This window comes from Rattus norvegicus, chromosome 9 (genome assembly GCF_021556685.1).
Source record: "Rattus norvegicus strain SHRSP/BbbUtx chromosome 9, alternate assembly SHRSP_T2T, whole genome shotgun sequence".
Lineage (NCBI taxonomy): Eukaryota > Metazoa > Chordata > Mammalia > Rodentia > Muridae > Rattus > Rattus norvegicus.
Window position 1 is genome coordinate 92,596,319 of NC_141542.1, and position 288,358 is coordinate 92,884,676.

General features: G+C 42.3%; 1 long non-coding RNA gene across 14 annotated transcripts; it reads left to right on the forward strand.

Moving 5' to 3' along the window:
* Nucleotides 1-46,099: 46,099 nt before the first annotated feature.
* LOC148003798 (uncharacterized) lies at nt 46,100-234,943 on the forward strand. 14 transcript variants are annotated; one of them, XR_015629176.1, is made up of 13 exons: nt 46,253-46,523; nt 61,345-61,434; nt 62,163-62,331; nt 67,455-67,530; nt 75,709-75,750; nt 75,867-75,980; nt 122,527-122,623; nt 124,067-124,176; nt 208,579-208,635; nt 209,485-209,554; nt 216,139-216,221; nt 231,571-231,667; nt 234,158-234,943. It is a non-coding gene; the product is annotated as an uncharacterized LOC148003798 (long non-coding RNA). The 14 variants fall into 14 exon arrangements; XR_015629177.1 differs by lacking the exons at nt 61,345-61,434; nt 62,163-62,331 and adding an exon at nt 46,118-46,148 and having other exon boundaries at nt 46,394-46,523; nt 208,547-208,635; XR_015629173.1 differs by lacking the exons at nt 61,345-61,434; nt 62,163-62,331; nt 234,158-234,943 and adding exons at nt 206,529-206,698; nt 233,128-233,437 and having other exon boundaries at nt 46,227-46,523; nt 231,571-231,686.
* The last annotated feature ends 53,415 nt before the right edge of the window (nt 234,944-288,358 follow it).

A 288,358-nucleotide genomic window follows, 5' to 3' on the forward strand; every position in this document is an offset into this window, starting at 1 on the left:
CAACAGGATGGCAACTAAGACGGGGCTATTACTTAATTCCTCTTTCCTTGGATTTTTTTTTTCTTTACAGTAGAGATGGTAGTACTCATCTTATGAAACTGTTTTGAGGGATGAACGATAAAACACCTTGAAGTTGTATAGACAGTGCTGGTTACACAGTAAAGACTCAATGGTTGGATGCCCTGGGAAGTCCCCTACTTTATTTGTTTTTCTTATTTCATTTTCTTTTGTATTCAGGGTAATAACCTGGCATCTCTCCCAGGTATATACCCCTGCCTCTCCTCATTTGGTGAAGCCACTGTCAGATTCTATTTCTTGGAACAAGCATACATTACGAGTTACAATGTTCAAGCCCCTTCATTTTAGAGAAAATTTTATACAGTGTCATGGTTCCCACCCAGTGTGTACAGGTGTGTGTATGTGTGTGTGTGTGTGTGTGTGTGTGTGTGTATTCTCATAGCACAAAATGAGAGCACACATTTTGTTTGACAAAAAAGATTAAAAATCAATATTTGAGGCAATAAGTACTAAGAGGTAATGTGCACTGATGGCACTTTACATCTGTGAATAGAAGCTGAGCCAGTTAGATCTATATAAAGAGGGAATAGACAAATTGATCCGCATAATGATGTGTTGTGAAATGGATCATCATTAATACATACACAGGGTGGTTATCAGTGTTTAAATGACCAAAATATTGACTTAAGTAACTTTATCTCCTAGTTTTACTAGGGAAAATAGCTGCATCTGACTGTATTATCAGCTTGCATAGATCCAGCTATATATAATATGTAGTCATAAATAAGAATCAGCCATTACAGTTAGAGAGAAAGATCATTTTGATAGCCTGTATTCCATTGCATTAGAGAGCATAAAACCCAATATTATGCACCAAATACACTTTTGTTTCGCAACTTGCTATCTTTGTGATTTCCATAAATTAGATGTATAGTGGCAGGCTCAATTAACTCCAAAGAATATAAATAGTAATTTTCGAAGTAACTTCAAAGCATCTCTGTGTATCTATACAAGATGCCTCCATACCATTGAATGAGTAATAAATATGCTGATAAAAATAGCATTTTATTGAATTTGAAGTGGAAAATAGAATCGGTGGGGATATTAATAAATAGGAAATCTTCAAATGAGTTTCCAAGTCCATTAAGAATTTTAATGCTGCATTTGAAACTCATAATTCCAGGCAATGCCCTGACAGCCATGACTTTGACAGAACTTTATTTTAAACAATACTCAGTCATCTGTTTTCCAAGCCTCCTTTTCTTTATACCTGAAACTTCCCAAGAAATTGTTTCTGGAATCTACTTCACTTTCAGAAAGCTTGGGTTTCTATTTATAGGGCTTGGGGACATACACAGAAAGAATATTGACCATTTAAACTGGGGGAAACTTGGGAAGACATCATAGCTTGTCCTTGGCCAACAGATTGTATGTTGAAGCCTAGGATAATAATGTTCCTGTGGAAGACCACAAAGATATCTGGCAGAGCCAAGTTCATGCCCAACCCAAGCTCATGTCTTTTTACTATATCTGTGTTAACTCTCATCTTTCACCTAAGGAATTTGAAACTTGGAGAGGTTGCCTTATCAATGGCTACTCAATGGCTAGTGAAGATCATCAACCTCCTGATGCCATCTGCTGGTTGGACTGTGGTGATATCTATTGCTGATGGAGGAATGATACCTTCAACAGTGGATATTGGCAGCTGCCAGTAAACATCCTGTGATTGACGAGAGACTACTTCTACACTACTTCATGTCTACTAGGTCTTGCTCTAATGAGGACACTTCTTTCATTCATAGCTCAACATTGGGCTGAAGATAAAAATGCTAATAGGAAAAGTATTGGTTCAGATTTGGACCAACATACTCTAGATTTCCATAGCATTACCAATCAGCAGGTACAGATATGATCCTAGTAACATTAGGACTATGCCATTTTGGATCTGAATTGCCATTGACATAGATAAAAGCAGATGACTCCTATCTGACAGTCTTGGGGGTTTTCTGCCTACACAGCAGAAGGACAGATGTTCTAGAATCAACCTGTGCTTGATAGTCAGTCTCCTTTATATAGGTCTGCATATTTTCAGAAAGGTTTTACAAACCCAGCAATTGATTTATATCACCTTGTTGTTCATTATCTGTGATTCATTTGTCTTTATCAATCTTGTCATTTCTCTGCTTCAGTTCATTCATTCAGCAAGATTTTGTTGTGCTGCCATTTAATTGAGATCCAGGAGCAGAGAATACCATAACAGATAGGGTTTTTTATGGACCAACAGAGCTTATATTCTAGAGGGAGAAATAGAGTACACATAAGGTAAACAAACAAAAGTGTTCACAGATTATGGTGAGAGTTAGGTAGGAAATATACGAAGTGTTATGATGAAGGATTACTGAAGGTGTGAGACAAAGCTGACATGTGTGCATTCATCAGAGAAGGCCTCTGAGTCCTGGCCAATGAGTAATGTCAAGACATACATAACTCCAAGAAAGTGGGACTTATGGTCAGGCCAGCAACAGGTGGGCTCCGAGAGCTGGCACAAGATCAGTACAGCTGAGGGGGTGTTGAACAAAGTAGGAAGAGACTTGAGATTACTTTAGGAAAAAGCCATACGTTTTGATACTGTGGCTTAGATGCGGTGTCTTTTTGCAATGGGTACTTAGTGCTTGGTTCACATCCTCCCCTTAGTGCTGTGGCCCCACCAAGGCAATTTCACACTTCAGGTATACTTTACTGAGAATGCTTCTCCACAGAAGGGAACCACCCAAGGCTTTGCTTCTTATAAGAGCAGGCCAGGTCTGGCTGACGTGAGGATACAAAAATTTGGGTTCTTGACTTAGTTGTGGACAATTAACTCTCCAAGACTATTCTTGTCCCTTGCAGATTCATAATGTCTAATCCTAAATTCTCGTGTGTGTGTGTGTGTGTGTGTGTGTGTGTGTGTGTGTGTGTGTGTTGGGGACAGAAACTTGCTCATAATCCAGACTAGCCTGGAACTTGTTATGTGACTCAAGTTGACCTTTAACTCAGAGCAATCCTTCTGCCTCCAAATGCTGAGAGTATTTCTGAGCCACTATACCTGACTGCTCTTAAATTATTAAAGTTTATTTCCTATGATCACAACCTCACAGACTCTCACCAAAAAACCAAACCAAACAAAAACCAAAACCAACCAACCAACCAACCAACCAAACAAACAAACAAACAAAAAACATCAAAACCAGCCAACCAACCAACCAACCAACCAACCAACCAGCCAGCCAGCCAGCCAACCAACCAGGCAACCAACCAACCAACCAACCAACCAACCAACCAACCAACCAACCCAAAACTAAAGCAAAAAACACTTCCTCTTTTAGGAACTGCAGGCAGTTCAATCGAATCTAGTTAGTAGAGAATATGGCCTGTAAACTAGAAGATGAACCACCAATTCACAGATGACTAGCCATACCTGTTACCATGGGGTTGTCTCTAGCAGTGCAACAGTCAAATCTTCCCTAGTGGTTAACCAGAATATGAAAGGGAAAGGAATTACAATAGCATCTTTGGCTACTGACTTAGTGTGAGAAGCACAGTGAAGACTGTGGAGTTCAGTGACTATGACTGAGGGCCGTTTGTTCCTTGAAGAGGGCGAATTACAATGTCAGGGTGATGATTTACCATTTCAGGGGTCATAGGAAAGCCAGAGGGATCTCTAGCAGTACTTAAAGAAGCTTTAATTTCCTCTAATTGGAAAGCAGATGGGGTGGAGAACTTAGTGTTTGGGAGGTGAAACTTCAGAAAAGGCTGATTTCAAGGCCTGGAGGATCTCCTCTGCCAAGATTAAGGAATAGCATGCAAGAAAGTACGTTACCACATGTGATGAGGTAGATGTGATTAAGGTTTTCAACTCAATATTCTTTCAGACTTGTTGGTTAAGAAATACTTGTCTTACTTCCCTTGCTTGATGGTCATGCAGAAAAAGAGCTCACATAGGTCAGAACAGTTATATGACAATGCCTCATACCTTCCTTCCTTCCTTCCTTTCCTCCTTCCTTCCTTCCTTCCTTCCTTTCCTCCTTCCTTCCTTCCTTCCTTCCTTCCTTCCTTCCTTCCTTCCTTTCTTCCTTCCTTCCTTTTTTCTTTCTTCCTTCCTTTCTTCTCCTACCTTGTCTCAGGGTTTTACTGCTATGAACAGACACCATAACCCAAGGCAAGTCTTATAAGGACAATATTTAATTGGGGCTGGCTTACAGGTTCAGAGGTTCAGTCTGTTATCATCAAGGTGGAAACATGGCAGCATCTAGGCAGGCATGGTGCAGGAGGGGCTAAGAGCTCTATATCTTCATCTGAAGGCTGCTAGGAGAAGACTGGCTCCCATGTGGCTAGGAGGCAGGTGTCATTGCCCACCCCCACATTGACTCACTTCCTCCAACAAGGCCACACATACTCCAAGACCATACCTCCTAACAGTGCTATTCTCTGAGCCAAGCATATTCAACCCACTACATTCCGGTCCCTGGTCTTCATAGGCTTGTTAAAATGCATGAGTCTATGGGGGCCATACCTAGCCATAGCATAGTAAAAAATACATTTAGTCCAACTTCCAAGTCCCCATAGTCTATAGCAGTTTCAATAATGTTGAAAGTCCAAAGTTCAAAGTCTCTTCTGAGATTGATCCAATCACTTAACTGTAATCCCCAAAGCAAGACAGGAAACCAGCTGGGCAAACTTCAAAACTCAGTATCTCCATGTCTGATGTCAAAGTGGTCTTCAGATCTCCAACTCCCTTTTCATCTTTGTTGACTGCAACAGACTTCTTTGTCCTGGGCTGGTTATTCCCTGTTAGCAGCTTTCCTTAGCTGATAGCCCACAGCTTTGGCATCTTGAATATCTTGGAGTCTCCAAGGCAACTTCAATATTACAGCCCCTTGTTCCAATGTCTGCAATCCACACGTGATTTTTGGACTCCTCCAATGGGCTTGGGTCACTTCTCCAGCTCTGCCCTCTGTAGCACTCTAAGCTCAGGTTGGTCCACTTCACTGTTGCTGCTGTTCTTGGTGATCACCCCATGGGACTGGCATCTCCAATACACTGGGTTCTTCTGCTGCAGCTAGGTTTCACCAATAGCCTCTCCTAGGCTCTCTTCATGGGGTCAAGCCTCAACTCCTTTGCATGATCCCTTTAATCCTGGGCTGTCAACTGCAACAGAGGCTGCACATTCACCAATGGCCTTCCCTGGCCTCTCTCAATGCCTTGTCTCAGCTGCTTTTCATGACCCTTTCATGCCTTCAAAACCAGTACCACCTGGGTGATTCTTACACATTACCAAGTACAGCTGCAGCATGAGGTACAACCTTGGGTATCTCTGGAACACAGCTTCTTTGTGCTCTCAGAAAACACTTCCCAGAATATTTCACTGGAGTGATGCTGGTCTCCTCTTAATCACCACTAATTTCTTAGCTCCAGCTGACCAGCATCAATTGTCCCAGTAGTCTCTTCTATTTTTGACTCTTAGGCCAGAACCATATGGCGAAGCTGCTGCCAAGTTCTGCTGCTTGCTGGGGCTGGACCACTGTCCCCCTTATTCTATTACCAGCCTTTTTTCTAACTCCCCCACTGCCTAAGCTTGGCTGTCCCAGAACTTGCTCTGTAGATTGACCTTGAACTCAGAGATATGCATGGCTCAGTCTTCTGAATGCTGGGATTAAAGGTATGTACCACCACTCCTGGACTTTAGATTTTCTCTACTTGGAACTTGTTCTATACCAGGCTGGTCTTGAACACAAAAATCTGTTTGCCTCTGTCTCCTGGGATTAACCATGTGTACCACCATGCTTGGACCTGAGCTTAGTTGGGTAGGATCTTGCTCCAAGTCACCACTCCCTTAATCTGTTTATTTCCTTGAAGATAGGATCAGCTCCATTTTACTTCCTGGTGTTTCTTTATTACACAACCATATAGTTTATATTTTTCCTTTTGCAGCTTGTTCCTTTTCATTAAAATACTCTTCATGAGAGTGAACTTTAGAAACCGCACAACAGAATTTATGCCAGGCTGTTTCGTGATTTCATTTGTTGAGGCAATCAATCTAACTCTCTTCACCTTAGCCTCAGGCAGACTCTTTAGATAACAGCAAAAGGCAGCCATGTTCTTCAATAAAATATCACAAAACAGTCTCTAGATCACATACTAACATTCTTCTCCTTTGAAACCTCTTGGGCCAGCAGGTCTACACAATTCAACACGCTCAGCACTGCCGTTGTCCATATTTCTACTAGGATGGCCCATTAAGCCCCACTTAAAGCATTCCATAGCTTTTCACATCCAAAGTCCCAAAAGCCACGTTCTTCCAAACAAAAACATGGTCAGGCCTATCACAGCAGTACCCTAGTCCCTGATACCAACCTCTGTCTTAGGCTCTTACTCCTGTGAACAGACACCATGAAGAGACAACTCTTATAAGGACAATATTTATTTGGGGCTGGCTTACAGGTTTAGAGGTTCAGTCCATTATCATCAAGGCAGGAGCTTGGTAGCATCCAGGCAGGCATGGTGCAGTAGGAGATGAGAGTTCTACATTTTCATGTGAAGGCTGCTAGGAGAAGACTGGCTCCCACATGGTTAGGAGGAGAGTCTCGTTGCCCACATCCCCAGAGTAACACAGTTCCTCCAACAAGCTCACACCTACTTCAACAAGGCCACACCTCCTAATTGTGCCATTCCCTGAGCCAAGCATATTCAAACCACTACACACCAATTGGACCAATAATGAGGATTGAGTTCTGTTATTAGCAGATTGGAAAGAACTAACTGTTTTAGGGGAGGAGAGACCAACATGCCACAGGAACTCTAGAACTTAGTCAATGTATATGTATGAGTTCAGAGATAATGCAAGAGACTGCATCCGAAAGGATGGGTGGAACATTGTCTTGGGTGGGGGTGGGGTGTTTACCAGTACAGACTTCAGTGGTATGGAATTTTATATGCTATCAATGATTACAGGAGATGACAATGTGTGGTTAAATGGCTCTTTGGAACTTTGGAGAAAGTGAAAGTGTATGCAGACACACAAACTGAAGGCGATGATCTGACAGATGGCAAAGAATAAAAGACCCAGAAGTAAGGGATTGTGGTAGAGTGCACAGAGTCTATAAGACTAGCGTCTCCCCATTTGACTGACTTCCTTAGGAAAGCCAAGAGGGGCAGCAGTGTGAGTAAGAATAGTATATAGGGACCGGCTCCTAGAAGCTCAAAGGAATGGGAGATAGGGAATCTCATAGAACAGGATTCTGAAAGAATAGTGGCTGGTTGGTTCACTTAAGAAGACTGACATGACTTTTAACATGAAAGGGTGTTGAATTTTGTCAAATGGTTTCTCAGCGTCTAATGAGATGATCATGTAGTTTTATTTCTTTGAGTTTGTTTATATAGTCGATTACGTTGATGGATTTCTGTATATTGAACCATCCCTGCATCCTTGGGATAAAGCCTACTTGATCATGATGGATCATCATTTTGACGTGTTCTTGGGTTCAGATTGAGAGAATTTTATTATTTTTGCATTGATATTCATAAGGGAAATTGGTCTGAAGTTTTCTTTCTTTGTTGGGTCTTTGTGTGGTTATAAGCATAATTGTGGCTTCATGGAAGGAATTGGGTAGTGTTCCTTCTGTTCCTATTTTGTGGGATAGTTTGGACAGTATTGTTATTACGTCTTCTATGAATGTCTAATAGAATTCTGCACTAAACCCATCTGGTCCTGGGCACTTTTGGTTGGGAGACTTTTAATGACTGCTTCTATTTCTTTAGGAGTTATGGGGTTGTTTAGACAGTTTATCTGATCCTGACTTAACTTTGGTAGCTGGTATCTGTCTAGAAAATTGTCCATTTCATCCAGATTTCCCAGTTTTGTTGATTACAGGCTTTCGTAGTAGGATCTGATGATTTTTTGAATTTTCTCAGTTTCTGTTGTTATGGCTCCCTTTTCATTTCTGATTTTGTTAATTTGGATATTCTCTGTGTCCTTTGGTTAGTCTGGCTAAGGGTTTATCTATCTTGTTGATTTTCTCATATAACCAGCTCCTGGTTTTCTTGATTCTTTGTATAGTTCTTTTTGTTTCTGCTTGGTTGATTATTTCCTGCTGTGTACTCCTCTTGGGTGTATTTGCTTCTTTTTGTTCTAGTCCTTTTAGGTGTGCTGTCAAGCCGCTAGTGTATAATACCAACCAACCAGAGCTCCCAGGGACTAAACCACCAACCGAAGAGTACACATGGACAGACCCAGGGCTCCATCTGCATATTTAGTGGAGGATGGCCTTGTTGGGCACCAATGGGAGGAGAAGCCCTTGGTCCTGACAAGACTTGACCCCCACCCCAGTGTAGGGGAATGTCAGGGCAGGGAGTCAGGAAGGGGTGGGTGAATGGGTGGGAGAACACCCTCATAGAAGAAGGGGGATGGGGAATGGGATAGGAGGTTTATAGACAGGAAACTGACAACGAAGATAACATTTGAAATGTAAATAAATAAAAATTATCCAATAAAAAAAAAGACTGACATGACTACAGTGTCCAGTTAAAGCCAGAACAGTCATGGGGAAAGACCTCAGGCAAGTGAAGGGAATCTTCAGTAAATATGTTGAAAGAGGGGAATGATAGGTTTCCCTTTCAATCTTGAAATGAACTGAAGCAGCATTTCCTTTTACTACTTCACTCTGTGAATTTGTTCTAGGAACAGAAGAAACAGAATCAACTCCATTCTTGGAAAAACTTCCTCAGGTAAGGCAGGTTTCGCATTAAACAACTTATTTTCTAGGTGCATAAGAGGAGGCATGCGGTGGGTACTGTTTCTCTTCTTCCAGAGTCCTGCTCACAAATGACGCAGCATCCTCACTTCCTGCAACAGGGGTGGCTATTGGGTCATGGCTCTGTACCTCAGAAGGAATTACGTCTAGCCCCTGAGTATGACTGTGCCCAAGGTATGAACCATATTCTAGGAGACAATCTATGGCCAATGACTGACTGATGGAAGATTACAAGGTCTGGATTCTTATATCCATTTGGAATAACTCCTATTACAGCCTCGGAGCCCATCACAGGACTTTCTGAAGTCTCCACTATAGCCACATCGTGGTGTCGTTACTCCCTTTATCGAACCCTGCCTCTCTCCCTTCCTGATATCCTGACAGCATCCTCCAGGAAACCTTCCATGGGCAGCTTTCCATCTCAGAATCTGTTTCCAAGGATCCTGATTTAAGACACTGCAGAAATGAAAGCATAAACTCAAACCAGTTCTTCCCTGCTTGGACATGAAGCCAAGGCCTAGAACCTTGATTGGATGGAATGTCTCGGTCCTCCTGGGAGAAGGGTATAAAAAGGTTTTAACCATGTTGCTCTGAGAAATTTGCATCTGGAGCCCAGGCCTCTGTTGGGGGTTTAAATTTGTGAGCAATCATTATATTTATGCCTGGGGGAAACTCCTCCGTTTTGGAAATAGGGGAGGTAAAAGTGGGGGTGCCAAGAGAATTTAGGTTGTGCCTTGTCAAGGGAAGGCATTTATAGCATGGAATGGTGAGATAGAAAGAAATGTTGGAGAAGGAGACAGAAGAAGAGGGGCATTCTGTCAAAGATAACAGAGACCACCTTTAGGATTTTGTCTATGACAATAGTTTTACCTTATTAAGTTCAGTTAGGCGAACAGTTGTTGGAAAAGTACACCTGAGGCCCAGGGCCTGTTCTGATATTTCAAAAGCTACATGCTTCTTTCCCATGGGGCTATAAGTTGTGATTCATCCATGTTCTTCTAGCTCTGGTGGTTGGTGAGCCCTGGCCATCTCATTCACCAGAATTTCCTGACTGTGGTCAGCTTGAACAAACAGAGGCTACTGGGTGTGGTAAGTGTGGGATAGTTCAAAGCAAACTTATTAAGCTCACCCATGAGTTCTTGCTAGGGAAAGGGAGCCCATATGTGTGGAAAGACCCGGGTGTTGACTCCACTTCTTGGTGGGCCATGGCTGGCTAGGTGCCAGGACCAGAGGCTTGAGCTGCAGCTGGCTAAGCTTCACGGGCTTCGTTCTTGCCCTCTTGGGTGGTACTTTGTCCCTGAGGCCATGAGGAACAGTCCAGCTTGTGTAAAAATGGGTTCTCCTCTCGGGTCTGTAGATGGCTTGCCAGGCAGAAAAATGTGTTCTACAGCAGGCTTTGCCAGCTGCAGTTCGTGGGTAAGGGGCGGGTAGAGAGAGAGGCCTGCTGCATACGCAGGGGGTTGTCAGTTTTAGACCATGACTAATAAGAAATCTGGATTTTCTCAGTTGTAAAAACTCTTCCCAGTCTTCCCTTTCCCTCTCCACAAGGTAATTGCAGAAGTCTAGAGCTCTGGAGTTATTTTATGTTCTCTTTTGATGGCCTAAAGTGAATTAGAAGCTGGAAAACATTGTACATGGGAAACACTATATGTGCATTGTGTATTACATCTTAAGCTAAATGTTACATGAGAACAAATGGTTTAAGGGAGTTTGTGCTCACAAAAGAGGCTGGCAATCATCTTAAGACCAACATTTGGCCCAAATTAGCAATTTTCAAATATTCATGTTTATATTTGAATACAAAGATTTCTTATTTCAAACCCAATTGCTGCCTGATCAGTAGCATCACTTCAAATTTGTTACAGCCTACAGGGATGGGGAGGAGGGGAGGGGAAAATTTGAACTCAGTCAGAAGGCCTTGGTTTCCATCTTTTTCTTGTATTAGCACCGTCTTGGTTAATGTGTTTCTTTGCCTTCAGTCCACTGATAAAATAACAGTGATTTTTAACCTTGGTAGAGATATAGGGAAAATTAAGTGAAGTAATAAATGTGAAAGGGGGTTAGAAATTACAAAATCTACACAAATGTTACTGACTGGTGGTATAAATATATTTGGAGCAGTACATGGATTTAAGAAGATTCTAGCAATGTCCTAGTAAAAGTTAGGTCCTGGTTCTGATTTTAAGATCCTAATAAAGAATGTTCTGGATGTAAAGGTTTGAATTATGAATAAGGAATGTACATAGCTCTAGGCCCCATGGCTGTCACTGAATCTGTCTATCCCACTGAGCATTCTCTCTTGAATCTTATATCCCAACAAAATAACATTCAATCTTCCAAAGAAATACTTCTGCTGTCCTGACTATTTCTTTGGAAGTCATTACTATAATAACTTTTGGGTTTATCTCTTAGGAACATTAAGTCATTCGGCTTTCACACTATGTTTACCTTTGCCTAAAAAAAAAAAAATCCCTCAACATTCTACAGTAGACTATTTTCACAAACATTCCGCTAGCTAACATTCAGTAGAATTGCAAACGTCTACTACAGACTAAGCACTCTGCCTGTACATTGTCTTCGCATAGTATAAGACCAGCAACCACTCAAATTAGTACAAGGAAAATGGTCAGGCAACCAAGTTAAGTCCAAGTTTGAAACCCTCCACCGAACATTTCCATTTGCTTTAGGGAGTTGATACCAAGTAAGATGCTTGGGCTTCCAGTAGCAGAGCCGACCCCTTTCATCATGAAAGAACAATAAGGAACTGTATTATGTACGTGAGAACATAAAAGTCATTCAAGCTCTGAAATGAGTACATCACAGTCTAGACTTCAACCTACCTTTGACCTCTTCATTCTACACCCTACTCCTTGTTATTAAGAGGCCCATTGCACATCTAGGTATCAAGACAGGATGTAGAAGTTCTCCCACGGAGGAAGACAGCCCTCCTTCTCTCAGCATCTCCTTCTCAGAATGGACAAAACCAACTTTTATTTGAAACCTCAGATATATTTTCTTCCATGTCTCATTGGCTGGAGTTAAATTCACAGGAGCATCTGTAGACTAACCCCTGGCAAAGAATCACTTTGTCTTCAGTAGAGAGGATGGACCTTTAGTGATATGGGTGTAGCTGCCTTTCTCTGCACCATTCAAACAACTGGAAATACAGTGTGAGCACCGGAAGAAATTTGGGGTCAGATAGGATGAAAAATGTAAGGAAGAAATGAATGGTGGAGACAACCCAATGGTTCTACTGTTGAATTCCTTCCCAATGGATTTTACTGTGCAACTAAGACATTGAAGGTGGCTATCTGTGATGGAAAGAAGTATTAATATAATTCTTTAAATAAGAGCCAAGAAGAAGTCAAAGCAAGCCAGGACAAATGAGGGATAAAAGCAACACAAGGGAGGAAGTGTCTTTCAATTTCTTTCCAGAGATGCTGGTGGCCTCCTTCAGAAGGAGGAAGAAGAACGGATCCCCAAGAAGGCCAGTGGAGACCTCTGATGCCATTTTCCTGTTTCCTTTCTACTTAGATTATAGAAAGGAAAGGTGTACTCTGAAAGAGTGTGGCAGAGAGCTGTGAGAACTTATTTCAGAATTAAGCTATAAAAGAGGGAAATCGTGATTTTCTAGATGGAAACAATTCCAGCTGGCAGTTGGGAAGAGCGATATAGGATTTTGATTCTTAGTTGGCTTAGAATCCAGAGCAATCCCTAGGAGGCTTTGACTCTAAAGTAATTATGATGCTGAGTGATTTGGAAAGCATTCTAAGAAAAATCTTAGGAATAAAGCTAACCTGAAAAAAAAAACAACCCAACCAGCTACAGTTGATAGGCATTATTTACTCTCTCTATGTGCTTAAATGTGCTTTGGGTGAAATCTTGTTCTATAAAAATCCTTGACTTTGCTGGTTACTCTTGTTTGGGTGGGGCACTGATGTTATGCTCTTCAACAGTTTGATGGAAGAGTCTCAGTTGTGCTGGCATCCAAGCGGGAAGCCACCCATCTGTCTGAGGCTGTCATTGGAATTCTGCAAATAGGGAGAGAAGCAGGCATTCCAGGATGGTGGTGTGGCAGGCTTTCTTGGTTGCTTTAGGCATCCGTAGCTCTGCTTGGGGTGAGCGATGTCTGTGCTGTCTGGGTGCTGTGTTTCTGTTTCCTAAGGTTACTTCTCCATGAACACTGGCCCCATGGTGTCTGGTTATGGATAGGATGTCACCCTCAGTGAAGACCAACCATCTTCTGTCCCCTTCAGCACGCACTCCGTAAGTTCTTAGCAAGCCCTAGGATCACTCAGACTTGCATACGGCTTTCCCAACAAGGTCATTTCTGTCTATACAGGAGAGTCCCCGAGGACTGTTGCCGGTGATATGATTTTTTTCCTAGTGTCCTGGGGTTCTCAGAAACACATTGGGGACAGTCAGACCCAGCTACGGCTGACAGAAGAGGTCGCCATTTTGATGGCAGAGTAATCGGATTTCCAAAAAAATTATTATTGTTTTTCTTGTTGATCTGTATTTTTTGTTTTTTTTTTATTTTATTTTATTTTTTGGAGAACTTCATACGTGAACACTGCAGCTACTGAACTCCCATGCTTCCTTCCTAATTCTAATTCCTTCTATTTCCCCTCCTTGATCTCAAATCTCTGACCTCGTCTTCTTTAATTATTTTTGTCTCACACGCACATATATTTATCATCCTCATCATTTGTACGCATGATGTATATGTGTGTGCAACAACATGTGTGTGTTGCTGCGAAGACAAGTTTGTGTAGTTGGCTCTCTCTTTCCACTGTTCTGTGGTTACTAGGGGTCGGACTCAGAGCATTAGGCCTGGGTACAGAGTGCTTTTACCCACAGAGTCACCTCACTTGTCCAATTCCTAAATTGGAATTCAGCAGGCATAACTGCGGATTAATGCCTCTCAACAGGGTCCCGGTGCTTTGGGGTTAGGTCACTGTGCTGGCTAGGGTCAGCTGGGAAGAAGGAATCTTCACTGAGAAAATGCTGCTCTAGGATTAGCCTGTCGTCGGGGCTGTAGGATATTTTCTTGATTGATGATTGATGTGGGAGGTGCCTCACCACAGGCAGGGCCACCTCTGAGTAGGTGGTCCTGGGTGCTCTAGGAAAGCAGGCTGAGCAATCCACAGAGAGCAAGCCAGAAAGCAGCATTCCCCCAAGCCCTCCACATCAGCTCCTGCCTCCAGATTCCTGCCTTGATTTTCTGACCCAACTTCTCTGTAAGATGAAGGAATATCTCTCTTTCTCAAGTTATTTTTGGTCATGGTATTTTATCAGAGCAGTAGGAACCCTAAGATGGTCACCAAGTCCATTTCTAACAAACTTTTGACTGAAATGAAGTCCCTCAGCAGGGTACAACTTAAATGCAGAGTACATGGGAGAAGATCAGAAGTCAGGGTATCGGAATGCAGGCGTGACTTCTGATGCCATCAGAGCCACAACATTTGCAGAGCAAAACACCTCTGGAGCCATTTTTACTGCCTCAAGAGTGAAGGCTGCAGATCTTTCCTTTCGTCTTCTCATGGTAATAAAGGGATTTGGAGGTTGGTTGGGTTCCCTCTGTCTCAGTGAGATTTCTGTTGGGAAAATCCCAGAGATACCCTTGGCTCTAGATCAGTGAGCAAAAGATTATTAAGAAATTCCTGATGGAAGTCATTTATACCACATCTCTTCCCTGTGTTCTGCCATTACTCTACGGGATTTATATGCTTTAACTTTTAATAATTAATAATCAATAATAATTAATTTTCCTTTCAACAACAATAATGTCACTCATTGATTTTCTTTTATTTTGTGAGAAATGATATATATATAAAATTTCCAGTTATATCTTTTCAAAGTTATATCTTTTACAAAGATCTACAATTAACCTATGACTGCTATAAAAAAAATCCCCCAAACCAAGGTTTAACCGACTGATGTGACAAGGTGGGACATGAGCCCTGACTTGTGATTCTCTAAAGCCCAAGTCACTCAGTCCACAGTGTTACCCTCTTTGAGGCCTCCCTTTGTAGTCACTTAAAGATAAGTGGGTGATGGGTATGCAAATTGACCTCCCATAATTTAACGATTCCCACGTAACTCCACGGATAGCTCACAAATTTTCTTCTGGTTATTGGAGACACTAATGACTGTACCATTTTAAAAGAGTCCACATTTTTATATAGGAAATTATTTCTCTCTAAGTTTGATGACTGGCAGAATTTCAAATCAACATATCCTACGTTCTGTTTTAAGTATCGATTAGAGTGGACTCTGCACAGAACAAAAGGAATTTGAGTTCAAGTTAAGATTGATGGTTACCATATGGCAGAGGAAGGAACAAAAAAGTAGCGACTTTCATCAGGAAAAGGCTAGAGTGTCATCCAAGGTGTAGGAAGAAAATGTTTAGTCTTGACAACTGCTCTAATGCATATCCCTTTCTTCCTCTTGTCATGAAGTTAGAGTCTCGGCTAAGAGTATAAAGGCGGGGTGTGGGGGAACTACCAATGTCGTAGAACCGATGGAACTTGAGTGGAGTCCTTGTTGAGACTTAAGTGAAAATTTGGCTTACAGTTTCTTCACTGTCTTTGTGTTTCATTTCAGACTTCAGACTCTTGGAGTTGTGTGTGTGTGTGTGTGTGTGTGTGTGTGTGTGTGTGTGTGTGGTGTTAATGCATTTAACAGCATGATTGATTTAGCAGATTCTCAGTGAAACCTGCCAGAGAACTAGTCTCTCAATGACAGTACATCAAGCTCTGGGAGTGTGTTTCTTTAAGAGTCGCCAGTGTGCAAGACGACAACTTCTGTGGCCTGGTTCCTGCCCCTTTGGATTTGTTGATGAGCTGTGTATGATGCCTGGCAGTGGCGCCATCACAGCAGAGGTGTCCAGGGAGAGGGCAACACCATTACCCTTGGTTCTCCGACTTAAGCACCCTGGAAATATGAATAAAAGATTGTCATGGTTTTCTTACTTTGGAAAGAAAAAAAAAATCCTTTCAGCCACCACGTTATTCCATTCAGCTCCAGCTTTCTTTGCCAGCAGCTCATTGAGGAGACTGGGGCTGGAAAGGGGGACATGTGGAAGTGGGTCAGTATTGAACAACTGGAATCATCTGTGGCCAGCATGTAAGGTCCACCTTGTCATGCTGCCATTGCAGCGGAAATCCTTGAGGCTTGCTCTGAATAGCTACTGACCCTCCTGACGTGAATGATATGAAGACCCAATTCTCAGTTTGTATTTCCTATGCAAATGGGATGCTTCTTTGACTGTTATAGATCCTTACTCAGAAGTTAGACAAGTGGCACAATTGAACCAAACCTCCTGATCGATCGATCTGTCTGTCTGTCTGTCTGTCTGTCTGTCTATCTATCTATCTACCTATCTATCTATCAATCTATCTATCTATCTACCTATCTATCTACCTATCTATCTATCTATCTATCTATCTATCTATCTATCTATCTATCTATCTATCTATCTATCATATGTATATGTGTATGTGTAGTGTGTGTGTATGTGTGTGTTGTGTGTGTGTGTGTGTGTGTGTGTGTGTGTGTGTGTGTGTGTGTGTGTGTATGGCAGAGGCTAGGCAAACCTGCATCCTTAGCCATTTTTGCTGGACGACTTGGCTCTAAGCTGCTCTGAAATGTCCTGGTAGCCTGGTGGAGGGTGGAAGCTGGGTTGTGACAGCTTGTTTAGTATCAGAGTGGATGTTCCTGAAGGGCTGATGGTTCTCAGTGGCCTGAGCCAGCCTCTGCTTTACCCAGCCAGGGCAGGGGTTGAGACTCTTCATCCGTGCTGCTGACAGAGCTGTACCCACTAGTAAATCTTGGTGTATGAATGTAAGGCATCTGAAATTAGAGAGTCTGTATTATTTTCTCGTAAAGAGAAGCTTGTAAAGAGAGCCTAGGAAGGATGAGAGACCGACAGAAGAACACAGATCCCTCAGTTTAGCTCTCTGGGTCCCCTTTCTCAGTTCTTGGTTAAGGTCATCACACCACCACAAAGTCTGGGTTTCCCACGAGGCTTCTCCGAGGGCATCTGTGAGGTGGTTCTGAAGAGTTTGATGAATGCTGCTCATGGTACAACAGGGTCTTGGTTGAATGTCCTTAGAAGATCCCCAGGAAGCCGCTGTATCCAGAGGCCCCCGTTTGAGCAGCGGACAAGCTTGTTTAGCACCTTCCAGGAGGTAAAAGCAAATGGAGCCAATTACATGTCCAGAGTACGGGAGCCTTCCCTTCCTTCCTCGATTCTCTGGTCTCCCATGGTGTACGAGTTCCTTGTTAAATTAATGTTTGCCTGTCTGGAGTGCCAGAGGGATAGACATTATAGGCCAATTAGAGATAAAAATCAAACCAACCAGAGCTGTCCTTTTAAAAATTAAAAGTGCTTTTTATGTGCTTCGGAGGTGTCGGCATTAACATAAAGACTAATTAGGACATTTTACAACATCCTGGTAACGGGAGAAACAATATTGTTGGTAACTTTAAAGATTATTAAGCATCTTTGGCACTTCAGTTCAGATATTTAAGACCCGTTCTGCTCTCACCTGCTGTTACTGCACCGGGTATTTTATTGTCTCATAAGAAGAAATGAGCATTTTGAAGGCCTAAGTGCCCAGCTGTAATGGACAGTCCTTCACTTTGCAAAGCCCTAAAGCAGGGTCTCCAGGAAGACGTGGCTGTGACTCGCCATGAGCTCTGGGGAGTAGTGTTTGTCAATCTGCATGCAGGGTCATTTTCATTTCGGCCACTTGGAGAAATGCATCCCCCTCCAAGAAGTCAGCACTGGGAGGGTCTGCATGGCACCAACAAAGGAAGCCAAAGGCTGGACCCTGCAGAATCCTATCATAATGCTGCCATTGGGACCAGGGGTAGGGGTGGCATAAGGAGACGAGTTTGGATCCCTGACAACAGTGTGAAAAGCCAAATATACCCATCAGTAATGCCAGCATCAGGGAGGTAGGATGGGGCAATCCTGGGCCTGATGAACCAGCCTGGCTGAGTTGTTGAGCAGGGCAACTTTTCATGTGGAGGCTGCTGTGTCTCTTCTGTTCTGGCAGACACTGGTCAGGTGAGGAAGGGCACATGGTACATGAGTTAGGTGAGAGAGGGGGATGTGTGTTCCCCTTACATGATTTTTTCCCTCATAAAGAAAGTCCGGTGAACTGGCACTCATTCTTAGGAACTTAGTAGAAGACAAAAGGCTGGTGGCTGACTCAGGCCCACAACCCAAAATGTACACTGTTGTCATTTAAAGAATTGCACACCATCTTAAAATCCAAGTGTCCTTTAACAAACGTGGGGTCTCGTGGAACTTGGACAAAGGAAGGTTCATTTAAATGTCTGAGATGCTTAAGATCTATGTGCAGAGATTTCCAGAAAGCTAAGGACACTATTAAACGGTTTCCAATCGAAGGCTGTGCATTTAGAGCGTTATTTATCTAGGAGAGCATCGCAAAGCCTCTCACATTTCTCGATATTTTAATTGAGACTAAAACCACACCATTAGGCCTTACTAAGTTATCAGTGATAACACTAGCTATTTATATTATAATCTCAATAATATAACACGTAGAAAGGAAGCACAGGGAAGAGGTAATCCTTAATTCTCAGTTCTGCTCTGGGATTTGTTTGGCCTCGTGACTTACTTTAATCAGTTACTTTAATCTCCAACATCAATTTTTCAAAATATAGATTTTGAAATGTCATAATTTCTTGTCTGCTGGCTTGTCACACTCCAATTTCCCATTATGTTTTATTTATTTATTTAGCTTTCTCCTGTGCATGTATGTATGTGGATTCATGTTTGCCATGCCATGTGTGTGGAGGTCAGAGGAGATCTGGTGGAACTTGGCTGGTTCTCTCCTTTTGTCCTATGGGTCTTGGAAATTGAACTCAAGTTGACAGCAAGCCCCTCTATCTGCTAAGCCATCTTGTCAGCCCCACATTCCAATTTCCAAATGAGGGAAAACCTATCTTTAAAAAAAAGTAAGTATAATGCAGATATTTATCCAATCACTTTTTATTTATATGTATGCGTGTGTGTGTGTGTGTGTGTGTGTGTGTGTGTGTGTGTGTGTGCATACTCGTGGAAGCTAGGAGAGGGCACTGGATTTCTGCAAACAGGAATCACAGATAGTTGTGAGCTGCCATGTGGGTGTTGTAAACCTAACCTGGGTCCTCTACAGGAACAGGAAGTGCTGTTATCACAGAGCCACCTCCCTAGACCTGTATAATAAATCTTACTGAACAATCCAAAACAAACCTACATGCAAGCACAAATGCGGCTAATGTTTTGAGTGTTTCTTTTTACCTTCCCCATTCCTGAAGAGGTTGATTAAAGTTTCATGTAATTGGGTTTCATGAAACCTCGACTTAGAATATGTACAGCTTTCGCTCTTTCCTTTCCATTTAACATAGAGAGTGTCCGTGTTACTTCCTGGTAACATGATATGCAAACGTCTCATGACCTTTGACACGGCTGCAGCGTCCATGCTCTCAGACCCAGTCCTTTGGAAATGTCACACAGTCAAGTCAGATGGTGTGACTGAAAGCTCATCTCATTCTTTGTTACTTCTCTGTCATCGCAGACTACAAACATCAACATTTGGACATGTGTGTTTCAGTATTTGCTGCTCATCAGGGAGCACTGTCAGACAGGAGACTCATTCCCAAGTGGACAGATGAGCTATGCAATCATGGATTAACTTGGATTTTTTGATTACTACATAGCTTCTTTGTTTCCTGTGTTTTGCCAACCAGTTTGACGTCCTCAGCTATGCAAATGTGCTTCTCCATTTACCGCTTCATACTGGTCCCTTTATCTCTTTATTTACAGGTTTACAGTTTTTTATGCAGTTAAGTCTGTGTAGCTTTACTTTGTGGCTTGTTCTAAGCCTTTAAGCTCAGAAATTCCTTTTCACTCCAGAGATTTGACAAACATTTGCTCCAATTGCCGTTCAGTTTCTTCCTCTGGCTTAATTCTTCCACATTCTACCCTTTAGCGCATCTGGTATTTATTTCCGTCAGCGGTGTGAGATAGAAATATAAAATGTTTTGTTTTCACATTCCCAAACGCTTTTTTCTGATGAATTCCTTCTCCCTTTTTGATTTGTGATATCTTCTTCATCAAACATTAGTATTGTGTGTGTTTTCACTGGCCTGAGCCATCTCAACGGCCCTTTTTGCTCATGTATTTATTTTTGCACGGTGATAGGTTTATGACTAGGGAATTAGTGACTTTGTTTGGAGTCAGAGAAATGAGGTGGCGATGGAAATTGACTGCGTTGGTTGGAGATTCCTCTGAAGACCAAGTAGAAGTGAAATCTATAAAAATGAATTATGATATCCTCAAGTGTGGTTTATATAGCTATCACTTAATTTTGCCCCCTAAAGATTCATGTGTTGAGAGGGTATTGTTCTTCCAGTATAGTAATGTTCAGAGGTGACAGGGCCTTTAATGGGTGGGGTCTAGTGGGAGCTCATTAGGTCACAGAAGGGACTAAGGTAAGTCTCATGGACCCTGATTAGTTTTGCAAGAAGGTTGTACTTCTGCTTTCCTGTCTTGCTATGTGATTTATGTTGATCTCTGTCCTCTATTCATGCATATATTATGTGTGCTGGCATGCATTTCTGCCATGGAGTCATGGTGCTATCTGCTGTGGTAATGCTTATACTAAAATTACCTCTGTGCTGCTCGGACTTTCATCGGTCTCCAAGTCGAACTATATACCCAACCTTTTTTCTTTATAAAATACCCAACCTCTGGCATTTTGTTGTTGCCATGAAAAGTGGATCAATACAGGAGGCTTGTCAGAGTTACCAAAGGAACATAAACTTACTTTTTAGAAGTACAATCTTGGGTTCCTTTGGTAGCACTTTTCAAACAGTAGGTCTAATATGGGTCAGAACATCTTTGCTCTAAATATGTTCCCCAGATGGTTCTGATCGACATCCCCTAATTGCTAGTGGCCTTGAGCAGAGACCAACTATAGAACATGCCAAGTCCCAGCCTGCTGCCTGGTTTTGTGGAGCTCACGGGGAAAGAATGACATTTATTTTTCACTTCAAGCATACATGTTATATAAGTGTATGCTTGTATCTCTGTGTGTGCTTCTGTGCGTGTATACCTGCACACATGATATATGCATGAATCCAGGACAGAAATCAACATTGTTTAGACTCAAAAAGCTGTCTACTCTGTTTTTAAAGACAGGGTTCTCGTTGAACATGAAGTTCACTAATTGGGTAAGGTGTGTGGTAGCTGAGCTCCAGTGGTCTTTCTGCTTTCCCAACACTTGAGCTGTAGGGTCCACTGCTCCCGTTTTCCACACCTGTGCAGGGGATTCAAACTCTGCTTACATAACAGGCTCTTATCCACTGAACCATCTCCATAGCCCCTAACTTTTACATCTTTAAATGGCTGAAAAAAATGCTTCAGGGGTGGAGAGGTGTCCCAGCAGTTAAGAGCAGTGACTGCTCTTAGAGGGGGATTCTGGTTGGATTCCCAGCACTTACAAGGTGGCTCACAACTGTTTGCGACTGCAGTTCTAGGGCACTGCTAATGGTCTCTTCCACTCTGTGTGTACTTCACACTCAAGAGTGCACAGACACGGTCAGATATGCAGGCAGAACACCCCCACACAGAAAAATAAATCTTAAAAACATAGGGATTATTGCACGATGTGAAAATTGTGTAAAAATTCAAATTCCAGAAATGTAAGAGTAAAATATCATTGGTCCACACTTGTATGTTTATGTAAGCCAATTGGCTGCTTTGCATATGTCAGAGTAGTTGTGATGGAGACTGGGGAGCCTAAGGAGACCCCAGATGTTTACTCTTTGGAATTTTAAGTTAGAGAGAGAGAGAGAGAATCAGAGACACAGAGAGAGACAGAGAGACAGAAACAGAAACAGAGACAGAGAGAGACCTTTCTGCTTTGGAGCACTGCAGTGAGAACCTGAGTCCTTGGACCCAGGGTGTACAGAAGTTCAATCCCCCAAATGCTTTGCTGCTAACCTCTGTAGAAAAATGATGACTATAATCATATAGTCATAACAAGACTCTCAGAGTAAGAGACACTGCTGAAAGACACTGTCCATGACAGGTCTTCTGTTTTACACACTAGTGCGAATTTGACACCAGGAATGCTGTGTGAAATAGAAACAAAAGTCTCTTTGGTGTGTGGCTAGACTGGAGAGAAAGGAAAGGTAACTGTCAGGGGCATCAGACTCAGTGAAAACAAAGAGAACAGCCCAGAGGGCCAAGACAATTCTGAAGGAGCTGAAGGCAGTAGCTGGTCAGATCTGATGTCAGTGACCATTGGTGGGTGTGGAGGGTGGGGGTAAGAGACAACCACAGGACCAGTAGGGAGCTGAGCTCCACTCAACCTCAGGATGCCTTGAGGACATCAGGCATACTGAAAGGGTAACCAAGAAATAAAGGAATGCATTACCCCAGCTTTGGCTTGGCTAAGGGAAAAGCTCTTTCTTGAGAATTCTCAGTACAAACCAGGCCTTTGAAGATACAGGGCCTGGATCCACAAACCGTGGAAGGGTTGAAGATCACAAGAATGAGGTTTCAAGTTGGCAGTGCTTCGGGATGTCTGGAAGCAGAGAATATTTATCCTTCCGGGAGGAACAAACCACCCAATATGGGCATCCAAGTGTCACGTAACTCCCACATGCAGTGTTGTTATGGAGGTGAACTTGCCCACAAAGAACAAGCCCCTGAGGATGTAAGGCCAGTGAGAGCCAGAGCAACAATGAACCGCAGATTCGGAACCACAAGAATTACAGACAGAGGAACTATTGAATGTAGCGTCTAGTTCACAGCAACAGAGGAATCAATCTAAAGTACGAGGAAGGAAGACGAGGCTATCTAAAATGATGAACTAACCTGGAAAAGAAGAAGAAAGACGTTCTAGAACATGCTATTTAAATAAAATAAGGTCAACCCAGCCCCCTGTGGGTGGTGTAAGTGGCCATAAAATAATTTGGGGATGAACTCGGTGAGCTCTGGAAGATAGGCCAAGGAGCTTGGGATTTATTCGGGATGCTCTGAAAAAAACACTAAAATCTTCTGAAAGTAGCGGGAGAGGTCAGAGGATTATTTATGGACTCATCTTGTCTGACTCTAAGCCCTCCAACCTTCAGAGAACACAGTGGGTACCTCCGTGAGAGGACCAGGACTGTTAAATGTTGAACTTAAATATCAAGGTTGAATTATGAGACAGAGTAGAACAAGTGGCCAATCTAATTCTATCAGTAGAGGGTAGAGGGATAAAAATAACTAATTAAAGTATGTGTTAATATGGCTACTCAGATGTTAGAGAATAAAGATCGGAAGCCCAAAGAAAAGATACTTCTATACATTTATGTGACACACACACACACACACACACACACACACACAGAGAGAGAGAGAGAGAGAGAGAGAGAGAGAGAGAGAGAGAGAGAGAGAGAGAGGTGGGGGAGGGGTGTGCAGGAAAACAGGGAAGAGAAAATATACCACAAGGTCAGCAGTTATAATTTAACCTCAGAACATTTAATATCAATATGTTGCAGCTGAATAAAGTTTGTCCCAGAGCATTAAATATATAGAGAAAGTCTATACTAGATATTGAATTTTTAAGACCTCAATTTTGAGCTTTCCATCCTCCAGAATTATAAACAACAAAATTCTGTTGTTTTTTCAACGGTTCTAGGAATTGAAACCAGAAGCCTTGTTCGTACTCTACCATTGAGCTGTACTCTCAGCTCTTAAAAGTCCATTATTTGAATTATCAAGCTCAAAGCATTTTGTCATAGCAACTGAATGGACAAAGTTGCACCACCCAGGAGTTGTCAGCAAACCAATATTCTACATGGGTTCCAGGACCCATGTGACTGGAAGAGAATCTTCTGCTCTACTCAAGTCAAAGCTTATCTTTATGCTCATCCCTAAAATCTTTAGCTAGTAGTATTTTCCTAATGTCTTAGCTACTTTTCTAGTGCTGTGATAAAACACCATACCAAGACAACTTACTTACAAGAACACATCTAATGGGGCTTACAGTTTCAAAGAGTGAGTCCACAACTGTCATGTCAGGGATCACGGAAGCAGGCAGGCATGGCTTTGGAGCCCTAGTCGAAAGGTTACACCTGGTCTACATAAGACAGAGAGAGCTAACTGGGGATGGCATGGGCTTTTGAAACATCAAAGCTTGTCCCCAGTGACACACTTTCAACAAGGTCACACCTCCCAAATCCTTCCCAAACAGTTCCTAAACCATGGACAGAACATTCAGATGAGGCCCTAGGGGTCATTCTCATCCAAACCACCATATCTAATGTATTATTTTTCAAAGTGACACCAACACTTATGCTACATTTCTTACTCTAATTGATGTTGTTACACTGTGGTCTGATATGCTGTCTCCCTCACTTCCCCAAGTCCTACCCCTACCTTTGTGAAGCCGAATTTTTTGAAAAATTGCCCAGCCAGTTCCAAAGCTATTCTCTGACTCTGCTTTATCTTATACTTCCTGTCTGATCATAGGTTAATCTCATTGTGAGGCAACATGCAATTAACAAGACTTATTATGTTAATGAGCATATAAGTTATTATTTAATAATTGTTAGTGATAAAACACTTATGGGTTAATTGTTACAATTATTATTAAAATAACAAGCTGAAGGTTAAATTTATGTCTACAGCTTAATTAAAAAGACATTTAAACAGAATTGTGAGCAAATGGCTGGTATATAGGAGTTATGGAATATCATTCATGGATATGAAATTTAATAGTTATCCACCTCAAGCATATGTGTATATGGCACAAGGCATATGGTTTTTGGAGACAGGAGCTTACTCTATAGCCCAGGCAGGCCTTGAACTTGATCCCATTGCTTCTTCTTTTGCCTTACTGACGGCGCATATCATGACAGAAGGCTGTAAGAAACGTTTTAATGCAAAGGCTCTATGGCAAGGCCTTATGCATCTTCTAAACAAAACAGGACTACCAGTCAAATATCCCACTTTGAAAGAACACCAGTGGGTAAAGTATTGGACCTTATGGCCAATTTGGTTGTCAAGGTCTAGCAGTCATCATCCCAGAATACGAGTGCTCAGGTTAGATGATCTGCCTTCCTTTCCTGGTCACTGAAGAGCTCTTGTTATTAAGTAATTCATGACTGAAGCTTTAAAGATAATGGAAATGAATGTTTGTGGAAGTGTTGCTTCAAATACATTAAGTACCCCTTAACTTCGGTATCTTCGATGATCAATCAGATGATCTGGTGTGTGTGTGTGTGTGTGTGTGTGTGTGTGTGTGTGTGTGTCCATGCATGTCTGCACATGGATACATATAGATGTGAGAATATATGCAGCTTGCAATCGTTTAAGACTCTTGGTCTAGAAATGATTTGTGTAAAATCTTAAAAACAGTGCATTGAAGTTTATTTGTTAATAGAAAAGCAGAATATGAAGACATGTCTAGGTTTGAAGAAACAGTGTCATGATCAAGAAACCATGTCTTTTAAATCTTTCCATATTATTTTAGAGTGTAATTATTTTAGACCTCAAAGCATGCCTGGGTCCTGGAGGTGGCCCTCTTCCCTGCATGACCACTGAACTGGTAAGAAACTTAAAAGAACACTTTAAGAAAAACATGCACACTTTACCTGAATGGTTTCCATCTCTGTGTTTAGTTTAGACTCTGCTGTTGTGGGTGTGGACCAAGAGCTGATCCACTTCAACTCTCTCATTTCATAGGTGATGAAACAGGGCCATGGAGGGGAAGATATTTGACAAAGCTGCAGAGGAAACGTGTAGCTAATATGGAACTAGAAATTCAACCTGGGACCTCTTTTTAAACTCTTGATCCGTTCTTCTCTTTCTAAGAGTGATCTAAGATGCCTTTCTTTTTTTTTTTTTTTTTTTTTTCTTTCTTTCGGAGCTGGGGACCGAACCCAGGGCCTTGCGCTTGCTAGGCAAGCGCTCTACCACTGAGCTAAATCCCCAACCCCTTAAGATGCCTTTCTAAGCTGCCTCATATGGCATGACCGCTAGCTTTCGTTGTCAACTTGACACAGTCATTTGGTAAAGAAAAACAATAATCTCAGGGAAGGATTTTCTGTATCAGTTTGACTTGTGGGTGTACCTGCGGGGAACTGCCTTGGTTACATTGATTGGTGTGGGAAGAGCCAGTCCACCATGGGTGGCGCCATTCCCTGGGTTTAGGTCCTAGCGTGTACTTAATGAAAGTAAGCAAAGCACTAGCAAGCATGCATGCTTTCACTTCTCTCTGCCTTTGACTGTCGCTTTGATGTGAGCAGCTGTTTTAAATTCCTGCTGCTGTGGCTTCCCTGCTATAATAGGCCCTAAACTGGCACTGTGAGCTAAAGTAAATCTCCTCCCCCTAGTTGCTTTTGTTAGAGTGTTTTATCACTGCAACAGAAATGAAACTAGAATGCCCCCCCCAAATGCCACAAATAATACTGTTTCACAATGGTAATCATTTTATAAATATATCTAGAACACTCACACATACACTCACATACTCACATATACACAAACCCAGACACACAAATACACACACACACACGCACACACACACACACACACACACACACACAGAGAGAGAGAGAGAGAGAGAGAGAGAGAGAGAGAGAGAGAGAGAGAGAGAGGCTTAAAACAAGAAGAAAAGAAAGGAAATATAAGCATCATATTGCAATAAATGGCAGAGTTGAGATTCTAACCAAAATACTTGGGATTCATCATCTCGCTGTGCAGGCAAATGATAGATAAATATTGAATAATGCTAACTAGGAATGATTGCTTGGTCCCTTGAATGCTTAGAGCTCCTAGGCCTGCTGATATGTTTCCTGCTCACCGGGGATCTTCTAGCCCAGAGGTGTGACTTCCTACAAGATGGTGACAGCTGCTTAGTGGAGGCCCAGCAAGCCACAGGCCCATCAAGCACCTCTTCAGGTGACCTAGAAAATGTCTCTTAGCAGAGGTCTGTTCAGGAGTGCAGTGTAGCCTTTGCAAGCCCTTCTTCACCCCTGGGATCTGGGGATGCAGGGGATGGCTCCTTTTCAAAGGCAGAGGGAAGTAAGAGAAACCAGGCTAGTTCAGTGCGAAAGGAAGGTGGGTTTAAGATCAGAACCAAGAGTAACTTTGTCTTTGACTTCACTTTCAGGAATGTTCTAAGTGTTCTTCCCACAAGGCCTTTGAAACAGTTTTGTTATTGTCAGAGCGAAGAGATTTGTTTGTTGGTGGCTCCATCTGAGGCCTACAGAGTTGCAAGTGGATGTGGTTAAGAAGTGAACAGCAGCTTTTGCCAAGGCGGTTTTTTTCTTACCAGTTCAGTGGTCATGCAGGGAAGAGGGCCACCTCCAGGACCCAGGCATGCTTTGAGGTGAAGAAGGAACCCCAGCCCTGAAATTCATCATCTGATCGTAGGAGCGCTCATACACATGCATGTGTGCAAATGTGCATGCGTGTGTGTGTGTGTGTGTGTGTTCAGTTAAAGCATTTGCTTCTGCATGGCTGTTACAAGGCAGTGCAGGGCTCTTGAATCCAGTTAGACTAGAACAATAGTTTTTAAAGGGAGAAGTCCAATCCATCTTCAGGATTGGGACAATGAAAAGGAACATTTCCTTTGTTCTTTGGGGATGGTTTAGCGTCTTCTAGGTTGTAGCCCACGATTCTGTGAGTGCTATTTCAATCCACCTAGCTACGTGTCTATCTTAGGAGACTGCTGAGGGAAACGGCCATGCTTTCCAGTGAAACATTTCTCCATGAGAAGCAACCAAGCAGGCAGACAGCTCAATAAAGCCACATTTAAGGACTCTGAACATCTCTTTTAAAAAAATCAATTTGTGGGAGTATGTGTTTGGAAATCCATGTTTTTCAGATCCAAAGGCAGTGCATGTATTTACCTGGCAATTTAAAGAATTGTTATTGGCTGGATGTATTCAGCATTTAAAAAATTCACAGTTAAACATAGCTGTCTTAGTTAGGGTTGCCATGACCAAGGCAACTCTTATAAGGACAGCATATAGTTGGGGCTGGCTTACAGGTTGAGAGGTTCAGTCCACTATCATCAAGGTGGGAGAATGGCAGCATCCAGGCAGGCATGGTGCAGGCAGAGCTGAGAGTTCTACATCTTCATCTGAAGCCTGCTAGCGGAAGACTGCCTTCCAGGCAGTTAGGATAGGCTCTTAAAGCCCATACCCACAGTGACACACCTACTCCAACAAGGCCACATCTCTAAATACTGCCACTCCCTGGGCTGAGCATATTCAAAGCATGACAATAGCTGTACATAAAAAGGGAAAGGCCCACCTCCGTACCCCAGTGGTTTCCTGCTCAGGTCCTGTTTATGAGCAACACTAGTGTTGGTCTAACTCCCCATCAAGCTTATGGGTGACTAGAAGGGAGTTTGCTTCTTATTTTAAGGTCAGCAGATCTGACAGTTAAACTGACTCACCGCTCATGCATAGCCTCTATCGCTGGCCTTAAATGTTTCCCTGGAAGAAGTTCTAGATCACTGGTTCCCAACCTTCCTAATGCTGCTACCCTTTAATGCAGTTCCTCATGTTATGACGACCCCAACCATAAAATTATTTTTGTTGATACTTCACAACTGTACATTTGTTACCGTTATGAATTACAATGTAAATATGTTTTTCTGATGTCTTAGGTGACCTCTGTGAAAGGGTTGTTTGACATTCCCCCTCCCCCCAAAAGGGTCATAACCCACAGGTTGAGAGCTGCTATTCTTGATAGAGCTATTTAACCATTGGTCTGAGCATGGGAGCTTAGAAGGGGATGTGACAATCTAAACATTTAAATAACAGCTATGTACTTAAAGTCAGTGGGAATATACAGGACTCTGAATCAACAGTTGGTGATGACTGCTTGGATGCCAAGGTTACATGTGTGTGTGTGTTTTGATGAAGTTGCCCACCCCATGCTAAGGCAGATGCTATCATTAGAGGCAGAGAAGAGTCTGCAGGCTAGTCTGCAAGGCAGTTGCAAGACCAAGCACATAGGCATGATGGGATAGAATGCTTCTGTTCTGTCTTCTTCCTCTATGACAAGCATCTGTGCAGAAAGATACACAGCCTGTACTTCTGCATGCTGGAGGTGGAGGTATTCTGGAACACCTGGTCACCAGAAAAGCTTTGTTCTGACAAGAATAGAACTATTCCTGGCGCTGAATTTAGTTTAAGAACTGAGAGGACCTGACAGACTCAGAAAGAAAACTCGTAAGATTGCTAGTGTCATGGGGATTTTATGTCTGAGCAAACTGGACCGAGAATCTAGGCGGGTGGAAGTGCCGGGAGGTCTGTACCTGGTCTTGGAATTCTTGCAGCGTCTCTGGGGGTGGTGTGCTTAACTCTGCATACATGTGGCCTTGTCCTCGTGCTTCAGTGAGACAGGGTCTCATTATGTAGTCCAGGATGGTCTTCAACCAGGGTGCTTTCTGCCTCTACTTCCTAAATGCTGGAATTTTAAGCCTGGATATCCTTGGCTTCTGGTCATACCCAGTGCTGCAAATAACATCCCTATTGTAACTCCAATGATTGCAGTATGTGGGGGTAAAGGAAGAAAGGGCTCAAATTAAACCAATTACAGCAGCCAGAAGAATGGCTCAGAGGTACAGTGTCTCTTGGGCATGCTTGAAACCATGGGGCCAATTCCTAGCATCTAAATAAAGAAACAAGGGCTACTATATTGTCTGTACTCTGAGTTCAACTAAGGTATTATATAATGACTCAACTCCAAATGAACCACATTAAAAAAAATCTAATAAGTTAATTCCAGTCAGAACTAAGATAGTACTGTTTTTAACTTCTTATTTTGACAGCATTTCAGAGTTACAGTTAAGCTGCAAGAACGGCACAAAGTCTTTCCTGTCCGTTTCATCTAGCGGCTCGAAATGCTAACATTTTACTGCTTTTGTTCTCTCTTTCTCTGTTTGACTGCTTGAGAAAAGTCTGCAGACACAATGGCTCTGTCCCTGTAAATTCTTCCGGATGTTTTTCTTGAAATCAAGGACACTTTATTGCACAAGTGCGTTTTGATCACTCATCTCAGAAAGGTAATGTTAACACAGTGTAATTATTCGACCCACAGGCCTGAGTCCTTTGGCCCCAACTATTGCAGTTAGTGGAATTAAAATACGGATATTATTTGCAACAGTGGGGATGAGGAGAAGCCAGGGGTGGGTAAGCTTGCCTGTAATTCCAGCATTTGGGAAGTGGAGGCAGAAACTCAGCCTTTATAGGAAGACAGAAGCCAAGACCTCACACTGTATTTGTTGTTGCCTCTCTGTGCCCCTTTAACTCTGTAGGGTCAGTCAGTCTGTCTTAAAAGCAATGCCTGTTTATAAGCAACAGATTAAAGGAGAAAAATCAAAATATCATGAAAGTCTCTAGTCTTTTTTTTAACCTTTGTGATCAGAATTTCATACAAATAAAACCTGTTCAAAGACTACATTTCCCAGACTATCTCTGGGCAATGGGAATGAAGTAATGGAGGAAGTAACACCAAGGACTTCTAGATCAAGTCCTTAAGGGGAAAGAATAGGCTTTCTTTTTATTCTATTCACGTATATGATATATGAATCATATATATCATATATATGTGCGTATACTATCTATCTATCTATCTATCTATCTATCTATCTATCTATCTATCTATCTGTATGTATGTATCCTTGCATATATGGGCAGATGTGTAGTGTGTGCTGGTGTGTAGTGTGTGAAGATGTGTGTGTGTGTGTGTGTGTGTGTGCGCGCACCTACAGTTGTCTCCTGTGTCTTCCTCCATTGCTCTCTACCTTATGTATTGAGGCAGTTTCTCCCTGAACTGGTACCTTGTGGTTTCCACCAATCTGACTAAGCAGCTTGCTTTAATGACTCTGTCTCTGTCTCCTACAGGCTATGATTACATGTGAACCACAGTGTTTGTTACATGGCAAGTGCTTCATCCACTGAACCATCTCCCTAGCCTTTAGCTCCTTAGCTTCCGTGTAGGATAAGGATCTGACCGGCGGTAGCAGGTATGCAACTGGGAGCAAGGAACTGCTGGAGGTCTCTGATAATTGTCAAGCAGCCCCAGCAGCCCTTGGCTGCTTCGCTCAGTCACTTCTCCACACCTTCTCTAAAATGGAACCACTTACCAAAACACAGTTTTACTCAAGTGGCCTCAAACCTAGAAAAAGGAACATTGATTAATTAATTTTCAGTAAATATTTCCATTTTTTAAACAGGAGGAAAAGAAATACATCAGATCTTTCATGAGACAATATGAGCCCGCAGCTGTACAGTGACCTGACCCAGGCAATTGTTGAAATCATTATTTAAGGATTTGCACTTATCTCTGGGAAATGGTCTGGCAAAGCAGAAGAGGAGCCTAGCAATGTAACAATGTAACAATGTAACAACGCAACAATGGAACAATACAACAATGTAACAATGCAACAATGGAACAATACAACATTGGAACAATGCAACAGTGCAACAATGTAACAATGCAACTTTCATGTGGGGAACTTCATGCTAATAATTTCATAAACCTAGAAGAGTTGCCTCCTTCTTTGCTCTTATTTGTGTTTTTTTTTAAGTCATTACATTTTCTCATTTGCAAAAGTGTCGCTCATAGCTCATAGCTTATTTCCCCCACCCAAGTTATAAAGCTGCCTTTGTTATGCAAATTTATCCTTAGAGGAAATTTTTGGTTTAAAGGTTTGCTCCTGCAATTTTAGTGTGATGGCATCAGGTGGCAGTAGAGGTGTGGTCTGAAATGCTTCTCTGGCAGCTTCCCTGTTGACGTTAGCATGGGTCCTTAAACTAACCTTTAACAGAAAAGATGATCTGTTCTCTTAAAAAGAATACAAGACAAACTGAAGAAAATGCACAGAAACTAGAAAAGAAACCTTACAAGTGTTCTTTAGCACATTGAAAATACAATGTGACTTTATATTAAAGGTACATAGGGACTTTCCCCCTCTCTCCCTCCCGCCTTCCCTTGCTTCTTTCAATACTGAGTTAGGCTCAAACCCAGGGCCTCTAGCATGCTAGTCAAAGTCTACCACTGACCCACACACACCTCCAGCCATATTCTCTGTCGTTTCTTATAGGGCCACTCTTACTAGTTTTTCCTAATTACTTTCTTCAATCTGGCTGGGTCTCTTCTCATAACCTAGAGATCATGACTAGTTTTTCTGGTTAACTAAGACAGCCTAACTTTAAACTCTCCTTAGCTACTTGTTAAATCCCTCTTTATTCCTAAAATCTTTGTATGAGAGGAGAAATTATGAATCGTAGCTCTTTAAGCCTATTGGTGTTTCTACTCATCCTTGGTGAAAGTACAAGCGATGCATTGTCACCCAAATTCTTGCCCAAATTTCCCTTCCTGTAAGCTCGCACACCGTGAAAGACTACCGGACCTAACCTGCACATGCCAGTTTCACAGCGTCTTCATGTTGGTTATCTAGGCTACCTGAAGTAACGTTCAAAAGATGTCAATGGACAGAAATCAAAGGCAGAGCTTAGACGGATGTGTGTTGTGTAGGTGAAGCCCATCATCTCCTGTGAGAGGAAGTTTATGATTTGACAGGGATGATATGAATTGGCAGAGACCGTCTTGGCTCTGAGTGGGAGGAGAAATCTGGTGCACTTATGCTGATAACCTCCTTCCTGTGCCTACACCAGTGCAAATGGGACTTGGGGGCATTTTTTTTTAAAAACTTAGACTTACCCGTGCCCCTTGGACTAGAAATAACCGTGCCTATGTGAGGAGCACAGAACTTAGATCTCTGAAAGCAGGGCGGAGATTAGAATATAAAGAAGCAGCTCTTCGTCCTGCTCTAGAGCGTCCATAACCCTAGAGAGTTGCTTCCTATTACAGGTGGAATAGGACTCGGAGTCCTATCTGACTTTGCTCACAGCCACCATTGTGGTCCTTTGTTCTTTCTATGGATGTGCTTTTAAAATAGTACCCATATTTATACACATACCAACACATCCATAGCTTCCTTTATAGTTAGTTTCAAGAAAATCTGGGCTTGGGATGTAGCTCAGTGGTCGAGCTCTTGCCTAGCGAGTATATGGAACCTAGGTTTGATCTTCAGAATCCGAGACAAAAGCTAGAGTGGGGACCTCCAAATAGATGGAGTTTTTTTTAATTAATGTCATATTTATTGGGTACTCGCCTTCTGGGTGATATTATTCCAGGGGTGTGGGATCACATGTATTAGAAAGCTGGGCTTCCATCTCTATGGGTTCACAGTCTAGTCCATAAACACATGTTTAAAGGTATGTAAAATAGATTAAAGAGAGATACCGTGGGTGAGATAACTCAGTGGGTAAAGGTGCCTGATGCCAAAGCTAGCAATCTGGGCACAATTTCTAGGACCTATATGGTATTCTATCCTTCACACATTTGTGCTGGCATGCATATGCCCATTCCCACCACACACACACACACACACACACACACACACACACACACACACACTCACACACTCACATACACTCACACACATTTACATACACACAAACACACACATTCTCTCTCTCTCTCTTTCTCTCTCTCTTTCTCTCTCTCTCTCTCTCTCTCACACACACACACACACAATGTAGTTTAAAAAGTTAAAAAAGTATCGATGCTGCCATTTTTCTTTTATTTTAATGATGTTACTCACGGAGCTTTATAAATACACCCTTGGTCTTCATTAGTTTCTCTTTAATTAAAAAAAAAAAGAAAAAGGAAAGAAAAATGAAAATATTTAAAGCACAAAAGTGAGATTTCAGCTCTACTGTGGTTATGATCCCCAGATGGGAAACTCTCTAGAAAGAAAATTTCCTGTTATCAGCATGTTTTCTGTTTTCCAGCGACAGTGTGCCTCTGGGTGGACAGATCTCCCTACATCTTTTTAGTGAGTCAGTTTGTTTAGGTCTCACAACAGTGTCGGGAGGTATCATTTCAACTTCATTCTGCAAAGGAGAAAACTGAAGCACAGAAAAGACTGACCACTGGTCCCCAGGCTACACCACTGAGAGACTAGCCAGGACCCACACCCAATGACTGGACTCCAGGATCGGAGCTTTTTACTATTCTCTACCCACTTGCGGTCTTAGTGTGGGATAGGGTGTCTGTGATGGGAAACAAGTCAGTCATTCTGGAATTCCACCTCAATTCAACTTAAATCTTTGTCCATTGTTGGCAAATACTGTCTGTGGGATAGCCAGGAAATTTGCAAACGAGTGCTTATTTTGTTTTTTCACATCTTTATTCAACTCAGAGAACTTTAGGAGCTGCCCGATTGTTTATGGTAGTTGTTTGTTGGACTGGTGTGTGTGTGAATTTTGGGGGGCAGGTGTAGGGTATGCATTTCAACTGTTCACTCTTGCCCTACTCTGGGGCCAGGCATTCACAGAATAGGAAATGGATTAGTCTGTTTCTGTTGTTTGCCACAGCACAACACTCACTGTGAGACAATGATTAAAGAATAGAGGCTTAGTTACCTCGAGAGTCCAGAGGCCTGAGAACATGGCACTAACATTTACCAGGTACTGTCTAGTTCCATTGTAGGGTACCAGATGACGTCATGGCAAGAACAGGTGCAAGAGGAATGGGTTGCATGGGAGTCAGGAGATATGGGAGGCATAAGAGGTCAGGTCTGCTTTATTTTAAAGTAGCCTCGGAGTTCATTCTCACAGGGACTACTGAGACTCGAATACCAGTCCCACTTGAAGATGGTGCCCACAATCAGCTCTTTACCTCCCATCATCTCTGTCTCTCAAAGCTCAAATACCTCTTTGTATAACCACACTGAGGCTGACTTCCATTGTGTGAATCTTTAGGGGACACACTTAAACCACATCCCAATCACAACAGGAACTAGAAACCAATCACTTACGAGATGAATGAAATGCACACACTTGGCAGTCTGGGATTGAGGAATCCCTCCCTGTCCTCCCGTCTATCAGATCGCCTGGTCCAGGATATTTTGACATTCCATTCTTTTTTAGGAGGACAGAAGCTCCTCATTAAGTAAATTAACCATTAAGTCAAGAACATGAATGTCAATATAGATACAGGCTGGTAATTTGCCAGCCACCAAAGAAGCATCCAGTGCTCAAAGGACCCAAGGCCCTTGCATGTCATTTACACAGCAGGGGACTGAGACTTGGCAGAGAGGCTCTGGGCCAGCACCCCACTCACAGGATCCAACCCAATAGTCCCAAATGACATTTCTCTTCCACCGTGAGAAATGGATGTTCTTTGGCTTCAAACTCTGAACGTATCTGAGTGATTAGGTCCCTTTTGACTGTTTTATTTCCATTTTAAAATAGGTTGTATTATTTTTTTACTTGTAACAGCGTAATGTTGCCTTGAAATGGAGAGAGAGAGAGAGAGAGAGAGAGAGAGAGAGAGAGAGAGAAGAGGGAAGGGGAGAGGGAGAGAGGGAGGTAGGGAGGGAGGGAGAGAGGGAAGGGGGAGAGGGGCAGACGGGGGAGGGGGAGAGGGAGAGGGAGGGAGGGAGGGAGGGAGGGAGAGAGAGAGAGAGAGAGAGAGAGAGAGAGAGAGAGAGAGAGAGAGAGAGAGAGAGAGAAAGAGATCTTTGATCATTTGTCATGGTGTGGAAAATCTGACAGCGTCTTCAATTAACAGATGAGAGCCCAGAGAATTTCTCAGCCTGATCTTCCCCCCAGTGCTCTCTCTAATTGAGTCAAGGAAAACAGCCTTAGCAGGGACCTTGGATGGCTGCCGGATGAAGCCATCGCTGTGAGAGCGAAGCTAAAATCTCTACAGTGCTCGAAGATTTTTTTTTTTCTCCATGCTGTTCTTGCAGGCTGCTGAAGCATAGCAGTCCAAGGCTGATGGCATTAGTGAGATGTGTCAGGGAAAGCACCGGCTGGACCCCCGGAGGTGTAAGCTTCAGCTGGCTTTTGCTGCAACCACCTTTGAGGGCTTGGATGGGCTTCTTCCCTTCAGATGTTACTCTCTTCTCTGCGCATGTGTGAACCAGAGTCTCTTTCAGTTCCTGGCAATTCTGGCATTGGAAAAAAAAGATAAAGGTGCCTGAAGGGGACAGGCTTGGAGGATCCTTGTTTAAGGTACACATAGCTGATATCGTAGGGATAGGATTTTTTAAAATCTGTGGTACATAAGGAGGCAGGCAGGTGAGTGAGGACTACAGAGAACAAGATAGCTTTGGAAACATTTCTGAGGCTCTTCGTCAGTCTCTCCCCCACCCTGGTTTCTCTCCATCCCAGCTAAAGACATCTCCTCTAAGGGTAAAGTTAGGATTGTATGTTCGATTCTAGTTCAGAGAGCAACAAAGACAGAGACTTTGTCTTGTTCCTGGGTGTGTCTCTCTCGTGCTGAACAGACTAATTAATACCTTGTTTCAGGTGGGCACGCCATTAATATCTGTTGAACTTATGATGCTCTACATGCTTAAAATGGTTACTTACGGGTTCCTTTAAAATATTTGATTATTGTTTTACTTGTAAGGGTGTTTGGTCCCATGGATGTGTCATTTTTATGATGGTAAAACAGGAGTGACAGATTGCTCTGAACTGCCATGTGGACGCTGGGAATCAAACACAGAGTGTCCGGAAGAACAGTCAGTGCTTTTAACTCTCCATCTCCACAGCTCCCAGCGATGGATTTCTAGTTACTAATGTAACGTGTAAGGCTTGCGTTGAGCATGGCGGCTTATATCTACAATCCCAGCACCCAGAAAGATGAGACAGGAGAATTGCTGCAAGTTGGAGGCCAACATGGTCTTTGCAGTGAGTGTGAGTTCTAGACTTACAGAGCTATTACACACACACACACACACACACACACACACACACACACACACACACACGACTACGGCCTAATGGTTTTGTTTCTAAATGCCTTTGTGGTTTGTTTTCTCTGTGTTGACTTCATCCACATCTCCTGGTCTGTTACAATGTTTTAACAATCTTTTCCCTCCTCACTGGGCAGGTTATTTTTGCCAGGAAAATGTTTCTTCCCATTTTCTTTTTTAATTAACTTGTATCAACGTAGGGCTGAGGGGGAGGCACAGACATTCATAATTAGTCCCTCCAAGGCTACAGCAGAAACTGATACACTACTCAGAAACTGCAGAAATTCACACACTACTTGGAAACTGGGTGAGACCCAAGCAAGCATCCAGCAGTGGGGATCTACCCTCAGGGTTTTGGTTGAAGGTGTCTCTCATGGGCAAGACTTGATCAAGGGGTGATTCTCCTCAAGTTCATCATGTGGTTGCTGGCAGCCTCAATTCTTCTGAGGTTCCTGGCTATTGACTGCAGACATCCCTAAACGTGTCACTTGTTAGCACTTCTATTGGTTATATAGATCAGGGCCCGGTACAGTGTATACAGGGAACTGCAAGGGTGTGAAGACCCAGAGGAGAGGATCCAGGTGAGCCATCTCAGAAGGAGGCTATGTCAGATAGGACACAACTTTATGTCTTAAATGGAAAGTAGCTTTGAAAAGAACTTTCTAGGATAATGTTGGCAGTTTAGATGTTCTCTGCTGTATTAGGGAATCCTTTCCTTTGCGCCTTTTCTATGGCTTGGATATTTAAGCCCCTCCCCAGATTCGTATGTTGAAATCTAATCCCAGTGTAGTAATATAACCAGGTAGGACCTTTAGGAAGTGATGGGGTCATGAGGGCAAAGCCCTCCCCAGTAGGATTAATGTACTTATAGAAGAGCCTGATAGATAGATCAACTCCTATCCCCTTGGCAAGTGAGGACCCAGCAGGGAACACCGAGTGTGGAGCTAGGGAGATGAGTCACTTAGTAAATTGTTTACTTTGCAGTGCAAGGACCTGAGTTGGGTCCCTGGAACCCATGCAAAAAGACAAAAAGAAAAAGCCAATCATTGGTGGCACACAAGTGTAATCCCAGTTCTAGGGAGGCAGATACAGGAAAATCCCTGGGGCTTGCAGGCTTGCCAGTGTAGCTTGCTTAAAGGGCATCAGGCCAGTGAGAGACCCTGTCTCAAGGAAACGGTATGTGGTGCCTGAGAAATGACACCCTGTGGTTATTCCTGGCTTTTACATACATGCATACACATGTGCACTACTAGTACTACAACAAACACACACACACATACACACACACACACACACACACACACACACACACACACACACACACACACACACTCCCCAAATATGAGGAACAAATTCCTGTCAGACACCACATCTGTCACTCCCTTAATCTCGAACTTCCCATCCTCTGGGAACTTCAGCAATACATTCCAATTGTTTAGCAGTGTGAGGCGTTTGGTTATAGCAGGCCCTAATATAGTAAGACACAAATTCCGTTACTGATGCTTTGGAATCTTTATCCAAATGCTTCTAGCAATTTCATGTACATGGTTTTGGCGAGCGTAACTTCTGACTATTTGCAAGAAAGATGAGCATTGTGTACAATTAGGAGCATAGAATGCGATCTTGGCCTTAAGCCATCAAATTTTCTAGGCTCCAAGTAGCAAATTAGAATCAAAGTTTCTAATTTTTGCTTCATAAGCATGCATTATTTTCAGCACACTGAAGGTGGGTGTCAGGAGGGCAGGGGAGTGCCTAAGGCAGGCTAAAATGAGAGATTTTAAAAAAATCTACCTGCTTTGTGGCTTCTTCTAGGCTTGTAAATTAGACTTGCGTGTTGTTCATGTAACTGATTTTCTAATTAGTTAAAACAGAATTCATCAAGGAATGACAGTTAATGCAGTTATTTCCCAGAACCTGGGAAATAAGTTGACACAGGGATCCCATTTCTAAGAGATGCTCTGGAGTCAGAAGGTCGCACTTGGGCTACCTTGACTTACACGCATCAGCACAACTGCGTGTTGACTCTAGTCTGTGAAGGATAGCCCATTCTGTCTATCATTTTTAATTAAATTTATTTGTGTGTATGTGTGTATATGTGTGTATATGTGTGTGTATGTGTGTATGTGTGTATGTGTGTGTATGTGTGTATGTGTGTGTATGTGTGTATGTGTGTATGTGTATGTGTGTGTATGTGTATGTGTGTGTATGTGTATGTGTGTGTGTGTAGGCAGAGGCCAAACTTGAGTCCACATGTTTTATGAGACAGTTTATCTCACTGGGTCCTGGGGCTTGTTGATTTGATTAAACTAGCTGACCAGTGAGCTCCAGGGATCCTCCTGTCTTCAACTCCCCAGTTCTGGGATTATAAATTCATGCCACATACCTGGCTTTTTCCATGGATGTGGGGAATCAAACTCAGGTCCTCAGGCTGTGTAGCAAGTATGCTACTCATTGACGGAGCCTTCTCCCCAGCCCTTTTTCCATTCTTTCTGCACATGGCATGGCTCTACAAATCTTTCATTAGCTCAGAGGGCTGAGCACACATTCCAAGTTTGGAAGCTGACAGAGTGAGTGGAGATAGCGAATGGATGGTCCCTCCTGAGTGTTCTCCTTTGAGGAAACTGAATTCTTCTTTTAATAAATTTGCTTTGGGTTGAAATGCCACTAACTACTGGAATTACTCGAATAGTCTTCCTAAGCACTTGTCTGTCTTCCAGCAGAGAATTCTTCATCCTAAATTGGCTCGAAGTTTACCCTTGGTGGAAGGTTTCTCCTTGGCATCTGGATTGCTCCTTGCCGTGGGGGACTGCCCCAAGCATGGTAGGATTCTCGGTGGTGCTGCAGCCTCCTACTGCATTTAATCATAAAGGACACCTTGATTTTTACCCAACTCTCTTAACTAGTTTGCATTTTCCCTCCTGCGTGCCTTCAGGCACGATAAGAGCAACGGGCCCCAGCAATGGCCAAAAGGCTTCATTTGAAAGGATGTCCCTAATCTATCACAGCTGTGACATGTGACACTCTAAATTAAGAAGCCTGGGCTTTGGCTGTTCCCAAATGAACAGGCCACGTGCTGACCTTATGATCAGACACTTTGGGGTCGCTGTGGGTCAAGGGGCATCTGTTTGTCATTTCCTGTCAGAACAGCACTGTTTTCAGAAATGGCCAGGGAACATACAAGAATTGGGGAGGGGGGCAACTCTTTCTCAGTTGTTTGGGAAGTTGGTAGGTTTTGGGACAGGAGTCTAGGAAAAGGAAGTGACTAGCACCGAAGTGAGACGTAAGATTCCAGGCTGGTCTGTTGCTCAGTTGGTTTAGTGCTTCCTTCACCCATGAAAGGCTGTGCTCAACCCTCAGTGCTGCGTCCCCTGGCCACAGTGATACTCGCTGTGATGCTAGCATTTGGGAGGCAGAGGCAGAGAGGTTGCCATTCACTCCCTCCTCATGATAAATCTCTTGTGTAAGATCTGTTGCGCAGTGTCATCTCTGTGGCATTCCTTGGTCCCAGTTGATTTGCCAAGGTCCTCTTCCACTGTCAAAACCCTGACAGGGACACCTTATCTTTAAAAAAATAAAAGTCTCAGCATTTGAGAGGCTGAGGTCAGACAGTTGTGGCTCGGAGGCCAATAGAAAACCAAGCCAAACCAACGAATGAAGATACCCAAGTTGGCATGTGGTTCTGGGACCAAGCTGGGGAGAAGCCCGGGGTTTCCTCAGTGTGAACAGAGGACAAAAACAGGAAGTTCACCAGCCAAGTGTAGAACAGGAGGTTGACTGCATCCTCTAGCATGACAAGCAAGTGAATAGGGAAGCAGAATTTGATGCTTTCATTGGGAAGAACTGCGAGAGACAAGAGGAAGAAGATGAACTTATTCCCAGCTTACCCTTTCTGACAACCCAACATCTTCTAAGGGTTCAGTTGCTAATGTCAGGATAGCCTGGGGTAATTGCTACAACCAGAGCTTAGTGTCTTATATACGGTAGTTAAAAACGGGGATGTTAATTACCACCACTGTAACAGATGACGCCAGGTGGTTGTATGTTTTGTGTATACCAGCGTGAAGAAGAGAAGTAAATATGAAGTGGGTTTAGGTCTGCTAGCTCACAGCAGCAGGGAAACCTATCAGATAGGATGCTAATTATCTGGATACTTCTCTCTGCCCTTATATTGGTTTCCCATGCTGCTGTAACAAACCTAGTTGGCTGGAACACCAGGAAGTCATTCTCTCTTGGGGCTGCAGGTTTGAAGTTTGAAGTCAAGTTGTTGAGGTATAAAGCCACTTCCTTCTGTGTGCCTTCAGGGTGCAGCCTGTCCCCATGACTTGCCTCTTCAAGACAGGCAGAGTAGGATGGTGTTGGGGACCGATGGAAGCTTGGGTTAGGGAGCTGATGTTGAGCAATGTACCCGCCCGGTAGCTTTTTGCTTGTTTATGCTAAAATTCTCCCTCCTCTGTGGAAGAGAAGGTGAATTGAAAGGCTTGTGAGTGGAGATGACAGGGCTTGGTCACAGATTGCACATGGGGGTTGAAGGCCAGAGAGTGGCCAATGATGACTGATTTCTTACTTCAGAGACTGGCAGAGTTACTGACAGATGTGAGGAAGTTGGGAAGGTGACCCTTGCTGGGAGGGCAGCTGGTGATTTTAAAGGTGAATTCTAGCATTAGGAGTGTGGAAGGCTCCTGCCTTACTCATATAGTCACAGCAGCTGACCATTACTGAGTCTAGTCTCTCTCTCTCTCTCTCTCTCTCTCTCTCTCTCTCTCTCTCTCTCTCTCTCTCTCCCCCCACCCCTATGTTCGTGGGGAGGGGAGGGCTGATTGTGTCATTTTCTGGTTTCTAGATGTCAGCAGTTAAAGAAAAAAAAATCAAAAGGTTCCTTGGAGCCTCTGTTTGTAATAGGTCTGCAGAGCAATTTCTGTCTACTATTTGTAAATGGTGTGTGTGGCTTTCAGTGGCTTCTTATTGCTGGGGTTGGGAAAATATACAACTTCTTCTGCTTATTCAATAATTAGCGGGTAATAAACTCCACCAAAGCTTTTCTGTCATTTCTCAAGTACCAAATGTTTGACTTCTCAAATATCTGTTTCTCTCAGTCTTTGACTGCTATCCAACCATTTAACTGGTTAATACTAGCACCAAGATAAATACATAGAGACCTTTTAACCCAGAGACTTTGACTGACAGCTTGAACTAAACCACCGGGCTTCTACCAAAAAGAAAACACAAAGGCAAACCCTTAACAAAGTTAGACACAGACATGTTTTGAAGGTCAGGTAATTTATTTTTTTGAGGGAAAGAAAGAGCAAAGAATTAAATTTTATTAATTACATGTATATTTTCAGTCCCAGGAATAAATAGCCACCTAGAATTTCTGTACTGAAAGTTCGAACAGGATGACATGAAACTTTATAAATCACCAAAGAGGTCTAGACGGTGTGAGTTTTGCAAATTAAAGTTGTTTCTCTCTCCTTCCCGGGACTTTGTGGTTTGTCGCAAAAATGATTTCCACCACAATGATTTTGCACAGCGCCAGTATTTCTGATCAGACACAAACACCTGAAAAAATATATACATGACACTCTCAGTATGCATTTAGCCTGGACACCAAAACACTGTCAGGAACCCATGGTCTGTACCTTCTAGCAAAATAGCATTCTGGAGTTATCGTAGAGCTCTGAAGCCATAGTTCCTGCAAACAGATACACTCCCGCATGCGCCCTTGTGGATGTTTGCACACGTGTGTGGAGTTACAGTGTCTGAAAGAAAAGGTCCAGCAGGAAGGCAGAGGAGCAGAAAAACAAGAAGCAGAGACCTTCCCAGGGGCAGACAGCATCATCAGTTGAGCTCCTCTTGTCACTTCCTGAGCTCAATATTGAGTTGCTCCAGTGCTCTCGGGAGAGCACTATATTAATTTAATAGACACTTTTGCTGGAAATATTTCTCCCCCACTCATGCAGATTTTATGTGTCTGCCTCATCATTCCCTCTTTTCCAAAGTGCAGCATCAGACACGAGGTGGGAGCCCACGCTTGGCAGTATGAAAGTCAGCTAGCAACTGCTATGGCGAACTCTGGGTCCAGAACGGAGATGTGTGACCAGGAATAAGGAGGCTACGTTAAAATGGCGTTTCTGTCTTCATCTTCTAGCTTGTTCCCTGGCATTCCCTGAAAAATAAAAAAAGATTCTTACTTGCAGTAGTCCGATTAATAGTCCAATTAATGGGGAATTGTTTAGGGTGCTTAAGACCTCACTGGAGAATTCAGAGTGTGCTAGTGTCCTCAAATAGAGTTTCAAAATGAATTCCCCTCTCTAATGCCTTCTCCAACCCATTAAGTGAATACTAGGCCCTGAGTCATGGCTGAGGCTGATGACCGTTAGGCTTCCTGGTGTATGCAGATGTTGAGAGACCACTTGGTGGCTAGGGATTTTCAGCCTGGTCACTTACTTCTCTGACCATTATGCTCATAGGTTGTGATAACCCAAGTGTGCTCAGAGTACAGACAGGATGGAGAATCACCCAAATTAATTCTTAGCTCTGACCCTGCCGCCCACAAACATAAAGGGTGCATCTGAAGTCATTTTCCCATGGAATAGCAATGGAAAATGTCCTTATTTCTTCCGACTTCTTTCTTTGCCCTTGGTAGATGGCCACAGTTTCTTGCCTTGTAATGGCAGTCTCTATCCATTAGTGCTGGCTTCCTGCAGTATCTGTTTCCCTGCCTCTGTTACTCTACTCTTTCCATGCTCCCATTTATGCCATCCCATCATGCTCTCCTCTACTTCCCCCTCCTCCATGGTCAGAATTCACCTTCCGTGTGTCTATTTAGAAGACATTGACATAGGTCATTGACAAAGAGTTAATGGAGCAGAAGCAATAGTTTTAGATTTTTGTTCACAGGGTCGGGACTTCTCTGGCATTTTATTTTGCAGATTATTAAAAGTCTTTCACCTTAAGAGATACTTAGAGAGAAATAGTCTCAAATTGGTCACAATAAGCATGGAAAGAAAGCAAGATACCTTGTATATGATCATTGACTGTCTGGTGAGTGATAGATCAATTTAGCCAGTTGCGGGAAATATGAAAGGGCCTTCCATCCACTGAGTGAAGGGGGATGTCTTTATCAGACTGTCAACTTTCTACTTCAAGTTGCATGACTTTTCCTGGGATATACAGAGAAATGCCTGTTCGCTCCAGACAGGAAACCATCAGACCATCCATCCAGATATAGGCTAGGGAAACTAAGCGTTGATTGGCCTTCCTTGCAAGGGTCTGACTTGAGCAGCTTCGTCTCTGACAAGCCCCACCCCTGCCACAATCTGGTGATAGGCCACAACATTTACACTGCTGGAGTCTCTCTTCACCTCCCACGTATCCTAGGTACTCCCATGGCCACATGCATCTGGGGTACAGAAGGAAATTCTAGCTGGGATCTCAGGTGAAGGGCTGCTGACATCCCCCAACCCCCACTTCTATGAGGGAATGGGAGCAGTCACTGTGAAGGTCTCCTGGGGGGTAATCATAGGTGTCCCATCAAGCAAACCAAACATTGTGTTTCAGGTCATAGATTTGAAACTTCTCAAAACTGGTCCTTGATAATAAGCTTCCAGGGACTAGTACTAACCTGTTGTTTAAATATTCCTAGAAAACTTTGTATCTGAAGGTCCACAAGAGGAAAGGAGTTAACCATTATTGAGCTATTATGGCTTCAATGTTTAATGTATAATTACTTTGTTTAATTGTTTGCAAAATCTATATGGATAAGTATTAGGATTAACAGAAAGCTGGCATAATGAACGCCTGTATTTTGGTGACTTAGCACACAGATTATTATTATTTTTTCTAAACAGACAGTTCAGTTTGGCCTTGGACTATGGTTTCAAGGATGGGGTGGGTGAATGGGCTGGATCTCCATCTCATCCAGAGATTCAAGGACTCAGGGAGAGAGAAAATATGTCTTTTAGAACACCCAGTCAGAGGGGTGAAGAAAGAATGGAGAGAAATAGTATAGGAGGTTTGATTGTAGCTTAAAGGTTACACAGTATTGTGTTTGTGTACATTTTACTAATGAGGCTGAGGCTCATAAATACCCTCATCTTCAAAGATGTTGCTTTGTTAAATAACTCAGAAGACAAAATAAGACATTTGACGGTAAAGGCCTTTGTCATGGGAAGTACATGGTAGGACTTATTGTCATTGTGTAGTTAAGGAAGGTACTTGTTCTCTGTCTTTTGAGCAGCCGTGGATCTCTTTAGTAGCCTCTATCTCTGCAATAGGGAACTTCTTGGGTAACAGGGTGAGGACTATACTTATATCTGTCTTTTGATCAGGGACAGGTTTCCTCCTCCTCCTCCTCCTCCTCCTCCTCCTCCTCCTCCTCCTCCTCCTCCTCCTCCTCCTCCTCCTTCTTCGACATACAGAGTGCTCCAGGACATCCTACACCAGTGATCCTCAAACTTCCTAATGCTGTTTCACACAGTTCCTCATGTTGTGGTAACACCAAACCATCAAATTATTTTCATTGTTACTTCCTAATTATAATTTTGCTACTGCCATGAATCATAATGTAAATATTTCTAAAGATAGAGGTTTGCCAAATGGGTCACAATGCACAGGTTGATGACTGCTGTCCTGAAATTCCTGATGAAAATGCCATGGTGATTTTAATTGCCATTTATTGAGCACTGTCCCTTTTACAATGCGAGCAGATGTAGATTGTATTATCCCACAACAGCCACATAAAGAAACTGAGACCCGGAGTTATTCTGTAACATGCCTAACAAGAAGGAGGCTGGAGTAGCCTGCAAACTCATGTCTTCATACTTAGTTCTTTCAACACACTGTCATGCTTCTCACCCCACCTCCCTGGAGAACCAGCCCTGTGTTCATAATGGCAACTGGGTAGAGACCGGAGGAAGGTCAGAGCAACAGGCTGGAGATGTTGCTAGAGTTCATGTTATCATTTGTTAAGCACAGCCTCTTCTCTCTTCTATTTGGAAAGCTCGACTGGAAGAGTCTCAGTGGTATGGCAAACCTTTAACTTACAGAATATTTGTTGTGCCTCCGCCTCTATGACACATTCCAAGATATTCTTCAAGTCAGGATTGGGGGAGTTGAGTAGTATCTCTATAGACAAATGTTGGCTGGGAACCTTCCTAGAGTGGAACTCATTATGTTGGGAAGTGGAAAAGGGTACCATAGCATCTCATCCTCCTCAGGCTTCCAGATGGGTTAGGGAAATGGAAAAAAGATCCATAAAAGACAACAATGCAGATTGAGTTTGCCGGGAGCCCAAGGAGCTTTGCCAATAATAAGTGTTAGTGGATGGCCGGGAGATAGATAGGTTTTGAGTAGTTGCTGATATCCTGGCCCGAGTCCTGGGTGATTTCATATGTTATCACATCTATCCTAGAGGAATTCGGCAGTGGGAGTAATTGCTGAGGATTGGGATGGCCAACAAGTCAGAGAGGAGGTAAGGCTTGAACTGGGTTGAATTATGAGGTGATATTTCTCAACAGTAATGAAAGCTGGCTGGGCTGAAACCCGGAGCATAATTTCTCACTGGCTGGTTGCTCCAGATAGCAATAGCTTCAGTGCCCTTCAGAGTGGAAGTTTTGTCAGCCAGTGAAGATGTGTGAGGGTGCCTGGCAGGGGAGGAGCCTTCCATTTGCCTTCCATCCATCGCTCTAATTAAGCACACTATGCTTTTCTTCTTAGCTCTTCCAAGGCTCCAGAGGTTCAGAGACACTACGGTAGCAGCTTCCATGACAGTTTGCGGAGTGGAAATGATACAGGCACGGGAAGGAGCTCTTTGAAGTCTCTTTTCACGATGGGAATGAGGATGGAGGTAAGGAGTGGGGTTGGGCTGAAACATTGAAGAAAGCGTTTTGAGACAGACATTTCTTTTTTTAAAAAATCTTTCTTATTGTGTGTATGATGCATATATGTGATGTTTGTAGGATATGTATGATGTGTATGTGATATGTGTATTGTGATGTATACACATGCACGATGTATGTATGTGTGTGGTATGTATGTTTGCTCATGTGTATGCATGTGTACGCTTGCCACTAAGTATATGTGGAGGTCAAGGACACTCTTGAATGTTAGTCCTTGCCTTCTACTTCTTTGAATCAGGATGTCCCCTATTTATTGTTTGTCATTGTATACAGCAGGCTAGCTTCCCCTTAAGCTTCAGGGGATTGATTCTCCTGTCTCTCATCTCCTATCTCCACAAAGGAACACTGAGATTACATGTATGTGCTACCATGTTGTCTTTTCCATGGGTTCTGTGCGTTCACACTCAGGTCTTCATGCTTGCATGGGTGTCTGGGTTTCGTTTCCTTTTCGGTGACAAACTACAAAGACAAAAATGCAATTTACAGAAGAAAGGGTTTGTTTTAGCTCACAATTCCAGGTTCTAGCCCACCATAGCAGTGAAGTCAGGGCAGCAGGAACTTGAAGCAGCTGCTCACATCACACCCACAGCTAAGGGTGGATCATGTGCACCCTTATGTTCATGTTCAGCTCACTGTCTCCATTCCTTTGTAGGGCAGGACTCAGACTTAGGGGATGATGCCAGCAGTAATGGTCTGCTGCTTCCCACCTCAGGTGACACAATCAAGACGATCCCCCACAGGCATGCTCACAGGCCAAACTGATCTGGACTGTCCTTCATGGAGTCTTTCTTCCTGGTTGATTTTATATCAAGTTGTCCATTAAAGTTCATCATTGCACAGGACAAGTACTCTACTCTCTGAGCCATTCCTCCAGCCCTCTTCTTACTTGAGCCCTCTTCTGTAGAGGAACTCTTGTGCAATGTGTGGAGGTTCACCTGTTAATAAACAGCTGTTGACTTATGAGATTGGGCAGGAAATAGGGAGGTGGGAATTCTGATATAGAGAGAAGATTTCTGGGATAGAGTCAGAGACATGGGAAGATTCAACCCGGAACTCTGAGGGGAGGTAATAAACCATGTGACACTCATGGAATAGAGCAAATGGGTAATGGAATTATGAGCTAGTCAGTGACAGGCCCAAGCTTCTGGCCTAAGCATTTATTCATGGATAATTCAGTCTTAGGGCTGTTATCTGAACTTGGGCCTGGGAGGAAAGGCCCATGGTTAACCCTTCCCTGTATAATTACTATTGCTTCGTTTCTTCATCAGACTCGAGTTCCCTTACAGCAGAAGGCTCCTGGTCTAGTGTTTTTCCAGGAGTTAGAGAATAACAGAAAATGTAGATAAATTTAAATCACCCATGTGGATTATTGTATTTAGTCCTTAAAATGATGCAAGTACCTTTTCCTGTTGAAGAAGCTGAGGTCTGAAGAACCTGCTGCTGCTTGAAAGAAGGAAGGGTGAAGGGTTGGGGACATCGATCTTTTCATTTATTTCAAAGTTCTTTTGGGGCAGTTTTATTGAGATATAACTTATACACCTCAAAACTTTCCTATTTATAGTGGGTCAGTTGTTTGTAGCTGTGCAAGCATCAGAGGGATCAGAGGACATTTTCACTTGTCCCTTTGGTAACCACTCCCCTGTCCGCTCAACTTGTCCCTTCCTCTCATCCCTACAAAACTGTGAGTTTACTTTCTGCTTGTGGCAATTTGCTATTTCATGTGAATGGAATTATGAAATATGTAGTTGTCTTCTGTGAATGGGCTTTTTCACTCACCATGGTTTCAGGGTTCACGTGTGTTGTACTGTGTGTTCCTAGTCATGACTAACTATTCCATGGACGAATCACGTTTTGTTTACTCATTCATCCACCGATGGACATTTGTTTGTATTGTTACCACTCTTTGTATATATTATAAAGAAGGGTTTATGAACATATACATGTTTTTGTGTGGGCCTGTGCTTTCATTTCTCTGGGCTACATATGTTAGGGGACTTAGGGGATCTTCTAGTAGTTTTGTGTTCCAAAGTACCATTGGGCATTTCTACCAACATTGAAACATGTCTGTGTTAATCCCTTACAAGATAGTTTATATGTTGACTGCACACACACACACATACACACACACACACACACACACACACACACACACACACACGACAATTAAATATGCATACACACAGGCACACAAGCAGTGCACACATGCACACACACGTGCAACTACACAGGCACACAGGCGCACAGACACAGACATACACACATGTACAATTCATACAGTTTTCAAAAGCTCTAATAAAACCCATTAGAAAGTGGAGAGTCTTCTAATGAGAAATCTTAAACTTGAACCTCAGGTTCAGAAGTTCAGCCACTTACCAGCTTGAAGACACCAATGGCGCTAAGTGCTGCAGACCTAATAAAGGAGCTGCTGTGTGTGTGTGTGTGTGTGTGTGTGTGTGTGTGTGTGTGTGTATGTGCCACTTTATCACTTTATTCCCTGAGACATCAGGGGAATTTCTGCTTATTTCTAGCTCCAAGTGGCTGCTAGCAGGACACGTGCAGGTGTGGCAATCACCAAGGATTGTCTATTATTCTGAAAAGCCATTGACATTTGCAGAAAGACAGCACATAGGAGACACATATATCTATGCATATGTCATGCTGATCTCTTGAAAAGTTATGCATTCTGGGCATCAAGTTTGTTGCCACTTGATTGCAAGTGACATAAACCTCAAGGCCATTCTTTCAAAATGAAATAGAAAAAGGAAACATAGAGAGTAATTCTTTCTTTTCCTGCTTGCAACACATTGCTGAAAGAGGCCCAAAAGGTGATTCTGAAGGAGGTGCACTTGAATAAGTCTTGAGGCTTTCTGTCTGGGTGGAAGGCTTTTGCTAAGTGTTTATTCTAAGTGCCCTGGGAAGATATAAGAGCATAAGCCATGGTCTCTGCCCTCTGGGAGAGTCTATCCTGCGCTGTTAAAGAATAACTCGGTGCTAACCTGTGGGCACATAGGGGTCAAGAGAAGGCTGAAGTGGTGTGTGCTGGAGTGTGGCTAAGTAAGCTTACCCAGGAAGCGAGGCCGACATTAAAGTCAACTGTGGAACTGAGTTAAGCCAAAAGATTTCCTATTGTTATTTCAGGCAGGACCAGTGACATCAACAGGGTAAAAGTCTGTAGGTATTAGGGCACCTGGGGACAGATGGGCCATTGATAAAATACACGATCTATTGATCAGTGGATAAATCAAACAGCCCTCTAATACATGATGTAAGTCTCCTAACATATGTAGCCCAGAGAAATGAAAGCACAGGCCCACACAAAAGACATGTTGGAGAGCTGGATAGATACTGTCCTGGAGTAAGGGACAGAGACTTTGAGTACAATGAGCTATCTTTTAGTTTAGCTACTATTGAGCTCTGGAATTGACTGTGCAACTCCACAGCCTGGGGCTTCTGTGTCTTCATCCATATACTGTGAAGGTAGGGCTCAGCCTGGTTGCCAAAACTTTCTCTATTACGTGTCTCTCCAAGGGTTTAAAGTGCAGAGTCCTTGGTCTGTCTCTTGAAGGTCACATATTACATGGGTCTTATGATTCAGGATTTTTAACTAATGGTCCCAGGACAGCTGTGCACATGTCGACCCAACTTAAAAACCATATGCACCCTTAAACCATTATGAGATTATTTGTATGTGATTTTTTTAAAATGTAATTTAACCGTGCAGTTCTCAAGCATGAACTTTGTAGACAACAAGTTTATGTTGCTATGTCAAAAGGTTGAGCATACTTGGGGTGAGGTCTAAGAGTCCTGGCCTCTTGGTTTCCTGTTGGAATCACCTGGGAGAAACTTTCAAACTAAGGATTCGTAAGTTTCATCCCAGAGATGTAACTTCATTGTCTATTGGTTCGAATCTGAAATGTCTCCAAAATGCTTATTCCCAAACTTGGGGAACTATCTTGAAAAACATGGGTGCTTTGGGGAAGCAGGGACTGGCTGGAGAAATAGGCCATTGGGGGGGAGGCCTTTGTAGGTTTATAGTCCCTTGCTATGGCTGTCTCTTTTTAGATATCCTAGTCTGCCATCACACACACAACCTCTCCCTCATGCTTCCTCTGCCCTGGACAGCAACATGTCTTCTCCATCATGCTGGACTGCAACCTCCTGAGCCCGGGAACCTAAAAAAAGCTTCACTTTTTTAAGCTATTTCTTGCATGTATTTTGGTCACAGTAATGACAAAATAATTAACACAGGTGGGTATTAGGTATGGTAGCCTTTGGCATTCCAAAAGCTTTCCAGGTCATCCAGACAGAAAATTGTCCATTTCTGGGGAACATGGCACTGTGGGTTGATGAGAAGGTTCTAGAATATTGGCTTTAGAGACTCAAAGAATTCAAACAATCTCCACTGTTGCTTTCAAGGCTTCATGTCTGTGGAAAGCACACTGAGATCAGACAGAGGTGCATCTCCCATGCTGCACTTCACAATTTCTAAGCTGCAGGAGAGAAGATGTCCTTTAAGCACAGAAATCTTTTAAGGCATGTCACCTGTGTGCATTTCATTGCTCTGAAGCACGAGCCCCACTATTAAGGAAATGAAGCTTGCTGTCTGCTCAGAAAGGGTGACCGATGCCAGTTCCTCTGTGTGACAGGACCTAGCATCTATGCCCAGGACAGACTTAGGAGGTCAATGGGGAGAGGTCACAATAGCCTGGAGGTGGCAGGAAAGTGTGACATAGCTTTCACTTGTATAAGTATTATTAACTGAAGGATGGGCCCTACTGGTGGGCCAGAAAGGTACAAGTGAGGTGGCTGTTAGATGATATTTTAAATGCCATCCACTTTCAAGTATCCTTTCCTTCTGATAATTCTAGGTGTATCCCTATTGATCAGTGGATAAATCAAACAGCCCTCTAATGGCTGCTGATCTACCTTTTGACAAGGAGGGTTGGAATCTCACATGGGTACTGATTCTGTTGCTAAAATGTAGCCACGGGGTGTCCTGATTATTAAGTCTGTCTGGCTCCTAGTTTCCAGGGGTTTGATATGAGAGAGTGGAGTCCTTCTATTTCCAACAACTGGTCTCGCTTTTCACTCACCAGGCTGACTCAGAGTTTGCTTCTTCAGTGAATTTGGCTAGAACTCTGAGCTTGTTTAAAGAGAGAGGTTAATAATAGCACAGATGGGAAAGGGAGGCAGAAAGGAAATTACATTTTGAAGGGGTATATAAATAAATGACCTTCAGGAAACACTAGTGGGCCCTTTCAAAATCGAGCAGGATTTAGAAGCCCCACTCCAGGTTCTCACCTCTGTAAGCCCTCCCGTCTCTCACATATACACCCACTGGGCTCTCCACCAGATAATCCAGAGCTAAAATTTTAAGTTTGTCCATAATAGCACCACTAAAACACAGGTCTTCTTCAAGAGCTTGATCGTATCTTATTACGTACCAGCAGTGATGCCCCAACCTGTCTTCCACAGGTTGGGAGAGCTTCTGGGCAGCTCCCTAGGACAAACCCTGGCATCATTCCTTTGGGAGCATCAGCCTCAGAGTTTCCAAAAAGAAGTGCAGGCTAAGAACACTGTAAGAAAGGTAGGCCTTGCAGACTAAATCACCAGAATGTTTCAAGGGGAAACAAAGCAAAACAAAAACAAACTCAAAACCTACACCCTTAAAACCCAACCAAAACCCAACCAAACCAAACCAAAGCCAACCCAACCCAAACCAACCCAACCCAACCCAAACCAAACAAAAGCCAAACCCAACAAAGTCAAAAGAAGCCAAGCTGCTTAGTAGTTAGTTGGGTTTCCCTGTTTAGTTACTTATTTATTTTGGAGGGAAGGGGTATTTTTTGTCTTTTTCCTTCTTAAAAATGTTTATGAAGAAATCATGAGTCCTGCTCGAGGAGCATTCATTACTGTGGTATCAATGTGTCATAGGAGTAGCACTGAAAAATGCCCCTCATTTCCTCCATACCACTAAACCGGAAAGCAATCCTAATGTGAAAAATAAAAATATAGACATATAAGAGCAATAACTTAGTATTAGGAAATCTGACTTTCTTGGTCAGTTTGAGTATATATGTAAATGTGGTGTGTGTGTGTGTGTGTGTGTGTGTGTGTGTGTGTGTGTGTGTGTGTGAGCGCTTGTGCATGTGAAGGGCAGAGTTTAATGTAGATGGTTTCCTCTATTGGTACTCACCTTAGATTTTAAGGCAGGTCTCTCAAAGAATCGATAGCACATTATTTTGGCTAGACCAGCTTGCCAGCTTCCCCACCCCCACCCCCCAAGAATTGTTGGATTCTGCTTGATTTCTGTCTCAGCTAGAGCTGGGGTTACAACCCATGACTGTGCCTGACTGGCATGTGTCTTTGTGTCTGGGTGCTGGGGATCTGGATTCAGGTCCTCAGGCTTTGGAGAGAAGTTTTGATCTAGCATGGGAGCTTGATAAAAATGGAGATCCTTGGGCCGCTCCAGTGTTGCAGCGAGGTTGGCTTACAGGTAGCATCCGGGAACATGAATATAAGCAACTCTACCAGACTGGCCTGAGGACAGAGCCATCTAGAGTTCCCATGCTAAGGGGAGAAGGGGTGATATAGGCTTTTGCCAGGGCCAACCTTAGCATTCTGGCATAGACAACCTCCCCAGTTCTCCCCAGTCCTCTCAGTTGTCACTCAGATTTCCAGTGAATAAATGTCACGGGAAGTCATCAATGACTTGGACTACCCTTGGTCACCTAAGGGCACAGGTTGGAGTAGCTTATTAAAAATCTGCCTTAGGCTCTAGATTTTCCCACTCCGTGGAGTTGAACAGGTTGCTAACCTCCAGCGTCAGCTTCCTCACCATTAAAATGGCAGTGGACACAACAGGCTGGCTGGCCCTGTTGTTTCCCATAAAAATCTCTGGGCTGTGCTAAACCTTGAATCAGAATGAGCTGTCATCAGTATAATAGAGGAGATGCATTCACACAGAGCTTAAAGAAGGAAAATAGCAAGTGTCGGTGATGCCAACCAGGTGTTGGAACTGTGTGCACTGTCGCATGCGTGACTGACTGTCAAATGGTGAAGTTGCTGTGGAGAACTCTTTGAGGTTAAGTGCATCGCTAAGGAGAAACGTTTTTCTGTGATAACTTCCGTGATTCCCTGGTACCCTGCGTAGTGGTGACAGTGAGGTGTCCTGTGGAGGGGGGCTCAAATTCGGAGTCTCACTGAGAGAGAAGAGCAGTCCTTATTCCCACGCCGCAGAGGTAACTCATCGTTAAGTTTCTGGGCTCCTGGTAATGTTGTGGACCACAAAGGTGAACGTTCCATCCACTGGCATGAGTCCTGGGTAGTTCTCAATGCAGGTTCTGCTGGGCCGCCCCCAGGGTTCGGAGGTGTGAGGTGTTGCCTCCCGGAAACGGTTTCATGGAGATGATTGACACACAGGGACCATTGCTTCTAGGAGGCTAGTTCTCTATGCCAGAACTTAGCTTGGGGTTCCAATGGTTCATTTATTTATTTTTCTGACGCCTACTAAAGTTTGTGCGTAAATAATGCAGGCATGGAGTATATGAAACAAACCTTCTTTTCTCCTGTATGCAAGGCTCTGAAGGCTGACTTTCAGAGGCGATGGGCCTTGCTCTTGAGGGCGGTGTCTGACCCTCTGAGCCTGAATTGAGTCTTTTTGAGTACTTAACAATGTTTTGTTTCACTACTACCTGTTGACCAGAAAATATGGGTTAAACTTAAAGAGTAAAATAAGCGAGGTTTTCCTCTATAGAGGAAGAAAATCCAAGGCAGCCCAGAGACCTCTTGGCATCCTGCCAGAGGAGGGAGACCACTGCAGCCTAACTTTGCCTATCTGTCTCTTGCCCTGCATTTTTTCTTCTTCTTGAACGTTCTGCTTCTAGAAAAAGAGGAGGAGGAGGAGGAGGAGGAGGAAGAGGAGGAAGAGGAAGAAGAGGAGGAAGAGGAAGAAGAGGAGGAAGAGGAGGAAGAGGAGGAAGAGGAGGAAGAGGAGGAAAGGAAACAAATATAAATGCATAGCAAATAATTGTCTTTTTAAAAATAAAATGCCTGGGGCTGGAGAGCTTGGAGAGATGGCTCAGTGGGCAAGGTGTGCATGTGTGTGTGCACATGCATGTGTGTGTGTGTGTGTGTGTGCGTGCTGTTCTTACAGAGGACATAAATTCAGTTCTTAGCACCCACACTAAGTTCTTTACAACCTCCTGCTATTCTACCTCTAGAGGATCTGATCCCCTCAGCTGAACACATGTGCCCAGACCCTTACCTTTTGCCTCACGCACTTATATATAGATTTTAAAAAAATAAACCTTAAAATTAAAAATCTCTGATTTTTAAAATGATTTTTAAAATCACATTTGGGCTTTGAAAAGCTATCTTCAGCCTTAGACTTAAACTTCATAAATATCTCCCAACCAGTAGGAGGGCTACTAAACACCAAGAAGGGTGATATTCGCTTGAGGATACAAGTCAGGAAAATGCACAGACAAGTCAGGAGGCAACCACCACCTTCTAAAGCAGAGACTCTCCATCTCATCCCTGTGTTGCTTAGCCCTCTGGCCACCAGAGTATACTGTCTCTGCTTCGTGGGGCTCCAATCCTTCCTTTCAGCTCACTGCTTCCCCAACATGAATCCACTAGGAGGCCCCCACCCTGTGTTACCAAACAAGCCTAACCTCCAATTCAGGGAACTGATTCGGAGCTTTGGCCTCAGCCAATGATAACAATGTTCTAACATGCTCCAGCTTTGCCTCATAGGCTCCTGGCTTGCTCTCCCCACCTGCCTTTAATTTTTTCCCTTCCCACAAACCAATAGAGATATGCATCAAAGACTTATCAGATAAGTGTGCCCAACAGAACTGAAATGTTCAGTCCATTCAATTTAGCAAATTCTAAATAGCTACCTTCAACTGAGTTCAAAGAATATCATTGTTCCTAAGTTCCTTATTTAAAAAAAAAAGTTCCCTCCATTTAACTGAATCAAGACAGCTACTCCAAGAGAATGTAACAAAGTATTAAAAAAAAAAAAAAACCAAAGCAAAAACAAAAACGAAGAATGCAAGAAAATCGAAAGCTAACAGAACATTTTTAAGTGGTAATTTCAGTTTTCACAAAGGCTTATGGTTGGTCCATATGGTGATGTCATTGAAATATCCTGGGTTTAAACATAAGTACTTTAATGACTAGCTAGGGAAAGAAAAACTTTCTTTCCCAAGCAGGCAGCCATAGAGAGCCTTCTGCTGAATGACCTTGATTACAAGGCTTCTTTGTTAACAGATTCGAAGTTTGCCTCCGGGGCTGGTGATACACTTACAAGGTGAGGAGATTGTCCTAGGCCAACCCAGGTTGCTCACCTCCACAAAAGACTGAAAAGAAAACATAAAACAGCCCAGAACTTTATTATTTGTCTTGATGCATCTCTTTGCCTTGAGAAGTCTGACAAAAATCAACATTCGTGTGGAGATCCTGTCAGTCCAAGCTCTCCTCTAGCACAACTGGATTTTCCACTCCTCTGGAAAAGATTATTCACCCTTGTTGCTTGGAAACCTTTCTCATATGAGAAAATACCATTGTCTTTGGGTGTGTCCCTGCCTGCTTAAAGCAGAAGGTGGGCAGTCATGGGATTCACTGGACTTCAAGTGGGATATCTAGAGAAAAGGATCTACTCTGAGCATCTAAATGATGTAGTCTGGTGTTACAGTGTTCAAATTAGACAAGTGATCAGATCAGTCCTTCTCATGGATTGGTGTGGTTAGTGATGTTTGGGGCTCTACTTCACCAGAGAATGAAATGTGATATAGGACACAATAAAATAGAATATAAAGCATTATTGTATCGTATGAGTTAGAGGTGACCTACCCAGTCAGTAGATGCATTAGTTAGTTTTCTCATTGCGATGTGACAAAATACCAGAGAGAAGCAGCTCTAAGGAAGAAAGGTTTATCTTGGCTCACGCTTTCAAAGTTCTCCTCCGTTGTGGTTTTGGAAGGCGTGGTGGTGGTTGTAGCAGCTGAAGCTTGCGCTGGGAGTTCTCCATCACAGTCAGCCAGGAATCTGAGAATCAGTGGGAGACCCAGAGGCAGAGAGAACTGTCAAAACCCTACTGACCTAATTCAGTCTTACACCGGCTAAAGTCTCCAAAACTTCAAGAGCCAGAAACTGAGAGGTCAAAGCATGAACCTTGTGGTGGACATTTCAGATTCAAACTAACTACTGGGGCTGGAATCCAGAGCTGTCTCCACACCCACCAGTGCACTCTCTATCCTCTCCCAATACTTAAGCTGTTTCATGAGTAGGGGATTTGTAAATTTGTTGAGATTCATCCGAGGGCACCTTGACTTTGTGGACTCAATTTCTCTTCCTCCTGGTATAGTTCAGTGTCCTCTTCTAAACTGTTATTATAGTTAGAAGGGACAAAGAACGCAATGGAATGCCAACAGTAGTGGAAAGTGTTGGATTCAGAAGTGGTTGAAGGGCTGTGGGGGTAGCTCAGTGGTTAAGGCGCTATCTCTACAGCAGGAAGATAGACAACTGCTCTGTAGGTGCCGTTCAAGATGGAACCTACTTGAGAAAAGCCAGCATGGTAAGAGAGCTCGCAATCCCAGCTCTAAGAAACAGAGAGCAGGCCCTGCCTGAAGCTCTTTGGCTTGCTGACCTCACTCACTTGGCATGCTCACTTACAGTCCAGTGAAAGACTCTGCCACAAAATCAAGTGCTGGTCATTCCACAAAAAGATGCCCGAGGGACCTCCGGCCTCCAAATGCACATGTACACATATGCATGCATCTTTTTCCATGTGAAAACACACCCACACACACACCAAAAGAGTTGGATGGAAAAGCTAGAGGAGTCTGGAAAAATAGAAAAGTCAGATAGGACAGATTTAACTCTCTCCAAATTCGGGGAGAAAGAGTCTAGTCACTATTCCCTCCCTGACCCGGCCCACATCAGCACTGCTTGCCAAATGTTTCTTCCAGACTTTATCTCCATTTCTCTCCACTGTGGATGAATGGTTTAATTCCCGTTATACCCGAGAAAGTTCCAGAAAAGCACATTTCCAGAAAGTATACAGAGCAAGTTGGGTTAAACAGTATCTAGATTGGCCCCAGAATAGAAATTCTCATTGGCGGGTCTTATTTAATGATGTCACCCTAGGGAAGAGTACAGGACTTTAATCATTACACAGATAGGAGCTGAACCCTGCCTTGACAGATGTTTAGCCATGGACAAATTTCTAAATCACCCTTGGCTTCACTTCTCTCACCGGCAACGGGAGTAATCGTAGTGTATGCCTCTTGGGGTTAATAAGGTATAAATAAGATAACGGTGATAATGGAATTACCATAGTGCCATGGCATACAATCAGGGTTCCCCAGGAGATCAGCATCATCACCATCAAACTGTAGTATGTGTCAGGGCTGGATATGTAATGCTTACAAAGCTATAGGCTTTCCCAGAGTAACCCAGAATGGTCCCTGAATTGATCGAGAGCATAGTTGTAAGTATCGGGGGAAATTTTACTCACTTAAATGGCTTTATTTTGAAGGATTTTGAAGACAGAAGCAGAGTCTAGGACATGCCAGATTTGTACCCATGGGCCTGGCCTCAGGATGCCAGTTGATATTGGTGTCTAAAAGGGCTCCAGGTTCTGGTATTGCTTAACAATGAATTGAGCAGAGGCATGGTACAATAGAAGCAGAGACATTTCGTTAGGGGAGGATACACTTTCGAGACCAAAAGTGAGTCGATGGTAGTCCAATCAGGATTCAGGCTTTCATGTTTCATTGGTTGGGCATTTCCACGCATGCTCTGTTATATGCGGTTTTATCTAAGTCATGAGTCATATGTCTTATTAGCGTCTTAACTTTCTGTGGGTCTGCACCTAAGTATTATAACGAGCCACAGGCTACTACTGTGGAACCAAGCTATACCCGAACCAGTATCACTAGCCAGTTTTAGTCATCCTAGGGATGGGGTAAGATGGGATGTAATTCATAATATCAAAGACAGGGCAGTATATAGACCCGGAAAGGGAGTGATCGCAGCTGGTTCACACTGACATTCTGAATCTGTTGTGGGGGAAAACAAGGGCTGGGGTGGGGAAGGGTCTTCATGGAAACTGGACCCCTATCACCATGACAGAGACCATTCTAAGTACACATGCTTATGCCTAGAGATTTTTAAAGATGAGTCCCTTGTGATCCACCCTCTGCAGTGTGAGAAGCTTCACTGGACGCTTTTCTGAGTCCAGTATGTTGTTCACACAGAACGTTACTTCCTCAATGATGGTATCAGGGATTTATGGGACTCACCATCTCTCTCTGCTGGGATTTGGATCTTGGTAGGTTTCTCCATCTGCTTAAGTGCCACTGAGAATGGGACCTGTGGAGATGACTTTACCATGCCCCTTATCCATACAAAGGCTGGCTCCAGGAGAGGAGGGCACACTCAGATACTTTGGTGGATATGCACTGTAGCTTTGAAAATGGGTAGTCAGCAGGAAACAGACAGACTGGAGAGGAGAAGGAATTGAAGGAAGAAAAGACCGGAGTGATAAATAGCTTAGCCTTGATCCCAATTTTGTTCTGATCCAATGTGTGGATATGTCAAGATTGTGAATTCCAAGAAATGCTTAGGAGTTTACAAAAAGCCAGTAAAAGGCAGGCTTTTCAAAACAGTGAAAAGGAGACTCTAATGCAGACACACTATGTGTTTGGGTATGTAAGACCTAGTGGGAGAGATGATACACTAATGAGAGACCCTTGTGACTGTCTCTACTTTTCTGTCCTCTAGCATCTTTTTTTTTTTTTTTGTCACATACAGAGTCAGTTGAATCTGACCTTCATAGACATAATAAACTTACACTGTCCACCAAGCCAAGGAATAGATTTAGGGACAAAGGACTCTGCCAAGCCTGGAATGGGTAGAGGTCTTATGTCTCACTAAACTTTCGGTTTCTTTTCTTTTCCAAAAATGGAGTGTTTTAAAGACTTCATTTCTCTCAGCTCAGACTTAGACATGAAGCTGTTTCTGTACAGAGAATGAGGATGGTGCAAGCAGCCTGGGGCCCAGGTTCCCTTCCCTTTCTGCTAACCTGTCTCACAGCTTAATTTGCATACCTCTTGGACTTTATCTCTGACTTTCTAGAGGTTGAAAGCTGGCCCCAGGCAGGATGGGAGGAAATTAACTCCCCATCCTGGTCCAAACTGTAAATTTCTTTTCTATCACTAGCTTCTAGCTCCTGATTTCTATGCAATAGGAAAACTGAGGCAGCGGGACTGTGGACCTCAGTGCCTAGTAACAAGAGAACAAATTTCTTGACCTCTCTGATTGCAAATATTCTCTTTGTGTAAAATGGGGACAGTGACCTCACTCGGGAGTCTCTCAAGGTCATTTGTGTGACAGTGCTTTGGGAAGTTGCTGTGAAAGTAGAATGTAGTCACAGTTTTTGCTTAATAAAGGAGATACCAGAACAGTCCATATATCCCTTCCTCTGACTATTCTTTTGAAGGCTCCTTCATTCATATTCCTCAGCACCACATACTTAAGAAATAGACACTGTGCTCCTAAGTGCTGTGCAAGAAAGTCATTGAGACAGTACCCTCTGCAGAGGACTCAGCTTCGAGAGGAAGTTCCTGTGCGGATGATATCACACAGATAGTAAATGAGCAATGAGGTTCTATTTGATATCGGTATCCAAAAGAGGGCTTTGCCTCTTCTTCCTAATGTTCTGGTGAAAGACTTGAAAATCTTAGGTGGGTAGATGGGTCATAAGGCAGATTGGGACTGCTGAGAGAGACTTGCAGTTGAAAAGTCAACCAGAGGAGATTAAAGTCTGGGAAATGCCCATAGAACTATTGAATTCTGCAGGAGAAATTTCCATATCAGAGCAGACCACTTGACCATATGCATCCCAGCTCTGCCTGCCCCTTGCTGTAACTTTTATTAGGTTATTCCATCTGGCTCCTAGTCACATTTAGAAAGCATCACATGTGAGGAATCTTTGCAGTCTGAGGTTTCAGTGCTCAGAGGTTTAAAAAAAAAATTCCACTTATCTTTATTGGACTGCTTGTAAAAAGAATGAAGTTCTTTAGCCAGACATTGTCTGTATGCCATGTTGTGAACAAGCAATTGCGTTGAAAGATGGGGAAAATGGAGGATTGGTTTAAGTGGTCAGAGGAAGACATCAGATGGCATGCAAACATTAGGTTCTTTCCCTGGGATGCTTAATGAGTACGGGGTCTGTGTGTGTTTGGGCGTTGATGGGTGGCATGTGTGTGTGTGTGTGTGTGTGTGTGTGTGTGTGTGCGCGCGGGGTGTGGTCCACACTATATCATACTAGGACACAATCATCATCAAGACTAAGCTGTTTCTTGCCCTTCTGCATTTTTCTTTCTTTTTTTCACTCTCCTTGCCTCTCCCTACTGCCCTCCCCCACCTTTTTCCTTCTCCCTCTCCTCTTTAACCTTTCTCTTCAAAGTCTGCTGCAGGCACTCTGCTTTCTGCAAACCTAGGATAATTGATCATTAACAGCTTAGAGAGGTATTAGCAGGGGAAGTAGAGGAGGCATTGCTTTTTCAAGTTTGTGCTTCAAAGAAACTCTCTGGCTAAAACGGATAAAAATGTTGACCAGGATAAGAGGGCAGGAATTCAGTGCTTGCAAATAACACTTCAGTCAAGGACTCTAGGACTTTTTTTCTTATGGAAAAATTTGTATTAACTAACGAAGTAACCAACTAAAAAGTGACCACTATTTTTCAACATTATCAGAGACGAGAGATGACCATGTTGGTTTGCTGCAGTTTCATATAAAGGTAATGATTCTAAGATGAGAGATGCCATCATCCAAGCTTATGAGAGGTAAGGGTCCCCCATGGAATGAGCTCTAAACCCCTGGGAAAGATCTGCAGGGTGGAACACACCAAGTTCTGACCTCACCCCTAAGTACTCTATTTAAGCCCCAGTCTTCTAGAGTCAAATTCGTTACATTTTCAATGGAAAGTGTGGAGTTCCCTCCGTTCTTTGAGTTGGGAAAGCAGGATCAGCTTTTAGGCAACTTCAGGCTGTGCCTGTTTCTTGCCAGATGCTGTTGTTAGCACCGTCCTCCTCACTTTGCTCTGCATTCTTCTCAAGTGGTACTCTGGGTAGCTGGGATTTGCTAAGTTAGACATTCACAATTTCCTGGCAACTGAATATAGTCTTGCCTTGCAGTTTTTAAGCGCAAGGTCACTCAGATGACACAAGATGCAGTGGAAAATGGTGTCCTCATTTCCAACAAACAAACAGACCTCCTATTAGAATTCATTTAAGATATTAGGAGTGCTGCGAGTAAATACAAAAGTTTATCCCCTCATCTAAATGGGCATTAGCGCAAGGAATGACCCCTTGGTTTTGTCATCACCCATAAATCCTCAGCCTGTAAAACTGAAAGGCTGACAATATTTGGTTACCTGTGGCAATGATGGACTTTCTCCTAATAACATTTGCTTTCCTGTCCTCGGTTCTCCATAAGGACTGGATCCTTTCTCCCTTCACCTCTGACCTGGACTTCCTGTCTCAGCATAAACATCCCTCTTTTGTTCCCACAGAAGCCTGAGAAGAACAGCAGATGGACCTAGGACAGAGGCCTGTTTGTGTTTATTTGGCTTCTTCTGCACAAAGTGCTCTAGCTGGATACGATCACTGTTGTCCCGCTGCCTTTGTGGCGACTTCGAGTAATGGTGTGCAGATGTCAAATGTGACGTGCTTGGGCACCAGGTAGTTTAATTCTAGTCTCATTTTACAGAGATGACTGGATTGTCCTCAGGGTGTTTGTCTCCAAGAAGCGAGCTGCCTGACCTAGAAAAGCAAGCACCACTCAACAATGGAGCTGCATGCTATAAAAATGCTGGATCATTTACATAGCTGTTGGCTCCAAGTAGGAACACTTAAGAACTGGGCAAAATCATGGCTTCTTTTCTCTCCTTTCCTCTTTCATTCAAACACGACAGTTATGAGTTTCTTTCTCAGTTCACACCATGTGACATAGACAGCTAAGGAGGTTCTGTCAATAACGTGGACCATTTCAAATAGTGTCAAGGCTGGCAGCTTGGACTGGTGGTACCAAACTATAAATAATACCCTGCCTAAGGGGTCCAGTACATGGGTGATGCTGATCTCTTGGTGGCTGCTTAGAATCAAGTGTGGTTAGTTACAAGAAAAGCGTTCTCTATTGTCCTTACATGTCTGACAGTGCTTACCAGTCCTGATGAAATTATTTTTATTAATCACTGTATTTATTATTATCCTGGCATAATATACTTAACATAAATGTACCATTTCAATCGTTTTTACATATCTTTTTATTGCTTTAATTTTTAAAATGTGTTTAAAAAATGGCTCACAAAGCAATAGGGTTTTTCATACATGTTTCTTCTTGGTATCTTCACATAGTGTATCATAGGCAGATACTTTTCCCCCTAAAGATTCATTTTATCTTTAATTATGCACAGACACATGAATCTGAGCTAGGGTATGTAAACATGAGTGCAGAGGCCTGAAGAGGCCTGAAGAGGACATTGGATCCCCTCAAGATGGAGATTTAGGCAGTTGTGAGTTGACAGGTGTGGGTAATGGGAGCCATTCAGGTCTTCCAGGAGCGCAGCAAGTGCTCCTAACTGCTGAGCCAGCTCTCTTGCCACAATATTTGAATGTTTATAGTTATTCATTTCAACAATTTTAAGAGAACACTGCAGTGCCACTAAATATATTAAATATATTCACAAAGGTCAGAAGTCATCACCACCATTCATTTCTCAGAACTTTTTAAGCATCCCTTAAACACAGAGACTCTTCTACTCACTAAACGTGAGCTCCTCAGTACCCACCCACTGGTGACCACTTCTGCTCTCTGTGAATGAGTAGTCTAGGTACCCCAGATACCTAGACATGTGGATATTCTCCTTTCACTCCCCCCTAACATCCCTGCCTCTCTCTTTATCAGGATTAACCATCAATGGTGTAGAACATCTGTCTAGATTAATTATATATATATGTAATGCTATGAGTTTCCCATTAAATTAAAAAAGAAAAAAAAACCAGTGAGTACATGGAACATGCCCTGAAAGTCATTTAGGTTTACTTAAAAACATTTTTGTTTTGCATGTGTGTATGTATGTGTATATATGAGTGTATGTGTTTGTATGTATGTCCTTCCATATCAATATTTATTAGCTGTATCTACTTGAGACAAGGTCTTTCACTCAACCAGTAGCTAAACTGATAGCCAGCAGGCCCCAGAGATCCTCCTGTCACCCCACATCCTTGTATGCCTTCCAACCACTGGCATTAAAGGTATGAGCATCACCACATCTGGCTTTTTATGGTGTCGGGGATTGGCGTCCACATCTTTGTGAGTCTCGTAGGCTGTACACCTATCCACTGCACTGTCTTCATAGCACTTATCGTTTAGGCTTAATTCTGTGTTCACTGGCCTTATCGTATCCCATAAGATGGATATAATACAATTTATTTAAATTCCTCTCCAGTAAGAGGGCATGTCTTCAGTTTTGTGTTATTATCTATGGTAAATAGGCACGGATAACTTAATACATCCTTCTGTGCACATAGGCAAATTCTCTGGAATCATAATTCTTGGGAGAGGAACTGCTCAGTCAAAAGGCTTAACATTGAAATGTACTTAACATTTTGATAGTTGCTGCCAAATTGCTTTTCAAAGAGGCATCATTGAGTTACACATTCTCTAAATAAACAGTGATGCTATACTTCCCAGCATCCACCCCAGCACTTGATTTTATTAGTCTTCTAAACTTCTGATATTCTGACAAGAGCTTCATAAAATTTACAGTTTACAGTTACTTTCTGTCACAGGAGGAGAATCTGAGAAGGAAGGAAAAGAAAGAGAGGAAAGGGAAGCTGAATTGTTCCATGGGTGTTGGTGACCTTCAAGTGATGACGAGATCTGAACCAAGGCCAATAAGTTCAGATAGTTCTGAAAGGCATCTGCTGCCTTATTTCTTCGGTATCCATAAGCTATGTGGGTCCTGCTGTGATGGCGGGAGTGCCCAAGATTGTCTGTGTTCTTGTGAGTTGTCTGTGGGAACCTTTTATGCACAGCAGAGGTTTTTGGTCTTAGCTGTCTTGTGGCCTGTCTTGAATCAGTTTCCTTCTTCTCACTGAGGGTCTTCATACATGCCACTGGAATTAACTCCTCAGGCTTTCTGAAGAAAAGTGTGATTAGGGTTGGAGACTGAAGCAAACACTAATTGGACACCGATAGGCAATGACCAGTTTGTCCAGGCTAACTTCTTTCACTGTGGAAGGTCATCCATTGTTTCTGGAAACACATTATATTTATTATAGCCTAGAGAAGTGGAACCAAAGTACTGTCCTTCCCTGAGTTTAAGGATTATTTTGGTCACTAGGTATTTCAGCTGCTCACAAAGGGGGGGGGGAGCATATGTGCTGTTGTGATGGTTTGTCTTCATTGTCAAAGTGGTACAATTTAAAATCAACTAGAAAGAGAGTCTCAATGAGGAACCACCCAGATTATGTTGGTCTGTGAGAGTATCAGTGGGAGACTTTCTAGGTTATATTAATTGAGGCAGGAAGATACTCTCTCTACCCATTGTGGGCAGTGTCATTCCCTAGGCCAGGGGATCCTGGACTATATTGGTGTAGAGAGAGGACCGAGTATAAGTAAGTAAGCATGCATTCATTCTCTTTCTGCTCTTGACTCTGCGTGTGTCTAGCTGCTTCCATTACCTGCCTTGATGTCTCTGGATTGAAGGGACCATCTACCCTACTGATCCTACTTCTAGAACAATTTCCAATTACGTCTTCTTCTCATCCATACCTCTATCTAGTACCACTTCTTCCCTGTATGACCTAAGCCTGCTTCTTTCATTTTAACAACCCCTTGAGTTATAAACTGATTCATTTTGCTCATACTTCCTATTTCTTGCGGGATGACCATCAGAACCCTGAGTATGACCTCTGAGTCTTGTTTGAACCTAAATATGACCCTGCTCCCTCTTTCTACTGGTGATATCCCCACTGGTCTTCAAGTTGCTCCAGATGCGCTACAGATCTTTGGCAGAGGCTTTCTTTCTTCAGCTCTTTGTACATCCAGCTCCTTATCTTCAAATTTCTTGGAATGTCATTTTCTTGGAAAGACTTGCTTGTGGCCCCACTCAGTCTTGTCCCTTACCTCGAAAGCACTGTACCAATGCTGGCCAATATTTGGTGGCCTTTGTCCATAATTGTCAATAAGTCTTACTTGTCCTTTACATTGCAAGGTCAATAGATGTTGAAGATGAGTGTATTACATCCTCCTTTGCATACTGCCTGTCAAGTAGTAGATACTCAGTAGATACTTGCTGGGTGTTATCAAGAGAAGCCATGTGTTTCCAGTTTAGAGCACTGTTCCCTTCTCTTTAGAAATCCGATAACTAAGGTCGGTCCATAGCTTCCAGGATTCCCACGTGTTGAGGGATCCCTGTGTACCAGGTGTGGCTTCTGGCATTCTCTTTAGTGTGCAAAACAGGGTCTGTTGCTTGCTTGATCCATTTCACCTCAAAGCAGTTTTGCAAGGTTATTATATTCTCTTTATTCCCATTTTACAGGTAGGAGTGTCAAAACAGCTCTTACCAAGAATGACAAGAGGAAAGCTTACTTGTATTATAGCCCGGCTTGGTTCCTGGCAACTTTCTAATAAAGGGAAAGTCTGTTGCACCCTGAACTTGCTTATTTTGTGTTGCATCTTTTAAAGACTGTTAGGTCATTGACCAGATGCTTTCAAATGAACTAAAGAAGCTAAGGATCTTAGAATTGGTTATCTTGCTAGGAAGAAGGAATTTTAAAGAAGGGATTCTTGGGGCAAAATAGATTAACCAAAAGGAGTCATTCTGTTGGTGAGAATCCTAGAGTCTGCAGCCTGGGAGAAAGCCTGACCCCAGCAGTGTGACTTCACCTTGTCACTCATTTTCCTGATGCCACAGGGTCGAGAGGCCACTCCCTACCTCTTGGGGGTGAAGACAATCCAGCTTTGCATAATCCCACTTTTGTGTCCCTGACCGCCTCTACTAATGTTGAGTTTTCCAGGGCGGAAATTGTCTGAATTGCTTTGTAAAGATGGATGAAAGGCCAGAAGGGCTACGCTCTCTCTCAAGGACCTTTAGGAGGCATTTAGGATCACACTCCCAGTGTCAAAAATAGAGACACAAACCTCCTTTAATTTACTTAATTCACTTATTTTTATCCCAGACTTTCCACAAAGGGAGTCAGCCAGCCAGCACATATTCCTGTCTGCTTAGACGCATCCTGGGACAAAGGTTGCAAGTAGGCAGGAGGTCAGACAGGCTGTGGTTTGACTCCCAGGTTCAATGCCTTATAGAGTGTGCTGGAAACTTTTTGATTTGAATTTTTTGCTTCCTGTGGGACAAGGATGATGGTTTGTACTGTTGTGCCTTGGCTGGAGGTTAAGCGACATCTGTGAACTATCTAGCAGGCAACCCACTCAGGTAAACGTCACACAATAGCTTCAGTTTCCAAGCATAATGGAAGAGCATTCAAAATCAAGTTTTAGGGCTAGTAATACTGTCCTCCGCCGTTCCGTGGCCCAGTCTAATACATTTTTCTAGATCTTAGGTGCACGTGTGAGTGTGTGTGTGTGTGTGTGTGTGTGTGTGTGTGTGTGTGTGACTTTACATCTATTTCCCCTTGATTCATCTCACATGAATTTCGTGTTTTGAGAGAATGTGTGATTCATGCACTAATTAGTCCCATTGGTTCTGGAGAGTGATTTTTTAGAAATTAGTATGTATCTTTCAAATATTTTCATATTTTAGCATTCTTACCTGTTCTCTGTTTGCTCTCTTAAGCTACTGTAACGCCATTAAGAATTTACCAAAAGACATTTTCCTGGGACCACAATCAGGATACCTCTTGGAAAGCATGGTAATTGCCTTTTAAACTATTAGTATCATGGAATGATTTTTATTTTTAATATTGAGGTTTCAAACGAACATATGTGTGGCGAGCGTCAATGACCCTGCTATTAAAGTATTGTGCAGCCTTAAAAAAAAATTCTCAATGGTTGTTTATATGTAGGTCAAAGTACATTGAAGGCTGACTATAGAGGAACCTTAGGTCACGTGATTCAGTAAGATCAATAAGCCCGAGGAGGGTTTGGTGTGACACTGGCCTGTCATTTATGCCTATGTTCTTTGGATCTGATGTAGAACAGGTTCTTGATATCAAGAGTGTACAAATAAATGGGAATCACGCACGGATCTATCTCCCAGTCCTGTTTGACCCAGGTAATTCCAATCACTCGCAAGTTTGTTACTATATTTTGCAAACTGTGGTCAGAGCCTAATGTGTGTTAATCATTTAGCCTACGGATAAACAAATGAATGCAAACAGATTCGATCTTTGCCAGCTCAGAATTTTAAGGTGAGGGTGCCACTTGGGCAAGGAGACTGACTGATGCAGTCCACGAAACAGTACAAAGCAGAATGGGGCTGGGGAAGAGGGCACTGGCTGGTTAGTGACACCCACATGTCCACAGAGGTAGCCGGACAACAGGATAAACAAGGCTGGTGCATAGACCACATTTTATCTCTTTTTCCAATTTCACATCTTGAGCCTCCAATGGGGCTATAGGTAGAGATAAGACCTTTAAGGAGATAGATACAGTTCAGAGAGGTCTTAAAGTAAGCGCCTCAATTCACTAGGTTTGTCCTAGAAGAACAAATGTCCTGTAAGAGAAGTTTCAATTGTTGTCTCTATAAAAATAGAGACAGTACATTTACACAGAAGAAAGGCCACAAAAGGTTACAGTGAAGAGGTAATCATCCATCAGCCAAGGGGAGAGCTCTCACCAGATATCAGATCAGCCAGACTCTTGATCTTAGACCTCCAGCTTCTAGGATTTCGAAAAGAAAAATTCTTACTTTTAAGCTCCCCAGCCTGTGGTGTTTTGTTATGGTAGCAGAAACAGACTAATATAGTCATGTTAGTTTGATCAAAGAAACTTGGTCTTAACAAGAGACACAAAAAACTATGGCATGTTTAAGTGGGAGTTAGCATGATCAGTTCTTTGTTTTAGAAATATGACTCTACATGGAAAAGTCATTAGGGTTGGGGAGAAGAATGAACATTGGATCCCCAGGGATGTTAATTCAGAATCTTTATCTCTTCTCATAAAAAATTATTTTTAGTCATGTGTCTGTGTATATGTGGTATGTCTGTGCCTGTGTATGTGTGCAGGTATTTGGGGAGGCCAGAAGAGGGTGTCTGATTTCCTGGAGCCTGAGTTATAGGTACTTGTGGGTTCTAGGACATGAATCCTAGTCTTCCGAAAGACTAGAAAATACTGTTAACTGCTGAGCCATCTCTCTAGTCCCTAGTACTTGATTTCCAATGAAGGAAATTTAGGTAGGATAGATTCTTGGAAGAATGGTCACATAAGATCACAATGACCCATGATTTGGCCAACAAGCGGGGGTACTATTTCTAGAGCTCTATTTCTTGACTTTATCAACATTGAAATTCACCAAAAAAAAAAAACTCTGCAGAAAGTGAGGGGCACTGCTGACCTTCTGATTCATCTGTGGCCTCCTTTCTCTTGGCCTTGGGGGTTAATCTTGGCCAACTCTACAGACCAATGGAAGGATGGGAGGCAAGCTACTTGACTTCTGCTAGCTCCTTCCCTCTCCAGCCTCTTATGTACTTTCAAAGGAGCTCAGTGTTTGTTGTTCAGACCAACATTTCTGGATTAGCTTTGTCAAAAAAACAAGAATATTTGCAAACCTATAATAACTACTAGACAAAATAAAGCAGGAACTGAGGGAAAAGGTTTAGACAGTCATTTCTTTCTGTTATTGAAATAGGGTTTTGCTGGGTAACCCAGGCTGGGCTCAAATGCACATTCCTGGTACTCTGAGTTCAGAGTACCACCAATCCCCACTGTAAGTCGTTAAATTTAACTGAAAAGTGTTTTGTGTTTTATCTAAGCTTCTTCACAGGGGCAGTTTGAGCTGGAATCCACTGAGTGGCTCTCCTGGTCTGGACATCAGGCTTCAAGTGGCCTGGTCTGGAGCACGAGTCACATGTCTACAGTTGGCAGCTGGTCAGCTTAGGGGGCTGACCACTGGTGGTTGGCCTCTGGTCAGCATCATGTGGTCTCTTGAGTCTCTCAGCAGGACAGCCTAGACAAAAGGGCAGGCCCTAATGAGCAGGCACTTTTTAAGTGGCTGCTGACTGCAGATTTGCTAATTTGGCCAAAGCAAACCCCAAGGTCAACCAGAATGAAGGGTGAAAAACTAGATTCCACATCTTCTTAGGAACTATTGCTAAGCCACATGGGAAAGGGGCATAGAAAGGATGGAGGGAGTCACATGCTCAGCGAATGCCCCTCCTCCAGCTTCAGTCGTTCTCTGTATAAACGTTGATAAATGTTGGCACATTCACATCCTGTCCTGAGGAGAGCTTCAAAAGCAGCTTCAGTTGAAAAACCAAATGATTTTAGCTTCATCCAGAGGACTGTTGTTTGGGAAGTCACAGATTTAACGTGGTAATTATTGTGGACCGATTATGTCCTCTCAACATTCACTTGACTTTATTAAGAAGCGGGGTCATTGCTGTTAGTTAAGCTGAGGTCATAGCAAAGTAGGGTGCACCCCATGTCTGGTAAGACTGGAGTTCTTATGAGGACAGAGACGTGGAGAACATCATGTGATGACGAGGGACACCTGCAGTGGCCCAGCTGCACTGGCTGGCACCGGGAGGATGGTGAACCAACCCATCCCAGGGGATGAAGTTTTCCCCTGGGATCCTGGGACAAGCATTGCTCTGTTGCTTTACAGACACTGATTTTAAACTCTTCACATCAGAACTATCTGCTCCTAAAATGTGTGTGATTTTGTTATAGCAACCTGAGAAAAATGCCTTTTAAAAAATACATAAAAGATAAGTATTAGGAAATGTAGCTCAGTGGTTAATCACAAAATCCTGGGCTCAGTCCACAGTACTAAGCATTAAAATAAAGACAGAATTAAATGTGTGTAATACAAGGTAAACCTCCCTAGGTTGCTTCTCCCATCTTTGAGATCATTCTTACTATGTAGCCTTGACTGACTTGGAATTCAGTATGTAAACTGGACTGGTCTCAAACTCACAGAACTCTATGTGCCACTATATGAATTGAAAACATGTGCCAAGATGTCCTGTTTGCTACCCCTTGAAGGCTAGAGGATAAGGAGATGACTTGGGGTAAAGTACTTGCTGTACTCGCAAAAGGACCAGAGTTGGTATCCCTAGAAGAATCCACATGTAAAGTCAGGTGGCTGTGATAGCAAGGCTGGAATCTTAGCAGGCTGGGGAAGATATGAGGGGTCACCCAAGCAAACTGACTAGTCAGACAAGCTGAAGCAGTGAGCTTGGGGTTCAGCAGGAAACCCTGACTCAATATGTTAGGTGGAAAGCAATCAAGGAAGACTCACTGATATCAGTCTCATTTGACATGTGTACCTACCTCACACCCCCAGACATGTACACACACATGCATGCACACACATATGCATCTCACACACTCAAACATGTACACACACATTCATGCACACACATATGCATACATTAAAGAAAGATTGTCAACCATAGGACCACACTAAAATAAACCCTTGGTAATTAGAATCTATGTATAATCCCAACTGTCAGTGGTCCATCCTTACATGTTCAAAGACATTGATAAATTATCTGCTTATCTGCTCAATATGTCATTAAAGTTTCCCCTATAATATTTTCTTTTCTGGGCTTATATTCTTGAGGGCATCATCTGAAAGAAAGCTTTCCAGTTAATTTGAAAATGCTCTACCCCTAAAATGTTTCTTAGCACTGAACTTGATTTTTAAAAAAAATACATAACTTAATATCTCTGATCTTGGAATATTAGAAAATCAAGGAGTAGATTTTTTTAGACTAGGCAGAATGTGCTATTTGACTTCTAAATAAGATAAACAGATTGAATCAAACCCTTTCATAGAGATAGTTTAAATTAACTTGTAACTACTTGGTGGAATCAAATTTTAGTTATTTTTTTCTTTTTGCATGAAAATAATAAAAATGAAGGTAATGAAAACTAAAGTTTCTGAATCTGGCAAATGCCAGCTAATCAAGAGATTTCATCTGCCGTGACTATTTTGAGCAACTGATCATTTCCATCCATCAACCCAGCAACCCTGATAAGCCAATCACCTTTTAATCGATGTTGAACCCCTGAAAAGTTGCCATAGATACCAGAGTCTACAGCCATCACAACAGAAGGGAAGGTTAGAATTGGAAGTGACAGGTGTATTCATCACAGAGTTAACAAGCCTTTGAAGGGAAAGAGAGAGTTTGTCAGAGTCCTTAGGCTGGGTATAAAAGATTGCAGAGAACACTCAAACAATTCCCAAAGATCACTTCAAAAGCATGGGGGGAGAGATCCGTTTTTCATTAGATATGCAGGAAGATGTTTGCCTGAAATTCTAGCTGCAAGTCCCCAGTCCCTTGAAGTTGTGCTTGGCTGTCAGTTACTAGGGGTCACCAACGAGTTATCTTAAGGAGTGAGTTTCCTTTTACCTTCCTTTCCGGTTTGTATTAGAAGTAATAAACATAGCTGGGAGCATGGGGCCTGGTTACTGGAACAGGCAATTCTGATTGCACTATCTATAATAAAAAAGATTGTGGGAAAAACCCCACCAACAATACAAGAAACGTAACCAGTTGCTGGTTTGGGAATAAAAGAAGGTGGAATTAAGAGGTTGTGTCTTGAGAGCCACTGTACATAAGCCAGTATATAGAACCAGTGCACATATTGAACGCTCTGAATTTTTGCAAATGGTTGAAAATGAAGGAGGATTATAATATTGAAATTGAATAGCAGATAGTTGAGCATTCTTTGCTAGGTGGGTCAAGTATGGCCTCATCTCCATATACAGTCAGCAATGGCATTGTGCATAAAAAGGAGACCTCACCCATCCTCAAGAGATCACACTGGAGGAGGAGCTGGGAGACCAGCATCCCGATCCTGGCACTACCATGCCATGCCCTTTTCCTAGACACAAGTTCACCTGGAGGGTGCAAATGTGAAGATGTCTGTCTACTAAGATTGTTAAAAATGTCATTGTTCTCTGATGTCCTTTGAGTCTAAGGTGATTGATTCATACATAAGTGCACAGCCGACCATGGTGCATGGGCTGCCTGTGTGGTCTGTCTCTTTTCAGCTGTGCTCAGTTATATCATATGTGTCTCAGGAAGCCCTGTGCACTGTTATTATTCCTGCTTCTAAACTGTGTCTTAAAGTATGAGAACCACAGAAGCAAACTGGTTGAAACAGGTTGATTAGTGAGAAAATGCATTTCCAAGTAAACTCCTAGTGGACATTCAGTACCTCATATATGGATGTGTAGGTAACATGGGTCCCGTGCAGAGTTGTTTCCTTGGCTTGCTTAGTCTGGACAGAAGAATCCTGGCCCCAGGGGTCACTTGGCCAAGCTTTGTGTTCCTTCCCTTTTTAGTCCCTACAGGGGGATCTTTATTTGGAACTTTGTTACAGAAAGATGAGCTGGAAAAAAATCAGTGTTAGGGAATAAACCATTGACAAAGAGTTAGTTTGATCTCATAGTTGGTATATATAATCCATCTGCAAATTAATAACTCAGTGCAGGTCTCTCCCTAAGTACTTCTGATTTCTCCTCTTCCGGCTCAGATCATGGCTCTGGTGACTTATGGCTCACTGGCGTAGTTCTAAGTATGGCTTCCATTGTTCTACCACTTCAACCCTTCCCACCCTCTGCACAGCCAATAATCTTAAATGCCTTGAAAAAAATGTTTTAATGCCTCGCCAGCCTACATGTCTAATCTACTTTAATGGAATTGTGTTATAAATCTTATTCTATTACTTGCATTTTTGTATTCAACAAGTAATTATAGTTCAGTCTTTATGTTACATGCCTTCCTCTCTCTCTCATTTGATATTCATTTAGCAAAAGTTGCTGGTAACATAGTATGTGACAGGAGCTGTGTTCTTAGTGAGAACAGGCATTGGTGAGCCCCGCCAAACAAGATCTCTGTTCTCCTAGAAACCACATTCTACTTAAATTAAATAGACAATAAATGAACAAACATATAGGCATGTGACATGTGATAGTGTTTTGGTCAATAATGAATGACCTGCATATATACTAGTAGTCCCACCACAGTGATAAAGAGCTGAAAAGTTCCCACTGGCTGGCTGTGCTGTGGCCATTACAGTGTCATAGCATATCGTATTATTCGTGCATGCGGTGATGCCTATATAAGCAAACCTTCTGTTCTTCTAGTCATGGAAAAGCATAGCAATGTAATTGGTTTCAGTACACAATACTTGGTGATGAATAGTTCTGTTACTGGCTTTTGTTTCCCTGTTCTACAGTTTCAATCATTGTTACTGTGTGGACGCTTTGTACTTACAGGACGAAAGTCTGCTGTAAGGCAGTCTGTTGTGTTTTCCTGGCAAGAGCTCGTCCATCTTATGTTTACGTTTCCTTTCGACGGCCATCAAGAGGCCACACGGAGTGATTGACCTGCACTGTCTAGGCTTTTATAATTACTCTATGATGTTTGCATAATGGCAAAATAGCCTAGGGATGGACGCAGTTCTCAGGACAGACCCCTGTTGTTAAGCAATGCAATTGTCAACCAAGAAATTTGGGAGAATGATCAAAGTCCTATGCAGAATAAAAGTTAAAGAGTTGCTGGTTTCTGGAGGTCTTGTACACAGAGAGGTTGGCTCGGCCAGGTCCTTACAGGCAGGTCGCATTTGAGCTTTGTCCTAGGGAAGAAGGATGTGCCAGGCAGAGGGTACAGAGGCATTAATTAAAAAATATATATGTGTTTAGAAGCAAAAGGATGACCTGAGCAATTGGTGAATGCCTTCAGCAGGAGGTACTGAGGACATTCTGATGGACTTATTGTCTCTCTACCTTGTTCTTTTTCCCAGATGTGGACAGAGGGTACCAGCCATGGGGCAGAGCCACTGAGTCTCTACGTGTTCTTTCTCAACAGCAGTGGCTCCTTTCCCTTCCCTCCCAACAGACACCGATGGTGTTGATGTACCAGGCGCAGCACTGAGCACCAGGGCCATACTGCTCAGCCCTGTCCTTACCCCTCTGTAACTTGTCACACCAGCTTTCGTCCTTTGCATTTGGGGATGACCCATCTCCTGTGGCCCTCCCCATCCTTCCCGAAGCTTCCCGGCCATGGGCGAAGCACTGGACTCCCTTCTCCGTGTCCCCAATATGTCACCATCCACCCTTTATTCTCTCGCTTCTTCCTGGTCACTGATCAGACTTTCCATCCGCCAAAGGCTATTCAGAAGGATTTTATTTTATTTAGTCTTTTACTAGGGCAATGAGAAATGCACACATTAATAAGATGATATTTGCTAAAAAGGAAAAAACAAAATTAGAAATCCAGCTGAGTTTCACAACATCAAGATGTGCTAATCAGGGTTCCCCAAACCAAGAGTACACCGGGCGGAATATGTTTATGGTTTGCTGGCACAGAGGCCGTAACCTGATCAGAGTGAGCGGCGTCCTGCCTAGGGACAGGGAGTGCCTGGATGTTCATTTATGAGAGGGTTGTTTAGAAGACTCCGTACTTTCTCATGGGTTCGAATCTGTAACTTTAAACAGAAACCACTTGTGAGGCCACAGTTTATCTGATATGCTGCCCAAGTTGCCCCTAGGTAGTGTAAAACCTTGCCAAACCTCACAGTATCTCCTTTCCCAGCTCCGTTCCCCCAGCAGTTAATCTGGTTATTGTCAGGTCTCTTCCTACTTAAGCAAGCCACCTCGATGCCCACTGTCCCCTCCACGTATGACCATCTACATGAGATTGCTGGTTGGTAATGGGATTGACTGTAGCTCTGTCCTGTCCCTCAACAATGGTTCCTGGGGCCAGAGTGAGTCCAGAGTCTCAACCCAGGGACTGAAGTATGTGAGGCTTCTCTTTCAAACTCTAAGCATCCTTGTCTGTCACCTTGCTCTTTCCACTTCTCTGAGGTCTCCTCTCCTCTCCTTGTCTGCCTGAAAATTGCCTCTCCTTTTTCAGTGTTTACCGGAAGTGTTCTAGACCCCCATCACTCATCCCAAGGTAGGGAGTCCTTCGTTTCTTCTGTAATATTATCGGTGTTCCGCTCATGTGCTTCTTCAGTTGGATGCTGATCTTCTTAGCAACAGAAACTGCATCTTCCTCCTTTGTGTTTCCAGATGCACAGTGAAGGCGGGCAGCCTGTGTTTGCATGGCCGTGGTGCTGGGACCAGGACTGAGAAAGAGAATGACCCTTCCTTCTGACATGGGGATCCACATGTCTATCTGAAGGGGTAAGACCTGAGGCGGGGGCTTTAGGTGGAAAAGTATTGGTAAATCTTTAGATAGGCAGATCTCTAAGTGGTTGTATGTGTTTATGTGTACATGTATATGTGCATGTTTGTGTATGTTTGTGTGTATGTGTATGTGTGTATGTGTTTGCATATGTATGTTTGTGTATGTGTGTTTGTGTATATATGTATGTGTGTTTGTATGTGTATGTGTCTATATGTGTATGTGTTTATGTGTTTGCATGTATGTGTTTGTATATGTATATGTATGTGTATGTTTGTAAATGTGTGTGTATATCTGTGTATGTGTTTGTATATGTGTATGCTTCTGTGTGTTTGCCTGTGTATGTGTCTGTGTGTATATGTGTATGTGTGTCTTTAAGTGTGTGTGTGTATCTGTGTGTCTGTGAGTGTGTATGTGTTTACAGGCTGTGTCCTAGGATTTGAGTTGGGGGTACTAAGGGAAATAAGCCTGCGAAGTCAAGCCAAAGCTTCAAATGCCAGACTAAAGCATTTTATTACTCTCATACCATAGGGAACTCCAAGTGTTATTTGAACCTGGAAATGACATAATCCTAAAGCTACTCACATGGGATTGACACAGTCCAAAAGGTGCTTTGGAGCACTAATTGGCCCATTGAACCTAGGTTGATATGGAAGAGAGCACAGGCAGGAAAGGAAACTGAGAATGACAGGACTAGCCCTGGAATGAAAGGGTAAAGTTAGCATGCTGGAGGGCCAGAGGGATGTGAGCATCAAAGCTTGCCCCAGCTCGGGCTCTGTTAAGCATCAGGCATGCCTTGAGGTATCTTCTCGGTGGTCATGTCTTTGGGTCAATCATAGTTCTGCTAGGCTGAGTCCAATGCTGTGGATTATACAAAGAAACCAAGAGGAAGAAGGACTGAGCTAAGATTTCCAGCAGTGAAAGAAGCTGGACCCTCCCATCCACCATGGGTGACTCTTTCTTCCAAGGTAGAATGGAGATTTGACTTTTCTACTGATGCTAACACAGTCATGATCAGCAGAGCTCCTCCTCTATTCAAATTCATCTTCTGGGCATGAGATTAACAGTCTAATTAGGTACAAAGTATATGTTTCAACTACTCAGAAGTGGATAATGGAAGCCGAATGGTTCCTGGGACTTTACCTTGTTGAGTGTATAGCCTTGGTGACATATATACTGCATCTATACCCAGAGGCCAAGCAGGGCAACCTGATGTCCAGGGTTGGAGGTGGTATTCTTATTAACTGTATCCAAGCCCTAATTGCTGATAGGTAGATTGCTATCACTGATTTTATGTATGTGTGCTCACACGTGTAGAGGTCACACGTTGGCATTGGTGTCTTCCTTAGTCACACTTCATCCTATTTCCTTGGGAGAAGGTCTCTCGCTGAACCTGGAGTTTGTTCTCTAGTGTTGGGGTCATAGGCATATACTGCTACATCCACACTTTTACAAGAATTCCCAGGATCTAAACAGGCCTTAATGCTAGTGTGGTAGGCACTTCACTAATTAAGCCATCCTTCCAGTTCCTGATCCCCCTCCCTCGCCACACACACACACACACACACACACACACACACACACACACACACACACACTTTGGAAAGAGACATCACATTGGCTTCCTACTTCCATTGAGCTGTGAGGGACAGTATTAGACAATCTTACATCCTGAACCCCTGAACCACTCTATTATTCTCATGCCTTTTTGGTACCAGTTTCATGTAGATGTCCTGACGGGGTCCTTCCCAGTGACAACACTTATTACTATTTCTCCAACAGTAGGTTTAAGATATGTCAGCACTCAAGCATGTGTTGCTTGGGAGTAGAATGAATTGTTTTTCTTCCCTCTTCTCCCTTAACTCCTCTGTTCACTCTCCTCCCCTCATCTCTTTCCTCCCTTTTCCTTTTTGAGACAGGGTCTCATTCTATAGGTCAGGTTGTCCCAGATTTTACTATGTCTCAGACCAGGCTGGTCTAGACTTTATGGTAATCTTTCTGTCTTTGCCTCCTAAGTATTAGGATTACAAACGTGACCCACCATGTCCAAGCTGAAAGGTCTACATTTAAGAGATCCAATTTCTTCAACACCCAAGGCCTCTCTACCGTCTGCCCAAGGGCCATGTTTCTGGCTCTAGGCTTTCTTTCCACGCTATCTCCTGTTTTGCTAAAATGTAGTGTACAATGTTCATGGAATTTTATGCCCTCGGAAGGGTATAGATTTTCCCTTTGGCTCATGGAAGAGTAGAAAAAAATGGCTGACAGAAGCCAAGCCTGGTATTTTTCAGTTGTTCCCTAGGCATACTTGAGTCCTGGGTTCTGATCAGTTGTGAACAGTAACAGGCCTGCTGTGGGCACGGCAGAGTGGATTGGAGGAAGATCAAGGGTAGAGAAGATGGGTTGTCCAAGAGGACCTATCATCAGTGAACTGAAGTGGCAGTTCTAAAGTGTGATCTCTGGACTGTCAGCCTGGGTGTCACTATGGATCAGGTTGAGAATGTACCTCACCCTCTAGAAGCCACACTCAGAACCTCTGAGGGCAATTCAAAAGCCATATTTTGATAACTCCTCTAGTGGATGCCAGGGGAAGTTGGAGGTCTCTGTGGTTCGTATGACTGGATCAGCGACTCGAAGTTGATTGCTCAATTGAACCATCTGGGGAGCTTTTAGGAACCTTGGCATTTGGTGTTTAAGTGACATGCTGATACCATTGAACTGAAACCTCAGAAGGTGAGCTCTAGACCACAATTTTAAAAAAGTATTATTGTTATGTGGGATAGGAGAGCCTACGGAAAATAAGCATGGAGGCTAACGCATAACTTGTGGTATTGGTTCTCTTTAAACGGGTTCTGAGGTAAGTGTCTTCAGCTGCCTTTTCACCTTGCCAGCCCCTAGATGTCCTTCGTTTGTTTTTGTTTTAAGCTTCTCATATAATTCCCATGTGCTGTAAAAGCTGAAGATTCCTGTGCACAGTGGTTTGAAAGTATTTACACCCACCCACCTTCCCCCCTCCTCTCCTGCCTTCTTCCTCTCCCCAACAGCAGGCAGCAGGATGCTTCCAAGAACTTTAAAAACACTGCCTCCATAGAGTCCTGCATTTCTTGCACACATCTGTTTTAATGTGAATATGTTAATAACTTGTCCACTTCCCCCCTTTTTTTCTCTAGTGTGTAGGTCACTCTATATGATTTTCACCTGGCTTGGACGAAGCTTTTAGGAGCTGAGTAAGAGCACTGCGGGTATTTGGAAGTTAATCCAATGGCCGTCTAGAGAATTCCCCAACTCATCTCCATAGAAACTTTTCTGCAAGTCCCTTTGGCTTTCATCTGACATAGTCCTGGGCGTTACTATGTAAAACTGACTTTGACCCAGAGAGGAGAAATATCATTGTATTACTTGGCCTTTTGAGTCCCTCTCTAGTCTATCATAGGCTGTAGAAAATAAAACAAAGCAAGATAAAACAATGAATTAAAAAAAGAAACAGAAAACCAAGAGAGCTTTCTATATCTAAAATTGAAAACGTGTGGGTATGGCGGCACCCATGCTCTGAAATGGACTTGCCCTGAATGGCTATTGAAATCTCAGGTTGTTCGTGAGTCGTGAGGTTTAACAGTGCCTCTTCCAGATCTGGCAAACCAGGCCCAGTGAGGGTTCACTGAGCCCCAAATCACACAGCAAATTAGCTGCAGAGTCCATACCAGAAACCCAATCTCCTAACACTCGCTTGGGGGCCCTGCCCTCCACGATCATGCTTCCTTTTCTATATTTAATGCTCTTTTTGCCAACACGGGATTTATTCCATCCTGCCCTCCTCCAAGGTCTTTATTTTTATTAAGGAAATGTCTGTTTTATTTTTTAAGTGGCTGATAGCCCTCATCAATTAAGAAATCGAGATGGTTTTGAGGACGCATTAAGTCGTTTTTTATATATGCTGGAAAATGAGTCCGTAAAAGTCTAATGTGGGGTAATGAGATGTCAGAAGTCACAGAGAGGAGAGGATCGGTGTATAATCACAGAGCCTCTGATGCTTGCTCTGGAATTTTCCAGGATTTTTGGAGCGCTTTCATTGTTTATGTTTTATTGGTTGTATCAAAATTGACATGTAAAACCCAAATGACCATAATTTTCCATTTGGGTCCATGACTCAGAACACTGAGAATCTTTCTAGAGCCTTTTAACCATTTACCACACCTTTAATGGGCGAAAAGGTTCAAACTCCTTTTATTTACTTTTTTCACATGTTTTATACTTTCTGGGCTTCTCAGTGGCAGCTGTAAAAAGGGCTTTTCATGTGCTCATTTAGTTCTGTAATTTGTCTAAACTGAGGCCGTTTCTCTCTTTTCTAATGCCTGCCCAGCTGTCACTGTTGCCTGCTAAAGTGATTTTTCTCTATTATGTTGTCACCTTACACTCCCAGAGGGTCTTATCCTGCAGGCCTCACATGCATGGAACTTGCATTAAAGTCATTGGAAGTTTTAAGTTGTAAGAATGTGTGTTTGGGGCCCAGGGAAAGGGACCTGACTGTTTTTGAAATGGTGGGTTCAGGAGCGGTGACCTATACTGTGGTCAGCATGCCGGATTCTGGCTTATCTCTCATCTCCCCAGGGACCTTACGGCTCTGATATGACCCAAGGCTGGAGGACTTTGGTGGCTGACTTTTCATCCATCCCAAGGGTGGCTTTCCAGAGTATCATATTCCAAAGCCTGTTCCTTCTTCTGTGATGGTGCCAGTCAAAGATGCTATCAAAAGTTGGAGAGGGGCAAGGGGGAGCAAGGGACACATTGTATTAGATTCAATGCTTGCTTTGTGTTTGGATCCAACACACGTGAAGGAAGACTCCTGGCTTGGTCTGTGTACAGAAGCCTGCATTTTGCAATTCTGTGACTTTTTTTTCTCCTGGTGGCTTGGTTCTGTTTGCTTACGGCTTCGAAGTGTATGTTTAATTGATCTCCTGTGAACAGATCAGGACAAAGAGGTTCTTGGGCTTCAATGTTCCATCTCTTATCATTTCAGTAGATACCTCATTCTTTAAGCATTGAAAAGGCTATATCTTTCAGATGGCCTCCAGCAACATCCAGGGTCTCTCTGAGACCATTCTCAGACCTCAGAGAGAAGGGCGGAGGCCAAGGATGCATGGGGACCTGGAGGGCCAGTAACTCAAGATTGACTAAAAGGGAAAAAAGACTTTTTGCACAGAGTAGGGTTCTCTGAGCCATGAGAATATGGGCTACCTTTGTATACAATCTGAAATTTGGGCAGAAAGAGTGAGCTTTGTCCCTTGTCACTTTCGGGCACCCTGAGTACACTCAGTGGGTCAGTTTCTGGTCCAGGTAATATTTCCAGTTCCTCCATGTAGCTTTGTTTCCAGGGGTCACCACATGGCAGAAGGTAGCTTAGGAGCTATGACTGAGCTAGGAACAACCTCCACAGAGGTACTGACTCCACAATCCAAGGACTACAGGTGGCCCAGGAGGCTGGGGGAAATGCACAGAAGATGTGCTAAGAGGTGTGGTGGTTTGAATGAGAACGACCCCCAAAGTTCATATATTCGAATGGTTAGTCACCAGGGAATAGCATTATTTGAAAGGATTAGGAGGTGTGGGTTTGTTGGAAGAAGTGTGTCACTTGCTGTGGGCTTTGCGATTTCAAAAGCCCAAGCCAGCCAGCCCTGGGGTCTCTTTCCCTTCCCACCGCCTGTAAATCCAGATGTAGAGCTCTCAGTTACTTCTCCAGCGCCACGTCTGCCTGCCTACCACCATACCATGCTCCTCACCATGATGACAACAGGTAAGCGTCGGAAACTGCGAGCAAGCGCCAATGACATGCTTTCCTTTCTAAGAGTTGCTGTGGTCGTGGTGTCTCTTCAGAGCAGTAGAACACTGACTATGACAAGAGGTATTGCGATGCCACATGACTTTCATAAAATAACCAAGCAAATGAGGCCTTTGTCTTTTAAATGTGGAGTGACAGTTGACACTCAGACCCATTTTTGAGTAGTCTGCAGGAAGGGCGCTGGTGGAGGGGAAACCCATGAAGTCCCAACCATGTCTTATTACCACCCGTTCCTCCTCTGACCCTGTGTTTAAGCTGCTTCCTGAGGCCAGACCTGGTGCAAGGCTGGGCTCCCATCACTACATGTACCTAACTACTCTTCAAACAAAATGCCTTCCCAGAGGCAAACTTGATTTGTTGGTTAGATATTTAGTTGTGTTTCCAGAGCTACTGACCCTGAACTCGCTGTTCCCAAGGGATCTATACCACTATGGGTTTTGTTTATGTGTTGATTTACAGTAGATATGGAGGTGTAGACGTCTCAGTGACGCCTCAGGACACCAATACACTTATATTTGCGTGAGTCTTTGAGCAGAGTTGTAGCACTAATATACTCATCTGTGTGAGTCTTTGAGCCGAGTCATAGGATGATTCTTGATCAAATTCGTAAGACATTAAGTATTGCATAATGGACAATGTTAGTTCCAAAATCAGAAGGAAAAAAAAAAACCCACCACAAAACAAACCGACAAACAAGTTGGATCGCTTCTCATTTTGAACTGTATGTCATGGAATAAGTTATTCACACTGTGGACCTGTTTCATCTCTATACTTCTAGAGATGGTATGAGGGTCAAATGTTTTCTATACATGTGATACATTTAAACATCATGTAACACATGTCTCAATGTATTCTTGTGTTTGTAGATGCATATAAAAATCATGTACATTGAAGGCTGGAGAGATGGCTTAGTGGTTAAGACCACTGGCTGTTTCTAGAGGACCCAGGTTTGACTCTGAATACCCCCGAGGTGGCTCACGACAGTCTGTAAGTCCAGTTCTACAGACTCCTTCTGGTCTCTTTGGGCATCAGGTACTTATATGATATATATATATACATATATATATATATATATATATGTAGGCAAAACATTTCTACACATTAAATAAGAAAAAATAACAAACCTTGTTTTATAAATATTTTTTTAAAAAATTGACATATAGGTATACTTGAAATGACTACTTTTTAAATATTTATTAATTTTTATTTTCTGTGTTTGTATGTGTGACTGAGTATATGTATGTGTCCTATGTACATACAGATGCCCACAAAGGCCAGAAGAGGGTCATAGGAACCCTTGAGCAGGATTAAGAGGAGGTTGTAAGCCACCATATGGGTGCTAGGAACTGGACCAAGGTCCCCTGCAAGAGCATCAAGTGCTCTTAACCTCTGTGCCATCACTCCAGCCCTGGGATTATTATTTTTGAACTAATGTATTTCTTAAGATCCCTGTTAGGGCCTGACTCCGTTGACGCATGTTTCCAATGATGTTTAAATTTTGAGGAAGAAGCGCTAGGGCAGAACAGCTTTATTTGAATAGAATGTCCCTTCTCGTCCTGAGCCAAATGAAAGCAACATCAGACAACCACACAGTAGGCCCCACTGTTTCTGACTGCAAGAGAAAGGCAAGGCATCAGCTGGAAAGGGGACCTTCAGTTTCACTCCCTCTCTCCCCTCTCCTTTTGTGACCGAGAAACAACAATAATAAATTCTCTTCCCTTGTCTCTTTTGAGGCAGAGATTTTAAGCGTGTTTTATGACTTCGGCTTGTCCCGGGCCAATCCGCTCCACTGGTAGTGATGAATGAACCCTTGATGCCCATTAGCATAGGGAATGTTACTGTGCAAACTCTGATGGGGTCCTAATCAGTGCCGATTCTCCCCTTGGCTTTGCATTTTGGCGGGTGCATCCAGGTGCTTTCCCAGATGTGCAAGGGAGAGAATTCGGCAAGCACTCCCCCCACAACGCCCACCTCAGCTGCAGACTGGTTCATGCCTGACTGAGAACCACTCAAGTGTTCTCTGAGCCATGCACCCTGCTGCATCTAATAAGCCCTCTCTCTACAAGCCCTGCTCTGGGGAAGCAGACCCAAGTGTATCTTGGGAGAGCCTTCTGCAGAAGCCATGTACAGAAAAGGCAGAAACCTGCAGCCTGGCATCTCTAAGCCAGAACAGATCTGCACCTGCCACTGTTTAGCTTCCTTTCTTCCTGCAGAGGGGGTTCTTGTACCATGCAGCTTAGCTCCTTCTCTGACAGTGGGTGGGTTCGTGAATGAGTGGGTTTGCAGGTATGTCTGTATATGTTGGGTGGACAGAGTAAGAGAAACAAAGGCTCTACATGTTAAAGCAGAAAGGGGTTGAAATCACCTGAGGTTTGTAAAAGTCTTCAGGGTATAAAGTGCAGGTTGGCAAGACAACATCCAGACCTCAGGATATCTGGGGTTTAAATGGGCCGAGGAGCCCAGTGAATTTCTGCGGTCTTCTGGGAAGGACTTAGTTTCTGAGGCTCGGGGTCCCGAGTTGTAGAAGGTAATGCTTCTCCTACAGACTGGAGCTGACAGTCTGAGCTTCCAGCATCAACTTTCAGTCGGGGCTTTACAAAATGCACTGTGAAGTAGTGAGGTGAGCTCTGGTCTCTCTCAACGTGTAGGCTCCTGATCCTCTGGGGATTAATTCTGGGTCAGAATTAGCTTTGGGGTTCACTTGAACAGCCTCTGCAGGACTCCTAAGCTTTAGCACAGATCCCAAGGGAAGCCACCGAGATGTTCTTCCCCAGGATTTGTACCAGTTTGTAAGTCATGAAACACAGATTGTCATCTGTCATCATTTTGGAATGTCCACCCAAGACTGTCTTTGAGCTCGTTTACTGGGTCCCCTGAGCACTGTACTTCTCTTTTTGAGGTCTGTAGGTCTGTCTTCCTATGGTTCTAATGGTCTATCACTGTTTTCCCAGTAAGTCTTCTTTTGGGTTTAAGTCAGTCCCAAATCCCAGCAGGTGGAATGTTTAAGGTCTGGCCTACGACCCCTAGGGTTTAGTTAAACTTGGCTTTTAGTTAGCAATCATGTCTCCTCCTTTGAGCTGAAAACAGGAGACCCAGTGGAGTCTCTGTGGGATCTTCCTAAAGGAGTGTAGCTTTCCTGGGATGCTGGGGAAATTGTCAGAGAATTGCACATTGCCTTCGTGTACATTTGGGCAGGCACAATTGGAGGCTAAGACTGCAAGTTCTGGAAGTGTTTCACCAGCTCTTCTTCCTGGTTTTGCTGCTTTCTAGCTGTGTGGTCTCTGAGCTGTGAGCTCTGTGCTTCAGTTTCTTCTTATGTCAAATGGGAACATTGTAAATGTACTTTTGTGTGACATTATAGAGATTAAATAAGACATAATATGCTAAAAATGGTCTTTTGGAATATAATAGATGCTCAATAAATTCTTCCTATGTATCTATGTATCTATCTATGTATCTATCTACATATCTATTTATCTATGTATCTATGTATCTATCTATGTATCTATCTATGTATCTATGTATCTATGTATCTATCCATGTATCTATCTATGTATCTATCTATGTATCTATCTATGTATCTATCTATCTATCTATCTATCTATCTATCTATCTATCTATCTATCATCTATCTAACATATTTCTATCCATCTATCATCCATCCATCCATCATCCATCCCTCCATCATCCATCCATCCATCCATCCATCCATCCATCCATCCATCCCTCATCACTTTCATAACCATTCTGGTACTGAATGCCCTTCTGTAATCACCAAGTCAGAAAACTCAGATGAAAATTCTAAAGCTTGTTTGGCAGGAAAGTAAAATAGCTTTTAACATACAGTCAAAGAATGAGGTGCCATTTTCTGGTGGCCCATGGAGATGTACTAATGGCAGACTTCCGTGCTGGAGGAATCATTTCCATACATAGATACATAGATACATTAGACTTTCCTTCCAATGGAAGATGGGTTTCCGGCCATCTTATCTCATCTCATCTCCTAGCTGTTGGGGTAGCTACTACCGTAGAGCAAACATCACCAAGAAGAGGAACTGTATCACAGAACATTGTATGAGTTTCTGTGTATAAGCATTCATGTGAACATGCATGTGTGTGTGGTTGTGTGTGTGCGGGGTACATGCACATAGGTGCCTGTGTCTTTCCATAGGACAACCTTATGTGCCTTTTAAAAAATTATCATCATCTTGTTAGATACGGTCTCTCACTGGCCTAGAACTCAGTAAGCTCTCCAGTGTCCACCACAGGTTTCTAGTGCCAGAAGCATGTTTGTATACCACCAAATCCATTATATGTATATAATATAATATGTATATATATATGATCAAACAAAGACCCTCGTGCTTGAAAGGGAAGTGCTTTAATGATGGAGTGAGCTCTGCAACCCCCACATGAAACCATTTTATTTTATTACTCTTCATGTTTTAGGTAAGTTTTTAGGCTCACAGGAAAAATGAAGACGAGAAACATAGTTCCCACATATGGCTTACCCCACAAAGGAAGCCTCCCCAGATATGAGGAGCCACCCTATTCAAGTAGTATACTTGTATCAGTGAGTTTTTATTATCATTATTATTACTATGGGCTGGTATCTTAAGTCCATAGTTTATATTCAGACTCACTCTTGGCACTGTATATTCTTGCTGCTCTGGCTATTTAGGAGCTATCTATGATATTTGTTTATGTAATACACAGGAGTTCAGGCACTCCAGGTTCCTGAGGATTTTCTTTATTTGGAGTCTGTAGGACAGGCTTTCAGCATAAGGCTGCCCTGTTTGTGAGGGAAGCGGCAGGCACTGATAGGTTTGGGACACCCCGAGGGCATGGGGATTGAAGATAGATGGCATGTGTGCACCATGACATCTATGTAAAACATGTCTGCTTGCCCAGAGATGAAAAACTGCTCACCTTGGCACAACAGGCGTGATATTCATTTGGAGGCTGGCATCTAAGAAAGATAAATCCCTCTGTCACTGCACAAAGAGATAAGAAAGACCACACAACAGTTTTCCATTGATAAAAGATTCTGTCTGTATTTTAAAGGAATTTACTTTCTTCCCCTTTTCTGATACCCACATGAGTTAAGGCACAGATACGCTATCTTTCATGTTTTTGTCAGAACATGTTATTACGGTGGTGGCAGGGACTCAATTGCTTCATTTAGGGAGCTAAAGTGAGACTCGAGGCTGCACACGAGCCAAGGCCTCCAGAGTTAAGAAGCTTCACCAGGAAATAGCCCTGGCCTAGAGGGAACTAACAAGAACTCATCTGTAATGGGATAGCCGCATGCTAAGATCTCCTTGGGCAGACATTACGCTTTTACTGATGACTAGGACTTTTGCAACCACCCTTTCAGGGACACCACATACCGTAAGTATTATAAAGTAAGCAGCACACCAATTAAGTGCCACCAGGGTGATATTACAACAGAAAAGTTGAAAGGCTCCAAGAGGATCAGAGATCCAATTCACCAGCATCCTGTCTGCCAGTTACAGGAGTGAAGGTGGAAGTCTTCTCCTTCTTCCCGGGGTCTGAAGCTGCTCGAGCCAGCCTCATCCTTTCAGAGCATCTTAAGTAAAGAAGCTTCTCAACTTCATCTGATTCACAACTAGGCTTATCTATGGACAAGAGGACATACTGACCACTTGGTATTGGTATTCAAATATGCATATATATGTATGTGTGTATGTATGTGTGCATATGTATACACACATATGATAAACATAGTCAAATATACATACATATATACATATACACAATACAAAGACATAGATATAATAAGTACATTTAAATACCAATACCCAGGGGGCAGTATATCCTCTTTCTCTCTCTAAACACACACACACACACACACACACACACACACACACACACGGGGAGGGAGAGAGAGAGAGAGAGAGAGAGAGAGAGAGAGAGAGAGAGAAGCTCAGTCTGCTCTCAAATTTAGCTGACGATGACCTTGAACTTCTGACCCTCCTGCCTCTTCTTCTCTAGTCCTGGGATTACAGACATGTGTCCCCTTGCCTGGTTAATACAGTGCTAGGGGTCAAACTTAGGATTCTGTGCACTATAGGCAAGCCCTCCATCAGCTAAGCCACACTGTTGGCCCTTGTTACTGTTATAAATAAATCCTCTTCATAAACGTAAGTATGAGCATGTATCCCTATTTTAAAGGTTCAGTAACCAAGTCTAAGAATGCCTCCTGCTTGACCGAGTTGTTCATAACAGCCCTACAATATATATGGCCCCTCTCACTTTCTCTCCTAGAATTTTGCCATTACCCATGAAGGAGAGAGAAGAATCTACTTTCCCTCTTCTTGAACCTAGATTTTACAGCTGCCTCCAGGGATACAGTGTGGCAGAGGCAGTGTGCCTGGTTACTCATGTGGCTGTGAAGGTGACACAGTGTCTGTCACCCCTACTTGGTGACCTTCTTCCCTGGAACCCAGTTACCATGTTGTGAAGAATGCTTCAGAGAAGGACAACATGGAGAGGGGGCAAGTTTCCCCACAGTGAGGCAGCATCCACTGCTAGACCTGTGAGTGGACAGGACTCCACCGGACTCTAGCTCCCAGCATAAAGTCTTTGAGTGCAGTCCCTAGACACCGAGATACTGAGGAAAGCCATCCCTGTTATTTCTTCTGCATCTCTGGACCACAGATGGCGAGACTGCAATCAAAGGCGTCTTGAGCCCCCAGGTTTTGGATTGATTTTTCAATACAGATAATAGTAATACTTTACCCTTCCGTGTCTTAGTTTTCTCATCTGGAAATAGGAATAGCAGCAGACACATTATTCTGCGTGTGTGGTCATCAGGATTTAATTCGTGCAACCTCAGTGTCCTTCCTGAGAAATTGTACCTGATATGCATACTACTTTCTGTGGGCGGAGTATCGCCCTGTGGACTTTACGGGTAATGCCTTTAAGTCCCTGTAATAACCCAAATAAGCTGAAAATGTGGGTTTTACTTGAATACTTTTTATGGCAATAAAAAGGACATAGTATGAAATTAGTCATTTAGAAAGGGAGTGATGCAAACATGCTGTGTAAGCATATTTTCTATCTGGAGCCCAAACATCTTGTCACTGCATTAGGAAGCTGAGCACTACTTTTAAAGACACTTTATACGTGATATTACACAACTTGGCTGTTGTCAGACGTGACACACTTGGGGTCTGGTCTCTGTGGCGTTTATCATTCTGCATTGCCTACAGCCCCTGAGTCCAACTGCCGGGTTAAAGTGATCAGCTAGGTCACCAGCTAGGAAGTGGCAGGCTCTGGATAGCTGTTCCCATGACTTAGGCATTTTCTGCTGGGATAAAATTTAAAATGGAATTTTCAGTTATGCTTCCCAAAAAGGTAGAGCTCTTGAAGCAACATTCACAATAAGTGCTTGTCCCAACACGTATTACCCATACCCATAATTATTGGGTCTGAGCCTCGGAGCAAAGCAGCCACCATCTTCCTTAGATTAGCTGTACTTTCTTTCAAAAGACCATTCTGATGGGGTTTGTTAGCTGTTGATATTCCCAAATAGAAGGAGGAGATAGGGAGATTCCTCAGATTCCTGTGGCTTTTGTCAGTCTTTACTATAGACTTCTGATTGCACGTGCTTGAAGGTGCTACAGTATACTATCTGAGGGTGGTTAATTGAAGAGGGACTTCATCTGTATAGCTGTAGGGAAGCCTTCATCACTGCTAAGGGAAGATGTTCCAATGCTGCTGCTTTGAGGGTTACCCATGTTCCTGCCCCTCGCCCATGCATGCTGTGAAGGTATGCTTAGTAAACACATTGGTTCCCAGGATAAACTGGTTTGTTGTTCAAGCTTTATAAAGAAAGGGGGAGATGCTATCCACTGATTGAGGCAAAAGGGCTCCATGAGTCCCCAATGCATAATTCTTCTCTTTTGTGCTTCACTAAATATTTGGGTAATCATTTTTTTTTCTAGAACCACCCAGTCGGTTTCCTGAACATAGCTGCAAATACTTGACCCATAGAGAGGTCTACAGCACCCAGCCCTAGAAACACTAGGGTGCACTGCCCCCATGAGACTCAGCACAGACAGGACTGACCCATCACCCTGCCTTCCCTTCCCTGCATCACACTGACCCAAAGCAAGAAACCTTACACATGTAGGAAACAGATTCAAGGTCCTGTGAGTGAGGAGGTTGGAGCTCTTGGGGCTCTGTTGGGAGACAGAGTTTAAAGCCGATTCCGACTGGTCTAGGTAGTCAGGAGGCTGCTTCTATGGGCTGAGGAATCCCCTCTAGAGGCAAAATGCCAAGAGTTGAGAAGGGTGCGTAAGCAAGCGCTTGGCTGGGAGAGGCAAGGTGTGTTCTTGCTGTTTGGGCATTGGGTTTGTCAGGTGGAAGCTTTGTCATTTGCTGCCTTGGGCCTCTTACACCAAATACACCAGAGGTGTCAGGGGACAGAACACCTGGGTCCTAAGGAAAGGTGTTGAGTGCTAAGAGTAATCTTCAGGACGCTGTCATTGTTGACCCATCACCAGTAGAACATGTGCTGAGCGCTTCGGCTCTTTCCAGCAGTCACTAATCTGCACACACCTTCCAGCTGCAGTGCCCGGGAGAGGAAGGGATCCAGGCCTTGGATTCAGTTACATCCTGGTCTGAGGCCTGACTAAGGTGTTTATTAGTGGATGCTAAATCCACTGCCTCCCTGAGTCTCAATTTCCCTATGTGTGTCATGGGACTAATACCTTTCACGACTTTTAATTTCTTTTATTATTGTGTGGCATATGCATGTTTGTATGTTTTGTTGCATATATGCCATGGTATGCAAAGATGTGTGTGTGTGTGTGTGTGTGTGTGTGCCTGTCTGTGTGTCTGTGTTTCTGTGTGTGTGCGTGTGCCTGTGTATGTAGTGACTAGAGGTAAAATATTTGTTTTTTTTTCTCTTAGTTTTCCATTTTAATTTTTAAAATTAAATTACATTTATTCACTTTTTTGGGTGGTGGTGGTGGTGGTGTGATTCATGTATATAGGCAGATGCACAGCTCATAGTCAGAGAACAACCGTGTGGAGTTGATACTCTCTTGCCACTTTTCCATGGGCTCTGGTGATCAAGCTCCGCTCACCGGGCATGCGTGCTAAGCACATTTACCCACTGAGCCAAACCCACTGGCTCATTCTGCTTTAGCTTTTGAGACAGTGTATCTCATGGATACCAGAGCTTACTGATCTGGATTGAGTGGCTGGCCAGTGAGTTCTAGGGATCCTCCTGACTCCGTTCCCCACTTCCCAACTGGGATTACAGTCAGAAGCTGCCATATTCAGATTCTGCTATGGGTCCTGGGGATCCGAACTCAGGTCCTCATGCTTGCAGAGCAAACGCGTTAGCCATCTCCTTAGCTGGCTTAGAAAACAAAAACAGAGTGCAAAATGTCTATAACATACCCTCAGCACAGGTCAGCGTGGCTTGCTGATATAAGAGGGTGAGGGCTATTTGGTTGAGCCTAGATATTAATCACCAACCGGAACCTTAACCTTGACCTTCACAGACTTCTCTCTGATCAGCCAAACCAGGCACGCTCTCACGGTGTATGCTCAGTTTTCACAAACATTTGGTTCAAAGATTGGAATCAGGTTTAGTGTTTTATTCTGATGGCAATTAGCAGTTCCTAAGTCACGTTATAAATCCAGTTTGCATGTGCCACATTGAGACAGGGCTGGCATTGCAAAAACTTAATTCTGGCAGGTAACCATTGCAGTCATCCAGTGGAGCTGCAATCTGGTAATGGAAAAGTGTTTCATTTTAACTATGAAATTTAACACAAAGAATACAGCTGCTCAGCCGCGCATTGACAGTGTATGTTAATTTGATTTATAGACATGCAATGTACCGTGCCTAATATCCAATGCTGGAAGACTTCAGTAAGCCTAATACCAGCATCATAAATGAGAGACGACCATTATGGGTTAGCTTCATATGTGTAAGCACACCTCCTCCTAGCAGAGGAAGCAGCAGAGCCACGTTGAACAAGAGAAACAAGAAGGAATGCTCGCCTGTGTGGAGGGTGAGGGCTGGGCTTTCTCACACAGGCTGCGGCTTGTCTGGAGGTAGTTCTTGGGCTTCGTACCATGTGTCTGGCCATTGGCACATTTACAACCGTCTTCTCAAAAAATAAATAAATAAATAAATAAAAAACAGGTCTGTGGAGAGGAAACCGGCTTAGGGTTCCCATTTGCTTTAAGGTGTGAATGCCTTAGAGACCATATTTCAGTTTTCCATGAAGACAAAGAGGAAAGAGAGCCCCTGCTCTCTGAGTCCATCAGGAATTCTGAGAAACAAATTTGTATTTCAATTGATGCCCATGTGGAATGCATGTGACAAAAAAGGGGGGGGGGCTCTGTGGGATACATGCTGTGTGTAGGGCATTGCATTTATTGTGCACACAGTGTGTTGTGTGGATACGTATGTTATGCACACCGTGTGTTGTATGTGTTGTGCATGATGTATGTATGTGTTATATGTGTGTGTTCCTATTGGATTCCTCAGCAAGGGCTGCTGCTTGCCTTCACTTTGGACTAACACTTTTGGGGGACCTAGATGAACCTGGTCGCTTTCCCCTGGTCATTGTTTCTTTGTTTCCAGTGTGTCAAGTCCACTATGGGCTCATGTATTTGAACACTTGGTCCATAGCTGTTGGCCCTATTTGTGGATGTTCTGAACCTTTTGGGGCATCACGGGTAGATGTAAGATTGTAGGGCTATGCTTTGAAGGTCGTAGGCTTGCCTCATATCAGTCCAGCTCTTCCTAACTGGGGGCCTGACGTCGTCGTCTGCCCTGCCCCTGCGTTCCTACAGCCATAGCCTTCAGTGATTCTTGCTATTCGTTTTCCTTGCTACTGTGAACTGGGGTCTCCTGAACCATGAGCAAGACTGACTCCCTTCCCATTTGACTTTCTGATTTCATATATTTTATTCCAGCAAACCAATAAGCAAGTAATTCAACTGTTCTACACGATAGTAAAAAAGAATGTATTGGATGATAAAAATATTAAAAGTATAGGGCAAAAATCAATTATAACCTTCCAGCTCTTATATTGAAAATTTTAAAATGTGTATCCCCAATAAAGACAGGAGAATATTTATACTTATAGGTAGCTACATATTTTTATGATAACATCTTAGAATAAGTTGCTATGACGTCTTCATAACTGTTGTGTCTAATAGCTATATTATATTCTATTTGAGGCTGCTCCATGATCAAGGCATAATGTTTTCTACTTATATGACTGTCATGATTTCCAGATCATAGGCAGCAACAGTCTGAAGGTGGCAAGAGTTTCCCATTTCTTGTTGGCATGCCTGTATATCCATTTTAGCCTTTCCTTAGAGCCCCGCATGAAGTCTGGCATGGACAACATCAGAATGGGTATTCAGTTGCCAATAACAATCTACTCTCTAACAGCCCTCCCCAACAGGGCATGGCTGTGTTGACCTCTCCCACAGCTCAGTGGCATCTCCTGCTAGGTGTCTTGTGCCTGTCATCAATCTCTCTGATCCTGACGGGTATCTCCTCACTTGTTTTGTCCTGTGCTCTTCACCCTGTTTGTTGCCAGGTTGTTGGTGTATGAGATCTGTTCATGTAGGGATTATATCTTTTCTTGTATACGTATCACCTGTCATAGGTAGGCTCCATGTTGCTGCCTGTTGGTGGGCTCCATCTCTGTGTATTTACAGGGGAGCATCTGGGGTCACCTGAAGGTTAGGAGGTGAGAGGAGAATCATGACAAGATAGACCTAACTGGTACCTCTGCTCTGTCTCCTGTCACTTTAGACCAGCGACAACCTTTTGACTGTGCTGTCTGCTTCAGTTTTGCCTCACAGATCTCATGCATGTCTTTTTTCTGGCATCCTTTAAATCAGAGCTATAAAGGGAAGGGAATTCTGGGAAGAGTCATTCCCAGAACAACCAAGTTGATTGTATAGAATAATCTAGCATGAGGCTTGCCTCTGAGGAATGGAACGGGAGTGTTATGAGAGGTGATGCACGGAAGCACATGGCTATGAATCTTTCAAAACACGCACATACATGTATACATCACACCACACACACACACACACACACACACACACACACACACACTCACTCAGAGAGAGAGAGAGAGAGAGAGAGAGAGAGAGAGAAAGAAAGAACCAGAACCTCTTAACTTTTTATAAACCATCAGTAGGTTTCCTCATATCTTTCCATACAATTATTTTCTTTAGATACTACTAATGATCTTGTTTATTTAGAAAAATAGCAGCAGAAAGGTGCATATATACATACATATATATGCATACATTGCTATCATGCATTTAAGTGTGCATATATGTTTGAGCCTAGGCAACTCAGTCCCATCTGGCTTATTCTGTAGGCTCTATGCCTTTAATGATGATTCTTTAACCTATGCCAAAGACACCCAGGGGACAGGAGAGCCCAGAAGGAGGGCTTGGTGAGAGAAGGATGGAAAGTGAACTCCCTGGGAGATAAAACTCATGCAGCACACAGGGGTGCTTTGTTCCATTAATTTTTATAGGGAGAGGCACATCCCCCACTGCTTTATCCTGCCTCTCCCTCCGGCACAAAGCCAACTGTGTGTTCTCATACTGACATCTCCGCAAATAGCTGGGGAAGGAAGAGGCAAGCTTGAGAGAAGTGCATCAGTATGGAGGCCACACCCTTGCCCTCTACTTGGTTCTGGGTCTCTTGCTATTGAGCTAGGACCTTCTGGATTTTGTTTTTTTAACCCGACTAAACATCTAAAGTCTGACTGATGTACAGAGAACAGAAGAAGCCATTGGAAGAGAATGTCTGCCCTTCTTAGTGAACACCATTGTCCTGGGCGCAGGACACTGCCATTTGGGGAGGAGAGTGCTAGTGAATGAGTTACCCTGGTAGCACCTGAGGTGCCTGAATAATTTCTAGAGAGAATAGGACAGAGACTACTGTCTCCTCCAATGCCTATAAACTAGTCCTCAAAAGACTGCTGTCTTAGAATTCAGTCACGTTTTCCTGGAGCCAAGTGACTCCTTTTCTCTGGTACCACATACTCCCCAGTGGCTTGCTGGTTTCTTATGTCAGGGACTCAAGAGCTGATTTGTATCCCCAGAGACTCGCACGTCAGCTAGGACTGAGTAGTGCCTTCCACACTTGCCAGCCACCTCAGCTCTTCCCTGGAAGACATCTGACCTCATTTCCTAGTCTTCTCCTGGCTTGTTCTGTTCCTGTCAACATGATTACCTCTTGTTGATCTTTGAACACTACAGCATTTGGTTAGAAGGTCCACATCTGGAATTTCCTTCCCTCAGGAGCTCAGAGACAACCCACTCAGAATCTCTGTCTAAATTTCACCTCTCATCCATGATGCTCATGCTAAGCAATAGTTGTCCTTGTCCCCTTACACATATGTGACTGGATGTCCTTTGCTTGTTTTCCCCACACTATCTATTGGCTCCCTGAACACTGTAACTTATTTCTCCACCTCGTCTTCCTGTGGATTCACTGTTTATACACACCCACTCCTCTGTCACTGAAAAAGTAAACCCTCTGCAGGCCATCATCTGGTCTGCTTTGCTCACTGACATGACCTCAGTAATCACAGGTGGTTTGCATTAGTTAATTTGTTGGTGTTTGTGGACAATGTTTCAGGAAGAAATGGCTTGGAGTTCTTTTTCCCATGTTCGTGTGTCAGGCAAAGGCAACTCCCAGTGAAGTAAGAACTGAATGGAAAGACGAATTTCACAAATTCACCTCAGGAGCATTCACTTGGTGCACTAATAATATTGACACTCACAAGGCCCAACAAGGAAGTGAGTCCCGGGCGTTGTCTGCTGCTTTATAGAAGCTACATGACTTGTACTTGGGCTTCATGGAGGCTTTAAGTAAGCAAAGCTAGTGTCTCCGGGAGGCCCAAGGGATGTTTTGAAAATTCTGCAACTGATAGTGATAGAGAGGAATCTCTCACCATGAGTCCAGATAGCCAGTCTTCTCCATCTCAAGGATTTTCTTTTCCATATGAGCTAGCCTTGGGATCCACAAGAGGAAGGTCAAGGCAGAATGGCTGGGATGACAACTAGAAGTAGGGACCACAGGGGTTCCATATGATAAGGTGACTATGAGGCTTACCTCACTGTGATAGAAGATTGTACTGTCTGGGTGTGGGATTTCAGAATGAGCAAAGTGGTGCTGTTGGTTGAAGTTTTGCTATTTATTAGTTAATTTTTTGTTGCATAAATAAGTAGCACCAATTTACATGGAGAGCACTGGCTAGAGTGTTGGTGTGGACTGTGGGTTCTACCACTTACGGAGTGTCTGGTTCATCTGGGCCTTTTGTGTATGCATGTGTGGTGGTGGGGGGTTGTTCTTTAGCAGAGTGATTCCCTTTCTTTTGAGAAAATGTCTCCCTTTGTAGTCAAGGGTGGCTCTGAAATCCTGGTCCACTTGCTTCGACTTCTGAGGATTGTGACAAGCGTGTGTCATACTCGACTTCCAGAGTAGGAATTCTTAGCAGGAGGGAATGGCAACCATCATTGGAACTTGGAAGGACGTACAGCTGGCACCTTATAGGTAGAAATCACAGTGCTGCCAAACATCTATAATGCACAGAGCATCCCCAGAGCAAATCATGATCTTGCCCAAATATTGGGGTGTTAAGCAAGGCTTGAGAAGTCTGGCCCCAAGCATGACAGGAAAGAACAACTGTTTCTGTCTTCATTTTCTCCTTTTTTTTTTTTTTTCTGAATCCTGTCTCCCCTCTCAGCTAGAGGGAGTAGAAAGAGGACTGGAAATCTCTCTTTAGAATGTTTCTTAGGAATTAATTGGCAGAGGGAACAAGGAGTTCCAACCTCCCACGTCCTTCAGCTCACCACCTGCTGCAGCATCAATTATGTCTCGGCCCACGCCATGCCCGAAGGTTGGAGAGCTGCTGTGTGGTACCGCTGGTGTGGGGCTGTAGCCTTTAGACACCTTCCATGAGGCAGGCGGAGATGAGTAGTGAGCAACAAGAGAGAGCCCAGTACGCCATGTCTTCAGGAGCCTAGGAGCCCAGGGCATTGTGTAACCCAAATGAACTCCTGGGTTTAATCTCTGCCTCTGACAGCTCCCTGGAATTGTAAGAATGCCTGAGGATATTTGTTCTAGCTCTTCCAATCGGTATTGAAATACTTTCCAAATGAAGAATAATGCTGTCAGCTACTACTCTGAAAATTAGCATATGCCTGCTGTTTGCTTCTCTCACCAATGGGGCCAGTTACAACCTCGCTTATACATAACGTAATGCTTTCCAGCTCCCAGAGAACAGGATCAGCAATGATCTCACACACGATGCATCTCATTGAGTATTAGACCTGAAAAAGGATAACTTACTTTAAAGGAATTTTTTCTGCAGTATTGGTCAGCAGAGGAGGAAGTAACAACCCTTAAACAATTGAGATTCCTATTTCCCAAATGCCAGAATGGTTAACAGATGACCAGAACATTGAAACCCTGGGGTAGCAGAGCCCTAGCTGTGTGCACCCCACTTTTTGCTTTCTTTAATTTGTTAATCAAGGATGAACTAGTAGGATGGAAGGTCCTCTGGTTTAGATAACTTACTTTGCAGAATGCTAAATGTACTGATCTGAGCAGGTAAGGCCACAGTTCAATTATAGATACCAGTCTCTGTCAGGCCTTCTGTGTGGGGGCCTCTATCTAAAAGACTTTGTCCTGCTGTCTGACTTTCCTTTTAATGACAAAGAACCTACCTTTAGATGTCACAGCAGGCTCTTCTTTCAGGGGACGTCCTTACATCCTGGTGTTCTTGAGTTTCCCTTGGAACTCCACACCTTTCCCACAGGCACAGTCTCCATAGAGACTCCCTTGGAATTCCCCTCTCCCTCGGAATCTGTTGCTGTCCAGCCTGTGTCTTTTTGATGTTGATGAATGCTAAATCTACGTTTAGCCAGTGGGTGTGTGGATGTAGAGTGAGTCTAGGCGTGGATGGTGGGGAAAGCATGGCTGAGACTAGAAGTTGACTATTGTCATTATGGGCTAGATGTTTTCTTGGGTGTGGATGTAGAGTGAGTCTAGGTGTGGATGGTGGGGAAAGCATGGCTGAGACTAGAAGTTGACTATTGTCATTATGGGCTAGATGTCTTCTTGGGTAAGAGTCTGATCTTCTTTCCCAGATCCTCAGTTCTGCCAAGCTCCTCACTCTCTCAAGATTTACCACAGTGCCCAGCAACAGAAAACACCAAAGAAGGGGATGTCAGTGATGCTGAGCTTTCATGACAAGCCTCCAGCACAACCCAACAAGGGCTCCAACTGTCACTCATAGTTGATCAACATCCAGCCAGGGGACCCTTAGTCTTGGTTTTACAGTTGAATAATCCAGAAGCTTTTTAAAGCCAAAGAGGTTGAGGCCTCCATCCAGACTTCCCAAACCAAGACAATCAGGATGAGGTAGGAAGGGGTGCTGGTGGTATTGCTGTTTGTCTGTCTCAAAAGCCAATAGCTGGTAAGTCACTGACTAGCTGACTTGTTTCTCCATGAGAGCCCATTTTTAGCATTCAGTAGGAAAATAGGGTCATTCCTACGGTCGCTTGTTTAGTACCACTGTCACAATGGCAGGTGACTGCTGTGTGACAAGGGCAATCACTCTGCCCACAACCTCAATCCAAGTCATATGTATTTTTGCTAGATTTTGAAGTGTCTGTGTGTGAAGAGTACATTTTTGTTGGTCTAATATGTGTGTATGTCTTGGATACTGGCTTCATTCATTATTAAAACAGAAGCGTGATTCATTTAACTGTATTGAGATTGGGAAGCACAGTAATGAACAAAACAAATAAACACCCTTGCCCTCACTGAACTCAGTCCTTGGATTGGAGGAGACATCAATAGACAGGATAGATAAGTTAGGTTTAGGATATGTCCGGATGGCAACAGGGCTATGTTAGATATCAGTTACTGTATAACAGATCTCTCGGGGTTGGGGATTTAGCTCAGTGGCAGAGCACTTGCCTAGCAAGCACAAGGCCCTGGGTTCGTTCCCCAGCTCCGAAAAAAAGAAAAAAAGAAAAGAGAAAAACAAAACAAAACAAAACAAATCTCTCCCAAACAGAAAGGCTGAAATAACATATTTGTTTACAGCTTCTGAAGGTCATATAGCTATGTGTGTGTGTGTGTGTGTGTGTGTGTGTGTGTGTGTGTGTGTGTGTGTTTCAGACTCTGTCATGAGATTGGGTAAAACTATTGAGTAGGTCTGTGCTAAGGTGGTCTCCTGAGGCTGGAGGATACTCTTAGAGGAGACTTACCTTGTTCTTCACATGCTGGCTTCCAAGAACAAGGAGAAAGCCAACCCACGTTACATGACAGCAGTCATTTCTGCACATTCTATTTGCTGGAATAGAGCCCACAAGTAGAGTCTATATTTGCATGAAGAGCTGTTTTTAAATCACATGAAGGATAAGGGGATATAATACAGCAGAGGGACAGAAACAAACAGCTGGTGAAGGGTGGGTGACATGGTTGGCAGGGTGACAAGGAAGTCCAAGTGGAGTAGAAATTTGGTTGGGCTCGGGGTGCAGGCTAAGTCAAGAAAATAGGTGGGGGCCTCGGGAGGACATGGGGCAGGTCTTCAGAACTATTGTTGGGACTTTGGCGTTTCCTTTGAGTGAATGGGAGTTGATAGAAGCTTTTGAGGGTGATGATTTTATGCTCCACAGAATATAAGGTGTAGGGAGCCAAGTAAAACCAGGGAGGCCAGTCAGTGGTTCTTGAGGTAATCAGGAGAGAGTGGTGGCTTGGATGTGGTGTCTGTATGTGTGCAGAGGAGACAGGGTGGGTGGTGGCTGGCTTGGAATATAAGACTTGCCGATAGGTCGGATGTGGGGTGTGGGAATAGAAAGGTAATTAAGGATCACTGCAAAGGTTGTACAAGTGAAAGGATACAGTTGGTGTATGTTATGATGCTGAGGGAGTGCTGTAAGTCTCAGAAGCCAAAAGCACAGAAGAAACACAAGCATGTACCGTGAAGATGGGCTTGTTTCCCTTGAATACTTATAAACCAGAAAATAAACTCTGAAGCAAACAATCTTTGGCTTCTCTTTTATTTATTTATTTATTTATTTATTTATTTATTTATTTATTTTCTATTTTCATCCAAAAAGAATTTAGAAACATATGGGGGCCACAGAGTTTACATTGGCCATCACTGCTGGTGACCTGAAGGAGCAAAAGAATTCCCAATAGTGCCTATAAATGACCACTGTCTATGATACCAGAGAGCACAGCTTCAAAGAGGGTCTAGAAGGTAACCTCCTGCATGAGAAAGTAGAGCTGTAAAAAAATAAGCTATACCAGACTGCTCTTTGTGCCAAACAAGCTAGGAAGGTCTTGTTCATTGGGTCAAATATTTTCCTTTTAGATACTAGAAAATTAATTTATTTACACTTTCCTGGCACAGTTATTTATTCATTGCCTGATATGCTCTAGGTATGTGGTGGTTAGTTTTAAATGTCAGCTGGCCATAACCTATGATGAGAGCCTGAATGAGAGATTGTTTAGGAAGTTTTGGCTTATGAATATATCTGGGGGTGGGTGGGTGGGGAGGTTGTCTTAATAGTTGATGTAGGAAGACTCAGCCTACTGTGGGTGGCATCATTCCCTAGGCTGGCAGGCAGGCAGGCATGTGTGCATGCTTTGTGTGTGTGTGTGTGTGTGTGTGTGTGTGTGTGTGTGTGTGTGTGTGTACTGTGTAGGATAGGAGAAAGATAGATGAAACAAGCAGGTAGCATGGGTACACGTGTATCTCTCTGCCCTTTAACTGTGTATGATTATGATCCGATTAGCTGCTTCACCATGATTTCCCTGCTATGCTGGACTAGAACATAGAATCGCAAGCTAAACAGCTCCTGTCCCCTATTTCTGCCCTGCAGTTGCTTTTGGTCAGGATATTTTATCACAACAACCCAAATGAAACTAGGGCAAGGTGCTGATCAAGATTCTGACTTAAGGCAGAAGCAGAATTAGGTTGGACCACATGAAATTGCTGATTCTGACCACGTGGGGTCTACCAAAATGCTACTTTCATTTTGTTCAAGATTCTGTTTTATGAAAAATGTATGTACGGGCTGCTTGCCCTAGATGTCACTGATGCATATACTCACACCCAGTGCCTGAAAGTCCCTTTGGCTTCAGTCTCTAATCATGTGGCCCACGCTTAATGATGTCATTGTTCTTATTTCTGTCTTAATACCTGCCCCACACGCCTGTTTTAACTTCAACTCCCTTCCGTCTTTTTCTTTCCTCTGTGTAAATGGAACACAGCTGTTTCCTGTCACCTGTGTGCATCGTGTTCCTTCATGTACTTGAACCCATAAGGTCGGATTATGAGGCCTAACTTGGCCTGAGGATGTATTTTATTACTAAGCACATCATATCTTATCTGGTTAGGGTATCAGCTTAGAGCATTAAAGTCCAGTCTGGGCCAGCTGAGCCAGTTCTAAGTGTGACTCCAGGCCTCAGCTACGCGGAATATGCTGTCTAGTGCGTACCATTTGTGACAAGCATAAGCTGCTGGTAATAGTGTCTCAGCCTTGAGGGCAGCTTTAGCCAAGGCGAGTTTCTAGCAATGATCATCATTTGATAATACTCTTCAATTTCTCACTTCTGAATGGAAGGTCTGTGAACCAACCAAACTGTCTCTAGGTACACGGGCAACTTTGCTTAAGATTGCAGCAAGAAGCGGTGTGTTTTCCTCCCTTCCCTCAAATTCACCTGCATTTTTTTTTTAAATCCCAATGTAACACATGCTCAGCTCTGTACCGTTCAAAGACATAACATCTTATCGCTCTGCTGGGAAGTTATCCCCCCCCCCCGACCCGCCTCACGTCGCTCCTTTCATGCTCTACAACTTCATTTTACATTATCTGTTTCTAGACAACAACATTCTCAGAGGTTTTCCTGAGTTAAGTAACACAATTACACAGGAATAGCTGCAGGATGTGTCCGGACTGGAACACAACAGTCATGCTGTGGGAAACAAGGAGGCCATTATTTTTGCTGTCTTTCTTAATTAGTATTACACACAGCATGACTTGGGTCTGATCCATACCCAGTTTATTGGGGAGAAACACTATGAGGTAGAAAGAATGTGTGCAGATATTGAAAAAAAAAAAAGGTCTGTCAGGGGGTGGTGGTGATGGAGGAACATAAGCATCTAGATGAGCAGAGAGAACATTCCCGGGCACCTGCATTCTCAGAGACTCAGCTGATTGCCTCAAACCCCATGAAGCTTTGCCTTTTCTCTTTATTACATTTGGCTACAGGAGCAGTGGCTGATTCTTATGATCTCTATTGTTTGATTGCACCCATTGCCTCTCAAAAAATCTGGGTCCCCGAGTCCAGTTCCAACTCCAAATGGAACTGGTGTGAAGGGAAGGAGAGAGATGGCAGGGCCTCGCCAGGCAGGGAATGAACTCCATTCTAAGAGCATCTCCCTTTAATGAGGATTCTCGTTCCTCTGCAAGTACCAGGCTGCATCCGGACTGATGGCGGCACTTGATGGATAATTTATGCAAACAGAACACAAACAAGAAGTCATTAAGCCACCCAACAAGGGTCCTTGACTTTTGCAAAACCAAACAGTTATTCTGATCCTGATGAGTTTAATTTTACTTTGGGTTGAGTACCGATGAATACATTATATTTAAAATAAATATAATACTATCAATATTCATGATCAAACTGAATGTCATTTGGTGTTTGGTGTTTTTTTTTTTTTTAAAGTTATACACAGAGCTTGATGCTCATAGAATCACAAAATGTGCATACTTGGAGCTTTAATCCTATGTTAAGTCTGTTTCTGATACATCCTAGGGTAGCCAGAGGAGAACAGGAGGAGAAGAGCCATGCTCTATTTGCATATCTATAACAACTTGATTTTCCCCCTTGTTTTCTCTCTTCAGCTCTAGACTAAATATGAAACTGAATTTGATATAAGGAAGCTATAGCCCACTGGACAACATAAAAAAAAAGTTGATGCTGAATGTGATTTGGCTATCTATTGATTAAAAACTACTTACCAGAAAATTAAAATATAAAAAATGAGTAAGGCATAATGCCTTTGTTGTAATTCGAGGACCATGTAGGTGTACAATATTTGGATGTCAGTTTACATAATAGGCTGTGTTTTCCCATGCTTTCCAGATGCCCGGCAGTTTACTTTCGTAATTTTAATTTTATTAGAACAGCATCCTATGACTGGGTTGCTGTATGGCAATTCTAGAAGCGTTCACGTGAAAATCATTAAAGCCTAAATGGTTCTGGCAGGTAATCTCACAGTCTTCTCATCTTCTATTCCCAGGAAGGTGGCCTCTGTTGATTGTTTAAAAGAAAGCACCGTTGTCCTAGACACACATAAAAGTGCTGCACTCCAGGCGTTTCCCACAAGAAGGGGGCCCTCGCAGTCTCCAGAGTGAGAGCTTCCATGCAAAGGACTTTGCATCCCAAGATCAGCTAAACAGCAGAAACTTCAGGAGCCTTCAGCCTCAGTTAAGCCCCAAGGGGACAAGGCCCCCACCGCCTGTGGGGAACAAGCCTCTCTGACCTACAGCTAGGCCAGCTGTGCCTACTACAGTCACTTCCTCTGCCACTTGAGAGGGACACGAGAGGCAGGAGAAGCTGACAACTCAGACCCTTATTTCAGGGGGAGAGGGCTCTCCTGTGGATTTCGGTGTGAGACTGAAGAGAAGGAAGTGAGGGAGGATTGTAGCCATGAGGGGAGGCAAGCCATTAACTCTGAGATTTTCTCTGGGAAAGGGGGATAAAGAGAAGTATTATTAATACGTAGTCTAGAGGTGGAACGGATATCTAAGAATACACTGGGAAATGGTCAGGGCCTCTAGAGCATCAAACAGCAGCAAACATTTGGTGGATGTAGATGCCATGATCACTAAGGGCTATTTCTAATTTAGGAGAAAGAATGCCAGTGGCTACACTCTGAGCTTCTAGTTAATGCTAAACACCTTCTTCATAACATGTCCTAGAGGCCCTATCCAAAATACCTTATTCAAACTCAATATCTAGATTTGGTCATTCTCGTGAGTTTATATTTTTTAACCAAAATCTGAAAGTAGTTTAGATATTGATAGCCAGGGCCATGCATTGAGAATCATCATCTTATTAGATCATTGATTAATATTGAGTCAAAGATCTCATAGCTTCAGAATTATCTCCAATCTACCACTTTAAAGATATTTTTATTTGACTTCTAGGTCTTTGAGGAGAGCTAATATTCCCGGGCCATCCTCTCTGGCAGTTTCTCTTTTCTCTCTGTGACTTAAGCCTTCATATGAGAGTTGGAGGAATCGGGGCTGGAGGATGGCTTTAGTTTGGCTCAGAACTGCCATTAACACGTTTCTATAACAATTGGTGCTCCTTGACTCGGAATCTAGAGGCAAGAATCTCAGAAGGAAGGAAAGGACCCTTGACCTCTCCATCAGGAGAGAGAAATAACGTGCTACTAGGAATAAGCGAATGGATTAGGTAGAAAAAAATTAGGTCTACCAGAGGATAATTTAGTTATGTTTTTTGATTCTAAACTCATGGCCTGAAATCCCTTGAGCATCTACCTATCTGGCAATATATTCTGTTATCTCTGCCTGCTGTTTCTTACAACTGTGTGTCTAGGTATTCTGGGCTTTCTTTGTAAATGCCGTCTGACTGTATTTAGTCAATGAGACTATTTCTGGGGCGTCCTTTCTACCACTTGCAAAAGACTGGGAATCAAATCAGGATCGGAGAGAAGCAGGCCTTTCTGGCTTTCATTTCAGGGGTTCTAGCGTTCCATGGATTCTCTGTTAATGTCAACCCTTGCCGGGCAGCTTCTGAAACACCGATTTGCACCCTCTCCCACTGCCCATTCAGGAAAAATAGGGTCACCTTCTGCTACTCCTCCTCCTGCGGTGTCTCCACCTGCTTAGTTTCTTATCTTTTCAGTTATCTATGCAACCAGTTTCATAACTGATTTTATTCTGCTTGAAATACGAAGAGATAGGGGATTGCTCCTTTTCTGTGGGGGCTCTGCCTAATTGGCAGAGCATGATTGGGTGGTTGGCTCAGCATGGGTAGGTTATACCATTTTGAGGAGTGGTGTGGAGAGTTAATGAATCTGGACTCACAATGCTGAGGTTTGAGTTCTGACCAAAGATGTATCCCATTTTTTGGATGCTCTTTTTTTTTTTTTTTTTTTTTTTTTTTTGGTGGTGAAACCCTAAAGGATACCCCAAACACCAGCTTCTCTCTTTGTTCCTGAGATAGCTCTTCCCACAAATGGAATAGGGTTTAGACTTTAATAGACTTATTGAGAGCAGCAGCAATATCATGAATGATCTGTCTCATGTTATGACTTATTTTAATTACTCATCATAAATGTTCCCTATATATAAATACTCATAAATATAAGCACTCTTTTATGCCGAGCCCAGGCATAGCTCCACCAATGTTTTTCGACATAATGATGCTGGCAAGGAGTGAGATTTGGCAAGCAAGTCAAAACTCATTTTCCACCCATGATTCCAAGTCCTAACTTCTTTTTTTAAACCCAGAGAATAAAGCCTGAGAGGCAAAATCCATCCATGTCAGATGCATGGGAACATGTATCTGTATCTTAGAACGATGCTAGCCTGTCAGTATGCTTCTCCACAGTTGTGCGTGCACTCACACGTATGTACACATATGTACATGAAAGTTTACTTTTACATTTAGATATTGTCATAGATTTATTATTCGAGTATATACTTAACTTTGGATATGTATAAATAAAATAGATGCATTCATCTGTACATAAGCTTATAGACTTTGGCTGGGGAATGCAGCTGAGTGGTCACCTACCCTGCTATTTTCATTTTAAGGGTGGGAAAAAGTGAGTTCCATTTTCTGAATACAAGGCTATGTGTGAAAGTTCTATGGCAAAGTAGAAGGGAAAAAATCATCTTGAACTTTTAGTAGATACTTGTTTTGGTTGGCAAGAGGCCATCACCCATAAACATACAAGTTTTGAATGTCTATTTGGGTAATTAACACACTTATCAACTTTTTCTTTTCCACTCATGGAGGTTGGAGAATGGAAAACTGTGTCTGCTGGTTGTCATGGAAGACAGGGTAACGAGAAACCCACGGATAACTTTTAATTTCTCTTAAAATGTACTTCTCTGGAGTCTGGTGAAATCCGCTTGTGTTGGTCCCACTTCTTGGGCCTGAGTCAGACCTGCGAAAAACCAAAGGTGGCAGGCAAACAGAAAGATCTGGAACTTGCCATAGCTGCTTTAGTCTACCTGATGATTTAAAAAAATTCATAAATGCTCCAGCAGCGATTGCTGAAGATTTCCCATCTACCGTAAAAACGAAAGTGTTGGAAATGAGGAGCAGAATAGTTGATTTGTTTGGTTACATTTCCCAGGGACAGGACATGGCAGATGGATGGGGTCCAGATGTTGCGAAGTATTAAGGAAGAGCTTCTAAAAAGCCAAGGTCCAGATTTTTCCCCGAGGCTGTGTCCAGCTCGTTACTAGTACTCCATATGTTTTCCCGAATTTTTCTCCTCTGCTACATCAATTAAAGGCTTCCTTCCCTTCCCTTCCTTTTGCCGTTATCGTGAGATTTGGACTCTCTCTGTCTCCGAGCACTTCCATTTAGATGCCCCTTGTTCACGGGTGTTGAGCGGCTCCCGAACCACGCGCCACAGAGGGATATCAGTCTCACTAGCTTCATCGTGTGCTGTGATTTGATGAGATGGTGTGGGAGCCAGACATGGCCAGGAGGTAAACGTGTCCTTCGAAATGCCACTCTGCTTTGCGACAAGCTGGAGAAGAAAAAGCCTGGGGTGGATTTGTTCAAGTGCTGTCATGGGAAAGAAGCCAGGGTGACTTCTCCGCAAGGCTCTTTCCCCTTCTTCCTCAAGGTTAACTTTCAGGAGGGAGACAGTCCTGATAAGCGGCTCCAGTGAACCTCCTTTATATCTGTTTAGCTCAATGGACAGGTTTCCTGTCAGTGGAAGCGCCTCAGAAACTCATCCAGACTTAAGGACAGCGGTAGAGACATGGGGCCTCTGCATTGGCCAAGCAGCTAAGTCACTATTACTCCCTTATCCCAAATATTGGTCCTCATTCGGAGAGTCCATTTGACCCTCTACTTATTAATCATGATCTCACTCATGGACCAGCTCAGTACTTGCCTCAGGGGAAAAAAAAGGCAAGCTCTTGGATAAAGAAGAGACATTCTGAGTAACCCTTGTTCACACCCCCTTTTGCTGCCGTTGTGTGGTATGTTCTGGAATGGAACCATCACTGGGAGATGTAGTGATGAACCAAGCAAACCTGAGCATTTCTGTCACCAAGCTTCAGACCTGCCATATCTTTCAAGATGACTGCTATCGATTGATTCCTTTCCTTCCTTTACACACAGGTTTCGGCAGACTCTCCAGGCCTGATTTCTCCTAATACCCCAATGGCACTCTCCTCTTCCCTTTACTCCCACCAACTAGGCCTTTCAGAGTTTCAGAATTAGCTGAACACATGCATTCGCGAGGGCCAGCCTTGGGAGCTGTCTTGGATGCATGCTGTGGCCGTTCTGGGTTGTCACTTAGAATCTTAGGTCAGGTGGAAGCACACTTGGATCCTCAAGCCATCTGACCCAACGTTTGGACAGATCCTTGACCTTGGGCTTGGCTGACTCTTAGCCTCCACACTTAACTCCCAGCCTATCTCTTGCAGCAACCTCCATAAAAACCACGGGGCCAGCTGACTACTGTGCTACTTCTCAGTCTCCCTCATTTTCTGAGCCTCCCTCTATGCATAGTTCTGGTTCCCTCTGGGACGCTACTACTGCTTCCCAAGGGGGTTCCTCTGTATTCCGGACTTAACTCGACAACATCTGGCTTTGTTTTCCCCCTCTGTGTCTTTCCTTCCCCACAGATGGGACTCTTCTAGAGCCCCCTCCCCAGGGCTCTGAGCAATGAGCGCATGTCAAGGGCAGCTATTTGCTTTGCTTGCAAAAATCACCAAGTAGCTAATCTGTTAAACTCATGATATCTGAAGCATTAACAGTTGATAAAAAAAAAATCCTGATCGGTTTGCCTTCCAGATGACAGCAACATTTTAATAGGGGACCTTGTTACTCAGATATAGAGGGAAGAGATACTGACATTTCAGTGGCATAATTACAGCTGGTAGGGAGTGTTTGGTGGGGCCAGTGGGGAGGGGGCGGCTTTTAGTGAACACAAGATAGATCTCTTCCTACCCAGGGGACAGCATCCATTTAGTGTATACTCATGTTGAGGCTTGAGTCATACGAGCATCTCGATCTTCTGGGTGAATGGTTACAGTAGTCAGACCAATTCTGTAACTATATGACACCTGAAGCTATAGCTTTCATCTGCCCTGGCTGTGTTGTTTTTCTTTCCAGTAATTGTTAACAAACAAAATACTAAGTGCCAACTTGCTTGTTGTTTATGCCAAGGAATTGTGCTCTCCACAAGACCCCCCCCCCCCAATACACACACTCCAAGCAGGCAATTAGATCCCACTTTGCACACAAAGAAACTAAGGCTTAGAATAGCAATGTGACTTGCCTTGGGTCATATGGCAACAGTCAGGAATGTAGGTTTTTACATGTTCTACTTTAATGTGAATGGAGAACAGAGCTCTGTTTCTGAACCTCACCCCACCTCCCTACCATCTTCAAATGTAAACCCAAGACTCCTTGAGCAATTCAGGTTCATTTAGAGCTTACACAACTAGGAGGCAAATAGCACGGGGCTCTTTTGCCCAAGTACACCTGCTGCCCCCTTTAATCTTTTCTCAGCTTCCTTTCTCAGCTGTCTTCAGCTCTTTCTCTGTCCTTGTCCTTTTTTCTGAGTGATTTCTTGACTTTTCTCCAAGTTTCTTCCCAACATTGTAAAATTCCACAGTGCTATGGGATTGGAGATAGACACTAAGAACATTTACCTCTCAAACACGAAGACCTGAGTTCAGAGTCTTAGCATCCACATAAAAAGTTGAGGTTGGTCATACATGTGTGCCCATAACCACAACACCAAGGTGGAGAAGTAGAAAAGGAGGCAGAGAGGTCCTTGCAGATCATGGCTAGCAAGGCTCCTGGAACAACTATCAAGTTTGGGCTCAGTGGGAAACCTTTCCTCAAGTCTGATAGACGAGGACACATCTGCATGTGTGAGCAGAAAGGCACGCATCTCTCTCTCTCTCTCTCTCTCTCTCTCTCTCTCTCTCTCTCTCTCTCACACACACACACACACACACACAGAGTTCACCAATGCCACTGACACCCATTTCTTCCCATATGTTGCTCACGTAATCACTCTTTAGGCCTTCCTAGACTGATTTTCTGCCCTACTGACACAATGGAGTCCTAGCAAGAACAGTCAGGAAGACAGAAAGCACTATGGGAATCAGAAAGCAAGAGCCACATGAAGTAGATGCTGTCAGCACAGCCTGGTGGCATGGAGCAAGCCCAGGAAGCTTTGTGTTGATGGAATGCCATTGAAATTCCTGCTGACTGCTGAAGCCCGGTGACTCTCTTGGCCGAGACTTCTTTGCTTTTGGACAAGCATAGAGCTGTTCTATAATTAGGATCAGATCTGCGTGGCTCTTTTCTAGCACTCTTGCCCATTCTCCAAGAGCTCAGTTATCTTTAAAGACCACCTGAAGCCAGTCTCTTCCGCCCACTTGGTGCAAGTGCCCTGCCCCATCCCATCCAAACAAAGCCTGTACTTTGAGTTGACAAGCACGCTCCTTATGTCTATGATCACTAAGCCCTGCGTTTCAGAGAGCTGAGCATGACCTTGAGAGCTGCTGTTTCCGACCTTGCTGTGTGTAAGAGCCATGCATACAGAAGAGGCTGCTTCTGCCTTTAGAGATTCACTTAAGCTCAGCTGAAGCCAAGTCAGTTCTTGGTCAAAATGGGCTAAATGTCTCTGGACAGATCCCCTTCTCTTCAGCTTCTCTATCTTCTATACAGCCTATGGCTATATCCCTCATCTGCCTTTTTAGGCAGTGTACTTGGCTCCTAAGATCTTCCTTCCTTAGTGTCTTGTGTTTTGTTCCACCTCAGGATCTTACAACATGTAAGTTTTGACCATAAGAATTTGTAGGAGTAGAGTGGAGGTGATGATGAGTTATGGCAGAACCAAAGGAGACTTTGGCATTTGTTGGTGCATGGCACATCTCTCTCTCTCTCTCTCTCTCTCTCTCTCTCTCTCTCTCTCTCCCTCCCTCTCTCCCTCCCCCCCTCTTCTTATCCTGCTCCCTCTTTCTCTCCCTCCCTTTTATTTTTTTTAATTGGACTTGGGAAACTAACCCAGGATTTTGGGCTTGCTTAGGCAAGTGCCTACTACTGAGTTAAGCACCTCCAGTTCCTTGTTTGTGAGATTCTTGAGTTCTAATTGGCTTAATAATTTTGTGGTCCACACTGACAAAACCTAGCTTAGGGTCTTCACCATAAACACCCATAGGAATCACTACCACAAGCCCCACTAGCCAGGCTGAGCCCTGCTTGCTAAAGTGCTCAACCTGGTACTTGATGTTCTCTGTCAACATACGACTCTGATCACCGGGCTAAGTCACCACCTGCAGGACCCTTTTCCTTCTCCAGGCTTTGCTCGGGACTTCTGCATCTTTCTCAGGCTCTCCTGGTTAGCAGTCTGCTGGGCTTGGATGGGGTTGGTGATTTACTGCAACACTTGGATGCTTTCTCCACACTGGCACACCCTTCCCAATCTCCTTACATTGGTCCTTCCTTGTGGCCTCCACAACCCAGGCCACACCAGATCTGCTCAAGGGCTTGTTGTTCACCGTTTGGATTACATTTGCCCCCCACTCCCCCCGGGATGGCTCTTCGCTCTGTTGTGCTTCTGTAAAAGGATTTGTGACTTTCCCTTTCTGCTCCAATGTTCTTGGACCATCATTTCCCTTTCACATCTCTCTGGCCTTTTGGGTCTCCCTAATCCTTTCTGCACTTATGTTTGACAATTAATCTCTTGATGGCTCGGGATGTTTCCTACACTGCCCTCAGGTGTTGTTCTCTTTTGGGTGCTCATTTGCTTCCCCTGCGTTCATGTCTTATCTCTTTCCCTGCATGTTTCCACCATTCCATTTTAACCCCTCAGTACCCCGCTTGCTTTTTGTGGCTCCCCTGGAGATATTTCAGGATTGCTAAGGTTTTTCTTCCTTGGGTGAGTGCTACATTTCTTTAATAGCCGAGTTCGTTAACCAGGAAGAACTAGCGTGGGTCTTTCTGTACGTAACAGGGAAGCCGTGAGCATACATTTCGATACACAGGTGCCTTGGGATCATCTAGTATAACAATGTAACAATGTCAGAGCTCTGAAGTACACTGGACAAAGCCCTCTAGCTTTTTATTGAAATCCTACCAAAGAACCATGGAAAATAATCACTACCGTGATACCAATTTTTGTATTAAGAGAACGATGTGCAGCAGAGAAGTGAGATAATCTTTCTGGAGATCCGTGTCTTTGCATGTGGGGTGATGAGACTTTAATTCCAGGAGTATGACAGGGTGTGAAATTTTAGCTACCATCCATATAGGGTTCAACCTAACCATATACTACCCCTCTGCCAGCCTTTAGATTTGTATATGCGATTGTATTTATAAACCATGTCCATGAATTCTATCTCATTTAATTGGCTCAACAGCCCTCTTGTTTTTATGACTTTGGATCGCATGCCCTCTCCTTCTCCCTGAGCTGGGGACTGAAGAAATTGTGTTACTCTTGTTTTGTTCCTTCTCCTATTTATAGTTTGGGCACCATTTTCATCTGTAACCTTGGTCATTTATGCCGCTTCTGATTCTCCCTCTTCCTTATAAAATGAACATCTCGAGTTTGCCTTTTCCCAGCACATAGTGCAAGCATTTATGCTAGTTTGGAATGAACACGGCCGCTAGCAACAAAATGCTCAACAGTAGCTTAAACTAACAGAGATTTATATTTCCTAATAACGTGAAGAATTCTGGAGGCAGGCAGCTGCTGGTATTTGTTTAGTGGCTAAGCATCATGTGGCCTGGCCTCTGCAGCCCCCTTAGCCTTGACACTTCACACTGGCAGACTAGCTGCTGCGGTTTCAGGCACCTTATCCTTTCAAGGCAAGGACAAAAGGTACCACCACCTCTTCCTTCCAGCCCATCCATTCATGTCTCATTAGCCACATTATCTGGCCTTTTGGAGCCACAGGGGAGGCTAGAATAGCAAATTTTCAGCTTGTGGCATTATATTGTAAGAGGAATGAGAGGAAAGAATACCAGGAAAAAAGGGATAATGGTGAACCAACTAACTGTGCTCCAGCACTCGCTAACTCCTTTTAAATGCTTTTAATCTCCGAGTCATCTTTCCACCCCGTTCGTCTTAAAGAAGGAAATGAATCGACTTAGGTTTTGTTATTTCCGAGTTACACACCGTCCTGGTTAGTCTTATGACAACTTGACACAAGCTAGAGTCATCGGAGAAGAGGGAGCCTGAACTGAGAAAATACTTCTATTAAGACATTTTGGGGCAAGCATTTTTTGGGGCAACATTTTTTAAAGTAGTGATTTATGGGGAAGGGTCCATGCCATTGAGGGTGGTACCACCTCTGCGCGAGTAGTAGTCCTGGATTCTGAGCAAGTCATGATGAGCAAGCCAGTAAGCAGCATCCCTAAATGACCTCATTTGCATCAGCTCCTGCCTCCAGGTTCCTGCCCTGTTTGAGTTCCGGTGCTGATGATGAGCGGTGATATGGAAGTGTCAGCCAAATAAACTCATTCCTCTCCACGTCGCTTTGGTCGTGGTGTTTCACAGTGCTCCCTCCTTGTAGAAAATAAAGAACACTGGGTAAAAAGAAGATTCTGCCCTCAGTGTACCTCAGCCACGGAGGAGCCAGTTACACTGCAACTCTATGATGTGGAAGCGCACTTTCACAATTCTGAGAGTGCAGAGGTGTGTTACACACATACATACATAGTTATTTACCCATCAACGTGTGGCAATTTTCAGTTTACATTTTCTACATGGATCTCTCTTAAAAATAAATAGGGCTGGCTTTTCAGTTTGTCTTCTGTGAGTTGCTCTTTTTCTGTTTACTGTGGTCATTGTGCCTTAGGAATCTTTCTAGGCCAGCCCCAATAGGCTTCTGTCACTCTTTATCCCAACCCCAGAGTATTCCCTAATTGGATGCTCATCTCTCCTAGGCCCCTTTGTCTTTTGAATGTGTTGCTAATGTTGTTTAGACTGATAGCATCATTTTCAAATAAGGGAAGTGCAGAAGGGCAGAGTGTCAAGGACTGACACTGATCACACACTTAGTAAACTGGAGTGCTTCTGAGCCCCATGTCAGGATCTCCCATTTACCCACTTCCCAAAGCCTCTCCAGGACTATGATTGGGTTGAGTAGTGGGTTACCTCAGGGAAGCTGAAGTCAGATGATGTGATTCTCCTGAAAGTATTAACTGGTGTCATAATCACACATCAAAGACTTTTAACCAAATGGGCATTAGTAGATGTGGGCATTAGTTTCATAGAAAAACAACGAAAACCTTGCCTACTTAGGAAGTTATTTTTCCAAGGATGATATATGTTCCGTGGGTTCTCATAAAGAAGTGGTTTGGATTTTGTTTGGGAGTCAGTTTCCTTGGTCAAGAGTGACAGCAAAGCCACTAGGTATTTTCTACTCTTCTGAAGACCATGGTAGGAGTTAACAGATGGGGCCAGATCCAAAATGGTGTTCCCGTCTGACAGTGCACTGCACATGCTAGCACATGTGAAAGGCAACATGGTCACATAATGGTATATGGCAGCCTCTGGAATTACAAATAAAAGCTCAGCAGACCCATCACTTCCAGGGATTGACAGGAACGAGCCACCTGCTGTAGGGACAGCTTCAGGCCTGTGCTCTTCCCAGTGTCACCGAAAGTGAATGTGAAAGTAGTATGACCTCTTCCAAAAAGGCTGGCTCATTCTTCTACGGAGAGGAAGGCTTAGGTGGCCAGAGCACAGTTGTTTGTTAGCTGATCCAGATATCAATCAATGTCGAGTCAGGGCTACCATTGCAAGGCTGTAGAAGCATTTTTCCCCCTGACCTTAACTGGTGCTTACTAACAGAAGGAGACAAATTCTATTGCAAGGGGGAAAAACAATTTCCCTTTTGTTTCTTTCAAAGACAAAGATTGTTTACATAGACTGAAATGTTAATTTCTTTCTGAAATCAAAGCCACAGACAGACTGATAAGTAAAATCCATGTGTCTGATTCCTTTTGGATGCCTTCTTGTTCTGGTAGAGCCGCCGTGTACTCCCAGGAAACATATGGAACACATTCATGCTTATATTACGTGTATCTGCGTGTTCACAATCAGACATACAGATGTTTGACTTTGGGTGCAGGGGACTGTCAAATTCTTTTTACAACAGAGTCAGAAGAGGAGATGCTGCTTAGAGCAGAGTGGTGTACAGGGGGATGAATGAGCGCATGGCATATGGGGGATGAATGAGCGCATGGTATATAGGGGATGAATGAATGCATGGTATATAGGGGGATGAATGAATGCATGGTATATAGGGGATGAATGAATGCATGGTATATAGGGGGATGAATGAATGCATGGTATATAGGGGATGAATGAATGCATGGTATATAGGGGGATGAATGACTGCATAGTGTATAGGGGATGAATGAATGCATGGCATATGGGGAATGAATGAATGCATGGTGTACAGGGGGATGAATGAATGCATGGTGTATAGGGGATGAATGAATGCATGGCATATGGGGAATGAATGAGCGCATGGCATATGGGGATGAATGAGCGCATGGTGTACAGGGGGATGAATGAATGCATGGTATATAGGGGGATGAATGAATGCATGGTATATGGGGGGATGAATGAATGCATGGTATATAGGGGATGAATGAATGCATGGTATATAGGGGATGAATGAATGCATGGTATATAGGGGATGAATGAATGCATGGTATATAGGGGGATGAATGAGCGCATGGTGTACAGGGGGATGAATGAATGCATGGTATATAGGGGATGAATGAATGCATGGTGTACAGGGGGATGAATGAGCGCATGGCTGGTGACTCAAGGATTACAAACGTGACTAGATAGATCATGGGCCCTAGGGGAGAGCCTACCACTATTATTTGGCTAAAGAAGCATAATAATGTGGCTGCCAATGTCATATGACTATACTCTTAGATCAGGCCCCTGCTCAGCCCTCATCAGAGAAGTTGCTCCTTGCCAGAGATTACCAAGAGGCACAGCTGACCAATGGATGAGACTGAGAGACTTGGGAGTGCTCAGCTCTAAATAAGTGTTTCCCAGACAGGATAGGGCTGAGGCATGTATGAATATGTATGGGGGGAATGGGAGGACTTAGGAGGAGTTGGGGAAGGACAATATATGAATAGCGCATACAGTATGAAATTCTTAGCAAGAATAGCCACAAAAGTGACCTGGGGAATGGCACTGGAAAGAAAGCTAGATGGAAGCTGGGGGCGGGGGAGGGGCAAGTCTTAGAAGGGGGATTGCACTGTTAGTCACACTCTCTGGTCTCAGCATCTACTGGGGATGGTGGCCGAGTGCGGAACAGCTACTCACCTTATTAACTTATGAGCTTGCACACGCGGACAGAAGGTACTTTTGCTCTCCAACATCCCCCGAACACACTGATTTCCGTTCCTCAGGGCAGTGGGATTCCAGGACTATACGAGGTGTTTGGTTTTAGTTTTCTTGAGCAGCCTCCACACTATTTTCCAACATGGCTTCACCAAACTTACACCAGCCCCAGTTCTGGGTAGGGTGCCCCCTTGTCCGTGTTCTCAGCATCACATTTTATCTTTCATAACTTCAATAAGGAAGGGGACTCCTCAGTGCAGTTTCAGTCTCTCTCACGCTTAGGTACGTGGGGCAGTTTCTAAGAATGCCTGCCGGACAATTGACTGTCTTCTATTGAGAAATGTCTAAACCCTTTACTCATCTTTTAAAAAAATTGTAATTATTTTATCATCGTTGAGCAACTCTTTATATATTTTACATACCAGTCCCTTTTCTGTGTATAATTTGCAAATCCTTTCTTACGGTCTATGGGTTGCCCACTTGGTCAGTTGTTTTCGGAGCTGTGACTTAGATTAATGTGATCTCCCCTTTATTTTTATTTTTATTTTTTTGGCCTAAACTTTGGGGTTCATATCCAAGAAATCACCATCCTGAGCAATGGCATAATATTTCCTTATTTCCTTTTTTAACTTTTAAACTTTCGGTTCTCATGTTTACGTTTTGATATCATTTTCTTTATATCGTGTTTACATTTTAGATCATAAGTCAGTTCTTACATCGGAGTCAGATAATCATCTGCGTTCATTCTCCTGCCTCACTGGACTAAAAAGCTGGACCTAATCCTACTTCACATCACAGCTCAAACGTCATCTCCTACCATTCTCTTAACCCTTCTCTCTGTTCCAGCCATGCTGGCTCTATTGGGTTCCTAGACATATTGACTATCTTCTTGCTTCAGGAAATTTCTACTTGGTTTTTCCATATTCCCATGATGCTCTGCTCTAGGTAATCAATATGCTTACTCTCACTTCCTTGAGGTGTTCCTTATGCAAAATGTAATCTCTCCTCTGAAAGCCTCTGAAAGAGGTTTGAAACTACCTCTTATTTAGTAGCTACATGTCCCTGGGAAAACATGGAGATGCTCTAATTCTCCTGCCTCTTAAATGGCAATAGGAACTGTGCTAGCTTGGCCACGGGACTTCCATCTCTGTGGGTCAACATGATGGACCGCTGGTGAGTTTCTTATGGTTCCATCTAATAACTGCTTTACTGAGATGGGATAAGCTACTTATACTGCCAGAGGAAGTCACCAGGGGTTCACACAAAGCCCTCTAAAACCTGGTCCCCATTGCCTGTCTAACTTCATGTTTCTTCATGTGCCACACTCTGTACTTAGCCAATACTCAGAGGGTGAAGAACTTGCTGCAGTCTCCTGAACCCATCTGGTCATCCACTTTATTTTACATTACATTATACTGGTGTTTCTATCTGGATGGGATTTTCCCGACCCTAGTCCTTAGGATCTAGTACAATAGTTCCCTTTGTTTACTCCTCTGTGTGGGTGTCCCCATTCTGCCCAAGTCTGTCTTACCTTCCTCTGTATAATTTTGGAGTTTTAATGACACTCCCTGCATATATTACAATGACTGATTTTCATATCTGACTCCTCGACAACATTTGACTTTTTCAAATACATAGGTATTTTATTCATGTCTGTCTTCAACTCTTGCACACTTTGGAATTGAATAGGTTTTTTTTTAAACCAATTTTGGGTGGGTACATACAAGTGTATGACAAGCTGAGAATATGGAGACCTGTTTTAAGACACCTTTCCTCGTGCCTGGGCCTGAGGTAAGGTAAAGATTAAGGAAACATGCAAGCCACTGAGGTACACACACACACACACACACACACACACACACACACACACACACACACACACACACCTTAGAAATCAAGTTAAATCAGAGTATAACAGGGTAGAGAAAGGAAGCAGCATGGAAAAGCAGAGACCCTGAAGAGAATTATATCCAAGTGGATGGCTGCTTGCCTTTGGCCTCTTTATGGTTTCTGATGGCGTGGCTGGCTTTAGTCCCATGGATGAGTGCAGGAAGCAATTTCCTCCGGTAGGGTGAACCAAAGGCCAGTGGGTCTCTACTTTGCTTCCAAGTGATATGTGGCAGAAGCCTGAGGGTGGGAGGCAGCTTCTAACAGCTGTCATTTTGGAGGCCCTGGGGCTACCCTGGCTTAGGAAGAGAATTGCAAATGATTTTTAATTAAAATGAAATAATGGAGGGGCATTCCCCTGCACTGTGGCACCTCCTGGACTGACATCAATGACTATGGACCTGTAGACATACTAGGCTGATCAACCAGTGCTCAGAGTGAATCTGAGAAATGCCCCCAGGGGTTTGTTGAAATGACATGACTTGGTTCCCTTCTCAACAGATCATTGACCTTCTATCTTGCTATGAGAAGCACTGGTCTGGAAGGAAAGCATCTTAATTGATAGCTTCATTTCCCTTTAATCCATAAGAATGAAGGGGAATGATAATTCTAGGAGAGATGAATTCACTGGTGCTAATACTCTGTTTAGTTAGTGTTTTTAACTCACGGATGGGCTCATGGCCACAGAATGTAGGTTCACATCCTAACCAGGGTATCTCATGTGTCTACAACTTCTTCTTTCTGACATCTGGTTGAACACATTGCAGATGGACAGCGTACAGTGAATTATGATGCTAAGGTTGGATCTTTAAGAGGAAAACTGGTCAAGGAAAGAGAAATTCACCAGGACTTACTTGCTGGGATGTACTGTGGAGAAGCAGAGTGAAAAAGACAAGATGCCCCTGAATCTTTATCTTGAAGATTTCTGTGGAATACAAGATCCTTTGAGATTTTGCACTGTGGTCCATAGAATGGGTGTGTGAGAATGGTTTCACAGTATTCTAGGAGCCAAGGAAGCTAGAAACCAGAGTCAGCTAAATGCAGGGGGTTTTGAAGTGAGACTCTTTGTTGATATACTGTGCCCCTAAAGCATACTAGGCAAATAATACAGAGCGCTTCTGTGCCTCAGTTTCTCTTTATAGGATGGGAATAGTAATGGTGCCTAGGTCTTCAGATTAAAAAACTGAATCTGTAAAGGGCCTGGATTTGGTACTTGATGATGAGTTAATTTGAAAGCACTGGACTTGATTTTCATAGAATAAAAAGTATGATCAAAAAAAAAGTATGATCAATATGTGTGTGCGCACACATGGGAGGGAGGGAGAGAGAGAGAGAGAGAGAGAGAGAGAGAGAGAGAGAGAGAGAGAGAGAGAGAGAGAGAACCATATCCCTTATGAATAGGTCTTTGCAAAGCCTCAAATCTTTGGCCATGTTAGTGATGGAAGGTCTTGATGAAGAAGGGATAAACTGGGACTCACTTTTCTTTCTTCTGAGATTGCCCTTCAGCACAATTTCCTGGCCATTGGGAAGAGAACTGAAAGATTGCCTGAATTTTCTTCCACTAGAGCCTTGCCAGCTTAGCAAAGACATGTCTGGCCTCCTCTGAGGCTCACAACAGGAATTTCCTTAATTTCTACTGATCTTGACAGTTTGTGAACAGCCCTGAGTATTGCATTTACCCAGGTAACTTTCAGTTCCCCATCACATGGGGAAAGAGGATGTTTTTGCTCTCTGTTGATGAGACAAGGCACCCAGTATGTAGGAGACTCGAAGACTCTAAGGGACCATGTCACTGGGACTTGAGTTGGAGTTCACTCATAGTGTGGAAATTGTAGGTCTTGAATACTTCTGACGTTGTTCACTAAAGAGAGACCCACACAACATGCCTACAGATAATGTCATTTTCTAAGGGACAGAGATATGTCCAACCTTCAGCCCATGAGCCACACATAACCAAGGACAGCTATGAATGTGACCCAACACAAAACCTTTAAGTTATTTAAAGTATGAGACTTTTATTTCAGGGCATTTATTTTTTTCTTGCTGTTGTTTGGTTTTGTTTTATTGGTAACCTGATTGTCCAGTTACTTTGGGATGTTGTGATAGCAGGAAGCTGGACATCTTTGGAAGGATGTTCAACCTTTGACCTCTGAAATAAAACATCCCTCCCAATTTAAGCTTGATATTTCTGGATCCCTTTAAATCTGTACATTAACCAGGTTTTCTGATGCTGCTCCAATATAACGGACACTGAAGACAGATGGTGGGAAGAGGGACGTTTAGACAGTGCCACTAGAACAGCTGTCTGGAAGAGGAGCAGAATGAACAGGCAAGGGGAGGGAACTTGCCTGCCTTTAGAGGAACTGAAGGGAGCTGTTACTTATCAATAGTTCAAATGCTAGCGGGAGCTCAGAAAGGTCTCCCTACTCACTTTCAATCCCCATGAAAAAGAATCGAGGCTATCAATAGGCTCACAAGATATTATTATTTATTGGAGTGACCTTTGTTGCTAAGTAACAGCATGATGTTCAGACTGTATTAAAATTTATAATTGGCATGAGCTTAAACTAATGTGCGTGGGCATCATAGACATTAAGCCTCATAGCGGGGATGTAAATTAGTCAGAAAGTTTCATGGGGGGGGTCAGTGTGATTGTCAGATAATGCCGAACTAAGTCAAATTAATTTCTAATAATTTGTGTGAAGTGGGCAGCTGAGAACCAGGAAGCTCTGGAAACTGTAGGAGCTGCAAAGCTTTGGTGTCAGGTTGGAAATCTGGATGCTCACCCATGCCAGCAAACATTAAGGCTGGATGTTGAAATTCAATGAGTGACGTTTCCTAGGTTCAGACATAATCTAGTTACAAGTCCTATTTTCTTGACTAGGCAGAAAATTAAGTAATGACAGTGGGCTAGAGAGGATCCGCTACCCCAGGCTGCCTGGTTAAATGCTATCACTGAATTTTAACCAGGGCTAGAATACATTCCAGTGTCAGCAACAGGTGAAGTCTTGAACTGATCATTAAGAAAGACCAATTCCTTCTCAGCGGGCTGAAAATCTAAATAAGCTAGGTAGGCAGAACACAGGGTAAATTAAGATACATCTTATCCTTTCACCCACTGTGAAATGGAATCTTAATGTACAGTAGCCCCTGAAAGGCGACAAGGAAACTCTGGCAGTGGAATCAGAGCGGAAGGGGTAACCACAGGAAGCCTGAAGGAGATTCATTTCGAAGTGCCTTGCCTCCCAGTCAGTCATCACTCATTTACTTATTTTCCTTGTTATCGAATACCAGATATAAACGACTCTGAAGGAGGAAAAGCTTGTTCTGGCCCATTGGTCCATTGCTTTGGAACTGAGGGGAGGCAGAAATATCATGTGATAATGCTTTACAGCAACCAGGAAAGGGAGCGGGTCATGGACAAGATGTCCTTCCCAGAGCATCTCACTCAGGGTGACCCACTTCCTCTGTGTGGTCTCAATTCCTGAAGTTTCCATACCTTCCGAAATAGTGCCACTAACTGGAGACCAAGCCTTTAATCTATGAGTCTGTGGGGATTATTTAATATTTAAAACCACCGCATATTCCATAGAATATAGATTCAATAAGGACAGAAACCATATTGGCTAGTCAGCTGTCATGTACTCCTGAAATAGAGAGAGAAATTGACTTTAGAGACTGGAACTCTGGGTGAGGGTTCATCTTATCGTCAGCTAGCCTGTCCACAGCAACTGGAGGCAGTTGACTTGGATTCTGTTCTCTAACTGTGCTGAATAAAGAATCTGAGTAGAGACTCATTTCCCTCCATCCTTGGAGTGTTCTAGGAGCCTTCCACCCTGCTACGCAGGAATGGGCTGTGGGATTGGAGAGTTCATGAAGAGCTACTTTTTCCTCCTGAGCAGAAACTGAGTACTCATTAGTTTCCATACCCTTCTCCTGAGCATATGATCAGAGCACACATTCCATCACTAGAGGACTGGTACCCAACTCACACGTGAAGGGATCAGCACAGTAGAAGATACTGTGAGATTTTGAGCAACATAAAAACTCAATGGTGGACACCATCACTAAACACAAATCAGTACTGGTGATTTTCTATTCTGTGGCTTTCTCAGATAAACATAGCCCATCTCTCTGTCTTATTGACAAGCTCTAAGAGACCAATCTTTACCCATATTTTAGTCTAATGTTTATTTAGCTGTGTGATCTTGTGCAAGCTACTCAAGTTTTCTGGAACTTGACCTCTTTCTGCTTAAAACAGGGGCAGCGATAGACTTACTTAAAAGGGTTGTAAGAATGAAATGTGTATAGACCAGAGCTTGCATGTAGTCAGAGCTTGCTAAGCCCTTCCTGTATCTCACTTGACAGACTGCTTGCCTAGAGCACATGAGTCCCTGGCCTTAGTACCTAGCACCTAATCACCATTAGCATCACCATCCCCCTGGCCTTAGTAGTGCAGCCTTGCAATAATCTTAGCACTCGAGAGACTGAGGCAGGAAGATCAGAAGTTCAAAATCATCCTGAGCTACATATAAAGTTTGAAGTTAGCCTAGGCTACATAAGACCCCATCTCAACAAACCAAACATCCCCTCTTCCCAAGAAGCCTCATGATCCTTTTCTGTATTAATAGCACTGAGTGACCTCAGACTTCTAAGTTTGTGATTGGAATTTATATGTGATTGGCATGTAAAGAGCTTGGGAAACATCTGCTGGAGTAGGATTCTTCAGAGCTCTGATGGTCAACTAGAGTCTGTTTCTGTAGGTCAGCATTGCTGAGTGTACAGAAGCTGCCATTAGGCAAATGGTCCAGACATTTAAGACAAATGGGTAGAATGTGTTTGTGTAACATTTTCATCCTCTCTCCTACTCTGCTTCAAGATGCTCATGTATGTGGTTTACTGCAATTGCTCCTTATCTACTTACTGTTTGAGTCTGTTTGTTCTAGGTTAGATCTTGAATGTCCCCCGAAGATCCACATGTTAAAGGTTATTCCTCAAGATGACACTGTTGGGAGAAAGTGGAGTTGTTAAGAAAGAGGGCCACAGTTGGAGACTACTAGATCCTTGGGAGCATGTCATTAAAGGGGATTCTAAGATCCTAGTGTCTTTCTTTTCTGTCTTTGCTGTCAGGCCACGAAGAGGTCTACTGCAGTCTTTCTCAGTGAGGTGCTGTCTGTCCATAGGCTCAAATCAACAGAGACAACTAATGAACCAAACTTCCAAAATGGTAAGCAAAACAAACAATTGAGCTTTACAAATTGATTTTCTCAGACATTTGATATAATAACAGAAAACTGTCTAAGACAAGGAGCCAAGGGACTGGTATGCTTGTTTCCCATACTCACTGTCTGCCTTGAAAAAAGGTCACAGAATTCAAGTGCTCCTTTCTTACATCTTGTTCTCGGCACGTCCTGGCATCTATTTAGAATAAAGTGCAATTGTAACATTGATAATTCCAGAGTACCAATGTATCCTTTGTGTCCTTTCTAAATCTGTCTCTCACTTTTGGAAATAGCGATGTATGTAACCTCTTAAGGTTTGGGGATGTAGCTTATCGAAAGAGGGTTTGTGTAGCATTCACAGAATCCTATCCTAAACCCTTAGTATCAAATATACCACCACCACCACCACCACCACCACCACCACCACCACCACCACCACCACCACCACCACCACCACCACCACCAAAGGCACCATAAGTAGCACCCTTTCTCCCCCTACCATTTCTCTGTACTCCCAATCACCATTAGTAGCACCATTCCCCACCATCTCAACCACCACTACCATCCCCCTGCTACCTTCCCACACCTCCACCATCCCTGCTATACTCCCTGCTACCCCTCCCCCACCCTTACTGCCAACAACCCCCTCCCCCGACCAGTATGACCGCTTTACTTAAAATGATTCTATTCTGAGTTTCCTGACCTTCTGCTCAGATGCCCATCATGGTCACTTGTGAGTACAGCCATGTATTTAGCCATCTTCACATACATGACTGATCATCTTACTAATGAGTTTCTACAAGCCTGTTGAAAGTGTGGGGTCCTTAGCTGTATTACCTTTATGGTGATGTTAATGATAATACCCAAGAAACAGGTTTGCTGGGAGGATAAAGATGATGCTATATGAACATTCTTTATAACCCACCAATTTCTGCACACATACAGGTTATTATAGCTCTCCACTTGAGTTGAGGGAACCCACAACAGCTCTCATTTCATGCCAGGATGAGATTTTATGTGTACCTCTGAAATGTCTGGAAAGCCCAGAGGTGGCTGTGTAGCCAACAGGTTTCCTCTCATTGTAGTCCTTGCATTATTGATATCACTGCTGTGACAAGAAGTGACCTTCAGAGGCTTCATGCTGTCCATATGCCTACAACAAAGAGATATAACCAGGAGAGGGAGGTTACAGAGTCTCTTGGGTGGCAAATGCTAACAAATGGCTTGACAGACCCAAGTAAAAAATTTAAACTAAAATGAATATATCTTTTGAGTTCTCTGGTTGCTTCAGTCTATTGCATTCTAGAAGATCTGTTTTTGGGGGTATAGAATCCATTCAAATATATAAGGTAAAAATTGCTTTATTGGCTTATTGTCTGAAATTTTGGCAGAGCATAGACATATTTCAGCATTTATTACCCTTTGAGTGATTTTTAGCTTTGTTCCAGGAAAAATACAATTAATCTTGTGGAAGCCACAATACCAGTCTGTATGAGGCCGGCTGCTTCAGAGGTCACACGGGGTCTCTAGCTCCTTTGACTCATCGTTTTGGCTGAGGGTGAGTGTAATGTATACCACAAGAAGCCTCTTGCTTCCATTTGTAAAACTGTCTGAGAAGCTCAGGACTTGCGAGGGGCGGGAGTGAGGGCCATGGTGCATCCAGATGTGCTCCATCAGCCCCAAGAACACATCTGGGAAAGTAGGTGTTGCGTGTGAGGCCTGCCTGAGTGGGTGGAGAGGGAGCATGACTTGCTTTGGTCTTCGATGTGATGCTGTCGGACTGTGTTGTGACCCACAGGGAGGACTGCCATCCTCATAGTCTGAGTCAATGCCATTAGATCTCTTCCTTGCACCATGTTAGTTATCCCAGGACAGCACAGGAACATGAACCCTTATCAAGCCCAGCGTAGCTGAGAGAACCAGGAACAACTTTCCCCCCACCCCACACCCCTGTGCTCCTTTCTGAGTGTCTTGCAGAGTTGAAGAGACAGCTTAGTCATTAAAGGGTGAGGCTCACACATCTAAACATCAAAAGTTCAGTTCCCAAGAGCACTGGAGAGCACAGTTTCTGCCTCATTCTGTATCTGCCCTCAGCTGCTTTGATTTTGCTGTCCTAATTTTTGCCTGACTGGATCCTATGCAACAGGAAGTGGGAGGTTTTAGTCTTCACTTTGTGACTGGGCCAGTCTGTGACTCTCATTAAAGCGGTGGCTAACATCTTTGGGTCAGGATTCCCTGTGTTAAGAAGGTAGTTAGGCCTCGCTTTATCAAACCTTATTTTGTATGGTCATCTCTCCTTAGACCCCAACCAGCACTCTCCTCATACCAAATGAAATAGATTTTGATTGTTTTGTTCTCCCATCCTCAGGAAAAATGCTACTTCATCCTTGTTAATTTTGTCCACCATGGTAGCCGTGTCCCCAGTCCTCACAACTGTAGCCAGGATCGTGTTGTATAGCTAACTCAATTTTTCCACATATGTTCCTGTCCTCAAGCTGATGGCTCCTGCCAGCTATTTTCTCTTCAGTGCATTCCACCCTTTAATGCTTTCTTTTTGCTCATGTGATAAAGTCTGATGTACTGAATGGATCCCTCACGAGGCACTGAGTTGCCTCTTTGGTGACACTTCATGGCATCAACTCTTTCCTCATTGTCTGGTACGTCCCTGTGGGCGTTGGTAAATACTAAGATATCGATGTAGATGCTTTCCTCTGCCTGAATTCTTTTGCCAGCTAACCCCCCCACCCCTAGTGCTTGTTTATGTTTGTCTCTCTGGTCATGCCCTCCTCCATGTCAAGGACAAGGGAGGCTGTTGTCACTGGTGTCTGTCCTACCAGACTGTGAGTGTTATGAGCCCAGTATGTAACTTGAGTTTAGCACAGAGCCTGGTATGTGATTAATTAACATAATTGATTAATGTTAAAGGAAAGGAAAACAATAAAGAAACAGGGCATTGAGGAAGAGAGGAAAGGCATAATAGAAGAGTTTTAGCAGGCCCAAGTCTGACAAACATGGCGCTGGCAGGCCTTACTTTTCCCTTGTCCATCTCCCTTGTAAACCATAGCTTATGCCCCCAAAGCTAGTCATCAAGGTATGTAGGGCAGAGGACATCTTGGAGTCACTTCTCTCTTTTCACCAAATGGGTCCTGAGACTGTAACTCAGGCCATCAGGGTTGGTGGCAACGACCTTTACCTGTCAAGCCCACATTTTGTTTTTTCAAAGTGCTCATACAATTTCTATCTCATTTCTGGTTACAAAGAACCCTTTAAGGCAGTGGAACTTCTACTAGCTGTGTTATTTTAGGAGCTGTGGGGGCTAAGAGGTAAGGCGTCCAGCAAGGATTCACTAAAGATCCCATAGAAGGATACCCCTAGTTCCACAGTCCTGATGCTTCTTGTGGTCCCCTCTGGGAGATGCACACACTTAATTCTAGAATGCCACACACCTTATTTCACATCTTATAATATTTAATTTCTGCACTAAACATTTGCAATTAGCCTTAAAAATGATTGATGGTCTCTTCTCATTTTTAAAAAAGGCTGCTGTACAGATACATAAAGGTAAGAAGCTGTGAGGAGAAATTTTATGGCGGGTAGCTCTTGGCAGCAATTGGTTTTCTTTTATGGCAGTCTGGAAATTTTCCTGGGTAATAACTTTCTTTTCTTTTAACGGGCATAAAATAAAGAGGTTCTAGATAGTTGGATCATTATCAAATGATTTTCCAAAGACAACCATAAATTGTCAATACCATTCAGGCAAAACTAAGACACACTCAACATCTGGAAATCCAATGGATAAATAAAGCTTTGACTTTTCCCTTTCTTGTTGGTCATGATAGCCGACTCCCTGAAATGTAATTCCTTAAAGAGGCACTTAGCATGGCGAGCTGGGAGGAAGAAATTTTGAGAAAGGTATTCATGCAACTTCTCCAGGTAGTAAGATTTCTCTTATGACTGGAGACAGTTATATTTGGTCTTATTTGCTACAGGTTAAGCTGAAGAGGCAGAATGTTACCATTCTGAAAGTAATCACAGGGGAAAAAAATCTTATGTGACTGAAAACAAAACATAGTACTCATGCCCATAAATTAGCTCAACTAATAGTTTGTACCTTCTGCTGTGTGAATATCTGCTAGATATGTCAGCATTAAAAGCATATATATATATATTCATATATACATATACATATATGACATATTATATATGACATATTAAACATAACATATAATATATCGTATGTATGTGTATATGTATGTGTATATTCAGTCCAGTTTCCTGCACCAACATCTGTGCCTTCATCCTCTAGCCTATAAAATCTATACATGGCAGCCTTTCAAGTTTCTTCTGATTCCAGATCTCCTGCTGCCTTCCTGACATCCACTTCCATTCTGGCAAGTTCTACCACTCCCATCCATGGTTCCACTCTCATACTCAGTATCAATGTGTGTGTGTGTGTGTGTGTGTGTGTGTGTGTGTGTGTGTGTGTGTGTGTGTGTATCTATCAGAGTCTTTAAGGCCAGCGTGAGCTGTATAGTGAGTTCTAGGACATCCTGGACCATATAGTGAGAATATGTTTAGAAGTAAAGCAAACAAGCAAACAAACAAAAAATCAAAAGACAAAAAAGTAAACTATAATTACTGTTTTACTGATTGTCCTTTATTGTATCTTTTAGTCCACGCTCAGTGCTTTGCAAATTATTAGCTCAGTCAATTCTTTATAATTGATTTGAAAATTTTTCATTTTTATGTCATGTGTATGCATACACATCTATGTGGGGATATGTGCTGATGAATAAAGGTGCCCATGAAGGCCAGAAGAGAGCATCCGATCTGCAGGTGTAATTAAAGTTATAGGTGGGAGCAAGCTGCCTGTAGTCAGTGTGGAGAAGCAGATTCAGTCCTCTGCAAGAACAGCAAGGGCTCTTAACCACTGAGCTCTCTCTCCAGCCCCAGATTCAACTGATTTTTACAGCCCTGAAATAAATGACCACTTGAGGATTAATTTCATTTCCTCAAAGACAGGCAAAGTGACTTATCCAAGGCTACAGAGGCAGGAAACAATGGTGCTGGACTGGATAACCAGACCTGGCTGCAGGAAAGGTTGAAAGGGGTAGCCTGTGGTGAAAAAGGAGATTCTTCTGTGGGGCTGGGAATGAAACCTGAAGCCTCTTGGATGATAGGCAACTGGTCTATCACTGAGACTGAGGTATTATGTGTGTGCAGGCGCGCATACATGTTCATGTATGAGTGTGTGTGTGTGTGTGTGTGTGTGTGTGTGTGTGTATGTGTGTATCTGTGTGTAGAGTACAGATGCTGATGTCTGATGCATTCCTCAATCACATTTTACCTTATTTTTTTGAGACAGGATCTTTGAATGAACTCCAGGGATCCACCTGGTTCCCCTACCAAGTGTCAAGATTGCAGATCTGTGCCAGCGCCTATCTTTCATGTTGGTGCTAGGGATCTACGCTCATGTTCTTATGCTTGTGGAGCAGGTCATGTAGTCACTGAGCCCGTCCCCAGATTTCCTGTCCTTTTACTGTCACTTTCAGTCTGAACTCTAGCTAGACTATTTTCCCATCATGGCCCACATAGAAATTGACAGTTCAAATGATAAGAGTTGGTTGCATACAGGCAGTAGCCTGCAGCTAGTGGTGCCCATAGGATTCCAAGTGCTCTAAGCCCCACCTAGAGGGCTGGATCCCTCTGTCCATCCCCAGCACTTATCACTTGAGTAAAGACCTGAGTTCTAAAGCTGATCAATGCACTGTGATCAGATTCCCTCTTGGAACTTTCCATCCCATGTTTAGTTCCCAGACTTTGCTATTTCCTTTTATCCCTCATTCTGTGTCCTCTACTTTCCAGTAGACCCTTCTAGAAGCTGAATTGATATGAAAGAGATCCCTCTAACCAGGTTTTATAGTGTCCCAAGTAGACCTTCATTTACACACCAGCCGCATAGCTATTCCTTGACTATCAACCCTTCTCTGTTGGACAAGATTACGCTCTTATTAAGTTGCAAGGGTCTGATAGACTATCTGCTCTCCTAAGACGGTAAGAGGATTTACCTTGTGAAAGAAGAGTTACTTAACTAAAGGGACACAGTGACATTGTCAGTTAAGAGAGGTGACCTCCTTCTACCAGTCACGGGGGACACCTGAGGTGTCATTTTGCCCTCCATTGCCTCTCATTTCAACTCTTATGGGTGACATAGTAATAAGCTCAGACTGTAGTATGACTTAGGCTCTTCTGTCTGGGAGTCTCAGAGTCCTGGCTGTAATTAGGCTCTTACAATTGCTGAATTGTTGCACAGAGAGTGATTAGTGGGGCATATGGGAAAGACGGTGATGTAAAGTAGATCTGATACCCTGGCTCTGTTTGCCTGTGGATGAGTGCCTGGCTTAAGGTGTAGTCCATTTGAATAAATTAGCTCCAGGCTGGGTAGGATAGCAGTGGCCACCCTTTGTATGGAAGGAAGAGAACTGAAAAGATCGGAGAGCCAACAAAGTTAAATTTAAGGACTCCCACAGTCTGCTAGGGGTGAACAGTTAGAAATTGCTTACCTGGCTTAGGAACTGTACTCTGTGTATGTCTGAATGCTTCTGTTTCATAGTCTGCTAGTGTCTCCTGGCAACTCCACCTCCAATATCTCACCTCTCCATTAAAACTTTGACACATTGGTGCCAGTTTGTGACTGGTAAGGGCACCGTTGGCCAGGTTTCTTTCTGTGATGGAGCACTTCAGATAGACCACCACAGCTCTCCTTAGTAGAGTTCTCTAAGGTCAGTTAAATACACAGTTGAGAGAGACTTAGCATCGACTCAGCCAATATCGTTTCTGTGGGACGTTTGACCTCAAGAGGGCAAGGCGACAGTGATTGCTACTCTCACTTGCCTGGTGGCAAAATGCTTCACACCTCACCTGCTGTCATGCCTAACCCACCCTTGGTACACTGACTCCCGTAACACTATTAACCAAAAATCCTTTTCCTTCTTTAAACTGATTTTGTCTGGGTATTTTGTCACAATGAGAGAAGTAACTAATACAGTAATATAATAACCCTTAGAGAAGGGGATTTGTTCCTTCCCTCTTTTCTTCCCTCTTTTCTCTATCGTCTATCTCTGTCCCTTCTTCCTTCCCTCCCTTCTTCCTTCCCACTCTGCATCAGAACTTTGAGCTTCGTGAATATTCTAGTGGGCATTTAACCCTCATTGTTGGAAGGTACAACTAGAGTTTGCTGTGCTGTGATAAGTAGAAAATATTATACCATGGACGGAGGCGTGTCTCTTCCATCACCTAGGGTGAGATCTCATTTGTTAGGTTTCTGCATCTCTAGCCATCCTAAACCAGGGGCCCAATGCAAAAGTTATCATGCAATTGGTACATAATTATTATTGCTTTTAGGTTATGTGATGTCACATTTACATTGATAAGTTTTTTTCATCACTGGGGTCAAAATTTGTAACATGGAAAACCTGAAAGGGTTTTGCTCCTGGTTTCCAAGGTGTCAATAATCACTGAAAGCAAGTGTGGTGGGACAGAGCAAGTCACGCTATGGGAGATGAGGAAACAGGAAAGAGCCATGCAGCTACTCAGATCTTTTTTCTTCCATTACAGCCTGTGTTAGTTCCTCTTACATTGCCACGATAAAACACTGTGGCCAGAATCAACTTACAGAGCAAAGAGTTTATTTGGGCTTATGGCTCCAGTGGATTAAGAGGTCAGCCTGGCAGAAACCTGTGGTGACAGGAAGTAGGTATGGAGGTGGGAACAGGAAGCCAGTAGCTCATATCTTCAACTACAAGAATGAACTGGGTGTGAGGGAAAAGTAGCTACACTCAAAGTCCACCTCACTGAAACGCTTCTTTCAGCAAGCCACACCTCCTCATAAACCTCTTCTGATAGGACAATTGTTCAATTGTCTGAACCTATGGGGGACGTTCTCATTCAAACCACTAACTCCTCTCCCCTTTATTCCACACAAGCCCCCAGTTAACAAATGATGCCACTCATATGTAGGGCATGCGTGAGATACACACACACACACACACACACACACACACACACACACACACACACACAGAGACACAGAGAAAGAGACATAGAGAGACAGAGACAGAGACAAACAGACAGAGACAGAGAGAAAGAGGCAGAGAGTGAGACACACACACACAGAGGGAGAGAGAGAGAGAGAGAGAGAGAGAGAGAGAGAGAGAGAGAGAGAGAGAGAGCCCTCAATCTCCTAGGTAATTAATTATAAATCCAGTCAGATGGACCATCAAACAAACCACACAGCATAGTTGTTTTTATATCATTACTTTAGCTCAGAACCTGTGGGCTGCAGCGAGGCACCTCTGCTTAGCTGGTGTAGCTGAGGGGCGTTGCTGATTTGGTGATTCTAGGATGGATTCACCAATTTTGTTCTCCTTTATATATCCCACATTCCTCACTTTCCAATAGGTTATCATGGGCAAAACCTTTACATGAAGGTAGCAGAGAGCAGCTGGGAGCTAAGGTATCTACACTCCCAGTCTTGGAAGTGGCATACTGTCACTTCTTACTCTGCTGGTTGAAGTGAGTGCCATAGCTGAGTGTCGCCTGTATGCAGAGATGGTGAAGAATTAGAACCAATAATGCCACCGACCATACTATGGTTCATACCATAATGAACGTAAGGTACATTCATTAACTTCCTTAGCTCCAGTGTGTTGCTTTCTTCTTGGTGGGAATGATAAGGAATGGAAATATAGACTGCAGATATCCAAGCCGAGGAAAGGTGACTCACAAGGTCAATGTTAGTTGGTTATGTTAGTTCCATGCTTATGTGTGTACATACATACAACATTGAATGCAAAGAAGACACAGGCACTTTAAAACCCAGCTAAATAAATCTTCCCTTTGTTTTCCTGGATCGTCTCCATCCCCCACTCCCCTACAGATTGTGTGTATGCTCACGCTTTAATTTATGCTTTAATTCTTACCTTAGCTTATTTACTCAATTAAAAAAGAGATTCAAGCGTAGAAAACTCCATCGCTCATCATCCACTAAGATTTACTCTAGAAAGGGATGCATATGATTTTGCAGGCTCATTAACTATTCGTTTTTTTAATTGCATATTCTGGATGCTGTTGGTTTATGTAAATGCTTCTTTCCTGTTCAAAGTGACCTTGTTTATCACCCCTGAGTCAAAAAAGAAAACTACTGCTTATTAAAGAACGAGGCGACAGGTCACCTCTTGAGGTTTTCTGAAAGGGCTGTCACCAGAAAAACTGGAAAAGTTTGATTTAATACCAACTGGTCCTTTTGGGTCATGGAAAGAACATTTATTTTAATAACTGTTTGCAGGCACAGGCCCTTGCCCTAAATAAAATGATGTAAGTATTAGTTTACAGGCAAATTTGAAAGGAAAAAAAAGTCAGCAAGAGGAGAGGATTAAGTGAAATTCCTCAACAGATTTTTTTTCAGGACTGCATGGACTCTTTGTGTCTGTCTTGAGTGTGTTACACTTTAATGAGATTATTTTGACATTTTCAATAGGTTTGAACGCCATGCATAACAAAGATTTCTTTCTAGTGCCCTTCCCTCCTAAGGAAATGTCTTTATGTTGGGCTAGCAGTTGATAGTTGAGTTATTATGCCCTGTTGTTTTGATTTATATATTCTAGTCTGTCCATAGCATTTTATACATTTTTTTCCTGCCCTGGGCTTTGTCCACACACATAAGCAAGTCAAGCACCTTTCTTCTCTCTCCACTTAGTCTCTTTGTGGCATGGATTCCACATCTGTGTGTGTGACTGAGACGCTGTAGGTGTCCACTGAGTCTCCGAGAAAGGGTTGCTAGGTGTGGCTGTCTCAGGAGTAGACCACTATCCTGGAAGAAATACTTTATGCCCATGATCTCCGTTGTCCTATTGTCAAAGTGAAGATTTGGGTAAAAAGTATCTTCCAGTGCTTAACGTTCCCAGATTCTAGGCGATCCCTAAGCTCTACTCTCTCATGCTGCCTGAGAGGTTCAGAGAAGATAGGAGACTCACTAAGCACCCAAACCTTATTCAAATCTGTGCAGGGACAGAATCTGCAGTCAAGGTCTTTCCAACCCTCACCCTGCCTTGATTTCCCATTAACCCTTCCTTCTTGTAGATCCTCAGTATACAAAATATCTGCTCTTCAGTATAGCTGTATACACTGACATTTGGTAGACTGAACTGAGATTTAAAAGAAATAATTGAGGTTAACCTAATTTTTGATTGATAACCATCTCAGTGGCATGAGATTCTTGAGACATCTGGCAAAATGATGCTCTTGAAGGAAGCATCATTGAATAAAGACGGACGGAAGGAAGCAGAATGATGGGTAAGTTAGAACCCTCATACCTACACTGCTTTGTGTTTCCATGACAGTGTTCTGAGTTTCAGAAGTTGGAGGTGAAAACACTCAAGCCATGCCTTGAACCCTTTGGCTCTTAGACCCGTGAGCCCTTTGTGGCTTAATTTCTTCCTCCACAGAGTTAATACTACTTACCTCAGAAGATGGCTGTGAGGATTGCTAATTTATATTAAACATCCAGAGCAGCACTAGCATGCCCTGGGCAGGAAGGCCATTTCTTATCTTTATGGCTCTAAGCATTTCTTGTCCGTCACTACGAAATTGGCGTTTTAGTGTTTTCACAAATTTCGTACTTTGCTATTTGAATTTAAACACATTTGCACAGAAGTTTAGTTTTCACAGATTGTAATGGTTTATGAGACTCATCTCACCTTTCAGCTATCCATCCACAGCTCTTCCTTATTTAGAAAAATCGATCATAGATATACCCACAATGAGCAGATTAACTTATTTTTCTTTTTAACACTGACACAAAAGAACTGCATATTTGTGGGTAGAGTGTATGACACTCAATACATGTTTATGATAATGTGCGGTGATAATAAGGTTTAGCCACAAGCTTTCATTTCTAAATGGCCAAGTCTTCACCACTAGTTGTTTTGAAGTATAGAATGAACTCTTGTCTATCTGGTTATTTTTCTAGACTGTCAAATATTAGAAATGATCTCCTCTCTAAGCACACTACTGATTTTCTTTCCCTTTTCTCTCTTGAATGATTGCCCTACAGTAATCCTCAGAAATGGTCTCTGCATTTATGGCTTCATCATATGGGTCATGTCTATGGCTGTGCTGCCTCCTGATGGAATATATCAGGAGACATGGAGGTTTCAAAGTTCTGATAGCATGGAGAAGGGTTTTGGTAATTTAGCCATGGGGTCTGGTGTTTTAAACAGTCACCTTGGAGAGGTAGTGATCCAGGAAAGAGGAATGATGTCAGCCTTTCCCTTCTCCACACTGGCTGCTTCTTCCTCACCAACACAGTGTAAAACACAGTCAAGGTGGCTGTTGGAGGTCAGCTCTGTGGACTCAGGATTCACCCCAGGTTCCTTCTCACTGCCTGCTAGAATTCTTTCTTAATGGCTCACTCCTTGTTTTCATTTTTACAACTCATGGTATATTTATAAGACCTTTATTAAAGTGAAGTTTTCACTGGAAAGAAACTGAAAACAAATGAATGGATTGTGGATCTAGTCCAAGTACACACTGATTTTGGTAAATTTCACTGTGGGTCAGTTCATAACAACCATGTACACCCATGATTATTAACCCCAGAGAGACTTAGATGCCAAGGTAAGAATTTCAACAGTAATTTTAACTGAGAATGTATTGTGTTGACATCAGGCTTGGTCCACCTCTTAGGTCAAAGTTTGTGCACTTAGAGCTCTCTGATGGTTGGAAGCTTGGTTAGAAGCATCTGGAACTGAGGTGCTGGGATAATCTGCTACAACACATGAAGCAGCTTCTGAGACTGTCCCCATGCAGCAACTGCATTGGTCAGGTGGAACTCCTCATGGCTCCCTTGCCCTAACAATTCTTCACCACACCATTTCTTCGAGGAAGAATTTCTGAATAGCTTCTGCATCCCTAAGGTCAGGTGACTTGGACAGATCACCTCTTTCCTTGGCAAGATTCTGATTCTTTCTTCATTCTCGAAGCCCGTTCTTAAAGTTAAAGTACATGCAGTCCAAGTCAATGCAGTATCAGATGAAGAAGGTGCCACTCCCACCCCTATCCCCTGCCCAGGTGATCTATTCCTGCCAATCACCTTTGCTGCTCTGGGGCATGTACTGGGTGCAGCACTGGCCGAGCAGTGGATAGATAGCCCCTAGAGCTGGGAGTGTGTGAACTGCTCACAGCCACTGATTAGGACTGGAAAGACTAGTTCACTTCCTCCTCATGTCTTCCCAGGCTGTCCTTGGAGGCCTGCTTTTGGATTCTCCATCTGGTTTTCTGACCTTACTCCACCCCTCTGATTGCCTCTCTGGTTGTATCCTCATTCACTTGCCACCAGGAGGCTCCTAAACCAGTGCATGCATGGGAGGAACCATACTCTTTGCCCTCAGGAATCCCCATCAGGCATCTTTTGGGAGATGCATAAATTCTTGATTAACGATACATCTGCCCAGCAGGTAATAAAAAAAAGTCTCCCGGGTGCAAAGAGCTAACACAAGGAAGAGGGCTGAGCTCAGAGCCCTGCACACTCAACGTCTTAGGTACTACAAGGTCAGGCTTCCCTGCAGAACTGACATTTCCCTCTAAAATAGCAGAAACACCTTCTTAAAAACACATGCAGAGGAAGAGAACCATTCAGAAGTATTTGTTAAAGTAGGGCCTATCCACATATTATGACCCTACAATTCCACTTACCGGCATAAACTCCATAGAAAACAGTGCTTATGGCTCACCCAAAAGCATGTGCGAGCATGCTTATAGCAATCTTATTCATAAACCATAAACTGGAAACGGAATGTGCATCTTGGGAATACAGGCAAATAAAGTGTTAAGTAGGCATACAAAGGGGCATTATTCAGAAACAAGAGCGAGCTGCCTTAAGCCGCTCGCTTCCGTATGAGTCTACAGCTTTAATGATGAGGAAAGGCTGCCAATCACAGGGGAGCGATTGAGTCTGCTCATTGTCAGCTTGGTGCAGAGCTGACTGCTGGAGTTTGGCTAAGGCTATGGTGCCTGCCCTGAGCACTGGATGTGAAAAAACTGATCTCTAAATTTTGTCTGGTGCGTTTCTCTGCAAATACCACAGAGGGAATTCTAGAACCCAGCCTCAGCAGTGCCTTCATTCTCTAGTCTTCACAATTTTTTGGGTGGCTCCTGGCACCACCACTCACCAGTTAATGTGGAAAACGGCAACGAGGTACGGCACTGATGTTTAAGCACATTTGTCTTCCCCTGTCTTTAGCAGGATGCAGCTACTGTTCATCCCAGTGCCTGACACATTAAAGGTGATCAATATATTTACAGACACTATTTGCTGAGGAGGGAAGAAAGCATTTCTGGGACTTAGGCAACTAAAGATTCAGCCAAATAATTATAGGAGGAAAAAAAAATCACAGCACAGTAAGGCATCAGGGGAGTACTGAGTGGCCACGGGGGAATTGGCTTTCTGGGAGCAGACTTGGCTGTTTTCCCAATATTCCTAATAGGGAGGAAATAGGTGGGAGTGAGTCAGAAGAGCCAAGTCTCCTGCTTATGGATATCCGGCTACGGGGAAGAGAAGCCTGAGAAAGTAGACGCTTGGCTTGGCTGAATTGTAGCCATGGGCAGTTGATTTGAAGGGACTGGGGTCGGATGTTGTGCTAAAGGCATGGCCAGAGACAGGGAGTCTGGATCTGGGTTTGTTAGGGCCACGTCTAAGACGTGGGCAAGAGAGAATTAAGTCACGGGGACAGACAAGACTTTGTGGTTGATGGAAGCAGGGGCTTGACATTCAGTCAACTACACAGTAAGAAAGGGATCAGTGGTGAAATTCTAAAATATGTTTTAAGAAGGAACCAAGGCTTAGTTAATAAGCATTTTATTCTGTAGAAACTATGCTAAATACTTATAAAATAATCTCATTTAATCTCTTCTCCCTAATGAGGGATATGCTATTTAATATAATTAATATTAACATATGATTGAACCCATTTTACAGATTAGTAGTTGTAGCAGGAGTCGGCTCCTCTGACTCACTCCTGCCTTTTTGGAATATTGGGAAAACAGCCAAGTCTGTTCCCAGAAAGCCAATTCTGTGGCCACCGAGTACTCCAGGGATTCCTAACTACGGTGTGATCCCCCCCCCCTATAATTATAGTTGACGTAGAGGAAGGTATAGTCCTCCAAGATCAGACAGCTCTTCCTGAGTCAGGAGCATTGCTCCTTAACCGTCCAGTTGCAAAGCTTAGATTCAAAAGCAGAGTGAGCTTCCAGGAAAAGTAAAGAGGGGAGACACAGCCAAAGTCAGGCAAAGACAAGATGTGTAGATTTAAGGGTAATACAGAGAAAAGAGCTCGGACCTGTCAGTAGACAGGCAACATGTATCAACACAGGTAGTTTTTAAATTCTTCTGCAGCAGGTAAAGTAGTTGGCTTTAGAGGTACCAAGGTGCTAGATATGTGGTTCGTAGGACTTAGGTCCTAGGTCACAGTGTAGAGTCCAGCTCTTGGTGTCTAGAGCAAGAGCTAAGAGAGTCTTGAGGCAAGAATGAACAAGTGGTGATTTTCTGAGCTATCCACTTCTTTTCCTTTCTCTCAAATCCTAGGGTGACATTAGCTGGAAGGGGAAGATTGAGTGATTTTACCAGGGGAAAATATGGCTTGGGGAATGGGAAGAACACTTTCCCAGAATCCCCTACTTTAAGCAATTGCTCCTGTTCCCTTTTAGGTCAATCTTGATGAATCTTTCAGGCAAGGTACCCTATCCTTGTGCCTAGCAGGGATCATTGTGTGGTACAATGTAAATTAATTATAATGCTAAGCAGCATGGCGTGGTCAGAAAGGGGTCGGGGAGCACTCATTTTCATAGCAGACACTGAAAGTTGTTTATATTTATTCTATTCCTTCAAAACCTATGAGGGATCTGGTTTCTGTCCTCTTATTCCTTGCTTGGTCAGCTGGTCCTCTTTTTTTTTTTTTTAAAGATTTCCACATTTTAAAGCTAGATAGAGAAAATTTCCGTTGCTTATAGACACCGGTACAATGGTCATATATTTCGGACAGTAAGGGAAATAGATTCTGAGTTCGTGCAAGAACAGATTCCACTCTTTATTGTTTTAGCCCAATGTCTAATTTGAATGTCTTACTGATGCTAAATCCTCGGTGAATGTTATCTGGATAAAAAAAAATACAAGCGAACAAATGAACACACACATCATCTCCCATCGTGTGGCCACCGCGGTCATGTAGACACGGTTTAGCACCAGTGACAAATCCGCTAAGGCAGTGTCTCTAAGCCGTCACGCCAATCACTTTAATCCAGCCAAGAATACTTCCTGTTTTTCGAGTAAAACAAAGCACATCTTCATTTTTATAGCAGCCACTATTTCTCCTGAGAGAAACGGGGTTATTGTAATTCCAGCTTAGCTGAAATATGTAAGGCTTACTCATCCTGTGCATAAAATTGATAACTTGTGCATCTGGGACTGTCTATCTCTTTCCTATTAATCCATTTTAGACTTTATAAGTCAACCGAGCATTCAGCTTTTGAAAAATGATTCTGGAAAATCATTTTGCATAAGTACTAGTAAATACTGGCATGTGTTCCTGGCAGGGGATGGAAATAGTCCATTTGGTCTCTGGTGGCCGTAGGAGCAGAAATAGTGGCTGGAGACTTGGCGGAGTTTGGATGGCAACAAGCACGTGCTGGTCAGTTTTACTTTCCATTTAATGAAGATGATTCATTTTCGAATTGCACAAGGGAGGACCACAAGGCCGATGAGAGAAACGCGCACATGCATATCAATAACCAGAATGACTGGGAGCGTGAAAATGGTTAGCTTTCTTCTTTGGATTCATGAATGTGGCCAGTTGGAAGGTTCTAATGAGGTTATTAAGTTTATGTTTGTAGACTGTAAGCACAGCCAAGCTGTTAATCTTTTTGTAAATTGTGAGCTACGGGATATTTTGCAGTTATAAGATGACAAGGATATTGGCAACCTCAGCCTGTTTAATTCCACCACTGACCATTTCTCTGTGCGGAAGGAATGGAAATTATGGCTCCTTAAACAAAAACAAAAACAAAAAAAACCCCAAAACAAACAAACAAACAAACAAACAAACAAAAAAACCCTCCAACTTTTTATAGACCCAAGAGACCTCGAAATCTATAGGAGCTGACCAAGCACCATTGTTTAGAAAGAGGACAATGTGATACTGGTTTGTTTCTGGGTATGTTAGCATGTGGATCTGAGTCCAAGTGAAGTCTGTGGAAAGATGTAAATGGAAGATGAAGGTCATTAACTAAAGTAGAAATAAAAGGCAAAGATTTCCATCAAATATTTTATGGCAAAGACTTATGATACAAAAGAGTTTGTGATACAAAATTAGAAAAATTAAAAAAGATTAGAAAACAGCTTTCTGTTAATATGTGTAATTAGTGGAAACATGAACCTGTTTGATTTTGAAGAAACTATTTTTTTTTATAATTGATCCATCCTCTAGTATAAATTATTTTTTGTTAATGATTATACTTAAGGTTAAAATTTTTTCTTAGTTCTCCGAGTAAGTGCAGATGCTACTTAAAGCTGTATGCCAGGTACGTGAGGTAAAATGGTATGTGAGGTAAAATGGTCTGTGGATTATCTCTTTGATATCACCAAGGCCACCCTGGTTGTGAAGTGCATAAAAACAAAAACGAATGAGAAGGATTTGTTTTTTGGAAAGTGAGCGCTCTTGTTGGATTGCATCAGGCCTCGCCAGTGATGCAGGCCAATTTTGGATTCAATAAACGGAGGTCTGAGAAAGGCTCCGGGGGTGTTGGTCCAGATGGTAGACCAGAGGCAGGCCTGGCAGAAGAGGACCTTAGGCATAGGGACAGGGACTGGTCCAAGCTATTCTCTGAAATCTCAAGTCTTGGCCTCAATAGCTCATGAGTCAAAGCAACATTAAAGGATTGGGAAGATTCCTCAGCTCGGGGTCAGTATGTAGAAGTCTGGTTCATCTGACGAGAATAACAAAACCCCCCAAAATTATTGAGCAACCGAATTAGAGTCTTGGCAGAGGGCATTGGAATCATCAAGCCAGAATCTAGGCAAGGAGGCGGGACCCCAGAAGAGGCAAGAGTTTGAATTTAGAGTTTCGTTAATGGCTGACTCATGCCCCACAAAGAGATCTGCTCAAGTCTGAAGCCCCGTAACTGTGAACACGCCAATACTTGGAAACAGGATCTTTATGACATAATCAAGTTAAGATCTAGGCATCAAGTTAAGAAGGGGCATAATCCGATATGACTGGTAGACTATACAAAAGGAAAATACCTTATGTTATAGATGTGGGGAGGAAGTACCTGGATATGGCAGAGAGAGTGGTTAGAATAATGCAGAAGAATGCAGACAAGCAGTAGATTCGTGAAGAAGCCGGGAAGAAGCAAGGGAGACTGTCCCAAAAGTCTCCTATGGTGTGTGGCCCACTCATACCTTGGTGATATACACTCAGACTCCAGAACCGCCAGGCAATATGGTTCTGTCATTTTAACCCAATGAGTTTTTGGTTCATTCTTATGGCCCACCCCAGGACACCACAATTCTTGGGGGGGGGGTTGTATTGAGCCAGACATAGCCATGACAGAGCTGATTTCATAGATAATATCAGGTTGAGATCTCTGATAGGAGTCAGGATCACAAAGACAGGGTGGGGAGCAAGGAGGAATCTTTGTAACTGAGGATTGACTAAGTTCTCCTTGGTCCGTGTGCTGCTACCAGTCTTGGGTGAGCAAAACACTTCTACCCCAACAATAGGATCCGGCCCAGCATGGTGTGCTGACCAATGCTGTAAATCAGCTCTTTCCCCATCCCCCACTTATGTTATTCATATACTGAAACAGGACAGAGAGGTCAATGTTTGAGAAGAAAAATACGAATTCTTAGAAAACAGCAGGGAGACTGTACATCATGGTACCAGCATAGTCCACAGGTTCAGTCCTTGGGTGTCTACACTGGGAAGATGATGTAGGACAGAATCTGAGGGGGTTGTCAGGTAGTTCAAAGTGGGACTGGCATCAAAGCATTAAATACAGTAATTTTCCTGAAATGTGCCTTCTTCATCTCTCCCTTCTGTCAGACGTGCACAGGTATACAAGCACACCTATACACGCAACACACACACACACACACACACACACACACACACACACACACACACACACACACGCATACATGAATGTGCCCCTACAGGTTGAATTCCATGATACTGCCAGTGTCCTAATTCAGATATCCTGGGAGGATTTCTGGGACAAGGCCCATTTCTGGGTTTTCATCTGACTCCTCCCACAGGCTTTTGCTGTAGCCATTCTGATCATAGTCAGAGAGGCCTCTGTGCTGTCTAGGGGGATGTAGGCGAATGCTAGCTCCCTAAAGGTCTTTAGGCTGGGGCACGTACATCAATGGGTGCCACCATTTGCATATCCTGGGTTTTCCCCAGATAGGCTGCCGAGTGGTCAGGGAAATATCTCCTTCCAACTTGCACGAATGCACCCCCCCACCCCCCCACCCCCTCGCTGATAACCACTACAAGGAAAACAAAACAAAATTCACAAAGTTACAGAAGGCTGTGAGAGTTACAAAGTTACAGGTTTCCAAAGGCTGTGAGGGTAACCATGATGGATGATTCCTTTGGGTCCCCTCTCATGCTTGCTGTCTGTGGCTACAGTCCCTGCAACTAGGCAATCCTCTAACGTGGTGTGTGGCCACTCTCACCCTCTGTCCTCCACAGCGGTGTTTATTGTTCCTAAGATTTTTGATTTTCTACTTTTTATTTTTTAAATTCTGCAAAGGCCAAAAGATATACTCAATAACTTAATAAAATGTTATTGACTTATTAGCTCTGTTAGCATGGAGTATATAAGCCCTTTCACAGTAACAGGGCTGCAGTTCACCACACTGTTTCTTTTGAAAGAAATAAAAAGAATTATGGGGTAACATTTCAGAAAAAAATGTAGAATGGGGAAAGGACAAATTCCATATTATTTCACTTATATAAGTGATCAAAATAATACAGATAGAATCTAGTATCGTGATTATTGGGGCCAAGGGAAGAGACATAGTTGTTCCACGTGCTGATTGGTGGCAGAGACTCAGCTGGGACGCTGAGAACGCTGTAGAGATGAATGGTGGATGGTAAGTGGCCACCACTTGATGCTACTGAAGTGTGCCTTGAAGAATGATGGAAACAGAAAATTGTGGTTTGTATATTTTACATCCCTTAATGTGGCTAACAGAGCAGAAGGCAAAATACAAGCAGAGGATAGGAGATACACAGGGAGCATTAGCAGAGCCATATTCCCTGTGATCCCCTTCCCTTCTCTCTGAGGTTGTTTCTAGGACAGGTCCTGCTGAGCCTGGCCTGGTAAAAGCCGTACTCCCATGGGCTTCTTGCTAAGAGTGTCTAACTGTGACTCAGCACCATGACATCCATGTTAAACAGGAGCACCATCAAACAACAGGGCTTACCTTACCCGAGTGTACAAAGAAACCCTTGGTTTCTCGGCTTCTCGCAGCCAGACCCCACTTCCCTGGTTCCTCTTTATTTGTTATACAAATACAAGAAAACAGTATTTTTTGAATACCCTTTGAAATGGAAATGCCTGTTTGAAACCAGGAGGGTTTTATTAACTTCTTAGATACTGCCAGCAACTGTGTTTCATATAATAAACTTGGCCTCAATGAAGGTTATTTTAAATGCTCTGGCTTTTAAGAATTATCTGTAAAAAGTATGAATATAGTTTCTCCTATTACAATTGGGGCCCATATCACTTGTGAGTACTTTCTGAGAATATTAACATTATAATATCAGACTGAAAATTTTCATTAAGAAAAAAGTCATTCTTCATATACCTAAAGCAATTAATTATTAAGTACTACAATAAGCTATTCCAATCTTATTCAAATACGCTCCAAAAATACCAACCTAATGGGACCTTGTTCTGGAAGGTGTTCTTAAGCTTTCAGTGGATGCTAAACGGTTTTGGAATCCCGGTTTGAAGAGGGCTTTAGACTTAGATTTGGTTTATAACCTTCTCCTAGCTTTTATTAACTTCTATGGCCTTGACTGGGCTCTTAATGTCTTGAATCCCATTTTCCACTCTGCAAAATAAGACTGATATCCAGTAGCATTGTTAGGATAATTAGAGATAATAAGGGGACTCTAAAAGAGATCAGGGGCTGTACTCTACCACTGGCTTCTTGTTTTTTGTTTGTTTTGTGTGTGTGTGTGTGTGTGTGTGTGTGTGTGTGTGTGTGTATGAACAAAATTAGTAGATGAGCAGACAGCATTGTGCTGTCTAACACTAGGGCTGAATGGAAGAAATGATGCATTGTGTCAGTCAAATATAGGAGGAACAAATAACAGTGAGGGGCTCAAAGGTGTGTGAAGAGAGGTCAAGGGCTGGAGCAACTGAGCCAAAGTAGTACAGCCACATGTCCTCTAAATATGGTGTCTGTTTTCTTGGTCTTGGGTGTGGAGGATGCTAGTTCAGTCCCTACATAGAGCTACTGCCTGTGTGGAAAGGCTGAGGCTCCGCCGAGTCAGACACTGAGTCATCTCTAACAAAGAAGATGGGTGTGTGAGAGCTTTCAGGATAGTCCGAGACATTTAGATAGTATTAATTTGATGCATACTATTTGATCCAGGTAGTTCTGGGTATTATAGGGGAAACATTGTGAGGTGCTATAAGGAAGTAGTTGAATCCCATAATTTTGGAGGTTTAATAAGTCGTGTGGTCAAACTAGCGCTTAGGCATTCCTTTCTAGAAAGATTCTAGGCTGAGTTTCACCACTTACTGTAAGCCACAGTGACTCAGAAATGAGTTCTTCCTCTGTGGAGAAAGGATAATGCCAATTTTATAATGCCTGTGGAGACATTGTATACACAATCCTCTCAAGAGATTTGTAAATGCCAAGAGTGTCATATTGGAGAGAAGAATGAAAGACACCGTGAAAGGAATGGGATGTGGCTGCTGTGGCATGATGCTGCCTTCAGGGAAGGGTCTGTCCCAATAGCAGGACCTTGGTGAGGCCGAGTCCACTCTACTTGGAGGTTGAATGAAATCAGTCATGAGTCCTCCATTTGACTTTTGTCCATGAGTTCAGAATGATCAAGGCCTGTTGGATGGATCAAAGTTGTACAAATGAAAGAGACTGATGTAATAAGCCAGACCATCAGTGGCTTATTTGAATGCCCGTCTAAAATTCATGTTCTAAGTTCTCTGCTTCTGTGACAATCTATAGTCTGGCAGATCATGTGTTCGTTCTACCTACCATTTAGTTTCAGATTACAGCCTATAGCTCACCCTTTGCATCGTCCAGGCTTGTAAACCTAAGCTCACTCCTCTGTTTAATCGTGGATTAAAGAGACAGGCATAGTTCAACTAAGCTAGCAGGTTATGTGAGGTTTCAGAAGAGTGGCTTAGCCAGCAAGATGGGGACCACCTGCGTGCCTGCTTTTATCACACTGTTGAGAGGCCTGGTTTAAGAAACTAATTTCAGATCTCTTTAACTAGTCATTTTTCTCCCATTAAGTGGATTCAAAAGATGCCCTAACATAGCCGCAATTCAGACTTTTACAAGGTGTTGGTACATTTTTCTTTCCAGTTATACAATTGGAGGAATAAATTTGGCTTGCCTATTAATGCTATTCATACTAATATTAGATTCTTGGTGTTTTAATTTGAATAAACTGCCCCCTCTACCTGGCAACCATTTAGATGCCTACACACCCACCCCATTCCCGTTTGTCCATGGTCAAGAGGGAAACATAAAAATCTAAAATATTTACCAGTTACTGCTTTATTGAAGAAATGTAGATATGATTCTCTAGAGGCAGAAGAAATGAACTACTAAAATGTTAAAAAACATGAAGCTAAGCTTTCCTCAATTTGCCACAAGATATACATGACACTTTTTCACACACTACCTTAATGATATGGCAGAGACTGGATTATGTGGGTATTCAGATACTCAGTATACTTTCAGGGGTTTGAAGACATTTTAAGGCCATGTTAGAGCCAGGTGAGTGGCACTGACCACTCTGATTAAACTGAGAATGCTTTTCTCAGGGATGTTTGAAGGATCAGGTGGTGATTTTAAACTCCTTGCGATGTCTTCGATAACCGCACACAGCACAGCTCTCTTTTACACCGTAAGCATAATTATGACATCATTTATAATGGGTAGCATTCAGTCACTACCAGAGTGTCTCACTGAGGCAGGGACATCATCGTGAATCCTTTTGGTTCAGTTTTTGAGTCATTAAATAAGATGCTCTAAGAATTAAAGTGGGGAAACTCATGCCCAGTGAGTCAGAACTAAAATTTTGGTTCCTCTGGCTGTGGATCTTGCTTTGTTGATTACTTTGGGGTGAGATGAAAGTATGTATTCTCAGTCTATTTACTCAAAGAAAAACTCGCAGAAAAAAGTCATTATCTTATAAAAATATTCATAACTAAGTTCTCTAAACTGTGGGATCTCTGTGTACTTAAAATTCTCTTTCTCTTTTCCTTCCTTTTCTCTCTCCCTCTCTCCTTCCCCCCTCTCTCTCTTCCTTCCTTTTTCACATAGCTCAAGCTATGAGAGAAATCACTTCCAGTGAGACTTGGCCTTAAATCCTGATCTTCCTGCTTCTATCTCTCAAGTACTGATATTAGAGGTCTGCCCTATCACAGTTCAATATAATGTAATTTACAAACCACTAGTAGGACCATTTAGGAATACAACTCTACCAGGAATACTCATTCATATAAGAACGAGTTTTGTTTTTTTTTAATGGTAGAAGAGGGTGCAGACCTTGAGATAACCTTAGGGTAGTACCATTAATCGATCCCCTTCTTGTAAAGGTGTGGTCTATGCTTAAGAGGAATGAAAATGTGTTATTATCCAGATGCCGAGAACTTGAATATACTCAGGACTTGTCTATCTTGCTTTAGAAATGATGGGGAAGAAAAGTCAGTAGGGATTTGAGTTCTCTTGATGACTGTTGCAAATGTTGCCTTTTGAATGCTGATGAAAGAGACCATTTGGTTGCTTAAGTTGGATAGGAACAGAGGAGAGGCACTTAAAGCATCAGGCAAGCTCCGTCTACTAACAGGATTAGTGCAGAAGGCGGGGACGAGCGAGAACAGAGGAAAATGGAGAGAAAGACCAAAGCGTTTGGAACAAAGTAAGCCCATCCTATTAAGAGCTCAGCCCTGTGGTCTTGCTGACACTCTTGCATCACCGAGATGAGCTGCTTGTAGGGTGTGATCAAAGGTAAACCCGGAGAACAGAGAAACGTCAGCTTAGAACTGGGAGGGTGCAATCCATAAACCGTTTTTTTTTTTTTTTTGTCTTAAAGGATGTTGAAAAACAAGTTTTGTGGCATTTTTCCCTCTTTACTGAGTTGACAGAACTAACCTGTTGAGTTTGGTTCCACTGTGGTCCATGAAGGGTCCTGAACACGTTTTCTCTTTGTCTTTCAATGTCCAGGTGTAATTTTTTTCTTAGCCTCTGTCTGGACACAATAATTTCAGAACTTCAGAAACCCCATTCAGAGATTTTCATGGATCTCAGGGTAGTGGAGTTGAGCCTACCCAGGTGTCGGAATGAGTATCTTTATTCAATGATTATCACTATTTCTTCAGGTCTCAACATTTTTCCTTTAAACTGATCCCATCTGTACATTCATGGATCAATGTGGGTGGGAAATCCAATTACATCAATATTTTATTTCCAGAAAAATAGCAGGCAAGAGGGTCCACTGAGACCCATTACATTTTCAGGGCTTGGTAGAATTGAGTGCTGTTAAATAAACCATTGGCATGTAATCAACAGCCATTTATTTTAATGCGGAGTGATCTGTTAACAGTAGATAGAAACCATTCAATACCATCGACAAACAGATAGCTCATAGCCTTAAATTAGTTAGCCTATTTTTGTAATGAATAGAGACTTAATTTGAGTTTCCTCATCCTGGGAACGCGAAACAGAATTATATCATACAGTGAATAACGGTTTGAAAGATTTTAATTTAGTTTGGCACTGTGGGTTCTTCTAATTATTCCTGACTCTTCACGTGGCAGAGACAGTGACCCTGAGCCCAGGGGCAAAACAGATGCTTCTCACCTGCAGACTCATTATCGAACTAATTATTCTTCAAATGATTTTATAATATTCACAGGGAACCTAATCCTAGGACTATAAATAAAGGTTCCAGTCATTTATAGTATGCATGCCTGCTTAGCATCCGAACCCACGTTGGAGAACTTGCATGTCCTCATCTACCCCGAGGTGAATTCTTTACATGTTCAGTCCCGAGTGTGAATTCTTTCTCTGTACCATAGTTTCCAAAACCCTGAGTTGTTCAGTTTTGCTTGTGGCCTGAAGACTGTTAAGTCTATTGATTTCAGTTGTCAAAATTTGGAAATTGAAATTCTTTCATAAACATCTTGGTTTCTACATTTGTCAGTGACTGTCTGGCCATGCTGGACTCCTTCACTCGGGACATGACAGCGACTTAATGCTGAGAGACAAGTGCTTTTCTCAGGAGCAGGCACACACAGATTCTTCTTTACAGCTGGAGCAGGGGCTGGTGTCAGTTGCTGGCCATTATTTTATACCTTTCCCTAGTCATTTTATTTGTCCTCGGTTCTAAGATTTTAAAGCCTTCTATGGGCTTAAGGAATCCGTACTTTAAGAAGTCCCATTTCTCATCATATCCACTATACCTGACCCATGCTCCACATTAAATATGGAATTCGAAGGGCTATAAAGAATTTAATGTAAATTCTTATAATTTTACTTTTTAAAAAGAACTTTTATTTTCTCCTATTTTTAGCATTTTGGGCCATTTGAATTATAAGGTGGTGGTTCTCTGTGTGTGAACATGCATGTGTGTGAGCCCCTGTTCTTCACATCCGCTGGTTCTGCGCTGCTCTCAGTCAAATTATTTGGAAGGCTTACTCAAAGGAAAGGCCTTTTAGCTCCACTTACTAGAGCTTTAAACCAGGACAGATTCAATGTTTCTTTTAACTTGATGATGAGACAAGTAGGGAAAACAAAATCACAAACTCCAAGCCCCTTCTTTTTTCTTTGATCGCCAATCTAGATTTAGAGATTCTGTTCAATTGTGCACGTAGACAACACACCGTGACAGCAGTGATGATGTTGTGATGTCACTAGTAGAAAAGTCCCAAGAGGTTTCATAGTCTACCATGGTGTTTGCAGATGCCTTAAAATGTCTTTTCTACTCCTTGTTGCCTTAAGACTATGTTAGCGGTGAGATCAACAGCTAGAATCCGCAGACACAGTAGTAAAGAAGTTCAAATACTATTAATTGGACTATTTTATGAACAATTTGATACATGCATTCTAGTATTGGCTTTCTGTTTAATTATGGGCATTTTGTTTTAGATTGCCCAAACCATTCTTCTGAGATGTGCACAGGCGTTGTGAGACTCCTACAGGGGTGGTTGACGTAGCACAATAAGGAAGCCCATCCTGGAGACGAGGTCTGGTTACAGGACACTCCAACTTTCAGTGACTGGGATGAAGAAGGGGAAGTGCTGGGTGGAGAGCCAGAAACAACCACCCTGTTAGCAATGGGCCTGAGGATCTTAAGAACAGAGTGAAACTGGTGAGGCAAATGTATGGAAAGTGGAGGTAGAGGGTCAGAGGGTAGAAAAGTGAATTCTACTCAGTCAGCAGGGCTGGCAGGATAGATGGGATTCAGTCAGGAAGCACTGAATCATGGAACAGAAAACAGATTTGAAGGAAGCTGTTTTTAACGCAACCTTCCTTCAAAGTTCTACATGAAAATGGATTTATGAAAGATAATGATATCAGGATATAATTATTAAGATAGCTTTCTCAGGCTGGAGAGATGTCTCAGTGGTTAAGAGCACTGACTGCTCTTCCAGAGGGCCTGAGTTCAAATCCCAGCAACCACATGGTGGCTCACAACCATCTGTAATGGGATTCGATGCCCTCTTCTGGTGTGTCTGAAGACAGCTACACTTACTTAAATACATAATAAATAAATAAATCTTTTAAAAATATAAGATAGCTTTCTCAACTTATTATCTAAAGCATATGTACTTTATTAACACATTAACAAGATTTAGTGATGTAGGTTCCTTTCCTTGTGTCTCTGTTTCTTAAGATCCATACAATAGCGCGTATCTGGAGTAGAGTGGAGTTGGAAGACTCACTTCAGGATCATTACAAAGCTACCATCCCCAAGGCAGGTCGGCACTAGGATAAGGAGGGCTCCAGGGATTTGTGAATAGAATTCAGACAGCAGGTTAGTCTTTACATCTGTCACTGCTGACCTGCAACAAAGGGGTCCGATTTCTTCAACAAGCAAAAGAAGTGTCATCTCAACAAATGGTGCTGGTATAACTGGAAACCCATCTGCAAGGAATTAAGTTGTACCAATCTCAAAATTGATCAACTCCTGGAACAACTAGCCTAGTCAAGTTCTCAGAAAAAAAAAACCTTATAAGAATATATTCATGGTGTCCAGTTAGGGAACAGTTTCTTAAATATGACAGTAAACACACAAGGAACAACAATTGTTCCTTTATGAAATTTAGATTTCATCAAAATTAAAATGTTTATGTTGTGGCCAATAATACAACTCAGCAGGTGAAGGTGCTTACGTCACAAGGCTGAGGAAGGAGTTTGGTCCTTCAGGCTCACAGGGAGGAAGAAGAGAACTGACTCCTGCCAGTTGACCTCCACTTGCTTGCTGGGGTATGCACCCAACATCCCAAACACACAGAATGGATGCATAAACATAAAACGACAATATTTATCAGCTAGTGACGCCGCCAGGAATATGAACTGGCAACCGTGCATCAGAAGATGTTTGCAAACCACGTGGCCTGGTGAGAGATGAGCATTGAGAACGTAGAAAATCTTCTTACAGCTCAGTATTTAAAAAGACCAAGAGCCCAATACAAAGAGAAATGGATCTGAACAGAGATTTCTGCAAAGAAGATATGAAAACGACCAATAAACTGAGAGATGCCCTGAATGGTTAGCGTTAGGAAAATGCAAGTCAGAAATCACGATTAACACTTCATACTCTCAGCACAGCTGTATGAAAATGACAGGGATTGGCGGTGTCCGAGAGAATATAGAGACACTGCAACCACAATACTTATCTGAATGGGGGTGTAAAATGGTGTGGTCACTTTGGGAAGACAGTCTGAAAAGGCCTCGGAATGTTAAACACAGCATTTCTAGGCGGCCTAGCAATTCCTTCTAAGGTATCAGATATGAAAACATTTCTGCAGAGAAACTCATGTTCAGATGTTCATGGCAATGTTATTCCTGCTAGTCAGAAATAGGAAGCAGCCTAGAATCAGTTGAGCAGAGCGTGGCACACCCAGACAGGAGCACATCACTGGACAATGAGAAGAAGCAGTGGTGACAATACGTGCTATAACCAGGGTTGTACCTCAATAACAGTATACAGCACCCAGTGTGTGATTCCATGTATACACGAAGGCTCCCTTGATTTCGCACTTGGAGAAGTTATAGAAAAAGGCAGACAGATGGATTTAGGGCTATTTACTGTGTCCAGGTCTTAGGGAGGTAAGACCTGCTGAAAGAGTGGATGGCACACGGGAAGCAAAAGACGTTAGCGGTTGAACAGAACTGTTTCTTGCATATTCTTCCCAGGTTTAGGCATCTGCCACCATACAAGAAAGGTGTTCTCTGCAAGTTTCTAGCTGGGTTATTTGGGCTCTTCCTGGCTGATTCTCCCACGGAGAATTTACAAGATCAATCTGAGATTATAAGCATGACAGTTTGCTACAGTGTGGCTTCGCCAGAAAACAAAGTATCTGAGATTCAGGAAGCATGGTGTCTGAACTTTCTCTTCAATTCTAGAATGTTTTCTATTTTAAGGGCTCTTGAGGTACAGCAACTACTTTAATCCCACATGATCCTATATAGGTCAAAAAATCATCTTTTCTTCCTCATAAGCATTTCCGCTGAACATCGGGTGTCTGCTTTCAAGTTTAAAGCTGCCTTTTAGCAGAATCATCTCTTTTAAATCTGGATCAGAAGGTGAATGTTCTGGAGAGGCTAAAATCACCTGGGTAACCGTGGCAAGACGCACTCATACATTTAAAGACCACAATGTTTCCAATATAGGAAACTCACAGTGTAAAATCCAGCCCGAGCTGGGAACACTGAATTATCCCCACTCTGGTTTACCTGTTGAGAACCAAGAACAAATATTTGGAGAGGAGGAAGTTTCTTGAGATTTCTTTTCCATCAGAATCCTCCTTGAACCTGATGACTGGGAGACTTGTGAGATGTAGGCCCACCTCCAAGGACAATGCTGCCTTTGCTGAAGGTAACGAATTACCATGTAGCGTCCTTGTTCTACTTCAGAAAATGTGTAGGCCCCGTGCATAGCCAGCAGAGCTGGAGACAGCATCCTGCAGGTTCAGACAAGAAAAAGTGAAGCTGCCCCAGCAACTGAAAGCTCTTTATTCCCATGGTGAAAGCAACTGAGAAAGTAAGAGAGCAAAATTCCTTTGAAGACGGACTGGTACCTGGACAGAATATAGTATTGAATCTGCACCCTTAACCTCTTCAGATTCAACACGAGGGAGCACCAGAAATCAGGAAGATAGATAGGCACAGTCTTCATACAAGACCCGACCAACCATGTAATCAACTAAAGGTAGCATATAGCCCAATGCAGATGAGCACTGATTATTTAAAAAAAGATTTTATTAATTCTTTGTAAGTTTCATATCATGTACCCCAAGCCTACTCATCTCCTTGTCCCTTCATATCTGCCCCTGCTCTTGCAACCCTGGCAAAATAAAAATAAATATAAAAAAATATAAAAAACCATCTTGTGGAAGCTGTAGTGTGTCACCATGTGTCCTCTAGTATTCCCTTTGGTCCACACAGCTTTACTAGTAACTGTTCATTGCAATGAGTCTTTGGTTTGATTCAGGCCTCTGGTTTCTGCTATGCTATTAATACTGGATCAGCACCAAGACTCCCCTGGGACACTGTGCTGTTGTCCTGTGTCATGGAGATCCTGTAGCCCTGGATCTGCAGGACAGGGCATTCCAACAGTTCATAGATGAGGTAGATGCTGGGGTTGGCCAACTCAGAAGCCCTGGATCTGGCCCTGGTGGTAGCTGAGTTGGTCAGCTTACCAGTTCTCTCATACCCTCGTCGCCAGAGCCAGCTCTACTGTTCTGCCTAGTTGAGCTGTTCTCTGCAGTCTGCTGCCTGAAAAGGATAGGGTCAGTTCTCCTACTGCTCTCATGACCTTGGGGCCAGCTCTTCCGTCAGCCGTAAGTGGCAGGTTTGGCAGGGAGGGAGACGGGGAGGGGGGAAGTGAACATCTCTCCCACACCAGCACATCACAGGGAGTGGTAGGGCCAGCTCTCCCATGCTCACACACTCAGGCCAGTGCATGCCATATCCAGCTACCAGGGTCAGCTCTACTGTGCTACCCAGGCAAGCAAGCACCAACTTTTGGGCTAGACTGCCTCCAGATCCCAAATTCTTCGTGTTCTATGTGTCATAAGGCAGTTTATATAGAAACTGCATATTACCGTGCATTATTAGTTTTTAAATTAATAATTAGCTATTAGTATTTGTAGAGAGTCAGTACTGGCAGGGCTGGGACTAAATCTTGTATTTTATAATGAATATGATTACATAGGGTTGCTTTGAGGATGAAATGAATTTGTGTGTGTGTTGCTCATGATTTATCTACATAGCATGATATATTATGTGTTCAATAAATATTAACTACTCTCATTTATTGGGTTTCAATTACATTCAGAAAATGTACCAGATGTTAGAGAGAGGTTAGTGCATAAGATAGAAAATGCTCTGCTGGGCATAATGGCACATGTCCTTAACCTAAGCATTCAGGAAGCAGAGGTGGGCAGATCTCTAGGACTTTGAGACCAGCCTGGTCTACAGATGAATGTCCAGGCTAGCCAGCATTACATAGTAAGATGCTGGAGAAAGGAGAGAGAGAGAGAGAGAGAGAGAGAGAGAGAGAGAGAGAGAGAGAGAGAGAGAGAGAGAGAGAGAGAGAGAGAAAGAGAGAGAGAGAGAGAGAGAGAGAGATACAGAAATATAGGGGTTGGGGATTTAGCTCAGTGGTAGAGCACTTGCCTAGCAAGCACAAGGCCCTGGGTTCGGTCCCCAGCTCCAAAAAAAAAAAAAAAAAAAAAAAAAAAGAAATACAGAAATATAGAGATACAGAGATACAGAGATGGAGAGAGAACACAAAAACTGCACTTGATTGGAATTGTACTACGTCCTGGCATGTGTGGTCCAGAATCAAGTGCTAGCATTCTGGAACAATCTCGTATCTATTTCCTCTGCAATGATGGTAAGTTGATTGATTTATAATAAAGACATGAAGTCTGACTGCATACCCATAACAGTAAAAGAACAGTCCTAAAATGTGGGCAGCAACCTGGTTGCCTAAATGAATCGTTCTTACTAAGAGCAGCGAATTGGGGGAGATAAGCCTGCCAGCCACTGGCTCTCCCTGGCTCTCACCTGGGAGATGCTGGGTATAACAAGCGCTTGGCTCCTGGCATGGGGGTAGCTGTCTTTGGAAACAGAAGGAGGCAGCAGGCAGGGGGCTTCCAAAGGGAATTGCAGCTGTGACACAATGAGATTTTTTTCTGCCTCCTCTCAGTCTTTTCAACCTTTACTGAGGACAAGGTTGTAGCTTCAGTATGCATTCTTAGTATTTTGTGTAGAGAGAGAGAGGTACTTCAGGAATAGAGACTAGTCTGGGAAAGCAGGAAAGAACTAAGGCTGGTCCTCTGATCTATCACCCTCCTTGATGGAGTTTGAAGGGACAGTTTCCTCAATTTGATCAATTCTCATTACTTGAGAAGGACTTCCCCCAGAGACTCCCAGGACATTCTGTAGAAAAGTTTTATTATAAAATTAATTACAAAATTATAAAAATATTATTTTTGTATTCTTTAGACTTCCTGAATATCCTTGTTAAAATTATTATTATTTATTATTGTGTGTGATGTTTATCTGAGAGTGCAATGATGGATATGTGGAGGTTAGAGGGCAACTTATAGGACGGAGTAAGCGCTTTCCTTCCAGCCTGGATTTGGGAAATCAAACTTAGGCTGTTGGGCTTGCACAGCGAGTGCTACACCTACTGAGCAATCTTGCTGGTCTATTCTTCTGATATGATGGCTTTCCTTGGAGCACTAGCCTCTATCCTTACACCCCTGCTACATTGAGGGACATGCAAAGGACATGCTGTGATTAGTGTACACATTGTGCTTCTGTTCTCTGCAGTCTGTGGTCTTCACAGATTTCATCCTGAGAAGATGAATCAATTACCTGGAATTCATCGCCTACTCTTTAAGGACCTAGAATTTGTCTTTGAAGAAGAGTTAAAACAGAAACCAAACAAAAACCATGTAAATTAACCTCCCATCAAGCATGTGCAGAACACACGTGACTTCTGAAGTAGCCTGATGTATATATTGAACTTTTCCCATTGTGTCTTTAGCTACTAAATATTTAACTTTCAAGGACTTTAATTTATCCTATTATATATGAGAGGCAGACAATCACCTTAAATTCAGCAGCAAGGAGGCTGGATGGTCTCAAGTCTTTATATACGACCTTGGATATATCCTAATACTTTCTGGAACTCAGTTTTGTATTTGGAAAACATGGGGATACTAATGTCCATTTACTGAGTTTTAATCAGACTCATATGGTACATGCTCAAGGCACATAATGATATGTAGATGGTTTTGGTGTTCTTCTCAAAATTTCACATTTCTCTTTCCACAAGGAGAGTGGGTGCCTGGACACCATGGGCTCAAGGCTGGTAGGCTGGGTTGAGTTATTGGTATGATCTGTTACGAGTAATTTTTTGTCCTTTTCTCCTGTCTTGTCTTTTGTAGCATTACCATTTACTATGGTCTGGCTCAAGAGATCTATCTAAGTTACAAATTGGGAATGTGGCCATGTTATTCCACCGATTTAAAAGCCATTAATTACTCCTAATTGCATACTGGAGAGGCTTAACCTCGCACTGGCTTATGTGTGTGACCTGCTTTACCTTCCTGGACCTCATAGACCATGTTTCCCCTCTTTCCCACTTCTGTCCCATCATCACCTTTACACCAATCCCAAACACCAGACATTCAGGCAGATTGCATGCAGCCACCCATGCTGCCCGCTGTGTCTGAAGGCTCTTCTAGCATCCTTTCAGCAGGGTCATTCAGCTGCACTGCTGTGTCCTCAACCCTCTGTGACATCCAGGTCCAGGTAAATGGCTGGGCACTGTAGAACATAGCTCTCCGGCCTTATCTTTGTCATACCCTTGGTGCAGTTCAAGTGATCTGTTCACTAGAGTGAGAGCTATTTGAAAGCAGATACAGTACTTTGATGTATCTGTCTCCGAGGTGCAGAATAAGGTGCTTATTGCTTAGTGGCTCTGTGAGAAAAAAAGGTAGAAGGTTCTCAGTAACGAAGACAGAAGATTGGATGATGTGATTTTATTGCAAAGGTGAGTTGGAGAACAGAAAATCCAAACATGGGACAAGGAAGGAATCCGAGAGTAGGAAGAGTAGGATGTCGAATGGTAGCCCCTTAGGATGATGGTGGAATCATCAAAATCATAGGGCTGGGGCATCCAGAGAGAAGCTGGACCCAAGCAGGGTCAAAGTGCAGAAGGATGAAATGTCCATTGCCACATGTGATGCCTGAAGCAGAAAAACGAGGCCAAAAAAATGCTGTGGTTTCCTTTGGCTGTCTACCCTGTATCCATCTTCCTGCTGGGGGCATCCACTCAATGTAGTTGCTTATGACAGTTTACTTGACGGTGGCAGGCATGGCACAGGATGGTGACTTGCAGATCATTATCCTCATGGTTGTCACAGTGTTTCCACTGCCAATGAGGGGCACCATGGCAGTATAGAAAGAGAGAGTCAGTGCAGATGTATTACCCAAGCTTTGATAACCAAGATAACGATGCCATTTCAGAAGCTCAGGGGGCTGAGGACAGAAGAGTGTGGCTGGAAGAGTGTGTCACTGTGTAAAAGTGGGGAATGGCAATGCTGACAACTACTGAAAATTCAGAGGAAGGTTCCCGACACCTCAGCTGAAAACCACTTCAAGCATTTAGGTATTTTACCTTAAAGGATTCTTTCATGGAATCAAACTATTTGAATAGTGCCTTAACTAGAATTTTAAATGTCTTTCCATAGAGATCATTACCAAGTCATACTACAAGGATAAAGAGGACACAGGAATAAGATATTATTAATCAGGTATTGCAACTTCCAAAGAGTTCGTTCTATGTGTCTACATGGTGCTGCTTCTGTGATTCTGTCCTCAGTCCTCTGAGCTTCTGACCTGGCATCATTATCTTCTAAGTGCATCGGCGTTGTTTTAAGCTGTAATTGCTTTTTACACATCTAGACTATTCCTACATGTTTGTAAACATAGAGAGCAGACACGAACAAATTCCACGTTTGTTTTTAGCACCGAGCAAAGTACCCTTTTTATATTATTTTGAGCTTTGTAAGTTACATAATAATTATTTTAAGAGTTACCTTTTAAAAAATGATTCAGTCATGAGTAATAGCCAGCTCCGTTCAGAATTTGCACGTATGTTTTAAAATTGGGGGAGTCACAGGTGGTGACACAGGCTCTTATTTCAGCCCGAGGAGCCGGAGGAAAGAGGGAGGGTCACAAGTTTGAGGCTATCTTGGGCTACATGATGAGATTCTATGTTCAATGACAGCAGCAAAGAGGTGCGTCTAAGAGTACGGAGGTATCAAGTCCTGTTTACACGTGATTATTTAACCACGTGGGTGTTGGATACAGATTTTTCTTATTATTAACATCTATATTTGTCATGTAAAATACATAGATTCAAGAGCACTGAATTTGCCTTCAGTATGCCACTGATGGGCACTTAAAAGCCATGTCCTGACCTGGGCACACATCCATTACTACTCTCTCTCCTTTTGCTCCCGCCTCACTGCCCACCATAGCACCTGGCTCAGAGAAAGCTCTTACTAAAGTAAGCGCTTGTTGGCTCACTCACTAAGCTTCTCTCTGCACAACTCTGGAATAAAACATGGGGGCAGATAAAGCGATCAATCCCACTGGCAAACCCTTCCCACGAAGAGCCATCTGATCTCCTTTCCTGCCATCCAGCTCAGCCACCCTTTTATGACCAGTAACACAGTGATTCTCAATCTGTGGGTCGAGACTCTTTTGGCAGGCGTCAAACGATCCTCCCTCAGGGGGTGGGGGGGCACCTATCTGGTATTCTGCTTATCAAATATTTAGATTACCATTTATAACTGTAGCAGAATTCTAGGTATGAAGTAGCGATGAAATAATCGTGTGGTGTGGTCACTACAACGTGAGTAACTATTATAGAAGGGTGGCAGCTATAGGAAGGTTGAGGACCACTGCCTGATGTGTGCAGGTATGCAAGGAAGAGGGAGCCTGTTAATTGCAAGCTGTTTTTCAGTGTTGCTGAAAGGTTACCACTATCAATTACGGCACGTAGCCAAGAAGAAGGAAGTCCTGTCTATATGGCCATATATCCCAAGATGCCTAATTTGTTTACTGTAATAAGGCCAGGCTCTGTTATTGATGAGTCAGTCACCCATGTCTTGTATTCTAGAGGCTACCACCCAGGTCTCTCTCTCTCTGCATAATGGTGTTGCCCACGGAGATGGGTGCTGGGCTGTATATTATTAAACTCCATAAACATGTTGAACATTAATTGCTACTGCTGTGCAAGGAGACGGTTTTTTCCCCTCTTTGTGATAGAGTTAAGTGATTTGTACAGGATAACTCAAGCCTTGTCTCTCTGCAGCTGGCAAAATGCTGCTAAATCAATCCATATGGCTGGCCTTCGCGCGAGAATCAATTGTATGTCCTGCGTGCATGAGTGATACGGGTCATCTGAGCTTCGCCGAGTTCTTTCTTGCTATAAATGGACTAGCCCTGAAGGTTCTGTCTCCTCGTACCCTAGGAGGATAGGAGTAGAAATAATTACAGGGTCAATTTAAATACAAAATAAATGCTTATCTCGATTAATTCAAGTGAATTGAACTTTCCCCACATTTCCCTGTCTGCGTGTGTTCTGCCTCCAGGATCTGAATAACGGCCTTAATGCTCCATTTCACTTTTGTGGCACAAACAGCTTGGGTCAGAGAAAACATGGCTTCTAATAAAGGGAGGAGGTGAAGCCTGGGGCCAGGCCAGACACGTGGGGCTGGAGCTCTTAGTTCTCTGGAGAGCAAGCAGGACAGAGCTGTGTGGCCTTCTAGTCTTTTCCTGGTGCCGCTTCAGATCCTACTTGAACTCTTCTTACTTCTGTCACAGGTTTCCAACAAATTTATTACTTTAAAGATTGTCATAAAGGACAACTTTAGTAGACTGTGGGTTGGAAAAGCAGCCACTCCCCCATTCTTCCTCTGTCCCCAGCTTTGTTCTGTCTGATTATAATATATGGGGGACTAATGACATAACAATATTACATTTTTTAAAGTTTACTTTTTGATGCCTTTTTTTGAGACAGGGTTTGGTGGCTTTTTTTGGGGGGAGGGGGAGCGCAGCTCTGGGTGTCCTGAAACTCACTCTGTAGACCAGACTGGCCTTGAATTCAGAGATCCACCTGCCTCTGCCTCTCAAATGCTGGGATTAAAGGTGTGATGCACCTGCCATCACCACCTGGTGATTTTCTTAATTTTAAAAGTTCATACTTATTTTTCCAAACAAAAGGATACATCTTAACAGTAGCTTCAGAGATTAGCTTCCTTCTTGCTTCCACGAGTGATATTTACGTAGAGTTGTAGTTTAAGATAGAATTTAATTCACATAGGTTTATCAAAATCGGACAACTCTCAGCTTGTAACAGAAGCTTAATTGGGTAATGTCTTGAATTTTCTTTAATGAGCAGTAAGAAAAATAGATGGTATTAGCATGCCATGCTAAAACCACATACAAATTTGTTTTCAGTTCTTCATTTCCCATAGTTAAGAATGAATTGGGACATCAGAATGACCCAAGTTTTCATTGGGCCTTGAAGAGAATACTTGGTTTTGGACAATTCCTCTATCCAAGCTTTTCTGATATCATTGCTCTCTCCTTTAATAGAAGAGGAGGATCAGAAAGGTGCATGCCCACCATTATTTGAGTTGACCTGCAGTACAGACAACTGTAGGAAGCACAGTGTATAGAGGTAGTCATGCGACCAAGGCACCAGTTACCGGATCCCTTTGGCTAGGACAATTGGCCAATTGATAGAAACTCAAGTCCAGTGACGAAGATTTTCTCATACCATTTTTACATATACCCTCATTCCTAACTGTGCTTTTCTTAAGACCCTCCAGTCTACCTTCTCTCACAGCGTCCATGCTGTCTAAAGGACACAGAGGGAATCAGTGGGCTGTGTGGGGAGAGGAAGTGAAAGTAGGCTGAAGAGACTATCCAAGTACCCTTCCACCTTTGCTCAGAGTCAGCTCCCTCCAGGGACACTCCAACTGCGAGCACCTAGAACATAGCTTCTGGCTTTGGGTAGATTGTTCCATCACTTGTAACTCGAGAGGCTCTGCCTAATAACCACACAAGATATTAAGAATCAAGCACTGCCTTATTTGACTATGGAGTGCCCTAAACTCTCAGCTCCTTGAGAGATTCGGGGGCTTTGGAAAAGACAGACCAGCACTGGAGTGGATTGCCTGAAGGAGAAGGATTGTGGATACCCTTTGGGGGTACCCTTACCCAGAAGCCTCAGAGCCTGTTCATCTTTTCATCTTAAATAACACTGCCATCCTTCCAGGCTTTTTAAGATGTGGCTTTTCTTTCCCTTGGTTCCTTTTGAATTCTTTCTCAGGTAGCCTTTAACAGTTGCTTCTTTAATTTCTTGTTCACATCATTTCCTCCCCCTTTGTACCCATCTTTTTTAGATATCTGTGCATGAATGGCATTTTTCCCTAAGCCACGCTGACTGCCACCTTTCATCGTGGTCACTGGGCCGAGGACAAGCAGCAGTATGTCTCCCCTAACTCTCTAGGAACACAGAGAAATACTCAGCCATGCTCGTTTGATGGTTAGGTGACAGAATCTTTGATCCACTCCTTTGTTCCCTGACTTCTACAGACTTAGGAGCATGTTTTGGGGAAGATTCTAACTCTTTGAAGACGGCTTAAGGCCTGGCATTAGCTTTTAAAATTAAAAAAAATACTTTTGAGAATTCCATGTATGATTACTGTATTTACAGCATCGCTCACACCTCTCATGCCTCCAAATCTTCTCATGTTCCCCACACTCCTTAAATTCATGCTCTCTTATTCTTTAATTATTGTTTCGCACACAGCACACATAATATATGCATGTATTTAAATTATATATGTACATGCATATTTTTAAAATTCTGCCTGCTGAGTCCCCTTAGTGTTCTTCATATGTGTGTAGGGCTGACAGTTTGGAATTAGATCACCTACTAGGGGTAACGTCCCCAGAGCAGACTGGCCATCAGCCTCTCAGCAGTTACTAATTGCCTGTGTCTCTTCATCTGCTGGGGGGGTCTTCTGACATTTCTCGCACTCACGTTGTGGTGTTAATAGATGTATTGAATATTGTATATTCAGATCTTGTTTGGGCAACCTTAATGCTGAAATATTATGGGTGACTCTCCCCTGTCAAATACAAAAGACACTATCTTGCAGCAGGCGACCATGCTTTCTAGCTCTTACAGTCTTCCCACATCCTCTTGTGCAAAATTTCCCAAGTCTTAGATATAAAGGTTGCACTGTAGACGTATCATTTAGGGTTGGACACCCTATAACTGGCATTTTGACCAGTTGTGAATTTCTCTAATTGTCTTTGTCTGCTATAAAAAAAGAATTTTTTTCTGTTATTATTATTATTATTATTATTATTATTATTATTATATGAGAATTGAGAGCTATACTTATCTGTGGATATAATGATGCATGTTTAGAATGCAGTTCTTCTGGTTAAGGATACATATTTAGAATGCAATTATACCAGTTTTTAGAAAGTGACAATAGTAGTTTCTTCTCTAGAGTTGTGGCCTTAATGGTCAAGGAGTAGGGCAGGCTAGGTTTACTGTGTCAGACGTAAATTCGTTCCTATTGAGCAGGCCTTGAATCCAACTAGACAGTTTTTCATTACCCCCAGAATTTGAATGCCACTATTGAATTTTTCATAATATCTGTGGCCCTGGTCATTGTTGTGGTCTGTAGGTGTTGCAGCTATGAAGGATTATTGATTTTTTTCTCCATTGTATAGCACTTCTGGGTACTATGAGAGGTAGTCCTTAGGGGAAAACTTCCAGGTCAGTTCCAGCTCGATTTCTCTAGAACTTCTGTCCAAAGTGTGTAGTATCTCAAACAACACAGTCAGTTCCTTGTAGGCAACTAAAAGCTATAATAATAGGTTATATTTTTAGGGTTGTCTCTTGGATTCCCCTAAAAAAATGCCTGACATTAGGGGTTTTGCTATAAAATTATACACAGACACATAACACAGAGTGCGCACACACACACACACACACACACACACACACACACACACACACATCTATGCATGCACACCCACACAGCATGTGCATACATGCACGCTAGCAAGCACAAGAACACCTGCATACATGTGTGTGCATATGTGTATAGTTGTAAGTTAAGATGAAATTGTAAGTTAAGAAGATAATTTTCTATGGCTTTTCCAAACATCCTTAGGGCGATTTCTTCCTTCTCCATTTTTCTCCCTTTGCATTGCCATTCCTCCCACTTCCCTCATAGGTCTTCCTGCCCACTCTTCAATTTCTTTCTTCATAGCACCTGTGACTTTGCAATATGGCTTTGGAAATGTGAGTTACAGCTGTGGGGACTTAAGTGTCAAGGGAAGGATGTGTAGGCTTAGATTTTTCAGAACTTACTATAATAAGGGTTCTCAAACACTTCAACTCCCCTTTCTAGCCCACCATTCAAAGGTAGGGGAGAAAAGATGTTAAATAGGACAAGGGGATGTGGACCTGTTTTGAAGCAGTTCCTCGGGGTGATTTCCAATCACTGTTGTCAGGATACCAACAGTCCAGTGCAAAGAGTGTCACCAAACAGGAGTCAGTGTGGTGGCACAATCCAGCAGAAACAGCCAAGCCTCTGCCAAATTGGCATGAGTCAGTGGGAGCGACTAGAACCAGCTGAAAAGCTAGGAGAAATTCTCTGCTGTGTCTCTCTCAACAAAGTGAAGTTCAGCAAAGACATGAGACCAACAAAGCATTCCAAGGCTAGCTATACAAGCACTCCATCACTCCATCACTGTCTGTTGGGTCCGACTCATCCTCTCTCCAAACATTACATGTCCTCTCACAAGCCTTGCTTCAACAAAACATCACATGAGTCTGTATCACATGACACAACCAAAAATTTCTACTTCAAGACTTCTTTTTAATGGTTATCTGTACCATTATCCCTCGAATGGCTCAAACTTCTGTTTGGTAATGTGTTGGCCTTTTTGTGGGGGGTGTAGCAATTTTTGCTAGCTACCAAGAAGCAAGGTAGCTGGGAAAATCTTTTGAGGTGACTTGAGGCCTGCAGTCTCTAGTTTCATGATAACATTTATAGGGGATGAAGATGGTTGAGTGGACTAAGTTCCAGCCTTCAAAATTGAGGAGCCTGGGTTGGAAAGTTCAGCTTTGCTCCTTGGAGAATTTAGCTCTGGACGAGATAGTTCATGTTTTCCAACTCTCAGACCAAAGTTTATGAAATGAAGGGGATGGCAGTACTTGCTCAGAAGCTCACTGTGTGACTCACAATAAACATGAGATATTAAATATGAAAATGTTTGTAGATGGAAAGGAGTGGCTCAAATACAAGGCATTCCTCTCAAGATGCTATGCTTGGGAAATAGTACCTTCTGAGAGTGTCAGATGAAATAAAAGTCAACTCTGCCTGGTGGGAGATGATTTGAGCTCCCTGCCCCCTGTTTTCAAAAAGAATTTAGGAACCAGAAGTTGGAGGAGATAGAAGATGCTGTTCATAAGGTTCATAATTTTATACTTTTTAAAAAATGAAACATTTATGTCTATACTATTGGGATGCATAACATCTGCAGCTAAGCCAGCCTGTGCATTCATTGTGAATAATTGTAAGCACAGAAGGTAATTGTTATTCTCCATAAAAATTGTTAATAAGCACTTACTGGTATGACTCATTCAGAATCGTTGGTTGAGGTTGTATGGTTTCAAGGAACTGTGTGGGCGTGGAGACATTTCTGGTGGTCATTGCAACCATGTCTGATGCTTTCTCTGGCTGTTACTAAGCCATCAGTTTTTCCGTTTTTTCTTTTGAGGAAGGCCCTAATACCAAACACACACACACACACACACACACACACACACACACACACACACACACACACTTACACTTTCCCACACAAATTGTCATTGTGGTATTGTGGCTTCTTTGGTATTAATTAGGGTCATTGGGAATCATTTCAGAATTTGCATACTTTGTGGGTTGACATTGGCTGCACCATGAAGATCGTCACTTGCCTTGACCAAGAGGTTAATCACAAGGGGGTTTCTGAGCTATGCAGAATTATCCCTCTGGCCACACTGGGAGGCTGAGAAAAGGTGCAGATTCAAATCTTCCTAGAGAAATGTGAACTGCTGGTCCTGTTGACCTATCTGAGAGCTTCCTGGATGTTATGGGCAGGTGACAAAATACCTACGTTGATCCATGATGATTCTTGGACTTTTGTCATGGACGATTGAGTAAAGTAGCACCAGAACAGCTAATTAAAAACTGGAAGACTTCTAAAAGCAAAAATAACATCTTTCTTACACAGTTTGCTTTCCAGATAAGCCCCGAAGGCAGGTTATAAAGAGAAGTCTGAATTCACTTCAGAAACATGTTCTTGCTTTATTTGCATATGTAAAGGACATATCTAACTAGTTGAGGGTAGCCTGGACTTTTATTACAAGGAAAAGAATGCAGAAGGATTTTAACAAGCCAATTACAGAAAAATCATAGAAGTATTTGGCAAAAATAAGTAGATAAATAGCAGGAAGGGCAGCAGTGAATAACTAAAGTCCACAGCACAAGACTTTCTTAAGCACTTCAGTGAGAAAGAAAAACAGTGAAACCTATGCATAATCCTCAAGCTGAGTCTGGTTAAGAAGGAATAAATAAGCGAATTCCATGGATAGCAAATTATTCTTCTGCAAATTATTTTGTTTTCTAAGTATCTAATCCTCATTAATGCCACACTGGCTTAACACACAGCCTTACCAGCTCCTTAGGGGAGGGAAGAGAAGGGAAAGGAGGTAATTGAGAGAGAATCTAGAGAGAAGGGAAATGGAAGGAGAAGGGGAAGGGGATATAAAAGCCTGTTGGAAAGGAGGTGGAGGAGAGATCCTAACGGGAAGGGTGGTCCCAGGAAGGACAAGAGTCCAGGGGGAGCCTATTTCCCAGCCCAAGGTTGTTTATGAATTCTGCTGTTTGGTGATTGGGTTTAGTTGTGAATTTAATGTCTAACTCAGTTTAGCATGCTTCCTTGCTTTTAAGTTACCTCCAGGTAAAAATATTTCCATTTCCCTTAAGGTCTATCTGTCCTGTGTTCTCAAAGGAATAACCTTCAATCTGATAGGTAGAGCTGCAGCCACTCTGCCAGGCAGGACCTGTTAAGTCCTGCTCATCTTTAAGGGGTCCCTTACAACATTTTCTATGTACAAAAAATGAGAGAGCAGATTAAAGGTCAGAATTCTAGAGACAAAGTAGCTTCGATCACGAATATCTTACCATGTCTAGAACACTAGACTTGGAGCATAAAGGTTGCAGTCTGTTTCCAAATCCATCTATTATGGAGTAAAGGAAACCAAGGGAAAGATATGTACTCAAGATGCTTTAACGGGGTAGCAGGCTCAGAAAGGCATGCTGGCTGCTCTTACAATAACTTTGAATGAAAGGTGTGATACTTCTCTTTCTACTTGCCTTCCCCAGCCAAGCCTGCCTAGGCCTTCTAACTCAGCTAAGTGGTCCCCAAAGGGCACTGTTGGGCTGTTACACAGTGCTGTGCAGGGGCGTGTGACTCGGCACTCTGCAGGTTAATTCCCTTTACCAACCACTGTGCTATCCTATGGTCTAGGATGGGAGACAGGTGAGTTAGCCCTTATGACCTACTCTGTCCTTGTGATCTCCTCTTTTGGAGGAGATAGACTAAAAACAGTTTTCTAAGGGATTTGGGGGAAATGAGTTGAGCCAAATTCTACATGAGCCTAAGGAATGGAAGCTTGAAAAGCTGGGTTTTAGACAGGTTTACCATCACCTGAAAGGTAGAGTAAGAGGATCAGGAATTCAAAGACAGCCTTGGCTATCTTGCCAGTTGAGGGCCAGACTAGGGTTTACAGAATCTTGTTTCAATAAAACCACAAATAAATGAGATAGATATGGATAAAATAAAAGTCTGAGTTTGAGGGTCTTTTCAGTGACTCAAGAGAGGCCCAAAGTAGTGACTGAACTAGTATTTTCTGCCTGCCTGAGATGGGAAGTTCCTAAAAGTTGTACAACCAAAACCCTGGAGCAGACAGGGAAAAAAAGGCCTAATTCAGGACTAGAAATGGAGCCTAGACCAGAGTAGTGGGCAGTACTCTTGAGGACCCATGCTATCCAGACCGTGGCTCAGGCTGAAAGGCAGACTCCATGGAAACCCAGCTCCTCTTTGATTTGTCTTCCTCTGTGGGTTTCCTAGATGCTCCTGTCTAATGATGAAGCTTATGGAGTTGTTCTAGGGGCACAGAGTGGCAGACTAGACAAGCAACTGACATTCTTTTAGTTGGTTGAGAAAAGGTACATTTACATTCAGAATGTGTCCACCATTCACGGTCAGAACATCCTGAGAAATAATGAGGATATTTTATGGACACCGTCATGAGATTCCCTTGGCAGATTTCACATTGAGGCCAGAGTCCTTACACAATCTCAATCTTTTGGACATTACTTCTGGTTACTCAGTTTCACTGATGAAAGAGGGTCTTAGCCTCTTGAAGACTCCTGTATACTCCATTCTTGTTCCTTCCTCTCTCTTGATAGATACTATGGAAGACACAGTCATTGCCACCTCGGTCTTGACATATGGACTCTTATATGGCCACCTAAAATTCTTAGTTTCGTTTCTTTGGAACACAGACTCTAGACCAATGGTAGCTCTGATTATAGATTGGCTTTTTGCCATTATTCTTCATTGTGCTCATTCTAGCTGTTTAGTCTGTGCTGCTTGCTCTCCAGTATGCACTGGTTCCTAGGGATGAGACTGCTTATCACTTGTAGATTAGTACTCTTGGCCTTCTCTTACACGCTCAGTTTCTTTTTGGAAGGAACATTAAAGTCATCCATTGCCTTCCAAAACAAATCTCAGGCTTCTTCTGGGGTTCCCTCTTGTCCATGTGACTTAATATCCAGCTGAAGGTCCAGAACAGGAGAAAAGCATATCCTAGTAGTCGTAAGGACTTTCTACAATAGGTGAAGAATTTGGAGGGCAAGAGAGAACATGTGCCTTTATTTGGTTTTAACCTGACCACAGGTGTTCTTTCCCTTTCCTAATGGTACTTTGGAAAAGTACTTTTCCTAAAAGTACTCTTAATGGTTCTTTGCTTGGAATTGTGCCTTGAGGTTGTCTTGGCCTCATTTCTTTATAACCAGGTGAAGTCCTTCTCTATTCCTTTTCACAAAGTTGGCCTCAGAGGTGGCCCAGACACATTCCAAGGGCTCTTTCATTTTCAAGTTTATAGTTCTCTATAGACTGAGGTGTTTGAGGTCAAGAAGAGCCAAGGGGGCTGAAGATGGTTTAATTGATGGATTACAGAGGCTGCTACAGATACTTTCAACAAAGGGACATTTTATAGAGAGAATAGAGTGCTTATAAAATCCCGTGAGCAAAAACTACCAGGCATGAATCTTAGGAATTCTTACTAATTCTAGCTAACATTCACTCAACCTGTGATTCAGGACTCAGGATGCTTGGAATCAGGAAGCCACTACTGATGCAATTACCTTGTGCTGCCCCACAAAAGTGGAGGAGGACTTGGAATCTGGCTGAAGGAAAGCATCATGTTTTCTGAATCATGTTGCCAGGAGTAAGTGGCAAGAGTAACAGTAAAATTACTCTTGAATTTGAACCCTTGGGGGATGCATCTATGGTTCAGGATATATTATAGGTGGACCAAATGAGGCCCAGAGAAGGGACTTGACTCTTCTCTGCACACAGATCATTCTTAGTGGAGTCAGGACAATGCTGGTCTTGGGGCTAAAAGTAAATTCTAAGTTGGTGTTTTGCGGCAGTTTAGGAGCCTATGGCCACTCAGGAAGGCACATCTCATTGTGTTGAGGTTACTGGGAATCAAAATGTGACTCATTCACTACTAACTTTACTTGTAGCTTTAATCAAAGAGGAATGGGTATTTTATACATTAAAACAAACAAACAAACAAACAAACAAACAAACAACAAAAACAAAAACCCACGAGTGTGCATATGTGCTATGAGATTTACTGTCAGGATAGGATGGGGCACGGCAAGCAATTTCAGGATTTTCTTCTAGTGCCTGCTCACTTCTCTCTTCTTTAGAAACTATTTTGAAAGAGAGAGGCAACCCCCTCCTCCTCCCAATGCTTTTCTTAGATATTGTCCTAATGTATTTTGGTTGAATGACATATGAAAATTACTGTAATTGCCACTCAAATGCTACTTGTTCTGGGCAATCTTTTCTTTCACTCCGCTGTAATTAATTGCTGCTTTCTCTGTGTTTCCAGTGCTTCATATTTACTGCTGGGTTAGAGAACAAATCACTATGTTTTATGATAAACTCTGGATATGCCTGTCTCCTCTGTATCATAGGGCTCCTTCCTTGGCAGACACAGACTCTAATTTATCCTCCAGTGCCTAGAAAAATGCCCTTAGTAGGGAATAAAGAAATGGTTGGAAGAGAAAATGCTCTCACGGGCTCTTGTCTCCTCCCTGGGTAATATAACATGGGACTTCCCTGCCCACTGCATTAGCAGGGCCATATGACAATGTAGAGGTAACAAAGAGAACAACAGTAGCGCCTGCTTCTTATAGGCTGAAGCAGTTTAAAGGGTATGAGTGAACCTCCAGCTTTTCCTTCTCTACTTTGCTGAGTTTAGGGGGTCCCTCACTGAAATGGCAGAGCCCTAGAATTGATGAAAATGGTTTAGAACATTGTTCCAAACTTAGAAAACAGGCAATATACCTTCGGTAGACTTTTCTATTAAGGTGTTGGTGTTTATTACCACACGACAGCCTTAGTTTATTAATACTGGAGATCAAGAATTCACAAAATTTCACACTCAGCTCCTAGGATGACATGATTTATTTGTACCTTCTATTTGCTTCCTTGCTGTAAGCTTACGTAGTCATTGAGACCCCGTAGGAGGGTATATAATGAGTTATTTAAATTCTCAGGAGCCATGAAAATAAGTGGGCATAAACCATCACAAAATTCAGTTGTTCCCTTACATGGTCCCCAAAGGACAAAGGCCATTTGGAAAACAATGGCTATCCTAGCAGATAAGAAGACATATTTTAGCCAGAAGTCGTTGTACCTTTGATACCATGAGGGAATTTACAACCTGACCAGTTCACCTTCTTCACCTTGGCACATGGTAATTTTTCCTTAATTGGGCTCCAGGGAGTTCAGAGAGATACCAGTTGACCAATGAGTTTTTACACTTTATGTATAAATTTTACTATGTATAAATAGGTATGTTGAGATTCTAATGCCTTTTCTACAGGGGTGCATTTACTATTCTCTCTCTCTCTCTCTCTCTCTCTCTCACTCACACACACACACAGACACACACACACACACACAGACACAGACACACACACCACTACTACCACCACCATTTGCAGTTTGTTTCTAGGAACGTCCAAAATAAAAGAAAAAAAAGGGGGAGGGGAAGCCAGTGGATATTTCAAAGCAGAATCTGTGTCAGCAAAACCGCTGTGACTCCTTTGTTGTATTCTGCTGGATGGAATTTTTATTCTAGCTAACCCATAGGCTTCTCCTTTCTGCATACCCATTTACCTTCTGAAACCCCTTACTTCTCAACTATGTAGAAATCAGAGCAAACCTCTGTAAATGATCAGGTGCTACACTAATCACTCTCTAAGTATCTAATAAAAATAGTTGGTAATAATTGTCTACTACACACCAAGAGAACTTTGTTTAAAAATACTTTATATCATTTTTAGTTGACTCTCACAATGGCTCTCTTTTGTAGGTTTTATTTCTCTGCCCAGTTTTGTTTTTAAGCAGAAGTGTGGCGGGTTGGATAGGAATGACCCCCATAGACTCATGTGTTTGAATGTTTGGCTCACGGGGAGTTGCACTATTAGGAGTTGCGGTCTTGTTGGAGTAGCTGTGGCCTTGTAGAGGAAATATGGAGGTGGGCTTTGAGTCTTCCTAGTGTTGAAGAGCTGCACAGTTTGGAAAGACAGTTTCCTCTTAGCTGCCTTCTAACCAAGATGTAGAACTCTTGGCTCCTTCAGCACTATGTCTGCTTGGACACTGCCATTCGATAATGGACTGAACCTTTAAAACTGTAAGCCAACCCTAATTAAATGCTTTCCTTTATAAGAGTTGTTGTGGCCATGGTGTCTCTTTACAGGAACAAAAACCTAAGACAGAAGAAAAATGAATGTCAGAGAGGACACAGTGATTTACCCAAGGCTACAGAGTAGGAAGGTATAAAGCTGAGGCCAATGACCATGATCCTGATGTCACAGCTAGGAGATACCTTGAGGTGGAACTTAAGAGCCGATTTGGGGCGGGGGAATAGAATTTAGGGTCAAGAGTACAGTACTAGCAAAAAGTAGGAGTTAAACAAATGATTACCATTATCTATTTCAAGGTGGTGCATGGCCATTGCCAGTCAGCCTCATTCACTCAGCAGGTACAAAACATATTTAGGAACCACGCCATGCATGCTCGATGGATAATCACAGCATCTGAAAATAAAAGAAACACAAATTTCCAAAAGGACTTTGTTATATACACGTGGTCTGGTTATAGTCACTTGCTAGACAGGAAAACCATTCCTTCTCTATTAAAATGGTAGAATGAAATATGGCCCTCTCCAGGGTACAATAAAACAACCAGAGGTTTGCACCTGAAAGCAAGCATGTCTCACGTCTCATGTGCCTCTTCTTCTAAGATGCTGGCTTAGTTCAGGGTAGAAAATCATCGTTCATGTCAATATGTACTGTACCCCAGCTCTCAAATTAGCTCCTTTAATAATCAAGCTGGAAAGCACCCCCCCTTGTTACCTGCCCTCCTGCACACTGCGTTCTGATACAGTTATTCATTTCAATTAATGGGAAAGCGGAGGAGGTGAGCTGCCCATCCATTTTGCCAGGGATTTGGGAATAGGATCAAAGTTGGTTTTACTTCAATAGAGTCCCTAGTGAGCTGTTAATTACTTGAGTTTCAAATCTGATGGCATTTGAAATAGAATATTGAATTACACCTGTGTTTGGGGGTCAGTTTATCTTCTGATATGAAGGTAGATTTGTGGCAGGAAGGAACAGGAGGAAATGAAGTTAGTTTTCTTCCTGTGTTTGATGGGGGGTGGGGTGGGGGGGAGTCTTTGTTGCTGAACTATTCCTCAGGGTTTCACATACTGAGCTAAACCAAGGGGGAAAATTATGTTTCAGGAACTTCAAGCAAGAGCAGACCTTCAATTATCCCTCAAGCAGATTCAAATATGTAATCTTAGATTTGTTAATATGAAAAATGACTTCACAGTGGTGGGAGTTTGAGTATGGATGGTCATCGGAAAACCAATTCGGTAGAGAACGGAGCACAATCATTGTTTCTGATTTAAGTCTTTATTTTTCTTTAACAACAAGATTTAGAATTTCATGAGAGTGAACATAATGCTTGTTTAGGAATTTACACTCATAGGAGGGAAATAACTTATTTGGAAATACTTCACTTGTATTTTTGAAACCCACCCACCTTCCTCCTGTGCATTGAGCCGACCAAGCCTTCCTCCTTCAGTGTTTTTGCTCTCTGCTCACCTGCTACTTCATGGCTCTCAGTGTTCCATCCCTTCTGGTCCAGCTCCCACCATACTGCCCTAGAAGCTGTCCCTCCTATTGTCTCTGTGGTCCCACCTATTTATCCCTTCAAAGCTTGTTCACGGTATATGTATGCATATGTACTTGTCTGTTACGTTTCTTGGTCTATTTTGCCAATGAGGACAGTCAGAGACAGTGATTACACCCCCGCACTGTCAGCCCTTGGCACTGCACCTTCTGAGTATCTCGTAAGCTTAGTGCATGATTAAACTCATAGATGACAAAGCCTAGATGGACTGCCCCCTTCTACTTCCTTCCTTCCTTCCTTCCTTCCTTCCTTCCTTCCTTCCTTCCTTCTTTCCTTCCTTCCTTCCTTTCTTCCTTCCTTCCTTCCCTCCCTCCCTCTCTGCCCCCTCCCTCCCTCCCTCCCTTTTTGCCTCCCTCCCTCTCTCTGCCCCCTCTCTCCCTCCCTCTCTTTTTGCCTCCCTCCCTCCTTCCCTCCCTCTCTACCCCCTCCCTCCCTCTCTACCCCCTCCCTCCCTCCCTCCCTCCTTCCCTCCCTCCCTCCCTCTCTCTCTGCCCCCTCCCTCCCTCCCTTTTTTCCTCCCTCCCTCCTTCCCTCCCTCCTTCCCTCTCTCCCTCCCTCCCTCTCTGCCTCCCTTCTTTCCTTCCTTCCTTCTTCCTTCATTCCCTCCTCCCTTTCTTTCCTTTTGAGACGGGCTCTTACTATGTAGTTATGAAGACTGGGTAGCCTCTGTCTGCTTCCCAAATGCAGGGGTTAAGGACACCCACCACTGCACTATACCAAATTTTCTCTTTCCGTAGAGCACTGCTCGAGTCACTTGAAAGGCATAATTTTCAAATTCATTTCCCGTATTCCAATACTCTACTTACACTGAGACTGTGTATACAATTCTGCCATTCTGGCTGGAGAACATTTTGAGTGCACCATGGCTTTGCCAGCAGAACTGTCAATACAACAAGGCTGTCATAGCTTCAATTTTTTGGTTGGTGTGGTTATTTCAACATCATTTGTGGTCTCTTCTCTTGTCATCCCCTTTATATTCTGCTTATTTTGTCTTTATTTCTGCCCCATAAAAACTGCTGACAATTTTCTGATGGGTTAGCTAGGAAATGAACACAAGCTACCTTTTCTTTTATCGAATTCACAATGGCCATTACTGGTGTAACTGATAGCGACAAAATGAAACTGACAGTGACTGAGACGACCCATGATGGGATGTGTTATTGGCTATAAAATTGATGGCCAAATTAAATCTTCTCGACAAAAATTCAGACATGAAAAATTTGATCTGAGAAAAATGTGCACTCTGTGGAAATAAAAGAAACTCGGGGTGGCGGAAGCTATAACTTTAAATCTGATATGACTGAAAAACTTAATTTAAAAATATTTTTATAAAATTTCTGAGGAAAAATATGGATGTTGATGAAATGATGTCAGCAAAATGAAAACAATGACAAGATAAAGTGCTTACCTTATTTAATCAAGAGAAGAAAAAGTTGTGAGAAACTCAGCAGATGAGTCTCTCAGTGTATAGGAAAGCGGATTCCTAACAGGGAAAGTCAGTTGCCGTCCCTTTCCCATAGTGAAAGGAAAGCTCTGAGCTTAATGAGAACTTCTGGTCCACAGGAGGATGGGAAGTCCTACAAGGCGTTACTGGGAGATGGAGTTTGAGGATGGGACACTGGGGAGCTGGGGGGCATCTTAGTAGTTTTTAGAACAACATATGGAGGAATCAGGAGTCACTGCTATTGTAAGGGTTCCTTTTGATCTTTGTCTCCCTGATTCTGCGACTTTTGAATTCTTGTGGAACGAAGTCCTGCTATTTGAAAAGTAGAACAATTAAGTCTTGTTGAGAATCTTCTTTTCATTTCAGTGTTAAAACTTATGTCTGTATTCAAATTCCTTACACATTGTTGTGTGCCTGGGACTTGAGTTTGGAAGCTACAGAAGTTAGCTTTTCTAACAATTATGGTTTTGTATGGAGTGCTTTGAATAAAATGGTCTTTGTGGTCACTGTTGATAATAATTGACTTAGCTTTGGAGTAATGGAGGTTTTGTTTTTGTTGTTTGTTTGTTTAAAAAGGGGTAAGAATGCAAAGCCCAAAGAGGTAGAAATGAGACTAAAATATTGGTTTCATGAGATAAAAAAGTATTATAGATTGATGTAGGGAATTACACAAAGGGGCGGGGATTGCTTGGGCTATCAATCTTAGTGAGAAAAAAAAAAGAGACCGTTTGTGGAACTGGTGTTTCCCAGGAGCATCTTAAGGGATCAGAAGTGGCTCTAAGATAGGGTAAGGTCAACTGGAGTAGGAACAGGACGGTGAACATGAGCATGAGCGGTGGGTACAGTCTCCTTCTGATGGCTGGGGAAGCAGTTCTGCCCTCCCTGCCCTGTGGAATAGAGGTATCAGATGAGAAGTGACCCCGACAAAGAGACACAGGAGAAAAGTAGGAAGGGCGTCTAATAAGAGACTGAATGAAAGAGAGTCTGGAGGAAAACTTAATGTGGTTTTTAAGCCATTGCCTTCCTTCAAATCCTGGGAAATTCTAGGAGACTTAACATATCAGTGAGTATAAACCATGCTGACTTCTGAGAAAGTAGTAATAACCCACTCATAGTCGTGGGTGAGGTTAATGGACTTTTCAGATGCGAGTATTAGGAACTCTAAGCTACCGTTGGCCATCTCTTGGGCTAATGTTAAGTACAGATGGATGGTGTAGCAGTTTTTGCTAATCAAAGTTTATGGTAAGAATATTTGTCTTATATTTCAATTACAGAACAGGAGGATGGAGCATATACCACTAGTCTATGCGCCATGAAGCATACTACCTGGGGATACCATGAAGCTTTTACACATGTATGAGCTCACACCAGGAAGGCATTGGCTATTTCCCTCTCGGCTTAGCTTCGGAAACACTTATGAATTTCATTTAAATATTGCAAGGTGATGATGTTAGACAAAGGAAACCAATTAGGACTAGGAAAAGCTATTATTGCTCTTTGCTTAGGATTATTTTAGAGATTACCAAAGAGGCCATGTAAATATTTTTTAGCCTTAGTGTTCCACATCTAAGGATTCAACCGACCTCAAATCAGAAGTGTTAAAAACAAAATTGTCTGTATGAAACCCAGGCAGGTATTTTGTGATCATTGTTCTGTTACTAACATGCTAGAAAAGCTACTTACCTGGCACTTATCATACAGTATGTGTTTTTAGTAACCCACAGGTGATTTAATGATCATAGGAAGAAGTGCATGTTGTATGTAAATACTATTAGGTTTTATGCAAGAGACTTGAATATGTTAGGTTGGTCCTAGAACCATTCTTTACAGATTCTGAGGGAGGCTGCATGGATACATACATGTTCATGCACATAAACTTGTTTTTTTCTCCTTTTCCATGGTTCTGTTAAATTTCCTATAGAGTTCTTAATTCTCTTAAGAGATTTAAGTGCTCATTTTTAAGTCATTAGAAATGATGTGTGTTTATTATTACTTTTATTTTCGATGCCAAGGTTGAGTAGATTATATCTTTCTTTTAATATAACTCTTCAGACTTTAAGGATCTAACCATCATTCTTATTTGTTTGGTAGAAAATGCCTTTATTTCAGACAAATTATCTAGGCAGCATAGTCTTGAAAATTTAAATTTCTAAACTGGTAGCTTGTCACTTTTTTTTGCCTTGGAATTAATATTTAATTCAGAAGAAAAATATTAAAAATGACCTTAAACAAGATACTATAGCGCTATGTATTCTTATAGTAATTACTGCTCTCACAGAGACCTGAATTATCAAAGGGGGTTTGCATACCATTTGGAAAGTGGGCTGCAGAAGTCAGCCTACTGTAAGACTCCTAAGATGAGACTTTAAGCTGTTTATATTGATCTGATGACATTGTCTTATCTGCACTGAGGTTTAAAAACACATATCCATATCTACATGGTTTAATGCATTTTTTTGCATATGAAAAATAGTGTTGACGAGTAAATCTAATATGGGTCGGATTATAGCCCATGAATATGCATGATGTCTATGCTGCTCCCTCCTATGGATTTCCTGTTGACTTCTGCAGTGCTTCACTCTCTGGGAAATTTCAGCACGGAGGGAAAGAAAGTTTTACCGCCAATTTGAGTCTGAAGCGCAAGATGAACAGACGTCTGTTGCATTAAAAAAGGACATAGGCATGCATTAAATCCCTTATGTCTTACTTTTTAATGATGCAATTGTGAATTATGTTCTTGTTGCATTTGTAATTAGAGGCTGCGGCAGATGGTGAAGACTTATTTTAAAGCGACGTGTCTATTAAAATAAGCCACACTGCCAAGTGATTGTTCACTGAAACGGCATCTTTACACCCCTGAAACACTCCGATGCTTTGTTGATATGTGGTTGATTACCACAGCTGATTACATATGTGCACATATTTGCTCGGAAATGTATCAAGGATATTGGAGATGTGCAATACTTTGTTTTAAAGTGTATGTTATCACTATTATAGATAATGAAGCTCTCAATGAATTATTCAGTCACACCATCTACAAAGGGAATGCGCCCGGCTCCCGTTTCAATAAAATTAGGCATGAATCTTTCTAAACTGTTGAGTCTTGTTCTCCCCACACAGCGAGAGAAGCACTGAGTGGAGCGTGGGGAGTTGCTGAGGTTTGAAAGTCTCTCTTGTCCACGTCCACAGGAGGGGAGAGTTAGAGGATGAACTCAGCCCATGGATCATGGTGGTATTTCTAGCTGAAAGTGAGACTGAAGACAGATAGGCACTGAGAGCCCCGAAAATGGAAAACAGGCTATGTGCTAGAATAGGTTCAGTGGAGGTAACGAACAACACCTGAATCTCACTGACTCAGAGTCACGTGGATTCATGCACTGTTTGTCAAACATGTCTGTTGTGGATCCTAAAATGGGTCTATTTATCATAGTCTATATGGAAAGAAATGTAGGAGATGGAAGTGATGTTACAATAGGCTTCCACAGCCATCTCTCCAATAGGAAAATGATGTGTAGCCTTCTTTGCTAGTTTTTAAAACGTTTTTCTATAAGAGTCACATGACACACACATTTGTCATTGGCTAAGGAAGTTCATATGATGAAGCCTGATATTAAAAAGACAATTAGGTGCAATCCTACTATATGTTTGGGGAAAAAATGTAGTCCTGATGTAATGTGCTATGAAGACGTATTGCTCCATGACAGTTTCTGTATTATTTTCTATGGCTGCTCCAACTTTAACATTCTTGCCCAGAGAGATCAACAGACAGCTCTCCTATGCTCAACAGTGCATTAAATACCTTTAGGAAAAGGTACGGGTTATTTGAGGGGGCAGAGGAGTTCAGTTCCATATTTTCTAACTGGTTTTCTCTCAAGATAACACTGCAAAAATATGGATTCTATCGTTAAGTCTGGGAGTATTAGAGTCAGCAATGTGACATGAATTTGTTTATTTGGAGCCTTGTAATAATGTCAGTGTGGTTACCTATGGAGTTGCAGAAGCATGTAGCATTTCTCAAGCCCACAGAATCTGTTTTCCAGGAGATAATTTCCTGTAGAAGCACACTGAGAAACCTGCTTGGGTCTCTTCATTGGTGCCCATCTTAGTTTGATTTGTTTTTTTCCTGTTGCTATGATAGGATAGCAGAGAACTGGTTAGCTTATAAACAAAATAAATTTATTTCTTAAAATTCTGGAGGTTAGAAAGGTCAAAATCAAGGCCTTACATGAGTCAAAGGTTTCTTGCTGGCAGGGGCTTGAGAGGAGTCCAGAGATGCAGAACAATACATGGCGAGATGGTAAGACAGAGCAAGCATGCCAGAGAAAGCTCACTTTTGTAACAAAGTCACTCCCTCAATCACCCACTAACCCATTTCTCCATTAATCTATTAATTCATTAATCCATGGAGAGCTCAACCTGTTCCTTTGGTGATTCATGACCTAATAACTTCCAAAGGCACCACCTTCAAATGCTATTAACACATGACTTTGGGGATCGAATTTCCAGAAAATGAATTCTGAAGAAGGAACATTCAAACTGTACCAATGCCTAACCATGGACTTACTCACCCTGACTTTGGGTTTGTGCGCTCAGATGCTAGGAGGATGGGGTGCTTAGAGATGGCATAGTAGTTCTACACATTGCTCCAGTCTTGTGCCTTTGTTTATACATCTCTTTTTTTTTTAAAGATTACTTTCTGTATTTTATTTATGAGCACACTGTCACTGTCTTCAGACATACCAGAAAACATCATTGGATCCCATTACAGATGGTTGTGAGCCACTATGTGGGTGCTGGGAATTGAACTCAGGACCTCTGAAAGAGCAGTCAGTGCTCTTAACCCCTGAGCCATCTCTCCAGCCCCATAAATGTAATCTTTTTTTTTCTTTTTTTCGGAGCTGGGGACTGAACACAGGGCCTTGCGCTTGCTAGGCAAGCATTCTACCACTGAGCTAAATCCCCAACCCCCGTTTATACATCTCTTTAACTCAGACATTTCTAACTTGTCTCTTTTGTAACGCGTGAGATTCTTCCCCTTATGTTTTATTAATTCTTTGAGAATTTTATACAGTGCATTTCGATGATATTTACTTCCTTTCTCCCTCCTCCTAGATCCACTCCCCTTCCCTACCTAACCGACTTTGTGTCCTTTTATTTTTTAAACCCATGAAGTAGAATTTGTATTCCCCATATATTCTTGGATGTGTGGGCTTTATGGGAGGTTAGTTGCCCACCAGGGGCTGTTCCCTTGGTGAAAATTTATCTACCTATCCCAGAATCTATCAGTTGCCAATAGTTCTTTAGCTATTGGGGTAGGATTTTGTCCCCATCTTGCCTCTCCGTGCTGGAATTTTATCTGGCCTAAGCCTGAGCAGGTCTTGTGACAGTTATACAACTATCATGAGTTTATGTGTGTAACTTCTCTGTTGTATCCCCAAAGCATTATTTAATTTTAGTCATGCATGCTTATAGATCTTACACGCATTCCTCCCCCTCTTCTGCCATGATCACTGAGCCTTGGAAAAGGGAGATATAATACAGACGTTCATTTATGGGTGAACATTCAGCTAACTCTTATCAGCTCATCTTGATCAGTTCTGGGTTTCTGTGTTAATCACTGTCTACTATAAAAAATAAGCCTCTCTCTCTCTCTGATGAGGGTTGACTAATTCCCTTATTTATAGATATAAGGGTAAATCATTAGGAGTCCATTTAATACTATGTCTACTTGGCAGAGCAGTAATAGTCAGCTCTACCTTACAGTTTATGAACTGTCTAGCTATAGGTTCTTGGCCATGATAAGGGTGCCATACAGGAGTTTCAACTTAGAGTATAGACCTGAAATCCAATCAGAAAGTGATTGGATACTCCCATAACATTTGTGCTACTATGTCACCAGTGGGCATGTCTTGTCAGGACAGTCATTACTATTGCTCATAGGGTCTTCAGGGGGGTAAAATTGATGATACGCTCTCCAACTAGCTTGCTAGCACATTTCAATATAACAAAAGCTTCCAGGTAAATACCGACTTGATTTCTCCATGTTCTATGATTCAAGTCTATGATATCTTGCTTTGAATTTTTAGATATGTGTTCTTGGTTTGGAATATCATAGGAGTCAAAAAGGTATAAAGGGTTGGATTTCAGAGGAGAGAATGTAGAACACCATGCTATAAAATGTTAAGAGAAAATAATGGCATAGAAGTTTTCATGAGAAGGGAGATGGGTGGGCAAGGTAGATAACAGAATATGGAGAAGAATAATGCTAAACACATTAAAGATCACATGGAAACTTACTGCTGTAGAAGCTTTCTAAAATATATATGTATGCATATGTAAGAAGGTTAAATGCAGTTACCTTATAATGGGGCAACAATGGCTCTAATAGACAGGCATCATGGGCCAACAAATAAAATATACAATGCTAAGAGGCTTAACTCATTTGGAGTTCTTAGCAAGTGAGGTTCCATGCAGCAAAACATTACAGGTTATTATAAACAGTAGGCCTGCCTTTCTTTTTTTCTTTCTTTCTTTCTCTCTTTCTTTCTTTCTTTCTTTCTTTCTTTCTTTCTTTCTTTCTTCCTTCCTTCCTTCCTTCCTTCCTTCCTCCCTCCCTCCCTCCCTCTCTCTCTTCCTTCCTTCCTCTTTCTTTCTTTCTTTCTTTCTTTCTTTCTTTCTTTCTTTCTTTCTTCCTTCCTTCCTCCCTCCCTCCCTCCCTCTCTCCCTCTCTCTCTCTTCCTTCCTTCCTTCCTCCCTCTTTCTTTCTCTCTCTCTCTCTTTCTTTCTTTCTTTCTTTCTTTCTTTCTTTCTTTCTTTCTTTTTTTCTTTGCTGAGTTGTTCTAGCAAATTATCAACTCAGGGGCAGAGTGAGACATGTGAACTCCCAACTTAATACATATAGGTGGATCAGAGCTTGTGGTCGACATGTGTGGGAAAGGTAATCTTTATATCACTGAGTCTTTTAAACTTGTCAGATCTGTTGCTAAGTCCAGATAGTCAGTGTGACATCTGAATTTGATGCCTGGACATCTAGTTTGGGTGTGAATTATCAGAAAACTGGTGCTTCTAGAGAACCATGACCAATAGATACGATGGCGGTTATCATCTGGAAGGTATGGAGGACTTCTGTAGCCATGTCCTCTCCTAGCTCTTACCCTCACATCTTCTCCCTATTCCAGAATGGTAAGAATATATTTTAAAGTTTAGCTTAGTTTTGTTTTGCCTTGTCTTGTTGAGATATTGTCTCATTTTTCCCCCAGACTAGCCTCAGGCTTCTGAGATCATGTGATCCTTTCTCTTCAGTATTCTGAATAATTAGGACTACAGGTGTGGATCATCATGATTTTGATGGCTGTGGGGACCAAAAAGACATTTTGTGATAATCAAAAGTGTATGTTACACACTTGAAGGTGTAAGGAAAAATCTGAGTCAGGGACCACAATTTCATAGAGGAATAATCTGCACTATGACTAATTATAGCAGGTGTAGGTACAATCATTTTCTATTACATAATTCATATACATAAAACACTTAGTCCAGGAATATGGTAGGTACACATATGCATTCCCTGTTCCTTTTATTACTTTTTTTCTTTTATTTTGTTAGGCTACTAGAAGAATAACAGTAAGAATACCCAATAGTACAAAATGTTTTTAAGGTACTAAATACCGTGTTAGGTTTATAGATGATCTCATTTGGTCCTTAAATCTCTGAAATGTGGCTACCACTGTGTTTCCATTTTATAGATGTGGATATTTAACCCCAGAAGGTTTAATGTTTATATTTAAAGTTCTAACTATTAAGAAGCACAGCCAAGATTAGAAGGACCCGTGAAGCCTGACCACTCTGTCATCATAGTAATTCTTCCTTACACTGGCAAGTGTTCTATGGTCTTTAAAACATTGTTTATAATCACACCATTTATCCTCCACAACAGAAAGGTAGGCCATGCCTTCATTTTTAAGAATGAAATTGAGTCATTGATCTAGTTGAGGCTTTTATTATACTCATGCATCTTAAGTTCTGGTCTATCCTCTTTCATTCAAAGAGAGATGTATTCAAAAATACCTCTCATTTTTTTCTCCTCTTTTTTTTTTAACCCCTCTGAATTTTTTCCTTCCTACTTCTCCATCCCTAAATCTGAATTTGTAGCATGTGAACAAAACAGTAAATAATTTCTTGGAACAAAACAAAACAAAACTTCAAAGTATTCCTATAAACTACAAAGAATGTATCTTTGTATCTTACTTTCTTAGACCCAAATAAATGAATGCAAGTGCTGTTGAACATAAATTTAATAACCTTTATTTATTACCTTCTATGTGTCAAATGCTTGAAGCAATTAAAATATATAATACAGACACACAGAGAGAGAGAGACAGAGATAGAGAGAGACAGAGAGACAGAGACAGAGACAGGCAGAGAGAGACAGAGATAGAGACAGCGACAGAGAGAGGCAGAGACAGTGACAGAGAGTGGCAGAGACAGTGACAGAGAGATGCAAAGCGAGGCAGAGAGCGAGAGTGAACATGAGTGCAAAAGAATCTAGATTGTACAAACCCCATCAGATAAATATTACCGAAGCATTGAATAGCTTGTCATTTAGCCCACCTCTCTTCTGGTTTTTCTTTGTTTGTTTATTTTCCAAAACATCTCCTTTATCTCCTGTGGTGATCTGAATATGCTTGGCTAGTGGAAGTGGCACTGTTAGGAGGTGTGGCCTTGCTGAAGTAGGTATGACTTTATTGGAAGAAGTTCATCATTGTTGGGGTGGGCTTTGAGATTCTATGCTCAAGTTCCACTAGAGTGGAAGAAACCCTCCTCCTGGCTGCCTGTAGAGAAACCCTTCTCCTGGTTGTTTTTGGATCAAGATGTAGAACTCTCAGCTCCTCCATCACCATGCCTTCCTGTATGATGCCATGTTTCCCAACATGAAGATAATAAAACAAATGTCTGAAGCTGTAAACCAGCCCTAATTAAATGTTTTCCTTCATGTCTCACCAGAGCCGAGAAACCTTAAGACATCACCCATTTAAAAGTATAAGACAAGGAAGATGAAGCGACAGGGAAATTGGGCTGGGGGAAGAGAATCATAGACCACAGAAAAGTATGCACAGTAAAGGGCTTGACCTGCTTAGCCATGGTTCACTGAATGGAATGTTAGGTTTGTTTTACCTAAGATGGCGAAATGCTAGCACAATCTGGAGGTTATCATATAAAGCCACTAGAAATGACTTCACCACACTTGGCATGTGTAGGAAGATTGTCTTGAAAGGAAGGTGAGCAGCTGTCTCCTTATTGGAAGTGACGCCATGAAAGGGAAAGGTCTGAGGTTTTAACACTTGCCACCAACATTTAAGGCAGGACTAAGTGGCAGCTGTCTTGCATCCAGGGTTAGGAAGTGTATGTGGGGAAGCAGGGGATCCCAGGTAAGCAAACTGAAGCGAGCCCGAATCCCTTAATGGCATAGGTCTTCCAAGTTCCATTCTTACTCAAATACTAATGTTATTATTTTATAATAGATGGGATCGCTTAAATGTTGGAAATTTTATTTTTAAACTGTTGTATACTAGACCTCAGTGCTCAGCTGATTGTAAAGATATGTGTTATTTGAACTGACCAGCGTTTGTAAAAATAAATATGACTTTCAATGATGACACCAACATCTGCATTTAAGTAGATTTTTATTCATGGGACACCTAGGGGGTGTGAGTAGATGGCTCTCCAAACGTTTGCGAGTTCTTTAGGCGGAGCGATGGGTCCATAGGCAGGTTCCTTTAGAATATTAGAGTGTAGGGCAATAATGAATCTGCCTATGTTTTTGGTGGAAATACATAACACGCCCACATTTTCTTGATACGAACAAACTAATTATTAATTCAGTTGAGACTATCCAGGTTGGTAGGGCTTTTGTAAGATTTTAGCTTGCCTGTATTCTTCACATGAGCAGACATATTCTTCACGTGAGCAGACATTGTGCTTTCCCCAGACAGTCTAAGAGGCTTCTTAGGTGACAGGGAGAAGTTAACAGGCTAGGACTGAGTGTCCACATTGAGTCTGAGACATCATTTTAATTCTGGCCTTGCCAATAACATCGTGCCAGCTTGGGAATATTGCTGCTTCTCTCTGATTTCGGTAACTCATCTGGAAAATATAGAATTTGGTGAGCTGATCTCCAAGGTCCTTTCTCGCTTTAAAACTCTATGAGGCTAGGAATATGGTTTGTCATCAGTGAAGAGTCACCAAGTCGACCTTGGAAATCGCTTCATGCCAATTAATCTCTCTCTCCCCTTTAGTGGACAGTGTGCAGAAAAGGATTTCACATCCTAAGTCATAAATGTGTTGCCTTGAAACCACTGCCCTATCCCAAGATAAAAGCCAAACACTAAATCCAAATGGATTTAGTGTCCACAGCAAATAAATGCAAATGCATGCCTGCCTGTGCGAGTGCGCACGTGTGTGCACACACACCCACACACACACGTATACATTCATGTGGAGACACAAACATGGTCATGAACGTATTGCCCTAATGCCTGATAAAAGCCAGTCTAAATCCATTTTAGTCCTTAGCAAGTAAATGCACACACACACACACACACACACACACACACACACAAACACACACACACACACATTCATATGCACACTCACACACACATACTCCACCAGTACTGGCTGAAAGTTAATTCTTGAGTTTGAGGTTGCTGGGTAAATCACCTGTTCCTAATAGAGAGGCTGAGGAGCATGGGAAGGAGTTGGGTTGAGCACAGATTGTATACTTCTGTGATGCTTTTCAAAGCAGTCCTGCTGGGAAATCACTTTGATCAGCACAAAAAGGGATCATTTTTGGCTATTCTTACATTGCAAAGCCCTGGTGGTACTCTGACGTCTGTGGTGATGAAAGGTGCTAGTTAGGCAAAGTCTGTCTGAGCTGTCCTTCCCCGAATTGCCTCCCTACAACTCCCATTCCTAGTGACCTTGATCTTACTTCTCCATTCAACAGAAGCTCAGAAAGTCATGATGTTTGTCCCTTCAACTGACTCCGGTCCACCCTGACAGCAGCAATTCTCTCTGGGGTTCGGGTTGATTTGATAAGGTGCCAGGGATTCATTCCAAAGGAGCACATACTTTCTTGGGTTTCCTTCTGTGACACAGGAGTCACCATGTCAGATGCACAGAACAGACACGTCTATGAGCTCGTCCCTCGCTAGTCTCTGGAATCCTGCACCACTGACTGCTCTAGATGACCATGGCAAAGAATGACAAGAGTCAACTGGGAATTCTTTGCTCTGTCACAATTACATGGTTTTGATTTTTCCAACCTAACATTGCCAAATTCTCTAATTGTACTAGAAGAATTCCGGTGGTGCAGAGGGTTGATAGATGACTAAATAGGGTTAAAAACAAAAAACAAATAGGACTTAATTTTAACTCTCTCTCTCTCTCTCTCTCTCTCTCTCTCTCTCTCTCTCTCTCTCCTCCTTCTAACCCTCCCTCTAATTGAGATAGGAGCTCATGCAGCTCAGGCTGGCCTGGAACTCTTGGTAAGGATGACTCTAAATTTCTGATCTTTTAAAACATATATATGTAATACATAATATATATATAACATATATATATATAATCATATGCATATAATTTAAATACATATCACTTCTCTATTTCACTTTCTTCCTTCTGGGCCCTCCTGAGTTTCCTCCCTTCAACTCCTTCCCTGTGCTCTCCACTCTCAAATTGATAGCTTTTTTATTTGATTATTATTGTTATGTAAATATATAAATATAACCTTCTGAGACTATTTTGGTGTGTATACGATTTCAGAACTCACCACTTTGTTTTGGATTATCAGTCAGGGGGCTCATCCCTAGCAGATGAGTCTGCCTTTCTGTGCAGCCATTCGCTGCCCACGATTCTCTGTATAGGTTAGGACTCTGTGAGGTTTCCCCCTTTTGAGTTAGTCTATCTATTGATATTATCATTGTTCCAGGCTCGTTTCTGAAGCCATTTATAGGAAAGATTGTTTGGCAGCAGACTTACTGGTTGGTTACTCTTTCAATCTCTGCCCTCTTTTGGAATAGTTCCTGAAGGGCATGATGATCCCATGATGGCTTCTGATCTCTGGATTGTGCCTCTTGTGGGTTCTATCTCTGGAATGTGCCTGCTGTGAGTTTTGTGTCAATTCCCATTAACGGCATAGAGAAACATCTTCAATGTGGGCTGGGAGCTATACTTATCTGTGGGTGTAAGGATAAGATTTGGAATGTAGTTAGAAACTATGCTGCCCTAGCAGAGTGTAGTAGTAGCTTCTCGTCTAAGACACATGACCATGTTAGCCCTGGGAAGCTGCCCAGATTTTCAGTAGCAGGCATGATTTTCCTCCTGCTTAGTGGGTCTTAAGTCTAATTAGACTGCTGTTGGTTGCCACTAACATGTGAGTGCCACCTATTGTCCCTTTACGGATATCTTGCCATGTTAATCATGGATATGGTTCATGGGCTCTGCAGCTGGGTAGGACTGTTTAATTGCTCTGACCTCTGGCATCTTGAATATCATTTTTGTGTAACATTTCCTAAGAGGTTGGTGTATTCAGCAATGGCGGCTCTTACCTTCAACCTTCGAGAGGTAGCCAAAGGCAACAGCAATAGTTGATACCGTTTTGGGAGTCACTTGATCTATCCTGACCAATCATTTGAAAGAAGGTTTCTTGTGCCTGGTTCTGGGGTTTCTATTAGTCTATTGTTTTTAGGAGAAGCAAAGACAGCCCAAGTATCTGAACCTTCATATGCATATGTATATGTATATGTATATGCATGTGTAAATGTATATATGTTTGTGTATAAATATGTGTGTATACTTATATGAATTATGTATAATTTTAGATAAGTATAAAATGATATGATTCCTTGAGGTTTTATCAAATGGCCTTGGTATTATTTGTCCCTCCTCCTTCATTTCCTTCTGTATTAACCTTAGCCTACACCCCAGTTAGATTCCCCCTCTTCACCTTTCTTTATTCCCTTTCTTACCACACATGTGCTGTTTGTTATTCCTCTCTCAAGTACTCCCCTACAACCCCCTACCCATAATTATACTTCCCTGGTTTCTATGGTTACCCCACATTGTATATTTACACCAAAGATTACAGCTAGGAGTCACAGATGAGAGAGAATATTTAGTGTTTGTCTTTTTACATCTGGGTTATTCAATATAATATTTTCTAGTTCTATCCACTCATTTAAAAATTTCATGATTTCATTTTTCTTTACAACCGAATGGTATTCCATTGTGTACATGAGTCACATTTTCACTACTCAGTCATTTGCTGAGGAACATTCAAGTTGTTCTCATTTCCTGGTGACTGTGAATAGGACGGCAATGAGCATTGCTAATTAGTTATTTGTGGAGTAGGATAACTAGACCTTTGGGTCAGGAATGGGATAGCCTGGTCATATAGTAGACTTATTTTTAGTTTCCAGAGACCTCTCCACACTGACTTCAAGAGTGGCTGCACTGACTCACATTTTCACCAACAGTGAATGAGGGTTCCTCTTTTCTACATTGGCAGCATGTGTGAGTGACTATTGGTCTATGTTTTAATAGGAAGAAGACTTAAGAAGCAAATGAACAGAAATAAAAGAAGTGTTGTGTTATATCAAGGTGACTTACATATTTTCACCAGACCTGAACTGAGGACCCACAACAAAACCCAAGTCATTCGTGGTACTTAGTACTTACATGTGGATTACTGGCTAGAATCAGAGGAAGCTCCTGACTGGTGCTAATTGGATCAGCTCCTTTCGGTCTGTCCTTGATCTGCCCACTACACACAAGCCCGTCATTTATAAGTTTAATCTTGGTGTAAACAGAAGCAGGGCTTGGTTGCTGTTGGCTTAGGAAGCTGAGATCATAGAAAAGAGATGGGCCCTACCTTCAGGGAGTGTGGAGGTTGTATCCACCACACATTTGAGAAACATGAAAACATTAATAAAGATCCCACAGAATAACCCAACCTAGCTAAAAAAGGGGAGGAATGGGTTACCACTCAAGGGAGTTGCGGGTCTTATATGGCAGAAATTTCTGGAATGATTTTTTTAAAAACTGGAGAGAGGCTTTAGGAGAAGAAAGATTACATTTCAGAGCCATGAGGCCACATTGAGAGAGAGAGAGAGAGAGAGAGAGAGAGAGAGAGAGAGAGAGAGAGAGAAAGAGAGAGAGAGAGGACTCCAAGCAAGGGCAACATTTTGGAAGAGTGTAGTGGAGAATGCAAACTTGCTTTCTGAAGGAAGGAGAACACACAACAACACCAAAGACAGAGGAAGATGAGGAAACCCTGAACCCTATACCTGAGTCATAAAACGTAAGACAAGTCAAGGACTGGTTAGACTTTCTTCTTGTCTGAAAAGATGTAAGAAAACTGTGGAGGAAGATCAAAGACTCTTTAGCATTGAGGAAAGTCAACATACCTGAGAAATTTAGTGTTTTCTGTTTGCTTCCTCGTAGAAGTCAGGGTTACTTTCCGATACTAAAATCTCAATTAATTTCTTCCTCCCTCCCTCCCTCCCTTCCTCCCTCCCTCCCTTTCTCTCTCTCTCTCTCTCTCTCTCTCTCTCTCTCTCTTTCTTTCTTTCTTTCTTTCCCCTTAGCTAAATCTTGCCAAGAATAGAAGTCAGTTCTCACAAGGTGGAATTTGGTGTTAGCTCAGAAGTCTTGGTAGTGGATTCTCTTCCCACCCTTTGATCTCCCTTTGAGGACTGTCACATATCAAGAACCAGATTAGCCCGTGGTCAGCTGCCAGCTCCAGGGGCACATCTGCCTGCATTGACTTGCTCACAGAGACTTCCCTGCTAGCCAGTCCTCCCATTCCCAGACCTGAGCCCTGTCATCTGATCCTCCTCCCCAAATGGGTGTCTCACTTATACTGACACAAGGAATGCGATTCTAGTCTTTTTGAGTAAACAGTTCTGTACAATAGAGGTGGGGCCAGATTAAACAACAAAAGCCCGGGATTATGTTGTTTGCCTGGCACCTGCTTCCCCAAGGTGAGCTCTCCTGTTCATGGTGCTACCCTGGCAGTCTGAGCTCTCGAATACAGGCTGGGTGGTGCTAACCAGCCTGTGGGTTTTGCTGCAACTGGGAATTCACCTCTTTGGCATGCTGGTCACAATGAGATGGAGCCCTTTTAAGATTAATTATTAATTAGTATTAATCTACACATTAATAGAATGTGTAGATGAGCCAGTTGTTAAACTGCATTTCTGTGGCTATATCATTTCCATTCTTAATTAGACCTGATTGCTTGAGAAGCAGGGGTAACATCAACATATATTCCTGTTGTTGTTAGAGCAAGTGGCAAGGCAGATCCAATTTTCAACTTTACGGTTAGTTTTAAAGTTTGAACTATGAATGTGAATTACCTTTCTGTCTGGTTTCTCTGGTGTAGGTTATTGTTATGCTAATTCAGGTGTATGTCTTCCCAGACCTTCTAAATATATGAATCTTGTGTTCTTTTGAGCAAATTGGATAGTTAATCCTTTAATCAGTTGTTGAGAGATTGCTGGAAGCACAGAGGCAGACAGGACCTCTAAGCTCAGCAGTCTGAAGGTCATCACTTTGATTCATTTAGTGTTTCTCCTTTGTTTTCCTCCTGGCTATTAAGTAGGGACGTAAGGCTAATCCTTCAGCAAGGATAAACACTTTATGGGAAATAGAAAGGCGGGAACCTGGGATGAGAAAGGTCCTTAGGATGCACAGATAGATGATGCTACTCAGGAGAGCAGATCTTGACCCAGCCTTCTCTTGTCCTCACCCATTGTGTCCTCTCTGATAGGTAGGCACCCATATTTAGCACAAGTTGACTGTGTTGTCAGTTAAGTATTTCTTAAACTACTTTTTGGGTATATTCCGAAGGAAAATTTTATCCCTATGTCCCTGAAGATTGCAGTGAAGACTCTATCAGTTGTTTAGGAATAAATCTGGAAGAAATCAAACTCAATACTGCCCATCCCCATGTCCTTCCAGCTGCCGCAGTAGGAAGATGTCGAAGTTCATGTGAATGATTAATGCTGCCGGTAGAAGTCTACAAGTTTTCTTTGTGTGGAGAGAGCCAGGCTTGGGCTCCCCTCTTTTGGGGTTGATGCAACTCTGGCGAGGCCTCACCTGGACACCTGTCCGTAAGGTGTGTTCCAAATTGATTGATACAGCTGTGGGCTTTGCTCTCACTTCCACAAGTCTAGCTGACCAAATGCCTACGGTTTTCTAGTTCCTATTTCGCCACAGCCTTATTTCATATAGTGAGGAAGGACCTTTAGAGAGCTGCTTGTCCCCCTGAGATGCATACAGGAAAAGTACCAATCAGGTGTGGGTTTTAGTGTTCACCTGTACATGCAGAAATAGTGATGGGAATTGAGAGCCTTGTGTGGAAAGAGGATTTCTTTTTAATAAATCACCTCTGATGGAGTAAGATCCAGACCCTAGTCGGAATCAGAAATGACTATGGAAACCATAGAAATAGGATGTTTAACTCTTTCTGACTTGAGTTTCTTTCTTTTCTTCTTTTTTAAAAAATCTTGCTATCTAAAATCTACATGAAGTCTAGACTACATCACCTGGCCTGGTCTCACACTGGCCCAGGTGGTTTAACAACGACTTTAATTTGGGCTTCATGTCAAGTAGATTGAGATATTTACTGACTTGTTATTGGGCTTCCTCAGAAAAGAAGCTTTCTCAGAGGGAAAAAAAGAAGGTCCCTGTACTGAATAAGAGAGTGGATTTCTTCAGGAATACACAACTGTAGTGATGGTGATAATTATAGTTCCGACATAGGAGGGCTCTTGCTTTACTGTTAGGTAGTGGCGTTACTTACTATCTGTGGACTCCCACGAGTTGAACAGGGTGTACTATTATCAGGAGACGCCATAGCAGGGGATCCCAGGCAGCTGCTGACCAGAGGTACTGCTTCAGAGCTGGCCAAATAATATTAGTCAGGTCAATCGGAAGAGATTTTAGGGGTTCCTGGAAGGTGGGACTTTCTTCTGTGCATTCTGATAGGTGGTTGCCAGCCTAAAGTCACAGCCTAAACTCATTAAGAGCACGTGTCTAAGAATCAAGCCAAAGCAGAAAAATATAAATAGAACAGAGCTAGCTGCACCTCTGAAGACATGATTGAACTTCCGGGTACAGCCATTCCTGAAGCTATCCATACCTACAGTGCTTAGTTACATGAACAATGTATTATGGCAGAGGTGGTTATCATTTGTGAAGAGTCTTTTGTCCCTAAATTGAAAATAGAAAAGGTCTACATTATTGTTATTTTTGCCAGACTTTTTGAGAAACTCATGTAAAGCAAGGGATTTCTTCAATCATTCCCCCACATACTGCTGGGCCATCACAACAGGTAGCAGCTGTCTTTCCTTCCTCCCTGCTATCCCTCTTTTCTTACTACTACTTGGGAGACTGAAGAGTAAGAACAAAACTTTTGAGTGTTCATGTGCATGTACATGTGTGAGCGAGCATGTGTGTGTGTCTATGTGTGCATTCCTTTCTCTATCTATCTATCTATCTATCTATCTATCTATCTATCTATCTTTCATGTGTGTTTGTGTGTGCCTGTGTGTGCATTCCTCTCTCTCTCTCTCTCTCTCTCTCTCTCTCTCTCTCTCTCTCTCTCTCGTGTGTGTGTGTGTGTGTGTGTGTGTGTGTGTGTGTGGGTGTGTGTGTGTGCAGGTATAGGCTCAAATTAATTGCAGAAATGTAAAGCAGACTTCAAGAAGTTCCTTTAATTTCTTTTTTTGTACTAGTGATCCAATTCAGAGCTTTGTGCATGCTGGGTAAGTGCTTTCCCACTGTGCTATGTCCCAAGCCCTTAAGTGAGAAATCCTTTAGACAGCTTATACATCAAGTGAGGGTTACTCAGTCTTCTGCAATACAACAAGGTCTTGCCTTTCAAAAGTTGGTATGCTAACAAATCATCTGAGATTCTTGTTGAAATGTAGATTCTATTTCAGAGATCTTTGGTGGGGTCAGACAGTCTCCTTTCTTATTAGCCCCTTGACAATTTGAGTAGCAAATAAGAAAGTGTGTGTGTGTGTGTGTGTGTGTGTGTGTGTGTGTGTGTGTGTGTGTGTGATTAGATCTATCCAGGAAGATGTCAAGTCAGAGCACGTAGAAATATTCTGCTAAATCCCTGACTTGTTAGGTGATGAAGATGTATTTTTCATGAGCAAATCTCAAACTGTATCTTTATTCCAACAGAGATTAACTTAAAAGAGAATTTTAAGGGCACACAGTGCCATGTCTTTATTGGTCAATCAAACAAGGAGTACTTATGAGCCTAGCTCTTGACTAAATGCTATGATGTGCAAAAGCGATGGGGGACCAGTGAGTAAGGAACAACCTGCAACTTGGCGCAGGGTGAGAGCCAGTTTAGGAAAGCTACCAGGATGCTTCCTTTACCCCTAACAGGTTGAACTGACACTGAGGAATATGATAGGAGGGGCCAGTTGTACCTTTGTGTGATGCTTGCTTTTTTCTTTTATTCAGACTGATCTACCAATCAGGGAATAGGTCTGAGCCAGAGATAACTCTAGAACAGAGCAGTGGGATCACTTCAGAACCAAGTTCTTGTCTTCTCTTGTCTTCTCTTCTCTTGTCTTCTCTTCTCTTCTCTTCCTTTCTTTTCTCCTTCCTTCCTTCCTCCTTTCTTTCTATCTTCCTTTTGTTTTCGTTTGTGTTTTTGAGATGGGGTTTCTCTGTGTGGCCCTGGCTTCCCTAGCACTAGCACTGTAGGCCAGGGTAGTCTATAGCTAAGAGATCTTCCTGCTTCTGCCTCCCAAGTGCTTAGACTAAAGGCATGCACCACCACTGCCTGGCATTGCTGGATTTCTTTAAGAGGAGGTTAATAAGCAGAAAGGATGCTAAAAAACCATAAATCTCTTCTCCAAGGCAGGATGATTATTGCTGTGATGAAACATCAGTCAAAAGCAAGTTAGGGAGGAAAGAATTTGTTTGACTTACACTTCCACATCATTGTTCATCATTGAAAAACATCAGGACAGGAACTCAAACTGGCAGGAGGGGCACTTACTGTCTTGCTTCCTCCTTTCTGGCTTGTTCAGCCTGTTTTCTTATAGAACCTGATCACCGGCCCAGGGATGGCTCCATATACACTCTCCCTTCCCAGTCAATCCCTAAGGAAATGCTCTACGGCGTGAGCCCTATCTTGTGGAGGCATTTTCTTAACTAGGGTACTCACCTTTCAAATAACTCTAGCCCAGTGGTTCACAACTTGTGCGTTGAACCCCCTTTGGCAAACCTCTATCTCCAAAAGGATTTACATGACAATTCATAGCAGTAGTTTTACTACTGTTATGAAGTCACAACATGAGGAACTTTAGTAAAGGGTCTCAGCTTTAGGAAGGTTGAGAACCACTGCCCTAGCCTATGTCAAGGTGACATAAAAATAGCTGGCACATCTATTTGCTTTTAAATTTTATATGTGGGTCACAGGACTGGACTTTGACTGTCTAGACTAAACATATTACATTGTGAAAAGGGAGACAACAACCATAGTGACATATGAGTTACCCCAAACACACTGTGCGTGTATTGTGAGACTTAGTGTTCCTAGGAGGAGCCCTTTATACTGCATGAGAGAGAGAGAGGGTGGGGGTTGGTGGGGTGGGGGGAGTGGGTGGCTGAGACTTGGTGCTGTCTTGTAGGGAGTCTGCATTTGATCCCTCCACATCATGTGCTCGTGGGCTCGAAAATTTTTAAGTTTCCTTTATGCCTATGTTCCTCATTCATAGAGAGGTATTACCTACAGAAAAAGCCCCGCTATGATGAAGAAATGAGTATGCAGCCAGAAAACCAGTTAGACCATTGTTCCACAGCAAGTGCTCAGCAAACAGGAGTAGCCTGTCTATTTGTACTGCTCTGACAAAATACCATCGACTACATTGCTTCTAAAGAATAGAAATTTATTTTTCATAGTTCTGGAGGCAGGGGAGGCCATAGATCAAGGTGCTGTGAGAGTCCCCATCTGATGACAGCTCATTCCCGGCTTCGCAGGTGATGCATATCCCCCATGTCCTCTCACGGTGCAAGTGGCAGGTTGTTCCCTAAGTGTCTTTCTTACGGGAGTTAATCTTATTTATTCGGGTTCCATTTTTATGAACTAGTCATCTACCCTATGGTCCCTCTTCTAAATCTCATTAACTTGGGAGTTAGGGTTTTAATAAATGATTTTACAAGAGGATCCCCCAAATTCAGAACACAACAGTATCTGTCGTCCTGATTGTCATGGGACTTACTATTATGATGTGGTTTTGAGGTTGTTGATAATGAACACTCCACTCTCTTCTAGCTCTAAGCCTGAACCTCCTTTACTGCCATCACCCCATGCTCTGTCACATAAGTTAATCATGACCCTTCCCTTAAACATAATTTTCCCCAGCCCTTCAAAGCAAAAGAGATTACATTTGACAGTGTGGCTTAAAACGTCAATATCCCTGAAAGAGTAATCATGGTTGTTTACCGCTACACTACCACATAAATGTCAACATTAACTTCTGCAGCAGAACAGGTTTGCAAAGGAAGAAAGGTCAGAAGGCTTTTGGGACTCTGGGTGGTAGGGAGAAGAGGACCAAAGTTACAACATCATTTTGTCCAAGCCAACCCCATCACTGGCTTCTGCCTTTGTCGTCCTTACTCTGTCTCTTTATGCTCAAATGCATTGTCTACAGTGGGAGATGTGAGGTAACTGTGTGTTCAGTTTTGGATCCCTCCACCCTGCAAAACTCAGTTGCTCTCTATTTAAAACCCACCCAAAAAGGTCTAAAGTTGCTTAGGCATTGCTTGAAAGACATCTTGCTAAGAGTTTTGGGGCTGAATTATTGTTAATCCTAGGATATAGGTTTGATTACATTTCATGTGTTTACAGTAAACAGTGCTAGGGTTTGCAGAGCTCTGGAGATTGGATTAGAATCTTGTAACTGGTACTAGGAAAGGTTTTAACTTAGAAACCGGACTCACAAAGATTCACTTGCAAAAACCTTATAGCCTAGCTCAACTGAAATCTTTTGCAGGTCATATTTAACAGAAGTAGCATGAGATGCAGATTCCCAAAGTCTCTGAGTCCTTAATCCATGGGCACCGAGCAGCTTTCTTCCCTGAACGTTCCCCCTTTCTCAGCAGAGTCTCAGACTCTTCTCCGTGTGTGTATTTCTCAGTTCTCCGGTGCACTCTTGGCTCACAGTCCATGGCTGAGTCCTGAAAAGCATACGGAGTACCGGCGACTCAGTCAAGTGGCCCATGACATAAAGCCAGGCTCTCCTGAGCCAGCTCTTGACAGGCTCCATCTCACAGAAACTCCATCAAGTACAGAAACTTATGAGAAGCTCTTCTTTTTCAGAAACTTCCAGAACTGAAGTGGCACACAGACTCACAAATCAGAATGACATGTGAATGACATGTGAATGGTGACAGTCACCTCATCACAACTGTGTTTTTCTATAAATATGAAGTCTGGACATACATCTGAGGTTACACTCTCTCTCTCTCTCTTTCTCTCTCTCTCTCTCTCTCTCTCTCTCTCTCTCTCTCCCCTCCTCTCCTTCCCCCCCTCTTCCTACTCCTCCTTCTCTTCCTCCTCTTTCTTGAGAAAGGATCTCATGTAGACCCCAAACTCCCTTTGAAGTTTAGAATGACCTAAACTTCCAATCCTCCTGCCTCTACCTGTTGAATGCTGGTATTGTAGGGGTGCACCACTATATCAGGTTTATGCAGTACTTGGAGTCAAACCCAGGACTTCATTCCTGCTAGGTAAGTGTTCTACCTTCCAAGCTACATCTGCAGCCTAAAGAGCTATACTTTAAGAAATTCCATCAGGAAAATTCAATCACAATATAAACACCAAGTGTGTATGTAATCGTCTTCCTCTACTATCATTCTAGAAGCAACTCAGTCAAAGCATCAGATTTTTGCACATACATAAGTACTATAGGAACATAGTGTATATCAAGTATACCATGATGTATAAATAATTAAACCCTACCACTTAACTCTTATGGAAATTACTTTCCTTATGTCTGAGATAGGATCTCAGATTAAAAATAGTGATTTGTGGCAATTAACCAATTTTTCCAAATTCATATAACTAGTACATGACTTTGGAATCAGATAGAGTTCTGTATTTACTCTTAACCCTGACAGTAGTTGTAATGGTTTGAGTTAAGGGTTCGTGATCTGGAATTTTGCTCCTTAAAATGGTGATATTGAGAAATGGTGAGATCCTTAAGAAATGGAACCCCGTAGAAGATCCTGAGATCACAGAGGGAACTGCTTTCAGAGAAGATGGGACTATAATCTGCTGAGAATGAGTCGTAGTAGGCATAGGCTTGACCCCAAATTGCCTTCTGACTTTGTGTTCTGTGATGTGACCTCTTCCATATACTCTTCCATCATTTATCACATTCCACCATGAGCTCCTCACCAGAGCCAAGCTCATGCTGACATTATATTATTTAATTGTTGGGACCGAGAGTCAAAGAAGTCTCTTTTCTTCATAAAGTTAACCAGCCTCGGGTATTTCACATAAGTGTTGGAAAACCAGCAAATAACAAAATAGTTACTTCGGCAACTTCTGAATGCTATGTGATGTGGCTGAGTTTTGATATCTATAAAGTGAGCTGATAAGACAAAACAGTAAAGATCATGCTCAGAGCACGGTGTCTAGCATCCTACATATGCCCGACTTGTGATACCTACACTATGACTCAGAGTTTTGATTCCTATAACCCACATAAAAGGCAGGCATAGACACCTGTGATCCCTGCACTAGTGAGGGCCTTGTCTGAAAAATATGGTAGAAAGCAATAGAAGAACACATCCGACATTGACCTCTGTCCTCCATACACATGCACATATGCACAAGGCTTTAGTGTTTTACAATTGTTTTATATTTGTTACCTCGTGGCCATTTCCCCATCTATTGTCAGCAGTGAGCAGTAATCTGTCTGTGTTTAGTCAATGCTTAACACAATACTTGATAATTTGGATATTTAATCAGTTGAGGTATTTAATGAGATATTGATTAACTGAGTGAACAATGAGAATATCATGAGACTGTGGACTTCATTGGTCAATGATTTTCTAAATTTAAATACTGGGGAACCTTGCTGAGCCATTTCAGCAATGACCGCTCAGAATGGACAGGGAGAAACTACTCTAAAAACAATCCTTGGGCAGGAACATTAAACTGATTCTATGTGTATAGATGACTTTTCATCAATCCTTTGTGTGGATTTCAGAGGGCAACCTCAAGTGTTGTTCCTCGGGAGCTCTCCATGTTGTTTTTTGAGACGGGTCTCTTATTGGTCAGGATCCTCTTGATTGGGCAGAGCTGGTTGGTCACTAATCCCAGGAGTCTACTTGTCTACACCTGTCCAGCATTTGGTATCAAATACATACTTCCTTCCTTCCTTCCTTCCTTCCTTCCTTCCTTCCTTCCTTCCTTCCTTCCTTTTCTCTCTCTCTCTCTCTCTCTCTCTCTCTCTCTCTCTCTCTTTCTTTCTTTCTTCCTTTTTAACACAGATTCTGGGAATCAAACTCAGTTTCTCCTGCTTATCTGGCAAGTACTTTACTGACTGAGCTCTTTTCCACCCCTGTAAGTGACTTATGTATATGTGTATGGAGGCCAGAAGTCAATGTTGGATGTGTTCCTCAATTGCTTTCCACCATACTTTTCAGACAAGGGCCTCCCTAAATCTGGAGCTCACTGGTTCAGCTAGACTAGCTGGCCTGTGAGTGCCAAGGATCTACCTTCCTAGTGCAGGGATCACAAGTGTCTATCTATGCCTGCCTTTTTATGTGGGTTTTAGGCCTCCAAACTCTGGACCTCAAGCTTAGACACCGAGCACTTTATAGACTGAGATATTTCCCCAGCTCTGTGGATGACTTTTGGAAGCTACTGATTTTTAGGGAATCAGAAAGTTTCTTGGACATTTCTAAATCTTCCTCAAGCTGTCTTGAGTTTATGACACTAGAAAAGGCTTCCTTTGGCTTAATTAATGTTTAGGGTAGTATAATTGCAATTTCAAAACAAACACCAAATTAACAGAGAGGAAAAGAATAAGCAAATTCCCAGATGTGTATTTCTTCCTTGCTTCCAACACTGAGTGAGAACATATGATGCAGGGTGCTTGTGAATTGGGTCCACGGATGTTTGCCAAATCATCTCTCCATTTCAGGATGCAGAAGGGGAAAAACAGTGAGGAGAGCTAATGGAAAGTTTTATGGGCCAGATTTTAACAGTAGTGTTCATCACTTCTGACTGTGTGTCTGTACTCCATAGTTAGAATTCAGTCACAATCACACTAGACATCAAGGGATTCTGGGAAATGTAGTACCTGGCTAGGATACTACTTTATTTGTCTTAGAGCTTGCTAGGAGACCAGGTTGCCTTCATAGCACCTGTCCTGCCTCAATCTCCAAAGTGCTGGGATTACAGACTTGCACCACCACACCCAATTTTGCAGGCTCCCATTTTTCTCATGGTGACTGTGCAATAAATGAGCATGAACAAAAATGTATCGTGACCTATGAGCTGTCTTTACTGTTATTTGAAAGAAGACAGTTCCTTAAAAGAAAGGGTAAGTTCAGTATAAATTATGATGGTCTTGACAGTGGAAGGAGTTCCTTAATCAGAATGTATGCTTTAATTGTGTGTGTGTGTGTGTGTGTGTGTAAGTGTGTGTGTAAGTGTGTGTGTATGTGTGTGTGTGTATGTGTGTGTGTAAGTGTGTGTGTAAGTGTGTGTATGTGTGTGTGTGTAAGTGTGTGTAAGTGTGTGTGTAAGTGTGTGTGTATGTGTGTGTGTGTAAGTGTGTGTGTAAGTGTGTGTGTAAGTGTGTGTGTATGTGTGTGTGTGTGTGTGTATGTGTGTGTGTAAGTGTGTGTGTAAGTGTGTGTATGTGTGTGTGTAAGTGTGTGTAAGTGTGTGTGTAAGTGTGTGTGTATGTGTGTGTGTATGTGTGTGTGTAAGTGTGTGTGTAAGTGTGTGTATGTGTGTGTGTGTAAGTGTGTGTAAGTGTGTGTGTAAGTGTGTGTGTATGTGTGTGTGTATGTGTGTGTGTAAGTGTGTGTGTAAGTGTGTGTGTAAGTGTGTGTGTATGTGTGTGTGTATGTGTGTGTGTATGTGTGTGTGTAAGTGTGTGTGTAAGTGTGTGTGTAAGTGTGTGTGTATGTGTGTGTGTGTGTGTGTAAGTGTGTGTGTAAGTGTGTGTGTATGTGTGTGTGTGTAAGTGTGTGTAAGTGTGTGTGTAAGTGTGTGTGTAAGTGTGTGTGTATGTGTGTGTGTGTGTGTGTGTAAGTGTGTGTGTATGTGTGTGTGTGTGTGTGTGTGTGTGTGTGTGTGTGTGTGTGTGTATGCGCTTTACCTATGGATGTGTGAGGACAACTTGCAGGAGTTATTTCTCTTATTCCATCATGTGAGTCCTAGGGATTAAAGTCATGGCTTCAGGCTTGGTGACAAATACCTTTATACTCTGACCCATGTCTCTGGCCTGTCATGGCATTTTCATACAAATTTGACCCTTGATTCTCCTGTCCATTTCTCCTTGTCTCCTCCCCATGCCAGTAGCTCCCACTCCACTTTTGTATTCCATCTATTCTAACCTCCAACTCTTCAGAGCCCCCTTTCCCCTCCCTTCCAAGTTTTGTGACCTATACCCATACACATACATGAAATTCTATATCTAGGATCCACATATGAGAAAGAAATTCAGCTTTCATCTCAGAAAATATTGGAGTAAAAGGTTAAGAGCCTCCAGAGGTGAGTGGGACAGTGTGTGGGAAAGGTCCCAGTCAAACCTGTCTCTTATGGACTCTTGCCTGGAAGAAGTGAGGCTTTTGGAAAGAGGACAGGGGAAATGGAAAACAGACAAAAAGTCACTGAAGTCTCACTTTGCCAAGCATAAGAGATGGCTGTCCTTCAGAGGCACAAAATGACCCTTGTGGGCAGCTCTGCACAGAGCACTGCCAAGCCATCTGGGGGCTGCGCTTAGGTGGCAAGGGCTAGGGAGAGCGCAAGGACATGTCATCCCTTCCTGCTTTTACTCCTCCGGGAAGAAGAAAGGCAGGCTCATTATGTCTCTAGGTGGATTTTATAGTTCTGGAGTTGGGCCTAAAAGTTGCATGTGGTTTTCAAATAGTCACTTTATCACACCCCACGATTGCTTCCATTACGTGTGGCTAACATCGAGTCTTTTCAGATTTAGTAGGGATATAAAAGGTTTAAATCAGCCCAATATCAGATGTGTCTGGGATTCCGTTTCTTGCCTGCACAGTGTAAATAAGCACTGATGAAAAATATTTCAGTTCCAAATTCTGCCACCCCAAATCCTACAAATATGCACATTAAAGCCCCATAATTCCCCCAAAGCCCTTTTACTTGTAAATAACACTATCTTGTTTTCCATCTCGGATTTCTTCTCCTGCAATTACACAATATTTGGTTTCCCCCTTTTAGGCAATTTAAATTAAAACTTATTTCATTTCATAATTACAAACATTCATTCTGAGTAAAGACTAATCTATCGGGAATTCGGTTCCAGTGATCTTGTGATAACATAGCCATCCATCTCCTGGCTAATGTCTTAGCTCTACTCCAGCTAAACTTTCGCATTTGGAAAGTTTTATCCTTTTCCTTAAAATAATAATGCTTTATTAAGAGCACTGAGTGATTTGATTTTTTTTTAAAATAATGACTTAAATCAAAGACTCCAAGATATAAAGAATTTAAAGGGTGAGCCATTCAGCCCTCTTCGTTTGGGGTTATTTTATAACTCCCATGAGTTCTAGAATGGAATGTTGCTTGGAAAATGTTCATTATTAAATTAGTTTTCAACTGTTTCCTGGAAAAGGAGAAAGAAAATATTCTTTGTCTGGGTATCTTAATAGGTGATAATTTTGAAATATTAGATAAAGTGTGTGTTATTGCTACTCTTGAGTATGGGCAGGGCGAAAATGAACACGGCTGACGGATCATTTAGGGATAGAAAGTTAACACCTAGGGACACACGGCATCTATTAACTAAAAAATACATTGGAAAACTATGCCAAAGGAGGGTGTTTGTAGGGCAATCAGCGTCTATCCATCACCGCATAACAGCCAGACACAAACAAAACATGTTAAAACACTTGTTTATTCTAATGGTTCCAAGTTCTGGGGCTACTGACCTTGGCTGGGTGGTTTCTGTTTGCTGAGGTCCCTCATGTGACAATAGTTACCTTAGCAGCTAGGACTGTAGGTCGCTGAAGAATTTATTGTTCATGCACCCCCACTGAAGACTGTACTACATAAGGGCTTATGGCCACTTCATTCACTGCTAAGCTGACTTTGTCTTCCTCCTGACACAAGGGGTCTCATGGTATAAGAAAGCCCCAACAGTGGCCACTCTGTTCTCACAGTGACTTATTCTCTCTCATGGAAAGAGTTCCAAGAGACCCACTCAACCTCTCACAAGGGCTTCTAACCTGGCTTTGAAAGACCTCAAGGTTCACTTTTGCTTTATTGTCTGGTTGTTATGTTCATCAAGGGGACAGACAGCTCTGGTCTGATGGGAGATACGCACAGTTCTGAAGAGAGAATGTGCAGTTCATCAGAGGACCATCAATGGGTCAAGTGTCTACTGAGTTCCTCTTGATAGGTAAAATGCCAAGGGGGTTTGAGTTACAGAGGAAGAGAGAAGAGAAGCACTTTTGGATGGGAGTAGCTCACGCTGTTAGAGTGACTGCTCTGTTCGCATGGGATCTTCCATCACCCTGATAACACTTGCAGTTAGACTCAGGCTGGGGCAGAAGGATACAGATCTATTACAAGCTCTGTGTGCTAAATTTTGGGCTTTCTACTTCACGCATTTACTGCCTTTGTTGGAAAGACATTACTTGTCATGGTCAAATCTTGGATGACGTCATCACTCATGAGCATGAATTATTTAACTTCACTGTCTCAGTCTATCACAAATAACATAATTGAGGGCCTTTGTTCATGGAGGAGAAACACTCAGGTCCCATTGTGCTCTTAGAGTGCGTTATTAGTATTATTTGTATAAATCTTATGAATTTATTAATCAGTGTGTATTTTCAAAAGTATAAAAAGCTTAGGGTTCCAATTCTTTATATACTGTTTATATTACAAATAAAATTAAAAGTTATGGATTTAATGAATTATATTTTCCCAAACATGTAAATAAGAGTTGGCTGGTGAAAGCTAAGATTCCTAAATATTTAATTAAAACTGCAAGCTTAACTTATCACATTCTTGTAAATGTTTAACGCAGCCTACAAAGCAGAGAACGCTCATATGTGAGTACACATACAGCACTAATAAACACTCTGACACCAAAGTCTGGTACAAAAGGGATAATGTCTCTCTTTTCATTCATTCACTATCTCCATTCTCATTCTGTCTCTTCTGTATCTGGGAGATTAATTGATTGACTTATCCATCTAGATAAGTGATCTTCCCAACTCACTGAGGTTGTGAGTATGGGTGAGTGTCTAAGGGATCTATTGCTGTGCAGAGACACCATGACCAAGGCAACTCTTACAAAGGCAGACATTTAATTGGGGCTGGCTTACACTTTCAGAGGTTCAGTCTATTATCATCGTGGCAGGAAGCATGGCAGCATCCAGGCAGACATGGTGCTGGAGAAGGGGCTGAGAATTCTATATCTTGATCCCAAGGCAGTCAGGAGAAGACTGGCATCCTCAAGCAGCTAGAAGGAAGCTCTCTGCCCACCTCCACAGTGATGTACTTCCTCCACCATATTCAAGCCACCATAATGAGCATCTTCTCTTCCTCCTATCCCAATCAGAGGTCCTCATTTCTGTTGTTATGACTAGGTATTAAAATTGAGTGGACAATGGGACAGCATTACTCCTCCGTGTATAATTATTATATGTTCATGAAAAACAAATCAAAATAAATGGATGTGAGGTCTCTACAGCATGGTTATGACATGAAGTGAGAATCCCCCATGGATGAGATTAGGCCTGACAAATGGGTTTGAAGGGGTGGGTTTGTTCTCTACACATCCAGACAGTAGTACCTGTGAGGACTGGTATTTCAGCAGACATTGAATCTGCTGACAACTTATCTAGGATTTCTCATCATTCAGAATAGTGAGGAATAAGTTTCTGTTGGTTATGAACAGCCCGGTGTGTGTCATTTTGCTATGGATGGACCAGGGCACCTATCCTGCTCTATTTTCCTTCATAGCACTTTCAGCAGATCTTTCACATCTTAGTATTTACTTGTGTGTTTCTATATCTCTGTGAGATTATAAGCCCCAAGCAGACAGATGTGTTTTGTTTACTGCTTTATTCTCTGTTTCTAGAGAACTCTATAGGAGTTCTTCACCAAACATTGTACATTTAACCTTTGTTAAATTTGGCACTGGTATATTTTCTAGTCTGTTAGACTCAGGTGCCTTTTTTTCTAAGGGGGGAGGGGGTAGAAATTGTGAGTTAGGTATCCAGTCAAGCAGGCTGGGATCTAAGCCAGGTATTGTGCGGGCCTGGTGAATTGTTTGAATAATTGGTTTTGATCAGAGCAATAGTTTTTATTCTTCTTGACCAAGCATTCCTTCTGAATCACCCTGCTTTATATACTGTCTTTATGGGACCTGGCACAAATCTATGCTAAAGCTGCTTGCTATAAAGTGGGGCGTCCACTTTGCCAGTCACAGCTAAGGCTTTGGGTCAGTTTGTTACCCTGAAAAATAGCAAGTTTCTTCCTCATCGGCGGTGTGTGCTCAGTAATATAAGCCTTACAGCACAGGGCTGAAAGAATTAGGCAGTTAGAACACAAAAGGTGAACAGGCCAGTGGTCCACACACATTGGGCTGAATTTATTCTTACAAACAATGCTAGTGTGCAGGAACAATTCTTTCTGTGTCCAAGTGACAGGATATGGTACCAGGCACTTTGAGATGGCTCTGCAACAGCTTGTCTATCGAGTTTTATGCTTCTGGAACAGAGTGCCCGCCTCTCAAGCAAGGCAGGACACAGATGCAGGGCAAAGAGAACATGAATGGCTGCCAGGGTAGAACACATTTATCAAAACTCAATGTCCCCTTCTGCATCTATCTCTGGTCTGTAGATTGTCTGAGCTAAGTTCATAGGGGACTAATGTGCATTGATTACAGTGTACATGTCCTAACCACTGCCTTCCTATTTACTTCAATAATTAGTTTGAACTTGCTTTTAAAAGATATAGCTCAGAAAAGTGAAGAAATTGTCTAAAGGCTATATAGGTAGAAAGCATCAAAATCAAGAACATGGCTGTCTCCAAACCATTATGCCTTTTCCACATACCTGGTTTCAAGAAGCAGGCTGCATGTCTGTTAAAGATGACAATTAGTACATTCCTCAAATGTTCTCGGGGCCTTTTCAGGACACTTACCTTTACAGTCTCATATAAGGAACTGTATTCTTTATCCTCTCCTTAATTCTTTTCTTAAATTAAATTTACTTATTTTTTCACTTTACAACCCAATATCAGCCCTTCATCTCCTCCCAATACCCTCTTGTGTAAGTACCCCCCCAGTTCCCTTAGAAGGAACAACCCCTCTGTGTATCAACTCCCCCACCCACCCCTTACTCTCCCACCCCTCTCTTTCCTTAATTCTTATTTAGTAAAATTTCCAAATAAAAGCTTAGATTCAATCATGTTAGATACTGGTGGCAAATATAATAGATGCAAGTGGTACTTATTTATTGAATCAGCTATAAAAATTTTATAGATATTAATAAATATTTTATTATAATTGTGATTATAAGTATAATTAATAAATATTGTATATGGTTCATTTGCTTATATATAATTATATTAATATAACAAGAAGACAGGGTAACAGAGGTAGAAACAGAAGTACACACTAGTTATTATAAAGTGACTTTTACTTATGGCTACAATTTGTCTTTCAAAATCCTTTCAACTTTTAAAGGTTTTCTTAAATTAATATTGTAGACTAGAATTTCTTTGTACATGTTTATTTGCTGGTATTATCAGTCTATTAGACTCAGGTGCCTTTTTTTCTAAGGGGGAGGGGGTAGAAATTGTGAGTTAGGTATCCAGTCAAGCAGGCTGGGATCTAAGCCAGGCATTGTGCGGGGCCTGGTGAACTGTTTGAATAATTGGTTTTGATCAGGGCAATAGTTTTTATTCTTCTTGACCAAGCAAATTTTTCATATTTTTTTAGGTTACTAACTCTGTGGTGTGTTCTGTGAACTCTTCGTAGTAGTTTTGGTTCATTGTTGCTATATTAATGTTTTTTTTATTTATTTGTAGGAGATTTTTAAAAAACACAATAGGAATATTAACTTTAACCATTGTATGTGTTGCTAATGACTTTAAAATATTTTGCCATCATCTTTTAACCTGTGTGACAAAAATTCATTTTCCTTGAAAAATTACTTTGAGAATATCATATCAAAAGAGAATATAATCCGTTGTGACTATTGGTCCAATCTTCTGGAAAATAATACCTAATTTAGTAAATGAGAGGCCAACCCCAGAAGGCACACTAATATAATTTTTTATTAAGCAAAAGAATAAGACTATATTACAGACAACAAAGCAGTTCTAATAGAAATTCCACCCTAATTAGGTTAAAATGAAAGGATTAGGGTGAAATATCAGAATACATACACATTTGATACAGAAGAAGAAAAGTAGAATATATAGAAAAAGTGTCCCTTTGTGCCTCGACAAAGTCACATTCCAGGAAAAGCCCTCTTCCAGCTACCAAACCAACCTATGGGACAATCTTTTTTTAAAACTTATTTCTCACAATGTCATACCTATAGATAATGTTCTTTGATCACAGCCCTCCTCATAATACTTTCTTATCTATCAACTCCCACTGAATTCATTCTTCTAAAATCCCTCTCTTATGTCCATGTCTTTTTGCATTGCTTTGTGATCCACTACCTTCAGTTAGGATTGCCCTTACGAGCATGGCTTTGTGGGTTACTTACTTAAGGCTAATCAGCCAATGGCTATACCTCTGAGAACTATGGCTCCACTTCCTGCAGCAACCATTAACTGCCTATAGCTCCTTGGGGAGAGATGAGGCCTTATGAGCTCCTCCCCCATCCATAATGGAATATTGAGGGGAACAGTCTTGTGGAGGTAGCCAGTGTTGCTGTGAGAGCTGAAGGACGGGAAGAGGTGCTGTAGGACAATGTCTTCTTTATAAGTGTACAGATCTCCTTAACCCTTGCCTTTCCTTGATTCTCATTGGCCCAAATTACTAAGTAATTTGATTGGCATAACCCCTGTAGAACAGTTAAAAGACTTGCATAGTGCTTTTGACTCAATTTCAGTTTCCTCCTCTTTAAAATGGGAACAAAATGCTTATACGGTCACTGTTAAGATTAACATGAGCTAAGATGTATGAAAAGCCCACCCTATGTGATAAATCAGAAGTTGTTTGCTATGACAGTCCATTCATAATGCGGTTTTCAAAGAATGAATCCATTAATCAACTCAGTTACCTTCTGAGGAAACGAGGCATGGGGAAGAAAGGAGACAGGTTCTGTTTTAACGGGCCTTAAAATCTCATGGTTATAATTAGCATTTGTGTAACACTGTAGGGTATGCAGAGCATTCTTACCTTCTACATTATCTATCCAGGCATCAGTCAACTGTGGAACTCTCCTGGTGATAAATCAGACATAACCCTCGACTTCATAGAGAGAGGCAAGCAAGGTACAGGCTGAAATATTTGTAAATTTTAGTTCTTGCTGGAGAGAAAGGTAGCCTGGGGTAGGAGGTATGGTAGAGTGTGGATATTGGACTGGGTGGAGAATGTCTCCATGAGGCAGCTGAGTAGGAGTTGGCCATATGTAAAATTGGAAAGGGTAAGTCCTGGGGAGCAGTCTGTGTACTCAAAGATCCTGCAGCAAGCATCTACAGACAGCTCTGGGCAGGTACACATGAGAGGCAGGAAGTACCCCAGACTCGGGGTGACAAAGACTGTGGTGGGCTGATGGTGCTTTCATGGTGGGGCTGCCAATGCTGCACCAAGGACCACAGATTTCATTCCAACTACAATGCAAAGCCCATGAGGCTTTTAACCCAGAGATTTGTACATGATGGGAAGAGATTACTGCTCAGAGAATGGGTTAGGAGAAGTAAGAGTGGAGGCAAGGAAACCACTTAGCAAGAGCAGACAAATCTACTGTTTTCCCACTGAACTAATTTCATTCCTGTGACCCCAGGCTGTGCAAGAGGAGGTGTTATTCTCTTGGGTTCCAAGATGACTGTGCCCTATGCCAGTGGCCTTGAAATAGTCCCGGGAAGTCAGTAACATACTGTACACTGATTTTAGCTGCCACAGACTTACCCATGGCAAATATCTAGAAGTCTGGACTCAGTGTTGGTCTGCTCAGGCTACCATAATCAAGTATGGTAAACCTGGGACTGTTGAACAGTGATTTATTTTCCCCTCCATTCTGGAGACTGCAAGTCTGAGATCATGGGATTAGTATGGTTGTTTAAACCTGAGGGCATCTTCTTCCCATGTCTTTCCATGGTCTTTGCTCTGTGTGTCTGTGCTCAAATGACCTCCTCCTATTAGGACTTCAATTATATTGGATCAGGGACCATCTTAACTATATGTTAGCTTAATTTCCCCTTTAAAGAGTCTCTTTCAAATATAGTCACATTCTGGGATACTTCTGGTTAGGATTTAAGGGTTTGGCACAATTCATCCCCAAACAATCTTAAAAAGAAATCTGGTATGGGGGACTTGGACATGATAATGAAATTCGGGCCTAGGTAACTTACTTCTGGCATCTGTTAGAATAGTTACATTTTGACCAGAGGGAAAAAGAGATGGTTTTTGTCTTATAATTAGTGTCAACCCTAATGACTTTAATATCTACTCAAAGGGTTGTTTAGTATTGTATAGCCTAAGCCTTTGTTTGACCACCAGGATACCCCTTAATAGTCATGTGATTAATCCTGCCTTTCCTTAAGAGTAATAGTTTACCTTCTCTTCACATGGGCAAATTTGGGGAGAATACAATACAAACAGAGCCGAGCTACTATTGATGTTCTGCATTTGCAACTATATGTGCTTTTCCATGTTTCCACCTCCAGCTAAGGGAAGACACCAGTTTTCAGGCGTACTTTGTAGCCATGATGGCCGAAGGGGCTGTCTTCTCTACTGAAGCAACAATGGAGTGGCCACAGCTGTCCAGGAGGAATTAGCACCTTGCTCCCTGGACACAGCTCATGAGCAGAAAAAGAGGCAGTCTTAGTGAAAAAAGGTACTCAGGTCACCAAGGGACAGGAGAGCCTCCGAATCTCCCCATGATCTCTGTCTAGATTTGTGTCTTCAGTTACTCACAGGTTTAGCAGTTTGCCTTTCTCTTTCCATTGCTGGGAGAAAGTTCTCAAGTTCTCTGTCTCTGTCTCTGTCTCTCTCTGTCTCTCTGTCTCTCTGTCTCTCTGTCTCTCTGTCTGTCTCTCTGTCTGTCTCTGTCTCTGTCTCTGTCTCTCTCTCTCTCTCTCAGTGTTCTAGGCTAGTCTCTGTCTATGATATGACTGAAGATGTTCTTGAACTTCTGATCCTCCTGTCTTCACATCCCAGGCGCTAGGGTTACAGGTGTGCACCATCATGCCCTGCTTACTTGTTGCTGGAGAGCGAACCCAGGGCTTTGTGCATGCTAGGCAAGCAGGCTCCCAACTGAGCTACGTTCCCAGCCTGATAGAAATTTAATAAGAAGTGGAATTCAGTTGACCTTTGACATTGGCATGTCCCTGCAGATTTTGGATGAACTGGTGGTTGAGGCTTTGATGCTAACAAGGCCCACATGTACCTACCAACCCTGCTCAAACAGCCCTGTACTTCCAATGAGTTAAAGTTGCAATGAGGAAAGACTCTTGGCATCAGCCTCAATCACATTCTATAGTTATGAAGTCTTTTTAGGCACTGGGATCTGGCTCCAACCTGTGGTGTTAGGCAGGATTCAAAGATGAATAAGGCCTTTCAGACATCATCCCCCAACTATAGCGGAAAGTGTTATTTCTTTGACTTTTCCTAAACAAGACAACCAGAAAGAGACTACTTAGTTGGCTAGACCACTGTTAATTGTGTGGCTTCTCTAAGCTGTGGTTTCTACTACTGAAACGAGGACTAATATCTCTTTTGTGGTTTGGTAGCTCAGTGAGTACTTCAGATCTAATCCTCCTGTCTCTACTTCCTATTTCTTTTCTTCATCTTCCTTCATTCTGCTTCTTTCAAGCTCGATATCTTGGTCTTTCCTGAGTTAATCTTTTACACTATTAAAATGTATAGTATCTCCACATAAATTTAGCCCACCATTATCTGTTTTGGGTTTTCCTTTCAGTCTTGTCTATAACCATGGGGAGACCGTTCTGTGTCTTCTTACAGAGTTTTCAAGTCTGTGATGATATCACAGAGGTGTTAGAGGACTAAATTAAATGAGTGTGTTTTAAACTCTAAGCACAGGGCTGGTGAGGTAGCTCAGGGAATAAGGTAATTCATAACACAAGTCCGGTGACCTAAGTTCAATACTAAAGTTTAGTAGTGAAAGGAAGGAACCCTCTTGTGAAAGTTGTTCTCTGACCTCCATGGCACATGTGCATGTGTATACACATGCACAAGTACCAGGCACCAATAATATTGAATAAAGACAATTCTTAGCACAGTTGTAAGCATGTGAAAGTACTCAATGGCATTACTGATCTCAATATATATCACATAATAATATACTATTATTTATATGTATAGATTATACAACATATAAACTGTAACATAATCTATAATCTTATAACATATAATTTATAAAACATAATATATAATATACAAAATGTAAAATGTAGCATCTAATACACAATACATTATCTTATATAAGTATATGTATTACATAAAAATTATATAAATATAAATAAAATATAAACATATAAACTATATCAAACCATATAATCATATGTCACATATAATGTTGTATACAAATATATAATATTTAATATTTAATAGTATAAGATATAATATAACAATATACAATATATATAATACAACCTTCCAAGTAGTACCTAGCATACAAAAATAACTCAGTGATTGTTATTAATATTTTTCCTGTTGTCCTAAGACCCCTTTACAACTCAACTATCTTCCAACTAGTCCCGTGCCTTTGAAGGAGCTACTGACCCAGTCCCAAGATGCAGACGTTCAACAAAGGTGAGTCTTTAAGCCACACCCCTGATTTCAGCATCTGTCTGACTTACTCATACTGTTTCCCTTACTCCTCTACAGATTGCTTTGTTCCATGGTTCCTGGTTCTTCAGGTTGGCTCTTATAACCTCAGGTCTGTGCTAATTCCTAACACACATAGCTCATGGCCACCCTGCTCCTTCCATGTAGCCACTCTGCTGACCTCTTGATCCCTGATTCCCATGGACTTCTACTTTTTTCCTGGATTCACCGGGCTTGCAAAAGTGGCTTCGGACAAAATCTAGCCATGATCTGGATTTGGTTATGAGAAAGCCCTTATTTTGATGAGTTGCTTTCTTATTTGTTCTCTCAAAAATTTCATTTGTCACCAAATTCCTTCTTGGGCACCAACTTTTTTTTAACTCCTTAGGTGAAGGACCTTTTCTTCTGCCAGCTTACCTGACTAATGGGAGGGTTATACAATCAGTTCACGTTGTCTCCACAGTGAGAAGGCTGCTAGCTGCTACTTGCTCCTGTAGTGTTAGCAATTGTGTCCACTCTGACTCTCTAACTTTCTGGCAGCTATTTTTATGAAGATTGCTTTCCAGTGCCTGGTCTAGTGATTAGGAGGGGCATTAGCCCAATGGGTAGAGATCAGCTAGACACCTTTGGCAAAAGTAACTTGGGTCTATGCCAGAATGTCTAGAGAGGAGAGACTGTAACTCTTGCCAAGACCCCGAGTCCCAGTGCTGGCCTATGAATACTGCTGGTTAAGGGGTTTAAGCAGTCCTAATTTTAATAAAAGTTTGATTGCATAGTTAGCTTGCTACTTACACTGATGCCTCCCCTACTCTTCTTCCCTTATTTTTTCTTCAGGAATCATTATCTCAGTACGTAGCCCAGGCTATCTTCAAACTTCTTCTCTTCCTATGTGCTGGGGTTACAGGTAAGTTTGGGATATATTCAGTGATACATACAATTTCTTTTTTTTCTTAAATTGTTTATTTGACTTATTTTATGTGTGTTGGTATTTACATGCTTGTATGTCTGTGCACCACATGTGTGCCCGATGCCCTCCGGTTTGAATTCTATCAAGTCTAGTAGCTTGAAATCAAGCCTTACTTGGTGTATATAGGTTAATTTCTCATCAAAATGAACTTAGTAAATAAGCAGGAGTCCTTAGCTTTCTGGGATGGCTACAGCACTTATGTAGGGGCTTCCCACTGACAATGAATACAACTGTGGTCACGCTGGGTTGATCTTTTGAGATCTGAATAGTTCTTTTATTTTTATTTATTTATTTTTTATTCCACACAGAAGTGGACAGGAAGCTTATAAAACACACACACACACACACACACACACACACACACACACACACACAGACACACACACACACTTCAGTTAAAAACAAGCCTGCATTATCTGGCAAAAAGTGGCAAAAAGGCAGCATTTTAGCTGCCTCAATGGTTTCTGAAAGCTTTCAAGCTACACAGAGAGCAATTTTGGTTTGTGTGGTTGAGACGCTGGAGAGGAGGGCTGCTTTCATTAGTCAGGGAGGAGTGATAACTCACTGTAGTACTTCTCCAGTTATTGGGCACTTTGTGTTAATAACTCCTGATGGTTCAAGTGTTTAGGTGTATGTTTCAAACTCTGTGTAAAATACCATGCCATTAAGAATTTAAACACATTCTAATTTAATTATGGCGCAGGGCAGGGTCCAAGTGATCCTGTGTTTTCGTTGGCCAGTCTTGAGATTACAAATTTTGAATAAGGAGAGATTTATTTTCTTTACTCTTTGCTCTTTTTATTCTAGATTGTTAAAAACCCTAATCATTTAAAAAGGTACACATTTGGAAAATGGAGTGCAATTGAAGTTGTGGAAAATTCTGGTTTTCTTCAATGCTATTTTGTTCTCTACTTTGAGATGTGCCAAGGTCCTCCTGTCCGTGGTGAACTGATTACTCACATTTTTGTTTCACTTATTTTTGTCCTTAAACAACTTTCCCATTCCTTGCATAGGGATATTTAGATCATACACTTTTTAATACTATGATGTAAAATGGGGGGAACCCATCAAAGAGATCATTGTATGGTTTCCAAGATAACTTAGAATATACCACATCGGGATTATGACCTGGGTCTTGGTTTTTAGGTTCTAAATCAGACAGCTGTAAGGAGAACAATGTTAGTAAACTGTATTTAGGCTCTTATCTTATCTTATCTTATCTTGTCTTGTCTTGTCTTGTCTTGTCTTATCTTATCTTATCTTATCTGTCTGTCTATCTAGCCTGTCTGTCTATCTATCTATCTAATCTATCTATCTATCTGTCTACCTACCTACCTCTGTATGGACAATATTCTCTTTCTCTCTCTGTCTCTTTCTGTCTCTCTCTGTCTCTCTCTGTCTCTGTCTCTCTGTCTCTCCGTCTCTGTATCTCCGTCTCTGTCTCTCTGTCTCTGTCTCTGTCTCTCTCTGTCTCTCTCTCACACACACACACACACACACACACACACACACACACACACATATACACACCTGCCTGCCTGCCTACCTATCTGTTTACCTATCTCTGTATGGACAGAGTCTCTGTCTCTCGGTCTGTCTGTCTCTCTCTGTCTCTCTCTGTCTCTCTCTCTCTCCTACCTACCTACCTACCTACCTCTGTATGGATAGATATTATCTATCTATCTATCTATCTATCTATCTATCTATCTATCTATCTATCCATCCATCCGTCTATCACCTACCTATCTGCCTACCTCTGTATGGATAGATATTTCAAAAGGTGATTACCACCTCGAGCTGAATGTCTAGAATTCTTCCTTGCAGCCCCCTGCTAACTTCCATTGATGACCCTTGATAAGCAGCTGTGGTTGTTTAATTTGCAGATTCACCATCCCTCCCATAGGCTCATGTGTTTGAATACTTGGTCTCTGGTTGGTGGTCCTGTTAGGGGAGGCTGTGGAACTTTTAGGATGTGAAGCCTCACTGGAAGTGCCCCATAGTAGGCACCCCTGCATTAAAAGTTCATAGCTGAGGGTTGGGGATTTAGCTCAGTGGTAGAGCGCTTGCCTAGGAAGCGCAAGGCCCTGGGTTCGGTCCCCAGCTCCGAAAAAAAGAACAAAAAAAAAAAAAAAAAAAAAAGAGTTCATAGCTGAGCTCCACTTCAGCTTCACTCTCTCTGCTTCCTGTTTGAAATCTTTCAGATTGCTGTCCCTGCCACTTGCTTCCATGGCTTCTTGCAATGACAGACTCTTCTTACATTTCCAGAACTATAAGCCCAAATAAACATTCCTGGCTGTGAATGACTTTGGCTGTACTATTTTATTACAAAAACAGAAAGATAGCCAATGCAGAAATATAACTAGATATAGCTTATGATAAGACATCATAAAACCACAATGAGGAAGAGAGGAATTGCTCTTGAATGAATGATATATTTGTTGACTCTGAGTATTTAACTTCTGAGTGTGAGTTCAGTCATCAGTGAGCTCAGGAGAACTGGCAAAAGATGAGATTAATGCCTGCGTATAGAGTAGATGCCTGGTGACCATTTTAGAACCAATCCCATTCATTTTCTGCCTCATACAACTGCTCTGAACACCTTAAATCCTTCTAATTCAGTAGGTTCCCTTAGTGTAGATCTAGGGTCTTTGACCCCTTTGTAACTTCTGATTGATAGAAAGTGATGAAATGGTGGATCACCAGGCCAGGGCGGTTTTATACCAATGATTTTTGTCTCAGAAAATTTTATTTAGAAAACAAATAGGGATACCAACATCATTTCCTCATATTTTATAAACACTATAATAAAGGGGAAACCCATTGGCTGAGAGTACAATGAAAGAATGTCAAGATTCAGACAGGTTTGGAGAGGTTTGCCCTCTTGGACCCATAGTCACACAAATCTCTATGGGAAATCTCTCTTGTGTTGATTATTTTGAGGCAAGGAATAATTTTGAGGAAACGTATAGCCAAGATACAGTTGCCTTAGGAAAAAGGGGGCCCATCCCTCTAGTATTTTTCAGATGCTCCTCTTTGCCCTGACTCCCACAGTAGGATTAAGTTGAGTAACGGTGGGCTGTAGGCCAACCTGAGCCATGGAAAAGGACCTTTGTTCTGTAAGAGTCCTTCAAAAGCAGAATGTGTGAGCTGGTACCTCTCCCAAAACAAGCTCACAATCAGTGGATAAAGGAACTAGTGGGGGACTTGGTTTTGAAAAGTGACCGATGGACTCCTGAAACTGCCCACCTAGGAAGCTACAATTCTGGGTTGGGAGGGGTTAGTACATGCTATTGACCAAACGAGCTATGTCCTTAGAGGCTACCAAGATCACTCATTTATAGTTTAATAATAATAGCAGTACTAGGATGGGGGATGGCATATCTTTTTTTCTAAGCCAACCACTTATTGTAAATAAATTTTCATGTGGCTTTAAAAGCTTAATTTTTAATGAATAAATGTTGCGTCACCAAGTTGCTGGAGGATAGGGAAGCTTTTTGGAAGAAGTACATCGTTGGGACCAGGCTTTGAGAGCGTACAGCCTAGAATCATTCAAGTTTATCCCTTCTGCTTCCCATTTGTGGGAGTGGACACTGTGGTGACGCTTGCTGCTGACTGAAAAGATACTCCAAATGTGCATGGCACTGACCATGGAGGATTGAACCAATCTTCAATTCAACTTTACCAAAGTATCCTTTCTAGAGACCACCTTCAGAATATTACCTCCTGTATCATATACCCCCGTTTGACACAAACACCCACAGTCATTTCCTGAGGCTTTCCAATGTAGGACACCAAAACATTTAGGAGCAAAGCGGACTACTCCAAATGCTTCCCAGATGTCTGGATGTGTGGCATAATTAGGCACCAAAATGATTGGAGTTTTCATTCTTCAGTCAGCTGTTTCGGCGACTTGCAGACACAACTTTAATATAGTAAATAAATCTTTTTTCCACCCCAATAGACATGTTTATAAAGTATTTAATGAGCATGTATTATATGCCAGTTGAGGCAGTGAGTGTTAGAGGATTCAGAGCCATAGGCGTCATGAAGCCAGTGTGAGGACATGTATGAAAAGTGTGCTGATTGTTTTGGGGAAAATTGCAAATATTTGCATTTCTCACACACTTCATAAATCTATAAATATGGTATAACAATTATACCCTAGACTATGTGTCAATTATCTATCAAGATACTTTTTTTAACCTATTAGAAGACAGAAAATGGAGTCAGGAAAATAAGCAAGTCTCAGTCTATGCGAAGGAATGGTGCACTGAATCTAAGTTTCTGAGAGAGCACGTGCACTGGATCTCAGTCTATGAAAAGAGGCAGTTTCACCAAACCTAGACACTACTGAAGATGCTCCCAGGAACTAAACCACCAACAAAAGAGTACACATGGAACGACCTATGGCTCCAGTCGCATATGTAGCAGAGGATGGCCTTGTCAGGCATCAATGGGAGGAGTGGCCCTGGGTCCCGTGAAGACTCATTGCCCCAGTGTAGGAGAATGCCAGGACAGGGAGGAGGGAAGGAATAGGTGGGTGGGTGGGAGAGCACCCTTATAGAAGCAGTGGGAGGGGAGATGGGCGTTGCCGTAGGGGAAATGGGGAAAGAGGATAACATTTGAAATGTAAATAAAGAAAATATTTAACAAAAGAGAAAACAATGAAAAAAGAAGAGGCCGTGAACTAGGTCTCAGCCTGTAAGGTGGTGTGCGGAGTCTCAGCCTATGAGATGTGGTGGCGCACCGAGTTTTAGCCTATTGGAAGGGGTCGCATACTGCTTCTCAGGCTATGAGAAGGAGTGGTGCACTGAGTCTCAGCCTATGAGATGAGGCAGTGAACTGAGTCTCAGCCAATGAAAAGGAGTGGTGCATTGAGTCTCGGCCTATGAGAAGGGTTGGGACACTGTTGTCGTCTCAGAAGTTCATCCTTTACATCCCGGCTGTGCGGATGAAGATGCTCACCCTGCTGGGGTGGACTTACCTTGAGGAGATTCAGAAAGAAATATGGTTCTCAACAAATCTTGAAGTCAGCTTGTTTCTCTGGGGTTCACGGTTTCAGTCACAGCATCTCAGTCGAAGAGGCTGAAGACACCAACCGATCGATCACTCTTTATTCAGCTGAACTCCGAACAAAGCAGTGTCCCAATAGCTGGAGCACATTTTTCTCTCTACTTTATGGTGATTTAAGTAGGTGTTAAATAGGAAACATCCAGGGAGAATGACTTAATTTATATGTGAGATCTATAAGTGATAAGAGCCTTTAAGACTGTGCGACTGTCCTATATTCCTTTTCAGAATGAAAAATTGATAAGCGAAAGGAGGAGATTGATTATCAGTGGCATAACTCATTGAAATCAAAGTGGCATCTCTTAGTCTCCTGGGTTCCTGTCTTCCTTTCTATAACCTTTAACGCGTTCATTTTCCAGTGAGAAAATGAATGTCTGGAGGGGAAGGAATGTGGCCTCTGGGTGCATATTCCTTTTTTGAGCAGTCACCTTTTCTTGGATGTTGCTTCTTTGGTAGATTATAAATGCCGCCCCACACCCACTCCCCATCATGTAGCCATACTATTTACCATGTGGCTTAATGCCTTTTCTGCTGAGAGGAGGGATATGGTTCCTGTCCTTGAATTTAGCGGAGTCCTTGAGTAATTTGAATTAGTTGAGTCTATGACTAGCACTGATATTCATTGGGAGTCTCTGAACCAGTCCTACACCTGAGCATCAGGGGACTTATTGCTACAACTTGGAATATGTCAACACCTTAAGAATACGCTTAAGGGATGACACTATACAGTCATCCCTGTCATCCTGGATTTCAGATCTGTGAATGAAGCTATCCTGGACCATCCCCACTTCTTCCCCCAGTGGAGTTTTAGAAGGAAAGCCCAGAAGAAGCCAGCCACATCTATCTTATATTGACTAAATGGTCCAGCTGGGGAATGACAAGTGCTTGCTGTTTTTGTGTATTAATTTGAGGTGGTTTGTGACTCAAAGACAACAGAATTAGTGTGCCTCTAACTCTAACAGTGTCTGATCTTGATCCTGTCTTTGCTCTGGAATTCTAAGTTATCTATTCTCCAAAGCCGTGTTTCTGGGAAAGCATAAGAGTGTCTGATGCACATCTATCTTGGGTTAGCCAACTAAGAATCATGCTAACCCCATAGAAAGATTTTAGATGTACCAAGCATGTGTGTCACCCACACAGGTTTTGTTGGGGTATATGGCATCTCTCAGACAGAAACACACAGGAGGACATGGTGAGCAGCTATGAAGGAGCCATGGGGTGCTGTTCAGAATCTCATACTTCAGTTCACTGATTCTACAGCCCCTGGACCCTACTCTCACACTGAAGATCAAGCCTATATAGTAGTTCTCCCAAATGTGTTAGGATTTGGAGATGGAGCCTTTGAACAGTAATTTATACTGATAAAAATATGGACATGGTGGCCTCATGACAAGGCTGGTGCCTTTAACAAAAGAGGCACTGGAGAGCTTATTTTCCTCTTGCCTTGTTAGGACACAGAGAGAAGGCGGCTTGGAGCAAGTCAAGAGGCTAGCCCTCAGGAGAACCCGCATTATATTGGTACCCCTCCATAATTGTGAGTATGTAAGTTTTTGTTGTTTAAGCCACCCAGCCTGTAGTATTTTGTTATGGTAGCCAGAGTTGACTAATACACAGATGTTTCTAGTTAGACAGATGTTTGGCACTGCTTCAAGGGGAAAATAATTTGAATGATTAAATGTATTTTTCACCCCAGATGTTTTGGCAATGTGATGATATAGCTAAAATGTACATGTGGGGAGGCCCCAAGGCTGTCCCATAGAGTAGCTTCTGGGGAAAAGGGACTGTCTGGGAGGGTCCAGAAAAGAATAAGCTTAAGGGATGACACTAAGCTGCTTGTCTTTTATGCAAAGGAAACATATACCCTTCCTTCCTTTCTTTCTTTCTTTCTTTCTTTCTTTCTTTCTTTCTTTCTTCCTTCCTTCCTTCCTTCCTTCCTTCCTTTCTTTCTTCCTTCCTTCCTTCCTTTCTTTCTTTCTTTCTCTCTTCCTTTCTTTCTTCCTTCCTTCCTTCCTTTCTCTTTCTTTCTCTTTCTTCCTTGCTTTCTTTCATTCTTTCTTTCTTTCCTTCTTTCCCCCTTCCTCTATCCCTCCCCTCCTCTCTCTTTCTTTCTTTCTTTCTCTTTCTTCCTTGCTTTCTTTCATTCTTTATATCTTTCCCTCTTTCCCCCTTCCTCTCTTCCTCCCTCCCTCCCTTCCTTCCTTCCTTCCTTCCTTCCTTCCTTCCTTCCTTCCTTCCTTCCTTCCAGTTGTAAGTATGGCAATGACTCAACTCTACTGTTGTCATTAAAATAACTACAAAAATCCCCAGATGAATGAATGGGGCTATGTTTATAAAGTTCATTATTTACCAAAGAGCCTGTAGGTCAGATTTGCCTTGGGAATTGTAACTAGCTAAGGCTATTCTACGCCTCTCAATGAATCAATTCATCCATGGGGCTTTGAGCAGTGCCTGAAAAATAGTAATCTCTTTGGCCACTGGTTTTCTTTGCCTGGCATGGAGCAGGGCCACAAGGTTTTTGCACTAAGAAAAATGCAAATTGAAGACTCAGTCCTGTGAGGATACTAAGAGGTGAGTGGGGAGAAGACACACATAGCCCTGGCATTTGACAGACGATGGCCTTAAACGGTGCGATTCTTAGGAGCTGAGGAGATGCTTCAGTTGGCAAAGTGCTTGGCACACAGGCATGGGACTTGGGTTTATTCACTGGAACCTACAGAAGTAAACCAGATGTGATGATGCTTGCTTGTAATCTTAATACTGGGGAGGAAAAGCAAGAGACTCCCTGAAGAGCACTGCCAGTCAGCGGAGCTTAACTGTCAAGATTCAGACCAGTGGGTGACACACCAAAGTGGATGGCATTCCTGTCCTCTGTTCTCCATATATGCTCATTTGATCCCCACCCAGAACATGCTCACAACAGCGCACACAAACAGATTTGAAAAGGAGCCAGGATTCCATCTTCTGGAACCATAAAATTAACAGAATACGTCCCACCATGAGATAAGCTATCCTCCCCCTTTTTCTGCTTGTTACTTCAGCTTTGCAAACTGGCCATCTATATTCTGCATGGATACGTGCATTAGTTCCCTGTACACATAGTATGCAGCAGAATCACGAAGCCATCCTCAGGTCAAGGCAAAGGAAACAGTACTAATACCCAAGGCTAAATATCATTTTGCACGATCCAGATCTAGACTCCACGCTTACAGTGTTCTTAAGTGATTTACAAATCTTTTCACTCAGTGCTGCTTGCACTGACTTTTCCATTGCTGTAAGAGCTTTGTGCAGGTGTGTGAAAACATTCTAACATGATGAATTGTTTCTCCAAGAGCCAAACGGTAAATGATGAAAGAATTGGACAGAAAACATGTTAACAAGGTATTTTATATTAGCTCCAAGGAGTTAGATCAATTACTGTGATGTGTTACATGTTCAGAAGTCAGGAAATTCTAAATTATGGTTCCCAGTATGAACGTAACTCAGCCCCTTTGCACATGCAATATTTTATATGACTCTGTGTGGTGTTAACTTTAATGCTTTAACATCTATGCTTAATGTGGTGACTATAAATTTAAATTTCTTGACTTCAGAGGTTATAACATTTTACCATCCAGCTGCCTTGACAAACTTAGGGCATTCAAATATTTCTGGGCATAATGTTTTACAAAATAAATCTATATAGATCACCTGGTCTTTTTAAAATCACATCACTCGCACACATGTTCGCATGCGTGGTGAACATGTGCACATACATACATACACAGAGAGAGAAAGAGCAAGCGAGAGAGAGAGTGAGACACACAACACACACACACACAGAGAGAAAGAGAGAGAGAGAGAGAGAGAGAGAGAGAGAGAGAGAGAGAGAATGAGAATGAATGTGGGTTTGCTTTGGTGTGTCACGACTAGAGAGGCTGAAAAATTGCTACTTTTCAGTGAATTTTTTATATCAAATTATATCTTAAGAAAGAAGAGTTTTCTGAATTTTGTTATACCATTCACAAAGGTTTGGTCACCCTAGTGATGGTGTAAAAAGTATCAGGTAAGTCCAGTACTTAATGCCAGAAGCATTATTGACAGTGTCATGACTATAAATAGAATCTCTTTACAGTTTGAATCAAACATGGAGTCAGATATGAGGTTTGTGAATTAAAAATTCACATGGCTGGGAGATAATCAATTATTCATTATGAGAGGATGATATCAGGGACATTTCTTCCCTTTAAATTTATGTCTTTGCTATTGGACACACATTATGTTAGACAAACAAATCGCTGTGGTTTCAGAGAACTCCATCTCCCCGTGCTGATCTCAGAGCTACAACTTTCTCGGATTTTAGCTAATAGCATGTGAAACACCTGTCCTGGCCATTGCTAGTAGAAGGTCTATAAGAGCCGGGAGGGAAGCTGAGCTCTCAACTGTTTTGCTGTAGTAATTACTCCCGAGTTCCCTATTATTAGCTGCAGAACTCTACCCACGTCCAGGTACAGTGAATATGGACATACTTGATGAGCTCAGGTGCACGGGAAATGTTACTTTTATTTATTTTATTTGAAACGAGTTAATATTAGTTCCCGTGTCCCATTCTCCCAGCTTATGTTCTGTGTCGATTACCAGAGCTGTTCGTTAAATATCAGGATACTGAAGAGCTGGAAGAACATCAGAAAGAAAATAGGGTGTATACAGTCACCGGGGATGATCTGCAATGTCTATACCGATAGCAGACAAAGGAGATGAACAGATAGATATGTGTAGCCGAGCTTGGCACACACCTTTAATCTCTGAATTTGAGAGCAGAGGCTGACTGGAGAGATGGCTCAGCGGTTAAGAGCACTGACTGCTCTTCCAGAGGTCCTGAGTTCAAATCCCAGCAACCACATGGTGGCTCACAACCATCTGTAATGAGATCTGATGCCCTCTTCTGGTGTGTCTGAAGACGGCTACAGTGTACTCACATACATAAATAAATAAAAATAAATCTTTAAAAAAAAAAAAAAAAAGAGAGCAGAGGCTGGTGAAGCTCGGATATGAGGCCAGCCTGGTCTATATAGTGAGTTCTAGGCCAGTCAAGGATACATAATGAGACATTGCCTCAAAATATATTTCTGGGGTTAAATGAGGGCTCTTAGTGAGATTTGAGGAGGTAACTGCAAAGAAGCATAATTCTAAATTTCTATAGATCTCATTATATGGCCACTAAACATATAAAGTAATATCTACAATGAGGTAAAGGAGATAGTGACAAATTTGTCTTCAAAATTTGATTTGAAAAATAAGTAGCTACAAATATTAGATAAGCAATTGTTTTGATATAATGTTTCAAACACAACTGTGAGAATCTCCAGATAAAAATCTTTGTAAAGCTATAAAAGAGATGCTACCTGTTATTTTCTTGGTTATCTTTCAAGTATATATGGAACACTTCTTCACCTACATGGATCGTGTTTTCTGGGATAAAGCAAATAGTGACACATTTTAAAAGATTACAGTGGCATATGACACATTTTCAGCCACAGTGAAATTAAGCTAGAAGTAAGTACTTGTCGGATTGTCATACAGGTGAGGGTGGGTACAAGGTAGAATGAGGCCTGTCATTGGATGAGAAGGAAGGATGAGCAGAAGAAAAGTTTGAGGGAAGAGGAAGAGACTGGAATGGGAGGAGACAGGAGCCTGGAGGAGACTGCAGGAGAAGCCACGGAGAGAACATGGAGGCTGGCATTAAGATTCCACTCTGTGTATTTACAGGTCGTTATGAATATTCTTAAGGGATGGATGTGTACAGGGCTTTGTATGTTTAGGTGGGCAATTATATCTTATCAATTGGATCAGAGGTTATTGTGTTGTGTGTTCTTTCTTGTGGTGAATTAAGTTTAAGAAAGTATGTGGCGACTGGGACACTAAGCCGCCACGGAATTGGGATGTGTGATTCTGGCAAGATATCTACCAGATATCTTGGTGCTGGATCTAGTGGGGGTAAAAGACAGCCTTTTATTTTTTTTATAATTTTACAACAAGTACTAAAAGGTAATGAGAAAAACCTTGAAAAATTTAAAGTGATGTAGCACATTTCTAAGTAACCCATTGGTTCTGAAGAAATCAAGATGAAAACTAATACTTTTTCACTGAATGGTAAAGATACAACATAAAATGTCTGGAAGAAAAGTAGCTGAGGAATGAGAGGGAAGCCCCCAGCCTTTAGTGAACATACTGGAGAAGAGAAATATCTGGTAGGTAAAGATGTTGTACAATATCCCTGGAAGCTTTAAGAAATAATCATAGGGAAAATTAAAAGCCAAGGAGGTTGAAGCAAGAACATGGAGACAAATCAAGAAATTGATTAAATACAAAGGACAAACCAACCAAAGTTTCATTCTGGAAGTCACTAATAGAATTGAGAACCCCCTAAGAAACTAAGAAAGGGCACAGACACAGATTACCAACATCAAGAGTAAAGAAGGAGGGAGACTTCAGAGACACTGTATATGTCATAGTTTCAATTAAAATGAATGGACGAAAATAGGACGATGTTACAAAGAGCAATGAAACAGAATGGAATCTGAACATATGCTTTCTTAGACGTCACCTGATCTGTAATTCCCATGTCATGAAGTCACAGTGGTGACAGATGGTCATTCCCAGTGCATCGCTTCAGCTGGCTAGCCACCTTTCCTCTTCGGGCTGTACACAGAATCAAACACAGATTGAACATTAACTGAACTCTGGGAAGTGTATGCTGCTGGGAGAGGGTGCTTAAGGCTATCTCACGAGCTTTCCAAGGACAAATTTTATAAAGGGGGTGTGAGAATTGAGAACCGGAAAACAAAAGATTTCTAAGTTGACATACATTGAAATTAAGAATTTCTGTGCATCGAAAATATTGTTAAGAAATTGAAACGTCAAGCAACTGAATACAAATGTTTGCAGAGCAAAGTCCTAGGAAGGACCCTTTTTCAAATTAGACAGACAAATCAACAAATGACAACAACAACATTTCTGAGAGTTCTGGGAGATGAAATTGCTCAGTGGTTAGAGGCACTTGGAACTCTCGTAGAGGACCCAACTTTGTCTCCCAGCTCCTGTGGTGGATGGCTAGCCCCAGTGCCAAGGGATCCAATATCCTTTCTCTCCTTCAGGGACACTTGCACCTAGATGCATATACCCACACGGGGTCATTCCCTGTACACACACACACACATCTTTAAAATAGAATAAATCATTAAAAAGAAATTAAAAATCTAAAGATTCCCTGTGTTAATCTCCTTGGGCTGTCTTAGCAAAATGTCACAGATTAGATGGTTTTGATGACAACAATAACAACAACAACAACAACAACAATTGTTTCTTTTTCATAATGCTGAATGCTGTACATTCAAGGTCAGGTTCTGGCAGGGTATGATGTCAGGTAAGGGTGTGCCCTCTCATTGTGTACTCACTTAGTTGACAACACTCTCTGGTTGCTTCCTCATTCACAAGGACAGAAGTTCCATATGTTCAAGATTCTACTTTTTTTAAACCCATTTATCCTTATTCACCTCTTTCAAAGTCTCTAAGGGCCTATCTCCAAATACAGTCACAAGTAGAATGTCAATCAATAAATTTGGGGTACAATGGCAACTTTAAAAACCAACTCAAGAATTTTTATCAAAAGACCAGCAAGTAGAAATATGTCCAACGTAAGAGGAGGCGGTAGTTTGTGTTTTAACTCTTTCCATGGTTATTGGTTAGTAGCTTGGTTCCAAGTCTGTAATGTGATGAGGGTGGGGTGGAACCTTCACAAGGTGGAGCCTACTGGGGAGTCTATGTTGTTGGTAGTAGTTTCTTTCTTTCTTTTATTTTTTTTTTATTAACTTGTAGTAGTTTCTTAATGGGAGAGTGTTTACCCATTTTACTTTCTTACTATAAGGGAAGGTGTTTTGCCACATCCTTCTTTTATAAGCAACTGCTTAGTCATAGCCCAAAGCAAAAGGGCCATGGATTAAGACCCCTAAAACTCTGAGATAAAATAACTATTTTCTCTTGATAAATTGATTATCCTGGGGTTTTTGTTATAGTAACCGAAAGTAACTAACAATGAAACTAGCAAGGTATTATTGCCCACTACTTGCCAGACTAGCTAAAATCTAGAACAAATAGCCTCTCATCCCCCAAAATCCTGGTAATGTCAAATATTGGCAGAGTTCTGTTGCAGTGGGGTTCATCTACCACTCTATGGGACACCAATTGATAAAATTGACTGACACTGATCAGTATGACCCAGTCATCCATTCTCCAATAGAAAGTGCCTATGGTAATCAAGATATGCAGAAGAATGTTTATAATAGTGTCTTAGAATATTTGAAGTTTTCTAGTTGTGACAGATTAGATAACTCAAGAACCTATTAATCAGAAGACAGACATATACATTATGCTGCAGACATAGGTGACTATTGAGAGTAAGAAACTTTTCTTGTGAATTATAGCTACACATGAAAGATTGAATAAAGGCTGGCAAATCATGGAAATATTCAGTAGGATATGATGCTATATAATGTTCAACTTTTTAAAAGTGATGTATAGTGGTACAAGCCAAAGGAAGTCTTTGGAAAGTAATAATGACACAAATGGGACTTTCAGGATCTTTAACAACTTTTTTTAAATCATGCTTAGTAGTTCTATAGGTATGTTAACTGTAAAAAGTTCATTGGTCTACACAGACAAGACTTATGAACTTTAGTCAGACATGTCAGAGCTCATACGAAACTTACCAGGAATGAACTAGCTGTTGGTGGTATATGCTTGTTCCTCAAATTGGAGAAACCAAGGCAGGAGGACTGTCAACTGGAGGCTCACTTGGGTCACTAGTGTGAGTTTATCTCAACACATTAAACAAGTTCTCAAGACGGTATGAAAGCAAATGCTTCATCCTGCCTCTCCTGAGCACTTGAAGGACAGCAAAGAAGAAAAGTAAGTCTTGTGTTGTCAGTGTTGTTGTGAAGAGACATAGGATCCTCTGATAGTAACTCCTCATGGTGCAGCTGCTCACCAACCCCAGATCTCTCTTCTCGGTTAATATGTTGTAGAAAAACACGGGAATGGACTCCTCACGAAGACCCCTATCCCATGTAGGCCTAATTAACCTGCTGTTGAGAACCCAGAATTGAAAATGAAGAATTCTGTCAGCAGACAGCAACAACCATGTAAGCTGAGTTAGCAACATACTGAAGGAAAACCACAGCAGTTTAGATGGTGATTTTTACGGAGAAGGACGTGTCATCCTGGCTTTTCATTGCCGCACTTTGAGTTCTGCTGAGTTTTGCATGATAGTGCTTCAACTTATGTGAACATCACTTTCTCTATAGCTTGCAACCCAAATAACAACAATTATAACTTTTAAAAAAGCCCAGTAGTTGATACTAACAGCATCAAAAAACTCAACATATTTGAAATGACCAGATGATGGCATCAGGAACTCTCTGAGGTCAAGTGATACCCCTTGACAGGTATGTTTTGGTATTAGTCTTTGCCTTCCTTGTAGGTACCACTTTTCTATTTAAATGGAAGAGCATCTGAACACTATATTTAAACCTCCACATTATGTAAAAAGGCAGTAGAAAATTGCTTTGAAGAATGGAAAATACCTCTGTGTTTGAATCATTTAGATTCTGAAGTTACTTCGATTTGCATTTTACGCATGTGTACAGCCATCCTACAAAATGCTGAACACAGACATGGCTTGCTATCTGAGTTTAATTTTGTGCTGGTAGACAATTAGAAGAAAGATTTTATTTAAAAAAAATATCTTTCTAGCACAGCAAACAGATGGAACTGATGCCTTTGGATAGCATAACAGGTGAGCACTGTACAGCATTGGCTTAGGATTTCCATCGTTGTGAAGAGACACTATGACCACGGCAATTCTTATAAGGGACAACATTTAATTAACTGGGGTTGGCTTATACTTTCAGAAGTTCAGTCTATTGTCATGACAGGAAGCATGGTAGCTTTCAGGCAGGCATGATGCTAGAGGAGCTGAGAGTTCTACATCTTGTTCTGAAGGCAAACAGGAGAAAACTGTCTCCTACATGGCTAGGTGGAGGGTCTCGAAGCCCACCCCTACAGTGAAACACTTCCTCCAACAAGGCCACACCCACTCCAACAAGGCCACACCCATTCCAACAAGGCCACACCCATTCCAACAAGGCCACACCCATTCCAACAAGGCCACACTCACTCCAACAAGGCCACACCCATTCCAACAAGGCCACACCCATTCCAACAAGGCCACACCCATTCCAACAAGGCCACACTCACTCCAACAAGGCCACACCTCTTAATAGTTCCACTTCCTGAGCCACACATTCAAACCACCACAAGCACCTTTCTTCATCTTATGAAGATCAGTAAATTAAAGGATTACTAGTTTTGTGATTATAAAACATGTGCATTCATAGTTTCAGCTTCTTTTCTTTTTTTCTTCCTCCCCCATAAGGTGCACTATCTATTTTACATTTCTGCACTAAAGCCTTTAGTCCTGGTTACATTTTTTTGTGCCCTCTTCTTTTGGGAGATAGAGGAATTTTACTTCCTCTCATGCCGAATTTGAAGTTACTATGCTCTCTGTGGCTTTCATGTAAGAAGTCTCCTTGAAAAGTTTGGCTCACAGGTATGTAGTGATTTTGAGATACTGTTGATGGGATTCAAATTATTTTAATTTGATGTTTATTTTTTAAATGTATATGTAAAAAAATTTTTGTTGGTGTATATGTGTATGCAGCCTGGGTGTCTGCTGCATGTATGTGGGTGCCTATAGGGCCAGATGTTTGTGATTGGCCCAATACAGTCAATGTAAGGTGAACTCAGGCCCCCTGCGAGATCATTACATGCTCTTAACAGTGAACCATCTCCCTGGCTCCTGACTGTTATTCTTGCTATTTATTTGCTGTGTGTGCTCTTGCTTTCTTTGCTGTAAAATTGAAAGGCCTTTACTATATAGTTTTTATTACTTGACGAGTCCAGTTATTTATCTCCTGTCTGTTTTCCTAGTTGTTATTTTCTTAGTCTTAGAAAATCTCTCTTATCACTTTTAATTTGTGTCTCTTTTGAATAACACCCATCTCGAAATCTTCCGACTATTTTCTTATTACTCTTGACTTTGTAAGTATTTTTAAAATCAGTCTCCAGAGCTTTTTCCTGTAATAATACAAATGCCATTTTATTGAGCCAGCAATTGTTAGCAATCACAAAATAGAAAATGGAATCAAACATCTCTCCTTTGTGTCCTTGTTTTTCATACAGCCTTTATTGGGACTCCACTAATATTTTGTCTTTAGTGAAACAGGTAAAACCAATTCTTTTTTTTTAATGGAAAAATCTGCTTTTCTAAACAGCTTTGAGATGCAATTCACATTCTGTACAATTCAGTCATTTAACGTGTACAGTTCAGCGGCTGGGCAGTACATTTACAGAAATAACTAGTTACCACTACACTCAGTTTCCTAACGTTTTCTCACTTCAAGAAGAAGCATCAAGACACTTAGATTTGTTCTCCTTTCCTGTGGCCCTCCTAGCCCCAAACAGTTGTCAGTCTACTGTGTCTCCAGGTTTCCATGTTCAGACTTCCCTACGGACTGTGTCCTACAGTCCTACAGTATCTCGCTTTCCGTGACTCTCTTTTTCACTTAGCACAGTGTTTTCCCATTGCAGGGATACTTAGTACCAGTCAGTGCGTCATTATTGCCAAGTCTCACACACTTTGGAGATCTCATAACCTTATGTTTATCCATTCCTCTGCTGGTGGACATTTAAGTTGTTTCCCATTTGGCTGATGTGAATATTGGCACTGTAAGCACCGCAATGTAAACATCTGGGTGGACACATGTGTTCAGTTTCCTTGTATATAAACTTGAAGTTAGAATTGCTCCATCTATGCAGAATTACTTGAGCATCAGCTAAAAGTTTCCCAGAGCTTCGTGACCCTCACAATGAGTGTTTAAGGGTTTTAAAAAGCAAGTCTTTGTTAACATACACATTTGTCATTGGAAGAATGAGCCACTTTTATAACATTGTTTGAAACTATAATAGATTAAAATCAAAGACCAAGTCTAAGCACTTGGTCAAGTGCTTTTCTGTATGTTATACTTGTGTTAGGACTTTTATACATATATGCTCAAGCATTAGCCCTTGCCTACCCCTGGACATAGCATTTCTGATCCCATCTCTTTCCAGGCTATTCAAAGGAACAACCTAAAGATGTTGTCAGTAAATAAATGACCTAGGCCTAGAGAGTGGTAGGAAAATGTAATATTCAAAATGAAGTGAATTTTAGGTTTGTACTGTCCTGAAGCCTGAGCTTTAGGTGCATACATGTAGGGAAAAAATTAAAATGTCAATCTAAAGGATAACACATGGAGTGATCATGGAAGGGCCAGCATTGCTTAATGGATAGATGCGTTTGGCGGAGCCTGTAAGCTGCTTACTTCTTGTCTGATTTCTCAATGGGCGTTTGATGAATTTGCAATGATTCAGGAGATGCGTTCTTTCCAGGGTTTGCTATTGAGGCAGGGAAACAACTGGATGGCTTCCTTCTTGATGCACTTTCTGTGTTCCCATACTCAGGGCTTCAGAGAGACTTCCGCTGCTTGGAGAAACCCATAGTCAGCACAGGTGACTGTGGCATGACTCCAGAAGCCACATGCACCCTCCTTCCACGTGCCTTCCTTGGGCTCTGGCATCCGCATTGCCAAGGACGAGGGTGCTTGTGGTCTGTGGGCTCAGCAGTTGTGCTGGGGCTGAAGCAGCTGTCAGCTGAGGGCTTGGAGCCATTCTCATCACAAAGAGATCAGATGAGCTCATCACCAGGAGGATGTTGGAACTTTGTCTACTTCCTGGGCAAAGAGGAGCTCTCTTCTGGGTAGGATGTAATCAGGCACCCTCTTCTGATCCATTTCCACATGGATGCTTCTAGGATCTTTGCCTGGTGTCTGTTGGCATCCATCAGCAGATTGACTGAGTGGAAATCTGAAGGAAAGGGCCCTGTAGTTCTCGTGGGAGAGAAGAGAATTGTCTTCCACGAATTGTTTCCTTCCCTTTTTGCATGGACCACATGATAAGATTACATGGCAGTGTTGAGGGCAAAGAAGGAGGCTGGGAGGAAACCCATGAATGTGTCAGTGTCTGCACAAGCATTGCCAAAGAGGTAGGGATGCGTTTGTACATGGAGGAATAGACACAAGCAATAGTTATACGTTCTGATCTTCTGCCCAAATCCCTGAGAGAATGAAAACCTGGCTCTCACCCTGTTGTCTTTTTTGTCTGGCTTTCATTTGTATTCAAAGTAGGGATATATACAGAATGCACACAAGGAGATAGTATCTGGATTGAGAAGAAAAATTCATGATTTTGGCAGAATATGTAAGCAGAATATTTTGCTTGTTAAGTCATATAGTAAAGTGGGATTTCATAAGATTCAAATATTTGTGGTGATGGGGCAGCTAGTGACACCCCTGGAGCATAGGCTTTGTGAGAGCATCTGCCCAGAGCAATGCAGAAAATGGGACAGGGGTTGACAAATTGGTTGAAGTGTGTGCACATGAGTGTGTGCACAGGCAGAGGAAGGTGAGGCTTCATGGACATGCAGAGCTCTGAATGTCAGTCGTAGATCTGCCCTCCCTTCCATTGTAGCATTGGGCTGGTTTCTTAACCTATCGATGTTCTAATTCATAATATGGGATTATCACAAACAACCAATTTGGATCAAAGTTCTGAGATTGGGATGAGGATCACACATTGTTAAACACCTGGCTGTGGTGCCAGGTTCACAGTCAGGGTTGCCTTTGGAAATGAAGGCTGGAGAGCCCGAGAGCCTGATCCCTGTGGAATGGAAACAATGGGTTAATGCAAGAACCGGAGCCTATCCCGCCCCAGCTCTACAACTGGGTACTTTGGATCAAATTGCTTCCTCCCTCTGGATCTCTAATGCCCTCTGTATAGAAGGATTGGAGACAGTGTCTCTGAAAAGCCTAAAGTGTCAGTGCATGGTGGTGGTGTAAGTTCAAATCCCTGTGGAGACTAGACAGGCAATGCTAAGCAGAAAATCTAAATGTAGGAAATCTTGACTCAGCATTCAGGGGCAGTGGAGAGGAGCTGGGACTCGGTAGACTGAGCACTGATGCCAAATGCTGCCACATGGGATGTGTGTGCATCAGTATTACGCTCTGACTTTCTCGGAGAAGCTGGGAACCCGTTTCCTAGAAGTTTTATGACCTCTGAGAGCTGGCACCTAATTCAGTTTTTGTTAGTTTGCTTTAAATGCTATTTGGGCCTCTGGGTAGTGAGCCAGACAAAATACATCTGTGGGCCATTGGTTTGAGGCTTCTGGTTTAGTACAGGGAAGTAATGATCAAAATTTGAAGAATGGGGGATCTTCTGGGGTAGTTTGAAGAAAAAAATGGAATCACTTATCTCAGCCGTATCTCTGTCCTTGATACTATAGCTGGTAATTAATAAAAAGGACAGAGACTTTTTTTAAAAAATTAAGTTCATGATTTTGGAGCCTGGGAAGTCCATAGGTGTGGCATTGGGATCTGCTGAGAGCATTCTTCCTGTGCCGTGACAGGACAGAGGACACGTGACATGGTGACCCAGAGGCAGCATGTATCAGAGAGAGAGCTCATATGTATAGAGAAGCCAGTCTCTCATTTCCTGGGAGTCCATGAATTCATGAGTAGATTTGTGTATTCATAATCATAATTCATTATCACCAGTCACCTCCAATAGGTCTAAATCGGTGGCTTTAGGGATTTAAGATCCAAATATATGGATTCCAGGGGACTTACCCAAACTGCAGGACCTACTGATCTCTACTTTGCTTATCAAGATTTCCAGGGCCATAGCATCCACAAGTTTATCTTCAGGTACTAAGAGGATGAATACTGGGACACTTTTTCTGATTTTTCTGATGCTTTGGGGATATTTTAAATTGTTGGGAGTGGCTTAGGATTTCTGAGGGTACCTCCAGGAACCTCTGGCACCTCAAGACAGGGTTTCATGAAGCTTAGGCTGGCCTCAAGCTTGTTACATAGCCAAGGATGACCTTGAACTCCTGATCATCCTGCCTCTACCTCCTTAATGTTGGAATTAAAGACATCTATCACCCCGCTTTGTTTTACATGGTGCTGGCTTGAACCTAGGGCTTTATGCGTGTTACGTAAGCACTCTACCAGCTACTTAAATTCCTTTTTAAATGATTACCATACTCATTTAACATTGAAGGTTTTCGATGAATGGAAAGGTGACCTATCAGAACGTCAAGGTCAAAGGAAGGGGAAATATGGAGAACTCCATGACCTAGTTTCATTTCAATGATAAAATGCTACATTTGTAAACATCTTAGGGTAGAACAGGTTGGTTTTAACTCACAATTCCAGGTTACACTCAACTGTGTGGGGAAACCAAGGCAGCATGAACTAAAAGGACTAGTAACATCACAGTCACAGTCAAAAATCAGAGAGAACTTAATATGCTTTTCCTTGTGCTCAGCTCAATGTTTCTAGTCTTACATAGCTTAGAATGCCTTGCCTGGGGAATAGTGCTGCCTATAGTGGGTTCTTCTACATACATTATCTTAAGACAACCCTTCCCATAGACATGCCTACAGGAAGAGCCAGTGTGGAAAACCCTGCATTATAACCCAAGCGACTCTATGCTGTGTCAAGTTGACAATTAAAGCTAATCATTGTGTCTTTTATCATGCTGTTTTTTTTTCTGTTATGTTTTATTTAAAAAAAGGGAAGGAAGCCAGGGATGTTTGGTAGAGGCACGTGTGGTGATGCAGAAGGGGTGCCTCTGTGAATCCAGGCTGAGGCATCCCTTCCGCTATGGTACCAGCCACTCGATGGGTATACGGTTTATTTAGGGCATAGGAAGGGGAGTTGGGAAGGGAGGAGAGAGTGTGAGAGAGGAAGAGGAGGCCAGCCATGAATATGGGAGAGAGGGAAGGGAATGGGGGAAGAGAAGGGACAGAGAGGGAAGAGAACAAGAAAACTATCATGCTGTTTTTGATATGCCATTTGCAAAAAGGAATCTGCAGACAAGAGATTTGCTCATATTGTCCAGAATTACAGTGGTAGAGTTGAGGCCTTGGGAAAGATAAGAGACTTCAAAGAATCCTTCAATGTAGTATGTGTTCCAATGAAAAATTGTTCAAGAACAATTCTTTTGGTCCAGTGAGACTGTCTGGGCTTGTCAGTTTCTACAGATGGAGATTCATTTTGAGTCAACTGACCGGCTTCAAGTAGACATTGGCAGGAATCAAACTGAGGGAGCCATGGCCTTCAGATCATCCTGCAACTGGCCAGCTGACCAAATCAATCCAATTTTTGTAACTGCTGATTTTCATTTGGCATCATAAACTCAACCTAAATAAAGCATTAGCCTCTAGAATGTGTTTAAATTGAATTTCTGGATACTTTGGCATTTGTCCAGGTTTAAATAAGTTCTGATCTAACTATATCTAATCTCTAATCAAAGAATCCTTTGGGTATGGAACATTCCCGCTAATAATGATACCTTAGACATCCATTAAGTCTGGACATTAATTTTATGGAAATTCTCTAATACATCTCCATTAGGATTTTTTTCTGGGCAAAATTAGTAATAAAAGCTTTTAATAAATGTCATAAATATCTATGTTCAATCAGACTATTACTCAAATTAAAGCCAGACCAAAATAGAAAATAGTTACCTCTGCTAACAGTCCTGACCTTCAGAAGGCATTTTGAAGAAAGAAATTGTGTGTTCTGTTATTACTCAAAATGCGTTTATTACAAAGAATAATTAGCTAGAGGGAATAAATCATGAGTTATTTGACTATGATGTGAATGCTCTGGTCTTGAATCCATTTCTAGTGGCTCTTGCAAGAAGATCTGTGGACTGTCTGCCCATGCGGCAAAGAAGCTTCTGCAGCCAAGCAGGGCACAATGGGAGGCTTGTGTTCATTCTGAGGCAAGTCATGAGAATCTGAGTGAGTTATTTGCATTTCTGCATCAAACCTTCACTATCTCTGAAATGAATCATCCAGACTTACTGGGAGTCAGGTGAGAGATTTAAAGGAATATATGTTTGTTAATAATTAAACACACACAACACACGCACACCGTGGCACATACATGGAGATCAAAACACAGCTTTGGAGACTCAGTTCTGGCTTTCCCCTTTATCTTTGTTCTGTAAATGAAAAAAAAGTTGGGGCAGGGGCAGGCTTCCAAGAGCCTTTACTCACTGAGCCAAACTGCCCCAGATTCTCTAAGGGGGCAGGGGTGGGGGTGGGGGGCAGGGGTAGGGGGGTGGGGTGAGGGTAGGGGGCAGGGAAGTGCCGCTCATTATTAGTAGGTGGCACTCTCTACATGGAAGCCGTTGTTATTTAGGTTGGAGGAGTAAGGTATCAACTTTTCTGAGAATGGGAAACAAGGCTTTTGATTCTCATCACCATGTGTGGAAAAACAACCCTTACCTTTTCCTGTCTTTCTTTGGATATTCCTTTTCCATGGTCTCTAAGACGTTGTTAGGGTGACCGTGGAAAAGGAATGCGCATGCTCCCATCCCTTAGTTTCCATCTCAACTGTGAGGAAACAGTAGAGTCTAGTACTCATCCCACTTGACTCTCTGCAACTGTCACAGGAAGCAACCTGGCACTTGCTAAAGCAGTGAAGCAGTGAAGCAGGAGGCCCTGGCTTCCTTGCTGTCCTGCGAGTGTGCTCTCTACTTGGCTTTTCCACATCATCTTCATCCTTGAAAGTCCCCATTTTCTGAGTCATCCTCCAAGTTCTTGCAAGTGGATGGCTATAATTCAGAACTATGTTCTTACGTCGTTCATCTATGGAGGTTCATCTAATCGAGGAAGTTTTTAACCTGTTAGCAGTCAGTGAAATCCTCTCAATACAGTCTTACATGAAAAACAATAAAGAAGATAAAATGGCCATTGTTCTGGTTTTAAGCAAGAGAGGAAGGGCAGGGTACTTTTCTTTATATCTTCCTTCCTAAACCTTCCCCACTGCTGGTCCTAAGAATAACAGTAACAACATTACAGATAATAACAACACTTCAAAAGGATAACTGACTACTACTCCATGTACTGACTACTACTCCATGTACTGACTACTGCTCCATGCCACCTAGTTAATTAATGGAGTGATCAGTGAAGATCCAGGTATGCTTACCCTAGGAAGATCTTAGCATCCTTAGCTCCCATGCTGGATGATGTCATGAAAGCTAGCACTTCATCTCAGCCCAGCCTTCCTACCTCCAGGCAGAATCTCCCGTCAATGTTATGAGTTCAAAGAACCCGCAGTTTATAAGTTGTAGATCCAGGTGTGGAGAATGAATGTTAATGTCAAAAATGGTGTGGTAGAGAATTCATGAGACTTTCACTGATAGGCCTCTTTATTTTTATCTAACCACTCAAGTTTGATCTGCCTCAACTCTGAAATTAAATGTTGTTGTCATCGTCATCGTCATCGTCGTCATCATCATCATCATCATCATCATCATCATCATCATCACCATCCAGGACCACCTTAGCATTGCTCGGAACCCTGCTTGCTTTTACCATCACTTAAATGTAGCCCATGGAATCATGGGAGCTGGAGGAGTTCTCTCTGGTGTATGACTCAGATTTGAAAACCGGATAGCTCACCTCTTGGCGGGCCCCATCCAGGCAGGTCCAAACTCAACCTGTTCCTTCCGTGTAAAACCAACAAACCTTACTGACAAGCTACATTGAATTTGGTCTGTGACAAAGCGCAACACTGGATAGGTTGGAACATAAAGTTAACCCAGTATACGAAAGACAAAATCACCCCTAATATACCGCAGCTCGCTACATCTTGAATTTCTTTTTCTTTCTTTTAAATGTAAGCTTTATTTATTAAGTCATTTCCCTACTGCAAAAAAAATTATCATTTCCACATCTTTCGCTCTTGATGAAGACTGCTGTTATAAGCAATCATACGGTCAATCAAGTTTTTCTTGTCTTATTAGTTGGGGATATCGTTGAGCATTTCCGGGCAGTGCACTAGAGATGTGCAGTCCGAGGCTCTTCGGTGTTTCTTTCCCATTCCCTGGGCCTGATCTCTATTTTGAACTCTATGAGCTTTATACAGTCTTTTCAGAGTGGGCTTTCTTTTTAGCCTCTTAAAAGCTGGCAGACACCTCCCTTTCTCGTAAGTGAAGACACCCATTCTGATCATAGCTAAGCAAAAGTGAGTGCCACATTGTTCATTCTGCCCTGAAAGATGGCGGAAAGGAGTGGGCAATGGAAAAACGAAGACAATTCATACAGAACAGGGAAGCTCCCAGTTCTTGGCATTGTTCTTGTTATCATAGTTTTATGTTCAGGTTTGATGTGGGTTGCGATTGTTGGCCTCTTGCTCTGTGAGCCTCATTATTTGAGTTAGATCCTCAATCAAGATGCTTTTTTTTTTTTTAATTTGACAGGTAAGGACCCTGGGGTCCAGCAAAAGTACACATTGTCACATGACACATAACTAAAAATATGATTAGCCATGGCCTCCAGTGATGACCATGTCTTACTTCCTTGCATCTGTGACTATGGATTTGGTACCTGTGACCTTCGTACCTGGAGCTGGGCGTATTATTTTGGATTATCTGAGTGGGCTCCGTAGAGCCACAGAGGGAGCCTGGAGGATTAGTGAAGTAGGAGTTCTGATGATGGATGTGGAGTGAAGGGATTGCCAAGAGGAGGCAGGAGCCAACTCTGTATTGAAAAGGTCTGGACCGATGCCCTTCTGGAATCTTCAGAAGGAGAAGTTAAGTGATTCCTCTGGGGTTACCCAGTCGGTCCAGCAGCCATTGGCAGAACCTGAGGCCCGCACAGCAGATGCTTTCTCCCACTATTTCTAGAGAACCCAAAAGGACTTTAGCCAAAGCAACTTGGTCGAACAGACTTCTGAACTCTTTGGATGAAATGAGGAGTTTCTGGTTTGGAAATGAAAACTTCGCTCCTTCCACCCGTGGAAGCTGATCTATTCCTGAGAAATGCATTTGGCTGTCAACGAGAGTGGGCGTGCGACTGTCAAGGCGGCTTTCTGAAATGACAAGGGATAAGATTGGCATTCTGTGTCTTCCTGACTGATGTTAATTATTCCTTTGGTTGGAGTGAATACAACTTTTGTTCTAAAGTAGTTAATGATAGCCTTCTTATTGCCCCTTTTAATTCCATGAGGGACATATCTGCATTAAAAAAAATTCCATTACATATACATCTGTGGTTACTCTCTTATTTTTCTAAATGTAATTATCCAGCTAGGCTAAATTATGGAAAAGAAATTATAAAAATCTTTTTCTGCCAACTGAATCTGGCCAGCACATTTTGTTGCTTTGGATGTTAGGAATAGTTTCTTTTTATTCCTTCTTCTCCCCTGCTCCTGAGACCCACCCCCACCCAATTCTTTTAAGCCCAGCACACTTTTTAGTGAGATTGATATTTCTTAAGGTGTTTCCTTGGGCAGGCTACCATTGCCAAGAAACATATCTCTCTACATTGTAGGAATGTGGGTATTATAACTTTCATATTAATTTTGAGTTATTGTTGCATAGAAAACAAGAATACACATGGTAGCTTTTATGCATTATGAGTTATTCACAGAGTGAAATCACATTTAAAATTATAACTGGGATTTGGGAATGTGGTATTAACTAGGCTAAGTAATACATAATCTATTTTTAGTGAGAGTAAAAATAATTGCAACAATTCTGAAGAAAATTGGCTTATGCTAAAAGGGGCTTAGGTAGAGAGCTGGCAGTTAAAGAATTAAAAGTTAAAAGACTCTAAATTGTTTTGTGGTTGTTCACTTGGTCACAGAACCTGTACTGCATGGCTCTCAAGCATTAATGACAGGAGTGCACAGGGTTCAACTGCTCCCAGACAGTGTGCAGCACACGGGAACTGAAATGCATGAGTGCTTTCCACCCCGTGTTTCAAACCTAGGGAGATGCCCCAGAATGCTTTGCAAATTCCTCAAGAGATGAGTATGAGTTAATGAGTATGAGTATGAGTAGGAGATGCCCCTACTTTTTATTTGTGCTTATAAGTGTCAGAAGTTACCTGTGTGTCTGTCACAGGAGAAATGGCTTTGGAAATTCTGGTTTATATTCAAGCTATGAGTTGTATTTCCCTGTGACTCTTGGTGCTCCCTAAAATTTTAATGCCTACACCCTGAAGTTCTTGCATTGGGAATATGGTGCCCATGTTTGTAGGGTGATGTATTTGGAGACAGGGCTCCATATTAGAGCTAGTTGAGGTCATGAGGGCAAGCTCCATGTGATGAGCTTAGTCACTTTGTAAATAGAGATCACTCCCAAAGAGGCGGCTGCTGAGCCTCCTGGCTTGGCCAAGAGTCCCAGCTTCCCTCACTCTGTGGTGTTGCTCTAGCCCTGTGACTTTGGTTAAGTGGTTTCATTTCCTGTATTCTAGTGGCCTGATATTTATAATGGGCCTAAGGTAATATTGCCATCAAAGGGCACAGTGAGGCTTGAATGAACCAATGTACACAAAGTATACCAACAGCCACATAGTAAATACACCATTCATAAGAACTCTAATATTTTCTCATGTTTGATAAACGTTTGTCCAATGGAGACATGGGATGCACTAAATGGATGCACAGTGCCTCTGTAGTGCCAACAGAAAGAAAGAAACCAGAGGAGCTAAAACTGGATTTGGGGCCAGTAACCTGGGTCACCACAGGACAAGAAACTCCTTGGTCATGTTATTCAGTGACAAGTCACTAGGAAAAATTTGGGAATAGCTCTCCTCTGATTGTATGCCCGAGCTTACCATTTAGCAAAATTTGGCTGGCTGCAATGTATGACAAAGTATTTTTGTGGGTTTCAGAGAAAAACATAGGTAGCCATTTCTGCAACCTGGGCACATCCTGGCTCTTTAAAGTCAAAAAATCTGTCGCCATGATTGTGCTCCTCAGTGACTGGTACCCAGAAAAACATACCAACGGCAAGCATGCAAGATGGGAAAGTTTTAGAGAAATAATAATAATAATCAATAAACAAAACAAAAAACCAGGAGAGAGTATCCATAACTGGGGAGAGGGTTCATACCTCAGAGAAGCTCTGATGACGCTGGTCGGTTATGGTGTGGATGGAAATAATTTCCTCCAACTGTCCCAAGAGCCATAGAGGAACGCCCCCTTCATCTATCTCCGCATGTTCTATTTCCTCTGTTTGGCTTAAAGGTTTACTCAACCTTGTTCCACCGTGGCAACGTATTCTGCTCAAACAAGTTTCAGCTCTGTTCAAATTGCAGATGGTCCTTTCATCTCCTCTCTAGCTCTTGGGGATGGGGCTGGGGGGGGCAGCTGGCCTTAAACCATCACAGGGGAGTTAGCTGGGTCCCATTCCAATCAAGTCATTGTACTTCAGTGTTTACTGGTCTTCGGTTGTTTTCTCTCATTCTTTTCCCCAAGGTATTGGTTCTCAGACTTGGTGGCACAGGGCAATTAGCTTGGGAGTCTTAAAAGACAAAACAAAACAAAATTGCTGCTGCCCGTGTCTAGAAACAGAGACTATGCTGTAAATGGTCTGGAATGGGGCTTTACATGACAACTGTATGTGGTGTGCATGCGTGCGTGCGTGCGTGCCTCTGTGTGTGTGTGTGTGTGCACGCAGGCTACCTGACTGTGGACACCAAAGTCCAATGCCAAGACTTTGCTTCAGTTGTTCTTTATACTTTGAGACAAGCTCTTTCATTGAACCTGGAGGTTACTGATTAGATTAGATTTGCTGGACAGACAGCCCCAGGGATCTTTCTGTCTTTGCCTCCCCAGCATTGAGGTTGCACATGCTTCTCTGCACCTGGCACTTTTTAAGGAAATCATGTGGTAAGGACTAAATTCAGGGTTTTTTAGGGGGGTGGTCGTGTGACAGCACTGTACTGACAAGCCATCTCCCAAGCAATTCTGATGATTCTAATATTTAGCCAAGTATGAAAATCACGGATTCAAAGCATGTCTCATGTGGCCTTCTCCGGCAGCCATGTCCTTGGAAACAGGATTGTAAGGGTAAGAATGACGTGTGTGAGGGGGCGTTTCCTAGAGCTTCCGATTAAACCCTCGCAGCATCTTCAGGATCAGATCTGTCATCAGAGAGGACTGAAGAAACACAGGATGGTGTTAATACAAGTAATGGTGCCGAGTGGGACTCCTAAGGAAGCCTAGTCCCCAATTACCAGATTTCTTCCACAAACACTGTGTTCAGAAAATGATATTGCCTTTATTGACTTCTTTTTCCTGATTTGGTAATGCTAAATGCTACCCCATCTGCCAAAGGTCACAGATCCACCCAGGTACCAGTGTGAGGCATCCCTTGAGGAAAGGCATCAGATGCCCTCTGCAGGGGCTTCCCTGTCTCTCAGGATGCCAAGTTAATTACTGGAACAAACACCATCTCTCTTCTGCCATTCTCCAGGTCATTAATGCTTCTGCCGCTTCCAGAAATTGTTGAGTGGCTTCCTGGGATACAGCATCTAATGTTACTGTGTTCTCAGCACATGCCACAAGAGATCCAGGACTATGACGCTGGGAGGGGAGATGCAGGCACAGAGGCATGGGAATTGGGGTAGGACATGACATCACAGATGGGGTCTTGTGTCCCAGAATGTGTTTTTATCTACTTTTAAGTTATTCAAACTCCTACCTTACAGATGCTAATCAGACCAAATAGCAAACTCCACGTTAGAACCTGCAAATGTTCTTGTTACTACATGGGTTTGGGCTCAGAAAGACGTTATTATTCGACAAAAATAATCAGAGAATATTTACTGACGGGAGTGGGTATATTAACTGAGAAATGGAGCTAGACCCTGAATCCAGGAAGGCAGGCATCGTCTACTCTGAAATGCAATTTCACTTCACCCGATGATTTCTCTCTGAAATACTGTTTCCACATTTTTCATAACTTCTCATTGTGAATCACGCTATTCAAATAGACTAAAGGTTTATTCTATCTTTAATTATATGCCCACAGGAGTGTGTTTGCATGTGGATGGCAGTGACCATATAAGCCAAAAGGAGTCAGATATCTCGTGGCTGGCCTTACACTACAGGTGGCTACACCAGGAAAACTACACGAGATACTACGATGCCTGCTGAAGCTTCATCATATTAAACATCATGTTACTGATGGACTCCATAGGCTGTGTGCACGCACCAGGTAGAGGCACTCTACCCCAGAGGTTAGCTACATAAAGATGTAGTGTGTGTGTGTGTGTGTGTGTGTGTGTGTGTGTGTGTGTGTGTGTGTGTGTGTGTGTTTCCACATTAGTACCATTGAGTTCTTTGGCTCATTTCCCTAGGGCTGTTGCCTCATGGATTGACTACTTTTCAATAGTTTCCCGTCTGGGGTCTCCTTTTTGCTGGCTTCTGAGCTAATTACTTACTCCTGGAGTCAATTATTTTCTTCAGGGGGAGAAAGAAAAATGCAGCTTCCGTGCTGTGAGCTTGTCTGTCTGTCAGCTAGACCGCAATGATCTGTTGGACATAAATAGTTTCTCGGATATCAATACCAGACCATTCTTCTCTCTGATCATGGTTTGAGCAAGATAAAAACACAGCTTGCCTTCAAACAGGTTTGAACACAACCAGAAACAATAATTCTGTACAAACCGAAATGGCCAAATAATCCTGTTCTTGGGTTCACGTGGGTGACTATGGCTTACTCAGCAGTGACATGTCACCTTAGTGACACTCTTTCTCCTGTAGATTAGGAAAACAAGTAAGATGCAAAATGATAGATCCCGATAGCATCCCGTTCATAACATACCTTGCCGCCTGGAACCTTCCTGAAAAGAATCTAAGGCCTCAGATGTATCATGTCATTCTAAAACCCTCTAACTGGCATGCCCGAACCTCGTTTCTCCATAGTACAATTTCTAAATGTACATAGTGTGTTTCTACACAGTGAGCCTGATGTTGTTAGATTGGAATATGGCTGCGTGTCTGGTGGTCTTAAGCCAGGGAGTATCAGCTATGGAGGTCTAACCTCTGGGAAGTATTCATCACATGACAAAGTGTGGCTTGACTGATGATCCCTGAACCTCTAATTCCAGCCCTCTGAGCATCCCAACCTGGAACAGATCTGGTCGTGTGAGCAGATCTGGGTGATCTAAATGAACCCCTTCCATTTCCAGATGGGATCAAAACCATAAAGAAACGGTTGCGATTTTCCCTTTATGAGGCCACCGGGGAGCTGCTGGTTGCACTCTGGTTGGCACCCAGCATTCTATGACCGGGTGGGTACCTTTTCCTGCTGCTCCATGCTGTCCAGAGCAGTTCAGCTCCGAAGTATAATGCAGCTTTGAGCACTAAATTCGATTTACTATTCATTGCTGCTTAATTGACTTGGGTTTCCATTTTCTCTCAGAAAACACTTTAACCTCCAAACACTGGGCTCTGGCCAATACACGGCTAACTGTAAGTTTCTTATAGCTTTGATTTCTGAAAAAGCTCCTGTGGGCATTTTTTTTTTTTGGTGGGGCCTTTGTTTCGTAGGTGTGAGAACCGTATTCTTGCTAACTCTTGTCAAAGCTGCTGCTGGCTTCTCCGCTGAGGTTTTGTGTTTCTGTAGTCACTCACCAAATAATTGCTTTAAACAAAACAAAGCAAAACAAAACCTTTTGTACTAATTCTTTTCTCCTCAGTGTTTCTACTCCCAAAGTTAAAGGAGAAAGATTCAGAAAGAAAACAAACAAACAAACAAAAAAACTTGGAACAAAATACAAAAGTTCTGTTACTTGGTGTCTTCGTTTTGAGAAAACGTTACTGGTGAGACAGGCCTGTCCCCATTATTATTCTTCAGTCTCACTTCCAGCTGATTTTAATCTACATTGGAGGGGAAATTTCTATGAAACAATGTGGCACCACCCTCAATTTCTATCAGTGGCCCATTGCTTTGTGAAGGACTTCTCACTAGAAAACATAAAATAGTTTTTTCTTTAAAAAAACCAGAAATATTAAAGATTCTTTTAAACAGTTCAACCATTTAGATAATTTGTACGTATCGTTTTCATGTTGCATGTGAAGCTTTTCACCTCTTTTGACAGAGGGTAGGCACGTCTTCTAGTTCGATCTTTTCACTTAACATTGTAAAACAAATGTTGCCCCCCTGCTTCCAGGTGGCTTTCATTAGCAGTAATTTCAAGGAAGCAGAATGCTATGCTAATGCATCACGAAGTGATTTGGGGGATATTTAGTTGTTTCCAGTTTGAGTTTATTGCTTGGTTTGGCAGTATGGAAAGTATTTCAGTAAATATCTTTGTACATAGGACATTTGCCTTTTCTGGGTTGGGCTGATTTTTCTTTGTTGCGTTGATTCTCAAAACTGGGGTAATAGCGCTGCTCTCTCCAGAAACTGGGGATATCTCCAATGGCTTTTGTTACCAATTACCACAGTGCTTACCAAAGGCTGTAGGGAAGCAGCAGCCGAGTGCAGTGACATCATGGAGAGCTCATCAAAGTTTCATTTTATCATAAAGAAAAAAAGAAAACAATGCTTGTGATTCATAAAGTTTGTGTGCCTACTACGTAAAAGGGAAGTTATTTATCAAGCCTCGCCACTTTAAATTTTTTATTTGCAATTCAAATTTCAGGTCCTGGAGATACACCGAAGGCTGCTCAGTTGTTTGCCTCATCCCTTGGGCTATGTGTCATTGCCAAGTGGACTTCACCCATCTGGACAAAGGATGGGCTCTCCCAGATTTGGGGGAAACTGAGGAAGGAGAAATATAGATGTTAGACCTTTTGTCTCATGGAGGAGTCAGGGGAGAGGCGTTAACTTTACCACCTTTCTCTGTACCAAACAGTACCAGTCGGAAAACCTGCTCTCTCAGCTTTTGTGGGCATCAGAATTTTGGATTCTGTAATAATTTTCTTTCTTCCTGGTTTTCCTCGGCTTTATATTGGGCACTGGGCTTCTCTTCAGAGTTGGAAATAATGTATATGCAGCAGAGGAGGTTTTCCTTCCATTTGAAAGGATGCCAAAGAGGAAAACATTGTTCCCCAGAGCCTGTGGGAGTAGCCTTTTGTTGGAAGGGAGGTTTCCAGCACTGGGAGCAGTTGACTGTGTGCGCGTCCCACATATTCAGCAATGTTTTCTTTTTGTTGAGGGGAACGTGATGGTTCTTTTCTTTAAAAAGGAGAACTATCTCTGAGATGAAAACACTCTTTGGATAATGCTGTTTTCTAAGGGAAGAGCAAACTATGGGAACGTGGTATACATTATTTATAAATAATATTGTCTGTACCAGGAACACTGGGTGCAGCCATCTGTCCCTGGAAGTATGGGCTCTCCACTGATAGGTTTATCAGTGAAGGAGGTGAACCCGGCCACCATTACTTGCTAGTAGCCTTAGTTTGTCCTAACCCCTTGGATATGTGGTCAGAAGAACAGAAACTAGATAACTCCAGATGAGACTATCTGTGGTAATTCTCCTTTTCTCTCCTGTCTTCTCCTGTCCTCTCCTGTCCTCTCCTGTCCTCTCCTGTCCTCTCCTACCCTCTCCTGTCCTCTCCTCCTCTCCTTCTGTCCTTTCCTGTCCTTTCCTGTCCTCTCCTCTCCTCCATTTCCCTTCTGCCCCTTCTCCTTCCCCACCTCTCTTTTCTTTTCCTTTTCTTGACAGGGTCTCAAGGAACCCAGCCAGGCCTTGAAATCTACATGTAGCAGAGGATGGCCTTGAACTCCTTCTGCCGCCATCTCCTGAATGGTAAGATTATAGGTAAGTACCACCACAGGTTTATGCAAGGCTGGGTTTGAGCCAAGGACTCTGCATATCGGACGAACACCCGGCCGACTAAGTCGTCAGAGCATCTCCAGTCTCTGGCATTTCTAATAGTCTTTTTTTTTTTTTTTCAGAGTCTCTTGGAAGGGAATCTAATTCAGATCAATGTTTGTCTTCTTTTAAAGAGAAGTTTTATAACCTCTTTTCTCCTAATGGCACAGAGTATAAAACGTGTCTATGGAAAGTGGGAGGAAGAGGGTACTACTGAATCCTTACTGGATTTCTTTGAGAGCTGTTTTTCGTTTTCCAGTTGGATACTGGTACCCCGTGCTTACCTGTTGAGTGTAGCTAGAGTCCTCTGGTGTGGGACATTGTGCTGGGTCCTATTGCCAAACACCATAGTCTAAACCTTGGCTTATGTACATATTCCCAGTAATTCCAGGCTTATTGGGGTCCTTAACCTGGTCCCCATAACTCTCCCTCTGGCAGAGTTGCTAAGATCTTTGATCTCAGATTGCATGCTCACATTATCTATTTTGTTTTGTATCTATCTCCTCATGGTAGTTCATGCTTTTAGTAGTGTGTACCTTGAAATTCGAGGAGCGATTCCGTCTTAGAGATCAATCAAAGCAGTCTCAGGACGGTCTCCACATCTGCCTACCTGCAACACTGATGACAGGGCGGTCGGGAGGGGCAGGGACACTCGGCACGGGCTCTTGGCATCCCCCTACCTGCAACACTGATGACAGGGCGGTCGGGAGGGGCAGGGACACTCGGCACGGGCTCTTGGCATCCCCCTACCTGCAACACTGATGACAGGGCGGTCGGGAGGGGCAGAGACACTCGGCACGGGCTCTTGGCATCCCCCTACCTGCAACACTGATGACAGGGCGGTCGGGAGGGCAGAGACACTGGGCACGGGCTCTTGGCATCCCCCTACCTGCAACACTGATGACAGGGCGGTCGGGAGGGCAGAGACACTGGGCACGGGCTCTTGGCATCCCCCTACCTGCAACACTGATGACAGGGCGGTCGGGAGGGCAGAGACACTGGGCACGGGCTCTTGGCATCCCCCTACCTGCAACACTGATGACAGGGCGGTCGGGAGAGCAGAGACACTGGGCATGGGCTCTTGGCATCCCCCTACCTGCAACACTGATGACAGGGCGGTCGGGAGAGCAGAGACACTGGGCATGGGCTCTTGGCATCCCCCTACCTGCAACACTGATGACAGGGCGGTCGGGAGAGCAGAGACACTGGGCATGGGCTCTTGGCATCCCCCTACCTGCAACACTGATGACAGGGCGGTCGGGAGGGCAGAGACACTGGGCACAGGCTCTTGGCTTCCCTTTTCTTCCTTCTTCTTTTTGGGTCTCCTCCTTCGTGCCAAGAGAGCTTCAGCCTTTCCCCTTGCACCTCACAGGAAGTGACCTGATGCCTTAACCTTTGCTTTGTCTGGCGTTCTCGCTCTCTTTTAAGCATTATGGCCGGTTTAAAGTCTGGAGCAGGGAGGCTTAGATTATTCATGAGGAAGGTGTATCAGGAAAAAAAATGGCCGAAATACTCCCATTCTGTTCATTCCAAGTCCACCCATTGTCCTGTGAAGTTGGTTGATTTCCTGTTCCTTTAGAACTGAATAATATTCTATTTTGAAATGCACTACATTTTCATTATCTACCCAACTGTTGACCTATCCCTAGGCTGGTTCCGTTTCCTTGCTGCAGTGACTGGAGCAGCAATAAACATGGAGTATGAACATCCCTACGGTAGGGTGTTAAGTTCTCTGGGGATGTGCCCACAGTGAAATACATGGTCACATGGTAGCTCTAGTTTTAATCTTCAGAGGAACACCACAGCCCAATTTCCATAATGGTTGTATTAATCTACACGACCACCAGCAGTGGATAAGGATTCCTCTCTCTTCCTCCTCCTCCCCAACTTTTGTTGTCAGACTTCTTAATAACTGACATTCCGAAATGTCAAAGTCTCTCAAAGTAGTTTTCAGTTACATTCTGCTCGTGACAAGGGACAATTCCACCATGACACTTTTCAAAGTCGTTATTGACTTTGTGTTTTCTTTTGAAATTGTCTTTCATTTTGTTAGTCTGTTCCTTGGTCGACCCTTTTATTTTCTTGGTATTTAATTCCTGGTGGGTTTTCGGTTGTTGTTTCTTATTTGTTTGTTTGGTTTTTTTTGTAAATTTAAGATGTGGGCCCATTTTCTGAAGTGTGCCTGGGGAAGACTTTCTCCCATCCTATGGGCTGTCTATGCCAAGTATTGATGGTTTGCTTTATTATGCAGAAATTTAAATTTCATGTAATTCCATCTATTGATACTTGGGTCTGGCTCTTGTGCTACTGACATTCTATTCAAAAGTTCTTGCCTACTGTCTTAGTCAGGGTTTTTAGTCTTGCACAAACATCATGACCAAGAAGCAAGCTGGGGAGGAAAAGGTTTATTCAGCTTACACTTCCACATTGCTGTTTCATCACCAAAGGAAGTCAGGACTGGAACTCAAGCAGGTCAGGAAGCAGGAGCTGATGCAGAGGCCATGGAGGGATGTGTCTGACTGGCTTGCTTCCCCTGGCTTGCTCAGCTTGCTCTCTTGTAGAACCCAAGACTACCAGTCCAGGGAAGGCACCACCCACAATGGGCTGGGCCCTCTGCTCTTGATCACTAATTGAGAAAATGCCTTACAGCTGGGTCTCATGAAGGCATTTCCTTCACGAAGGCTCCTTTTTGTGTGATAGGTGCCTGCTGGGCAGCCTTAGAGGACACTGGAATCCCTGCTGGCCCATCTCCAGGAAGAACATGGACTGAAGGTGGGGAAACTGCTGCATGGTCAGGCTCTGCTCTATTCTTCAGGATGGCTATTTGGGAAGCAGGCAGAGCACTGGGGCCTCAGGGTGACAGAACTGGTTCAGCAGGTGAACCCCAGAAGCCCGAGCCTGGGCTAAGGGTTCTGGTGTTGGAGCTGAGCTGTGAGGGTGAGGAGGACAAAATGGCCTCCCCACCTCTGCATTATGAACTGTGACAAGGTAGCCACCACGCCACCAATGGAACATCACGAACTCTGCATGAAATTTCTGCATCTTCAGTCCACAGCAGATACTTCAACAATAAAGGCTGGTTGAAGGAAGGGGGAAAAAATGAAAACCATCCTACATTTCAAGTTGACTTTTGTAGAAGGTGAAAGATAGGTACCTAATTTCATTCTCTGTGGGGGACACCTGGCTGCACCACCACCAATTGTTGAATAGGTTATCCCTTTCCCAGTGTACATTTTTGTCCTTTTTGCCAATAATTAGGTGGCATAGCTTTGTTGGTTTATTTCTGTGTCCTATAGTCTACTCCTCTGGTCTACCTGTCTGTTTTTATGCGAGTTCCAAACTGTCTTTATCACTCTAGCTCTACAGTACAATTTGAGTTTGGATCTTGTGAATACCCCTAGGTGTGTTTGAGGATTGCTTTGGCTATGTGTGCTATCTAATGGTTTTTTATGGACTCTTGGATATTTTCCTAGATCTCTGAAACAAGACAATGTGGGAATATTAGTAGATTTTGCATTAAATCTATAGATCGGTAGTATAGTCATTTACACAATATTAATTCTACCAACCCAAGAGCAGGGAGGGCCTTTCATTTACCCATTTTCTAGTAACTTCTTTCATGGCCTTTCTTGGTGTCTCAACATTCTCACTATAGAGGTCTTCCTCTTCATTTGCTGGGTATATTCCCAGGTAAAAATTATTTTTTGGTGGTAGTGGGGTACTGGAATAATACTTTTCCTCATTTCTTTCTCTAAGAGTGCTTGTTAGTAATCTATGAATGTACAATTTTAAGTGAGGTCACTCAATCTCACAAAGAAAAAAAAGTATATTATCTTTCATATGCAAAGCCTAGCCTATGATGTATGTATGTAAACATATGTAACTATTGGTATAGTACAGTATTTAGAAAGGAGCGTAAGAAAATGGAATAAAAAATGCATGCTCATGAGTTCACACATGCAATATACTTTGTGTAAGTCAGTTCAATGCTCTCTCAAGGTCTAACACATTTTCAATGCATAATTAGTCCCTAACTGGATGGTATCCACATATGATTCCAGGAAGACATGGAATTTAGACTGTGGTTTTCATTGTTTGACTAGTCTTGCAGGCTGTAGTTCTTTGTAAGTCCTGTTACACTTGGTAGATTTTATTATTTAAACATCAATTTTAGCTATCTAAATACTAAAGTGTGAAGATTGTTAATATGCTTAAAATAATCATATTCTTGAAATTTCTGAAAGTTCCCAAGAATAGTAATCTACTGTCCTTCAATTTCAGAATAACATGCCAGGAATTTGAAACTACTGAGAAATATGCCTGCCCCCTCACCTCATTATTTGTTGAATTCTAAATTATACCATTGCTGTTGAAAAAACATACACACATGTTTATTGTATTTACATATAATCATTATTTATTATATATAGTCATTTTATAATCATATAAAATTTTATTATCATACAATCAATATATACATACATATATACACATACTTACATATATATACACATACACATATATATATATGTATATATATATATAATTTTGGAGCTTTAGAATAAAATGGGAAAATAGATGACCTAGCCAAAGAAATGAGTTGCTTTGTTCATAATGCTAAAAGGTAATTGAACTGGTCATAGTGATGCACTCCTTTAATCCCAGCACTAGAGAGGCAGAGGCAGGCAGATCTCCATAAGTTCAAGGCCATCCTGGTCTACATAGAAATCCCAGGCTAGCCAAGGCTACATAGTAAGATTTTTGTCTCTGAAAAGACATACATCCATAAAGAAATAGACTATATGAATAAATAAAAATTATGGTTGGAAGCTGCTTTGATAATTGTCTTCAGGCCTCTTTTAAATAGTCGATGCCCACATATGCACAAATGCACACACACAAAATCTGTTGTTCCTAATAGCTAGCTCTTTTTTTATAACCGGGAAATAAAATATGGGCCTGAATTTTTAAACATTGTGACTTTTCAGCCAACTGTACACTTTCTCTGTATCTCATCAACGAACTGATTTTCTCATTTTCTTCTCCCTTCAAAGTAATTTGAAAAGCAAATGCATGACCTCTGTGGACTGACTTGAATAATAGGAGTAGTTACAGTGACAATCACTGTTGTATATAGGATGCTTTTCATGGAGCAGGCAGTTAGAAACCCTGGAATTCAGTCACTTCCCCAAGTTTAGACAGACTATTCTGATAGCTGGGTTGTGCCTTACTAAATAGGTGGTTCCAAGTGTTTACCACAGTTCTGGGTACTTGACTGAAACTCAAGTATTTCCTACAAAACGAAAGAGTCACTTCCAGGCCAGAACTTATTATATTTAGCTTTTGCTCTGATTATATTTACAGTCCTTTACCAAATTTTCCTAAGCATCTGTGTGTATGTATCTATGTCCCAATAACTCTGAGATTCTAGAGGACAAAGACTTTACCTTATTCCTTTCTCCAAGTTTAGTACACAATAGAGAGTCAACCACAGCGCAGAGGCATTCTGAATAGCATGGGAGAAATGATAACGTATCTGATTCTTTGCCTGGCTCCCAGAGAATCTATCTGGTATAGGGAGGAAAATTGCAGGGATCAAAGACTGTGCTTCTTATGAGTGATAAATTGAGAAATGAGTTTTAAGTCTGGTGTTACACTTCAAAGCAAATTGGTAAGAAAAATGGTCACCACCATATCTCTCCAGTTCCCAGGGTGGAATTTCTGCAGGATGCCCTAGGCTAGAGTATTTCTTCTTTCCCTCACCTCCTGGGTGTCAAGTCAGTGTCTTTGATTAGTATGGCGGTCCTGTGCCACACTGCTATTCACTCACATCCTAGCGTTCAGCCTAGCACTTGGGTGAGAACTCTGTGAGGAACACTACCTTGGAGACCTTCATACATCTCTTAAGCACCCAGGTAGGGGAGCCCGCTCAACCCCTTCCCTTCCCGTCTTCCTCTCCGCCCTGGGGTAGGGCTCTTGGTGTTTTATAGCAAGTCTTTAGACACACTCCATACTCCAGAAGCTCTCTTCTCCCCTCTCCTCAGCCCGGGTTTCAGGCCATGTTGTTCTCTATCTTTCTTGCTTCAGAGAAGTTTTGGGACAGTAGCCTATGCTCTTCTGGGTTCCAGCCCTGCTATCACAAAGGCCTTGGATCCCTCACTTTGGGTTGTATAGCTGGTTGTGCTTCTTCCTTGGGCTCGCCTTGTGCCTCTAATGGTGTTTTTTCAGTTTTATGAACACAAGCCCTGGCTTGTCTCAGAGGAGAGTTCGTTCAGAGTTTAGCCCTAGGAAGCATGTGTCAGCTGATGACACATGCTCTCCACAACTCATTCTTCCATTGAAAAAACATTATTCTTCTAACCAAAAGATTTTCATCATTATTCTCAAAAGATGCAAATGTTTATTAGTTTATTTAATTTAGTCTGGACCTTAGGAGAGCACGAGTTACTAAAAATTTGCACAAGCCACCCCATATTGCCTATCTTTATTACATAATGACTTGGAACGAGAAATACACAGCCAGTTGGTTGGCCCTGATTCTTACCTTGGGCAAGTCATTTATCTCCCTGAGCCTTGTTCTTTCCTGTAAATAAAAACAGAAATGGAGATCATAGTCCTAGCATAGAAGGCTCAACTGAACAAATATTCATGGAGGATCTGATAAATGTTTAAACGTTACGTACACACAAAGGATTTTTATTGTAATACATGATCTCAATCGGATTGTTTTGCTCTAACCAAAGAGGCACCACAGTGACTATTGTGTCTTCTTATAGCTAGCTAAAACCAGATAAGAGCGAACATGAGTGACACCAGTACTTACTAAGCTAGTCGGGAACTCGCTCCTTATTTACACATGGAGTGCGCACAGTCATGCACATGCTTCAGCCCTAGCCGTGCAATCCATGCTCTCCAGACAGGCAGTTTCACATAAGCACTGCCAATTCGTTTGCAGGTATTTGAAACCTCCAGCTTTAGTTTCTCAGCTAACTGGGTACGTTTGTTCATTAGTGTGTGTTCTCTTATCTGGCCATCAAATTAACAGATTTTAGAATGGACTTATGACACAAGTCCCATAGGCTTCATTTTCTGCTGCCCCAACCTTACCTTTTGGTTCTGGATCATATGTGTTTCTTCTGCTTTTTTATTTTTATTTTATTTTATTTATTTATTTATTTATTTATTTATTTATTTATTTATTTATTTAATTTTGGTTCATGGCTGGGATATTTTTACACCAATCTGCAGTCCAGCTTCTTCTCTGAGTCCAGTCCGGGGTATCCCCACACTGCGGAATTCTTTTCTCAGGAACTGTTGTGAAAGAACATTTGTTATCTGTGGAAGCCTCTGGGCCTCCTTCTGCCAGACAACTCCCCTCCGCCTTTCTGAGAATGACTCATCAGCAGATGCGGCGAAACAGGAACTTCTTCCTGGGTGGGAGGTCATGGAAGTCTCAATGCTTTCCCTACCAAAATCTTCCTAGTTTTATTCTACTATAGTCACGAGATCTGACTGTTTCTAGTGAGTCTTTGACTTTTGAATGGGACAGAATTCTGGACTACAGGAAAACCATTTCTTTGGCCATGGTCTGGGTCCTCAAGAAACTCCTTAGGCTGAGACACTGAGGAGCACCAGGCATATTTAGCTTTTTTTCTTATCCTTTGGGCCTTATACTTGGGTCCCCATATACTTACATCAGGCTTCTTTTCTGCTTCAACTGTACACAGTGGAGGAAATTGGGATGATACACCCTTCTTCCATGCGGTGTGACTGCTGTCTAACGCTGTGCATTGAGATGTAAGTGCTTCCAGAATGCTTGTCCGTAGCCACGATGCTATTCTGGCAATCTAACAAGTCAATTAGATCATCACCCCTGTGAGGCCAGGAATCATGTCGTATTTCTCTTGGAGTATCCATCACTGCCAAGGTCCTCAGTGAAACTCACCCCCATGCACATTTGTGAACTGGTAGATTACAGACGGCTTCCGTGGCCCTGGACCGGTCTTAGCCCCGTAACCTTCCAGAGCCCACAGTGCTACAGCAAAGAGGTTGGATCAGCTGTTGCCTCATGTGCCTCTGGGCAAGTCATTAGCTCTTCTGCTTTAATTTGGATTTGCTCCCTGCAAGGGGAAAATGAGGTGAATAAATTGACTCCATCAAGTGCACAGGGCCGATTCAATGCAAAATTTACTGTGCTAAATGTGCTGGTGTTTCTAGCTTAACACAGGTATGTACTATATAAACACTACATGGGTGTAACCAGGAGCCTTTGAAAAAATCTTAACAGAGATTTATTTTGGAAAAAAAAAAACTGTACTCATTCTCTTTATAAACATTTGTTAAGGCTTGCACATTTTAATCCCCCTCAGGGACATGTTTCAATGATGGAAGCTTTATCTTGGCACAAGATAAAGATCTCTGTTTCTTTTCTTTTCTCTCCATTCTCTTTCACACAACACAAAATCCTGCACTACAAAGACACACAGACACCTTATTTGATTAGATCTATCTATCTTCTCCATATATCTTTATTGGGCCTCTAGTGTACATGAAGCCCGTGTCAGGCTCTAAGGACATGATGTATAAAACTAGTGTCCTTGGTCACTAGGTGAGACGGAAATGCATTCATGTGTGCATTCATGTACCCAACAAATACTTATGGAGCCGACTGTGTATCAGGCACCCTTCTAGGTTCTGGGGAATAAGAATGAATAAGTAATATAAATAACACGACTATTTGATTCTCTAGGACACTTGCTACAGGGAAGCCATATGCAAGGTTCATTGAGAATGATATCCCAGGGGAACTGTACTGGGACTCGGTCTTGAAGGGCACAGGTGATGGAAAGTAACAGGAGTGGATGAGAACATGGACGGGCTTATGTGTAGTGTGGAGCCTGCAGCTCTGTATAATTATAGAAGTGCTGAGGCATGTGAAAACGGGACGGACTCAGGAACAGACGTCTGCCGTGGCATGGTCGATCTTTTTATGAATAGAAAATAATTCCCTGGTATCCTGGGGGGAAAAATGTATCTGGGTTGACACTTTCCATTCAAAGACTTGACCCACGGATGAGTGTGAGACGATTGTGTTTGCCCTGTTTGTAAGAGGCATTTGATGCTGATTATTCTGTCTCTCATCCAGAGTGGTTGTTGCAGGATCGGAAATTCTTTGCATCAAAAGTAGCAGCTGTGTGGCGTGGTATCCCTGCGCTTCTCTCATGGGCAGAGGGCGTTTTTTATTATTTCAAGATGCAAGCCAAGTATTATCAGAAGACGCTGGAGCTTGGGAGTTACCAAAATTTTGGATGATTCACAGTGCAGGCTGTTAAACAGCATGACATCTTGATTTAACACTCCCCTGGCTAAGAAGTCAACCCAGCAGGTTTTAAAACTGTACCCATGACTATATGTGGGTCACTTCTGAGCCATTTGTATGTAATTTAGGATTTATTGAATTTTTTTGGAGCATTCATATGTAATTCCAGACTGAACAGTTGCTCTGCAAACTATCAAATATTTATATTGTTTTTTCAGATGTATTTATTATTTACTGTACATTCTATGAAATATTTACATCGATTTTTAAAAGAAGAGATATACATTATTTACCTCGCCTTGAACTTCCTCTCAACATAAGTAAAATGATAAGTCGAGGCTTAAACACTCCCAAGGATGCTGATCAGGGTTCGTCGGCAACCGCACGGAGGCTCTGTCCCAGAAGAAAACACCTGGCAATAGAATTACGCAATTAAAGCTGATGTTTGGGACCACCCGGCTCTCCATGGAGCTCCGACTTCCTCTAGCTCGCCAGTCTCAATTGGCAGAAGGGAAATTTAAAACAGCCCCTCCCAATGTCTCTCCTTGTCCTCCCAGGGTTCCAGGTGTCCTGACAGGGCAGGCAGCACCTCCAGTGTCTCTCTGGGAGCTGGAACATCCCCAAAGTGCAGAAGGGAATGCAATAGAGCTTCCTAGATTACATCAGCCTCCATTGGCCGTGTTACCCATCCCAGGCTTTCCACTCTCTACCTCACCCTAGGGAATTCTGGAGGAACCAGAGACATAGCCTGGTAATCTAAGCTCTGTAACACAGTGCCTGTTGATTCTGATTATCAGTCAAATGTGGGAACTCTTGGAAGAGCATACTATTTATGTCATTTCCAGTATCATCCACATTTGAAACATCCTTAGATGATCCTGGATTCCCTCCTATCTGGCTGTCAGCCCTCTCTTACCTGGTCTGCAGATGTCTGCGTGGGTCTTCCCCTTGTCAAGGTCTTGGAGTCTGACTTGGATCCGAGATTCACTTTTGCTAAGTGTAGATATTCTGGGCCCATTAGTGGATGTAATTTAACAAGACAAAGTCAATGGTTACTTAAATATCGGAATTCTGTTAGTGTTTCCATTACTGTCAGATGGCATTCATTCTCGAGGAAACCTATGCTCTTTTTAGATAAAATGAAAATGATTTCCTTAGTGTATAGGGGGCATCAGAAATATCAGTGGAGGAACAAGACAATTGTCATTTCTTTGGCAGATGTCCTCATGAGTCAGATTTCATAAAAATGACGTGTTTCTATGTTTTCTTTTGCAACCATTTCTGTAGATATTTGACTAATAAATTAGCTTAGCGCTGAGTGAAACTCGCACAGAAGGAACAGTGAGAGGGAAAAGACTCTGGGAAAGTGTAGGTGGCTAGGATAGGCCGGGACCGGAAGAATGACATTATCGATGCAGCTGTGGCCATGGGGTACATGGGATGCAGGTTGGGACCTGGACCACAGAACCTATCACGTTCTGATGAAATGATGACAGAACCATTTGTGATAGATGGCATTTCCCTATCCTGTGCATGAGGAACTTGAGGTTTGCAGATAGCTCAGCCTACTGTACATGGTACAGGGGCCTTTACAGGGTACAATGAGAGTATGGTAGGTCACAGGATCAGGACCATTTGATCAAAAGCAGGCAGGTGGAGTGGAGTGTATTTGTGGCAGAAAGGAAGAGCTGCCCTGACTGAATTCGTGCGCTCTTTTAAAACTATCACAGTGTTCAAGCTAACTTTATTCCTAAGTTTCCACATTAGACAAGCACATCTCCAAGACTGTTCTGGAAATAAGCACATCTAGTTTTAAAAGAAGGCTGCCGCTTTCAATAAATAACTTTTGACTTCTGGGAATCTGACCTTTAGCTCTGAATATGCTTTAAGACATCGCTGACCTACAGAACTGTGCCAAATTCACTCCCACCATCAATTTAGAAGCCTCCCCTTCCCTTGCCAATCCTTGATGGGAATGAGAATGACTAAGACTGATGTATATAGAGATGTGGATTCATAGTTCCTTTTTTTTTTATTCTTCAAGAATAGCATCATGAAGTTTATTTGTGAATGGAAAAACATTTGAGTGATGGACACATATGGTAATTTAGAGTAGTGGAAGCCGTCATGTCCATCAAGTTTTGAAATATTTACAGAGGATGATGTCTTCTAATGTGATTCTAAATCAGAGTCTCTGCTGACTCAACATGTGTTTATCCAGCCCTGAGATACGACACCTGATTTACCGGTCACCTGCATTACCGGGTGCCTGAGTTACTAAGCACCTGAGTTGCTGGCACCCGAATTTTTTACTATTTTTTCTCATATAGAAAAGAGAAAAACTGAGGGAAGGCTCAGAATAGTTATATCAAGGAGTAACTGAACAACAACAACAACAACAACAATAAAACATGCACACACATACACAGAGACCACACCACACAAAGGAGAGCAGAACAAAATAAAAGAACCGACCCCCCCTAAACCAAAGAATTCCTGGTAAAAACAAACCTTAAAGAATATTGAAAATTTAACTCGTGTAAAATTTAGATATTAGCGGTGAAAAGGTTGACTTCTCTTTAATTGCTTCCCTAATGATAATGTTAACATTTATTAAATTTTTATTGTGCATTAGGAACTAGGCTGAGCAGCTTTCTAGGCACTCTTAAAATTTAACAGTGACAAGCACGTTTGTGAGGAAGGAAATGCTGAGGTTAATTTTGTATGCTTTAGTATTAAACTTTTCAAAAATATTAATTTATTTATTCCATGTATACAGGTACACTGTAGCTGTCTTCAGACACACCAGAAGAGAGCATCAGGTCCCATTACAGATGCTTCTGAGCCACCATGTAGTTACTGGGAATTAAACTCAGGATCTCTGGAAGAGCAGTCAGTGCTATTAACCACTGAGCCATCTCTCCAGCCCCTTTAGTGTTAAACTTTAACTGACATTTGAAGATATTATATCACAAAGATTTGAAGACTTTGGTAAGATATTTCACATATCCAACTTCCCTCTCCTTCCCTTCCATTTTTCCATCCTCCCCTCCTTCTCTCCCCCTCCCTACCTTGCTCATCCCTCCTTCTTTTCTTCCCTTGCTCTCCCTTCCTTATCTAGGGCTTATTACAAACTCACCATAGTCTAATCAGGAAGCCTCAGGGCCCAGGAAGAGACCCTGCCTCAAAACACAATGTAGACAGCAACTTCTGAGTAATGCTCGCACAGGCTGACTTTCTGACTTCTATATACATTTGAACAATGCACACATGCACACATGTGCAGGGCGCCCCTCCCCCCAAGAAATGGGGAGGGGGGAGAGAGAGAGAGGAGAGAGGAGAGAGAGAGAGAGAGAGAGAGAGAGAGAGAGAGAGAGAGAGAGAGAACAGTTGAATTCAGGCCACAGATCCCTTGTGTCCCATAAATCCTTTTGTGCTTAACCTGTGCAGGAGGAAGTCATCTAGGCATAAGGTCAGAGTTAGCCTCTCAGTACTAAAGGTCAGAAGCCATAGAGTTGGAGTGGATAATGGACAGCGTCTGAAATTTCCTAACTGCTGTCTCGAACAGCCTGTCCTCACTCGTGTTCTGTGATGGCTAATGAATTGGCACTAACTTCTCTTCTTACGGGGGAAAAATGTCATTTCCTTCTTACTAAAATGTCATCTCCCTTCTGTGTTTCCTTGTAGCTGCGAGAATGTGACTGTGGAACACACTGCAATTGATTATAAAGTTATATCTGGTCTAGCACCGGGCACTTGGCAGTTACAGAGCCCGGCGAGGACGCTAGGTTGTGGTTACAGCCTCATAACCAGCAACCCGTGCCTTTCTCGACAGCACGGCTTCAGTGTTTCCTCTAACGGCGACATTTATCAAATGAGTAGCAATAAAATTGATGTCAAGAAGCCAATCCTAAAAGCAAAATGCATTCACAATACAGAGCTGCATACATGCTGTGATAGGAAGTAAGCATGTGGTTACTTCCTATCTCCATTTCAACGATATAATATGTAGTATGTCCAAGAGAAAGGGAAGCCACTGATAAGTCTAACAGCACTGTACAAAGTAAAGTCCAGCATTTGTCATCATGAGTGTCCCTGTGTCTCTCCCCACTGAATATGTGTTTCGTAAGCTCTAGTGAAGTCACAAAGCACAGTCATTGTCCTTTCACAAGGTCATGCAAACTGTCTCTGAGAATCTGGCCGGAATGAGCCCGGGATAATCAACTGCAAATGTGCTAGACTGTAAAGCCTCCCCCAGTAAAAATCTATTACCACAGCAAAGCTATCCAGAAAAAATAAACTCAACAAACTGGTAAGGGATTTCATCCGATAGCCATGAGAATTACAAGCACCTCAGATTTTAAGCAAGAAGAGATTCCCATGCCAAACGATGGGGTGATCCAGTGATCTTTTGTATTTGAAGAGCACAGATTTACATCTGCAAAGCCATTGTTTACTCAAACTTGGAACGCTGCACTCTCTCTGTGCTGGGGACCATAAGGTGAACTGTTTCCTGTTTTAAGCAACGGAAGGTCCACGGAGAGTGAGCACTCCGTGGCGCTCTCTCCCTTCTCTTCACACAAATTTGAGTGTGATAGAGATTGCTCTGTGTACCTGTGGTAGGGCAACAATAGTGCCTGTATTGTCTTGAGTGCTAAGCTCACCCAAATAATCTGAAAGGGGTTGGATATGTGAAGGGAAACACAGACACCGTGTGCTCTTTAGGAGAGGTTGCCTGGCTGACCTGAGGGTTTCTGTTTTAAAGCCATCAGTCCACCGCTCTGAATGAGCAGGCACAGAATTGTTGATAACTAATCACTACTATTGCTGTGTAATTCTTGAGGAGGCCCAAAATTGTGCTGCCATGGCACTGGTGCCATATGTTTCTTCCTGCCCTGTTGCCTTTTCTATAAAGAGAATTCAAGGGCCACCATGCCGTTTAATCAGACCACTTCAGTATTGACTGACTGAGGCCAAATGAAATTGGGAAAAATAAAGCACTATATATATTTAAGCAAAAATATATTATAGGGGATCAAAAATATATAAATAAAACCTGTCCGTGTTGTTAAAGCTGCTGTCTATGTTGTACATAGAAGGAGAGTTTGTCTACCGGTTGACTATATGACTGTAGTCATGCCTCTCATCAGTGTGGCACTTAGCAAATACTGGGACTTTGTTGCATGGACTTTGAGAGGGTTTAAATTATGCCTTAACCTTTTGCTTAATATATGAGGTTTGATTCACTGCTAGATCTCTTGAAGCTCCTTGGTTTTCCTATGTGGAAAGGAGAGAAAATAATAAAAGCAATCTCCTGTCTTTATGAGAATAGAATGATAATAAAAATTTAAGATATGGCAGGCAGAGTGTACCAAGGTATGAACTTCCATTGTTGTGTTCATTGATACTGTTATAAAAAATGTACCCAAAGTGGTTATAAGGTAACAGCTGGCTTGAAAATGCCTTTGATGATTATATAAAAAAAAAAGAGTTCTACTGTAAATCCTTTTATGAGGTCGATCAATTTTAAGGAACTAAGCATAAGCTGAGAATCTACCTGACAGAATGTTTTCTCCATAGTCACAAGGTCCACAAGGACTCTGAGTACATCTCTGAGGTCTCAGAGCTGAGCATGGTGCACATCAAGACCTGAATGTGTACTCTTACAGCAGTGGTTCTCAACCTGTGGGTCATGGCCATCAAAGAAACAGGCATTTCCGATCATCTTAGAAACCCCCAATCATAAATTTATTTTCTTTGCTACTTCATCATGGTAGTTTTGCTACCGAGCAGTGTCTCAGTCCCAAAGACCACTGGAAATATGTGTTTTCTGATGGCCATAACCCCCAAGTTGAGAACTCCTGTTATATAGACTTTATTCTTATTAGGACTATTAATCCTTTGACTACCATACTGTTATAGATACTTCCTTAGTTCCTCTACTTTCCTGTGATGTTTAAAAATACTTCCCTAAAGAAATGCCAACTAGTTTTCCTTCTAGAATTTTATTTCTCCATTTATGTGTTTGTGTACCCACATGTGTACATGTGCGTGTACATGTGTGCTTGCATGTATGTCCCTATGTCTGTCAATAAATGCCTGAAGTTGATATCAAGAACCATCTTTGATTGTTCTTCCACATTGTTCATTGCAGTATATTATTCCATATTATTCATTGCTCTCTCAGTCAAACTCAGAGCTCACTGATATACCTGGTGGGTCTCACAAGCCAACTTACTCTGGAGAGCCTTGTCTCTGCCTCCAGAGGCTGGAGTCACAAGTGGACCACCATGCCAGCTCATCAATTTATGTGGGTTCTAGGCTTCAAACGCTATCTTCCTTCTTGCATATTAAGCCCTTTAACACCTGACTCATCTCTCCAGGCTGGTTTCTTTGAGCTTTGTATTTTTACATTTGTCTTTTTTTTATTAATTTGGAATTTATTTTAATATGAGATGAAGAAAATCTGTTTTTGTTCTTCTCCTAGAAGAAGTTATTAGCCAAATTTTTGGGCACTCCTTTAATTTGTACTATACATAAACATTCCTACATATATATGATGTATCTCAGATTCATAAAATAGGCATTTCACTAGCTACTCTCCACTTAGTTCTTAACCTTACTTGTAAGCTGAAGTACATTCAATGTTCTCCACTCATCTTTTCCCTAGAGATTCCCTATTTCTGTCCTGGGTAGCTGAGGTTTATCTGAAGTCACGTTCTCGTCTCCTGGTGTCTTATCCTTGCCACACAATTGAATTTGGGACTATGCAGCAATGTGTATCTCTCTCTTTTTCAGTCATGTGATACCTTGACAGGGAATATAGTTATTGTGGCATACTTCCTTTCCCTAGGAACTTTGTGGCTAAGTCAACATTAGCACTGAGCATGTCCACTGGAGAGCTTGATCCCAGCCCCGGGATTTTTACTCTCATCGTTGATTTGATGTTCTTGACACATTGTCCTGCTATATCCAGGGTAAGTCTGAGTCGTCATCTGGAGTCCTCTCCCAGGGACATGATGTGGCCTTTTCATCTACATGCTTGTCTTATTTTATTTCAAGAATATTTTCTCCCTTTGGGTCTTTAGGGATAGATTTCAATCTAGATTTTCTTATCTGTTCAGCACTGATTGTGTGTCTGTTGATTGTGTGTGTTGGATTGTGTCTGTTGGATTATGGGTCTGTTTGAATGTTTGTTTGTTGGATTATGAGTCTGTTGGATTGTGTGTCTGTTTATTGTGTGTGTTTTGGATTATGGGTCTGTTTGAATGTGTGCTTGTTGGATTATGAGTCTGTTGGATTGTGTGTCTGATGGGTTGTGTGTGTGTTGGATTGTGTGTCTGTTAATTGTGTGTGTGTTGGATTGTGTGTCTGTTGGATTGTGAGTCTGTTGGATTGTGTGTGTGTTGGATTGTGTGTCTGTTAATTGTGTGTGTGTTGGATTGTGTGTCTGTTGGATTGTGTGTCTGTTGGATTGTGAGTCTGTTGGATTGTGTGTGTTTTGGATTATGGGTCTGTTTGAATGTGTGTTTGTTGGATTATGAGTCTGTTGGATTGTGTGTCTGATGGGTTGTGTGTCTGTTGGATTGTGTGTCTGTTGGATTGTGTGTCTGTTGGATTATGGGTCTGTTTGAATGTGTGTTTGTTGGGTTATGAGTCTGTTGGATTGTGTGCCTGTTTATTATGTATCTGTTGATTGTGTGTCTGTTGTTTTGTGTCTGTTGGATTGTGTGTCTGATGGATTGTGTGTGTGTGTTGGATTGTGTGTGTGTTGGATTGTGAGTCTGTTGGATTTTGTGTCTGTTGGATCTTTGCCTACCTTCAAGTTTGGCACTCGCTGGTCAAAGCTAGTTTTAAAAGCCCTGTTGTTTTCTATTGTGCTTGGCTTGATTTTTACCCTTGAGATTCTTAGATTCTCTGGTTCTCTTTAGCAAGGTCCCTGGAAAAATCAAGGACATTTGCAACGAGCACTTTCTTGGCTCTAGTAACCTGTATTTTGGTATCTTTCTTCAAATACCATGCAAATGTGCAGAAGAGGGAAAAGGGAAAATCTGAATTATTTAGCTTTGCTCTTTCCATGCATTCCACAAATATCTTCGTTTCTGTGTAGATATGACATCATCGTTTCTGTGTCACATTTCAGCAAAAGTGTATAGTATCTGCTTCCAGAAAAGTGGCCAAGGGACGATAGTGTCTGACTCTTTCCTTTGTACTCAAGACTGCAGAAAGTCTCTACAATTGTATTAGCCACAAAAGACCAGTGATGCATGGTCTCCACCTGAACCAGTGGGTCTCGACCTATACAGGGGTGGTATATCAGATATCCTATATTAACATCACAATTCATAAATTCATAAATTCAGAAGCAAAATTAAGCAGTTACAAAGTAGCAGTGAAATCATTTTATGGTTGGGGGTCATCAAAGCATGCGGAACTGTATTAAAGGGTCATAGCATTAGGAAGATTGAGAACCACTGACCTAAATGATTAAATATGAATTAAAAAGGACCATGTAACAGTTCGGATTCTCATTTTTTTCCCGTAGATAATGGAGGGGAAGCAAATCTCTATTACCATTGGTCTTGCATGTTGTTTACTAGAACTTGCAAAACCTAATCTTTTTGAAAGCAGCAGTATTCAGTATTTCCTTTGCTTATATGCACTGTCAATCAAAAGAAACTCCATGTATGTTTCTTAGAAATGATTGTTTTCTTCCCCAAGCTTTTAGAAATTAATCTTCACAGGTAATTTTAAAGTTTACCGAAATGGCAGATTTTAGGTGTACCTTTCTATTTAATGAATGTGAATTAAGTTATTTTTAAATTATTTACTAATGTTTTCTTCTGAGTGGCTAAACCTATCACAATTAATTGACCGGCCAGTTTGTAGGTGATCTTGTAATGCATGTAACAGAAATTGTTACTTTAGAAAACATGATGTCTTTCATCTCTTGGAACAGGATGTGATCTATTGCTGAACTAGGTCATCTGCTTCTGTTTCAACAGCTGATATGGTTGGTTGTGTGGTTGACTGGTTTAGTCAATAAGGCCACAAATAGCAAATAGTGATATCCAAATGAATCTGACATCCTCAGGCACACAGATCCCTTCTCCCCAGACTCCAGAGCAGCATCTCTGTTTCTGGATTGCTTGGTTTTTGTTTGGTTTAATTTTGGGACAAGGCTTTGTCCATACTTTTTTCTTTATTTCTCTTCCTTTCTTCCTCCGTTAGTTTCTCTAGTTTTCATGCCATTCTGGACTGTGTGTGTGTGAAGCATTTAAAGACAAATAATTCAAAACAACTCAGGAGTAAATCCTGCTAACCCACAAATACTAAACTATGTGTGTATGTATGCAGTGTGTTTGTTCCTATGGGGTTGTATGTATATGTACGAGTACACAAACCTGCAGAGGACAGAGTTCAAGACTGGTTATCTTTCTTTAGAATCCATTCCCCTTATTTTATTTATTTATTTATTTTTTGATGTAGTACCTCTCACCACTCACTGGGGGCTGGAACTCACTGTTTAGGCGAGGCTGACTGGGCAGTGAGCTCCAAGTATCCGTGTACTGGCTGGTTTTGTGTGTCAACTTGACACAGCTGGAATTATCAGAGAGAAAGGAGCCTCAGTTGAGGAAATGCCTCCATGAGATCCAGCTATAAGGCATTTTCTCAATTAGTGATCAAGTGGAGGGGGGCATTGTAGGTAGTGCCATCCCTGGGCTGGTAGTCCTGGGTTCTATAAGAGAGCAAGCAGAGCAAGCTAGGGGAAGCAAGCCAGTAAGCAGCACCCCTCCATGACCCCTGCATTAACTCCTGCCTCTGAGTTCCTGCCCTGTGTGAGTTCCTGTCCTGACCTCCTTTGGTGATGAACAGCAATGTGGAAAGTATAAGCTGAAGAAACTCTTTCCTCCCCAACTTGCTTCTGGTCATGATATTTTGTGCAGGAATACAAACCCGGACTAAGATAATCCCCCTATTTCTTCTTCTTCAGTGCTGGAATTCTTGGGTTATTATATAAGTGCTAGGGATCAAATTCAGATCCCCATGTTAGACATGGCAAGCACTTTGCTGATTCAGCCCACGTGATTTTAATTTTTAAACTTAACAGCATCATAATCTTATTTAATATACATATATATACACACACATACATATACATATATACATATACAGACATATATACTGCTAAATGTCATACTTGTACTGCTTCATGTACTTTCATCAAATTGCCAGTTCTTTTTATCAAGGAGTATTAATCAGATGCACAAAAAACCTTACAGATTAAATTCTATGTGTATTCATGTCTGAAATCTGATTGCAATATTAATGTTTTTCTTGGGTTGGCTTTTGAATCGTGCTTCCCATTTCAAGGCAGGGCTGCTGGTGATGTCAACCTTTGGGACATTGTGAGTGGCTCTGAAGTCTATGGACCAGGAATGCCATGGAATGTGTACTAAAGTTCGAAGATGGTGGTTGCCAGTGGCCATTTTTTTCCTATGATTCTGCTTGGTAGCCATTCTAAGTCAAACCAAATTTTTATATGTGAACAAACTGTGGGTTTGTTTGCTTCATGTAGCTTCTCCAAATTGAATCTTCTGAAGCACTTGAAGAAGTTATTTATAATATAGCTACAACGGAAGTCTAACTTTTAAGTAGACATAAGAAACTGATCTTACCTATTTTATTTTTGTTTTTTGTTTATCAAGTACACTTTCTAATGAGCATATTCACAACAAATAAATGAATGATTTGTTTAAAATATAAAATGGATGTAAACTAGTGTTAAAATTGTTTTACACTATAAGAGAACTCATGACATCAGCTGGTGACAATTATTTTTATCAAGGGATCTCCTTCATTGCTCTGGAAAATTTTCATCTCCAACAGGTCTGTTTGACCATATATGTGGTGGGTTCTACAGAGAAACTGTCCCTCCTCTGTACACACAATACCAATTGTTTCAGCAAGCATTTGTTCCATGTTTTCTATGCAGCATATACTATAGAAAGTGTTTCATGCAAACTCTCTCCTTTGATCTTAGCAACTCTATGATTCATAGATACCACCATTATTACCCCATTTTAAAGATGAGGAAACCAAGACATCCTGTTCTCAGGTAACTAGTATGTGATGCAAATGAGACTGAAGCCGAGTCAGCACTCTTAAGGAACACTATTACACTCTCATTACAAATTCACCCCATATTAACAGTCGCCTGCCTGCATCACTTCCCAGGAGGAGGAGGGGAGCGATAGAAGAATGATGGAGTCTGAAGGTCAGAGGTCAGAGGAGAAAGGACCTCTATGATCATCTCATGGGCTCCTCTTCTGTTATATGGGAAGCAAGAGGAGCAGGGCGCTCATTTATCTGTCCAGGTTCCCCAGCCTTCATGGGTAGGCAAACCAGATTGGCCTCTGCAAGTCTGTCTCTGCTGTAAGAGTTATAGGGACTCGGGCTCATTAAAGATTCATGTTCTATAGATAAATTTCCCTGCAGTCCTTTATTTAATTTGGCCCAGGCATCTGGGGAATTGACTAATGTCACTGTAAACACAGAAGGTTCAGGACTCTAATTATAGGAAAGAAAGAAATCATTATTGATGAATCGAAAGAACTGAGCCTCAAATTGCATAGTAATACCCCGATATTTCCAAGCGACATCCTTCAACTTAATTTTTATGTTCTTTCTAAACAAAAGCTTTCTTGATGAAGAGGCAGGCCTTCTGGTTTGTGGCACAGAAACAGTGAATATCTCAGATGCCAGACTAGCAACAGACCCCCTGCTTCATCTCCAAACCTCTAGTATTGCCAAGATGTGGGCTTCCTCTTCTTTCCTTCTATTTTTTCTTTCCTCCCTAAAGGCTCTTATGATGGGCATTTTTAATTAGGACACTTGTGATGCGCAAATGGGATCTACATCTGACAGCTTCCGTCTCAACACATGTTTTCCCTCTCGTTCATCCATCTCACTTGTCAGCCTCCCTTTTCCTCTCTGCCTGTGTTTGAAATGCTGTCCCACACATCCTTCCATTATATGAGGGAAATTTGACACCTGGGGAGGCAATATTTCCTCTTGCTCTAACTGTGTGGAGGGCACGTTGGCCATTTTGAGAAAAGCAGCCGAGTCAGCAGTATTGAGGACATTAGTGCTTTGTAGAAGAAACCAGAGGGTTTTTTTTCTTTCCTGATGAGATGCAAATTGTACATTCTATATCTCCCATCAGTGAGAACATCACTTTGCCTTGAATACTTATGCAAGCACCTTGATATCAATTAAGGGGTTGTGACGCATGGCACTGACATTCCATTAGCCACTGCCTTTAGTTATGTGTCGATTAGAAGCAGAAACAAAAGGTGTGGGTTGGAACTTGAACTATCCTAGGCTCTGGTTCAGATAGAGAATCCAGAACTTGCTCTGTGATGTGGTCATGTGACAGCTGTTTATCAGGTTACAGTGTGCATGTTGTGAGGATAGTATCTTGGTCATCACTGTGGCACCAGGGTGCCTAGGGTCACAATATCTCCTTGTAGTCCTCAGTTACAGACCATTGCGTGACTTTTCACGGTTGTAACATGCTGCCTCTATGGTAAGAACTTCTACAGTGAGAAGGGCTTTGGAATTCATTTAACACTTTTCTTTTCTTACCATTGGGGCTATTTATTCCTTAAAAATGTATAGAGCCTTTACTAAGTCACACAGAGATAACAGAGAGTAACACCAGCACTAGTTCTCAGAGATAAAAAAGGCTTGGCTCTGGCATCAAGGACTTGAAGCTAGTGGAAGGCACTGAGTCAGGAATGCCATGCTCACATACGGTCACACATAGAGATAGGCTCACAGTTGAACCTCCTTACTGAAATACCTAAGATCATCTAAATGTTACAGGCCCAGATGTGGGTGAAAGCGCCATTTCAGCCAGATTGAATTCAAATTCAACAACTTCTGGAATGTGTCTTGGCAATTTGGACATTTACAGTCTATTAGACATGTCTGTGTGTATTGATTAAAAAATGTATCCTTATCCCCCTGCTTCTCTCAGTCCCTCTTTTCCCCCCTCCTTCCTTGCCTTTTCCTCCCTCTCCTCCCTCTCTGTCCTTCTTCTTCCTCTTCCAACTCCATACCCTGCTCTGTTTCTTCCCTTCTTCCTTTTTCCTTGGGGAGAGGGAGGGTACACTAGGCATAAAGCCTTGGGCTTTACAAGAGCTAGGCAAGCACTCTACTGTGGATACTTGCTTCCCTTTTACATTTTGAGATAGGGCCTTGCTAAATTGCTCACAAGGCTTCAAAACTTGTGACTGTCTGACTTTAAAAAGTAAGTAGGATTACAGATAAATGCTTGTGCCTTGGCTGTAGTTTTATGCATGACAAAGGCATGGGAGGCCATTTGACTATAGTTAAAATGTAGTAGATCTTTTAAATAATGACAGAATCAGATGGTTTAAATGTTGTAACTTGAGGGAGAAAAGGTCCCATGAGTAAAAATTTTCTCTTCCCTAGTATGCTAGCATACTTAGAACTCTGCCACTATTTGATTGCTTGAGCTGTCACTAGGGAAGAAGCCAGAGAAGGTAAACTTTATCACAGAAAGGGTAGGTAGCCAAAGAATGTAGAGATGCAGAGCAAGACGTAACAAGTGTGATTGACATGTGAAGGAGAAAGAACTTTGTATGTGTTGGGGACTGAAGCCATGGAGGGCTACGCTGAGTGATAGCTACCACCCAAAGGAATTCATTTTATAGACAGAAGGTCCCCGAAGAAAATGACACCTTGCACATGGATAGATAGGTTAAATTTTAGCAGGAAGAAACTAAAGAACATTCTGAAGAAGCATCAGGATAATTCCTCTAAACACACAAAGTCTTTTCCGTGAGGAATGCAAGGGCCTTGGGAACTTCCCACAACTGCTCCAGGGAACCTCTACCTCCAACCTCTTCTCATGATGCTACCAAGCTTTGATTTGCCTTTTCATGTTCATTTGCCCCATGAGAATATTAGAGAATTTTCTGGAGGTTTCATAATATTCTTTTTATAACTGCTTGGACACAGAAATAGATATGAGATTAGGCTATCTTTCCTCAGCCGGAGACACTAGGCATTTGTAAGGAAGGTATAAAACATTACTATTCCTGTGATCTTCCTGATTGGAAAACATTATTTTTCACAATGTACGTTAATTTTGTTAGACATAATTCATATAAAAATTAAATGTGATTTAGTTTTTTTAATATATTGAGTTACAGTATGACTTTTTTTTTTACATATTTGGGTCATCATACTCACCTCTAGATCATTCCCTCTCCCACTGGCCTTCCCCGTGTCCCCTGTTCCTCTCTGGTGGGTCCCCTTTCTTTCCCTCTGTTTTCATGACGTTAGCTACCATTCTATTTAGTGTGTTAAAGATTTCTCAATTAAATTTCTAGTGTAGCAAATATTGATAGACATGATCCATTCAGTGACCAACTGTATGCTGGCTTCAGCGCAGGGCAGTGAGGAGTACAGAGGAAGAAGTGCTTTGGAAAAGGAAGCCAGGATTTGGACTCCTCAGTAGTTTTTAACATGTAAAAGCCCCAAAGTAAAAATATTTGAGGATTAGCGGCCTTGTCAGGCTACTGGGTAAGGCGTATGGTATAGAACAGATAGACTTGGGAGGTAATTTGGGCCGTTTTACATTATTTCTACATTTGTTTAGTGTGTGTATGTGTGGGCATCTGCATGGCACAGCCCGTGTATAGCAATCCAAGGACAACTTGTTAGAACCAATTCTCTTCTTCCCCCAAGTGGGTCCTGGGAATTGAACTCAGGTGGTCAGTCTTGGCAGCAAGCACCTTTACAGGCTGAGCCACCCCCCAGGCTCTAAGTTGGGGTCTTAAGTTATCAGGTGAGTATTGATTTCATTTTGCACCGTGGAGGTTAACGTGGCCATGATCAGTCGAGTCAGTGTTATGCTCTGGAAACTGACTCTGGGAAGAATGTGAAGGGCAGATTTGAGCAATGAAAGACTGGGGATGCCAACTGAGATGTGTGCAGCTGAGAAAGCAGGATCGCCTGAGTGGGGATGGGGGGGTGGAGGTGGGGTGGGGTTTGGGGGTAGGGGATGATGGTGGGGGTACAAGATCGAGAGGGAGGTGAGTCTTCACTCAACCTTGGCATCTGTTGAGGTGTAGCTGCAGAGGATGCCACATTTCTTCATGAAATCAATGAAGTTGTTTCACTCGTGTTAAATGCAGCAGGTGACATCTTTTTAAATGCAAAGTCTTGTGGCAGGTGCCATCATTAAACACAAGATGCAAGGCTTTAGATTCTGGCCTTAGGTTCTTATGCTGATTGAGTGGCTTAACTCTTCATGCCTCATGTTTCTCATCTGTAGAATGATGGCGATATTTAGTACTTACACTATAGTGTCAATGGGATGTGAATTCTTACTAGTAAAACACTTGTCAAGCTATCTTGCTTTAATCAACTCTCCTTGATCTTGAGTGTCTGTGGTGGTTGGAATATGCTTGGCCCAGGGAGTGGCACTATTAGGAGATGTGGCCTGGTTGGAGTAGGGGTGGCCTTGTTGAAGGAAGTGTGCCACTGTGGGGATGGGTTTTAAGACCCTCGTCCTAGCTGCCTGAAAGTCATTCTTCTTCTGTTTGCCTTTGGAACGAAGGATGATAATGGACTGAACCTTGAACCTGTAAGCCATCCCCAATTAAATGTTGTCCTTATAAGAGTTGCCTTGGTCATGGTGTCTGCTCACAGCGGTAAACCCTACCTAAACTGTGTCCAAGGCCCTTTTCCTACAGTGGCATTATTGAGAGCTAATGGAACCCTTATGAGCTGGGGCCTAGTAGTGGGTTTTTGGGTTAAAAGTTCTTTTGAAAAAAACAGCAATGGCTCAGTGCCTTTTCTAATTTTTTTTCCACATCCTGTTATGAGGTCAGGTTCTACCATATATTCCCTCTATGATGTATCACTACAACCCCAAAGTAACTGGACCAGTTGATCATGGATCAATATCTCCAAAACTAGGAACCTAAACAAATTCTATCTCTTCATGAGATGGGCTGTTCCAGGGAATTCTTATGGTGGCTGAGGGCTGCTCTGGATCAGTGATTGGGGTGCAGAGCTTGACCTTGACTAGACTCTTGCCAGGGTATGAAAATGAGAAAAGCAGATGCATTTATTGAGTTGAATCATGAAACATGGTCAGGTCCTCATGAGCCTAGACTTCCATTCCTACTGTCACGAGTAAGGGAAAACTTGGAGAGCTAGGCCGTTGGAAGTATTAGGTACCTTGCTGTGATAAGTTTGCTTTTGTTATTTGTTTGCTGTGGTTTCTCCACACACATCACCTAACCAAGGATGTGGAAGGACATGGTGGCTAGTGATTACCTATCCATGTGGAGACACAATGGGGACATAGCTAGTAAGGCATTTGCTTGGGGGCTTAACCAAAATGGCCTTGTGCTTTATTTTCAAACGTGAAATTTGCATTTCATTCCATAATATATCTTGGCTTATTTTGGTATATAAAACATTTTAAATGACTTTCCATTAAGGATAACGATGCTTTACTGGGAGGTTCCTTGTTTATTGAATACCACCCCCAGCCCACTCTGCTGTGTAGTCCCAGCGGTGCTGGGATTTGAGTAGTGGGGGCTTAACCCAATTATATATTATACAGTAGGGAAAAAATTCAAACCACCTCTGTATATGCTTTGCTTCTTTGCAGGAGAAACAATGAATCATGAAGATTAATCGTGCCTTTTCTTGTGAGTTTAATAAATAATATCAGTTTACAGGAAGGATGAAAAGTTGATATATGTAATTAATGCTGAGTGAAAATGGTAGAGCCAGAGATTTGTACAAAATGCTGTCTTTTTAAATATATGGAAGGGTGTTTTCATTTTAAAATTCATGAAGGCTTGAGTTTAAACTCAGCAGCATTCTCTGCAAAGGTAATTGAAGAACACCCCAATCCTCTATTCCCCCACCCCTCAGAAAAGAAGGGATAAAGGACTTCTACAAATAAACTAAGGTTCTTGGGTTGCATTAAGTACCAGGGACAGGAATTTAACTTGGATTTCAATTATAAATAGATTTTTCAAAAATTGGCCTGAATGAGTTCCTTCTGGTACTTGTAGAAAAGACACCAGCACAGCAGACAGATCAGGTGGTTGCTGTGCCAATCACATTTCAACCCTGGTGTCCTGGAGGCAGTCTGGTTCTACTTCAGACGTTTCTGTAGGATCTGGCACGAAACAGGAGAAGAATTATCTATTAATTATTCTTGGTAGACATGTTTAACATGAATTTTACCAAGTTGTTGAGTCTAAAACCAGTTTCCAGGATACTCAGAAGCTAGAAAAACAGGTCAAATGTCACCAGGAAGAGGCAAGAAGAACACACAGTATTCTGCACACTGACTGAATTGGTTCTTGAGGACTTCAATGCAGAGTAACAGTAGTACTAACAATGATGATGATAACAACAATAAAAACAGTAATAATAATGATGATACCATGTGTAATGGGTTTCAGGATCTTAGTTAAATGTGTTTGAAAATTAAGGAGCCTTAACAATCAGTTGAGATATTTTGAATGTGGTCTGAGTACTGGGTGCCAGTAGGGAATTACTGATAGATTTCTTAGTATAGATATGGAATTGGAGTTAAATAAAGTACACATTCATTCTTTTTAAAGATTTAAGAAACATGTGTGCATGTGTGTGCACATGAATGTGGTGTGGTAGTGAACCGAAAGGGGCATCAGATACTCCCAAACTGACGTTAAGGTAGTCGTGTACTACTTACTCAATGTGGGTTTGGCTTCTGATGAACTTGAGTCCTTTACAAGAGCAGCAGTGATCTTTAACTGTTGGCCCATCTCTCTACCCCAACCGCGGTATATAACCTTTATATACAGTGTGTGCTGAACTACTTAAGGTCTAAAATTTCATAACATTATCCATTTACCTTGAACTGATTTAGTAGTGAAATTAGGTTAAAGATTAGAAATATACATGCATGTGAGTGTGTGCACGCGTGCGCGCGCGCGCACACACACACACACACACACACACATACACACAAATGTAGAAGAGAGAGCAAGATCTTGCCAAATTTATATAACATTAATAATTGTGAATTTGAGTAGTGTATATATGGCTGTTTAGGGCAAAAATTTTTATTTTTATTTACATTTGGATTTTTTTAACAATAAAATGTTAAAAATTAGACAAGAAACAATGCTCTTTCTATTCCTTATTTACCCATAGATGCAACAGTCATAATTGGCACATCCATTGCATGGCAAGGTGTGTGTTAACCAATAAGCTACAAAGAGCAACCCACAGGAATAATGTTGGTAGATACAGTGCCAGAGAGGCTACAACTTGGGTGGGTGGAGTGATGGTTGGAAAGGCAGGGCCAACAGAACAGTTTCTGTCAGAGGCCCATGAGGCTCACAGGCCTAGCAATTGCTCTCCTCTTTGACTTCTACTTTACATGTTGACATCAGTGCCTGGGTAAGGCAAGAGGTAGAGGTGGGGTAGGGCCAGTCGAGGGCAACCTACCAGATTTTCTCTTGGTCTTGCCTCTCTCAATGAGACAGCCTTTCATGGACAGGTCTTTGGACTTCTTTACCCATCTTTACACAACTCAAAGCCCACAGACCATGAGAGTTGTCCATTGCTTATTGAGTAAATTATGTATGAGCTCCCCCAGTCTTACACATCCCTTTCCTATTTATAACCTCATTTGATATGAACTGCAAATAAACACATGGTCATACAGTTTATATGTCTTCACACAATGACAGGACTTGTGGATGTGACTAATTTGCTATTACTACATTAGTGACCATCATCTGATCAGGCAATTGACTTAAGAGCAAAAGACTAAATTTTCTCATGAAGAAATTATGCCTCAAGAGCCGTCATGGAAATGTTGTCCATGTTATTAGCTTGGTCCTCTGTAGAATTCAGATTTCAGGTCAAAAACCACTTTTACTGGAATTTCCAGACTCTTGGCTTACTTTGCAAAATTCAGACTTGTCGAATTCCACAATTATGTGGTCTGGTTCTGTCATGCATAGCCTCCCCCGACCTGCCCTAGATACAGACATGTATAACTTGGTTCTACATTACTGGGGAGCTTTAATTCAAATCCAGAGAAATAAAAATAGTTGCTATCCCTACTAGGAGGCACTGAAGACACCGAGTGTGTCTAAAATGGACCTGAGATGTGCCATTGCCCTTCTGAGACTGGATGGAAGCAAGGCCTCTGGATGGCTAATTCAGAGCTTCAAAAATGAAGGCAGCTGCTTGACAAACATGTACCCGGAGAGCTCTGATATCTGAGTGACAGTTTAACCACATTTCCCTTCTGTGGCACCATATTGGGTCTAGATGCTGAGCTAGGTGACACCGAAGGACCTCTGAGATCCACATACATGTTTAACAAGCCCTGTGCCAGAGGGCTTGCTTTGAAGGACATGTAAACTTCTCTTGAACCAGTCCATCTCCATGCTGCCAGTGTGGAAGGGAACACCTCAGCATCAGCGGAAAGATCATTTCCTTTAGTAACACAAGCCTGGAAAAGGATTCCTCTTGGGAGCTTCTCTTTATGATGGATTTTCTTTATTTACAATGAGCCTGGGACTTACATTTTGCAGCTGGTCCTTGCTCACTGACAGGACTGAAGCACAGCTTCTGTAACAATAATTCGGGTGTTACTTGAAGCACAGTAGCCCAGACCTTGACTCTGCTCACACTAGGTGGAAAATTAAGCCAGAAACGATTACATTCTGGTAACTCCGTTTATGGTGGCTGTGAAAACTCCTGGGTGAATGTGGAGCGTTCCCCCAAAGCCTGTAGGGGAAGACAACGCCCTGTAGGTGGCTTGGGCAAAGACTTCAGTTTCTCTCTAGTGCCTGAACTAGGTTCCTCCTCTTGTCAAGAGCTGAAAAGCTCAGGAAATCCCATATCATTCTCAGCCCAGTTGTTAGAGCATATTAGAAACCTGCTCCCTCTCCCTCTCCCTCTCCCTCTGCCTCTCCCTCTCCCTCTCCCTCTCCCTCTGCCTCTCCCTCTCCCTCTCCCTCTCCCTCTCCCTCTCCCCCTCCCCCTCCCCTCCCTCTCCCTCTCCCTCCCCTCCCCTCCCCCTCCCCTCCCTCTGCCTCTCCCTCTCCCTCTCCCCCTCCCTCTCCCTCCCCCTCCCCTCCCCCTCCCCTCCCTCTCCCTCCCCCTCCCCTCCCTCTCCCTCCCCCTCCCCTCCCCTCCCCCTCCCCTCCCTCTCCCTCTCCCTCTCCCTCTCCCTCTCCCTCTCCCTCTTCCCCTCACCCCTTTCTGTGTAGGCCAGGTTCACATTGAACTACAAATCTTCTTTCCTCAGACTCCTAAGTGCTGAGTGGACTGATGTATATCACTATGTCTGGTCGCCATTCTCTACAGAGGCTGCTATCTACGGTAGAGTTGGGCGTGCCCCAAATAGAACAGCTTTGGAGCAGCACACCCCAATTTCCCAAAGCTCCCATGGTCTCGAACAAGCTCTTCTTCATTGCGTGCCTCACGTAGCTCATTATGGGATGAGAATAAATAACATTTGCTTCACAGGATTGTTTCTTGATGAGGACTCATTAACTTAGAAAAACCATGCGTTTGTGTGGATGTGTGCTCCAGGCTTGGAAGACAAAGGAGGGTGCCAGCTATCCTGCTGTATCGTTAGTCTTAATCTTTTAAGACAAGGTGTCTCAACGAACTTGGAGCTAGCTGGGGGGCCAGTCACCACCAATCCTCAGGTCTCCATCTTCTACAGTGCTGGTATTACAGGTGTGTATGACCATGCCTGGCTTCTTATGTATGGTAGGGTCTGACCTCAGACCCTCATGCTAGCATGATGCTCTTCCCCACTGAACCCCTTTCTAGTCCATTGATGACAAGTCAAATGCACTGAATATCAAGTTATAGCAAGCACACGGTCGATTGTTTCTATTTCTCCAGTGCTGGGGATGGAACCCAGAAGCCTTGTCTAGCACTCAAACTCAGCTCTCTTGTGCTGTGTATTGGTTTTAAACTCCCAGCAAGCTCTCATTAACTTACTTAGGCTTGAAACTCACTCCAAAGCTCAGCAGACCTTCAATGTTCAGTCCTCCTGCCTCAGTCTCCTAAGTATCTGGAATTAATAGGCCTGAGCCATCAGACCTGGCCACAACTTTTATATTGCTTTATACTGCTTATATTGTCACATTTATGTATAAATGTGTCAGGAGTTTTACACAGGCAGCTGAAGTTATGGCTTTGCTTTCAAAGTTGAGGCTAGGAAGCTGGATGGAGCCCTTTCTCTGTAGACTTCTTTGTAGAGTTTTCAGTAGACTCTGCAATACTTCATCAGTGACCCCAGGGAAGCGAGCCTGTAGCTGGGACTGCTCAGCACAGGGCTATGGTTTCGGTGTTTCTTAAATCCTCTAGATGGGATTTGAACCAGGATTGTCGGGAGAACCTCACACTCCTTTTTCATTTCAGGTGCTTCCCCAAAGATGGGGCTGAAAGCCACAGGGGCCCATCCAATAACAGGAGGCACAGGGACCACTGGGTACTTCTCATGCAAATATATGCAGTCACTTCAGGCTCTAGGTGCCAGTTTGTTCTGTGTGCTAAGAAGTCAGAAGCTGCTGGAGGTGAGGGAGCCTGTGTGCTACCTTGCAGGAGACTCCTGGGCTTTATGTTAAACAAGTGAATTTTGATGGGAGAGTCAGTTTCCTTCGATGCTGAGCTGCTCTGTGCACCCCCTGCTTCACGCTCAGCTGGTAGAGCTTCTTGGGTCGTCATGAAAAGCTTTATTTCTAACCACAAGAAGGTTTAAGGTCAGAAGAAGGACACAGTGCTGAGATTGTAAAAGCTCAAGGGATTTGTTGAGTGATGAGACCTTCTCTGGCATACAGAAAAATAAAAAGCCTTCCCCCACCCTCCTTGTCAAACTCAAAATTTATTGAGACAACAGGAAAACAAACTTGGGAAAAATTATTCCCCAAACGTTATGCTTTCAAGCTTCCTATTTCATTGAAAAAAAAATACATTTTCTCTCAGCAAGCAGCGAATGTGACAGGAAGGAGGGAGACGCCCTGTGAATTTGGGTGAAGACTGGCCCAGAATGTAAATGGATTCTCAAGATATTGCTTGTGCTCTTGTTAAATCCACTGTGCAGCAGAGGTCACGCTTAGGAACACTATCTACACCATGACCAGTGAGCCTCACTCTGTAGCTAAATATTACATATACCCAGTTCTGGTCTCCAAAGGACGCTGCTGACTGTTTCTCTGCGGTGTGTATGAAGAGAGGGCATCACACCACAGAATCAGTCCTATTATATCTTAAGTCAGGCCTTGATTCAGAGCCAGGATTTATGCTCAGTGATGACAATGGTCTGAGAACCCATCCTGGCTGAGTTTATATTCCCGAGGAAGCAGCTGATCAGTCTGAAGAGAGTTCTACAGATCATTAGCTAGATGCTGAAGTGTTTCCCTCAGGATAGAGACCTCTAGAATATGGCACTGGGATGGCTATCAGTGCCTAGACCAAGTGTCACTGATAGCAGGTGCCTCACTCAGGGCAACTTGACTGGACTTGCAAACAATTGGCTTTCTCATCTATACACAAGGAACATGAAGACGGTCTTAAAAGATAATCAACCAGACAGCCTAAGTCCTGACAGCTGATGAATCGCTAGTCTCTGGGTAGACAACAGCCAAGGAACCTGGGATGCGTAGCTAACCGTCTTATTTGAGCCTTCCCTTCTTCCTTTAAGTGGCTTCACAGAATCTTCAGGCTCTCAAGAGAACCTTTTGCACCAACCACAGTGGAAAGTCAAACCCTTATTATTATGGTTTAAATGTGTGTGTCTTCCGACATTTCACTAGGAGAATGACCCTTGGAAGGTTATTTCTACAAAGGCGATAGCAATGTCGGAGCTGATGTTTGTATTGCTCACTGACCAAACTTTACAAAGAATTGTTCACCCTTTTTCTATGGTGTGCAAGACTGTATTGATTTTTGTTCAAATTAAACTATATTGATAAAATGTTATTGTGTGAGTCATAGCTTTATATTGTCGCCACAAAAGATTCACTGTGCTGGTCAGTTTCAAAGCAGGCAGGATGGGGAGAACAAAGGGTTATCCAAGCTGTTTTACTCTGACTCAGAGAAGAGAAAGAGCCAGGGAAAATAGCAGAAAAACAAGCTAGAAGGAGTTACAACAGAGATCTGGAGAGACCAAACCATTAGGTGATAAAACAAACAAACAAGAAAGCCACAAGAAGCTAGGGAGTAGACACATTCTAATTGCAGTTGCTTTTGTTTACAGATGCCATTTAAGTTAGGAACAGACTCTGTAGAACCCTGAAATGCTTAACATTTAAGGGGAACATGTTCAAATGTTTTCCTTTCCAAGGTAATTTTGATGTTTAAAAATTAATTAGTTAATTTTACATTTTTAATTTTAGATATAATCTCATCACTTGCCTCTTTCTTTTTCCTCCTCTCTTTAGGTCCTCCCTTCAACTCTTCCTATACCCCCAACAATAGCTTCTCTTTCTTTGATTATACACACACACACACACACACACACACACACACACACACACACACCCTGCACAGATATATAAATATAACCCATTGAGTCCAATCTGTTGCCTGTGTGTATAAAGTTTCAGGGCTGACCACTTTGTATTGGATAACAAATCAGGGGCTCATCCCTGGGACAGGCTAATTCTTTCTCAGTTGTTAGCCATTACCTGAAGTCCTCTTCTAGGGGTGGGACCTCCTGAGCCTTTTCTCCTTCCACTTTAACCAATCTGTTGATATAGTCATTCAGATTTCTTTTTTATGCAGTTATTTCTATGCAAACTCTTTGATATTCTGGCTCCTACAGTCTTTCTGCCTTCTCTTCTGTAATGTTTTCTGAGCCATAAATGTAGGAGCTGTGATGTAGATGTATTCATTGGGGCCGGGTTCTTCTCAATCCATTGATCTCTGTATTGCATCCAGTTGCAGTTTTCTGTAATGGGTTTAATTTTCTGTAAAGGGAAGTTTCTTTTATCAGGCATGAGAGCTACACTTCTCTGTAGGTATTGGGATAAAATTTAGACTACAGTTAGCAATTATGCTGGCTTAGGAAAATGGCGGTAGTAGATTATCTCCTAAGATCCATGACCATGCTAGCCCTGGGCAATTGGCTGGATTCTAGTACTAGACATGAATTCCCTCCTGTTGAGTTGGTTACCACTAGCATGTGAGTATCATTATTGCACCTTTATGGAAATCTTACCATACTGGGCATTATTGTGAATCATAGATGTTGTATGTAGGTAGGACTGTTAAATTGCTTCCATCCCATGGCAGCTTTTGTACTTGCTGGTACTATGGAAGCTAGACTATGGTAAGGAGGCTTATAGAATTAGATCTAGCTTGAGTAACATGAGTTCTTTGTTCTGGAATGTGGAATACTATTTAACTGTAAAGAAAAATGAAGACAAGGTTCTGCAGGAGAACCTTGAAAGGATTCTACTGATGAAGGTAACCCAGACCCAGAAAGACAAATGTTGCACGCTCTCCTCTGTAATTCCTAACTCCAAATCCTTAGCTAGAAGTACATAGAATGGAATAACTGAAGCCACCAGGGAAGTAAAGGGACCATGGTGGTGGTACTTGAGAGGAAACAGCAGAATGCAGGTGATGGAAAGCAGGGAATGGGAAAAAATGAGAAGGGGACTTCAATTGAGCAGGGACACACAGAATGAGGGGGGATGAGGGACAAATAGCACTAAGGATCTTTGAATAAGCCTCAAGGAATCACCCGATTTTATATTTACCTAAAATTATACACAATGTGTATGTGTGTGTGTGTGTGTGTGTGTGTGTGTGTGTGTGTGTGTGTATGTGTGTGTGTACATGTACCTTAAACAAAGCTGTGCCACTTGACAACATGCCCCCAATAGACCAACAAAACTCCTGGTACCATGCTCCTTTGGAGTGGCTGGTCAGGGCAGCCAAAACGACTCTCAAGATGAAATGTATTTTTGTTTTTGAGACAATAGTTTTCCCCTTTCCTCTGAATGAATGTTCATGGGTAAGCTATGCTGATGGTGTTTTCTCTCCCCACCTGAAAGATGTTATTTACTATGTAATGGGATTTTGGAATGACTGGCAAAACCATTCCAGGGAAGAACATGGCTCACTACATTGGCATAAAATGAGAAACATAAATAGTCACCCTTTCTTGATTAAGATCATTTCATTAATACTTGCTATGATCCAAATGTATTTTGAGACCACTAAGAGTTCCCAATCGAACAAGAATTACTTATGTACATTAAGGTTCATATCTTTAAAAATCATTTTTCTTTGAAAAACAGAATGCAATTAATTAAACTACATGTCTTGGGAAAAAGGCTCACGTTTTAGCAATTATTTTTAACATAAAGAGGTGTTACATATGGAGTCACTGTCAATTACTAGAAATAATTACATATTTTCTTGGGTAATTTCTTGGTAATTAAAGTATCGCTGAAGCGTATGATGCTTTGTTAATGAAAAGATTAAAAAGCTCACATGAGTTTATCATAGTTTGTTGAAATGTAGTTCAATGTTTATTATCATAATTTCTGATTGTTATTGCATAACCTTGAATGGGATTAGTGAAGAAATCATGACTGTGTGCTAAATAATAGCTCACCGAGTAAAAACTACATCATTCAAGGTGCAACAATAACAATCGGAAATTATGATAATAAACACTAAACCACAGTCTAATAAAGAACAAAACACTCTTAAAATATTTTTCCTTCTGATTTTCAAAGCATTTGTGACACTAATTGCAGGATTACTTAGGGGAAAAAAACCCACAATGCACCTCAACCCAGAATGCTGCATTATTTATTTCTAAACATTCTATACTGAGTAATATAAACAAACAGAACTGTAAATAGAATTTTTATGAATAAAGGAATTTCCAAAATGGGGCCTTGACTGAATTGCTTTCCATCTGGCTCACCATAGGAAAGGCAATGATAGCTTTCCTTCCCTATGTTTTCCTGTATGGAATAAAACATATTTGAGCCATGGGCTGCAGCATCATGATGAAAACACTGCCCAATACATTACTCTTTCTTTTTACTCATTTTTAGCTGGGTAGGGTTTTCAACTGACAATCTAAAGGAAATAGATTATTTCCCAACCATGTACAGATGTAAAGAGACTAAACAGGCCATTCTCAGGGATCTATAAGTGTTCCTGGGAAGAGAAGGAGTAGCCTAGGCACACAGACAAGCTAAGCTTTCCCTGTGAAGCGATATCACCTTTGGTGATCAGCGAGGCTGGGCCTGTGGTGGAGGGTCTAACATTGGGCTATTTCAGAGACAGGAAGGTTAGGAGTTGGCAAAGTTGGCTGTTGTCAGTCCCGCACAGCTGGGTTTTTGTTCTTCCTTTCAATTCTACTTTTCCTCAGTGAAATTAGTCTTGAGAAGTAGAAATTAGCCACAGTGAAAGTATTTACATCACTGAAATCGAGAAACACTACCAATCAGGAAACTTTTCTCCAGACAGTCAGTTTGCTATGCCACTACTGGAAGGATGAGTAATGGGCAATGTATTTAAAAATCATGTCAATCCAAACAGTTATCTATATAGAGGTTAATGAAGTCATGTCAAGTAGAAGCAAGGATTTCCAGTTAATTACCTTGTTAAAAATGATCTCTGGACTGATCTATAAACCTGAGTGTATTGGAAATACCTGGAGTAGTGCTTTTGATTTGACGCTTTACTATTGATATGAAGTTTCCAGTCATAGGGCTTGGACCCCTCCCAAATTCATTAATTTTATTCCACAAATACAACAGAGACAGATGCTCCGTGAAGGTACTCTTTAGATTTGGCCCTCTGCTCATTGAGGCATGATAATTCTTCAATTTTCCAAAGCATCATTACTCTTCAGTGAAAGGTAAGATGGATAATAAGACACACAAGCCAAGGGCACTGATTCTTTTCATATCTTATTTCCAATCCTCCATCACCTCATACTCTTTTCTGGCCCTGCTCCTTCATCATCTTCCTACTCCCTGATGCACCTTGGGTCCATGTCCATCTGAATGTCCTTGTCCTTAGTGTTTCCCATCCTTTTTTCTTTCACTGCCATCTTTCAAGTCTCAATGGTAGCTGTATCTCCTCAGGAAATCTTTGTACAGTGTCTATAATTCTCATTGATTTCTCTCTCAAACTGCCAAGCATAGAGACCATTCCACGGTGGTTCTTCAATATGTAATGTGAACTGGCATGACAGTTCTGTGTGTATAACATGTATTATAAGTCCAGGGTCCCCATTAGCCTTAGGATAAGCCTAGGGCTTCATTGCTTTATAAATGAGGAGAGGAGGGGAAGGTGAAGGAGAGAAGGCATCTCTTTAGGACTAGATCCTATTGGGATCAGTGCTTGTGTTCAGACAAGTTTCTATAATAGTTTTCATTAAGAAAAATTTATTTGTAGCCAATAATTGGGAAGCTGGCTTTTACTGTAGTCTGATGATTGAGGGATGGGGTTATTCAGACAGGGTGGGAAAAAGTGTTACAACATTTTAGTATATCTGCAGCTCTACTTTTTTCTTCTATGTTTTGGTTTTCATCTGCAAACAACCACATTTTAACGTATTAGTAAACATGTATATATTTCAAAATGGCTGTACTTAAGTACACTTTGACTGGGTGTGACAGTCTTACAAAATCGTTCTTTTTCCTTAAAATTATCTACTTGGGAAGTTACCCAATTTTTTTGTTAATTCAACTTTCCAGTGAAGTGATCTAATTCCGGACAGGAGGGCTTCAAATTGTTCTGCCCACATTTGAGTCCCCACTCTCTCCTTTCTTTATCCCTTTGTGTTGTCAAACAGTTTTGATTTGTGTTCCTGGATCAAAACCCTGTTTTCATTTTGCTTGAGAGGCATTGTCTTAAACATCTCTCTCTCTCCTCACATCGCTCAGATGTGTTTTTCTTGGCGGGAAGCCTAACTCGCCTGGATCACTTTGGTGTGGGTGCGACCTCACGCTTTCCCACAGCCAGTACGTCCACTTGGCCATGCCAGCATGGAGACCGAACTCTCTCTTCCAACTGAAGAGCATAAAACGGCAAAGACAAGTGCTCAGGGCACTTTCCTGAGATGATGATTTAAATTATCATGCTCTCCTGGGGGCCCTGAGAAATAGGCCACTCTCTGATCATTTTTGAGCACTTGCCAGTATGCCTGAAATACGAGGAGCAGGAAAAGATGTGTCTGCTTTTCTAATTAGCTTTTTCCCCAGTAAGTCATATCCCTTTCTTTTTAAGTGACGGAAAACATTAGGGTTCTTAGGAGATGTCTATTTTCCACAGGGGTTTACATCATCGTTTTATCTAATTATTTCTCAATTACAAATAATAATTAAACCAAATGGCGATGCAAACTGGAACAGTAACAATATATCTTTTCAGAAGAGCTCCCAAAGGAAATAGAACACCAGGGCTGACAAGTCTTTGTTCGCTCCCAACACCCTGCACAGATGCAAAGGCACTGGCTTTGATTTGCAAACCGTGTCTCACATCCCCTGACCTAGACCAAATGGCCAGACTGAAGACTTCAGCCATGAACTATTTTCCATTTCAGTGCAGCCTTCCTAGTTAAAATAAACATGACCACTGCTACAAAAGTCAGTCATTGTTGAAGGTGTCTCTTTGTTATCTCTTCCTTTCTTTCTTCCTCTTTCTTTCTTTCTTTCTTTCTTTCTTTCTTTCTTTCTTTCTTTCTTTCTTTCTTTCTTTCTTCCTTCCTTCCTTCCTTCCTTCCCTCCTTCCTTCCCCCTCTCTTTCTTTCTTTCTTTCTTTCTTTCTTTCTTTCTTTCTTTCTTTCTTTCTTTCTTTCTTCCTCCTTTCCTTCCTTTCTTCCTCCTTTCCTTCCTTTCTTCCTCCCCCTCCTCCTCCCCTTTTCTCCTCCCCCTCCGCCTCCCTCTCCTTCTCCCCCTCCTCCTCCACTTCCTCTTCCTCCTCCTCTTCCTCCTCCTTCTTTTTAGAAAGGCTGTCATACTGTCATGTACCCTAACTGGCCTTAAATTCTCTCCTTGTGTTTCTATTTTCCTGAGTGCTGGAATTATAGGTCAGTAGCACCATGCCTAGCTTTACAGTGAGCTGGGGATTGAAACTAGGGCCTTGTTCATAAGAGGCAAGTCCTCTCTTGACTGAGCTCTATCTCTACCTTGCAATGGAGTCACTCTTAATAGCAATATCTATCATGATACTTAACCAGGAGTCAGGGGAACTGGCTCTACAGTGACGATGTACTCGAGTTTGCCAGGCAAATCCTGGCCCGGGTTTCTCATCCTGAATTATTATAAATGATTCTTCCTCCCACCCCGAAGATGTCTGACTTCAGATTCTTTTACAACTTACCAGATGGATGAATGAACTGAAATTATACTTAAGTATTCTATGTGGCTTCTTTTGAGCTTATAGATGTCACAAGATTCTAAATCAAATTGTCCAGAGAGAATCCTAAGATCCAGCAAGAAAGGAGCAAATGAAAGTACACAAGGTTTGTTGTCCTACTACACATAAAATTAAGTTTTGTAAAGCTTCTAGGGAAAATATAAGAAGTATTGTTTTGACTACTTTGCTATAGACAACAAAACTTTAGATTAGACTTCATAAAACTTAAAAACATCAGTATATCCAAAGACACTATAAGGGAACTAAAATGTCACAGACAGGGAGAGAACATGGTATGTGTTTCTTGCAATGATTCTTGTTCAGATTGTATGAAGGTCTTTTATAAAGCAAAAGAACAAATTACTTGATTTTTCAAAAAGAGCAAAAGTTCTAAACAGTTCAAACTAAAAGGGTTCTAATGGATAATAATCATATAATATAAGATATGATATATCCAAATAATCATATAATAATATTAAAAATGCTTAACACCAGGAAAGCACTCATTGAAACCTCAGTCACATATTTTGAGTCCATTAATATTATGCAATTTTAAAAAAATGTGATGCTGCCGGCTCCTAGGGAGCATGGGAGAAATTGGAACTCTTGCTTTGCTGGTGGGAGTACAAAGGGATATAGCCTCTTGGGGATGTTGATGGGCAGTTTCTTATAAAGTTAAACATCTACTTACCCTATAACCTGGCGAATCTCCTAAATATTCAAGAAATGAAAACACAGTCTCCCAAGGGCTTGAATGTGAATGTAGCAGCTTCCTTGGTAATAGCTAGCTAGTTCCAAACTGAAACAGCTCTGTAGATTTCCAAAGAATCAGCAAAGAAACCAATTATGACATATGATATCAACAGTCATGTGATAGAGGTGGTGTCTGTTAATGTAGCAATATCAGTGACAGTGGAGAGAGAGAGAGAGGAAGAGAGAGAAAGCACCCAAATTTATATGAAGGACATAGTCCATTACATGATTCCATTTGTATAAAGTTCTGACATTGGGGATAGTCATTCCTGCTGAGGAACTAAGGTCAGTGGTTGCCTGGGGGTTGGGGGAGGTGTATGTTTGTGTGTCTTTTCTTGAATGGAGATTTTTCTTGAATGGAGACTGTTATCTATGAACTTTCTAAGTTAAGAAGCATTTAGTGTCTTTATCTGAGTGATGTATATGGAGAGACTGTGTATTTATAGGTAACATATATAACAAGATAGTTGAGCGTGCACTTTAGATGTGTGCATTTTTATGTAAATTATATCTTAATACAATATGATAAAAATAAGTTACACTGCTCTCAGCTGAACAAGAACAATCCCACACAACAACGTTTTCCAAATATTTTAAAATAGCACACTTCTGACTTGAGTTTTCTTTGCTTGAAATTATAAAATGGAGCAGATCAGAGCTGCTCAAATTGAAAAGCCTGCCTCACCCTGTCCAACCCTCCACCAGGTACCACACTGCCTTCTGTAACTACCCAGTGACAGAGCACCCAAGGTTTATGTGACATCCACTATACAGATAAGAGTCTGTGAAGTTGTGACTTGGTCTCATGGTTAATAATTGACAAGGCCCTGGGAATCATGATTTGTGAGCTATAACTGATATTTTACCTTCTCTGCATGTCCAGGGAGACTGAAAGTATAACCCAAACATTGTCAGAGGAATAGTGTGAGAATGTTCCTAGTTGCAGGGAGTCTATGATCTACTCAAGGACCTGAGATGGATATTCACTCCATGAATGAATGCCTCAGAGAGGCAAGAGGTTTCAGTCAATTTACAGGTCTCCAAGGGCTTTTCTCTTCTTTCCTTTTTTTCTGGAAAGGGTGTCCCTAAGGGAGGGAAACACTACTCATCAGAGATAGCCCTTTGTGCACACACAAATAATGACAAAACTATATCTCATCTCTGGGGGTTGTTTCTCTGTCTCTGTCTGTCTCTCTGTCTATCTCTCTCGGTATGTATGTGTATGTGTGTGTGTATGTGTGTGTGTGTGTGTGTGTGTGTGTGTGTGTGTGTGTGTGAGAGAGAGAGAGAGAGAGAGAGAGAGAGAGAGAGAGAGAGAGAGAGAGAGAAAGAGAGAATAGATTCTTAGCAGAAAGTGGAAATGGAAGTGAGTTGTGACTTTAGTCTTTTCTAAAATCTTATCTTTAGTATATATGAATTAGCCAGAATGATGGGCTTCATTCTGATATTTATATATATTTACTCACCCCGATTATTCTCTCATGCCCTACTTCCGTTGATCCTCTTTCTCCTTGTAACCCACCCCCTTTCTACTTTCACTTTTTTTTTCTGTGTGTGTGTCGGGGGTGGGGTGGGGAGGCTATCCAGTGAGTTTCACCAGGGTTACTTACAGGAGCATGAATGATGGGTATTTGCCACCCCTTAGAGGTGGGTGGCTACGCCATTGAGAAATGTGCCTCCCCCATCCCAGCTACCTTCTATTACTCTCTCTTCTCATTATCTAGTTTGGACCCATCCGCTATACAAATCTCTAAGGCTTTCATCTTGATGTGACCGTCACTTATTGCTTCTGAGGAGCCCGTCATTTCTGCATGTGTGCCAGGACCACGTGACCAGCCAGGCTGGAGGTGCTCACAGGGCTTGTTGCTGAGGTTTCCTTTCCCACAAGACCCTCCTCACACACCCCTGTCTTTCCCACCCCCAAGCAGCTGCTGCGATTCATTTATTTATTTTAACGTTTAATTTGTGATACAGTTAGAAGAGGCTGTCAGCAAGGGAGAATCAAATATAAAGTTTATTTTTTTTCTCCCAGCAGGGAAAAGCCAGAGGAGAAGGAAGACCACTTCTTGGGTTTGTTTGCTTTAATAATTTTTTTTTAAAAACCTCTGAAGTTTTGCTCCCTTTAAGTGCAGAGACCAAGGAGAGAACATTTAAAATTTGATTTAATTAATTTTTTTGATAGAATCTAACTTTTCTTTAATGTAATGGGAAAGAAGATGGAATTTCCTCTCCAAGGGAAGTGAGTGTTCAGATTCTGATTTGCTTATTTATTTGTTTACTGCTGTAAAGGTATTGATTTTGACTGATAAAACACAGAGTTAGGATGTCAGCAAGCCTGTATAAAACTGAGCCATGAGGAACATGTGAAAACATGAAATTAAGATGGGCCCAAAAAAATGAGGTTTGTTCATGAGGCCATGGAAAAATCTCTGCCTCAACTACTGCTATTTTTTGTCCCTCCTAAGACTTCAAGTCCCCTACATTAGATATATGTCTGGCTGGGAAGCACCTCAGTGTATAAAAGTATTTTGCAAGTGTAATAGTTTGAATAGGCATGGCTCCCATAGACTCATTTGTTTTGGAGGCTTGGCCCGTAGGGAGTGGCACTATTAGGAGGTGTGGCCTTACTGGAGTAGGTGTGGTCTTGTTGGAGAAAGCATATCACCTCTGCTCAAGATGTAGACCTCTCAGCTCCATCTCCAGCACCATGTCTGCCTGCATGATACCATATTCCCTACCATGACGACCCTGGACTATATCTGAAACTAGAAACCAGCCCCAATGAAATGTGTTCCTTTATAAGAGTTGCCTTGGCCATGGTGTCCCTTCATAGCAATGAAACCCAAACTAAGACAACATGCAAGCATGAGGACCTGAGCCTTGGTCTCTAGTATCCAAACACAGTAGCATAAGCAGCTGTTATCCCTGTTCCCTACTGGAAATGGGAAGTGGAGAGAGGAACGGACGCTCCAGGGCTGCCTAGGCTGGCTTACCTAGATGAGCCTTAGATGGAAGGGCACATGTTGGGTGGCCTTTATATACACAAATACATGCAATTGCAATCCTACACATAATATACAAAGATGTAAAAAATTTTTTCTCAGTTTACATATGAGCTATACAAAACTAATAAGAAATGGTAAAAAAGGAGAACAAAATCTTCCACAGTTAAAATTTTTCAGGAAAAGTTGGATATGATGGTACATACTTATAATTGCAGCTCTTGAGAGGTGGACGTTGGGGAGTCAGAAGTTTAATGGCAGCCTCAGATTTATAGCTAGCGTGAAGCCAACCTGGGCTACATGGAACCCTGCCTCAAAAATCCAAAGCAAGCAAGCAAGCAGCCATGCAACCACGCAACCACGCAACCATGCAACCATGCAACCACACAACCACACAACCATGCAAACAAACAAAAACAAATGCAGAAGTTTAGGAAAACTAGAACAAATGATATTAAAACTTTTGGTGCAAGATTGCTGGTATCTTCAGTATTCCAGGTAGGTTCTTGGTGTCTGAGGGAAAGAATGGTATTATAGAACCACATCAAGACTCCCAGGTATAGCCCAAGGAGGATTTTAATCCGTCTATCTGCACCAACATTTTAGGATGAAGATTCCCCACAAAACCTTTGTTGAGGAAGTGCCTCATCCAGGCACTCAAGCAGATTTATCAAAATACAAACCACGAAGAAGGGAGAAGCTCAGAAGTTCAAAGTTATCTCTGGAAATATAACAAGTTTGAGGACAATATGAGATATATCATATCTGGCTTTTTTTTTTTTAAATAATGCAGACCAGGGCCGGGAAAGGATACCGTTTAAAATGATAATTAGCCAGCCTAACTTCATATTCAAATGATAATAGTTTCCCAAGTGATTATTCAGTGCTTTATAAAAGTCTCACCAGGAAGGTTCTTGGAGTGCAATGAAATTTGACAGCGCCAGAGAATGTCAGTGATGTCGGCCAGGAGGGATGGAAGAAAGAGTGATTTTGTAAAGAGAGATCCTCCCTGAATTTTGATCCAAGTAGCAAGTATCAGTTAGAACAAATATAAGAGTTATTTATCTACGTAGTTAGCCCCAGGGAGATTCGTACAGATTCAGATTATGTGCTTTCTTTGCTAATTTGAAACAGAACGATGGGCAGCAACCAGGGAGATCTTCCAATTTTCTTAACAGGTAAATCTTCTTCTGCCTTTTGGCATGTGGAGGACTGGTTCATGGTGATGCTTTTCACAGTCCCAAATCTGTTTTCTGTCATTCAAGTGGTATTTCCCAGTCGCTTCTCCAACTACAGGAGATAAATGAGTGAGTTCTGACCAGTGTAATGTGGCCAGGCGTTCAACTATCCCACCACTCCTGATGTATAGAAGGTTCTGTGTGTCCTTTCTTTTCTCAGTCTTCTCATCTGCTAGCTGCAATGTCACCACGGGAACCAGAGGACAAACATCCAGGATTGGAGCATCCCAGAATTTAAGTTGCTTTTCAGAGGACACTCCTGAGCATACCTACTGTAGTCTGCGTGGGCTAAACAAGTTTCTGGCTTTGTTAGTCATTGTTTGTGTTGCTTTTGTTGCTAGCACACCACTTCAGGTTAATTACCTCAGAGATGCCCAGGGTGCCTAATCGAGGAGGGTAAATCTAGCTTCAGATACTGGTAGTAATTTAGTCTTTGTCATGGCCGCAAGAGGAAGCACGTTGTCTTATTGCTGCCCTATTTCATGGAAATAGTTTTAAAATCAGATTACAGAAGATTAATGCTGAAGTGGTCCATGTTTCTCATCTCCCCCCCCCCAGGTATCCCGCTCTTCCACTATATCTGGTGCATTGAAAGTGACCACCCTACCCTCAAACACTGGGTTGTGTTTGGGGTCAGATAAAGCATATGGGGCTGTGAGAATTGGTTTCCTTAGTGATGAAGTGTAGAACCACCCTCCAAGGATGCAGGCCGAACAGAACCCAGCCAGGAATCTGCTGACCTGTTGGCCTTCCACACATTTGCACACCTTGGCTCGTTGCCCAGCTCGGCACAGCTGGCTAGAACAATCCTCAATCCTTAGGAACTTCTCCCAAGAGAAGTTCATGAAAGCAGGAGCTGGTAGAAAAACAAAGATGAAGGGAATGTAAACCTTGCCTAGGAATTAAATGAATTCTGAAGAACAGGAATCTGGCCAGCCATGATATTTATCAGACTTCTGACAGCCAAAATGAAGAGGTTAGGGATTATTGGTGTGTGTGTTTACATCTGGTGAAAGTCTTACATGGTAAGAAGATATGGATTTTTTAAAAGTGTGAATGGCTGCTTTTGGGGAGTAAAATACTGTTCCTGCTATCCAGGGAGACTCATAAATACTCATGCACTTTTTATAGCCAATGACAAATTCCAATTGACGACTCAGCTATTTTGAAGTGCATCATCATCAACAGGGATAGGTGTAGACTTTCCGAACCTAGAAAGATCTATAATTTAGGAGAGCTCCTTTAACAAAATGAACTTAAAATTAGGCGTGAAAGTAAACATTTATGTAGGAACACAATCACAGCAAGCTATAAAAATTAAAAGGATGTCTGGCATAAAATCAGAAAGCAAGGAAACTTGACAGCACTGTTCATAGGCACACTAACGTACCTCTTATGATCTTTCCCTCTAGTTTTGGTTGTATATTCATTGGCCATCTTACTATAGGACAGAAATTCCATAATATTTTCTATATAGGAAATGAAAAAGATGATCTAGCCTCCCCCTTAGCCTGTGTTTAAGCATCTTTGGCTTGTGGTCTTGTTTACGGTAATTTAATGGAAATTATTGAGATTATTGTTAACTCTGAGAATCATGTGCCTTTCACATGTTCCTCTGTTAACACTAAGAACATTTAGCACAGACTAGCTTCTGCCTCTACTTTTAAACCTCGTTTCTTGCTGCTACTAATGACACATATTCTTATGGTGCAACGTCTTATCTTGACAGGGCTCCAGGCCCTTTGTATTTTAATGTTGGATAAATTGTTACAGTGGATGGTGGAAATTCCTGGAAGCCATTTCTGCAGTGGGGATGACTGGTGATAACTTAATTATGCACGGAAGTAACATAAAACTGAATAAATATATTTTACTAAAGCCCTAACTAAATGTGTCTTCAGAGCCAGCAACCCCTTAGCTAGCTGCATATTAAAAATCCCTCTTGTTAATATTATCCTTAAGACCCCCATGGAGCACTCTGGCCACTGTGCCTCAGGGACAATGGTTTCTTTTTTGAAGAACTTTCTAGAAGCTTGTCTA